Source organism: Corapipo altera, unplaced genomic scaffold (genome assembly GCF_003945725.1).
Source record: "Corapipo altera isolate COAL_440 unplaced genomic scaffold, ASM394572v1 50, whole genome shotgun sequence".
NCBI lineage: Eukaryota > Metazoa > Chordata > Aves > Passeriformes > Pipridae > Corapipo > Corapipo altera.
The window spans coordinates 5,091,618-5,324,652 of NW_020884889.1; the positions used below are offsets into that span (position 1 = coordinate 5,091,618).

Here is a 233,035-nt window from a genome sequence, read left to right on the forward strand (position 1 = left end):
GGCGAGGGGAGGGGGCGGGCGGCAGCGAGGGAGGGAGGAGGGGGCGCTCGGGGCCGCCCCCCGCCGATAAAGTTTGCGGCGTGGCCCCGCGTCCCGGGGGTGGGCGCGGGGGGCCGGGGGCCGCCGTCTCCGCTGCGCCCGCGGTGCCCCCTGCGAGCGGGATGCGCTTCCCTCGGTTGTGGCGTCCCCTCCCCTGCGCCCACCGTGGCGGGGTCGGTCCTGGTTGGGGAGGGGGGTGGGCACGGCGCAGGCGGGCGGCTTCTTCCCCGAGAAGACAAAAACTGTAATAAAATCAGACAGCGGTAACTCCTGTGCGCGGTGCGGTGGTTGTACCTCCTCCTCCTTCCTTGCAAGGGACGGGCGAAAACACAGAGGTTTTGGGATTGAAAACACTTTGTTTGAAAAAAAAAAAAAATGCCGAATAACACCCATCTCTATTACTATTAAAAAAAGATGCTGAATAACTAGTCACACCTATCTCTATTACTATTAAAAAAAGATGCTGAATAACTAGTCACACCATCACTATTACTATTAAAAAAAATGCTGAATAATTAGTCACATCCAGCCCCGTTATTATTAATTCCCATTTTAGTAGCAATGACCCCTTGCACTACTATAAATACTGACCATTATAATGACACTGGTCCTGCCATGACTCTGTTAAGTCCCGCTGGAGTTTGAACAGGCAGAATTTATTTAAGCAGAAACTGCACAAGGAAGGTGTTCTGCTTCTGAGGGGCTTGGCTGCATCTCAGCCACATCACAACCCCTGCGAGCATCCTCCTGCAGGCTACACGTGCCCTTAGATTTTGTTATGGAGAGAAAAAGCTGCAGTTTCTATTCAGGAAGTGTGTGAAAGCTGGGAAAAAGGAAAAAGTGCTGGCTGGACCGAATAGTGGCCAAAAAAACCACCAAGGGGTGCTTTCTCCATATCTCTGCTACGTCTTAGTCCAGTACCAGATCTGGAGAGGAAAGGACAGCTGTGTCAGGGTTTAGGCAATGCCAGCCTGGCAAAGCATCACCAAATCAAAACATAATTCTTTAGGGGCAGAAAGTTGCTGAAAATCATAATATCTGGTGATATATGCACCGCCAAGCTGGAGAGGGACACGGCAGATTTATAATGCAGCAGAGAGAAGCAGCACAGATGTGTTGAGAGCGAGAGATACTAATTGCTTACATATTTAAAACAGCATCTTTAGTCTGAATGGGAGGCACCATTAAGCAAAACAGAGCTATTAACTGGGGCCACTTGGAAAGCTGCCATTTTCCCTTCTGTGCACCAATTCAGAAGTATGTTGCTCAGGGTGCGATATGCTGTCAGTGTTGTGTGATTCCTGCCGAGGTGCCTTGCACTGGGATAAACGTGTCCATATGTACAGGGATGCCTAACCCTAGCATTGTATATGGGAGGGCATACTCAGCAGAAGACTCTTCTCTTTATCTGGATTAAATGGTGGAAGGAGCAAGTTACGGCCGATGTGCTTTCCTGGGGATTCTGAAACTCTTGTAGAAAGAGGAGACAAACAAATCACCATTACATTTATAGGTAAAAAATACAACAGAGGTGAGTCTGGTACAATTATACTGTAGTATATATGGCAAATTTACAGTCCAGTATACAGCTTTCATAATAGAGCGTATTCAGGGCCCTGGGGAGAAAGTGATTTTAGGTGGTGTAAGTAGCCCCATAATTCACCTTCTGCATAAATCTGAGAAAAGCCTCATTTTCCTTCTGTTTTATTTTTGGACTCCTTTTGCCCACCCTACTCTGGAGCTTCATAGCAGTGTGACTGGCCTGAGGATAAGGAAACAGGCTTTGAGGTGACCTTGCTGGTGCAGGGACTGACATCGGGGTTTCCCGAGATGCAGCGGGGCAGAGCACCAGTCCCCTGTGATTCGGGAGCACCACACTGCAGCTGGCTTCCCCTTGTACACATCCTCAAGAATACAGATGGAGATATCTGCTCCTGCATCTTTTTCAGCTCCATCCCAGGTGGTGTTTCAGCGTCTTTTGTCTGATCTTTCTGTTTCAGTTGCCAGTCACAGTGGCGATGTGCAAGAACAGAAATCTCAGTGAAGGCTGAGCAATAAGTGGGGGGATCATTCAGTGTGTGGTGGGAGTTGGTTTGTCTGGACAAGGACTCTCAGTGGCAGGGATATCCTATCTGCTGAGGTGCTGCTTCTGCTAGGGAGTAGCTTGTCGTAAAAGACATGCTGGGATTTGGCTCTGCGCCTGTGTAAGTCAATGGAAATGCTCCTATTAACTGAATTTTTTTAAAAAAATCCTCCTTGCAGGGTGAGCTGGAAGTTAAGCTTGATGCCCTTCACTGGAGAGCTCCACTGCAAGGAGTTCACACAAAGAGCTCTGTGAATCCTCTGCTTAGTGTCATCTGTTGCTTTATTCCCCTGAAAGATGTAGGTCAGAGAGAAAGGTCATTCTTCAGCTGATTGGGCTTCAGACATGGGGCCTGGGACCTCGAAGTGCAGCTCGTTTGGGGTGAGGAGACAGCAAGCTGTATAGAAGATGAGGGAACAGTGCAGCTTGCTGAATTATTTTGTAATCAATTAACGAGGCTGTATAACACCACCGAGTGTGACTCTGCGACAAAAACCTCGAGATCTTGTTGCACTGCTGAGGGCTAAATTTTACACGGTCAGGAGTCTTACTGCAGTGATAAAAAGAAATTAATATAATAACATTGACTATAGGAGAGGACAGTTTACTCTGCATGCAGTCCAAGTCCATCCTTTATAGCATCCTGGCCAGATTTGGGGGAGGAGCAGATAATCCACCCTGATAATGCACCAGTTTCATGCATTGCTCATTATCCTGAAGAACTGCAGACTGCTTTGGAGCAATTGCCATAGTTCCTCAAATGTTAGTCATTCTGCACATTCATTTCACTATGAATCCTCGCATGATTCAGCTTAAACAGGTGCATAAATGTTGCAGGATTGGGTCCGTAAGCATGCACAGCCTCAATTTTATGTCTCATTTTTAAGATGGGTTGCAGGAAGATGAGAGCAAACTGTCACAAATAGACTGTTGTGGTAGAGTAATATTTTCTAAAACAGAATAAAAGCTGATTATATCTTCTAGCTCCTAATAATTTGAGGAAGTAATTCTGTATCCAGAACATTTGCAGTAAATACAATAAGGTGTACTTAAAAAAATAAAATCTATCATATCAGCTAAAGTAACTGCACCAGAACAACATTGTGTTTTCTGCTTTATTGGGAGAAGAGAAAAGAAATGGCATTTTTACATTTTCTTTTGACCTTTGAGAAATATCAGGAATATGTAATAGCCACACTCACCAACAATAGCTCAGAGGATTCAGAGAATAAGAGTTAAACACCTGGGGACATTTACAAACAACTGGCAGAGAGGCGATGAATTTAAGATGTGAGTATGAAAGGCACAGATACACAGAGTGCAAAAATAATACATATTTAAAATGCTTTTAATCTATGAGAGAAGCATCATTGAGCTAGATAGTGAATCCTGAAGAAGCAAAGGAGGGACAGGGAAGATGACCCACGAGGTCTCTGCTACACTATAGCAAATGCTAAGACCTGGTGCAGCCAGAGGTCTCGGGGGAACTTTCTCCATCAAATTCGTAATGCTGTAAAGCACACATAACCTTTATCATATCTGTCAGCCGAAATGAGCAAGGTTTACAGCCCATTTTATGCAGCTGAGCACTGCTGTGATGTGAGGATGGGGCATGGCAAACAGGAGCCTGTGTTAACCAGGGTGGGCGTATTCCATTATTGACAACAAACCTGCTTCCAGGTGCTTTCACCAAAGAAATCCTCAGTCCCTCCCACAAAAGCTGGGTGACTCCAAGGGGCATGAAGTGTCTTTTCCTCCCCAGTAAGTTCACTGGCAGGCAGGAAGGAAGGATGCTGATTCAGTAGGTGTGATGACCTCTATCTTCTCCTGAATGCTCTTGCTGGTCTCCATGCTGAGCAACGGGTTGGAGAGTACCACTCCAGCATCGTTGCTCATGAATGGAGAACATTGGTAACAACTAAGCAGCTTCCATAGCTGTTAGTCTCCTCAGCTGGCTTTATCTGCTCCTGGGTAAATGTTTTCCAACTGGATCCTGAAGTGGCTTGTTCCATTACTGAATAGAATGGAACAGCATTCACTTGGCTCCGGGGGGAGCTCCCAGGCACTAGATAAGTTGTTTGTCCCAGGTAGGGGGATATGAAAAGGTTAGTTTTTTTGTGGAGCAGACAGCACTAAGAAGCAGCCTAAGAAGAGGAATTTAGACCTGTCCTAATGTCAGTGAATTTGAATTTTGTCACATCAGAGGAGTTTGTAACTCTCTGTCATCCATCCCCTGTTGAACTGAGTGAAAAAGTATCCCTGCTCCTTGTTTTCTAGTCTGGAAGGAAAAGCCTTTACTTCCTTGGAGAAAGAGCCAAAACCCTCCTGATTTTCTCTTTTGAGGGATTCTTGCCATTAGAAGGAGGATGCCAGCTCTATCATTTTCTTTGTACCCAGAGTGGTGTAGCAGCAATAAGAAAGCTTTGTTGGTTCACAAGAAAGGAAGAAGAAAATTAAGTGGTATTAATTTCAAGCTCTATTAGGATTTTAGGAAAGTAAAATCAATAGAAAAGGATGGACACAGTAGAGAACGTGACCTTATTTTCCCAGTGTCTGAAGGGGAAGTGCACACAATAGAGAGATAAAAATACTTCTATAAAACCAGACCAGTTTCTTTGATGTTGAAGAAAAGAAGTTAAAATGCTTACGTGAACTTGCATCACTTCACTGGCATTTAGAAGTGTCTTAGAGACAAAACGCACAAAACCAAAAAGAAACTAATCCCAAACCCATCAAAAAATCTCCAAACCCAGCCCCATCCATTAGTCCTTTCTATTTCTTTCTTTCCTGCACTAAATTGTAAAAATGGTGTGATCCATGCAACATTTCATCAAATATGACTCGCCGTTGTCAGAGCAAAATGCCTGATATAAAACAAGAATGATCTTTCTTTTCTTTTTGGTCAGATAAGCTGGTTTGGATTAATAAAAATGCCACACTCACAATGATATCGATAATTTGCATGTGAAAAGCCTTCCACCTGGTAATGAAAACAATTTTTCAGTTTTGCCACCACCAGTCACGAGAGATAAGGTCTGCCATCCTCCCCCTTGCAATTAACCATGCACACAGAAAAAAGGGAAAAGGTAGAAAAAAAGGGAAAAGGTAGAATATGTGTGACAATTGCAAATTGCCTGTTACCTGGACCTGATGCCAAGGTATTGATATTTCCAAATGCAGCTGCACAGCTGGCTCACTCTTACAGCCTGGCTGCGTGTGCCTGCCAAGCCAGGCACCTCCAGGTTGGGAAGACAGAGCTGGAGATGTGTTTGTATTAAATTTGTATACCATATTAATGGCATTTCGTAAAAAATCGCCCTAAACCAAGTTTGCACACCCCCCTTTTTGTGTTTAGCCAGCCACTGGGTGGCAGTGCTGTGTGCACATGTGCATATACACACACATGATGGGGGGGTCCCCTCTTTTTGTGGGGTGTCGTGAACCTGGGTATGTTTTGCTCATTCTTGACACACTGAAGGTCACCGCGTTGCCCAGGGCAGAAGGCAGGGGAAGAAAGGACTGAAAGATGCTTCAACTTGGAAGAGCATGGACTATTGCTGCACTTCCATTGACCTGTGCGAAGCTCCACAGCCAGGAAGATTGAGTGGCCAAGGGTCAATCCCAGGATTGGCATTCCGGGCTGATCCAAGACATCCCAGTCTTGCCTGCAAACCTACACTTGCCTTGTTTGTCTTGCATGGTGACCAGAGGAACAAAGAATTCCTTTGCTGACAGCCCTGAAACAGAATACACAAGACACCTGCCCTGTTCCCTGCCTTTACCCAAACCCCCATGCTTCACCCTTTTCTTCCCACCTTATAGAGGAACAATTAACCCAGAGAGGCCATGCTTTTAGTGACTCAGAAGATGTTCATGTGCTTGATGTGTATGAAGGACACCAATTTCTTACACACAACCAGCAATGGCTTGAATTTAACAGCACATCCCCCCGAGATAATTCCAAACTGATACATAATTCGCACTTATAAGGTAGATTTGAAGTGCCTGATAAACAGATAGAGGGTTCAGATACCAAACTGAGACCTCATCGAGTTTTGAATTTTGCCTTTTATCTCGGTTCAAAGCTGCTAAAACATGACATTTCTTTCAGGTTTGTTTCTGCAGTACCTTCAGCACAGTACTTCTGCATTTCACAGCCCTTGAAGCACAGGTCATATTTGACTCCAGTTTTGACCTGTTGCAGGCTGGCAGGTTTGATTAATTTTGTCCTATACTTGAGAGAAAACCAATTACTCTCCACAGTCATGTTGAGGAGGTGAATCTACCTAGTTTGGATAAACAATCCTACATGTAGGATGAAGGAACAAGCTGTGTATGGGCACTGTAAGGTGTGGGAGGTTTGTTTTTTTTTTTTGCTAGAATAACTTGAGATTTCAGATTTTTTCCCACCTGTGAGAAGTCAGAGTGAAAAAGAGGGCTGAAGATGATAACACAGGAACAGGTAAAGAAGGGGAAATCTTTATAACCATCCTTTGGGCCATCCAAGACAGCACTGCTAGCCACTCAAAAATCTATCACCTTAGTGGTGAGCACACCTGAGAAAACATACAAGAAGGTTCTCTGGCCTTTTCCTGGCCTTCTTATGGTGCTTTGGAAAATTTTGATTGAAATATTTGCAAAATGTGCAGACTACAACAGCAATTAAAACAACCAAAAAAAGAAAAGGAAAAAAATTCACATGCACACATGGTCCTTTGCAAATGAGAACTTTTCTGCAAGGAAAACATGAGATCTAACAATATGTTCCATTTTTCAAAAATGACAAAACCTTGAAGTGTAATATGAAGAATGTGACTTTTTCTTCTCTCCACCTCTCTCTAACAACTAAAAAACTGCTGTGCAAAAGGCCTTTAATGTGAAACCTCATTTCAGCTCTAAAAGGCACTTGATTTCTGTAACTACAGTGACTGTCGTTCTGCCCCCCCATCAATAATAAATGCTTTTTTCTCTTCTTTACTACTAATATTTCTCATCCTTCATGTCCTTTGTGGTGGGCAGAATTGCTGAGGGAATTGCTTTGGCTTCAGAATAAAGGGAATTTTGAAAGGGTAAAGTAGGGCAGAAGGATTTCCCCTGAAGATCTCTAGCCAGAAGCTGCAGGGAGAGCATGGCTCCCAAGTTAAGTCCTCCAGTGGGAGCAAGAACAGAACTTCTTGGCTAGACTTTGCCTTTTGGTGGCCAGCACCAAGGAAAAATCACCTATATTGATCCAAAAAACTCTTAAGGAATTACAGACATCCCAATCACGTTATAAGCAACCAGGACAGGATATTTTCAAGATCATACTCCCCTTCTGGATTCCAAAATTGGATTTTTGAATACCTCACCCTGGCTGTGCAGCACTACATGCTTGAACACCCACCTCTTTGGGAATCTGATTTGTCAGTTCAGCGAGCACGTTCCTTGGGAAGGAAAACTTTAGTGCAGCTTGTGCCTAAATGTGATTTTTGCTCTGATCTGAGATCATTAGTGTCCTCTGTGGTGAAGAATATGAATGATCTGCTGCCAGATCACACCTAGCACAGCAAATACCCACAGAAGGGGAGGCTGCATATAACACTCCTTGAAGGTTTAAGTGCCATGTACAAATGTAGAAGGAGAAAGGAGAGAGAAAAAGAGCCAGTGTGGGGGAGAGAGACCACAGGCATGTAACAGCCCTCCTGACCTAGTGATTTATTTATGGCAGTCCTAGAGGGGAAGAAGCCATGCAAAGATCCTGAGCCTGCGTGCTGCAGTAAGTGGTGTATATAAACTGGCATATATATTTAGCAAGCAAGAGTACAAGGCACAAAATCTACAGAGGATGGGGAAATGCTTCCACTCTCACTCCTTGTGAGGTTATTAAATTATTCGAGTCAAGTAAGGAGAGAGGTTTATTTGGAGGAACAACAAAGATCTCCCTTGCTTTTTTCTAGAAATAAATTACAGGAAGATTCTTGGGTTTGCTTCCTTGAAAGGCAAGGTGTTTCCTCTCCCAGCACATACCTCAACATGCTTCTCTCTTGCTCTGGCCAGCAACTTCAAGGACCTCTGCAGGGAATTTTGGATGCTGATAGCCCTCTCAGTTCAGTGAAAAGGCTCTGGGATGAGATGCCTGAGAGGGGTGTTTCACAGTGAGCTGCTGTCTCCAGGGTAGGTGAATAACAAAAGGACCTTTGCAGGGAACAAGCCTCTAATATAGCACAAAAAAAAGGCAGAATCAGTGTCAGCTGAAACCAGTTGCAAGGTTCATCAGCCTGACAAATACTTGCAATGACAGATGGGAATGTTTACAAAATACAATATCACACGAGGGAACTGCACAAAGATGAACTCTGAACTCACTGAAAGGCCTGATGCTGTGAGGTGCTGTGTCCCTGCAGCCCTGATGAAGAGCCCATCACCGTGGCCACCATAAATAGATGTTGTCAAAGTGGTTCACCTACACTTCAAACTGGAGTAAACCCTGATTCCACCAGGATGTTGCAGTCACCACTGGGACTTGGAGCAGCACAGCAGGGGCTGCACTGTGCATGGGGAGAGCAGGGGGAACACAGGGTATTTGTGTGTTCCCCCTCAGAACTCATCAGAACTTGCACATCACAAAATATTAAGCCCTAAATGAGGACACAGTCTCACTTTGGAGCTCTTGACTCTTGTCTAAATTAGACCTCATTAGAAACAGAATCTTAAACAAAAGCCTGCAGCACACCATTTAGTATCTGAATTTAGTTCCTGCTTCAGCTTTGGGGATTGCAGAACCCTGGTGGTCTGAGCTCCTGGAGATCTGTGGGGACAAAGGGCACCACGTGTCCTAGCTGCCTCTCCAGCTGTGTAAAGCTGAGGGTCTGGTGGCTTGAGGAAGTCTCAGAAGCATCACTGGGCTTATCCTGTGCAGATCCATGAGTTGGACTTCAGTGGGCCTTGTGAGTCCCTTCCAACTCAGCATATTCTATGATTCTATCAGCATTGACTTGACTTGAGGAGCTGGCTTTAATTACTCCAGGAGTGGACTTAATGCTTGGACTTGCATCTCAATCAAACTTGTCTGTCATTCATAGATTCCTAGTAGAAAAAAAAATAATCTCCATTTATATATGGGAATATAACAATCAATCAAGCTTTATAGCTCTGGTTTCCATTCTAGCAGCTTATAACCACATAATAAAAGCACATAATGAAAACATCATAAAAACACACAGTAAAAACACATTCACCATGCAAGTACTGCCATCTTAGCACATCCTGGATGGAAATGCTGGGGAGTTCTTGAGACTTCTGGTATGTACTAGTAAGCTCCATAGCACTACATCGCACTCACCCTTCCCACTTGAGGACTACTCTCTATTTAAATGACAACAGTTATGGAAAATGCATGTAAGTGTTTGGATTCAGCAAATTAAGAATATGAAAGATCTCCAGAAGAGTTTTGCCTTCTTTGCTGTACAGAGTTAGTTAGAAAATTCTCTGAGAAAAGCCCCTTCGGCTGCTTTTGTTGTACTATAGCCCCTTATTGGAAAAGCTGCATGAGACGGGTGTTGCATTAACACTCTTCTTCCCTGTGGTTTAAATTCAAGTTCATCTTCACAGGCAGTCCTCTGCTTGACTTGAAGGATGCAAACAGCTCTCTCTGCCTCCCCGCTCTCGCTTCATTTCCCTGACACTTTTCCATAAATCCTCGCTCTAGCAGAGCATGGATTGCTCGCTGTGGAGGAACCAACAGCCTGAACCTCCAAAAGGGGGATGATTCTGCACCCTGATATTGGTCCATGTGAACTCTGCTTTACACCCAAACTGTTGTGATTCATCTCAGCTGACTCTCACTGCATGGCATTGATGTATCAGTGGCAGGGCAGTAGCACTCTTGGAATTCTTTTCCCACCCCATGTGGCAGTGACTCCTTTATGTAGGGAAAGTTGCTGAGGTCAAAGCCTTGTGTAACTGGCCAGTGAACTTGCCCACTTGTCCCTTCACATATTTTCCAAGTTTCTCAGACAGTTATTTCGGTGTGTGAATAAACCAGAAATTAATCATCCATCCCTTTAGCGACTTTCTCCTTCAATAGTGACAGAATAGTCTGGCCAGAATAGTCTCTCACTTTAATAAGAGCCTCTTGAATTCTTCTCACTTTCAAAGATTTTCATTTGGGTTTGAAGCCATCATTATAGTGACACTGTGGACCTAATGGCTCAGTTACAGGTTGATTTTTGTATTTTTTTTTTAAAGCCACAGATGTACCCCTAACATCTAAGAGGACTAAACCTGCTTATCTTAGAGATTAAAGGCAATATTGTTTCCAATTTTTTCTGGCTGCTTATTTTGTGTCTTTGGGAAGCACTTTGTACTCACATGGCTTTACTTTTTTCCTCCATTACTTTTCTCTCCTTTGTTTGCTTGACACTTTCATGCAGAGAAAGGGGAGAAACATAAACTAGGCAAATGTGATTTGATCACAGAGCTGGTGGGGGGCAGGTACAGGCAATCACACGGCCTTGAACTCCCTTTTGTGTGATCAGGTGGAGTTTGTTTGGAGAGAGTCTCCCGAAATGAAATGATGCAGTGTAAAGGTGCCAGTCCAAAGCCTGTGATCAAGGGATACCTTTGCATGGACTCTGGATCTGGTGGAGTGTGCATATATCCTTCCCTATAATTTGCAGATGTGGAAAAGCTTGGAGGTTGTTTTACCAAAAACTACAGATTGATTCAGCTGCAGAGCAGAAATTCCTGACCCTGGTCCTTCAGCTCCTCTCATGAAATATAAAACCACCATCACAGGCACTTTTTTTCCAAGTTCTCAGCCTCTTCAGAGACACACTAAATTAACCTGAACTCCCTTGGCTTCCCTTAATCTTACAGAAATGCGAGACACAAAGCCACTGCATTACAGATGAAGGCAGCAAAGCTGCCCCCCTTACCCCAGCTCAGAATTTGGTCCCTGGGATTTTCACTGTTCCTTTATCTACTGAAAAGGGATGTTGAAAAGTTTAATTGGCATGTAATGAGATAACTATAACAAGTTAATTAGTTCTCAATTAAATTGCGTTTACCATACGTTCTGAATATGTTGTTAGCAATTAACGACACCTAATGAACTTGCAATAGCGACTGAGTTTACAGTGATAAGGGAAATAATAATAATAATGCTCACACGTGGTTTCATAGAGCATTAGAAGCAACAAATGATTTAATAAGTGTGTGGTTAAATCATCATATCTTGTGCAGCCACTGGAAGGGAAACATCCAGGAAATTTATTCTGGCACATCTAACAGGGTCTGGGAGGAAACAATTGGCTTTTGGGGTAGGTCTTTTCGGGGAAAAGAATTCCCTGAGAGATGTAGGAGAACTGCAGAGGAAAAGGGAAGGCAGAGCTGCAAGATAAGGTCAATGGCTCAGTTTAGACTTTAGAAAGCATGACAATAAGTCCAGGTTGGATGGGGCTTTGAGCAACCTGGTCTAGTGGAAGGTGTCCCTGCCCATGGCAGGGAGCCGGGGATGAGATGATCTTTAAAGTCCTTTCCAACCCAAACCATTCTGTGATTCTGTGATGATTCTATGGCAAGGAAAGATCATAGCAAACAACTGGAATAAGGTGAAAACCCCAGTAGATGAGAGAAAAGGGTTAAATTATTTTCCAAGATCACTTAAGCAGGTGAGTATATGGAGAGCAATTTGTCTCTGTGCTGCCAGTTAACCTCCCCTTAATGCTTTGTGCCATTAGAGTGCCACACTGAACAGGCATTAGAAGGAAAAAACCCTACAAAGTAATTTACATTTTAATGAATTTTTAATTGAACCAAAATCTGTTGTTTCTGTTTAAAGATGCAGTGTTGACTTTGTGGTCTGTGCTGCTGAGAGCCAAGTGGGATCTTAATGTGATAAAAACAATGATAACGCTAAGCTTAATTAGGTTTGAAAGTGTGCCTGGTAAAGTGGCGGGGAATAAAAACGTCACCTTCCCACATGGAAGCCAAGTAGCCAGACTGGGCAGAGCCTGGGCCACTTGGCCATCCTGGTTGCTATGAAGCAAGAACTAGAGCTGCTACTCCTTGCTTGTGCAAAGCTCAACCCATGGCACGAGTGGGTAGAAAGAGAAAAATCTGATTCCAGGATCAACCAAAATAACTTCAGCTCCATCTCCTCCTGCCATTAGATCCAGCTTTAATGACAGTCAGGACCTACTGGAGTTTCCTTAATCACTTTCCCCTTCACAACAGGGTGTATTAAAATGTCAAAGCCTGGGAATTGCACCTTCCATGGCCGGGTCTTGGAGGCATGAGCTGTCATGCCCTTCTGCATCCTGGAGCATGTCTCCAGCAAAATGAACATATCCACCTGTGATGCATTCAGCCTACCTAGAGCTTGGAGACAAGAGAAATCCCTTACAAAGGAATTTCTAACTAGCTGCACTTGGATTTAACCAAAAATACTCCCTAGTATTGAGATGTATACCTTTACTCTCTCTCTGGGGCACCTGTAATCCTGCTCCAGACATTTTAAGCTATTTTGTTGTGGTTTTAATGTCTTGTACAGAGCAATTTGCCAAGTTGACCATGGCACACACATACGTAAGGAGCTCAGCGAAATGGCAGCAAATCAGCTATTTTAACACTAGTTGCACATTCTCTTCTTTCATCCTTCCTCTGGCTGCCTCTGCTCCTGGGAGGATTGCTCTGTTCATAACATGCTCACGGTTTCACATAATAAAACCAAGGTTTAATTACTTATCATTTATTAGGTTATTGTTGATTTGGTTGTAGCATGAGCATAAGCAGAATACACCCCTCACCTCCACAGAGAGCCCAAGCATCTGACACTCTAACGAGCCCAAATAAAATCACAGCAATCGAAAACAAGCCATGGCAGCAGGTTTCAAAACCTGTTAAAATCACTTTGTGAGCTTCGTCTTCAATATCCTGCTGCTACCGACCAGGTCCTGCATTTTGCAGCAATTTGCTCCACTTTTGCTCTGTTATGACACTTTAATTTACACTGCACAGGAGTTCATAGCCTCAGTGCTCAACTTCGACCTTTACATTATATGCCATGTTATTTTTGGCTTTTAAAAGTAGGGGTTTCCTTGGCCAATTTATTTTGTACCTCCTCCCGGGGCCATGGGCAGTAATTTGGTTCCCTGTTAGCATAGGTTGGAAGCATACTCCTTTCTAAAGAGAGCAAGTTTGTCACTAAAAACATCCTTGCATGCATAGTGGGTGCAGAACAGTTAAGACAGAGACCTTCCACTTCATCACATGTCTGCAACTCTCACCTCTACACCAATTTTTCAACTGCTGCTGGTTTTGCTTTCAGAGGCATTAAACTCCAAACTCTCTCTCCCTACTTTGCTGCTATAACTAAGCTGCTTCTCTCTGGAGTTGGATCACCTGAACAGAGAGAGCCACAGCACTCCTCATATTGCCTTGGCTTGAGAAGTTGTTCCTGCCTGCCCTTTCGTGCTTTGGAACAGCAGGAGCTGTCAGTGCAGGCTGCCGTTGCTGGGTGTGATAAGCAGAGTCGTCCAAGAATAGCCCTTGGTCCTGACAGGGCATAATCCCAGAATAGCTGGGATGTTAGGAAGTTACTAGAAGGGGAAAGAAGTCGCTGAGAATTTTGACTTTCAAGCAGGGACAGTGTGACTCCCAAAATCACAGGTATTGAGAAAGGCAATGAACTGAGCACAGGACTCATCAGGCTCTTGCCCTTGCACATCACAGAGGGGATTCACCTGCCTGAGGGAGGTTAACAGGACCTCTCTGGGCAGGTGGGGTGCTGATGAATGTTACCTCCCCAAGAGCAGCCCTGGAAGGGGTGTTTCCAGTGTACTGTGGTCTCTAAACTCCTTTTTCAACTTGGCCACTGAGCATGAGCAGCCCCAGAGCTGGAAGGCTGGGTGCAAATCCAGTTAGCAGGGCTGGGAAGCTCTTGGGGGACAGAGCAAGGGGGAGGAGAGGCCTTTTTACTTGTCTTTCTGCTGAACTTGTGCAGGAGCTTGTCAGTCTCTAGCCCATAGGAGCAAACTATCTTGAAATCCAGGAAACAGCTGCTAAATGACAGAGATGTCTTTGCATTTATATGATGATCATTACTGGAGTGTGTGAACTCAAGCTCCTGCACATAAGCTCTCAGTGTGGGTGGGTGCCACATCACTTTGCTTCTTCCTTCAGAAAGGTCTTTCAACGAATTGTGCCTTTCCTCCCCTTACTTTCTCTTCTCTCTTCTCCTCCCCACTCCCACGCTGTTGCTGTGGGAAGTCAAACATCAAGTCAATTGAACAGTTTTCCATTTTGCCTTGACAGTTGCAGGCACTTGAGGCCACCTGGAGCTCCTGTGGCCCAGGTGATGGACCAGGCCAAGGGACCACTGTCTCCCTCTCAGATGAGCCTCAGTGGTATTCCTGGCAGGTCCTGATGGGTGCCACATCAGAGTTTTTCTGCTTAGAGGTCACCTCCTGGCCAGCTTAGGACATTTCCTTGGAGGGATTTATAACTCTGAGCAGAAGGGCTGTAGCTCTGAACTGAGCTTGATCTGGGTGATACAGAAAACATTCACCTTCCTGCTCTCAGAAATGGGATGATGCTCAGTAAACCACTCAGGATGCCAGACAAAATAAACGGCAAGGGTGAAGCACCATTATTTACTGCTCAGGTCTTTTCTGTCTGGTGGGTGCAGCTGTGCTGGCACCTTCAAGACCAGACCTCATTGCAGAACCAGGGGAGAGGTGTTGGATGTGCCACAGATGAGTTTTTCAGAGCAAGCTCAGGGGTTAGTGCACCCCAAGACATCTCTTCGAGGTGTATCTACTGCTGGCATCTGCCTGCAAACAGGGAGAAGGAGGGATGTGGAGGTGACTGACCGTGCTTTTGCTGACCTTTCAGGAGTGGGCACAGCTGATAGTTCCAGCATAAAGAAAGCTGAATATTCATTCCCAAGCGCTACCAGCCGCTCCCCAAACAGCTATTACAAAGTTGCTTTTGTGATGGGCTGGGAAAAAAAAAATCATCTGGCTAGTTGCCTTCTTGTATATTTAGGTGCCTATGGCCCAGTTCTACTGAAAAGGCTCTTCTGAAGTGAAGCATCTCTTAGAGATCATTTTTTTACTATAGCTCTATGTAAAATCTCTCTGCTTCTCCCCCATATTTGAATCAGATCATTGATCTTACACTGCAGGCTTTGCCTTTCCCTTTTCACCTGCTTCTGCCTCTGTTCCACATAGTCTGGTAATGATTTCGAAATACAAAAGCTCAGTGCCTTCCTCATAATGAATCCACTTCTGTCACAAAGCCTAATTTTGGGTACCTAGATGGAAAATATTGTCAAGATCCCATCTATAAAAATGTCTTTAATTCTGAAAGAAAGATGATTTTGCAGTTCTATTCAGGAAAAAATGAGGACAACAAAGGGAATTTAGTGCAGAAGGGCCTACGGAAGATCTATTCCACATGCTACAGGCCACAAAATACTTTCCATCTTCTTTATCTTACTTAAGGCCTACAGGAAAGAGTAAGTTCACAATGTATTGTGCTGCAGGAGGTCTCCCACCATCTCAAGTCAGCATGTTTGGGAGAGAAAGGGACCTGAAAGATGGGTTTATGTGAATGTTGCTGTGGTGGTTTAAGATGTTGTCTCCTCCTTAGAGAGAAACATGGACCTGGACCTCAGTTGCACCCAACCAGGTTCTGGCATCCTTCTTCAAAGCTGCTGTCACCATGTGTAAGAAACAGACCTGTGTGCAGAAGAGGCTGAGGTGCTGAGCATTGGCAGACAGGCAGCAAAACACTCAAAGGCAGTAATTTCCTAAGCTGTTTTAGCAAGAATTCATCTGGCAATGCTCTGTAACCAGGAGGTCCCAGTAAGTACGTGGCTGTACACCCATTTCCAGCAAGATTTAGGTCAGTTGTGATTTTTGTTCCCCAGCTCTGTAATGGGGATAGGCATAGAAAAGGTGTCTTTCTAAGTGGATTGATATAATTGACTCAAGCAGACATCATAAACTCCTAGGAGACCAGGAGTATGTTCTTCTTTGAGTGCAGATAGTTCCTAGCACAACAGAGCCCTGACTTTGGTTTGGCCTACTGCAAATTAATAAGCGAAGTAAGTTATATAATTGAACAAAACACTTCGCCCAAGAAAGTAGAAATGATTTTTCAATAGCACACTTTCCAGGTATTCAGCAGGCTTTGGCTGCTTTTTGAATAATGAAATACATGAACAAGTGAAATACATATGCTTAAACCACAATCCTAATTGAAATACATTATGGTCAAACAGGGCATGTTCTACACAGGCGGAGATCAGTGTGATAAAACCAGGAACAAGATGGAATAGTGCTTCAGAAGTGTTTAAAAGCTCTTCCCATTCTGCAGGAGTGGCTCACATTTGCAAAACATTTATTCAAAGTCTCAGTTGAAAATAAATCCTTGAATGTAGCTGTGCTACTGAGAGGTTGCAAAGTGGCAGTGGCCTCTTTAATCATTGTCCCATTCAAGCCCTAATCAGGGCAGCATATGCAGGAATGAGTGGTAGGAGCTGAGAATTCACCTCCTCAGCAGGGTGAGGTTGTCTGTGTCTCTTCTTTCTAATTAGAAGCTCTATTCAAATGTTAATCAGCAACACCATGATTAAGGAGGATTAAAGAGAACACTTGGCCATCACTTCACTGATGTGGCTAAAAAGGTTTATTCTTTTCTGTAACAAATAAGAATGTTCTGCTCCAGGTGGAAGTCAGTGTTGTTTGACTCCACTTTAGCATCGAGGATGCCACCCCTCCTTCAGGATGCTGCGGTGATGCAGGGCAGTTGTTTTACTTCCAAGAGCTTCTGCCTTCTGCCAGACATCTGAGCCACCTGCCCTTAGTAAACACTGCTGATCTGCTGAGGAGTGATGAGAGACTCAGCCATCACAGCCAAGAGGAACTTGGGAAGTACTGGAGACAAAGCTGTCCTGAGAGAAGGTCACAGGAACAAGCTCTCTGCTCCCCTGACATTACCTTTGAGCTCTCTCCTCGGTTATTCCAGTGCTTTAATGCCATTTTTATTCCATCTTCTTGCCAATATAGGCTTCTAAATGGTCCTGCTTGGATTTTGCTTTAGAGAAAGGAAGAAAAATCACTGGCAGGGTAAGATGAAATCAAATAAATCTGAGACAAATGAGAGAAGTCAATGAAGGAACAGTCCTATAACTGATGGAAATGGATGTAACCCTGCAACTGGAAGGGAGAAAACCACTGGAGATTATACCAGGATGACTCCAGACCAGACAGAATAAAGACGGACCACAGAACCAATGGGCACTTTTCCATCCAGAATTTTTCTTCTCTCCTTCAGTCAAAGGCAAAAGGCACTACATGATTAGAAATCATGTTCTTCTCCAATGTCCTCTCCCAAGGTGCCTGCATCACATACCATGCCTTGCTCAGGGATACCACGTCATTCCCAGTGCCTTCCCATGCCCCATAATTAGGAGAAACAAAAAGCTCTCTTGTGTTTCTTTTGAGAAATAAGCTCAGCTGGCATAAAATGAAACCATTTGTCTAATGGTCTAATATTTGGAAAAAATCCCTTCAAAGAGACTGTACTGGAACTGGGTAGTCCTCCAAATACATGAAATGATTTAATTAAAGGTGACAATTTAAACAGAAATTTTAGTGGATTGTGACCTCATTGCAAGTCTGTATTTTACCTTTACAAAAAGTTAGCAGCAGGTGAGGCTGCCCTCCCAAATCAAATGTCACAACATAACTGAGATCCCAACATAAAAATATTCCTCTGAACTCTGGGGCCAGGGAGAACTCCCTTCATTTGCATATTAAAAAAAAAAAAGAAAAGAAAAAGAAAAATTCAAAGCAATCAGCTCATTTCTGGTGGAGAATTTGGATGCTGCCTCCTGCATCCATGCATAATCCTCAGCACAGCGTTCATTAAACTGTGATGATTCATAACTGGCTTCTCCAGCTGAGACATATGATGGGTTCAGCCCCAGATTGCCCTCACTATCTGGAGGCATTTAATTCCAGGGGTGACAACACAGAGATTGCTGTGGGTATTTTGAGACTGGCTCTGCTCTGCAAAGTTAAGTGTTGACTTCAGCTGAGTTTCTGGCAATACAAAAGCAGGCACGTAGAAATTCAAGCCTGTACTATATGTTATATGATATATATAGATATATATACACTAGCAAGAAACTACCAGTGTCTTTAATACTTCTTGGTATTGTACAGGAAAGTGGTGGCAATAATAGGCTGTGTGCTTGTAGAGTCCTTCCAGGCTGGATTCATTTTTAAAGTCAGCTAAAGATTAGCACAGAGTCTTCAAGGACTTCTGAAAATTAGGGGTTTTCAAGGCATCCAATTCCCATGTTGAGATGCTGTTTGCAGTCAATATCCAGCCTGAATCTTAAAATATCAGGTGGGCCCTCAGCATATCTTTACACCACACTAATAGATATTCACATCCCGGACACCACCACTAAAAGAGTGACTCCTTGAACTGGAATCCTGTCCTACCTAATGGAGATAGACTGTAATCTTGGGAGGCACATCCATGCCAAAATTGATGTATCCAGCATGGACAACAACAATAGTGGAGGTCTGATGGAATAGACAGTTGTGTAAAGCTATACAAACACACAGTCTACTGACCCATGGCAACACCCACATCCCTCCACTGTCACAGCTCGCTGGTACCTGCACTAGGTAGATTAAGCACAGCCAGATCGACCTGCCCACATGACAGCATAACTACACAGAAAAAACTGGGGAGAACTGGAATTGTAGCAAAGTGTGCCAGAGGGAAGGTGAGTACGAAACAATTATTCACTGTTCTTGCAGCAGAAGAACAAGGGATCATCAAATGAAACTCTGAAATTGCAGTGTCAAGCAAATAAGCATTTTGCACACATAGTTAAACTGGAGTATACTGCCACAGGATTACACTGAGGCCAAAAATATTCACAGACAGGAAAACCTGTCAGGAGTCATTTAAAAGAAAGACTTAAATATTGCCTGAAGAAGTGCATACAGTACTACTGCCTAAAGGTGAAAGGACACAGAGAGATGTTTTCTCTCTTTCTATACAAAAAGCTTCTGCTGCTGATCACTGCCTACAGATGGAAACCAGAGCAAAGCTGATGTTTGGTTTGGATGAATACAGCCATTCTTACCTCCCTATAAAAACAAATTAAAAAGTTCTGTTCATGGACTTGTGCTTTCTGGGGAAGGTCAGGATCTCCAGATATCATTTTGACAAATTTTGGGAACTAATCAGATATGCCTTTGACTGATGCTGGCCAAAGAGCATTTTCTTGGCTGATTACAATTAATCCCAAGAGTCCCTTCATAGCCTCATGGATTACCAGGACTCCTAAAGGTCATCTGCTCCCAGCAGAGCCCTCCCAGCATAGATGAGCCCCATGTTAGCATTGCCTCCCATGTCCTGACGCAGCCAGGGTAGCATTGCTGCTTCTCCTCACACTCATGTCTCTGTTCCTGTCCCTCAGCATGAGCCAGCAGACTGAGAGGAGCCTGTCTCAGCTCCTCAGCTGCCCAGGTCTCTGACATTTTACTGCTGTCACCGTGGCCGTGTCTATGCAGCATAACTCAGTGCTCTGCAGAGCTGTGTCAGCCAGCTCGAGTCAAGCAGCATCTGCACTGTTGGCATCTGAGCCTCACGCACGTGGAGCTCCCTGGCAGTTCACGTCATTATTTCTGCCCATAGGGCTACTTTGGTGCCTCTTGCACCTTTGCACCATGGGGACACACCTTTGCTTACATTTAAGCTCATGGTGATGAGGTCTAACACCCCCTTTTGCTCATCGCTGAGACTGTAAGACTGCAAAGAACAACCATGTTGGGCTGTGCCACCTCTGCACATCTTGCACTCCTTGCCAGCCTCGGGAAGGTGAGGAGCAAGACTGGCAGGATTAACAATGCACCAGAAGTCAGACTTACAGCTTCAGTTGTTGGCACAGCGCCATCAGATCCCAGGATGAAGCTCAGCAGGGCAAGCAGCATGTTCCTCATGGTTTCTGCATGCACAGTCACCTCCTCAGCAGCCTGCAGGAGCCCTACCAGCCTGTCTGGTGCCATGCTGGTCCCAGGTGGTCCAGAGAGCACTGTCTGGCCACATCAGAAGCCCACACTTGGAGACACTTTGTCTGCAGCTCAGGTGAGTCACATCTTGGGGTAGCCTCAGGTCTCTCCTTATGTTCACTGTGGGCAAGGGTGAAATACTCTCACTAATGAGCTGGCTCTTCTTACCTAGACTAAGATCACCTGGTGCCACTTAGCAAGGGACAGCCAGTAGGTACCACTGCACTAGCACTGTTCTGGAGAACTTAGGAAAGGGACTGGGAAAAATTGAATTTCCTATCTCCATATCTTTTACTTAAAACATGGCTTTGCATCCTAGCCCTTCCATATGCCCAAGTGTTGGACACTTTCATCTGGCAATAAAATCCTCTTAAAGCATTCAATTCAAAATAAAAACATCACAAAGTTACAAAACACTGAGGCTTTGATTTGAAATCATTACATTCCCACATGCTTAGTAACATATTCATATTTTTCTTGCTTGCTTCTTTCAGCTAACAGTATCTCCAGAGGAGTTCTTCCAACATCACCTGTTTCTTGGCTTGCAAAGAAATAAAAATCCTGATTGATGATCGCAGGCAGACGTGATGAAAGCATCCCAGCCAGAAGTACAACACTGGTGCCTGAGTAATGGGTTTCCCACACCCACAGGAGGCAGCACGTACCAAGTGATGAGGTTGCTCTTCTAGCAGGCAAAATTCTGCACCAACAGATCTACATGAACAGCCACAAGCTCATGTCATAGGGCCAAAGAAAGCAAATAGATAAACTCAAAATAGCTCACTGTGCTTGTCTTTCCTCCTGTTAACATCCAGGCGTGAGCAGTAGCCTATTGCAGTAGGTCATTTGTTTTAAGATTGTATTGGGCTTGACAGGGAGTCTAGACAGAAGAGTGCTCTGTTAATCTGTCAAATTCCCATTGCTCTTCCGTGTCTTGAGCAAATCTTGGAAGGGCTGGTGCCTTGAAGGCGTAGCTCAGTCCTGCAGGGAGGCTGAAGTAGAGGCTTTGCTACAGAGCAGCCTAGAGGAAAGGTCCTGGCTGACCATGCCAGGATGCCTCTGGAAGCAGGAAAGCAAGGAGCTCATCTTCCTCTGGAGCAGGGCTGAGACCTTTCAGGGTGCCATGACCATGAAAACTTTCTCCAAATCATGAGTTAAAAGACTGGTGAATAAGCTGCTAAGGCCAGTGTGAATGAATAGATAGGTTGCTTTTTAGGGCAGCAAGACTTTGCTTTACATAGAGTCAATAATAAATAATAAAGGATATTTCCATGAAAGACTGGATCCTACCTCAGACAGTTTGAACTCCGGTGGGACCCAAACTGGATCCTTTTGCTGCTTGCAAACATTAACAGTGACTGGAAACAGCTGCATCTTATTCTAGTGCCCTCTGACCTGCTGTAATTCCCACCCCCAGGCTCTTCTTTGCCACCCTCCTGGTGTGCCTTCTTTGGCACACGTAGGTGACCTGTGTCATAAAGTGGCCACCACATGGCTGCTGTCTTGTAACACCATCCATTCCCCTAGTCCCAGACAAGCTCTGACCAGCCAACACAAACCCTTTCAGTGGTCACCAGGGATTCTGGACCCCATTTTGCATGCACTGCTGAGAAGCAGGCAGCCCACCAGGTACAGTGATCCCACTTTAATACCAAGCTCCAAATACTGAATCTGTAATTCTTACAGCAGCAATAATCAGCCACAGAGCCATGGAAAGATGGGCAGGCCAAGTTCATTTTAGATAAGGGAACTGTGAAAAATGACAGCATGACAGACAACTGCACAGGAGAGAACTCTTTACACAGTTTAGGCTCTACTGACAAAGTGCTGCAACTTCCCAGCAAGAGCTGGTTGGTCGGCTCCAGAGCTTCAGCTGCTGGTGTTTCTCAGTTGATACCATCCAGGTGGGATTCTTCAAGGAAAAGGAGACAGGGAGTGGAAGTTATGACAAATGTGGCTGTTTTGGGATAGAGAGCTCTGGAAGTAAGAATGAACATGCCCATAGCACTGTGTAGTCTGGTTAGAGCCTATATTTTGCTTTGTTGGAAGATGCTGAGGTGAGGAACAGGGTGCTCATCTATAAGCACCCATCCTCTGTCTTCCCACCCCATTTCTCCCCACCATGCATACAAATGCACAAAATTGTCAGCAAATTGCTTCTGGGGGACAGTATCAAGTCCGAGCCCCTGGATGTTGCACAGAGCAGGGTGCACCAGCTTTCTCCAGCTGCTGCAACTGAAGGGCAGCCTGCAAAAACTGCTGTGCACTGAGCTGGGCATGATGCTGGGTGAGAAACCCACACCTCTTCCTTGCATGATCCTGGCTTTCCCTAGCCCTGGTCATCCCTTTGCTGTGTGGTATCCAGAGCTGGTGTGTGCTGCTGCATCCCTGAGGGAATAGGAGCAAAAGGGACCGTGGAGGCAGCTCCAGATGAAGATTTTTGGCTGCATCTCTGAACGCTCCTCTGACAATGAAATATTTATGATGACATGTTGCCTAGCAATGACCAGATTGCCCTGAACAGGCAGGAGATAAAATATACTATGGGATGTGGGAAACAAGGAGAGATTGTGAAGGAGGAAAAAAATATTAAAGGAAATCCAACTCCAAAATGGCCACTGATTTTACTTGGGTTAGAATATTTTACTAGTAAGAGATGAAAAACAGGTTTTGTTCAGTAAAGTGTTGGATTGGTCAGACTGATTTCACCAGCTAGGTAGAAGCTTATAGGGATAAAAGCAGGCAGTCAGGAAGCACTTAGCTGTTATGTAGCAAAATGGTTTATTTTTGTCACTGCTTGGCGATGTGTGTCCAGACAGCGCTGTCCTGTGGTGTTTTCTTTCCTCTCCTTGTCAACATGCCAAAGCTAATTAAAGTGAGCTGGGTCTATCTGTGAAGTGGGATTTACTGAAACAAACTAATCAGGAAGGCAAAAATAGCATGTATTTTTGTCATTTGGAGGGAATTGGTTGGCTCAGAAAGAGGATGGATGGGAGAGCTGATAGCTAACGGATGTCGTCTGTTTTGCCATCTGATGCTTCTCATTCATCCTGGTGTATATTCAAAGCACTCTCAGGTTGTTTTCTCATTTTTCACCTCCTACATTTAACCCCATTTCCAACAAACTGGAGAGCCAACAGGTGAGTGAGCCACTGTTTCTGAAAAACAACCACTTAAAAAAAGCTGGCGGTACATTTACTTCTTGATGGATCTCAGTATAACGAGGGGGAAAAAGGGAAAGAGAGAGGTTCTTTTTCTGTGAAAAGAGATCATCTTGCGACTTCATCCGCAGCATTTGTTTGCTGGAGCCTTTGCAGGGGCCAGCTGTTAATAGATGGGCTGCATGAGGCTTCTCATTCAATTTATCACCAGTCTTGTGCAGAATGATTCTGCTGCTTTCACAAGGGCAGTCAATCTAACTATCTCCCATATCTAGAGGAGCCCTGATTATTTTACCATCCATTGCCTGGCAGTCTTTATTCTTCCCATATCCCTGTGGGGAAGGGATGGTTGCTAGCTCCATTTTACAGATTCACAGAGAAGTAGTGCTTAAAGCCAGAAAGGATCTTTGCATCATCCAACCTAACACAGAAAGGGACATTTCATTGCTTACCTCAAGTCTTTGTGACTGACTGATGTCCTCCTTCCTCATAGCATCCCATCCCACCATCAGTCAGCGGAGACTCCCTGCAGAGCTTTTTGCTTTTGGTTAAACCGCCTGGAAAACGCTTTAATCTCGAATTAATGCATATCTATTCGAAAAAGTATAAAATATCATGGGCAAAGATTGACAGTCTCAGGTGGGTGCGTGGCAGTGTGCCAGGGAAAAGTGTGGGTCAAATTACCCTCTCAGCAGGGAGATGTGGTACCCTGGGGAATGGTCTCCAGAGGGGTCAGAGGAGCCAATGTGTGTCTTTCACTGTAACAATCATTCTTGTAAGAAACCACAAACTCCCAGGTCTATAGGAGGGGCTTCCCTGGCCAGACCAGGGGAAGTGCTGTTGATGAGACCAGTATTTTCTCTGCCCAGGTTTCCTCACACTCATGGGCTCTGGTCCCAGCAGGCTCCCTCAAGCATTTTGTCAACAGCTTGCATTGCTGCACCACTCTGGCTTCGTGGAAGCTTTTTTAGCTTTGTCATTTTGACAGGCCAATTCTATTACATTTCTCCTTTGCTGAGTTTGCTAGGCAGAGGTGACACAACATGCTCTAGTCGAGCTCCCAGCACTGTCCCTTCACAAAGCAACACCCAGGCACCTGCCCAGGCTGCAGTAAAGTTTGCCAAACTTGCAGTTTTTCCCCTCAGCTTTTATCCAGAGCAGATGTTTAGCTGGACCATTGTGGATGTTCATTCCACTGCTTGCATGGAGGGAATAAAAAAATCCCTTTCTCCAAGGTGGGCAATCACTGTGGAGCTGTACAAAGGCATTGGGGTGTTTGTGCCATCCTCTTGCAGCAGTTTTGGGGACAAGGTTACCTTGTCCCCTCCCAACTCTCTCTTAGAGTCAGTGTGGGGGAACTAATTGCTGCCACCTTTAATAGATAAACCAAGGGCTGTTTAACCTTTGATGACTGAGTGGATCTGGGAAATAAATTGAACAATCTTAAACACAACAAATTATGTGGTCAAAAAGAAGCAGAATGTGATGGCAGCTGCTAAAATCAAGGGGCAAGAGGCCAGAACGTGACTCTCCTTCCTCCATCCAAATAAAAGGCTGTCCATCAGAACAGGAGTTCAGGGGTGGGGTGATCAGAGGTGACAGGTCTGTGTCAGGAGCCAGGATCATCAATTACCGTTGACGGATGGTCACCGGCAGGATATTCCCCTCAGCACAGGATCAGATAATGCTGAGTCAAACCCGTACCCTTCAAGAGATTTCAAAGGCCCTCACTTCTTGCCCGATGCTATCGCTTTTATTAGCAGCTGGAAGTGTGAGAGGGAGGAAGAACCAGCTCCCCTGGGTTCAGTGGCTGGCTTGGCCAGTGATTTGCTGGATGCCCTTGGAAAAGCCAATTAAGTTTTGTTGCCTCGGATTTCTCAGTTGTACAATCCAGAGCTGTTCTCAAGCATAATTAACTCGTGATCTGACCGTGGTTTTGGGCATGTGGTTTGTAAGAGGAAGGCATGATGTTTAAAAAATCAGAAATTGAAAGTACTAATAGATTTTTAGGGCCTGAAGCAATGACTGTGCTAATTTATTTATACAGCATTTGTTAACCAGACCACAGAACCTCTTCCAGCGGTATCTACACTGAAGGCACGCCTGTGAGTCCTGTCTGTGCTACAGCACACCCTCCAAAGAGCTGCTAACTCCTGACTTAAAGATTTCAAGTGACAGAGACTTCATCATATCTGTAGGTCTGCTGTTGAAAGGCTTATTTACCTGCCCCTCTAAAGCATTGCTAGTCTGAGTATATCCAGGATCAGTTCCCACTGAGATAGGATTAAAGAGCTGTAAATGTGAGCAATTTCTAACCCAAGTGGAAGGCTGCAAACGGTGACTGAGTGAGCTCTTTGCATTCTGGTGGATAAGCTGAATAGATTAGGGCTTAAGCCACTCACAGTAAAGAGGGTTTTCAAGGTCTTAAATCATTCCTGGAACTCTCTCCCATTTTTCCAGCAGCTTTCTTTGAGTTTTAGATGTCCAAACTGAAGAAAGAACCAAACTCATCTCACTGACATTTCATTTAGATGTAACATCTCTGCACTACTTATAATCTCTTCCCTTATTCATTCATGGCTCATATTTTTCCTTTTGGCTGTAGCTTTGTGCTGGGAGCTTGTGTTTGAGTGGTTTTCTAATGTGATGCCTTATTTCTATTCCAACAGTGGTTTTGAACACTCTCAGAATACCTGTTTTACAACCTGAGCAATGTTTAAACATAAAGATAGGAAGAATAACTTGGATATAAGATAACAAGTGCCCAGAAGTCAGTCTGAGTTGGAGAGGTGGAGCCAAATTCACAACTGGAATTGTTCAACCAAGACTTGAAAGGATACCCTGGATGGAGACTGGAATTAACTTTCAAGGTGGAGTTTGCTGCAGGAGGACATCAAACCTGGCATTAAGCTTATGAAATGCACTTTTTTTTCTTTTTCCTTCACTGTGGCTTTGAGCAAGAACCAGCTCGGGGAATTACAGGGGAAATGCTGCAGACATTAATTCTAAATTTTTGTTGCTGAAATGGGAATGTAAAGAGGATCCCTAATCTGAGACAGTAGACCAAAATACAGCCAGGAGCAGAAGAGTTTGGGATACTGATATGTGAGAAAAGATGGACAGTGAGTTTAACTGGTGTGCATATTAGATCTGTTCTTTGCTTGCACCTTATTTAAGTAGAAAGTCTTTTTGAGTTGCTGTGAGACCACAAATGACCTCCTCTACATCTAATTAGGACCCATCTCAAGTGCATGGCTGCAGAGCCACAACATAAGAAATAACCAAAAATCTTCGAGTGACCAAGCTCTAGAAAAAGGTAGAAATAAAATGTGTCCATTAAAAATTATTTAAAACCCCCCTGTTCCTTCAACATGTTAAAGAAGTTATGGCTCTGGATTGTACCCTCTTGGAGGGAAGGAGGAGCTGTGTTTTATGATGAGCTGTTGGAGTTCTCTCTCAGAGGCCACCTGCACCTTCATGTGTTGCTTTTCTTCTGATCAGGTTCACAACTTCTTTCCTTTGTTTCTGTTGCTTTACATCCTCTACCCCACAGCTTGTGAGGAGAAGCCTGAATTAAAACAGCAGTGCCAAGCCCTGGATGGCCCTGGGATATGACACTGATGTAAAGTGCTGATGCTCTCACATTTCTTCTGTTGGTCACAGCCAGCAGCTGGACACCAACCTGGGCAGGAGGCTCCAGGGCTTGGTAATAGAAGCCTTCCTTTGTTGGTCAGTGCTGAGCTGGCACACATCCTGTGCTTCCACCACAGCCCTGCTGAAATCTCACTTCAAACAAATGAATTCCCTGACAAGTATTGCAAATGCTTCTTGCAAAGATAACCCAGCAGTGCCCAAAAGCCTTCACCTTGTCACTGCCAAGGAGAGCTGGAGATTACTCCAGCTGTACATGGATCACTTCCAGAGCAGCTTGCACAGACATAGGATGGTGCAAACCTCCAAGGAGCATCCCTTGGCAAAGTCAGGAGAGGGAATGCAAGAAAGATGTAGGACAGTGGAAGCGCAGACGGAGGAATGGTCTCTGGGAAAAATTTTTGTGGAAAGTGAAAGGTATTGACAGGTAGAAAAAGGAGGTTTCACTAAATAGAATGTAAATGGTAAGAAGCTAAAATACCAGGACTTGCTTTAATAATATACCCCCCTCCTCGCTGAAACCAAAATGAGATATGAGAGATGCTTGCAGGGAAACCTGGAGCTGAAAAATGCTTGCTAACCTGAACTGAACCTAAGGATGGCTAATTCCAATTAATAAATCCAAGTTAAGAACCCCATTTTCTTGCCAAGTATATATATCCTGCTAAGTGGAAGGGACAGTGAAGAAAGATAGTAGGCAGAAAATAAAAAGAGAGCATACACTGCATGTGAGGTGTCAGGATAGACTAGAGGCTATAACAAAGAAATAACAGATTTGAGTGTTCACTTTGAGGGGAATAAAGAGGAAACTGGGGGAAGGGAGAAAAAGAGATGAGAATTGTCCAAATGAAATGATGGCTCAAAATCAGAAACTGTGAAACTATTGGAAAGGGAAACTGAAGGGAACGGGGACAAAATCCTGTTCGACAACAGGGAAAGAAAGAGGGACTGCTGGCAGAGAAGGAACAGGGAATGGTTTGCAAGGGTGAAAGGGAAGTTCCTCTGCAAAATCTTGTACTCGAAAATCCCATAATGCAACGTTTTGACCTCTGGGAAAGTCCTTGAGGAGCTTTATACAGTTTCAGCTGCTGTGTTCAGATAGACAATCATCATCTTCTGGGAGGTTTTGTGTCGCTGTGGTGGACCTGGACAGAGCAGGAGGCAGTGCCATGATTTACTGTGTCATACATTAATAGTATCAAATTATGACTCCGTGGTTATGGGGGTATATGGTAGAATGTGTTTTACTCCTGGCAATAAATGTAATGTTTGCCTTGGGATGTCAATCAATAAACTATCTGCCTTAATTGCTATCGATTTATTCATTCATTATAACAGTGTACAATGAAAACCAACACTCCTGAGTTGTCACAGCCCCTGCAGCAACAGCAGCAAAGCTCTCACAAAATCCATTTTGCACAGCAAAACTCATGATTTCTAATGGGAACAGACCTCTGTGAAACTCGCAGTGACTCCAGCTCTCCACTAGGACACCAAGGGGCTGCCGACCAGTCCATGAGTTCTGATTGTTGAGGACAAGTCCCTTGATGTCCACTTTTACCTGTTCCGTCGTCTGCTGCTGAATGGGAAGAGAAAGCTTCTCTCTCCTTTCCTTCTACCTCAATCCAGTGGCGGAGAACAAACCTTTCCCTAAGTGAAAGTGTAAACGTGGATACCCCATGGGCTTGAGGTGTGTTTGCAACCTGCAGAGATGCTCAGCAGTTTGGTGATTGTCTTTGCTTAGTAATGGTGCCAAAAGCTCCTTAACCTGCCAGGGCAGCATTAAAACCTGCCCTGCACGAAGGGCCACGTGGCAGGGGCAGGGCAGGGGCAGTGCTGAGGGCTCACAGTCCTTCCCAAAGACACCTGGATTCTGCTGTGCCATGTTTACAAGGCAAGCAGGTTTCGTTCTACTTTTGGCTCAGTGGGATGCTGCCAGTTTAACAATTCCTCCTCTCTCTTACCTGGGAGAAGACAAAACACTCCAGTTGAAAGATTAACTCTGTCATGGCCCTGAAGCTGCTCCAAAGGGGCAGAATGGATGCAGTGGTGTGTCCAGACAGGAGAGAACAAGTTTAGGATGGGGCTGAGGGATGGCTGCTCTGCTCATATCTCTTTTTAAGTTAAAAAATGATGACTGAAAATCAGAAACTGTGAAACCAGTGGGAGGGAAAGCTGAAGGGGATGGGGACAAAATCCTGTATGACAACAGTGAAAGAAAGAGGGACTGCTGCCAGAGGGGGGAGGGAGAATGGTTAGCAAGAGTTTTAGTTAAAAGATTAAAGAATCTGTTTATTACTATTCCCATATTTTAAACAATGCTCAAGATACCAGGCAGTCACAGAACTTACAACACGATACAGAAAGAGAAGCCTCTTTTCCTGCCTCGCTGGTACCTCAGTCATGGCTTTGTTCTTTGTTCTGGGGATGCCCTGCTCCTCCTGATGGCTTTCCCAGACAGGAATGTATATGCTGGCAATTAGACTTAGTGCAGGCAATTACACTTCTGGGATTTCTCTCTGGTCTCACCTCATCTGAGCAAGTCAATTAATCTGCCTGCATCTCAGTTTCTCTGCCTGTAAAACAGATAATAATGTGGGCACCACCCAGCATGGCTTAATCGAAGTGCTGGCATCTCCCTGGCTGACAGGGCTGTGGAGGTACGATGGGCTCTTTATCTGAAGCAAAGCAAAATGTTGCTGTCTGACTGGTGGTCATTATACTTGCCAAACCACTATGCCCCTGTGCCCACCCCCAGGATTTGCTGGGTCACCTCCAAGACCCTCCCACCTGCTGTGGCTCTGAGCCATGGGAGACCCTGCTAAAAACAGCAGTCCTGGCACTTCTGCTCCGGATGCTGCAGTTCATCTATTTTTTCTTTCTTTTTTTTTTTTTTTTTAAGTGCTGATTTCACTGACATTTCTTAAAAAAAATGAGGAAAGGAGAGAGAGAGAGAAATCGTTCAATTAGAGATGAAAATAATGGCCCCATTAGGCGGTTGCTGCTGCATCGGGCGGGATGAAGGTGAACTGCAAAAGATCTCATGTTGGGAGTAAGAGTGTGAGGGGTTTCTTTGCAAATAGTGGCCAGTGCGATGTGAGGAGAGCAAGGCTACAAAGGGAAGGAGCCCCAGAGGGATGACAGAGCTTGCCTAGGGTTGTGCACTGTGGGTAGGAACAATGTCCATCCCTCCTGGTAGGACAGATCACCCCAGATCACAAAACCTCTCCATGTCTCCCCACCCACACTCTTATTCCTCACAGCACTACAGAGCATTACTCTGAGCCTCCCTCGCAGCAAAAAGCAACCCAATTAGATCCCAGGATGAAAATTTACCAGTTAAGTAACTTTTCTACAGAGAGAATTGCAGCAGACATGCCATATCTCTTCAGGAGGAGATGTCCATTAATGCTAAATGTGCTGGTGGCTTTGGTAATGGAGACACTGGTCTGTTTGGAGTTGGAGGGACAAAGCTTAATCCAATTTGAGTTATGCTACCAAACAGATAGTGGCTGTTAATTACTTTAGTTGCTAATTCTCTGTATCACAGTATAACCCGTGCTCCAGAAGGGAAAAGTTTTGTATCCCGTTATCATATCCCTTGCATCAACTAATGACTCAAAAAATAAACAACATGTTTAAATTAATAGTAATTTCTACGTGCTTTGCGACAACTCTATTTCCAGCATAGGGTCTTTAAATGTTCTGAATTTTTATGCAGAAAATGTATTGTGTTAAAGCTGGGAAAGCTATTTATTTGGGTATTTTTGGTATACAATGAGTGCTTTTTTGGCACTAGTCCATCTTATGTCCACTTGGATTTTAAGGAGAGACTAAGTGGCTCTGACAGGAGTAGAGGAGGGTGAGCAAATGGAATAAAGTGTAATTGGAGTAGATGAACTTTTCAAGGCTCAAAGAAGACTGTAAGAAGAACCATTCTAGAGTCTGGAGAATCTCCACATTCCCCAATAACAACCTGCTCCAAGAAAAAGCCTGTAGCTCTGCAGCCAGTGATGGGTACACAAGCAAGACACAGGAGCTGGGGCATGTTGGAGCCATTCTCTGGAAAATCCTTTGTGTTCTCAGCAAAATATCTCCTTCCACACAATACATCAGCCATCTTCCCAAGATTTCAAATTTTCATTGGAAAGCTATGGATTTGTCTATGGAAATCAATTTCTTCTCATAATTTGTGGTTTAGGGATGGAAAATGTTGGTTTACTATAAAATAATAAAAAAAGTTTTCCCAGATTCCCACATCTTCTCATTTTTTCATCCCATTCCTGTTAGTCTCATCCATCTTTAAGCACATTGGGAAGGGCTCTTTTGAGTGGGGTTTCGTTTTTTATAATGCAACCCCAAAACAACACTTGGAAACCAGGTGCTGACGTGTCTGAATGGGTGTGCTGAGCCTTCAGAACAATTTTTATGACAGGCAGACAGGTGAAAGGGAGAAATCACAGGAGGATTCAAATGTCTTATAAAATGCAAGAACCAACCTGAGAGCTCACACGGTGCTGGAACAGATGGTTTTCTGAGAGGTAATCTGTTTTCTCAATTTGGTGCTGTGGAAGGCACATAAACATTTCCTAAGGAGAAGATGACTCCTTGTCTTTTGATAAAAGGTACCTGCCCTCTGTGCAAGCACTACCTGAACAAGGACAGAAATAGATAAAATTAATAAAAAAATAATATAAAAAATCATGTTGTGTTTTTCAAGTCTTTGTTGGGAAAAGGATGTAGAGAGGGTGAACATTCCTAATTATTATCTGAGAAGCATTCACAGACAGTAGCTTTGGGGAAGCCTGTGGCAGGTTAAGAGAGCACATCAGCAAGTGCACACAAATGAAAAGGTACCTGCTCAAAGAAAAACAATGCATAAAACATCCTCCTTATGCAAATGTATGATGATGACATTACCAGGCACTGATTAGAAAATAAATCTGATTTGCTTAGGGCCCTTTTTATCAACAGTCCTCTGTTTTTTAAAAGATATCTTGTGGCTGTAACCTTGGTTCCTTCCTCCTTATTTGGCTGTCTGCTGAGGTTTGTTTCAGCACTTTGGAGATTAGCAGAGGAGGGAAGGCTCCAGCTCTCAGGGTGTCCTGCAAGGGATACTCCAGGCATGACTGATGAACAGCTCAGGGTGGTTTTTATGCTTGCCACAGGTGAAATGGCTCTTTATGCATCCTGTAATCTCTGTGTCCTGCTCCTGAGGATGCTCAGCTGCACGTCAATCCCCTTCCAGCCTCCCCCCATACACTAGTCATGCAGCAGAAGGATAAATACTGAAATAATTTACAGAATAGATTGGTTTTAAGTTCTTCTTGCTGTGTTTACAAAGGTTTACAACTTTCCTGTTTTCACTGCAGGGGCAGAGACATCAGGAAATGGCAGGAATGCTCCACCCATATCAGCCGATATGGTCCCAAATACCAAGGTGCAGCATGGTCTCTTTTGATGGTGTTCATTGCTAAGAAGATTTTTCTGATAAACAGTGGCCATTAGCACATTCTGCATGTGCCTTTTCTAAGCCTGTCTCATCTTGGCATGCATGACCTGCAGAGACTGGTTCCTAGCTCTATGAATTGGCAGCGGATCACATTAACAGATGGCCTTGGGTACATGCTTGCCAGGACTCATTATGCACCTCTTTTTTTCTTTTTTTAAGAGCTGTGTGTGGACTCTGTCCAAGTATGTGGCAACATCTTTCACATCTGGGATCATGGCAGTAGCTCCTTCCTTGTAAAACGAAGGTGCGTCTTGTCTGTGATGCACTCCCAAGTCCTCACTCACACTCAGAGGGAGTGAAGCATCTGTCTGGTTGGAGTAAACAGCTGTGCATTCCTTTTGGGTAGCTTGGAGTGGGCTGCTGGCAGCCTACACAAAATGGAGCTACTGGGATCCATCCAGTCCTCAGTACACTCCCAATCTCAGTAGATTTTCCCAGCCAAAGAAAACCTCAAACACTCCCCCAGCCAATATTCCTGGGGCAGCCATAGCACAGTGAAAATGGAGTACAGAGTAAGAATTTTCTGGCAAACAGCAGCAGGTTGCAGAGAATGCCTATAAAAAGGGCAAACAGAGCCTTATCACCTCCTTCCGTGGGGATATTCAAAAGCTGTCTGGACACAATCCTGAGTAACGTGCTTTCAAGGACTCTGCTTGAGCTGGGAGGTTGGACCAAGTGACCTCGAGTTTTCCCTTCCAACCTTATCCATCCTATGAATCTGTGATTTTACTGCTGAGAGCTCATGGATGGGGCTGCCTCCACTGCAGAACTGGACAGAGAACTTCTTAGAGGTGACAGCTAAAGGACACAGGAACCTCCTGATCTAACAGACACTGGTTGTGAGGCTTTTAGCTTAATTTGCATAACTTCAGGTCTGTGTTATTTACCTGATGGAGAAAGACTTGTCCCTTTGTCTTCCTGAAGATCATCACAACTGCTGCCTTCCCTCTGTGTCAACCTCAATTTTTTTTTTCTGGGAGAAATATGTCATGCACTGATCTGTCAGTCATTTCTTCAGGGATATGGAATCTATAAAAAAGAAAAGCCTGGTTTTAAATGACATGTCATACTAAACTGCCTCATTACCTCCAAACTGAGACGAAATGCATTCTCTCTATGTATTATTTTTTCCCCTATTTCCCAGTATTATTCTTCATTCATGGGAATGGCGTTCAGCCTGGAAGATTATAGAGTGGTCATAACCAAAGAAAAGGAGAGAAAGATTTACTCCAATCATGTCAAAGGGACCTCAGTGAATATTAACTGATAAAGCACCCACAGGTCTCAGCACACCCTCACAGCCCGCCTGTGGATTTATCCGGCTTGATAAATGGGAGCAGTTTACAGAGCAGGCAGAAATTGATATGGGAGAGGTTTCTATCTGGAATACTCTGTATAAATTACTGGATGCTTATCTGTGAGTAATTCCCTTGCATATGCTAACTGTCCAGACATTTACAGCCTATGGCAAAGACATTAGATAACCTTCGATTCACAATTGCCGGGGGCAATCTTCAAGCTAAATAAATAGTCCATCTCTTTCAGACTCAAATGATATATCTGTTTGCAAGCACCACAAGTACTGGTCTAGAAATGGATACTTCAGCTATAATTTTTTTTAAGCTGTCCTTCCTTTTTTTTTTTGTGCCTGCAATTTGTGGCTGCACTTTATATAATTCAGCAGCCCACTACTCGTGCCTCATCTGTTTTATCCATCAGGTTTCTTATATCCTCATCTAGGTATCTGTCAGGTAGATGGACATTTAAAGATATGATTTTTTAGCTTACTCTTTCTTGCTATACACAGTCTATTGAAGGCACAACCTACCCCAAGCACATTCCCCCGTTTGCCTCTTTGGCAACTTTGCCCACAGCTTCTTCTTGCTTCAGACCTATGTGCTGAGCTGAAAAGGAATTATTTTTCTACTGAGCTCTGCAGTCTTGAGATCAGAATTCATCTGAGCAAAAAGGGAGGCCAAGATGCAGGCAGGGTGAAAATCAAACAGTCAGTACATAAAGACAAGAGCATTTTCAGCACTCAGACAGGTGAGTGACAAATATCATCCTCTTCTGACATTACTCCCCCACCCCACCTTAATACAGACATTGCATAGTGTTTGTTTGGCATCAGCTGAATTTATAGCTCTATTTTCTAGAAATAAAATCACTATGTCTTCCTGAAAGTCAAAGCAGATTTTTTTTTCCCAAAGGAATTACACTGGCACTCTCAACCCATCTTGCAGCCCAGTGCTAACCAAGCATAAACGAACCAGGAGGAAGTTCATCACACTAAGAGGAAACAGGCTGTTGAAAGGCTCCAGGCAACATACAGCAGCAGATCCAAACCAGATGGGGGGAAGCTGCTACTTCTCCAGCCATCAAGAGCCAAGCCAGGGATGCCCATCCTGTTGTGAACCAGTTCCTGAGCCAGGGAAACTTTCTACCTCTCTGTGAGGGTGAACTGGAGCTGTGATCAGCATGTGGCCAAAAGCCATGGTGTACTAGGAGATGAGTAACACATGGAACTGCTGTCCCTGCCTGGAGAGACACAGCTCTCCATGAAGGACAAGCACAAGGCTCAGGGGGTCCCAGTTGCTGCCTTTGATTTAAATCTTCTGTTACACATCTGTCAAAATGAGCACCTTCAGGCTGGTCTGCAACAAGCTGAATGAGGGGTCTGCACCAGTCTCCTCACCCCAGCCATAAAATAAACCTGAAATTATTAAAACGTGGGCTTAAGACACTCTTCAGCCAACAATATTCTTTCCTCTAACTTTTGCTGCCCAACAAGTTGTGCTGATAAGTGCAGTTTCCCTTGGCTGGCTCTGTTCATTTGCTGGATTTGTATTTCTCAGCTCTGGAAGAGGTGCTGATCCCATGCCTCATTCTTGGCATTGCCAGGGTCCCTGGCAAAAAGCTGTGCACAGATCTCTCCACAGGGGAACAGTTCATTAATCAAGTGCTGACAGACCTCCTCACTGCTTTTTTCCGTATGATGGTCAGACATGTAATTTTTGCTCCTGAGAGATGCTGCCTGCAATCCTGCACAGCACAGCTGCATTGCACAGGCCCCAACGGTGGCAGAGGGTCTTGTGCTCAGCCTGTATCTTTGGGGCAAGGAGCAGTGCTTCCCAAGAGCCCTCCAGGATCTGGTACAGATGCAGAGACAGAGCTTTCCTTTTGACAAGTTTCTTCCACCTTCTGGGTTTAACAGCTAGTGACAGCCCGTCTCTCCTGGTCAGAGCCTCTGTGAATGCTGTAAGCTGTGGCATCATCTCAGGCTTGGCTGCCCTCTCTCTTAAAGCCAAGATTAACCCATCCTTTTTTCTAATTTGCTGTGTGAAAGCAGCACTCAGCAGCTGTTCACAGCTGCAAAGCACAGCTAAGTACCTGGAGCCTATACCCCCAGTGAGGGGTATCCCACCCCAGTGTAGGGGTATCCCAAGGTCTCACATGGAAGCAAAATGACTCTCTCATGCTCAGTGGCCTCCCTGATATTTAGCAAGGGGTTTTTTGGCTGCCACTGCACACTGAGCTAATGATATTGGAGAGCTGTCAGAATTAAATCCAGCTATGCCCAGTCCAAGCTCAGCAAATGCAGAGATGGCTCAGATTGTTTCTCCCCACATTCATTATGGTTGGTTACACTGAAGCTCAGATTTACCTACTCACACAGATTTCCAAAGTCCTTCTGAGGTTCCCCACCATTGGGATGGCATTTGGCTGCCCAGAAGGCCTGAGCTCTTCCCCCTCACTCCAGCTGTGTTGTGAGCAAAGGCACAGCTGGAAGGATGCCTAGTTGGTATGGATATTGGAGCTCAGCTCTCTTTGGGCCTCTTACCCATCAATTCTTGCTCCCAAGAACCTGAAGGCAGATTTTACACCACAATTATTTTTTTCATAAAGAGCTGACATCATTGACTATTAAAGGTCAGTGAAAGGAAGAAATCTCTTTGCATTAGTCTCTTTAGCTGAAATCTGGGAGCTACTGCCTGTCTGCCAGGGTCCAAACTCAGCAGCAAGATAAAACTCCTCTAGATCTGGCCAGAGCAAATAGCATCTCTTGCCACTGCTACATGCCTGTGATTTGTGTCAAATAAACCTCTTGTTACATGCTTGCAACGATTTGCACAAATTCCTTTAGACCCAGGGTCCAACAAATGTTCTGTGCAGAAGGGAAATGGGCTCAAGTTTCTTTCTCTGTCTCAGCAGAAACATGCACGTTTCCATCTCACAGGAGAGAAAATCTAGCTGCTATTTTTGCCTCCTCGTGGCTTGTTGCAACAAAGACTCTCCCTACAACCTTTCCCAGAGGGGAGAAGAGTTGCCTTCAATTCTAAATTTAGCTTTAATGAGTGCAAAATGAATAAGGCAGCAGGGGAACCTAATCTGGTTAGCAGAGCAGCAGCAGAAGCACAAGATGTTTGTGTACAGTGCTGGGTTTTGATTTCCTGTGCTGAATCCACAGGAGCACTGAAAGGACTCGAGGCTCCTGAAACTTCAGTGGTTTTGTGGATAAACAGTTGGGTATGAATTAGGCAGGTAGTCCCTACTGCCAGTGATGAGAGTGGAGCTGAATTTGGCCTTGGGCAAACACACATGCCTGCTGAGTTTGCAGCTTGGATGCTGTTTATGAAGGGAGAAAGAGCACGGGCTGGAGTATATAAATTTCTGTGTAAAATCACCCACTTGCCAGAGCTTGCAGATGTACTTTGCTCCCAACATGCACCCTCTGGTTGTCCCTGCTATCATCCTGCCCTCTGGTCTGGGAGGACCTGTGTCACCTTTTTCCTCCTGTCCTGGAGCACTACAGAGCTCTCTGATCATTCATTAATTTAAAGTAAAATTATTTGCTGCATTTATTCAACTCCAAGATCCCAAAACAACTCTACCAACACACCTCAGTTTTGCTCCATACCTGATTCTCCAAGTCTCTACTGATACCCTTCTGTCCTGACTTGCATTATCCTTATTATCCTTTCCATCCTTCACAGCCCAAAAGGAGAGTGCTGCTGAGCTCAGCTGTGCTGCATGGCAGTACAGATCTGCACAATATCTATTTGGATAGGATGCCCTATCTGACTTCTGCAGCTGGGATTTGGTATTTACATAAAGTCTTTCCTCCAAGGATCCAAACCTTTCAAACCCACATTCCTCGGTCCTCTGCTGGGAAGTAGCTACACAGGCCAAAAAAAAAAAAAAAAAAATTGGCACCATTGTAATCAAAGTAGTTTCACTGCCCAAAAGCACAAAAAAGAACGTGTACACTGAGATAAATTATTCAGATTCCACTGCAGGGCATTTTAAGCCAGAATTAGCACCTGGCACTTGTCAGAAACGGCAGAGGATGGCTCAAGATCTTAAATGATCAAGGCACTTCCTTCAATCTCATGTGAAAGCCGAAACTATCTTCAGAAATCATACATTCTGCTAATCCTGTGCTGATGCCACCACTTTCTACAGAGTCCTGGGGCTTCCTCGGAGGTCTTTGGACCAGAGATACATAAAGGATGAGCAGATTAAATTTCAAAAGCATCTCTGCACCCACAACTTCTAGTGAAGTCATCTGAGGAGGCTGCAATGCTCCAAATCCTTTCCTAATTAGATCAGCAGTCTCATCACCTCCTGAGAGGGCTTGGTATATCCTCTGTCTTTTAAAGGAATTCTGTATCAAAAGCAGAGATCTGACAAATTGGAGCCTCCCTGAATACAGAAAGAAATGTAAAGACAATAAAGATCTTCCCCCCATCCCAATTCTGAGTAATGACGGCTGCAGAAATAACACTTGTTTGTAAATAACCCATGACCCTTTTCATCCAAAGGGAGCTTAGTAGTGAATTAATCAATGTGGTTTTTCAAGACATAGAGGGTATTAATAACACGCTCGGTCAGTTTTCTCACCTGGATTTCAACTTTTTCAAGGCTGTGACCACACATTCCCAGCAGAAGAAATAGATAATGTTATCTTTAATTTTTCACTAATTTATAATGGGCTTATTTTCACAGGGAGAAGCAGACATAATTTATTTTTTATTTTTTATACACACTTCTATTTCATGGGATGAATGCAAACAGTAAGCACCATCCATTATTCAATCAAGCACAGAGGCAGAAAATCAGCTGGGTATGGGCAAACTGCTCATATGAGCACCAGGGTCCATTATGCCCCTCCATAAGATATTTCAGCAGTATATAAATGAATACAAAGGGATGGATTTGTGTTTCAGTGCTCTCACATTGCCTGGTGTCACGTAGATATCACATGTTTATTTATCATTGTTGGGATGAGGGTTCATTTGTATGAGTGGGTGTAAAGATGACGCTGGATCTGTGACTTGTAGCATTTGCGGGCTGAGCTGATATGACAAGAAAACAGTACCTGGGAAAGGAGGAATTGTTATTACTCCCATTTTATGGGTGAAGAGTGAAGGTCTCAGGAAACAAGGCCAAGTGGAAGTGTATAAAGGACTGAGAGGTGAATCCTGGGCTCAAGCCACAAGGTGTGTGTCTTCTCAAGAAGCTCTACACCTCAGAAATTCAGCGAGCAGCTGGGAAACTGCAGCTCTGCCCTCCCCACCTTCAACAAAATGAATGGGATTAGAGATGCTCAGAGATAACAGGTGGCCCAGAGGTCACCAGGGAGCCAAAACCTCACATCTATAAACCCTGTGGGTGAGATCTGTGCAAGCCAAAATGAGCAAACAATGGTGAAGTGTTTGTGAAGATTTATATAAATGATTCTTGAGAGTTTTCCTCAGGGATATTTCTGCCCTTTGCCATGAGTCTTCATATAAATGATATTTTTGTTCACAAGAATAATTGTGCAAAGGGAAATGCTCAGAAATATGCATTTGAGTGAAGTTTCACTACAAAGGGGCTTATACAGCCACACAGAAATCTTTGTGGTGTATAAAAGTTTCAGTCCCTCAGCGACCGAATTGAAGAAATACAATCTAGGCAACACATTTTGCAAACCAGAAAACAGCAACAAAAGGCTGGCAAACAGCCAGATGCCATGGAAATGAACTCAAGGACTGAGATACATCACAGACTGTGTTTGAATAAGGAACATTGTCATAAAAAACAAGCCTGTTCATTCATGAATAATACAGGACCAAGGGACAGGTCTGAATTTGTCATGTAAATTATTTACTGTAACTATGAAATGGGCACCTGTCTGGGCTTGTGGCAGCATTTGAACTACAACCCTTTAAATAAAAAAAAGGAAAAGATAAAGTTGATTAAACTGAAGAGGAACTTCCTTGCTACTGTGGAGTAGCACACTCTGCCCTTATGCACAGATGTGTGACTAGGGATGGGACCTCCACTGGGCTGAGCCCTCCCTGTTATTGAGCTGGAGAGCATCTTCAGGGGGGCTTTTCACTTTGTTCTGCTGGTCAGGCCAGTGATGAGTTTGTCCATGGGCCCAAGTTTGGGTCGAGGCCACCAAAGGGATGCCAAGGTATCCCAGACTCCTGAACCCACCAGCAGGATTGCTAAAGTGCCAGGAGGCAATGGCATGACCCCCCTTCAGAGAGGAGTTTGGGTTTATGCTTAGTGAGATTGTAACAATGCAGAACAGTTATGAGCTCAGGGTAGAGATGTCTTGATTTGCAGAGGCACATCCTACATGGGGTGGAGAGCAGCTCTGCAGGACACATCTGCCAAAGCCAGTCTGACTTCACCCTGATGAGACAGCAGCTCTTATAAACACAGCACCCTCGTGCCCAGCTATAGCAAGTTTTAAAGATCTAATAAAATCTGCAATGGCAGAAGTCTAAAAGATATTTCTAAGGGTTCTGGACTCACCCTTACATGTCTACCCCAGCCTGCTCCCAGCATCTCACCTCAGTCAGCTCCTCCATGGTGATGTGCAGCTCTGTGCAACCTGAGTTAGAAAAGAACAGAGCTGCTCAGGATTTGTAATCTTTTGTTTCTTGGTTTCTTTTTTTTTTTTTTTTTACCTGTTATTCTCTAGAGAACTTCCAAAAAAATCCCAACAGATTAATAATGAACAACAGTTACTTCAGAAAGCCACTCGGCATACTTGTTTAAATAACCTCTCTTACTCCTCAATTGCCTTGTTTTTCTCAGGGTTGTCATAGAGAGGAAGATATTGATGAGTTAGTGGTCTGTGAGGGAGCACAGACGAGAGTGAAGTCATTTACTCTGTTCTCAAAAGCATTTATTTTTGACCTATTTCTCCAGTGTTGTAGTTACAGCATCTCTCTGTTCCTTCATGCCAATTTGGTCATTGGGAAGAGCATCCTGAAGCAGAGGCAGTGCACAGACATGGTTAATGCTGCACTGCTGGGACTAGAGGAGTGTCTGTCATGTTTAATACATCTTGAGAGGGAAGATGCCTTGTAGTGGGAAGTCAATAGGTTGTTTAGTTAATACTGAGCTTCTAGAAGGCAAAACCTCATTTTCACCTCTCTAAAGAAAGGAAAGGTCTTGAGTATCTGTGCATTAGATCTTAAGAATGTCCCATCAAAACACAGGCTGCTGTTAAGGTTGTTACCTTTTAAGAGAAATGTCTTACTGAAATCAGCAATGTCTCTGCTCCTCTCTCATATAAGAAAGGCAATGAATGAAAGCAGGCAGTAGATTCTCAGACAGCTTTCCCCAGAAATAACCCAAAACTTTTCTTCCTGGTGCATTGCAGTCTTGTTTGCACTTAACTAGAAAACTGGAAAAGAAGAGCTAAAAGGTGAATGATGCCAGGCCAGGCTGTCTCTGAGTTTCAACCATCAAAAGGCTTCTTTAGCAGAAGTACCATTATGAAAAGTCCAAGCCAGCACGTCTGATGTGGATCAAGAGTAACCTACAAACTACAGGCCTTCTGGAAGCTACACTTGCTATGAAGGACTTTCCTCTGGGTATTTTTTCCTGCTCTTGCTGAAAAGTACAGTTTTATTTCTAACCCACATAACACACCTGTTCTCCTCAGGTGTGTCTAACAATCCCTCCGTTCATGCTGGAAGGCAGCACTGTCAGTAGAAGAGTTTTGACTGTAGCAGTATATTAACTAAACATCCTAATTAACTGATTCACCCTTTTATTGTCTCACATCTCCACTATTACTGGGCCTGCTGTGCTCTAACAATGCTTTAAAATTCTAACTTGTTTTGTCTCTCCTGGCTTTTAAATACCCTTGCATTCCCATTTGAGGCTTTTAATAGGGATATACATACAAAAACAAATGAACATGCATCTTGAAGACTGCTTCACCCTCTTCTGAACACAGCCCCGAAAAGGTGGCTGCTCTACTTGTTTCTAAAGCTTTACCCCAAGCAATGACCACATACAATAAACAGAGCTACAGTAATACTGGGTAACTAATTCCAGTGATGGCAATAACAGAGCAGGGAAAGGAAGGAGGAGAAAAAGGAATCAGCACAAATAATATTTTCTGAAAGGTGATCCTAAATGTTATTAACCTGATTCTTCTCTGCTATCAAAATTGCACCAAGGGATCTCTGGTTCAATGAGATTCAGATCATGGAAGGTAACAAAATCCTTTCTGTTAACAGGCCCATAAACTAATGGCACTTGAAAAACTTAGCACACCAGGCTTTATGACCCACAGTCAAACAGATTAGAAATAATGGAAGGGCAGAGTCCCCTCAAACCTCATCTTCTCCTCCAAAGAGCATTCCTGTGCTGAGCAAGTTTTGGTTTGCAGCTCAGCACCCTCTTCTGCATCTCCAGAAGGTGGTTCAGCAGCATGTTTACACAATATTGGAAAAAAAAAAAAATCAATCAATCACTTTTTTGTTCAAATGTAATTTCAACAAAGGCTGGGTTATGCTCTGGCTTCATCCAGAAATCTAGATGTTTCTCAAGCTGCTCTGCTTCTTTCCAGAGGCATTTGGAACTTGTGTGGGTGTTAGCACTGGATAAGTGCTGATTTCAGTGGGGAATTAGTACATGTCCTGAATTGAGAAGATATGCTTTGTATACACCCAAGGCTTGCAGGAAAAGGTCTCCAGGATTTCAGGTAAAAGCATTCCTAATTAATCTGAGGGGCAGGGTAGCATTCAGCATCCTCCAAGGGCTGCCACAACATCATCATCATATCAATCATTCATATCATCGGCTCAGCAGTCCCTTTCTTCCTGCATGTGAGGGGAGGGTTGGAGATATAACAAGTTTAATTCCAGAAGCCACCTCTAAGAGAGAAAAGCAGGATGAGGCTCCACTCCATCCAAAGCGTTTCTTAGCCTCCTGGATTTCTGGTTGCTGAATTTTTGTGTTTTTCTGCTGGCAGCAGCCTGAGGACCCCTGTTCACTTTGCACAGGCCATCCTGCAGCCTTCTGGGACACATTCACTCCTCACTGCCTTCCTAAGTCCATCCAAAAATAAGATAAAAGTTTCCATCTCTTCTGCTCTCCCACCTCTCAGAAGAAATTTTCCTAATTTGCTGTATAATGAGACCATTTTTATTCTTTCTGGCTACCTCCTAAAGGTGAAAATAGGACCTCTGCTGAGCATCAGCATCCCAGGCTCAAGGCTTTTAATGAAAACCTCAAATTCCTTTATTTAAGGCCACTGAGGTGACTAATGGACTAAACAGCCTGAGAGATGGAGGAATGGCTCTGCAGAAAAGCACTGTGGCAGCAAGGTCCCTGTGCTGAGCTAATGTTCACGACAGCCAGCCAGCCCCACAGACCTCAGGCAGGGAGCAAACTCCCCTGAGCCGCACTTTGTTCTCCTCAAGCAGCTCTTTCATATCTACAAGGCCAGTAAAACCTCTGTTTCTACAGCTGCATTCTCCTACTGAGAATTCTACGTTCTAAAAAATTCAGGCTAAAGCTACACAGCCTGTGCTCAAAGGCAGTGGGACACGAGCAAGCTCAGCCCCTGAACAATACTCTCAGTCTGAGGGTGAGCCCAGCTCAAGCATCACAATGGCAGCATCTTCCCATCTCCCGCTGGGAGGGCCAGCAAATTTGCAAAAGAACAGACACAAAGCCAATTTTAAAACCAATGTTGGCCTTAAGCTAACAGGAAAAATGCACCATTAGCTTTGACTTCTAAATACATCAGTTATTCTATCAAAGGCTGGATCAATGGAAAAAAGAAACTGAGAGATGGATAAACCTTTACTTGCTTACAAGCAGGATTTATCCTCACATTGTCTGACAAGAACATGGTCTGCTGGGTGACTGTGTGCTCTTGCAACTCCCTGACAGCAGCTGTGTCTGCTCCCATGTCCCAGGTGACCACCAGGCTGGTCATGTACCCAAAGTACTTTTCTGGTGAGGTCTGGATTGGCAAAAGGCATCTGTAAAAAATTCCAGAAGGTTTTTTGTGCACTTGTGTTTCAAAATAGAAGAAAACACTGAATTTCAGAATTTCCACATAAGTATAATGTTAAGCAGAAAATATTGCTTGAAGCAATAGAAACATTTCATTTTCATAAAGGTCCAAATACTCTGACTTATTTTATATGCTGAGAGAATTCAAGCTACGGTTTCCCAAAGAAAACTCAAAGAAAAACCAAAGGAAGTGTTCCAATTCCAACAAGACAGCACAAGTTCATCAGCTGTTGTTTGAATGAAATGCCACTGAAATGGAGATATTCCCACAAAAAGCAGTAATTTGGAGGAAATTATGTTTTTTTAACTCACAGAGAATATACTGACTGGTTGTATTTAGCAGTTTGGTTTTGCACCTTGCTTGCACAGCCCAAAGGCACTCATGTGGAAGGACAATCGTTACCTCAAGAAAGGAGCTGAGACCCACCATGTCATGGAGGAGACACCTGAGGCTCCTCCTTGTGCTGCTGAAGTTTGGCTCACAAAACCAAGGGAGGTCTTGACTTGCAACACCTCCTCCAATCAGGCTAAAAAGATTAGTAATTTTTCCTCCTATCTCTCGTTAATCAGCCTGCATCTGGTCACCTTTAGCGTGGATCACAGGCACTCCTGTTGTCAAAGATGCAGAGCACTTGTCTCAGCTTCAGCTCATGCAGTGTCAGGAACTGGAGGTTCTGCTGCAGCTCATGGAGAACAGCATCACTTGGGAATGTGCCAAGCACTTTCCTTCTGCCCTGTACAGTAGCAGCCTTACACCAGATGCCCATATTTACTGAGCTCCATGTGCATCTCTCCCAGCTACTTGCACGACATAAGGTGTCCTTTGCCATGCAGGACACAGGGAGCCCATTTGGGAGCAGTGAATGGGAGGATGCCTGATGTCATTGCCTGACACTTGCCACGTGAGGCAGGATCCATCCCTACAGAGCTGAGAGATAAGCAGCAGGAGGCACAAATGGAAGAGCTGTGGATCAAGAGGCAGCTGCCTCTTTCAGAACAAACCTTTTCTCCTGTTCAGGAGACCTCCATGGATGTGCAGTGAGAAGAGAGCACAGTTCTGGCTGCTTAGGGTCAGCCTGGACACAAGCTGCAAACAGCCTTCTGCAGGCAGGCAATTCCTGGTCTTGCAAGGCACAAACCCATGCTCCTGCCTGGCACATATTTGTCACAAGAGTGATGGGAAACCAGAAACAAGGGATAAATACCTAACTTTGCCCAGACATGAACAACATTGGATCTATCTCTCTGACTGATTGAGCAAGGCTCTTCAAATAATGTTTGGGGTTCAGAAGTTCACAATTCTAATGGCATATTTCATCCTTCCAGTATTCCTCACTCCTGACCACCAGACTGCTCTTTGCATGGTCCTCACTCCAGTACACACACAACCCAGGGCATGCTCTGGCTGCAAGCAGGTGGAACACCAGAATGCAAAACTAAAACAAGTTCTTCCAAGCCCTAACAACTACTCCATGCCATTCAGTCAGCTCAGGGGCACCCTAAAGACCACCTGAGGCTTCAGAAGCTGAGCAAAACTGGTGCAGAACTAAGACCCTCAGCTAAGCACATTGATAGGAACACCACAACCTCCTCAGCTTGGAGCTCCCCAGACATCATCACCAGTCGCTGCCTTAGACCCAGCTCAGGCTCAGGTTAGCCTTGGGAAGGCTTCCAGCACACATCCTCCCTGCGATGGGCACCATAACATCAAGACTTACCCAAGGTCCTGGAACAGCAAGGAAGAGATGATCAGAGAGGGCTGAAGGAGGCAATAAACTGATGCTGCTGATGTGACCCATCTTTCAGTCCTTTCTAATTAAAGCACAGACACACACAGCCCTGTTGCTAATTAGGGAGGGCTGAGCACTGACACATTAACCTCCCAGTCTCAAAACATTAACTTTACCAGGTGTAATATCTTCTAGGTGACATAAAGGTTAATAATCTGCATCCACAACAGAATTCAGCTCAGTAAATACCCAATTAGCCCAGTTCTGTCAGATGGAGTAGCCAAAATGCAAGGTCTACGGCAGCTGAAGGGAGGTCCTAAAATGCTGGGTGTGATGTGTGCTGATGTGCTCACCCACCGTGGGGGACAGCGGGGACCTGCCTGGAAGGACCAGTGGAGCAAGTAGGAATGATGCCTTTAGAGGGAGCCTGTGCAGGCTCCAACATTAGCAGTAGCTGGGCTGAGGGAAAGCAATAAAGTGAAATAAACAAAAGATTCTTTGCTGTCAACATTTAACAAAACATTTTTCCCCAGCCTTTCTCCCTCACTCATGAACTGTTCTCCAAAGCTTCTGCTGTTAGAAAGTGATTTCAAAGCAACAGTGGTTGGATTCAACTCATTTGAAGTAAAATGTTTGGGGTTTTTTTTTCTGACTTTTAATCTTTGTTTTGCTCTCTGCCTTCCAGAAGAGGGAATTAGAACAGGGAAAGATAAAAAATGGAACAAACAAGGAATAACTGAATATTCAACTCAGTTGGAATGTAATTGCCTTGTTTAGCATCATTTTGTAGAAGCTCAGGAGAAAACTACTCTTTTCATACATCAGATTTAAAACATTTAAAAATAATGGGTTGAAAAAGTGCTTACTTTTATTCTGACCAACGCAGCAGCTAGAGCAAAGGGAAGTGGATATCCTGAATTCTCAGGAATGTGGCCTGATCCTACATCATAGGGCATGTTGATCAAGTCCCTACAGCTGCAGGGGCTCAGGGTGCTTTGCAGGGCTCAGCCACTTCACTGAGCTGTTGCTATTTCAGCTAAAAGCTCATTTTCTTTTTCTCCTCCACAGCTGAACTGACACAAAGAGTGTCAGACACATTCGTCACCACGGAGACATCCAGCATTTTTCCCAACTGCTCAACTCATGTTCCCTCTGAGCTCCTCCTCATTTTACTGACTTCCAGGTGTTTGAGTTCCTCCATTCTGCAACCATCTAGGATGTCCTCGTTCTCCCTTTCCCTTCTCCATTAATTAAACTTCATCTTGTCCTTTCCCAAAAATCTGTCACAACCACTTCTTCAGCAGGACCTCTCCTCTGAAGGCAGCACATGCAGAGGAACATGTTCACCCCCACTGTCATTTCCAGCAAACTTTCAACCTCAACATGCAACCTCCAACCTGAACTTTCTATTGGGTTGGACAGAAAAATCCTGCTTTTACTGAAAAGGAAAACTTTCTGGGACAGTCTGAGCATGAGCCCAGCCAGCCAACCTGGGAGAACCAAAGACATCATCCAGTGAGACAGGAGAAGAATGAAAATAGTGATTTTAATATAATTTACAGCAAACTTACAGTATGTATTTCACATCACATTATTTCTAAACTGCTCATCTGGAAAATATAAGCTGCAAAAATACAGAACACAGTACTCAAAATATATCGAGCATGTGGTTTCTCTTTCTTTCTTTTTTTTTTTCTTTAAATCAATTGTACAGTGAAACATTTCCTTTTCCAAACTAGGTTTTGCTTTGTTTTGGAAGTGCTGCTAAACACCTGCAAAATTACCAGCAGTCAAACCAGCACACTTCAAAGACCTTTTCAGGGACTGCTTTTCCTTGGGCACCCACAGCCTGAGGCAGGGGCAGTGGCACGTGGGCTCATCCAGGTCCCACACAAACTGCTACAGACCATCTGTGGGAGATGTGCTGTGCAGGATGAACCTTCTCCACAATCAACCACCCACAAATGCTGCTCTGCCCAGGTGACTGTAAAGGACAGCAACAGTATGAAGGACAAACATCACGGACTGGCCTGGTACAGAGGTAGGTAGATACTCCTCCAGTGTTGTGGACCCTGCAGAGAGCTCTGCAGGGGAGTTCTGAGCCATAGGTGTGACAAACTGCATGGAGTGGTCTTGTTCTCCAACAAGACAATCAGTGTGGAAGCATCCTCCAAGCACCAATGGAAGATTACAGCCACACACTGGCTGCAAACACTTGTCAGAGGAGTCCTGAGCTTCTGAAGCCCGGAGAAACTCCCACCTCCAACCTAGTTAAGAGATGCATCAGGATTTGGAGGGCACATGGTGGACCCGCCTCACAGAAATGTGTTATTTATTACACCATGGAGAAACAGAAGGATGGAGAAGGGAGTGGGTTAAGGAACAAAGTAAGTTCCCAATATTCTTATTAGCCAAAAACACAAGCCCCTCAATCTCTGCCAGAGACACAGAGGAACCAGCTGGTTTAGAGCAGAACTTCTTTCTCAATCTGCTGTGAATTTTAAGCTGTCAAGTTTGCTCAGCTGTAGCTGCCACTAAGGGATCTCAGGGGTGGAGGTTAACCAGGTTACACAGGCAGGGCATATGCTGCTGGTCAGCCTCTGCAGCAGGAAAACAAAGCAAGGAGAAATCAGCCAAACTGAAACCTTGCTTTCCCTCCACCATGAATGAAGCATGGCCAAGAACTGGCTGGGCAGCAGTTGCTTCTGCTCAAAATCCCTTCACGTCATGAGCTGTTCTTCTGCCTGTTTAAGCTGCCCCCACTCCCTGCCTTCTGGCTGGCTTTCAGATGGTGCTCAGGTCTCATCTATACAGGGCAAAAGGAATTTTAAAACAGTCTTACTGCAAACATTCCCCATCTAATGCCATTTATGCATTGCTAGCTCACACGACTCCAAACATCCCCGTGCCTGGAATGTGATATAAGTACATACAGCAGGGAAAAAAAAACATTTCTGCAGACTGCATTTGACTTGTATCAAAATCCTAACGAACACCACATTTATTGTACTTTATTTACATGGTAGTCACGTATAATATAATACAATACAGCGTTCCATTTGCAGTGGTAGGCACTATGGGTTTTAAAAGGTCACAGCTCTTCCCCTGCTCCATCTCCACCCCTCCTCCCTACAGATGTGGTACCGAAGTGAACTGAGAGCCCCCTGTTGTGCAGTCCCAGCGCTGCTCCAGCTTCCCACTGAACTTGCTCTGAGACAGCTCCTTCCCAAAAGTAGGTGAGGGAAGCTGCTTTCATGTGCTAACATGGAGACTCCCAAACCCTGGTGGTCCCAGACCACCGGCAGCCCTTAGCATCTGTCGGGGGCAGTCATGCTCAACCTCCTCACCATGCTTTGCACCAAGAACATCATGAAGGCAACGTGGGGCTGTAGACAAGTTACAGACCCCTGAGCACAGCGAACAGGCCACCTGCAAACACAGAGCACCGTTTGTTAAGACTTCAGGGAAACGGCTGTGAGTCGTCCAGAGGGATCACCATCCTCCTCTGATCAGGCAGGAAGCATTGTGGGCGAAGAACAGGGGTCATTTCTTCCCTTCAAGTTCACAGTTAAGAGTTGTGAGGCACCAAAAACATAGCACTGAGATGCAGTTTGCACTGAGGGGTAAATGCACTGGTATTTGTGCGACACCGTACTGCAAAAGAAAAGGGGTTTCAAGGGCTGTCCCACCAATGGGTAATTCAGTTGGGAAGAACTAAGATGTTAGGCCATATACAACTCTCTTAATTCCCAAGAGGTTTTTGCTTCCGATCCAAGAGCTGTGCAAACATCACAAATAAAATTTACACCACCTGCTTCACCTCAATACCAATTTGGTTTCATCTGGGTTCATACCCTTCTGGTGTTTGCTCTCAGTAATTACTCAAATGAATGTGTTAAGTGGTAGGAACAGTAGGAAAGGCTGAGAATTTCAAGCATCTGTGAGAGAATATTCCTGGGAAGTGGACTGTGAGTTGGAAGCCAGCACTTTGGCTGTCCTGGAGCTAGTATGTGTCCAGTGGCACCCTGCCCACTGGCACTGAGCAAGGATCCTCCTACTCAACGCCTGATCCCATACTTTTGAACTAAACATTTGTACAGATGAGAAAATTCCTGTATAGGGAACTCAGGGAGCAGAAATATCCCGTGTGATTTCTATGTTCAGCCAGAACAAACCAACATGTATGAATTACAAGAAAGCTTTTCCAACCCCTCCAGACCACAGATGATATGCAAAAATGACCTTGCAAATACACTTGGAAGCATTTTCTTGGTTCTCTCGGCAATTCACAAGAAAGAAATAAAAGGGAAAATTCATTTATGAAGTTGCTATAGATTATTTGCTGAGTTGGAGCTGACAAGTTTCTTATTGCTTTCTGCTATTTGCAGACACCAACTTTGTGTAGAACAAGCCCAGCACTACAAACTGTCAGGGCATGGCTAATCTTTTTCTTCCTAGGGTGGGACACCCTTCTCTGCCACACTTAATCTGAATAAAGTGGGGTAAACATCACAAATTCATTGTACTCCAAAGACCCCATCCCTGGGGTCACTCCATTCATCAAACAAACAGAGACTGAAGAAAGGTTCTGACAAGCAAAACACCATCAACACTACAAACATCCTACGGTCCTACTCATTCAGCCATCTAAACAGATTCCTCTGTCCACGTGGCTTCTCCTGAATTCCCTGTGTCCTTCTGGGACCAAGGGATGCTCATAGACGAGCAGCTGTGACAAGACTAAAGCTGAAAGAAAAGCTGTCCATCTTCATACTCTGCCACAGAAAATACCAGTATTGCTTCTGAGCAGGCAGAGCTTCCTCCTGCTCCACTGGATTCAGGGAACAGACAACGGCCAAAGATTTTAATTGGTATCACTAGTACCTCATGTCAAAGATCTGCTGAAAGGCCATTTTTCAGCAAAGCAATTGTATTAAGACTCAGATTGGCTAGAAATGTCAATGGAATGATAGAAAACACAATTTGCAGCCTAGAAGAAATAGATTTAGTGTATATGAGCAGAATAAACTATAATATTTTGAGCATCTGTAACACTGAGACCTGCTGGCATCCCAGGCAAATGTAAATGCCACTCAGTAACTCTGAATGCCTTGTATTGACTTGGTATTGCTGAGCTGTGGTTTGCCATCAGGGGGAAGGAAGAACTGTGGCTGGAGAAAGGAAGCTGATGGTCAGTTTGGAAGAAATGCCCACAAACCATGGGTCTAGGGGAGGCAGGGCTATCCAGGAGCATAGAAGGGTGGATAATCCCTTCAAGAGACACCAAAGGGCTCAGTTACAATGACTTTTTTTCCTCGGATCAATCTCAACCATCAGATAACCGCAGCTGGGCCTGGCTCATGCCAAAGGCTCCCATCATATGATTGTCCATACTAATAAACTGCTGCCTGTGTTCCCACCAATTGTGTCTTGGCTACCTGTCTCCTAGAATTGCTTCCAACAAAACAGGTGAGTCCCAGAAGCAGTATGGGATGTTGGGAGAGGTGAACTCAGATCTAGGTAAGAAAAGCCAGAACTCCTAATGCAGATGAGAGGTCAGTATTAATGCTTATACACAGGGGTGCTCCACCCTATGCACAGAAAGCCTGTGAGCTTTGCATGTATTAATCAGATCTAGAGAGAGAACAACGACAAAAACTGCTTCTGTCTGCAAACACAGTTCACGTGAAATTAGGGGGACAGATGAGCATGGCTGTGTCTAAAGGCAAAGCAGGAATAAGTCTGGAAACCCTTGTCAATAAAGACACAAAGCTCTTATCATATCAGTCCACTGAAGCATTTGCATGTATGTTTTATACTGACAATTTCCCACTTCACCTGCCAAGAATAAAAACAACATCAAACCAAGAATGTCGAAGTCTTAAGAAAATACCAGGCCCAGCACACTGAGCTGTGACAAACTCACATGGCAGCAACAGCCAAGCCTGGCTCAGGGGCTAAAGCTTCACAGAGCTGGTAGCCTTTAGGTTGTCTTGGGTTGGCTTTGGAGTGAAACTGCTCGTTGTGAGATGGAGTCGCCTTTCTGTGTCCTAGGACCACCTTTACTGAGAAAAAAACGTGTGTCTGTCTGAGACACAAAGGTGAACCTTAAGTACATTGCCTCCAACAACAATGTGATGAACTTAAAACTCTCATGCAGATAGGAGGGACTCCAAATCTCTTTCATTCCCTTAATTTTAATTTTTTTTTTTCCAAGGAAAAAGAAGTCAATGCATCTCAGCCATTTGGAAATACTCCAATCACTTTCCAAATGTCCGCAGACCATCAGTTCAATTCAGAAGCATTTTGAAGTATAGCTAACTCAGCTAATGGAAGCTAATTCCTCTCTGCATCTTTCCCTTCTCACCTTCTGAGCAAGGTGAGACCCAATCAAGATGAACTGTAGCAGCATAGAGGAGTTCAGTGCATCTCACAGGGGTATGGCAGTGGGAGGTCCCTGTTAGCTGAATTCCCAAGGAATGGAAGGTTTGTGATATTCAAGTGATAATTCAAGTGATAATTCAAGTGATGGCCTTCTTGGGCCCAACCTACATCCAAGATGTTCTGGGTAAAGTCAGAAAAAATGGATTATTTCTGTATGTATAAAAAGAAGGTTGTGTAAATGCATCATCTTTTTAACAAGGGTGCAAAGAAACTGATTCTAGTGTCATCTGCACCAATTTTAGACTGGGGTCCCCTTCTGATTCCACTAGGGCTACGCCAAGGTGGGATCTGTGCAAGGGAAAGGAAACCCCAACCTGAAATCATGCAAGGCCATTGGGCAATCCCAGAGAGACTGGGATTCTCAAGTAGTTTATTTTTACAAACATCCCATTCCTTAGCAGACAGCCACACAGGGAACACAGTGCTTGGAAATGTCAAAATAACATTTCTGCTGAGACTGAGGTCTCAACAAACCCCTGAATTTCAATGCCCGTGAATATGGGAAAAAAAATTCCAACATTCCACTCTTACTCCATCCTTGCTCTTACGTTTCCTGCATTGTTAAGGCAGTTGAGGGATGGAAGCAAAGTGCTGACAGGCAAAGGCCCATACTTGCAATTTGGGAAGCAGGAGGATGTGTGATTCTTTTAATTTGTTATTCTATAACAAAAATTGGGTTGCAGGAAAAACTAGCTTGTGGTTTTGAAATCAGAAAAAACCCAAAATGCCTGCTGGGATGGATGAAGGTTTTGGTCTGTGTATTTTCTTAAAACTAAAGCTCTGTTCTTAAATCTATACCAAAACACTGACAGCAAAGCCCTTCGCGATGCAGGCATTGGATACAACCTTGGGGAAAAAAAAGAGTGGGATGAGGAGAAAGCTTTTCAAAAGCTGCATTATCAAAAGAAATAAAATAACAATCACATAGGAATTTCAAGTTACAGCTTAAAAATAATGTAAGTAACCCCATTCAACTGCATCTCCCATATATACTAAGAGAAGAGATCAAATGAAAAAAAAAGAAAACAAAAATAAAAACTAAAACATTCTGTGCCCTGGAATCCTGCTTCTATAACTCCGGTCAAGGGGGACTTTTGACTGCACCAACAAACCACAGCTTGTGAACACTGGGAGTTTGTTTTGCATCATGTCAGCATGCTATTGTCCTTCACCTTGGACTTTCAAAGGGGAAAATAATGAAATTGTGAAAGGGGTTATGGAATTTCAAGCAACCAGGCTTTTAGAAAGGTTCTATTCTGTGACATTTGTGTTTGAGTCTGAATGTGTGTGTATAGTATAAAATTATGAGCTAACATTTGAAAAGATAGCAGTCTAAGTAATAAATCTGCAGAACGAAGAGAACTGTACAGAATGATTTCAAAGGCTTATACTTGACAATTATATATATTCTATGAGACAGTTATGCACCCTGTGCCTTTTGTAAATTCATTGTTTTATGGATGCAGTATCTCTATTTTAGCAGACAGGATACACTAAACCAATCTAATGATCTAAAAAGCATCATTTACCACCCAGCGTAACAATGGCACTGCATAGCTTAATAACCTTTTTTTTCCTTAAACTCCTTCATCAATCAAGTGATTCTTAACATGGCTGAAACCCAAGAATCAAATATCTGCAGTTACAATATTTGTGGAGTATTTGGCACAGTGGAGTTTATTTGATACACCCTTTTTTCCTGCCCTTATTGTTGCTGAACATATAATGCTGTGCATAAATTACAAAGACAAATGTAAAGTCAGTCAAGTGGAAGCAGTTTGATACCCCACACCCATGTTGCAATGCCTAGATAAAAGCAAAGTCTGCTAAAAAGGTGTTGAACATGAGTGGCAAGTCATCAACCGTCTGTAATTGTGCCAGCTCTAGGGTGTCCATTGCCAGCAATGGACAAGGACTTGGGGAAAATCAGCCCCTCCAACAGCTGCATGGAAGTGACATCCAGCATTTGATTCAACATGCCAGGTTTCTAAACATCCTCAAGTTCACAACAGCTTAAAAACTCAAACAAAAAAAGGAGCTTTTTTTTATGATGCTAACCCTTAAAACCCTTCTGACATTTAGTCCATTGGAAATGGGTCTGGTTCCTGGGGGAAGATTCATCAAACATTACCAATTTATATTCCTTCCCAGCAGGAATGTTTTGGAAAACAAAAATATGCATACAAAATAAGCCTGACCCCCACACTTCTTGTAATCAGACGAAAGCTCCCCCATTATTTTTACAGGCTTAGGTAAGACTGCATTGCAAGAACAAAGCCGAATCTGCTCCTGCATGGATGCTTCCTGGGGAGCTGAATGAAAGTTTGAGTTGCTCAATGCTGGCCAGCCTCTGCTCCCATAACCCAGCCTTCCAGAGGAACACTATTTCCACATCTAAGGGCAAAACGTGGCATCCAGGAGGGGAGGCTACTCCATCTTCCTCACATGGCTTCCACTGAAATCAGTGGAACTTCTCAGGTGAAGAATAAAATACCAGTTGTGAGGGTTGAAGGATTAAGGTCAGTATTCCTCTCATCTTGTACACATACACACACACACACACACACTTTAAAGAAAACATCCACCACACAATTTCTAGATTGCAAATTATATATATATATATATCTTTAAAAACCGGAGAGAACATAAACAGCCTCTCCACATATATATGTATTCACTGAGTCACATAGAATATGAAAAAAACTATATTATGTAAATCATCATATTAGCTATAATTTTCCAACTGACAGTTGTTTTTATAGAGACACAGTGCATTCGTTCTCTTTTTTAAAAACATATTATGTGTCTTCATTGGCTTGGTAGCATATTAGAATGAAGGCGTATGGATAAAAAACGCAGAGGATTAAACAAACCCCTTGAGTCACATTACGTTTGGGTGAATTAAACAGGATCCTTCCCCAAACTAGCATAAATAAATCCCCCCTATGGAAAAGTGTCAGCGATTTAAGGGTTAACATAGATCTGAAAATAATTTTAAAAAAACATCTTATTAGAGGACTACACAGATAAGTATTTGGAACTCGTCCCCCTTTAAAAATGACAGCACGTTTGGCAAGTGTGAGCAAATGTCTTGAACTCTACTGGGTTTGAGATCTGAGCGCAGCTATTCACAGACAGCCACAGAGCTGCAATCTGCGAATAAGCCTGGGCTGGAAGGACTTGGATACCCCTGACAGCATTGCTCGCCACCGGGAAGGTTTCCAGCAGCTTTCAAGGTATTTATCGTGGACTCGTGGCTGGTGACAGAGTGTGACTGGTGGAACGACTCCAGCATCGCCCCCTCCTTGCCACTGCAGAGCACAGCAGGTTTGAGCAGCAGCACCCAGACTGGCCAACCCTTCAGCCCATGCTGTGGGTGCTCCACACACCCCCCAGGACCCCGTTTGCAACCGCAAACACCTATTGCCGTTATCACCTCGCTTTCTCTACGCCTCAGGCCCAAGCCTGTCCGTGTGCTGAGCTCTCCAATGAACCTCTGCAGACGCCCTCCTTGGGAGCTTGTACTGTCATCAAGGGGGCTGGTACCCAGCCACAAATGGCTCCCTGCTTTCTCCATCACCCTGCAGGATGTCACAAGTGATCCCATTAGAAGATGCTGTTCTCAAGAATCATGGCTGGGTCTGACTTTGAGGAAAAGACAAAAGTTTCCTGTGTTGCCGTTGTTGTTTTGCAGTTGTGTATCTTCATTCGTGCTCTCTCCTTGTTTTTATTAAAAAGAACCCTTGTATTATTAATATAGTTCACCCCTCCACAGTCACTATAAAACAGACTCCATGTTTTCACACCACTCATGATCTTCAAGGTTATAGATAAATTTTGTCCTATGTGGTTGACTTTGGGGCACCGAGTCCCGCCCCAGATTGTCTAGGGTGAGAGTAGAGGCAAAAAACTCACTAGTGCTGAGACCACCTTCGTGGTTCTTGATGTATCTTTTATAGTTTTTCCTCAAGCACTGCCAGGTGGTTGTGTATAAGATGAATGCAAAAGACTTCAGGGCTATAGCAATACTAACATACAGGTATCTATAGACCACGTTGTCGTACAGGGCGCAGGCTCCTTGCTCGCCGCAGAACGTGCTCCAGAACAGACACGTGGAGTCAATTCCAGCCCCAAAGATCAGTGGAGGTGGGATAAAACCTGTCAAAATAAGAGAGACAAATTATGCTTTTATGATCCTTATGATAGAGAGAGAGGACGTGACTGCAGTGAATGGAAAGAGGGCACTTTATCAAGGTTAATGGTCCCAGCTGCAGCCTGTGATTTTAATTTTTAAAGTTCTAAATCAACCTAAACCAAGTCTGTGGATGAGTTTTAGCTTGGACTCAATGTCTACGGAAGAATTCCTGCTGATATCAACATGCAGCAAGGATTTTACTCAAGTTTAAGTGGCTTTTATTAAGATTCTCGTTTGCCTAATGAGACTGAGGAGGGGTAAATGAAAGAGGAGGAGGACAGCCTTGCAACTATGCTCTCTGTTTAGATACTGGCAATTCCACACTTTAGGGTGTTCACCTGAAGGATGTCACAGCTCTCCAGTTCAGAGCCTGAAATTGGCTGGGACACACAGTTTTGGACCTTTCCCTGACACAGGGAAAGGTTTTCTCTGGGTCTAAGGAAAAGAAACAATGACCTCTGAAAGATGTCAAAGATGTATTCTGCAATGAAGGGAAAATTTCAGAGTGCCATTAAATGAAATATCACAGCAGGATTCTCCCACAGCCACTGCAGCTAACTACCAATGAGTGTTTTTCAATCATAGCTTGCAGCAGAGCTGCAATCTTAAAGAAAAGTAATCACTCCAATCTCATTTAACTAATAAAGTCAATGTTTTTCTTCTCTATTTTTCCCCATCCTACTGGGACACTGTAGCAGCCCCCCCATTTCACATTACCCTGATGGTGATTAGGACATCCACGTTCCAGCTCTGCACTCCCCAGCCAGCACATGTGCACCAGGAGTGCAGCACTCAGAAGAAAATGTGAACGTTCTAACATAATGTAACCATTTCTCTTCCTTCTGCTGTATTTATGGGGGGCGGCTGGAAGCAGATAACCCTTGGGAAAAGACCCTGATTGATAAAGTCGCTGTTGTGGGTAAAGACAGCAAGCAAAGGAGAGCAACGGATCTACTGAAATCCAACAGCAGGTAGGCACAACATAGCCCTGATGGTATCACTTCCTCCGTAGGTGCTGTGATGCCTGAGACTCTATAAATATATATGAAAACAGACACAGGGATTGCAGTTTTTAGACAGGAAAGTGTTTAATCTCGGATCCAGTTTCATCATTAACCTGGATTTCCAGGCTTAAAAAAGATACTTTCCTTCAGCTTGTCATGAGCAAAGTAGTGACATTCATGACGTGTATCCTAAGACTACAAATAAATTGGTTGTCTTCACTGTTCCCTGTGGTAACTAAGATCTCTTTATTTTATTTTGTTGATGACTAGAGCTCTGCAGATTTTGTTTGATCTTCCTTCTATGTTAATAAATGCTGGAATTAAGAAAGGCTATATGGGCTTTTCGCACTCATTTTAACCAGTCATTAATAGCACAAATGTAGTAAATAAAACCAGATGATATGAAAGTAAGACAATCTGTTTGTTAGAAACACTAGTTTCTAAACATCACATCTAAAAACCTGGTTATGTTCTGGAAAAAATGTCAGTGCTAGCTCTCAGTTTGTCATTTCAATGACTGGAAATTCCAGACATTTTAAGTTAAAAGACTCTTATTGTTGAAACCTGTGAACAACCACACACTGAACCTGGATTTTAAATATTCAGCTGGGCTCCTGCCACAGAAAAGCAAGAGGATGTGCTGCTGACTGCAGTCTGTGTGCCTACTGCTGCTGGATGGCATCTCAGGGGGTAACATTCACATGTGGCAGTGAGGAGCCCTGTGCTTTCTGGAACAAGAGAAAACTGGATTGGGATCATAATTTTGAGGTGTGAGTCCCTGCTTGTTAACATGCTGAGAGATGTTGATACAAAGCTTTGGAGATGTACAAGCTGAACTTCAGAGAGAGCTACCATCCCCATCTGCTGGCTTCAGCTGGCTTGCCTGCTTTCCACAATAATTTGGCCTGGAAATTGCTCCTCATAACACTTGAGGAAGGGCCTGTTTTCACTTAACTTCAAAGCTACTCCTCTGTGAATGCAGGCATGGATGTGTATATGGAAAACTTTCATCAACCAGTGAGTGTTTTGGGTTGTTTTTAGCAGAGGAGAGGACAAGACTCCCTGAGACAAGGGAGCTGAGGGGTTGCAACGCAGATTGGAAACTCCTGTGGGGTTTAGTCATGTTAGAAGAAGAAGCAAACAACAACATGGGCTTGTAGGAAAAAATCAAAGGAAGTGCCCTGGAGGCTTGGCTAGGATGCATGGTGAACACCATCCAGAAAGGATGCATCCAGGATCTTACAAGTCTGAAACTCTTTGCCATTCCAGACAATTCCATTCCACACATTTGGCTCCAATGGCATTGCTTTACTCTCTTCTCTGAGAAACTGCAGTAACGCTTTTATATGAAGACACTGTTCTGCTGCCCTCTCACAGCAGAATTCCTATGAAATAAGATAACACATGCAGGAGGATACCAGGAGAATTTAGTCACGTTTCATGTTATTACAGTGAATATTAAAGAGAGTCAATCATGTCTTACCTCTTACTGCAAAGTGTTGCAAAAATTTCATATATATATATACATATATATTTCTTTGTTGAAACTGTAGGGCTGCATAAAAAAGCTGTTTCTGTCTTATTGAAATCTATTAGCTACGATGGCACCTTTGGGTCTCATACCTCCTGTATTTAATACTCTCCTTTGGTTCAAGAAACAGCTATCATCACTGTCTTCTTAAGTCAAAGCTTAAAGGTGAACTGAAAAGCTTTTAAAATAAATCAGTAAAGCTATTCTCAAACCTCGGGTTGTTAAGGGCACAATTTGGATACCCTTGCTCATATTGAAAAGTACCTTTCTCTTCATTTTCTGGGTGTTCTAAGCTACATTGCTGCTGTGCTTCAGGATGTATTGTCTTATTACACAGGAATCTCTTAGTGACAGAGCAACATATAAAGATTTGAGTTTAAATTCTTACTATGGCTTCTTTACTGTTACAAAAAGAAGAAATCTGTTCAACTTAAGCATATATGTCTGAGCCTGGTTTTAGAGGAATTCAAGATGCTGCTATCTCAGGAGGCTTCTCTCTTTCAAAAGGAGCAAAGAAAAGAGAATAATCTCTCCCCTTAAGTACTTTTTCCTTTGGAAACAACAGCCCACAGCCATCCTCCTCCCACACTTGCCTGCTGACTCTCCACATTCAGCCAGTCAGAGCTGAAGACAGGTCAAAACTCACAAGCAGCACCAGCAGCTAAAGAAAATGCTGTGTTTGCAAGGCTTGAACCAGAGTTGACCCAAGTCACCCCAGAAGCTTCCCTTTGAGTTATCTGAGCTCTGGATAAGTTTACTTGATGGAGCTTTTTGTATTACTGCAGCTACTTCACCAAAAACAATGGAAATCTAACTAGCTTTACTGTAAGTTGGTCTGGGAGCACCATTTCCCCTTCAGCTAATGGGGAATAAGGTATTAAAAAAATAAGTAAATAAATGAGGTAATTTATTCAAAGCAATGTATGGTACTGCTGGATTTTCTGTCCTGTACTTCCCAGTGTCTTGCTGTAGCCTCAGTGATGGCACTGGGGGAGTCAGGCAGGGAAGGTGCTGCTAAAAAAAAGTAAATTGCACTCCCACAACATGCAGAAACCCTGGGCATGAGATGGTCCCACACAATGATGGATCAGAGGATTTTGTCCTGAATCACTGAGATTAATAAGCTGAAATAGAAGAGCTTTAAATAGGAGCTGTCTCTTCCAAAGGGGAAAAAAATTCCACCCAGAAACAAACAGCAGGCAAACAACAGCCTGGCGTGTCCCTTTTAATTCATACATGAGAAGCACATACTGGTCCAGAGGAGCAGCCATATGCATTTTAATGGGATATTAACCCACAGGAGGATACAAGGACTCTGTCTCATTTTTCTGTTTTCCTTTCCGAGAGACCTGAAGGAAGGGACAAAACCACCGTGTAACACAGGTCCTGTCGCTCAAAGGAGGGTGAAAATACATATCCCTCTACTTCAGCTATATGCAATACAGCAGTAATTTTGCAAGCTGCTGACACGTTAATAACAGCTATAGAAGAGAAACTGTTTGTGTGGGACCATGGGAGAAACAGTCATTTCTCATGCAACACTGCATTTTCTTCCATTAGTACAATACAAATGGCAGGAAAAGTGCCTTCAGGAGCCTTGATGTGATATCCTTCATGGAGAGGGCTTGGATCCCTGTGTGTCAGACCACACTGATGACAACCACAGTACTACATGGAAAAGAACTCAACTTCTGCATGTTAAAAATAGAGTTTACCATGAGGGACAAAAGGACAGGAGAGAAGGACATCCAATTTTTGTACCTACCCAGCAACCGGAGCAGTAGGAAAAGCACCCCCAGAGCGTAAGATTTGAGTTCAGGGCTCACAGTTCTGCAGGGAGGAAGGAGGGAGAGAGTGAAATCAATTCCTGTTGTTCTGCTTTGATTAACACACCCCCTGGCCATTCTGTGCTGTCAGCCAGGATGCCACCACCACCTTTTCAAAAAGTCATTAATGGGGTTTTTCTTCTGCCTTCGCCTGAACTGCCTACAGCCCCAAAAGTAATTGCCTATGTGATAGGTCCAGGAATTAGCTAAGCCATTAATAACAGCAGCTAATCTTGTCATTGGATGGGGAAAAATGTAATTCCCATCCCATTAAATCATTGTTTACAAGCTCCCCATCATGTTTTCAAGGCTCCAGATGTTCAAAATTGGAGGGAAAGAAAACTTTTGGTTCTGAAACTCCCCAGACTACTGGGAACAAGAGAGGAAAGGGAGCATGACAGACCAAGAGGTTCAGTCAGCCTGTTAATTCAAGTCTTCCAGTGAGGAAATGCTCAGGATTAGTTTTCATAGGTGTGAGTTTAGCATGCAATTTTTTTATACTGGGAAGACAGTGTTTGCAGTGTCTTTTGCTATGAACACAACCCACTATTGTATTAGGGTTATCCTTCGAAGGTGCTTTAAAAAAACATTCACAGCTTTCTAATTCGCTCAGCTCAAGGACGCTACTGGCATCATCCTCTTGGGGTAGGTTCAGCAAAGCCTTTGGAACTTTAGAAGCCATTAATTTGGTCTTGAGCCTTATAACAGCATTTTATTTCCTACTGAATATAAAGGCTGGGAAAGCAGGACAGTGATCCCCATGGGAACAGATTCATCACACAGGGGAACTTCAAAGATTTAAGTTGCTTTTTCCTTTAGCTCCTTACAGAGGTCTGCAGGCACCACTGCTAGTGGCATCCATGGTGGCAGACGTGGTCCTCTATATAAATACACTGTGGGGGCATCAGACAAAACTGATAAAACAATTAGAACCAGCGAGTGTTTTTAAGTTAAGATCACCCTTCTGATCACCTGCCCTCCTTTCATACATTCACAGGCCATGTAACAGCATACCATGACTCCTGCATGAAGCCTGTGACCTCTGGATGAATTTCAGCAGTTTTCAGGCAGGTCCTCAGGCTCTATAGAAAGCCTTTATGCCAGGAAATATCTGACCTTGGAAAAATGTTCCAGTGGTTAATGGCTTGGCTCAAATAGGATGCTACAGTTGGGTGGGAAATGAAGGAAATGGAGTATTAAAAGTTTATTTTATGGAAAAAATAAATTATCGTGTGAAATATTCAGAGTGGGTTTTTAATTGGTGGTGGTGTCCTTCCATCCACTTTTCTGTATTTAATACCAAAGTCAACCCACATACCTTAGAGTAGAGTAAAAGGTGCCACCTGGAGACATCTCCTTTTCTCACTGAACAAATGACTTGCCTAGACAAGACATCCACTTTGTGTACACTGAGTTCATTTTTAAATAACAATCCCTGGACACCAGGGACACACATGTCCATCAAAAGTTCCTTTAGGTGACGCAAGAGGTGCTCTCGTGGCTAAGAGCTCTTCCCTGTACATTTTCGTGATTCTGAGTGAAGTTACTAATCTGGAAGTGTGAATTGTTTATTTCCTACAGCTGTGAACTGAGTATGTTTAACATTCCCTTCGGTTTTCTTATTCCCTTATATTCTTCTTCCCAGCTAGTGCCAGACATCTCATTTGAAGGCAACACTAAGATGTCTCCATGTAGGATCCTAAAGGTGCTGGCAGCTTCCTTGAACAAAGAACTCTTCAAACTTCAAATTACTTTTGCCACAATATTTATCATCAGAAATTTGATTTCCCTTCAGCTACCAGAGATGCAAAGAGAGAAGCGAACTAGTAGGTGGAATATCTCATTTTGTATCCTGCAGGGAGACATGCCCTCACAGAGCTGTTCTGTCCAAAATCCACTCAAGAGTGTGTTTCTAATACAGACCTTATTGATTGAATTTTATTGGAATTTTCCAGGCAGCAAAATGGATCTGCTATTTATGCCCCTGGTTATTATTCTCAGTAAGTGACAGCCTGGACAGCTAAGTAATTCTGGATAAATGTGGGCTTAGATATATATGTATATCATAAGGTGAAGTGTTCCATGTGTCTGGAAATAACACAAGGTCAGTTATTTGAGTAAGCTACTTTTGCCGACCTATTCACACTGGCCTAACTCAAGACATGTCCTTCAGACTTCCAAGTTCTTTGTGTCCTTGGACTTGGTCCAGGGTGAGAGAAGTTAAAACTCTGGACAGGTGGGTATTGACCAAAGCCAGCCTTTGCCACAGCTTTTTACTTTTCCGTGGTTTCTATGGCGTCCAGGCCCTATGGGACCCTCAGCTCTGTGCAGCTCCCAGTGGTTCCCATGGCCTCTCCAGCCCTGCTCCCACCCCCTGAGCAGCCCCTCTGGGATCACTGTGGGAACCCTCCGGGTTCCCCGGCCGTGGTCCTACCTGATAAGGATGATGACTGACGGCGTCTGCGCCATGGCCCCGATCATGCTGCAAACACACATCACGCAGAGGAATGTCAGGAAGGCCTCTTCGCAGCCGGGGCTGGGGCATTTGCCAGGAACCACGGTGGCATTTTCGGCAGGGACCGAGGTGAGGCACGAACAGCCACTGAGGTTCTGCAGAGGAGCACAAGGAGTCAGGAGAAAGGAGAGCTGTGATCCCCACCATTGACCTCTGTAACGAGGGCTTGTCAACAGCAACTCCTAATCCTCTAATGTTCAATTAAGTAACTCCTAAGTGCTTGTTTGGAGGGGGTTTGGAAAGAATTTCAGGAGCGCCAGCTCTGAGGCATGTTACCAGCAAGGGAAAGCTGTCCCTTGGCTTGTTTCTTTTCTTCTGCTCCTTTCAAGTCTCTGCCATAAATGTCACTGCAACAAAATTATTACCAAGTTATACCTCTTTGGAGGGGAATAAAGAAACAATCTGTGTCTCTGCGACAAGGAAGATCCCCCAATTATGGTTCTAATTACTTGCTTATTTACTTCTGTCCTCTTGGCTGTTGCAATTAAACTGAAGTACATTAAAAGCAGGTAAATCTGCAGCCCTGTTCTTGGCTGCAGGTTCGGTGGCTGCTTCCAGCACCCTGAATCCTGGGAAGGAGCCACCCAGGATGGGTCCTGCAGCTCACGGAGGGCTGAACTACCACCACTTGGCACCACAGACACTGCTGGACTTTAAAGCGCTCCAAGGCTAATAAATGACATCTGGTTCAGAGGGATTTGTGCTGAGCTAAGAGCTGAAGTCAAGCAAGATAAACTTTATCAATATGTGATCAGAAGGAGGGTGGAATGACTGCATTTTGCTTTGATCTCTCCGACGAGTGCAGGATGTGAAAAGAAGATTTGTTTGCCAGTCACAGATTTAAGGATTTACTTTTTTTTCCTTACTTTCCAGCTCACCCTCCTGAATTTCTGAGTGGGGGATGGCAGTGCAATTAAGGCGCACAATACCACCAAGAAATCCCTTAACGAATACAGAATGAAACGGTCATAAATGATTCATGGCTTGTCTTCATCAGCCCGCTGGGTTTGCAGGTCACATGCTTGTATGAGGAGTAACACCATAAAATAAAACATACTGAAAACCAGCTAAATCTCCTCCCCTTTCCCTCTACCATGTTTGAGCAGAAATTCCTTTGCTTTTCCGCAAAGGGCGTCCTCTTAGGACCATACAAAAGCACACTTACTGGTTCACTGCCTCCAAAGATAAGGATCAGCAAGGATACTACTCCAACCTTTCTGACACCAATCGCTTTCTTCTGCATAGGAGTCAAATGGTTTTCTTCCAACTAAGTGCATAGAGGGCAAGAGAGACTGCTGTGCAGAACTCCAGGAGAGCTGGAGCAGACATGCAGTGCCTTTGCTGCTCGCAAACAGTAATTAACATAACAAATTATTGTGCTGTGAGTTAGAAGCTGACACCGGAAGGCTTCAGAATGGTGACAATTAGCACCACTGATGTGGTGTTTGCACAGACAACAGGAATTTGTAGATCCTGGCTCTTACTGCAGTGCATTGCTAGCAACCAGCTGGACACAGCCCCGTGGATCAAAACCCATCTAAGTCTAGAAAAGCACCTGCACTGAAAAATCCTTGGACAAAATTCCAATCACAGCAAACATGCAGAACTGGGTGCTTATTTTCCATGGGTTCTTATCAAGGGACAGATGTGCCCCACCTGTTTCTGGCAATGGTGGGGCAGATTCTCCTCCTATTGGTGTGATTTTTTACAAACCACAAGGCAGATCCCCATCTGGATTGCCTGAAAATTTGCCTCTTGATCCACTTTTTCAACAATTTTGCATCAAGGTTCTGGCCCGAAGCAGTGTCAGTAGTTTGAACCAACTACATCTGCTTCCTTAGCACTGCACCTCATTCTTACCTGGGAGATCTTTGATCTTTTATTACTCACACACTATACAACTCGCAGACATCAAACAAGGAAACATCAAAGATGGAGTTATAACTTTGTCCTGTGGAGAGGCAACTTTTTGCTACCTGTGCCAAAATTGCTATAGATTCCCTTGTCTGCAACCCCACTGCATTCAACCACATATTATCACAACCCTCTGCTGCCCAGCAGCTTGCACACCCAGATTTCTGTGTGCGTGTGAGGCTACACAGATGCAGAGTTTACACCTTTAACAGCATGCTGAGTTTGGTGTGATTATCTATGCGAATTACATGTTTTTAATTACTCATTCTTTAAGCCCTGGCTCTGACAGGTACTTCAATGCAAAGCTGTGAGATGCCAGAACAGTAATGCCAGGCTGGAATTAGTGTGTCTCCAACCAAAAGGCTGGGAGAATCAATGGCATCAAACAAGCAAGACACAAGCGTCACTTCCAGGAATGGCTTGAAAGAAACACTCCTGGGGTTGCCAGAGCTCTGCCTATCAGCACCAATATTCCTATGGCTTTTTAGACAGGTGCACCTCTGGAACCAGCTCAGTAAAAGAGAAGAAATGAAAAAGAAAAAACTAACTGAGCTACATATCGCTTTTAGAAATTGTTCACAGAGGAAAAGTGGAGCGAGGCAGTCAGAAACATCCAGTGTAGTAAAGTTAAATAAAGCATTCAGAGAATTTTATGTCCCAGTAAAAAGCAACCCTTGGCTCATCACAAGCATATAACATTCACAAGACCCTCTAGACAGGTCATTACCTGGATTATGGGTTTAAAACTTGGTTTGGCAATTTGGCTTTGCCTCAAGGCCATTGCATGGCCAAACTGGTCCATAATTTTTGATAATGCCCTTTCCAGAGGATGCTATATTGCTTCACTAATTTGTGTTCAAAACGTTACTGCAAAAAACCCCACAAAACAAAGCGATGAAAAGAACTCCAGGATGATGATGAAAAGGCAAAATAAGAAGGAATGAGTAAGAGAGAGGGTGAGGATCAGTGAGTTTTTTGCTGAGAGGTTTTCTCTTGCAGAACATGAGGTCAGGCAGCTGCAAACTGAAGGGACAGAGCTGAATTTTTATTACCATGCTCCTTCCAGAGGAGCCAGAGCTTTGACCTGAACTGCACAGTGAGGAGGTCACTCCCACACTCCAGCCACGGACCACACCAGCTGTATTCTTGCTAAAGGCTTGGTGAGCTGGTGAGACACAATTCTGTGCGCCCGAAACAAGCTGGTGTCTTGTTAAAATCATCCTGCTGCCTCCCCAGGTGTTGACCTGTTGGGAGGAGGAGGATAAAGAGGGCAGGAGGTAACACCTTCACGTGTGTCACACACTCATGGAGACCCTTGTGGGGTTTTGAAAGTAACTTGAAACTGTGGTATTTCAAAGGGATGCCTGTGTCTCTGAGGCTGTAGAGGGAAGGGAGGAGAGAAGAGGTTTAAGCAGGACAAGCTCCCGGGTGATCTGGGCTGTGAGGCTGCACTGCCAGCAGTGAGTGTGCACCTCTGCTCAGTGGCACTGGCATGTGCTTTGTCTCTTTGGGGCAGGAAAGGAGGTCTGATGCCTCCTCAAAAAGCAAGGATGAAGCCATGGAGGGATAATTGCATGTGGTGATCACTAATGTTCCTGCAGCCACAAACACTCCCTGTGACCAGGCTGACCTCCAACAGACTCCACACAGGTAGTGAGGCAGCAATCACCATGCCTGGTACGGCCCCAGGCAGGGAGCAAGGATGTAGGAATCCCACCAGTCCCCACCCCTGGGAGCAGCAGGTACTCATTTTCAGCATAACCCAGAAGACATTAACATTTCAGCAGCAAAAATGAAAAAGCTGGCTTTTAAGATATTGTTAAAAATTCCCCACATCTTCTTTATACAGAGATGGTTTGGTCTTTAAGAGTTTTCTAAGGGAAATAAACTCTTAGATATAGAGAACTGAAAAATGCAGAATGCCTTTGGATGGAGTCTCTGCTCCCCTGACAACTGCTCTTACTGCTGCCTCAGAGCAAAGCAAGGAAACAGAGAGAAGTGAGAGGAAAGAAAGGAAAGCTTAAAAAAGGGTGAATAAAACCAGAATCTGCTTGTAGATGTCTAGGAACCAGATTCAGGGAAAGGGCAAGAGGAAAAAGAATAAAAGGGTTGGGCAGGGCAAACATGGGCAGGTGGAGAAGAGGGGAGATGAGGAGCTGCAGGACAAAAGAGAAGCTGGTCCCACAGCCTGGGCCAGGAAGCTCTCACAGAGGATCTGGGTTCTGCCACTGGACAACTGCGCAGATCTTCATGTTCCTTGCTTCCATGCTGAGGAGAAAAACCAGAGGAGAAGGAGAAGGATGTGGAATCCCATCCTGCTCCATGGGTAACCCTGGTAGACTGCTGCCAGACAGAGTGGGCATTTATGCAAGAGAGTGAAAAACTACAAGGGCTCATGCCCACCTGAGCTGTGAGGTCAGCTTTTGGGGGTGCAACCACTGCTGGCTGTGGGTCAGCTACTCTACCAGATACGCACTAACCTCACTCACTTGAGCTCTCAGAATTGTTCCTACAGGCGAGAGGTCCCGAGGAAAGCCCACTCACCGTGCTGCTGCAGCCAGCAAAGCAGGCAGATAAGTATGTGACCCCGTCTGCCCCACAGACTGGAGTGAAGGAATCAGTTTGGCATTCACAGTTGTTATTGCAGGGGGAATATGGGTCCAGAGATGAGGTTGGAGTTGAGCTGTAAGAGAAACAGAAAGAGAAATTAATGGACAGTGTGATGATATCAGCCAGCTTTTTCAATCGCTGCCTCACAAAGACAGCTCTGAGGGGGGGAGTTAACACATTGCAAAAAAGCAGTGGGCAGGCTAGCTGGGTTCCAGCTTTAAGAAATCCAGGCTACAGCCTCTCCCTGGGGACTGAAATGCCATGGCCACTATCCCTCTGCAACAGGGAATCTAATGCAAGGCTTCAGCTGCCTTGTTACCCCAACGAGAAGCCCCAAGGAAGCCCAAAGAGATGATCTAGAGATTGCTCTGTATTTTTCTATAATACTGTGAGGAACTGAAAGGCTGAAATTTTCATCTTCTAAAGAGTCGCCACTGCATACTGAGGAGCACTCGAAAAGAAAACACAGAGTAACTGTCTCCAAATCCTGTGAGTGCTACAGGGCACCATGGGCCTCATTTCTCACATAAAAATAAACCTAGAGCCACAAACAGTCTCTCTTCACCATATCTGTATTTCCAGGCATCCAAATCCTGATTCTACAAATTCCCCTCAGGCATTTAAATCAATGTACAAAGCAGTGCATGTCCCTCGCTGGCAGTGGAAACCAGAGAGTGCGATGGACTAAGTGCTACACAGGTGGCCAAGGGCACAGAGGCAGGACTGGCGCCTTTTGATTCAGTTTGACCGATTTTAGTAAAATTCTGTTGTCAGCTACAGGTACTCAACTCTCACAGCAATGAGTGGCATGGAAACATCCCTAGGTAAGAGCCCTATATCACACTGCCTTCTGCATGCTTGCTCTGTGGTTGTCTGAAGGCCAGCACTGCCTGTCGAGGACAATAACATGGATTTATGTTGGTAAAGCTCTGTGAGACCTTGAAACTGTCTGGGGACTCACTTGTTTCCATAGGGAACAGTAACCCCTGCCACAGGCCCTGTGTCACATCCCAGGAACAGGAAAGACACGTAGCAAGCTGTGGACACCAGGTTCACCAGCATGGCCATCCTGATGGCTCCCAGAGCAGACAGGCTGAGCTTCTTCACCAAGAGGCCACCCAGGAATATACCCAGACACGCACATGGGATTGCTGTCATCCCTGCAAGAGGAAAAATCAGTTAGCAAGAAGAATGAGTAAAGCTCAGTGAACTACACTATGACAGGGTTTTACTCTCCAGCAGCGAGATCTGTGCATGGGGAAACCTTGCAATGACCAACTGCTGGAGAAGCACCAAGCTGGGCTTGCCCAAAAAAGGAGGAATGGATAAAAATGGGTATGCTGCTTTGAACAGAAGAACCAGGACCTTCTTCCAGTTCTCATCCATATTGGAGGGAAATGCCAAACTTGCTGAGATTGGCCCAACCTAACCTAACCAACAGCATCTCCAATGCTTCCTGCAACAATTGGTAGAAAAATAAAGAATCTTCCAAGCTGTCTAGAAGCTTTGCATGAGCCCTGCTTGGTATAACTCACAGCAGTCTGAATTTCAGAGACTAGGTAAGAGTTGCATTTGAAAATATGAAGTCTCCCTTAAAGAATTTTAAACCGTAAGATGCAAAATCACTGCCAGAAGCGACAGACAGACAGGCATTATCACACTACGTTTATTTGCATTCACTTTTATACCTTTGCTGCCAGTTATACTCTAGATCTCACCTACCCAGACTAAGCTTAGAAGAGCATCCCAATCTTGGCATTTCTGGACTCTCCTAGATGTCACGTGGGAAATGTGGTAATAACTTTTTTTAATTAAGTTGCTGTGAGAAACACAGAAGTATCAAAGTCTCCTTTCCCACTGTCAGGTCAGAAGCATTACATGCTCTGGTTCCTGAGTGATCCCTTCTTTGCTGCCCACCCAGCTGTACTCACATGTTGACTGCCCAGGTAACTCCCACTAAACAGCTTTTTTCCTTCTCCCAGTGGATCAATAGTGAAGTTGCTTTCCTTTGCCAAGCCTTTAATTTTCAGAAAAGATGGAAGACCCTAACATCTTTGAGACCTCTGGCCTTCTGTCAAAGCCTATTAAAATTCACTAGCGAGTTCCGGTGTTGCTGGGGGAGGCAAGGCTGACTGCAGGGGATTGTTTCTTTTGGAAAACCAGGTTGAAACCAGAAGATATTGATGAGTTTAATAGGAAAATAAATAACTGTCAGGAGAGCAGCTTGCAAACTCCTTATTTTGATATTAAGATCCACCCATTTCCTGATGTCCCAGTTTTTGACAGATCACTGCCAGCTGCCCATCTGGCGAGCTGTGGTTGCAGATCATCCAAGATCAACTTGAAGATATCTTAATTGGGTGCTGCTGAGAGAAGGGCTGTCATAAACAAATGGCTGGGCCTACTAAGGAATGAGCAGCAGCAGCAAATAAATGAAGATTCTGCCATCGGTGTCCTGACAGGGAACAAACGAACGCTGAGAAATATATAAATGGGAAACTACAGCAGCATGGAATGGTCAGAGAAAAGGGGCATTTGAAAGACAACCAAGTTTCACTAGCTCAGTGGCATCAGTTTCACTGCTGATGGCAATCCCATCATTTCCAGGCCAAGGGGAAAGGTGTGACTAACAGGAGAAACTGGGCTTCCTAACCCAAATGGAGGTGGGATGGAGAACTCTGGGGTACCTGAACAAGCAGTTCAATGGGCTGCTCAGTCAGAGAGCAACTATAGCCTTGGGCAACCAAATGGCCCAATTCTGCTGCATTCAAGGCTGTCAGAGATTTTCATATCCTGGCTTCCCATACCAGCTCCGACACAATGGGCGTGGCTGCAGGGGAAGCGATGGCAGCAGGATGCAGTGGAGAGCACAGTCGCAAAGGAAGGATGCTGGAGGTCTACTCTGTGCTCTGCAGCCACGGCACAGTTGGATCCCACCCTTCCTGCTCACAGACACATTTCTAGACGTCAGAAAAGTCACTTTTTGGGCAGCCTAACCAGAGAAACTGGGCGCAGTTACCAGCCATGCTGAACACTTTTAAATACCTTTGGATGCTGGAGATTTGGTGGCCCCTGTGGTTACTCACCCAGGAGCTGGTTGGCAGATGAGGTGGTGAGGTTGAACTGCTGCTCCAAGTACTTTCCAAGGAAGGCGGCGAATCCGGCCACCACCGCGATCTCCATGCAGGCTGCCAGGATGATACAGGTGAAGACGGGATTGGAGAGCAAGTGCTTAGTTACTTTGGGGATCACTAGAAGAGAGGAAAAAGGGAGAGATGTGTTTGTGTAGACTTTACTTGAGGTGCTGGAGGTGCCTTTCTGCTCTCCTGAAGGGCAAACTCACTTCAAACCAGGAGGAATTTACTGTCTGAACAGACAAGCTGGTTAAAATGTGGCAACACCAGAACAAAAGGAAACACCCAAACAGTGCCATCTAAAGATTCAGATATCAGAATGGTGAAAAAGGAAGTAACCTGTTGTTATCACAGAATATCCTGAGTTGCAAGGGATCCAAGAGGATCATTGAAGTCCAACTCCTGGCCCTGCACAGGACAGCCCCAAGAAGGACTCCTGAGAGGGAAGAGGACATGCTGAGCTGTTCACTGTGTAGGATGAACACACACGTGGCTTTGGTTTCATGATCCCTTGGCTACCCCCTCCCAAATCATTAGCGTCCAGAGTCCTCTCTCCTCCAAGCCTGTCTCAGATTCTGATAAGCAAACACGAGTTACCTTACAAAGGGAAATCAGGCTAATGAATCAGATTGCACATTTTCTACTTCAGCGAACATTTTAATTATTGTCGAGATAACACAGCTTGAAGAGGAGAGGATCCCAGTACAGAAGAGAGTCTTGCTTTGTCTCCATACCTGATGACTAATTTCTTCCTGAATTAAATGTGAAAATCATTAAGTTTGAAAATTACCTTGCTGAAGTGTAGTGAGGCCTCAACGGACCTCTATTTGCATTTTGAAAATCCATCCCCCACATCCCCTATGGTGTACCAGGGTCTGGTAGATGACATTTCCCTAGTGTTAGCTTCTGTTTTTCCTTAGGGTTTTTTCTGCATTGGCCTCAGCAAGACAATGCACAGCTCACTGTCAAGGCTCTGCTTGGGTGCCCTTGGTTCTTTCTTGGAGAAAGGGGAAAAAAGGGTTATAATTAGGTTAGATCTAATATTTTTTGGAAGGAGCCACTCCACAGTTTCTGGTCTCTTTATATCACAAATGTTTTTCCATGCTGTATAAAATTCTTGCTTCCTGAGGATTTGCTGAACATAATGAAGGTACAAGAGGCATAGTAATTTTTAGTAGAACTGGGGGGTGGGGGGGAGAAAGGAAAAAATACTGTGTGGGAGGAATGGGGATGGGGGAATTCAGACATGGATAAATTTCAGAAGCCACCTGCTGCCTCCTTCAGTTCTTTGGTGGCCACCTACAGAATTTTCCCTTCTTGCCAGGAAAAAGACAGAAAATGTAAAGGTAGACTTGGCAGTGCTGAGCTTGAAAAGCCCTATTTAAGGTATTAATGCCTGTTGTGCCTCTGGAGTTCAGCTTGTTCAAGATTAATGGATTCCTCAAGATGTAGCTTTGTGCCAATTCAACTCCAAAGACACAAAGGTCTACTTCTAACTTTATCCACCAAATAATAGTGATGACAGCCTGCCTTTTGCAGGAGGGAGTTAAAGATCATGCACATTTATTTCTGAAGTTGGCAAGGCTGCTACCCAGCCATCATGCACTACCAAGGTCAAAATCCATCTTTCTGTGCTTGGGGTGGACAGCGAAAATTTTGCAGAGTTATTGCACCGTCTCACACAAGAGAGGAGCCCCTTGTGACTGCCTTGCCTAGCAGTGCTGGGCTAGGAGTCACATCACTTCATCACCTAAAGGGGCTACAAGAGAGCTGGAGAGGGGCTTTTGACAAGGGCATGTAGTGATAGGACAAGGAGTAATGGCTTTAAACTGAAAGAGGGAGAATTTGATTAGGTATAAGGAAGAAATTCTTTACTGTGAGGGTGGTGAGACACTGGAACAGGTTGCCCAGAGATGCTGTGGATCCCTCCGGAAGTGTTCAAAGCCAGGTGGGACAGGGCTTTGAGCAACCTGGTCTAGTGGAAGGTGTTCCTGCCCATGGCAGAGGGGCTGCAACGAGATGACCTTTAAGGTCTCTTCCAACCCAAAACATTCTGTGATTCTATGAGTCCATGATCATTGCATCTCCTCCCTGTGAGTTTTCTGGGACAGAACCTGCCTCCACTGCCTGTTTGATCACTGTCTACTGCAACAGGTCTCTGCACCAGCAGGTAGGTGTAACACAAAACCCGGTGCACAGACAACTCAAACAATGCCTGGCAGCCTCCACCATCTCCTCAGCCAGGGCCAGCTCATTCCCTTTCATCTTCTAAGGGAAATGACAGGAGGTTCCCCATAGAAATGAATATACTTTCATCTTGCTGCTGTCATTTGTTAAGATCAATCATTTGACACCTGCTGCTGCCGCCTTATCTGTCTCAGTTCTTGGGGTGAAATACCTCTGGGAACAAGATTAAAAGTCAGTAGTGAAGTTTAAAAAATCTCTCAATAGACTAGAGAGACACACTTTCAGCTGCCTGGCATATGGTGCTAGGTATAGAGGGGGAATGGAAAATGTCTGATGGGGGACAGTGAAGCCCTGAGGAACACAACAGCTAAGAATGTCACTTCCTCACTGAAGCCAATCCCAGCAGAAGTCATGATAAACATTTGAAGGACATCTTCTGGGATCAGCTCCAGCGAGGAGGAAAGGTCTTTTGGAGCCAAAAGAGTCTCAAAAATCTACTTGGAGAACCCAAAAACTGTGCCGACAAGGTACAGGTAGACTCACCCTCCCACTCTTGGAAGGACCAGCTCATTTAGCATCCTTATCTTAATGCACCTGATACGCTCCAGAAATGACGGCAGAAAAGCAATTCTTACTGGCACGGCAAGATACACTGAAAAGAACGTGACACCTCTTTTTACTGCTGAAGTACTTTAAACCCAACTCTTCAGACCATTCACGTGTGGCATCGGTCATAGGATCATCCACAGATTGGAAGGGACCCAGGCAGACGTCCCAAAGCTCTGCAACACCCCCACCAATCCCACCTTTTAACACTCAACACCCATGCCAAGGCATCAAGCATCCTCCCTGTCTCCCACAGTGGGGCTGCTGTGGGTGACAGGCCATGGGCTTGACAAACACACACACTTATGTGCATCAAGTAGCTCTGATTTGTCACTGCACATCGGGGAGTACCGGGGATAATTGGCAACCTCATTACATGAGGTTTAACTACTCTCCAGAAACGACAAACTATAATCATCACGTTGGTGCTTGAAATGAATTGTTTGGAACATTACAATCACCAAGGCCCCTGTTTCTGGTTGGAGCACCCTACAGAGACGTGTTTTCAATTTGCAGTAAAGATGAGGAACACAGAAAGCAAAGTAATAAATTAGAGAGAGGTTTACAGCCCAGTCCACATAGGACAGTGCAGTGACGGAATGGCAAAATGTAGCATTGAGCCAAAATACAACTTTCTACTACCAATGTCAACAGCAAGCCTCAGGTCTGAATACAAAACAAAAGGCAAAATCTCCATCTGACTTGAGGAAAAGGGATGAAGCAAAATAGCGTAGGCAACAAGACGAAAATACATTCTGGAAAGAGGCAGCTCCTGTAGAAGAGAAGATTGAGTAAGGCAAGAGGTGCTGAAAGTATCTCAGGTCAGTTTGATATGCTGAAGTCCATGTGGCCTAGGTAAAATTGTTATCATGAAGCATATGAAGGAAAAGGATGACACCTATGTCAAAAAGCCTTCCTGACAAGACGCAAGCTTGAAGCAGAAGTTACCCTGGAAAGCAGATCCTTATAGTCCATCAACCTGCCTCCAGCAACCACCTTCGCTCCACTTCAGAGGAAGACATAAACCTGCCTCACCTGAGACACAGAGGTTATGGCAAGGCACAGTATCTTTTCAGAGACATGCTCTGCCTGACTTTGGCTGCTGCTCAGGTTTGGTCCCAAGGCGTGCAGGCTGAAGGCCTTTCTGAATTAATTAAAGGTGCTGAAAACAAGGATGCTGGCTTGGAAACAGCCCAGAAGAACCAGACAAAAATGCCCACACCCTCATGAAAAGCAAGCCAAAGGAAACTCGGAGACTGATGGGACCTGACGTGTTTTATGATCACCCACCACCCTCTCACCTAGGCCTTGGATTTCTCAGCAAGCTTTTTAGATGTTGGTAGAGGGACAAGATCCAAATCCAAGAAGGCATTAAAATCTTGGTACCTGCCTAGATCTGGGCCAAAGACTCATCACTGAAGGAAGGCACAGAGGGAGCCCTTTCCAAAAGGTTGCCACTATCACTCATTAGACACAAGTTTAAACTGCTCCTGTTACCCTTTATCCCACCCAGTCCTATGAACTCTCACAGAGGACTACAGGCTCTCCATGGCCCAGGCCCTCCCTGCACAGCTGGAAGCCTCTGGCCCAGCACCACATGTCTGTTCCCAGAGAGTACTTTTAGGGAGAGAAAACCTGGATTCAGAGCAGCTCCCTCCCTAGGTATTCAGCAGCTTGGTACACAGAGCAGGAAGGAACTGAACAGAAGACAAGACAGCTGTCAGCTGTACATCCCAGCTCTCCTACACTCTTCAAAATGAAGCTGAAGAGAAACCAAAATGTTTCCAAATCTAGGGAATTTACAGTTTTGAAATGCATTTAATTCCACAGTGAGCTTTCTTTTAATTCCTTGTGAATGAGCTTCTCTCTTGAAACCTGAAGTATTCCATATCAATTTCTGTCCTTTTAGGGTTTTAATCTCTCTTGCTAGACAGACAGGGAGAATGTAACAAATTTCTGGTTTAAATAATTGGGGTGTTAAAGATCAAGCCAAGGAAGCATTCTGAAATCAAATGTCATCAGAACTGACCGCTCAATTCAGTAAACATGACATTTCTGTACGAAAAGAAAGGATTTTAACAAAATGTTTCCAAGCACGTTGTAGAGCAGGTGGTGGGTTAGAGGCAGCATGTTAACACTGAGTAAGAGGGCAGATGTTGGACTTACACAAGCAGAGGGCACAGGTGCCCTGACACTGAGCATCGTCTCCGACCCCAAACAGCAGAGAGGTCCCCAAGGCAGACCAGAGGCAGGAAAGCAAAGCTGTGGACCCCAGGAGAGCAAGGACTACCAGAGCCCATGCCTGAAGTGTTTTCACAGACCATACAAGGAGTCCAGGGCTGAAACAACCCTTCCAGGCTGCCAGGCAAGGGTTGTTAGCAACGGCAGCATTTATCCATCCTTTCCCTGCTATCAATCCTTCACTTCCCTGAGCTCCCAAATGGATTTGCTTTGCTTAACTGAAATACTAGTCAGGCAAAGAAGTGCAGCATTCACACACCAATTTAACAACAGGAAGCAGCTCCCAGGACTGTCCCAAAGCTTTCCTGCCCAGGCTGCAGAGCCCCTGTGCAGAGCAGTCAGTGGCAGCCCCCTGCTGCCTCCACTGCCTTTGATTGCCTCTTCACCTCATGTTGTTCAAAGGCACCGCTTTCCTTTCAAGTTTGAAGCTCCTCTTAAGGATGCTACTTTCCCTGGCATGAAAATACCCCATAGGAAGAGATGCCATGGCTTCCCCCAAAGCTGGGCCCTCCCTCCTGCTTAGACTTTGACAGAGATTAAAAGATCGATACTTTAAGAGAGTTCTTTTTATATAAGTCCTGGAGTTTTCTGTGTGCTAAGGCTAGAGAAAGCCAAGGAATCTCAGCCAGCCCTGCATCTCACTGACTTTCAGCAGATCTTGTAGTGTCTCGATCATCCTCCCACATGCCAGCTGTGCCGTGTCGCTGCCTGACAGCCGTGACCCCACTCGGAGCACATCCCCAGCTGACACTGCCCTGTTCCCTCTCCTACCATGTCCTCCCTCTTGTGGCAGTCACTGCAAGGCTTGGAAAAAATATAGAAAAAAGCAATAAAACCCCTTCAATAACCCAAAAGGAGATGCAGCCTCTAAGCCTCTAAGGATGCATTGTTGATACAAGGGGTATTCAAACAATCGGTCCAGAGAAACAACTCTTCCTCCCCACACTTGCCCAAGAGATGGACAATCCACACCTCCATTCAGACACAGACTTACAGCAGGCACAGCCCCACCCAGGACAAGCTGGAGACACAATGCTTGATAGAAATGAAGTCAGTTATGGCCATACTAACCCCAATGAGCATCTCCAAACCCATACACAGGTAAGTCCTCTGCTGTTGCCCAGAGAAGCTCTGGATGTCCCATCCCTGGAAGTGTTCCAGGCCAGGTTGGATGTAGCTCTGAGCAACCCGGCCTAGTGATAGGTGTCCCTGCCCATGGCAGTGGGGTTGGAACTAGATGATCTTTAAGGTCCCTTCCAACTCATGTCATTTTGTGATTCTATGATTCTGTTCAGCATCCCAAATTCATGTAAAACCCAAGGCCCATATTAGGACAGAAGACATGACTATGCATGCACAAACATATTTTTAGCCTCTCTATATAAATAAGAGTCCTTCTTATCCTAGGAAAAAGACTAAACAGTCTAACTTTTCCCAAAGGAAAATACATGCAATTGACAAATAGATTAAGGATATTTGGTCCCGCCACACAGGAATGCATATAGATATTTCAGGTGCTAGCAAAATAATGTATATCCACAGAAAGATTAAACCATCACCTGAAACACCGTTCATCAGGAATGATAAGGTGTGTTTGCCTTCCCTTGTGAACATTTCAAGGCAGGCACTTTAGGAACACGACTCTTGACCACATTCCAACTGTGACAATAGTGGCAAGGGACTTAAAAGGAGGTGTCAGCTACCAACACCGTGTCATCTGTGACGGCCTCAAAGGAATAACTAAAAAGGTCATTCCTTGTCTTATTCGATGTGATATAAATTATATTTCAAAGTCCATCTACAAAGAGACTCCTCCGATACTGACAGATCCAAAATGGAGTTACCTGCAACGAGAGTACTAATGTGGAAGACTGTAGTGCCTCCTGATGTAATCAATACTTGAAGCATATGGATGTGGCAGCTTAATTTCTCTACTTCAATGAGCAACAGATGCTCAATGAACCCCACTATGGCCTCCCTGTGTGCAAGATGCTCAGTACCATCCTCAGGCTGAACTGCTGCCCCTCCATGCAGCAGGGATATGTCATACTTTCCTTCTTGTATATGAAAACCTGCAAAAATTTCCAGTGCCCACTCCAAAAGCTCAGTGGCCAGAAGCAGACACTTTGGTGTATACACAACAAAAGACACAGAATTATCCACATGGACATACCTCAAAAATAGTCCATTGCTCAAAATAGACAAAATCCTTGCAATAAGGATGAAAGGATGAAGAAATTAATTTTACTGACAAAGTTTCAAACAATTTATCCCTTTACCTTTCTTTTGAATTTTCTCAACAAGTCAAAAATTCACATCTTTGACCTTCCATTAATGAACGACTACATCAACTATTCAAGGTATTTTTATGTTTAGAAAATAGTTTTTTTCCCCAAAGTCTCTTCTTCTTTCCCACCTGTACCTCATTCAACTCCCAGTTTATCTAAACGCATCAGGCAGTAATGAAACCCGCTCTGCCACAGCGACAGGGAGTGGGAACCAGCCACCAGTGCTACAGAACCACCCTCTCAGATGAAGGATTTTCTAGTGCAGCCTACCAGAAAGGAGATCTGCCCACACTCTCCCACAAAATGCTGGATCCTCAGCTGACTTTAATTAGAGTCAGCTCCATTTCCATCACTGCAGGACATGATGTGGGATTTTCTCTCTAATTTGCTACAAGTGATGCTCTGCCCTGTCATATTGCTGCTATTCTGGGCTGATATCTCCCTCTTCCCCATTCCAGTTTAAGAGCTGTGGTGATGCTCAGCACTGATTGCTTTGTATCTGGGATTGCACTAATCTGTAGCTCACATCCTGGGAGCTCCCATTTTCTTTTTATTGCCCTTGCTGGCTCTCTCTCCACTTTGGGAGGCAGAGGGGAGCAGGACAGTAGACTGGAGAGAAGATCACAAATTGCTCCGGCAACTGTATTCCCCTTAATTTTTTTATCAACTCCACAGGACTATCGTGCATTTCTGTAGCTTTGCAGTTAAAAATAAAAACCACAAAGCTTTCAAGTGGAACAAGGTCTCTCTTTCAAATAAGGACAATGCCAGAGATAATTACAAGCGAGGGATTGAAATTTCAGGATAGCAAATTTTTTTTGGAATTTCGGAGATAGGGGTAGACAGCCCAAATATGAGAGACCAATTATAAACCCAACCAGCTGTTAACCTGTTGCTGATCCCCACCGAAAACACAACGAGAGCCAGTGCCTCACCTCGCAGCTGCTGGAAGCAGGTCGTGCTGCTCTCCCCATCCAGCGGGTGCCGCAGGACCCCGTTGCTTGGCTTGGGCCTCTCGTATTCCCGCTCGGGAAGCATGGCCTGCTCGCTCTCCCCGGTGTGCTCCGGCCGCGGGGGCAGCGACTGCGGGAACCCGAACATCGGCAGGGACGAGAAGAAGAGTAAGGCACCACACAGCAGGAAGCCTCCCCACCATGCACCGATCCACCGAGGGTCGTCCGGGGTTATGTCCAGCTTACCTGCAAGGGCACACACGGGTCAGTGGCTTGGCCATGGGGAGGGGAAGACAACAGTGTGATGATCCTGTAGGAAGACAGTTGCTGGGGGCTTTGTTGGCTGCTAAGGGATACAAGACACAAGGTGGGGGCCTGCAGTCCACCCCACACCTGTATTGTGTGAGCCACCACTGTGTAATGACCTCCAGGTCGAAGAGATCCTTAGGACAAGCTCCCATCACCTTTTCTATCTGGATGGTACATCCAGCTTCCGCAACACCCTGTAATCAGAGCTTCTCTCCAGTGTCTTGGCTCTGCCAGCTCTAGGAAGATACCACATACACATCAGTGTCCCCTGTGCTGGCACCAAGGTTTTGGACATGCCTGTCCCAGCGTGTCACCTGTGCACACACAGCTGACACACCTACTGATCTGCACAGAGCAGCAGGAGCGCAGACAAGGACGTTGCATCTCCATCCTGGTTTACCCCTTTTTCCCAGGAGGTCAATGCTCTCCCAGCTTTGAATTCACAGCCCTTTTCAGCAAAAGACAGATGGGTACTTAGATGGGCTTTAGGGGCACCTGTGGAGGGTGAAACAATCCTAAATATTGAAAAAGAAACTCACCCGCTGCACCAAATGGGCTAGGGAATGTAGAGAACTAAGCAGAAAATGAAGAAAAGCAAAGTAAAAGGCAAGAGTATCCTGTAGACCATCACTCAGCAGAGATAAGGCAAAAGAGGGGTCTGGAGTCAGTTTAGGGGAACAAAAATAAACAGCAGCACATAAAAAGCTGTGTCCCCAACTCGCTGTGCCTCGCTGCCACAGCCACAAGGGTGCCCAGTGGCTGTGGGCACCCTGACTGTGGTGACTGACTCCTGGGGGAGACCCAGGTCCGCGTGGCTGTAATAACAAGCTCCTCTGTTCATGATGTCTGTCTGGTTACTGCCACTCTGAAAAATCTGTCTCAAGTGAGGCAATCAAGTTGTCTCTCAAGCAGAGATAGAAGGAAACTCTTTTCTCCTAAGGGAAAATAACATGTAGCTCTCAAATACAGATAAAGTTTGAAAAATAGTGTTGTGGAGGGACTGGATTCTTCTATTATTTTCTTCTGCCTGAAGTGCATTTTTTTCACGATCTTGGGAACACAGCACTGCGAAAAGCCAGGTAAATCAAGGTGTTCTTCATATTCCCTTCCTAAAATAGCTCCTGTATGGAGGCCAGTACATCAGCATACCCTGGCATCCCACACCTGCCCAAAACAGGGAGCAGGATGAGGCTCAACTTCGTGCCACCTTGAGCTGCAAAGCAGAGCCAGCTGCAACATGGAAGCTCCCATACAAAACTAGACAGAGGCCATGTGTGTCCCAGCCTTCGCATGACAGCAATGGACCATGGCCAATGCCAGCTGGACCTGCAGCTGGAAAGCACTACAACCACCCTGTAGGTGGCTGAGCCACAGCCCCTCTGTGTTCTCAGTGATAAACACTCCACTCTGTGGCTCCATATTTGTCTGGTGCTTTTTGAGGTGTAAATACAGAGCACTGTCTCGTACTAAAAATGACCAGAAGACATCAAATTAACTTTTTAGCTGGGCCAGCATCTTGCTCTGATGGTAACCAGCTGCAGCTGCCCAGAAAGTCCACAAGAATAAAGTCAGCAATACTCATGCAGAAGGGTCTGGAGGATTCGAAAAAGCATCTGAATAACTGAGGGAAAAGAAAAGCATCAGGTTTGCAGCCAGAGGGCTGAGGGAGCAGTGGAGAACTGCCTGTTATACAGTGCCCTCTCATGGCAAAGAACACATAGTGCAGGTACGACTAAAAGCGGAATTTGCAGATTTTTGTCTAACAAAAAGTCAATTTACAAACAATCTGATTTAACCCAAGTGCAGCCAAGGTGAGCAATAATTAGCACAGGTTTAGGAAGAAGGAATAATACTGTGGGACTGAAGCAGGGTCATTGGCAGAAGGTGCTGGGCATGGGTCTTACTGGTGTACCTCCACCAGAACCTGGATGGTTCCCACAGCTTCTGGGGTGGCAGCTCTCCAGATTTCATCCTGTGCTCTGGACACAGCTCCCCTGGCATGACTATGTGCATGGGTAGCTGTCTGCCCTGCCACAGTGATATTTCAAGGTGTCCTCTAAGAGCTGGGTGAACCTCATCTCACCGTAGAAAAACCAAAGGAAGAGAACAATTTTTAATGACTACAAACCTGTTTATCAGAAAAGAGCTGAAAACTTTTGAACTCCAGTCATAAAACCCCTCTAAAAGTGACACCCATACATGCAGGAGGCACTCAAGATGGAACAACAGGCAGTTTCCTGCTTGTGAGCATCAACATCCTGCTGGCACAACTTTAGTGTATTCGATTTGAAATCAAACCCATTTCTCCTTACTTGTGTCAATGAAGACAGCATCCACATAGATTTTGGTACAGAAGGAGCCCAAGATAAATCCACAGGCTGGTCCAAATACCAGCATCGTAAACAGGATCCCTACAAGGAGAGAGAAAAAAAAAATTAGTACTAGGCACTGGTTATTCATTGCAAGTGGTTCTGCTTGTCTCCTGCAAGATGCAGGATGCCAAATAGATAGGGCTATGTCTCTGTATTGAGTGCTTCAGGCAAAAGAGCACCTTAAATGTCTTCTGCTTTTCCATGTCTCTTCAGGAAAAAGAACAGATGGAGGTGTGATAATGCTTAAGGATTTCTATTGAGCTGAGGAGACAGTGTGGACATAATGTTGTGTTTTGGTCAGCTGGCTACTCTAAAAGGTGTCTGTCTTACCCAAAAGCATGAGATGAAGCAGACCTGCCTTCCATGGGGGAATCTTTGCCTTTGCCGCCTCCAGCTGAACTCCTGGTAGGCAGAAGTTTCAGATTTTAGGGCCAGCAAATCTATGAAATGAGCATTGTCACAGCTGGCTAGATAAAGTCCCTCTACAGAAGTAGGAGCACTTTTCCAAATCCATGAATCCCTTCTCCCCATGATACCCACATGGCCAATATTCCCCAAGGCACGTGGCTCTTCCAGCCTCTTACAACTGCTCACTCTCCCTGCACAACCGGCATGAAATTACCACTGTAATGCCAAAAGAAGAGCTATTATGAGTAAATTAGTTATTTGCTTCAATACAGTATTTAGAAGCATTTATTCTCACTCCCATTTTGGCCTTGAAACAGGAACGTTACAGGCACACTGCCAGCTCTCAATTATCCAGGGCAGAAAGGCAGGGGGACACAAGGATAATCCAGAAACAGAAGCAGCAAAAATAACACAAAACATTTGTAAATTAGACAATAAGAACATATTTGATACCTTTATATTTGAGATAATAACAACATCTAGGAAAAACAACAGAAAGTCCTCAAGGACTCTCGTAAATGGCTTTCTGAAGGAAGCAGGGACAAGGTCTGGCCAACGCAGAGCACAAGCCTGCTTGCTCCCTCTGGGGCAAGATAGTGCTGATGGATCCCTGTGTCTGGCAAGGGGGGCAGCCTGTGCTGGCACCAGTCTTGGTGTCACTGCGCTTCAGAAATGGCCCATGAAGGAGCTTATCTGCATCTGGGTGCTTTTCTCACTCTCCTTCGGGGTACATCCCACATCTCCCTCCAAATCTCTCCGGGGGTGCTGCCTGGCATCTCAGTGCATCCATAATGCACTTCATCTCAGCTATCTCAGCCCTCAGTTTCCTTATCTGGAAACTTTTAATTCCCAAGTTCTCTCTCTGTGGATTTCTCAGGAGCTGGAGAAATTACCAGAACTGCAAAATATTCCCAGGAGACCACCAGCCCTACACAAGGCAAACCACACCTGCTGGTGACGGCTCAGTCAAGCAGAATAAGCTGGTATGGTCAGAAACAACTACACCTTCATTTTTTAAATGCAGGGTGCAAATTAATTCCTCCAGGTTGTTGGCACTGGGACATGGCTGGATTAGTAACTAGATACAAAGCAGCAGTGCCTCCAGCCAGCTGCTCACACAGAAACCCAGCATGTTAATGCCTTCATGGCTCTCATCACCTACAGCAGCAAGAGGGGGAAACAAAGGTGCTGGAAGGAAAAAAAGTGACAGGTTGTATGAGCCACAGTAAGGAGTCACTGTCAGTGCAGCAGCAAGAGCTGCCATCCCCTGCCCTATTTCAGCCAAGCTCAAAGCTGCAGCAATGGTACTGTGTGGCAGCTGTGCTGCCAGCTTAAATTAGTCCCCAGAGTTTCTGCCCATGATGTCCATGTCACTAGTGAACCAGCCATCTGCAGTCACCTTGTCCTGGGGTGTTGAGTTTGTGCCCCGTGATCCAGCAGTAAATTGGGGAATTTGTGCTCCTTGAGCATCAGGGCTGGTTAGGAAGCCTATGCCTTGTTCCCTTGGGTATCTATAAAGCCTTGTGTGGGAGAACCCAGTCCCTGGTTACATGCAGAAGCACTTCGTGGAATGTGAAATAAGGGAAGAGCTGGAGAGAGAATATAAAAAGGGATTTTTTTTTTCCCCAGCACATCCAGCATCATTTCCCTCCTTCCCAGCCCCCAAGGGCAGCCTCACTTGGGGCTACAAGATTTCCAAAGGCATTTTATAAAATATCCAAACCAAAATAACAAACAAAAAAAAATTGTCACCTTTTTTTTGGTCACTAGATGGCATTAGTGTTTGTCATTCAGCCCACAAGTGCCACGTGGAGCAGGCTGGGTGATAGTGCTGCTAACCCCGGTTCCCCCGGTATGATGGTGTTCCTGGGGGTCCCAGAGCCCCTGGGAGCATGGCAATGACAACAGGGCACTGTCATCATCCACGTATTTGCCACATGCACAATCAGGTTGTGCCCTTTCCCTGTCTGCAAGCAGGAAATCACAGGTTTTAGAACTCTTCTAAAACTGTTAAGTTTTTAGTCAAAGAGCTTAAACAGACAGTATCTAGCAGAGATGGCCATGGCTACTACTCTGATGAACAAGCCAGCAATCAAAGAGCAGGTTAATCTTTGATGGCTGAAGATTAGTTATCAATTTCTACATAATTATGGTCAAGTACATAAGGACACATATCAGTTGGGGCAGTGACAAACAGAGCCCATGTTTTGGATGAAGAGCCCTTGGACTTCAGGACTCCCAACATTGCTTTGCTCTTATTTCTCTGCCCTAGAATGTAAAAAGGAAAGGAAAGTTCAGGTACACCTGAGCATCTCCTGTTTCCCAGACCCAGATCCTCAGCCCAGATCCTGGTATCCAGCACCCAGAGCTGTCTGAGGTTCACATCCACAGGGATGGCCCTTCAAAGCACCCTGGGCTGCAACGGGTTCCCCACAGGCACCAAGGAACCAAGGGGGCTGCTGAGCTGCTGTGCCACTTGCCCTGATGGGACCTGTGTGTGAGTAAAAGGACTGTGTGACCATCAGACAGCTGATCTGGGGCACCCACACTCCAGGAGAGGCCAGCTCTGGGCCCCACAGGGCAGGTTTAGGTGAGACCTCACATAACCTACACTCCAGAGGCAGCAGATATTTGTTTCCCTGATTTGTTGTTGTTGTTGTGTTTTGTTTTGTTTTGTTTTTGTTTAGTTTAGTTTAGTTTTAAAAACCTATTATTGGTTGATGACTTTCTGTGTTTAACAGCTCTATAAAACTGGGAACACACCAAAATTGTCTTGTGGCACCAATGTGTCTTGTCATACAGGTACACAGGCAGAAGGACAAGGCCAATTCTAATCCTCTACACATCACTTTTGGATGCCCCAGTGTTGGGTTAAAGAGGGATGGAAGTTTGTCCCGTGATGATCTCCAAACCACAGGCAGGGCTGTCTGACCATATGTACACACAGGCAAAACCACAGAACTGGAGTATGCTCATAGAGCAAGGAGTAAGACAAAGAACATGGAAAAAGATCATCCTTCACCAAACTGTCCCCAGGGAATATTTTCCCCTTTTCCCAAAGCAGAAGAGAGCAGACCTGTGGCTGGTGATGCAGCAGGAGCAGGGAGATGCTTGCAGAGGCAGATAGCTCAAATAAAGTAAATGTGCTTTATTATATAGATAAACCTGCGGCCAGTGCACGTACAGATGACACTGCAGGTGACAGATGAATTCTGCCCCTCCTCACACTGTTGTATCACAACACCACCACATCAGAAACGAGCTGTTACAAGGCTTGAGAAACAAGCTCAGTTATTAAAATACCACATTTCATATCCTGATGGCTGCAAGAAGGTATGATTTGCTCTGCAATGTCCTCACTAGAGGGCAATGTGGGATAGAGGATCCAGCAAAACACCTATCTAAGATCTTTTAAAAGCTATTAAATTATTATTCACCTCTAAGATAGCTTAAAAACCCCTCATGTTAATTGTGTTTTTTTCTTATTCTATAGTTTGTCCTAAAATCAAGAAAGTAACTGTCTCACCCCTTTGTGTTACCTTTTTTTGAGACTCCAACAAAATCCTACTGTTGCAATATTAGTATTTTACGCTTTAATTCACAAATCAAGTAGATTGTGGAAAAACAATGGACAGTCTGTACAGAGCAGGACTATGCTCAAGGATCAACAGAGCATGCTACTGGGCACGAGAATTAGGCTATTAGGCAATTGGGATAGTGCCTGTGGTTGAACACTTATGTGGAATTGAGGACTCGAGGGGAAATTAAGAAAGTTAGAATTAGCTTAAGACATCCTTCCTCTTTCCAGAAATTCTGCACAATGGTTAGTCACTCCCCCTTATTGGGAAAACACTTTCCACATCACCCACCTAGTCAAGCAACCACAAAGCTGCTGCTTAGTAGAGAAAGAGGTCTTGCAAAACCTCTCTTCCCAGTCTTGAGGTTGCTGCTAACGATAAAGATGGGCTACATTTGGGGCCAGCTTTAATACCACTTGCTCGATCTTTTCCCATGTTTCCCTCTAACTTTTTTAGATCAGCCAGATTTGATAGAGCCAAAAGCCAATAATACCAGGAGCAAACAGAACAAAGATCCAATCCCAGCTTCACCAGCCTCTTGGGAAACTCCTACTGATGCCAATAAAACCAGTAATCCGTATAGGTACAACAATTTGGTGGTATTTTTATTTTTAATCTTAGAGTATTTTCTTTAATTCTTAACAAATAATGGTAATTCTTAGAAATACTCTAGAGATGCAAATTAAAAATCAAACTGACTCTGCCTTAGGACAATTGAAACATTTTGTTTCATAACTCACAAATACTTCCTTTCAGTTTGGGTCCTTTAAAAACACAATTACATTTTAATTTCAAAACAACTAATAATTTTCACCCTACTTGCTCTATTCCCTTTGTCAATCTCCCTGCCTCCCAAAAAGGCAGGGAAAAAAAGGCAGCAAGCCAGGCTGGACTGAGAAATCAGAAATATTTTCTTCATCTTTTCAAATAGAACAATTTGCCAAATCCCACTTTGTCTTGTCAACTAACACTTTCCAGGGGCTGAGGAAAGGACTGGGACAAAGGAGAGTATTAGATCTGACATTTTGTGATGAGATTTTATCACTAGCAAGGCCCAAGACTGATAATGCAGTTTTCCATTAGTGCAAAGGGAAGGAGCAGCAGCAGGTACCACATCTGTGGGGAGATGGTGGCACAGAGGTGCTCAGTGAGTCATGCAAAGTGATCAAGAACCAAATTGCAAAGACAGGGGTAAAGGATGTCAGTACTTCAGTAATACAGAGCTGTTCCTCGGTGATCCCAGCTGCTTTCCAGTAGCAACAGGATCCTGAAACATGAGCAAACCTGTGTTGTGTGCAGGGTGAAACAGGTGAAGCATCAACTCAATCCCTGTAATGAATTAACTGGGGACAGTAACTCCCAGGAGAAAACCTCCTGGCTGGAAATAAGTCATTGAGGGAGATGCAGCAAGGCTTGCCAGTCTCACCAAGGTGCAGTGAGGAGGCATCTCAGGTACAGTTCACTGAGGAATAAGAGCAAGTTCAGTGCACAGTCATGGGCTGAGAAAATAAATACATGAGCAGCTAAAGAATACCAAGTCATTTCGCTTCAAATCTCAGCCTCACCAGGGGATGAGGACATGAGGAAAGTTATTTTGGAGAGCTGCCAAGATGTGCCAGGCAAAGGTGAGCTGGGTAGGTGAGACAGGAGGAGGAAAAGCAGCATCTCCCACAGCGGGACTGCACACAGGGCTATCAGAGCAGCAACCATCAGCAGTGAATCACACAGCTTTTCCCAACCATGGACAAATCCCTGGTGTTGCAGAGGATCCTGTTTTATTTAGCTATGGAGATGTCACTGGTATCTCCTGGGTTCTCTCGACCCCGGTTGCTCCTGCCTTGGCATTTGCATGAAATTAAAGAGTGTAGGAGATTATTCACCGTGCTTCTAAGGATCAGCAAATCTTCAGCAAAGCACATGGCCAGAGCAATACCTCTTCCCCCTTCCACCACCCCAAGGGTCAGCTTTGGTGGGCAAAAAAACAACCAGTTTGGAAGATGTGGGAAACTCCAGTGCAAAGGTAGTGTTGTGCTTGCGTCAATTAACTACATCCTCACGGAGGAAGGGGTCTGGGAGGTAAATGTGATCTCTGTCAAGGATGACAGGAACTGGGTGGTTCAGCAGTCATCACCAAACACAGGCACTGGGATATGTGGAGGAGGACAGAGCACACACACATGCTGTCATGGCCCTGGCGGTGCTGCTGCAGACATGGGACAGCATCCTGCTGGGATCATCACCCCCAGCCCCCTGCCTGCTGCAGGAGCAAGCTCTTTCTAAAAGCACAAAGGGAACTGGCTTTGCAAAGCACGAGATAATCTCAAAACCCTGCTTGTCCCACATTTCCTGCTGTGTGGAGGACTGGGCAGGCCAGTGTGAAGGGATTACTGGAATATCGTAATTCATGTGCTCTGTAACCTGCCCTTAAAGAGACACCACCCCAGCATAGCCTGTGGGAACCAAAGGCATGCTGGTACAGACCGGAGATGCTGTATCCTCCTGCCCACCAGGCACTGGCCCTCAAGGGCTTGGGATAAAAGCTTCCACACTCATGCAGTGGTCAAAGCTCATTGTTTCAGTGGGTTTTCTCTGATTTCTACCACTTGATGTAACCTCAAAAATGCATAGTAAGGGTAGATGAAGGCAGTTTCCTAGCCAGATGGTTTCTTCCCACAGCACAACCCTCGAGAGTCCTCCAGCACTGCCCCTCCTCTGTGACAGACAGTGTGCCTACGAGCCCCCCTGTGCCCATATGAATGCAAGGATGCCTGCATTCCCACTCAGCCCCTTGGTCTCTCCTTCCCAGCTTTCCCCATTTACCACAGAAAGACATTTTTTTTCCATTTGACTCCTTGTCTACGCAACCATCCCCACCACCTGCTCCCTTATGTCTCCTGCTCTCTCACACCACTGTGACCGACTGTAGGAAAGGTGAATGGGTGGTGCTGATGTGTGTCCAGTTGTTCTGCTTCCTCAGTGCAACCACTGAAGCGAAGGAAATATTCAGACAACCTGGACAGATGTTTTCAAGTGCCTGCAGTTGTCAATTAATGAGGAGCAACCTTGGGATAATTCACTTTAATGTTTACTCTTTGTTCTGATGGGGATCAAAACAGTTCCAGACCTGTATTGGTATGAAATGGGGTGGGGAGGAGGGAAGAGTTTGGGGGGTTTATCCCCTCTGTACAGAGGCACACATATTATTTATTAGTTTTGCCTTTAGGAGCTCAAACCCAGTAGATCCCTCAGAAATCTCTTTAGGGTTGCTCAAGTGATGCCAAACACAAGGAAGGATGTCCTGGCACTCCCCAGGTAGTGAGAGGCTGAACTGCCTGCTCAGCCATCACCTTCCCATGGACCATTCACTGCATCTCATTACTTTTCCACCTTTTAACAAAAGCTAGTCCCTCCTTGTGAAGTGCTGCGAGATGCACAAATATTATGCACTGCTTGAGCAATCAGGGACACAAAATGCATTAGAACAAACTGAGCTTTGGTTCTGAGCTCTTCTCATTGATTCCACCGTAACAGCTCATCACTTGCATCTGTGTGTGCAGTACAACACCTGGAGAAAGATCTGACAGTGCTGTCCCAAGACATCCTATTTCTCACTGACTGACCTGTGGGTGCTTTTGGCCAGTGGAACAGCTCCAGCAAATAGCAAGCCTACAAAGCAGAAGTCTTGGATTGAATCTGACTTCTCCCATTTCCAAGGGATCACTTGTGATGGGAGAGCCATACAGGGAGATTCACTGTTTGACTGCCCTGCCTTTAGCCAGTGAAAGAAACTATTACTGAGTTTGAAATCAGGTAGCCTTGGACATCTCTTGTCAGCTTCTTCCCCTCTTCTCTGATCAAACCTTTCAGTTGAAATACCAGATCACCTTCTGCACCCCGCAAAATCAGCTCTTGCTTCATTGAAGATTTGTGTTTTTAATGCAAGCTACTCACCACTGTATGGAAATGCTGCAGAAAAACTTATTTACCCCTGTGTTTAGTAAGAATTGACTGTATCTAAAGCTGGTTGGGGGCTTTCATTTACTTATCAAGAGGCAATAAAAAAATGCATGCAGGCTACAGATATAATAAGCTTCTTCTTCCAAGGCTGCAGAGAGAGCCCATAAGAGTGTCCTTCCTCCTGCCTGCTGGGAAAGACTATTTCACTACTTCACAGCACAGTTCTTTGTTCTGGTCTATATTTAGCATTCAGATGTTATTCCCTAAAGAGGTTGCTAGGACTCGAAAGCACCTTACATAGAGATTTCTCCCCAGACTATCAGTGTTCCTTTAAATATTGATTTCCGTCAGAATTCAGGATTTCTCCAAGGAAGTGTCTGCTGACTTTGAGATGAAATCTGATTCCTATAAGCAGGTGTTTTGGCTGGTCAACCACCTAGCATTTTCAATTATTACCAAGCCTTAAGTTTGTTTTGTCAGGAAATCCCTGTCCCCAGCACCATCAAGGCTATATTTGCAAGGATCAATGTTATATCAGCAATTGACAGTCCCAGGGGATCCTGATGCACACACACAGAATGTTTGTGGAGAGGCACAAAAAGGGGACTGGACTTTTGCATTAGGAGCACAAGCTCAGTGTCCAGCCCTGTATTTTCCATAATTACTAGGTACACTTGTGGCTGCCCAAAACCACACCCATTAGCTGGCTTGTGCCCTCATTCTGACGAGAACAGAAATAAAGAACATTCAAGCGAAAAACCAAACCAAACAACCAATCCCAAACCAACCAAAAACCCATCATGGAGCCCTATTTCTATTGGCCTTTAGGTCCCTGCTTTAGTCAGCTGCTGAAATAGGATCACTGAAAAGACGGCACAGAAACAAATCACGCAACATAAAAGCTCCACAATCCTAAAAACTGCATTTGCAAGCACAACAAAAATTAAAGCAACCAATTTGTGAGCTCTGCAAGGTAAACTATGGGGATGTGCTCACAACAGAACTCTTGGGATTACTTTGGTCCCACCAGTTAACACTGGGAGCAAACTGTTCCCCACTCCAGTTTTCCTCCCCAGCATCCCAGCACCCTTCCAGGCAGTGGAGGGACCGCTTGCTGCATTCCTCTCCTTACTGATGGGAAGCTGGAGAAGAAATTTGCTTATGCTAATCAATCCCTGGCACCAGTCACACAAGAGCTAATCCACTGGCAATCTCCATCAGTCTCTGCATATTTAACTAAAGCACTGAACACTCACGGAGGATTATGAACGCAGTGGCATTGTTGTAGCAGTGTTTTCCTACTTAAGCTGCAATCACTCTGATGCCCTGTCTCCTAATATTTACATATACTCTACATACAAACAGCCTGCAGAATCACATGCAAGCATCCTGGTCAGACAAAACCCCCCACTGCCTACAAAACCCCCCACACCATGTGGTAGTTTAATACATCATCCTGCATCCAATGCTGCCTCCATCACCCTCTGCCAAAATATTCATCTTTATGGGGGTTATTTCTACAAAGCAAGCATCCTTGAAGATATACGTATTGCTTAATGCTCACAAAAGATATATCTTTCTCCAAAGGATTTACAGGTAGTTTGGACATGCATTGGAAAAGATTAGAGACTCAGGCTGGGTTAGGAGAACTCTTGAAAAAAAAGCCCTAATAAGTCATTTTTCTGTCACTTTCTGCAAAAAGCAAACAAAGAAAGAAAAACGTGCCCAAACCCATGTCCTGCCTAGTCAGGTGTGTTGCAAAAAGCCGATGCTGAGAGATCTCTTAAATGTAAGGACAAGGCACTTGCTCCACCTACCCTGCTGGCTCACATTCCTGTCCCTGAAATTTGCTTGTTATCACCTCAGAAGAAGCCAACTCAGTTTAAGAAGTGGGTATGAGCACATACCTAACTATAGCGTGCAAATCCAGGGCAGGCTGTGCACACCCTGATGCACGAGCCCACGAGCTGCAGATTCCACACCTTCAACATACGGTGCAAATACAACAGCCGTAGCCGTGGGCTTGAACCAGCAATTTCCACCTTTCAAGCAATTTTTCTCCGTGCTAATTGCCTTGGGAAGCAGCCACCAAAGAGACTTTGGAAGAAAAAAACCCACATGTTCCGATGCCAAGTACAGTTTTTTGAAGGGCTGAAGTCGCATGCCTTTGAGCTGTGCTCATCTCCTCCCAGCTGCTAAACACAAACACCTGTTTCATCAAATCCATGATGCTGCTGTAGCTACACGCAGGCACATTTCCTTGTGTTGTTTCCCAGGAATTGTGCCAACTGTAGGTTTGTATGGAAATGTACTTTCAGGGCACTTTTCCCTCTCTACAGGACTGCAACTCTCCTCTGAGTTTGCTGACTGATGTCCCGTTTAACACTGGGTGGTTTTGATCCTACAGAGGATCAAAAGTATATGGATACATTAAAGATCTGCACAAAATTCTTCCCATCTCTCTCCTCTGCTAGGACAAGCAGTCCACGCCACCTGCGAGCGCAACCTCTGTTTGCCCAAAAGACATGAGTCCCTTCTGAGGTTCTTGCACACTTTAATCTCCATCACTTGAATTCTGTAACAGTCAGCACCTCTCATCCTCCTTATACTCTAAAATACACTAGTCTCATATGACTGAGAGTACAATGAGCTATTCCCACACATGATCCTCAAGAGCCTGTAAAATGCGAATTTTGGCATTTGTCAGTTTGGAGGTTGGTGCAACACCGCCTTCCCTTTTTATTTATTTATTTCTTTAAGCTGTGTACTGAGTTTGGCACAGACGTAACACATTCGTCTGAAGATAAGGCTGCCAGGACTGCCTCCCTCTCTCTTTAACCTCAGTCTTGGGGGTATTCCTTCCCATCCCACATACTTTAAATGAGAACCCAGCAAGTTCCATTTCTAACTGAGGTTTTATGTTATACAGACAGCTTGCTGCTTTTCTAAGTAATGATGAGTCAGGGAGAAAAGTTCAGCTCTGTTCCCTCCCTACCAGACCTCCTACACGCCTGTCTCACTGTTTGAATTTTCCCTGCAAAATTCCCCACTGCTCCTTCCCACATCTCATCTGACAGCAGCAGAGGGCCACTGCTGCATTTCCAGTCCTTTTAATGCCTCTAACAGTGCTTGCTATTTCTTCCTTGTGCTGACAGCATCTAGGATGTCAACACCTTTACTCTCAGCATCATCCAGAGGAGGGATTTTCCAGGGTTAGAATACACAGACTCATTCAGTCTGGTATGGTGCTGGTTACCCCAACAGTCCACAGTTCCCCAAATCTCCCTCTCCTCCCAACTGATCAAGCTATTACACACACATACATGTGTAGTTCTCCAGCCCAAACACAGCACCTGCCATGGAATCTCATTCTGAACAATGGGTGGAAAGTTCATATTCCTGCTGTTCAGGCATTTCTGTGCCAAGGAAAACCTCCCACTGCCCCACAGTCCCAATCACTCCTGCTCCAGTGCTTCCAGCTTAGCCGATGGCTCCCTGGGAACATAAGCAATTCTAATTTCTTTTTCTCCTTTATTTAATGTTTTTTTAAAAAGTCTGGCAAGAAAAACTCAGGACAATTAAAGAGCAATGTAATAAATGGTTTGTTCCTCTGTGAAGGAGACCAGGGAGAGTGTCCAAAAAGCAACAGTACCCCAAGAACTGCCTGGAAACCTCCTGCCCTCCCAAAAGCCACAAGCAAGACTCTCACTTTTAGCAAGAGCAGTTTTCATACATTTTGTGGTGTCTCTTCAGATCTCCCTTTGCTTGGCCGCTGCTCAGGTACAGACCACACTGCACAGTGGAGGATAATTCACAGGCAACTAGCACTGGGTAAGTCCATCCTAAATTTCTGAAGTAAGGAGAGGCCTGGGAATCATCTCATGACATCAGGCAAGATGCTGGGAACCCGGTGCTGATAACATTTATCTGTACCAACAATTTAGAAAAGTGCTGTGCTTTCCTCTGCACAATAGATTTAATCTACTCTGGTAATGGCTGAGCTGTCAGGAAGGAAAGGAAATTAAAAACAAAACTGGTGTTGCTCCACTTCCTTACATTGCAAACACCATCAGAAAAAAGCATTTTCTCTTGACAATAGTCATTCTTTGCCCTGACCCAAATCTCACTGAGGTTTATGGGAATTCTGGCTTTGGGTCAAATCTACCACTTGCTTCTTACAGTGGATGACTAGACATTTAGGGTGCTGCCCTGGGACCTGCCAGACTTTTACTAGTGAGCAACCATGGCTTCACACAGGCATCCTTGCACCTCCTTCCTACTTATCTCCTTCATTCGAGGTCCTTCACTGCAGGGGCTGCTCAGCCCTCAGCTGTGCCCAGCTCACAGCTCCACCTGCTTCTTTTGGACAGTGACAAGAGTATTCTGAGGCGTCCCCAAAGTATCTGCCGGGATCGCTGTGGGAAACGTGGGGTTGTGACTCCAGCTGTGCTTTGCTTCATGGCAATGTTACTTCTTGACAGGCTCTACGCAAACTTATCAGCAAGAGAAATTTGGGAAGTCTTAATACCCACTATTTACCAGAGGGACAGCACTATGCTCCCACAAAACCTTCCAGGGCAGGAAGTGGGGGTGGCCCAGTCTGACAATTACATCCAAATATCCCCCCCCATTCACCCCATGTGGGGAAGTGTGAGGCATGCCAGATGCCAGTCTGTCCTGGGGGATGGGGAGACTGGCTGGATGCAGGATAATCCCCCAATCTAAGATTACTTCCAATATAATTGTTAGCAGTCAGTTGCACTATAAACACAAACCCTGGAGGCTGGATCCAGAGGACCATGTTCCTGAGAGAATGTTATTCAGCATTTAATCCCTAGTGCACATCCTTCCCACCACTTGCCAAAACTACAGGCCACGTGGATGTTTTCCTGTGGTTTCTTTCAAAGTCAGAAGCCGTGGGGAGCTGCCAGCCTCTTCAGTGCTGCTTTCATAAGAATATTTTCCTTTGTGCCAAGGAGGACCCTGTCCCTGAAGAGTCTCTTTCTGCCCAGGGGAGAGAACAGCTGCTGTTATCATTATGGGCTTGTCTCCCTTAATTAAGCATCCACAACCACAGCTGAAAGAGGAAACAAAGCCCTTTTCCAGCCCTCCAGGAGAGGGGTAGGATGGAGGCTCTGAGAGAAGACAGCAATTCTCCCCCGGTAGACCTGGAATTACCTTTTAAGTTGGGAAGTGAATTAAAAGAATCTTAATATCCCATTTAAAATCAATCACATCAGAATGGCCCAGTTAAGGGTGTTTAATAGGAGGTTGCCCTGGCCTTAGGGAAGCAACCCTAATTGGACAAGTGGGATGAACAGAGGAAGGTTCATTATAGCCTCTTGTTACTAAAACAAGTTGTCCAAAATTGTTCCTATTACTTCTCCTTAGTGACCTTTCAGGAGCTAGTGTGGCTCTGCACACTCACTCTCCTGGGGGTAATGGCTTTAATGATAAATACCCCATTTTTTTTCCCACTTTGTTCAGAAATGTCCACCTCTGAATTTGCTACTTTTTGATGGGCTTTATGTTTTCAAGAGGATGGAGGTGCAAGCTTGTTCTGACTTTTTTGTTGGTTGGTTTCATTTTAAAAGAAGTAAATTAAATTTTAATTCTAAAATGAATACAAGTCCCTTAATTCTCAAATCTTTGGCTTCAAGCTGCTTCTCTTTGTAAACATCCCTTCATCCTGGTTAGACAAAAAAGTGGTTGCAACCAACAAAGTAACTGCAAATATCTGAGTCGTATTCCTAAGAGTCACTCTGGTGCTGTCACTCACTGGCTCCTGCCCATCTGCAGTGTGGCTCTATTAATTAATTAATGGAGACTCTCTCATTTCTCTGACTGTTTATTACCCCACTTCCAGCAATCACCTCCTGGAAGACATTAACCCCTTAAGACTGTATAGGCAACTGCTCAGAAAATGAACCCAGCTTCAGACAACCAAGCTATTCTGGCTGGACTTGAGCTGAATTCAGAGGTTTATAGCACCCATATGCTGCAAGTCCTGCCAGCTGAACTGCCAGTGCTGGCATTTCCAAGCCCAATCCTGCAAAGCAGTCCAATTTAAGATACTCATACTTTTAAAATAATCCAGCTGAAAGAACTGCTACAGAGAGGAATCCTACAAAGTATGTGACAGGAGGCTGGAAACAGCAATTTCCAAACCAGCAAATAGAGCTGCCTCTTTTATCATCATTTCACAAGGTTTATCTTTATTGCAAGGTCCTGGTAAGTGGAATTGGTCAGAAAGACTTTGATGGACCAGTGTGCCACTGGAAAAATGCAGCAGATGAAGTCAGGAGGGTTTATGAGACTATGGCTGCTTATCTTTAGTTTAGTTTTTGGGAGGAAGAAAAAAATAAAAAAAGGACAGGATGTTGAAAACTCTCCTCCTCAGAATTTCAAAATGGAACACATTGTTATTTTGGGGGCTGAAAAAACATTGTCACTGTTATGTGATAAACTTTCACGTTGCAGGATATATAGCCGTATACAAAACGAAGAGGCAATAAAAACACTGATCTCTCAGACCCTTCGTTCTGAAAATATTCTGTGTGGAAAATTTCAAAATTTGCCCCGTTTTCTTCCACTCAGAGGAACCAAGACCCATTTCATGAAAAGCCAGGCCCTCTCAGGAAGCAGAGCCGCCGTGTCCCGCCCCACTCTGGCGCTGCCAAGCCCTGCGGGGCCACGCTTGGCTGGCCCCCACAAACTGCCACATGTTTCAGCTGGTGTGGCTTTGGACGATGATCTACTTTCATTATTTTTGGCAGAGTTTGTCGCATTCTTTTGGACAGTAATTACATTTTCCAGGGCAGGCTTTCTGCCAGAGCTCAAAACGATGACCAACAGACCCTTTTTAACCACCTGCTATGACTCCAGCCTTGATTAGTTATTAATGTGCTGTTGAAACCCTTTGCAAGAACCACCCTTTCTGGTTATGCTACCAGGCTGGCTTCAGGGAGAGGGAGGCTTGAAAGGAGAACAGGGCAATACCATAAGCAACAAAGACAGAAATTCGGAAGGTCTGAAACCATGGAGATTTTGTACAATGGTACCTGCTTTTGTGAGCAGGGACCTGCCTTGTCCCCACTGTTCCCACACTGAGCAGCTTTGATATGATATGAGCAACCCGACACTAATGATATCTAAAACCAGAAATAAAACTCCTTGTAAAAATCTGGGGTCTTTTTGACCCAACAAATATCAGGATCCCATTTTCTTCTTGTGCTCTAGCTGGCTCTGGGAAATGAGAGGCTTGAAAGCCTTGGGTTTCTGCAGGTATATGGGTACCTTCTGGCTGCACGGATTCATTTATATCTGACAGAGAGCAGGGGTCTTAAAACACACTAAATTCTTATGACTGGCATGAATACAGGTCATGGTGGTCATGGAGAGCAGCAATAGCTCTGTGCTAGCTCCAAAGTAACAACAGCCTGGCCACAAATGTTGTCAGTATTTAAAGGTATTGCGGATGTTTACTATGTGGTATCACAGAGAGATCTCAAAGCACAGTCAGAAGTTCATCTGGGGGTTCATAGGATGTAGCAAGCTTGCCCTGGCAGGAGAACAGGTCTTTCAGTGCAAAGAAAACCTCTCATTTCCTCCACTCTTTAATTTCTCTCTTCTGATTTTTACCATCTCCTACTTTCCAAAAAAGAAATGATGGTTCAGTGGAAGAGGGAGATCAAGCCTTGCATGAAGGCAACTCACATCCTCTCTTGCTGAAGGCAAGTAAGAGGCTCCTGTCACTGTATATCACAAACTTCAGGTATTTTCTTCATTAAACCACAGATAACAGAGGACTGAGGCACCAAGAGGCTAAGAGATGTGACTAAGGATATTCCCAGGGTTTTAGAGAATGAGGATCCGAATCCTCTATCTCCTTTCTCCAGAACTGCTACCAAAAAATGCCCAGATTCCACATTGGATACTTTATAGTCTACTCTGACTGATCCCTTCTCACAGTTTGTGCAGTCACCCATTTAACTGTATGTCCTTCTCCTTTTAATAACCAAGTCTTAATTTTATCTTCAGTTATCAAGCACAGAAACAAGTCAAGGGCTTGGCACACATCACAGGCACAAAGGACACAGACGCCTGGCACCTTTACAAAGCAGCAGTCCCAAAGAGAGTAATCACAATTACACTCAACAGGAATTTCTATTACCTACAGGTACAAAATTTTAAAGGAAACACGACTGACAACATTGCTGATGTCCTGCATAGAAGCTAAAATCCAGAAAAAAACCTACTTATCCTGATTTGGGGCCACTCGAATGGCAGATTTCTTTGTAGGCTTAGTCATGAGTATATATTGTTCAGGGTTCATCAAGCTTCCTGACAACTATTTCACTCCTTCAAAGCCATCAGGATTTCTCCAGCCAGGTTTTCCATGGCATCCTCCCATCCTCTTAGGCTGCAGCTGCAGGCTGCCAGGGCTGGTTTGCAGCTTCCCTCTGAGCAGACCTCAATAAAACCACCCACAGGATCTTGATAAAAATTAATGTGATACTCTGCCATATGTCACCAAATCTGCATCCTGCAGGGGATACATGAAAATTACAAACTTAGTTCTGTGGTAAAGCATCACCAGTGAAATGGTCATCTCAGGGGAACATTCCACCTTCACTTTCATTCATTCTTTTATCATCTCCTAGAGGTTTTTATTAATAAAACTGGCACTATGCTCATAAGGATCCAGAGTGGATCCTTGAAGGCACTGATTATTAACTGTGATCATTTCTGCTTTGCAAAGCAGGCATATGTCTGCCAGAAAGCTTCGTGCTTTGCCTCTGCCACTGTAACCTGAACTGTGGGGAGGAGGAGGAGTGGACTTGGTTTTTTGCATTATCCTAGTTCTGCTCCTATTCTCAATGAAGCTGCAATTCTAAAAGCATTTCAAGTTAACTCTTCTCATTACTTGTTTTCCTTTACCTGGTCCAATCCATGATTTAATGAGGTTAGCACTCCATGGAGACAAACATCTACACACAGCACGGAGTTTCCTTAGTGGAGTCACCAGGAGAAGGAAAGCACACTACTTGCAGCTTTAGAGGCTTATGTTGCTCTATGGAAAGTCTGGCAAAGCAGCTCAGTAAAAAGAAAAGATTTTTCCATCCCTGTGAAAATACTTCCTTTAGTTGAGACAAATCATCGGCCCCTGTGACTTGTTTTGCCAAAAGAAACATTCCCAAAATGCTTCACTGAAATTATCGAAACATTACGTGTTGATAAAGAAGAAAACCAGCTACCTAGAGTCTGTGTCATCTCATTACTGCATTATATAAAAAAATCTTTTGCCTCCATCCAAATGACATAATGTTGACAGTCTCCTGTTCAATATTTGGATAAATTTGATTCAAAACACCTCAATTTGAACCAATCGACCTCACAGAAAACTGCCACAGTGAGAAGCATCCAGCAGACACAACCCAGCAATCTCCCTGCAAGGTTCATTGTGCAAACCTGATGTATCTTGTTTTCCCAGCAAAAAGGTGCAGGGATCACAAAGGGGGTTTCTGATCCGGAACTGACCTTTATGAACATCCTTAAAAATGCAGGTTGTAGCAGAAAGTTTTAATCATCACATCATTGCATTTTGGCAAGACTATGCACAAGACTGTAGCAGGGCATGTGTATAAAGGAAATTACCTGGGCACTGAAATCATGGAGTGTATTCATCTCCAGTGAACTAATTGAAGCCTTCAGGCAAATTATTACACCTTTCCATTTAGGAAAGAGAAAGGTTTTCCTTGACACTGAATGACCATTAACCCATAATATTAATAGGGATAGTAGCCATTCAGAATGATAATTTCAGTATGTGTCACAAAGGACAATTTGGAAACATGTAATTTCCACAGTCCAAATAGATTAGAGTCCATTCAGTTCATGACTTCAGGAAAGTCAGCAGTATCATGGCAAAGCTGTTGGGTCGCATCTATTTTATCACCCCAGTCAGTGTAGGACTGCTATTCCTGGCATTTGCAAGGGGATAATTTTCAGGTGTTCACATGTACAATTTCACTATGCAGAACTGAACATTCATACTCATTGTTAATACTGAATTAACGAACAAGTGGAGCAAATGAAGATAGGAAAAAAATGTACTCGATGTTGCCCGTGAAAACCACCGTTCCTTTCAATAGCAGGTGCTGTAACACAAAAAAAAGGTGCCAACTGACAGTCTGAAATTCTAAAACCCTTCTGGGGACACGCAGATCTATGATGCTGTTTATAAAGAGCCCTTCATCCATCCTGAAGTGACAACATTACACAGGCACTGCCGCAAACAAATCCTGCCTTTTGACTGCTTGCTAGCACTGATCCTGCTTTCTACACGCTGGGTAAGAAATGTGCTGCAACCTCCCCCCTTAGCCATGGCAGTGAACAGAGCCCTGTCCTCCAAATCATCACTTTGTGCCATTCCTCCTCCAACACAGCTTGCAGAGGAAAGTGCTTGTGGTCCTGTCACACACAGCAAGAAAAGCTAATGTGGAGGAAAACAGGTCACCTCTTGCTACACAGAGCAGACAAGCCGCTCCACAAACCTTTACAGCCCTTTAATACTGGCATTTGAAATAAATCTGAGCTTACACAGAATTGCTGGAGTTAGAGAAAGGTTTTAATGTGTTTGAAAGGGGGAAAAGGAACTTGAAGAGAGCCATGCTGCGCACCACAGACACAATACCTACAGATCTCCTCATCTGTCCCAGAGATGGGCACTGAATGCCCATCCCTTTGTATGCGGAAGTTTTCTTTCCTTTCACTGTTTTCACAGCTTTTGTTACGGGTGATTATGAGATCTGAAAAACTCTTTGGACTGAGCAACTGCACTTCCAAACCTCCTGGGTGCTCCTGACCCAGCACTTTCAGAAAAAATTCCCAGTGATGACTACTTTTTTTATAACCTGCCAAAGGAACAAGAGGCAATATTACCATTACTAGTCCAGGCATTAGAGTATTCATCCCCCACCTGCCTCCAGGAGAGCACATCTAAACTGTAACCCTTGCTGGGGAAGTATGTGAACTGCCCCCTGTCTGATCCCATATTTCATATATGACTATTTCTGAATTGGAACCAAGCCAAGGGTTCCCAAACTTTTCCCCAATTATATGCTGGCCAATGGTCTGAATTTTATGGTTCAGGAAGAAAACTGGGGGGAAAAAAAGCAGCAGAGGCAGTCAGAAAAATCATATTTGTTACTCACTAAAAATCTACCTCTTTCACTAACGAGTGCTTCTCTCTCCACGCAGAGGTTCTCAGACACATCTACATAAGAGGCTTGACTGAGCTTAACTCTCTGGAATATGTGTCACACCAGACCTAAATCATAGCGCTGTGATGTCACGGCCAGCAGCAGCTCAATTCCCAAGACTTGCTTTTTTTTTGTACCAAAATAGCAGTTAAGCCTGAACAGGAAGTTCTGAAATATTCATAACGATGGAATTAGAGGTAACACTTAATCCTCATTACTCACTATTGGTATTTAGGCAGCATACTGTCTGGCTCGTGAATAATCCAGAGGCAGAAGGCAAAAGAAGTTAATGTATGTGAACAGGGCACTGTCATTTCTGAAAAGTGACTCTGCGCTGCCTGTTGGCCCCGTGTAATCTTTGTGGGCAGAGGGAATGCAAATTCCTCTCCCTTTACCTGTCATTCTAAGACAAATTAAAGCTGGCTTGAATAAAGAAAAGAGGAGACAGTTCTATATTCTGCTTCCAGCTACCTGGAGCTGTATTTACACTGTACAAATCACACTGAAACCTCCTTTCCTATTTAGGAGCAGTTTGGTGGGTGGTTCTTCATGCCTACACCACCATGTCTGCCCAACAGCAGGGGCAAATGTTGCTGTAAGACTTGAGCCACAGAGCAATATTCTCTTTCAAGTGCAGCTGTGACCCCTTTTTACTTCTCACTATTCCTTTTGCTAGCAGTCAGGGCAGGCCAGCTGGCTGAGCCATCAGTGTGAAGGCATCCTACCTCATTCCAGTCAAGAGGAACCAGATTAGCAAAGACCTGTTTCTGTGCTCATAGTCACCTGGATCACTTTGGTTTAGGGACGAATCAGAGAAGCAACTCTGCCTGCTGGGATTAAAGGTCAGCATCTCCTAAATACCAGCTAGAGTAATAAACTGCAGTTTACATGGTAGGGGCTAGAAAGGTCACATCTCTGTGGCCTTGATTTACTAACAACATTCATTTCAGGGACTGCACATTCCACAGCACTTGTTCTCGGGTTATTAAAAAAAAAAAAAAGTCAAAATATTGCCTTTTTTCTTCTTGAGGACAGAAAAAACAAAATACTACTTTGCTTCCCACTGCTGGCAAACAGCAGAGATGATACAAGCCAAGCTTTTTGGGGTCTTCCCAGCATTCCATCACCAAACATCTCCCACACCTTGTCTTGGGTACCATTTTACTGTTGGTTTTGGCATGCTAGATCTTTCCTTTACTTCTCCTATAAGGACACAAGAGCAGCAGGCAAGCTGAGGGTTCATCTGCCCCCATCACACAGATTAACTCCAGCCATGCCTTCCTCTCTCTCTCCTGGATGAAAACTCCTGTTTCATCTCACTGCCACGACCAAGGCATCTCACTTCCACTCCACACACTAAAGCCCTTCAAGAACGGAGGCTGCCACATTCTGCTAAAGTCAGCAAACACCAGGGTTTTGAGCAAAAGCTTTGAGCTTCCCATCTAAGGCATCAGCTGGCCAGGCTGGGGCACTCACAGAGGCTCTGAACAAATAAAAAATGGCCTAAAAATGGACTGTCAACTAGTAAAGCTCATCAAAGCATTGCAAGGGAACAACTTTCCTTCTTTTTCCTTCTTATTCCCAGATTCATGTTTCAGTGCTGTCACTGTAAATGAGGACATGTTGGGTACCACCACGTACTTCACAGGTTCTGCAAGTCATCTCAGTGGTGGGGTGACAAGGGCACAAGTTCAGGATATTGCCACCACAGACAGGGCTGTGACAAAGTTCTGACTACAGCACAGTCACTCCAGCTGGCTTCCAGCCTGCCAGCACTTGTATCCCTGCACTTGCAGCCTGCAAAGGGTCAGAGAACTCATCTCCAAAGCAACTTAAGTGATGAAAGTAAAACCTGACTCTCAGCTTGTGAGTCCTGGCATGCATCAGGCAAGTTTAAAGGCAGTTCAGCTCCCTGTCACATTGCAGAGCAGCCTCTGTCCTAAGATGACAGGTGGTGTGGGTCAGTGCTCAGGTATTTCCATCTGGTTGTGAAACGCTCTACAGATGTGGGAGAGCAGGCAACATGACAGCCCTCTGGTTTGTGCAGAGCATGCTGCAAGATAGGAGAGAAAAAGAAAAGGAGGTTCACTCATCAGCACACAGGAGTGTCAAACTGCCAGAGCCTGTCCTTCCCACTACTGGATTCTGCCCTGTGGAGAGGGAAGCACAGAATAAAGCAGGATTTTCACCTCTGACATCAAAAACAAAACAAAAAAAGAGCAAAAATCTGCTGCTTACTCAGAGCTCCTCTGTGCTGCCCCTGTCGTGTGGGCAGCACAAGCTGACTGCAGATTGCTAACAGTAGTGGTCACTGCCATCTTCAAAATTGCCATTTGCAACTGATTAATTAATGCTGCCTGGGTACAGACTGTAATGTTAATTAAGCTAAGGGGGACGTTTTGAAAGCAATACTGACAAGTGCTACATGGCACTAGAAGGGGCTGAATGTGGTTGTCTTTCCCCTCCAGAAACAGGGAAAACAAACAAACAAGTAAAGCACAGACCTGAACAAAACCGGTCCTGGTACATTTTTAAACAGATCGCATTTGGTTAATTTCAAATAAATGCTATGCAATTTAATTTCCAGGGCTAGAAGCAAGAATAATACAGTCCTGCTGTGTTGTCTTCATCTGTCTTCTAATAAACTGATTAGAGCCCAACACGGTAAAGCCCTGTGCACCATTATCTATTATTCAGGTCCCTAAAAGATGTTAATTAACCCGTATGTTCTGAGAAGCTCCATTGTAACACATACAATAGGGAGCCACATGGCACAGTCAAAGCACGTGTTGCTTACTCGTTTTGACTTAATTACATGGGCATGATGCCAAGGTGGTACTGGAAGAAAAAATATAGTATGGCAGAGACAATGTCCAGACGCACACATCAGCTTACAGTTCATTATTTTCTCAGGAAAAAATGAATAAATCCACCTTTATTCATACACAACAAAAAAACCCCAAAACATGTAGCTGAGTCAGAACTAGGTTATGTCAGGCAAATCTGATATTAAACAAGACACGCTTGGGTTCAAAAAGCAGCACTCAAAGGAGTTGATCCTACCATGCAGAAGATCTAAAAAACAAGTGTTTTTTAGGTTGAAATGCAAACTATAAACTAAAGCAATTGTAGGAGGAGATGAATGGGGTTTTGACTTGGCTCCTGCTCCCTCAGCCATTGAGAAATGAGTGGAAACACTAAGAACAAGAACCCTCTGCATCAGCTCCTGCAGCCATGACATGTGTATGCCCATTGCAGATGAAAATTCTGGAGAAGGTGCGTAACCCAGACCTCCACCAAGCATATACAAAATAAAATCTTTCAGAAGTTCAGCACAAAAGAAAGTCTTTCAGATCTCAAAGTTGAGCCCATTTTATGATGAAAAAATGCTCTTCTAAGACAACAAAAATCTCTCTTCCCAAGAGTAGCTTGGGAGTACATGATAACTGTAAGAATTATGTTACTATTTGAATATGATAAAATAACATGTGTTCAACCAAAAACACTGAGCCACAGCTGTTTGCACTGAAAATTACATTTCTTCCTAAAATCTAACCCTGAGGTAGATACTTTGGGGTCAAGTTTTGAAAGCTGACAAAGTTATAAGCACTAAAACCAACACAGTGCAAAGGGATGTGACTGGCTGTAATGCTGCTTGCTCTGTCTCCAACACTGCAGGGCTCAGATTTAACAAGAGATCAAGTAAACCACCCAGCCTCCTGCAAAGCCTGAAGTATTTGAATGGTGTCTTTTAAGCCCAGTCACCAAACACAGAGGTAAAGTCAGTGCAAACTGGGAAGGTTTCTGAATGGCTGGTGACTGAATTCCATGCATGGGGTCTCTGGTTTACGGGGTTGTCAGTTAGAGCTGCACTGGTGAGAAAGCACCGTGCTGAGCACCCATGTACTGCATGGGTTAAAATACCTTACCTGTGAAACTGAGATGATGGACATCAACATAAACTACTGACAGGGGTAAACTGCTGATTTGGGGCCAAGGCAGTTACTACTAGATATGACAAATATCACCCCTACAATAGATCAGAGAGGATGAAAGCCAGCCCTTTGGACATTAAACTGACTCACCTTTCTCTTGCAAACCTCTCCCGTTTTCTTTTTTTTTACAATGCTTTCAAAAAGAAAGCAAAAGGAAAAAAAAACCACAACAAACCCACAGATTTTTTCTATAAGGCGCCAAGGATCATGGGCAGGTGAGGTTGCAAGAGCAGCACTGCAATCCCTGGCAGAAACGGGGCCTCCCTCTGGGATGCACCCGAAGTAACTCCGGTAACTCGACAGGGCTCGGCCAGGAGCACACCAAGCCCGTGTTTGAAGGAGTCACAAGCAGCAGCTGACTCCACATGGGCTCCAGGTGCTCTCTGCAGCCCAGCACCTGGCTCGGGGCTCCCTGATAAGGGCTGGACTTTGCTCAGGGGCAGGAACCAACACTATCCCCCAGGGCTTCCATGTTTTGTTTCCCTGCCATAAATCTAAGCTAGCTCCATAAATCTGCTAACATGAACTGCTGCTGGGAGTTATGCAAACACGACACACACAACGGGAGGCTTGGAGGGAGCCTACCTCTTGTTCATCTCCTAGTGCTGCTGGTATGTTTTTTTAAAGCTGTTTAAGAGCTGCTAGATCTGCCAAGCACTTGTGATGTCAGCCAGCAAAACCAGCAGCCTCTGGGAGCATATTACTTTGTGTGCTATATTTTATGGTCATATGAGACCTTTGTGATGGGGTTTCAGATGTCTCTGATGTTGGGATTTTGCGCTTGAATGCAGGAGGACAATTTGTTCCTCGTTCTCAGTAAGAAGGAACTGGAAGACATGACAAAATTTGTACAAGAATTTAATGTTAAATAAAAAAGCTGAAAAGGTTACTTAACTCAAGATGTTCTTGAGCCCTTGTGTATTCTAGAAAAGCAAGTATCAGGGACAAGTTATCCCATGTGTATTTATCAGAGATCTCACATCTTTCCTCACAGACATAGAAATTTGAAGAGGAAAAGGCATTTTGAGGTTCTCTTTCACTTATCCTGCTGATTCAAAGATTTCTCTTTCCCCATGCAGTTCCTGCTTTCTGTAATACAAATGTCAAGCTCTTCCTGTGCTTCCTCTGAAGCCTCAGCACTGCAGCCTTTAGAGATGGACCACTGGACAGGGCTGATCATGGGTTTGACACCTCCTTTTTTAAAAAAATAAAATGGAAAAAACCAAAACAAACAGAAGAATTTGGTAGTTGCTCAAATAGCTACTCAGCAACACAGAAAGTTCCCATTCAAGGTTTATTCTGCTGGCAGAACTGTGAACATGGAGCAGGTCCCTTGATGGCAAGGGATCACCTCATGCTGAGCACCAGCACCACCAGGATTTTATTCTATCTTATGTTGACCATAAAATAGAATCCACCCACCAATTCCTACTGCTGACAATGGCAGTATTTTTACAGTCACCCAGTATCAATGCAGATGCCATTAATATGTCTGTGTCTATCAGTGTAGGTAATAGTGCAGTGTTAATTGAATGGCTCAGTGTTCATTTCATCACACATTAACGCTGCTAAAAGTTATATAATTCAGTTCCCAGGGAACATTTTACCATATACTATAAACTACCTCAACCAAGAAAAAAAAAGGCAAAGCAAACCAGCAGATCAGAAGGCTGAAAGCTCCTCGTGGTTTCTCCCTTCTTGGAGGGCTGTTATTTAATCAGCTTTTATTTACATTATTTATCATGTGGAAGCAACTGTGCTGTTTCAGTGGCTGTAGCTTAAAATGTAATAAAATATGGTTGTGACACAACAATACCTGGATCCTTCAGCCAAACCTTGCATTTCAGTGTCAGGATGTACAAAATATTAATCATCTGATGCAGCTGCTGCCGCCTTTGTGAGCAGAGCATATATTTCACTGCGCCCTGGCACGTCTCTTCTCCTGAGGGCTTTTATTAAAAAGAGCCTGTGAGTTACTGAACCGTTAAGGTTTCCAAGCCAGAAATTTGACCCAATATCCAGTTTTATAATGCTCTTGGAAAATATTTAAATCAACAAGCAGACCCAGACCCCTAAATCACAGCAAAATAACACCCAACACACCATTATACAACAAATCTTTTTTAAGAAGAGGCGGCTGATAAAGCTTAGCTCCTGGCATCATTATTTGCAATGTTTTATAACCAAGGAGGCTAGGTTCCTACTTATGGTTTAGGTCACGAGACAGAGTCAGAAAACATTTGGGCTGACAAACCCCTTCTTAGGCTTCATCTTTGGGTCACAAGTTTCACAACACTTCAGTTAAGACCATTAACACAATGCAACTGCACAGTAATAACACATGCTTTTCTTGGATGGGAGCACTGAAGGGCAATCTCTGATGATGATAATGACGACTATGAACCTTGGCTGCCAAGACCAGGTCAAGGCTCTGCTCTTGCCTTGGCCTGGCAGAGCAGTAGAAGCCCAACAGAAATGTGGCCCCACCTCCCTGGAGCTCCCCAGCTTTTGGACAAACCTCACCTGTCTGTTCACCACAGACTTTCAGAAAATGGAAGACAGAAACCCAAAGGAGGTTAAGAACATTTATTTCAGTGTCAGTGTCACTCCTGATGAGAACTGGGTCATTTCAGCCATTATATCTAATTACAAAAAGGAATCAGTCTCTAAAAATAAAGCTTCAAGTGGCTGAACTATATTAAAGGCAGATAATTAACAATCAAATAGAAGAGGCCATCTTCCCCAACATGTTGAGTCTGAGTCTCTGATGAGACATGTCACTGAAGTGTAGCACTAAAATGGGAGCTGCACGAAAAGAACAACAGCCACAGCTCCTGAGTGATGATATCAATATACAGGATCCTCATTCTTGGAGCTTTTGAAAACAAAGAACCCCACAGCAGTTTTATAATTACTGCTGTTGAAGGGAACTTGTCTGCTTTAAATTCACAGATATAACTGACCCATGAATTGGCCAAATATGTGGTACCTCTCTCCAGTACCCCTCCTGCTTAGACATGTAAGTGATATATCCATAGCTACTACATCCTCCAAGGACTAAGACACATGCTCATAGGCAAATCAGCCCACCTGAGACACAAACCATCCTCTGCAAATGCCCATTTCTTTCCACAGACAGCCTTCTAGCTCGGAAAAAAAGTGCCAGACATTGAGACTGTCCTTCCACACAAGGATGTCTCAAGGCCACCCTTTATCCCAACTTTAGCAGGGAGTGACAAGTCAAACTTCCTGGGGGGAGTCAGAAGCAAAACACCTTTGGAACAAGAAGGTGGGAAACAGGGTGGGAGATTGCACAGCCAGCAATGGGCAGACCCTCAAAGCTTGTTTGATATATGTAAACATGCCAAAGATCAGACGTATCTTTGAAGCACTTGGAATTGCAAAGCTGGAGTGAAGTCTCACAAAAATAATTTTGTTCATGGTACATCTTGTTCTTCCTATTCCTGAATGTGATGGAAACACTGTGAGAACAGCTTCTGCCATCACAGAGCAGCATATTGTATTCCCGGGCCGCACAGCAACAGAAAAGCAGAATTGAATGGAGCAAAAAAAAGCATAACACTTTGGCACTATCACTCTCAAAAGGACTGTAGGAGGTTTTTTTTAAAAAAAAAAAAAGTTCAAATGGCCTAATAGAGCCATTTGAAAGTTTTTTACACCCATTTTATCCTCAGAGCACATCTCTTGAGGAAAATTCACAGAGAGAACCTAAAAGTAAAATCAAATTTGAGAAATTCATCCACGTTGGGGTGAATACCCCACCTCTCCTCCTCTTCTCCAGAAAACTGTGGATGCAGTTTGTCTGTGCAAATACAAGAGAAAGGGCAGGGAGGACAGGAGGGAGAGATGGAGTCCAGCTAAAGGAGGGGCATCAAACACATGATGAAGAGCAGAACAGCATCCAGACACTGACAGAGCAGTTCTTGCCCACACATGGAGGAGTGCAAAGTTAAAAGCTGTGTCTTCTGCCTTCTTCCCCACTCTTTTCCCCCTAAAGACTTTCCTAGACTATTACCTCTCACTCATTAAAAAAGAGTACAGCTTAAAAAAAGAGTTGATGGCACTTTTGGGGGATTCATGTAAGGTCAAAAGGAATCATTATGGACATACACCAGACAGCCTGTGCAAACACTGAGAACATCATCTGGCAATTTTTGCATTCTCCCAGAGCACCTGCTTGAGCTACAGATGACAACACTTCTTTTAGATGAACAGCTAGGCCTGAACTGAGAGATTTCCTATGACAGAGAATTGGTAATTTTTGGTAAATCAGAATTGGTAAATCAACCTCAGCATTAAAAAAAAAGGCAGCCTGTATTTCCTTTCATGCCAAAAATTTCAGCTTCCTGCCACTGGACCTTGTTTGGCCATCTCCTGCTCAGGCACAACCCCCACTGCTATTGGATGTTTCACAGGATCACACACTGGTTTGGGTTGGAAAAGACCTTAAAGGTCATCTAATTCCAGTCCTGCTGCCATGGGCAGGGACATCTTCCACAAGACCAAGTTGCTCAAAGCCCCAGTTTGTCCTGGTAAAATCACTTTTCGGTTGTATGTGTACCACAGTAGTAGGTGATGTAGAAGATGAGATTAAAAAAGGCAGGAGATGGGACAGCCCAACAAGCTGCCCCAAATGACGATGCTCTGAGGTCAGCATGAACATACTGAAATGCATTCTCAGGAAAGATGGCAAGGATGAATCACAAGACCTAAAGTGAGAAGAATCAGCTGCAGAAAACGTTCAAGCAGAGATACCCAGGCAGATCATGCAATTTGTGACAGCAGCTTTTAAGAAGGTTGTTCAGGTTCTGTTTGAACCACCCTCTCCTTTCCCCTAGACAATCATTGTCTTACACCCTCCTCTCTCGCTTTTGGTCAAACTCCTTTCATTCTTCTCCACCTCCTTGTCACACACAATTGTCACACACACTGTTCACCTGCCTGTATATCACAACCCTCCCTGCTCTGTGATTATCCCCTCTTTTCAGATCCCAACTCTACAAAGGTGCTCAGTATGTCACACCTGCAAAGGACTTTGTCAGCCAGACTTTCAAAAGCTTACAAGTGGGATTAAATAGCATCCAGTAGATAGTTGCAGGGAATCATCAAGTTTTTCATACAGGGCCATTCAGGGTAATTACTAATCACACATTCATTACAGATGCAACCTTTTGTGACCCAATTCTCAACAGGCAACATCTGTCTGCCTGGAAAAATGCGCATCATTGTGCTACAACTCTTACATGTGTAAAAGGGAGTTATTATGTACAAAGCTCCCCTTTCGCTCAGAAATCTTTTCTACAGATTGGATTGGTTTTGCCAGTCTCTGCCTTCCTTCCCTTGCTAACAGCCAAGGAACTTACATCACCTGTCATTGCACCTCTTCATGGCTGTGGGCTGTCCTGTCCCACACTTCCCTGCTTACCAAAAACTTGCTCTTATAGTCTATGGGATGCTTTTTCCTGCTCCTAAAAGGCAGGACTGTCAGGGCTGTTGCTAAGGCTGAAAGCTCTTGAAGGTGCTGAAGAAGCAGGGGAGGGTTGTGTAGTATCTGATCCTTTCTATTACTCTCCAAACATCTTGCAGCTCCAGCCACGCCAGTCTGTGTTTAACTCCCTGCTAATCCAAATTTGCTCACTGCTCATGGCTTAGCTGCCACCTCCAAGAGCAGTACTAAGGGATATTAAAAGAAAGATGAAACTGATGTGTACCCATTTTGTCACTGGTTAACACAGTCCAATTACCACAATGCTCGTGTTCCATAATAGGCAACAAACTCTTAACAAAGCGATGTTGTACAGGAGGCTCCTGCAGATCACAGCTGGGAGCACGGCAGAGAGCTCGGGAGCACTCCTGGTTAAAAATAGGAGAGTACGTGGAAGAGGTAGGATTTGTAACCTCTAAAAATAGCCTTCCCTAAAAGAATGCTTTTTACCTTGCTTACATATCACATGTGCATCAGGCCTCTTGGCCAGTATCAGCTGCCACACCAAGATTTTTGCCTGGTCCTAACTTATTATTTCAGAAACATCTAATCCTAACTCAGAATTTTATTTTTTTTTATTTTTTTTTTTTAGATATTTACCATAATGACTCATTCTGGAACTACATTCACAAACACTCCCTCCCCCCTACCCAGAGACACATTCCAGCACCATGTGAGCAGGAAAACACAGTGGCAGTCTCCAAACAACACGGGCTCTGCTTATTTAACAATTTTGGCAAGCCTCTGTTTCCTGATTCAGTGTTTCAGATTTGCAATAACAGAAGCGAGAGATTACAGAGCAAGTTTGCATGGAAGCTGAGATAAATATAGGTCAACCAAACTGAATTTCCTATGAGGTGTAGGAGAGCAGTGTTGTCACACCATAATGGTCTCCAGCTGTTACGCCACCAAAATACACAGCCAACATTTACAATACATGCATATAGTGCTTAAAAGCATGTACAAAGCTGGCTCATCTGACAGGAGGTCTGCAGGGCAGAGTCACTAACACAGGACTGGGTATTTATAGAAAGCAGAGAGAGCAATCACTTGGTAACACTGTTTACGTGGGGCTGTTCCTGCTGTGTAAGTACCTCGACTAAATCATATGGGATGAGGAGGATTAAATGAAATGATGCTCCAAATTCCTGCCTTCTTCTATTGCTCTGCCAGCTTCCCTGCTAAACTTGATGTTAATGCATAGCAATGAAGTTGTTATTCCATAGGGGCAAGGAAAGCCCAACCTGCACTGCTGGGCAGGGAGAAGGGGAAGGCAGATGTAATCCAGTGGATGCAGCATGGAACTAGCAATGGAGCTACTACTGTTCCCAGCCCTGCCACTGGCCTACAATGCATCCTCGTGCAAGGAAATCTGCCTTTTTGTGCTCTAATTTCCCAATCTCCAAAGTCAGGCTTCTCTGTTAAGATCCTTCAGATCCACACACGTTCAAGAGCTACAGCTGGTTTCTGCTAAAATAAGGGTAGCAAAGCCTCAGGGCCAATAAAGACACAGGGACCACCCAAGCAAAACGCTAAGTTATTGGAATTCCTACCATTTTTCATTTGTCCACAAAAACCAACAAGCCACAACGCTGGCAGGTTGCCACAGGACTCTGATAGCAGCTGGTAAAAATTATTAGTTTGGTTTTTCCCTTGGTTTGGGCATAGTGAAGTAAGAGCACTGAATGCATCAATCTATTTTTAAGCCAATGCAGTAATGAGCAACATGTGACAAAAGTGCTGGGCATCACAGATTTCCAAAAGGAAAAGTTGCCTCAGTTTGGACTGTCCAAAGGATATTTCCTTTCTCTCAGTGGGCTCCACATCTCTGACTAGAAGACTGGTGGGATTCCAGAAAACACAAGGTATAAAGACCAAAGGTATAAAGGCAATCAGAATTAGTGTCTTTCAAAACATAGTTCAAAAGACTCTTTTTATAGGTGCTTTGACTTAGCCTTTGGCAGAATAGGAAGGAAAGAGAAATAGAAGCATTTCTTTCACTCCTACCTCCTGGGCTGGCTGTGCTTATAATGCCACACAAACTGCTGACAGGTTGGTTCAAATGTCATAGTGGCAATACCTGAAAAAGCCTCAGTTTTCTCAACACACTCCTTCAAGCAGCACCGAATGATGAAGTACACACAGTGACACAGTTACTGCATAACCAGGACTTGAGGTCTGCACTCCCAGTAGACAAGAGATTCATTTGCACTATTTGTTCCTCCCACGTGAGCTCTAGGAGGGAGCTCAGGAAAAGTTTACCCACTACAACTTGCCTCAGGGGTTTTCTTTTCAGCTTTAACATTTTACAGGGTGGAATGGCCTGGGAGCAAACTCAGACACAAGTTTGTCTACATGTTAATGACAGAGCACTGAAAGGAAAAGTGTATGAGGAGCAGCTTTCCCGCTATGCAATGTCCTGGCTCCCTGGTGACCAGTCTGGCAGACCAGTTTCTAGCACTTGATGTTACAGCTTTGTCTAAGAGCTGAAAGGTTATTCAGCAACAACAAATGGTGGAGAATCCTGAGGAAACCATCTGCAATTGAGCTTCCTCGTTGCATTATGCTGGAAAAACCCAGAGCTATCAATTTGACACTGCTGTAGGTGGAGAAATTTAGCAATTCTTCTATCCTGTATAATTAACTGAAAGAATCAGAGGGAATTTTTGTTGACCAAAGGAAATAATTGCTTGTTCCTGGCATATGGGTGTAACTGAGGGCTCACGTTTGTATTTTAGGCTGAAAATCAGAGCAGGTGAGCATGTTACACTGTAGCTCTGGGCAGAAACACCTACTGCATCTCATCAGATCCACCACTGAGACAGAAGTGATGATAAGGCATCAATCTCCAGTAGAGTGTAAAAAGCAGCAAAAGATTTCTGTATTTTATTTTCCTTACTTACTACAACAGGCTAGTGTTTAGGCAAGCAGCTCTGATGCTGTGCAAATGGGCTCCCTATATGTCCAAAGGAACAGAAAGAGAAGAATTTACTAAAGGATATGCCTTTGATGCACCCAAAGCTATGCTGTCTGCCTCTTCAAACAACTGAGTCTTAATCACAAAGGAATCTCTTCTGAAGTTTATTTCTCCTCTAATTTGCATCTTGTTTTCTTGCTCCTCTTTTGTAACTTGTGCTTTGAAAGCACATTTCCCTGCCAGCAGCAAAGCAAAGCCGGGAGGTGAGAAAGCTCCCTCCCACCATTGCAAGGATTCCTTGCTTGCTGCCTACATGTCTCCCAAGGCTGGGCTGACCCTGCCCACTTGTGGGAAGGGGAAGCTCCCTCTCAGAGCTCACCCACTACTCACCTTCAAGGGCTCGGGAGGGACCTTCGTTCCCTGTATCGCACCCCGACATGTGAAAATAAACTGTGCTTCGTCGGAAAGAAACAAATACAGAACCTTACTGTGGATTCACACAGAATGTGAATCGCAATGAGTGTGTGCTCCTGTGTTTTTCTTAGCCTGGCTTCCAAGAGTATGGCTGGCCTAAAGCAAACTCTGCAGCTGGTTGGGATTGCAGAGCTTCAACTGCAACTCTGAGCTCAACTGTCTGACCATGACATATTCTTGGGCCACAGTCCCGGCATTCGATTGGAAAAAACAATAAATTTATTAATCCAGACATTTGCTGCATAAGGGCAGCCAGGTACAGGTCTATGATAAAGTGTTCAATTTATCTAACATCCCTTACACAATGTAATGTGCTTCCATTACAATTCCAGCATCTCTCTAAGCCACAATTTGTTTTCACTTTCGCTCTTTCCACAGGACCATGTTGCAGCCTTGAGGACAACAGGATGGTCCCACTCTACACACCCACCCTTGTAGGGTTCTGGTGACTGTGGCCAGCTAGGATGTGGTTCAAAACACAGGTATTGTTTTGTGAAGGGATTTTAAATGCAACATCTATTTCTGCCAAATTCCAGGGAAAAAAAAATGCAATGCACAGGCATCATTTTTCAATATCTCTACTACCGCAGGCCTCTGCTTGAACCGAGAACACGTTTTTAGAGGAAATCTATTAAAACAACCAGAAGACCATGACAAAAAGATACTTCAGTTCTACATTCAGACCACTGTCTGCACAGCCAGTTATGCCCTGCAGGACTTTCTTCTCTGACCTTCACATTTCTCCTCCAAGGGGCAACACATGGGCTGGACAGAGCTATGCCCACCTCTCCGAGTTCAGGGGTGACCTCAGAACTCAGCAAAACTGACAGCTCCAAAATTATGCAAAGTTTTTGCCTGGGGAAGACAGTTTTACTCAGTTCCTCAAATCCCATCAATAGCTCCATGGCTGCAGTTTATATATCTAACTCTAAACGCAGAAAGAAAGAAAAAAAAAAAGATTTCAAGGTCAAAACATTGTGTTTCACTTTTTCATGAATAATGCAACAGCAACAATGTGACATCTTGCCTTTTGCCCCAGTCATGGTTTCTCAGTCATCAGAATTCTAAAGGTGTCTTTCTATCTCTCTCTGACTCTCATAGGTAGATACTTGACAATTCAGTAAACTAAACTGAAATGAAGGCTCAACAGAGCACAAAATTTGAGGCTACTTGCAGCCTTTGAACCAGACCATTATGATATTTTGGGTCAGTGAGTAGGAAAACAAGTTGGGATAGCCAAATGTCAAAGTGTAAAACTGTCAGAAAAAGAAGATGTCAGAAACAATATACTTTCATTCCTCCCTGTAGATGACTGTGCCTGTGATACAATACCAAAATCATTTTACACACCACAGATCCATACAGTCCTGTCAGATGGAATGGCAGCAACTGATACCTCGCTCTGGAGAGAGGACAGTGAGCTTTGTCACTCCTCATCTTGTGTTTCAAGAGTTGACTTTGACCATGAAATTTTATTGGTAGCACAAAAAAATTCTTTAATATAGCTAAACTGATGGTTTTCTAGTGCTGAGAAAAGGAGACACATTTATTTTGATCATTTTATTTCCTCAGAGATAAGACTAAGATTTTAGAAAAATATGCAAACTTCAAATCACAGATCTTCTACATGGGTAGGTTGAAAGTCACGGTATTTTCTTAACTAGGAAACACAGAAGTGCAATTAATTTACTGAGCATTCAAAAAGCCTGACAATCAACCTTGCAACCGTCTATTTTATTTTTTTTAAACAAAATTGTAACCTAGAACCTACAGTGTCATTACTAGAAATATGCTTATGAAGAGGTAGCAAAGATACTTGCTAAATCCTCTTAGGATAAATTGGCACTCACTCATGTATTAAAATCAATGACAAGAGATAGAAACATCTGAAGTGATGCATGAGCACTCGGAAATAACTTGGCTGAAGTTTTTCCAATTAGACAGCATTGGGATTCAACAATTAACTTTAGCCATTCACTGTGTGAAGTATCTAGTGTAACCTCACTGTAAAAGAGCAAATAATTTGTAATTGGAGCAAGAATGTGTCCCTCGACAAACATTTATGAATATATATAATACGAGGGGGAGAAGACAGCTTGAAGGCTCTAAGAGCCTCAGAAAATCACAAAAGATGGAAGGTTTCAGATTTCACCCAAGAACCTGATTATCAGTAACCACAAGGGATCATTATCATCCCATGGCTATTAATGGATTTATGTAAAAATGCATATGAAGGGCTCCAGCCACAGCCTTATGTACCACTCCTACTGTGGCTTAACTGAAGTCTTTGCTGAAAGCTTGGTAAAAACACCTAAAAAAATCTCAAGATATGCAAAGTTTGAGTTTGTTCTGGGATGGCCACTGAAGGACCATGTAGAAGAACATCAGCAGCTGCACGTGGGGGGCTCTTCCCATTACCAGAGGAAGAAAGACGCTCTTCAGGACAGATAATCTGGCATGAGCATTAAACTAATTTGAAATAGTTTAAAATTTAAGCTAGCATCCACTTTCTTCTGTACACTAACCATTGAAATGAGTAACCCCCTTCTTCAGCTCCCAGGAGAAAGCCAGGACCAATACACTTGGTCAATCACAATCTATCATTCTGCAGGCCTGACTTCCCTAGAGGTACCTCAGTCATTAAACCTGGACTGGATGAGCCAGCAGCATATACACGGATGGAAATCATCTTGCATTCAACCCAAACTTTCATTTCTCTAGTCTCACTCGATGTACTTTTCTTAAAAAGATGAAAGGTAAGAGAACAAGCAGAGTTAAAATAGCCACTTGCAGAAAATGCCTAGCTTGATCCATCCAGGTCAAGGATCCTGGAATGTAAATACAATGCAATAGAGGCTACAAAATAATGGACTTGATTGTTTTCGAGTGGGTCTTCTCTCTCTAGGCAAACTGCCTTTACATAAGCCATGGAAATGCAGTGCCCTCAATTAGCAGAAGCAGCCTTTGAGAGAATCTGTTGAATTTAATCTAGGATCTACAAGTCTGTGCTTTTCTCATGCTTATTCCCATTTCAGATAGTTATTCAGAAGGAGAGAACAGAAAGACAATTGTCAAGTGTTTTTATCAACTGAAATGATGCCTTGGAGATAACCTCCACCCCACCTGCAATCACACAGCCTGTCACCCCCTCACCCACACCATTGTGCCAACCAAAGTGATGCCTTCCCAAGAAAAGAAATGCCAGTTATGTATCTGGCAATGTATTATAAGGCACTTAATGAAGAAGAGAAAGACCAAGCATCAAGTAATCAAGCAGGGATGAGTCAGCTTCTGAGTGGACTTAGCTCATGGGGAACAATTTGGGTAATTCTAATATTCTTGTGTTGCTGTATTTCCAAAGAACTTAAACAAATGGAAGAAAATACCTTTTTGCCCCAATTAATTTTGAAGTTGTGGAACTCACTGCCACGGGATGAGAGCCAAAAGTTTAGATGAGTTCAGAAAGCAATTGTACAAAATAAGAAATCTCTCTTACTGCCAAGTAACAAAGTATGTGTGTGCAGACAGGGGAGAGCAGGGTTTCACTTCCCCTGCTACGAGATGGGGCAACAGGCAACATAGCAAGGAGTTAACATCACACCAAGCCACCTGCATTCAAAATCCCAGCCCTGGTCAGCATATGAATTTGAAGAGACAGACACTCAATTTATACGACCACAGTATACTCTTCTGGTTTGTATTTGCTCAGCATTTGTCCCATGAATCTTCCATCATGGAGAAGTTGTTGTACAGACATAGAGACATGACACAAGGCAAAAAGTGTGCTCCCCTCAAGCTTGTATTGATGGCATTGAGTCACAGATTTGCTGATATTTTGTTCTGACTGGCATTAGAGAACCCCAGGAAACCTCCAAACAGCTTTTGGGAATAAAGAAGCATTACTAATTTTGCACAAACATATATAGGGTAAGATACAGAGGTACAAAGATACCAAGCTACACAGGGTCCCAAACTAGGCAGTAGCAAAACAACAACGTGGATCCCAGTCCAAGGGTCCTCAGTCCAGTAATTTAGACATATCAGCATGAAAGCTTAAGTGGACTCTGGATGCAGTCACTGTGCTTAGAAGCATTTTTCTTTGTCATTCCCTTCTAATCAAATGTTTTACTTTGCAGAGACAAATTACATTCCTAGCTTTTATTTACTCAGGAACTGCTGTGCCCAAGCAATCAGCTCCAGCCCTCTTCTGTCAGGTTTAAAATGCTAATGGTCAAATAACACAAAGGTGATTCATCTTTCAAATACATCAAGCTGCTTGCAATTGCCTGACTGCTTTTCACACACCAAGGAATAGCTGCCTTAGGAGTCTGATATTCACAAGAAACAGGATTCCTCCAAGTGACTTTACACTCACAGATGTCCCACACTGCTATATGTAGGTTTTTCTCAATTCTCATTGCACAGGGGCAGCTATGGAAGTCATTCACCAATAGGCAGCACCTCTATAGAACAGTGAACAGGTTCCAGGAATGGTCAGATCCAACCACCTCTCCTGCCAGCACCTGCTCAAGATGGTGGAACAATCTCCCAGCCATGGTCAAACTGAGTCTAACACCACGACTGACAACAGAATGGATTGAAAACACAAAGACCACGAGATGCTCAAAATTTCCTCATATCTTATTTTATGAAGAAGTTTTCTATTAAAAGTAAAAATAAAAATCCTTTTTCTTTTCCCAATAAAAGCTCTTTTAAAAGACAAAAAAATTAATTATCAGAAAATTTGAGAGGAAAAGAGTGACTGTCAGAGTCAAAAACTGCTTAAGTCTCAGAAAGAAAACTCAGTCCATGCCCTTCCTACTGCAACTATAGGAAGACAATGCAAGTCACTGGGAGGCCTCTGTTCCACAGACTGGCTGCTCATAACCACTGCTGAGAACCTCCAAACCCAAAGTCCCTCCTTCTGCCCCAAATTCTCCTTCCACCACAGAAGATGGAGCTGATACACAAAGATATGGACAGATGCCTTTGTTCCAGCTGTTCAATAGACAAAGAAATCAGGGCAGTTAATTAATGCTGGCAGCTGGCACAAATGTAACTTTTCTTTGGAGATATGGACTATCAGCCTAAATCTCCATCTCAAAATCAAACAACTGCAAGGGTTGGGGTATGACCCCAAAGGATGCATGTCAGAGAGGCAGTGGCTCAGCATATCCTCTTAAACTTTTGCAAGTGGAAAAAAAACCAAACCAGAGTCCAGCATTAATTCTTTTCTTTATTAGAAGTCAGTGCAGACCATATGTGCTCCAACTTTCTGGACTCAAGACAGCCACCTGGCACCAAAGCACTGCACTCAATTAGTGTGATGGATTGCTTTCTCCAAGAGGCCAAATTAATGCAAAGCATTAGTGTTATCCAGCTTGTATCAGCATCCCACAGTTCACAGAGCAGGTGACACCAGCCATGAAGATAGAGGGAAAATGTGCATCCCTAATGCTGGCCAGCTGGTCAAGTGCACAGCCAGGATTTGAGGAAACCTCATGTGACTGCCACAGGACCTCTACTTAGGCAGGAAACTTCACTAAGCCCCTCATGTCAGCAACTCTGACTGCAACCTGCCAGGAAGTCTTTTCATTACCCAGTTGCTCTTTGCCCAGCAAACCTTACATCACACTTCAACATCCTGCCAAAAAGGACTTCTTTTCCTTCTCCCATTTATGCACAGACAATACATTTCTCTGCTTCTCATCATCGTTATGGGCAACCTTGGGGTCCCATGTTTTTGTTCACACAAGGAGTGCTTTCTGCAGGCAAGGGAACTGGCTAAATTCATCTGCCAAACCTTCACAACAGCAGGGACATGGATCACACTTAAAGGGTTCCTTGGCAGGTCACAAAGGTCACAAAGTCTTTTCAAACTAGAAGCAGACGAACAGCCCTTCAGGAACTCTCACTATAAGGAAAAATAGCCCTGAAGACCCAATTGCTGTAACAGAATCAACAGTTTCAAAAATTCAGCAGAGTTTCACTTTTCCATACCCAAGAGCAAATTTCTTTTTTCCTTTGTAAACCCAAAAGTGGGAACAAACCACATGAAAAGGAGAGCAAAGAAAGTAAAGTAAGGCTCTCATCCCTGCTCAAGTTTGTAGGCGTTGCCGCAGTATACTTCACTATATGAGAATAATAGACTCTTCTCATGGTATTTTGGCTTCTGCAGGCTCAGCTGGAGTACAAACATGCACTGAAAGCCAAAGAAACAATAAATAATGAAAATAAATTATTAATTTTTTAAAAGCTGGAAAAATCAATTTGAATATGACATACATGTTTATTTTAGTTTTAAACTGTGACAACTGTACCAGCAAACTTATTACAGCCTCTTCACAGACAGACAGGTTCAGGGCAACTCCAAATGCTAAACTATGACCATGAACCTGCAAAACTTCACGTGCTAAGTACAAACTCAGCGAGTCCAGTTCATGTTTAAGAGTAAGGCCCTAGTGACATAACTATAAACAGGGGAAATAACTTAAGATTTCCAAAGAACATCAACAAAAATACATTTACTTTGGGTTTTGATGGGTACACCTTCGGTCAGACCAACTCAGTGTTAGGTAAACTAAGACTGAGTGTTTTACAGTAAATGATGCTGCCAGCTAAGCAGCACAGAGGCATTTTTCTCCCACCTGTGAGCTCCAGGCTCCCCAAGGCAGCTAGTTTGGTGTGATTTTGTAGCTAGCAGAGCATCAGAACAGACAGTGCAGGAACCAGCTTGGTCCTTTGCAGGAAATGACTCAGTGTCTTATTCCAAGAATCAATTCTAGAGAAAGCAAGAAAAGTAACATGGGTATCAAAAGCCCAATTTACTGATAAATGGCTATTTCCTCCATATGTTATTTTTATGGAACAAGAAGAAGGAATGAAAATATGTACAAAATAAAATAAGATCTCAAAATTAGAATAATTTACTCAGGTAAATATCTTCCCAGATACCCCATTAACAGAATGGCTTAGCAAAGTTAGTCAAGCAGTGATCACAAAGTCAAGCAGAACAACTCCTTACTTGCATTGACTTGTCTGAGAAGTTATGACAGGGGAGGGGAATAAGCATCACTTAGAACTGGAAAGGGAAAAAGTATTAACAGTTTCATAAGTCAGAAAAACATGAGGAAGTAAACATCTACAAATTTACATTTGGGTAAAGGTCACCAAGGCTTCTAACTCCCATGTTTCCTCCTTTCTTCTCCTCTCCTCCAAGATCCTTGCTAAAAAGCAATGCATGACCCCCTTGCAGGGCTTTGTTGTAAAGTGGCTTCTCGAGTTTTCTCTTCTTTGTTCATTTTAACAGGTTTGCCCAAGGGCATGCTGTAGCAGCACTTCACAGACAGCTGTTGCTCTGGTTCCCTTCTCAAGATTGCCAAGAGACATCAACTGTATTAGCAAATACAGATGGGAGGGTGCAACCTACAGGTATAACGTCTATGGCATCCCTTTTATAAGTAAAAATAATAAAACAGCCTATGTGCAAACTCCAGTATCTGCCCCTTTATAATAGCATGCTATGGAAACACCTGGCCACTTCTGTTAGTGCTCTGTTCTTTGGAAATTGGAAAACAGCATCACCTGCAGAGACATCTCTCAGTTACCAACCACTCAGCTTTCAGCTTGACATCACCAATATCACATCTCTGGTTTCTGCCAACAAGATGTCTGCATTTCCCAGACAGGGAATTCTTCACAGAAGAGGCAGCTTCCTTCTGTATGTGACTGACAGTCCCAGTTCCACCATCACTGTCCAGTGCAGATGCCACTTTCCAGAAACAGTCTGAGGGCACTGTGCTGACTTCCACTCTCAGATGTAAAGAACAAGCTAAAACTGGATTTTGGAGGCAGCACCTGAGATATGCTCTCAAAGTAGTGGGTGCCTGTCCATTGGATTTGGAATGTGCTGCTCAACAACCAGCACCAGGAGCAGGATGAAGAACAGCAACCATGAGTGCTGACACAAAGACAGACAGACAGAAAGGCTGCAGTCAAGCCTGTGAAGAGCATTAGTGGGGCCTGATAGAGTGGCAGATGGTTACACAGCAAAGTTTTGTCCTCCTCCATGGCTTACAGCACTGCCCTCTGAGCAGCACCACTGTCAGTGCAAAATCTGTTCTCGTTCAGAGTCTCTTTGATTAATATTTGCCCCCTGGTCCTCCAGCACTGGTGCTGTTGATGAAGCACCAGTCCCAGCTGCTGCAGTGGCCATGAGCAACAGAGGGGAGGGGAGGCTCTCAGACCTCGACATATAAAGTGTTTGTCTTGCAGTTTAGATCTAAATCAGCCATTTGGAAACTTGCCCCAGTGATTCTGGTATTCTATAGACTCTGTCAAGTGCCTCAGTGAGAAGCCAGGTGCATGGTTCCTATGGATGGGAAAAGTTTTCCTGCATATGTCTGTGCACACAAGCATGGGATGATCCAGACTGCCTAAAATAACTGCCTTAAGCACTGGTAGTCAGAGGCAGATGTCTCTGATGACCTTGATACTGAATTTTTTGGAGGTCATGGGAAAACCCCTGTTTTAGTCTTTAGTAACTGTGATCCTGAGGAGTAACTGGAGAAATGGTCCACTGTCAGACCAAACTTACACAGCTGTACATACAGTATCACAAAAACAAGTCCCTCCACACTACAGTGTAAGTGAAAAATATCATCACTTTGTCCTGCCCTATCTCACCCCCAAGGCCAGGTTCTCAGCTTCTGGTACTGAGGACAGGTTCTGGAAGGAACAAGGGTTAACCTCTTGGTGCACACAAACTTTGGCTTCCAAGGGAAAATCACAGATCAATCTTCAACAGCCCACAATAACCCACTGCATAACTTGTATATCACTGAAGAATACTACTGATTCAAAAAGCAAGTTTAGTATTTGAAGGGAAATATCTGGAGTGAGACAGTGGGGAATACACCGCTGTTCTTCATGCACATAATAAATGTTATTCCCACCTTGCAATTCTCCAGCACAGGAATTCCCAAAGCTTCATACCCTCTCCCTAGGAAAGGCAGCAAACAGCACATTAAAATGGGCTGCTGCCCACATCCACATTCATTCACTACTGACACCACATCCACGTGGGATCTATAAAATTACAGCTCTAAGATTACAGCACCAGTGATGGTATAAATAGATGGTGATGCACAGATGACGACAAAGGTGAATGGTCAGGGATTTATCGTCCGTCAGGTGCTGCTTTAGCAGGTGATGCCAACAGCAGCAAAGAAGCCATTCTGGACATCCTCCATTCATATCTTGAGCTCCAAGTTCGCTGTAAGAGTTTCCACTTCCTGAGAAGCTTCCCAGAATTGGCACGGTGGTATTTCCAGTCCAAAGTTGAAGCTGCTGCCGCCTGACCTCAGCTACACCAGGGGCAATGTGTCATGGGACCCTGTCACCTCCCGAGCACCAGGGATGTGTCCTGACCCCTGTGCTGCACTTTAAAGTCCAGTGCCATGCAGTGACCTACATCAACCAGCGTGACCACATAGGCAGGCTGCTTAGAGCTAAATGAAAGGCCTAAAAATTTGAAGATTTGGAGGATTACAAAGGAGATGAGGCTGAGTCAGGCCCTAATCCTAAGTATTTGCCTGATTTTGTGTGCTAAAATGAGATCTCTGTGACATTATGTACTGCAAGTTTTCTAGTTTGCATTTGTTCCTAACTTTGTAGTGTTTGCCATCTCAGCCTCTTTCCTCCCCATAAATTTCAGCATTGGAAGATGACACATCACTGGAAGACTAAGCATTATGAGCGTGACACCCTGATTTGGTCCTTTGGATTTAGTGTTATCTTGAGACAGAGAGAGACCTGAACACACAAATCCTCCCTTCCCCCACTGCTCTGACAATAGTGATCCTTAATGCCAAAGCAACAAAAAAACCCAGCTGCTGAGGAAGGCAAAAAAAAAAGAAAAAGTTGCTTTTTTGCTGCATCTTCTCAACTAGGTACATGTAGAAACACCTTAATGAGGAAAACCAGGATCTAGAGCTAGGTGCTAGTAAAATACTCGTTGCTCAAAACGTGTTCGAATTGCATGCAGTTATTGCCCATCAGAGCTGTTCCAGTCATACAATGGGTCTGTAAAGAAGACGTAACAAAAATTACGTCTACCAACACTGGAATCCTCACCAGATTAGGTGAGCACTGTGAGCAGCAAGGCAGTACAGACAGCACAGGTAAGGAGTGGTGGTTGTGTGTCAGCAGGTACTCACTACTGTTCCCCTGTTGTCCCAGCCTGTCCCCAGCCATCCCCAGGGGATGAAGCCCAGTGAAGTGGCTCCAATGGCATTTCACAGCAGCACCATGTGGCATAAACAGTCCTGCCTGACACCAGGAAGTGACCCAAAAGTCTTCAAACTTATTTAAGATATTATTTAAATACCTTAATTAGACACTTTGTCCCTCTGTTTAGTCACAAAAATATAACAGGACAGGCAAATGCAAGTCAGCAGCATGGAAAGAGGAGGAGGAAGAAGATCAAGGGAAGAAGGAAGAGTCCTCTCAGCCATAAGCTGCCCAACTAAGGACAAGAAATTTAGAAGTGTGAATTTCAGTTTAAGCATCCTATTTCCATTATATTTTCATGAGAAAAGAAATATCCATGCTCCAAAGGTTCAATTACTGACAGCATCAACGCGCAAAAAGGACTTAGATTCCCAGAAAAGTCAGGAAACCTTAACTATGGTTTAAAACCTAATCCGCCGCCACCACATTGTTAAGACCCCAATGAAACTTGTACAAGGCTTTAAGGCTTTTAAGGGAAATTTTAGACAGAGCACTAGCATTTCATGGATCAGGCAATCCAATTTAAGGGTCTGCCTGTGCTAGGGAGTTCACTGCTTTCACTTGCCTGCGGTGGTTAAAGTGGCATCATGCTCAGCCAGGCACATGCCTCAATATGGGTGCAGTTGTGCATGTAATAGTAATTGCATTTGTATAGTTTACTCACTTTTGTAAGCAAAATAAAGTAGACCAAACAGGACAGTGCTCCCCTCAGCCCTGCACTGACAAAACAATAGGTACAAAAATAAAATCTCATCTCTCACAATGTGGTTATCAGTCTGTGTTTTCCAGTATAGGTCAATATTTGAATACATACAGAGACATGAGGTGAGCAGAGAACCAGGAGAGAAGATAAAATACCTCACTTTCCAATTTGCATGGATTTACTAGTTCCCTAGGAGTGATATTACTTGGTGTATTTTCCCCCAGGAAAGGAGGAAATGGGCTGACATTCCACTATCTTTTCTGCCCTGTGCTGTATCATGTCTAAATTAGCTCTACATGGAAATAAACTCTCTCCTAAAGCAAATAAAACTTTTCCTCATAGCACAATGAGTTTTCTTCTAACTCAAGACTCTATCATTTTAAACACAAAATTGCTCCCTTTACACTAATTTCTTAACATTAATGGTGTGACACACAGGCACAAAACAGGATTTCTGATAATACCTACTCTTCAGGCAGCTTTGAACCTTGGTCAGGATGTCATATGAGCAGAGTCCCATTCAACTATTTATTTGAACCATTTCCACATCAGAAAACTTGGTCTCTCATGGTGCAAATTGAAAGGGACAGTTTCAAGTCCCTTCTCTTCCAAACACTGTTCGGAAACATTTTTTTAATTGCTACTATTTTCTCTAAGATGCCTTCAAAATGAAAAAAATATAATCTTTTCCAGTCTGCCACAATGTTCTGCTCGGAAATTTCAAATCAAAAATTAAAAAGTAAATAAATATTCAAAAAGACAATCCTTGGTTTAGTAATTTGAACTTGCTTTTTGAACACAACATTAAGATTTAAGGGGTTCATTTTGGTTAAGACAGGGAGGGGAGATGGCACTGCTGCTCCAGTCGAAGCATCCCAGCTGGGGGAGAAGCAAGGCTGGTGGGAATGTCACACACTGGGGCAGAGTGGTGGGATTCATTCCATCTCCCCATCCAGTGACATCTTAATTTTGGAGGAGGAAAGCAAGGCAACCAGAAACACCATCCTGACCCTCTTGCTGAGTCCCTGCTTTATCCATTTGGTTGCAATGTCTTCTCCAGCCTGAGCTTTTGTGGGATTAGTGTATGTGTGTGTATGTGTGCTTGGGCACAATCCTGCCTCCTTCATCTGCACAAGGGTGCCAACAGTCACAGCGCAGACAGAAGTGCTGGGTGGCACTGCTTAACCCTCCCAAAGGCACATCTAAGGAGTGTTTTATTAGCCAACATGGTTTCTGCACTGGAGCTATTTAGCTTGTTAGTCTTTCACTGTCTCTCTCTTTCCAAACAGATCCATGATATTTCTCTGTGTGGCGTGACTTCATGGATCCGTGCAAACAACTCTTGCCCTTCCCCAGAAAAACCAGCCAGCAGGCAACACAACCTCCAGAGCACCATCCTGCTTCACTTTCCTCTTTGTTGTTTATCTGCTCTGTATGTTTCTGGGATCCACAACACCCTCTTTATTAAATAAGGTAATTAGCTGCTTGGATCTGCAGCACTATCATTAGTCTGCAGCTTAACCACATAGATTAGGGAACACGCAGTTTGTAGTCGATGTGGCGTGGGGACTCTGATCACAGCTCAGTGTCAGGGCATGCTCAAGTACTGCAAAAATCATATGAGCTTCCTGAGCACCCAAGTCCTGCTTGTCCCACAGAGCTGGATTCACACACTACTTCACCAGGTACACTTGCTATGTGCACAAAACCAGGCTGGGACAGCCCTGGCCCCCACACCAGACCCTAGAACAGAACAGAGAAAGGGCTAATTCGAAGCTTGTGCAACTAGAGCTTGGTTCAAATTAGTCTGAACTTCCTCTGTGGTTTCTTCTGCCACCCCATCTGCTCTTGGATAAGCACAATTCTTCTTATTTAGATACCCATTTCTGCCTGGGGTTTCATCAGGCCGGTAGATGAGGTTTTCTTATCCTCTGCAACCGGCCAGAGCGAGGAACAGAAGTGGCACATGAATAACGGATGCTCAGGGGAGAAAAAAATCAAAAAACAAAAAATAAGCAAGCCAAGGCTCACTTAGCCTTTTCTTTGGGGGGAGGGGGTATTATTGAAGTAGGTTTTCATTAGCTGATAAACACTCTGACAGTGCAATTACTCCAAAAGAAATCATCGCGCAGAACAAATCAGTACATCCACGAGGCTGTCTCCATTCTCCAGTCTCCAAAGGGACCACTTCCCCATCAATAAATACAGAGGGGAAAGAGATGCTAATTCTTCCTAGTAATAATTTGCCTTTCATCTGAGATTTTCAAAGCACTCAACACTGAGCATTTGTTTTGTTAATGTTTAGAGGACCCAAGAGAGTGGAGGCTTCATCAGAAAACTGATACAAACAAAGCAGCAGCATCCCTGTGCTCAGGACTATGGTCTGACCAGAGTGGACAGATAAGCTGCATGAGAGGAAACCATGGCAAAGGAACCTGTATACAATTACCCACTGAGACAATTAGGAAGCAAATTCTGTTTCCCTGTGCTTCAGCCTTACTCACTGGATCAGACTCAACATCACAGCCAAGTTCCTCTCCACAGAGGCACAACATTCCCAAGAAACAGACAGGAGAGGCCAAAGGAAGTTTGGTTTCCAGGAAGTATGAGAAGTCAAAGAACAGGTACTTACTTCCCTGCCCCCTAAAAAAGGTGCCCAGATATCTCCCTGATAAGCTAAGGCTCAAATACCTGCACAGAGACAGTTCCATCGTAAATGCCAGGAAGGAATGTGTGGAAAAGCGTAAATGTGAATAACAGTCACTTCTCTTTTCAATTTCAGTATTTTCTTCCAAGGGAAAATGTCATGTATATTACTTACATCTATAAATAATTTATGTATCTGAAAGAAAGAAGGCAAGGTCTTACAAATTTAGGTACCATATGCCTTCATACACATATTTATGTATAGAAATATATGCACGCACAACAGTCTGCAATCCCAGCACTCGGATTTCTTCAGACAGCTCATTTCTCTCCCCTCTCCTCTCTTCCTTTGCAGGATCACAGTAATGAAGTTAGGCCTGGCAACATTAGTGAAGCACTTATTTAATCCACCCTTTCAAATTCAACTGATATCTGCCCAGATAATATCAAAAGAGCAGCTGAGGCCCCTTTGTCAGCAGCCTTGAAGGAGTCATAAGCAAGAAGATAATACAAAATCTTATTACCAGCTTGAAGAGAAAGAGAAAGATTTGGAAGAGACGTATAAGCCAAAATTGACCCTAGGCAAGTGCATGTGAATAAGGCTTTCAAATGCAGTACATCAGGAGAGCCCTAAAATAGGTGCAACACACCTAACCAATTAAAAAGGCATTTTATCAAATGTTAGGCAGCTCTGTCTCTGTCAGGACACAGAAGTAAATACTTACCCTTAGCTGAAGAAAATAATTTGCCTTTCTGTTTCAAGTCCAAGATGTGAATTTTCTTCTGTTCTCTCCTCTTCTACAGTATCAATGAACAAAAATGGCATTCCTAGTTTACAGAGAATGCCTTTATATATCTCCTCAGAAACATGGAAACTCTTTGCATATATGTGGAGATGCCACCTAAATCTTGAAATCCAACCCCAAAGTTGGTTTCAGCTACAAGATGCTTTTGAAATAAGCAATCTTGAATAGTAATAGCACTACATGATTGCCTGCAAAGTAACCAAAGTTACTTTATTTCCTGAAATTTCTCAAGGGCCACAGACATAGCATATTTTTATGAATTATTTATCTAGTATTTCTCACAGAATATTGGGGAGGTTTGCGTATTTTGACCAATTTTTATACTTGAAGCTGGATATCACTTCGAAAAATACAAACATTTTGTAGCCCTGCAAAGAAGAGACAATCACATAAAGAAACCACAAACCAGAGTCTGATCACCAAAATGATCCACACAAACCCTTATGGTAACTATTATGTCCAAATTAGTGATTCCTTCACCTCTGTCCTCTTCCCTTAAAATAGGGTTGACACTCAATGATCCACCTCCTGGCTGAGCTCCAGCACACCACTGTTTCACTTGCCCAAGATGGGAGAGGAACCTTGGCTAGCAAAGGTACAGGAACCCATCACCGCCACACCTTCAAAGCCAAGGCTAAGCCATGCTTTGAGGAAAACATTTTCACTGATCTGAGCCTGAAAAGCCAAAGGGAGAAAATGATGGCCTTGTTACTAGCAACAGATGGCTCTCAGAAATGGATCTTCAGGGGAAGTTGTATCATTTCCCAGTTTGGGGGCTCGGAAACCTGAGACACCACGGAGGTGAAGTGCTTTGCCAAGGGGCACTCACAGTGATGCTGCTCCTTCTGATTTATTAATAAACTATATATACATTGACTCAGCTGGAAAATATGATGGCCTCTAAAGCCAGATGATAGCTGGTTTGTGGCCCAGAAAGGTAATACCAGTTGAGAGTATTTCTAAGCATGTTTTTAAATATAAAACCAAAGTTCTATTTAACCGCTCATATGTTATAGCTGATCTCAACCCAGAAGATAAAAGGCTATTGTGCTTTGCAGCCTGTCCCACCAGAGGCAGAAACCGTTATCTATTTGTTTTTTTCAGTTTGGTTTTTAACCTCAAAACCAGAATAAGCAGCATTTTAAGTTGACCTAAATACTTGGCTTCATATGACCTATTTCTGACTATGATGACTGCACACACGTCGTTTACAGGTCACCAAAGTGTGATGTGCAGTGAGGAGAACAGCAGCTGTGCAGCAGCCCAGAAACCAGAGAGAGACATCCTACCCTTGTGCCTGACCACTGAGATTCTGAAACCTCTTCATCACCACAGATTTTGGTGCAGAAGGACCATTTCCAATGCTAACTGCAGATCATAGATACAGTTATGACACAGATCCATCTGACCTGCTGGCAAGCCTGGATCTGACAGTTCTTCATAAGCTTGGGACGTATTCACTTGATGAATCTCAGCCTAGTCCATACCAGTTCTCCTTTTGATTGAATCCAACACCAGTAAAAGAAGAGTAAAGGTAGGCAGTGGCCTCCTCTGCTGCTATGACAAAGACCAACTACAGGCAGTAACTGGCTCGCAATGAGCACAGCTCACCCCTGCACCTTAACCTGCCCATCTAGGGGAAGGAGCGGACTGCTGAAGATGGCGATGGATCTGCTCTGCATCAGATTTAGCATTTAAACAACAAAAGGATCAAGCTTGCAACAGAAGTATGAACTGAGGCTGTAGGTCCATAAGGCAATGCAAATATGGCACATGCTGTTGCAATAGGATCCTTATAGGGACTGCTATGCAACCCCATGCTGTTCCAACTCCTGCACCAGCTCTACCCATGGGGTCACATCTCTTCTGGAACACACTTGGGAGCTGTGCTGACTTAGTTCAGCTCTGTGCCTAATCAAAATTAAAAGCCTCTCAGAAAGATTGCAGTCTGCCAAGACTTCAAAGGAAAGGTTAGTTAAACAGCACGACTACCTGCAGACCCAGAGGAACGAGATTTTCCTTTACTGCCATCCTGAAAGTTCTACAACAGTGTGCTGTGGCAGGAAGCTGTGCAAAGAGCTCCTTTACCTCTCCATTTTTTGCCCATCATTAAAGAGTTATCTCTCCTGGCCAAGCAATTCTCTCCCATAGCTGCTGGGCACAACAAGGCACTTCTCCAGCCATGAGGATCTGCTTCCCCGCTTCAGTCTCTACAGTTCAGAAGCACCAACTTTATTGCTGACAGTTTACAGTAATGGTGGATGTCTCCACATCCATCCATGCCTCACTAGCCCCCGAAAAGTACCTCCAGAGGTGCTTCCTGGGATCAGGAGGTAGGGAACTGCAGAGCTCCGTGTCATTTCTCCAGCAATCACATTCATGTCCTGCAAGTGGATATTTTGGAACAGTATTGAGTAGTTATTGCATTCACTGACACATTTTCCCACTCTTCCATTGACATATAAAGATGTAAACAGATGTAACCTGACTTTCATGGACATCACTCCGTGGGCATCAGATCCCAAAGGGCAGGCAATACTTGAGCACAGTTCAGTGTAAATACCAGATGCCACAAGCCTTTCTTATTCTGCTGCAGGCTTTGTACCTGCCTGACTTTGCATATCCTGTCTTTTTCCACCAAAACTCATCAAGATGCTCACGTGCCCACCCTGACTGGAGCCTCCCTGACCAACCCTGAATTAAATCTAATCACCAGCTCATTGCCTAAATGTGATTAGTGTCTGTGAGTAGCAGGAAACAGGGAACATTCTATAAAATTGAGATCAGTGCCAGGCTTGATAAAACTTGATAAAAACTCTCTCTGGAAATAAATGTACTGATGGTGTCTGAAAACAGAGGCTCTATAACAGGGTAAAATAGCTTGCCCAGAGCTCTAAGCCTCTGTCCTGCACCTTGTCTAGCTGGTATAAGCTCTCTATATGACCCTAAGATGACAGGTAGTACTTTTTATCCAAAAATCTTCAGATAAAGCCAATCCAGGAGATAAAGACAGGAAGAAAAGACAATGCATAGGGAAAAGTAACAGAGCAGCCACCGCATCAAAGGAGCAGCCCAGTCACATTTTCGAGACAAAAGATCCTCCCTGTCATGCACAGTTTTTCCAAAGGTATGGACTGCAAAACCCATGCCAATGCCACTGCAGCATCCAAGGAAGCCCAGTGAGTATATGATACCAAAGAAGACCCTGAGCAGCTGCATACTCTGTCCTTATCAATGGGAACAACATCTGGGAATTACTGTCACGGAATGGAAAGTCATTACACCTTCATCTACACAGAAGGCACCCAGACTTTCATGTGCTACTCTCATGGCCTCCAGAGCTGTGCAGAGGTGTCCAGATGAGAATTCAGTTGGAAAAAGGAAAATAAACATCAGCTTTTCTGTTCTGGAATGTGGTTGTTTGGATAGCTAAAATATTTTTGGCAATATATACAAAATCCAATTTAGATGTTCCTCAAGTTCAGTTCTGGTATTTAGAGAACTTACTTTTATATCCTGACTGACACTGCATTTTCAGGGAGGGTTGCGTTAGTTTTGGGAATAAAATACTGATTATCAGCTGCTTCTTTCACAAGTATGGATAATTATCCTGCCTCTCCAGTCTAATTTATGACTAGATTCCTGGGAAAAGCAAGCTTACTTCTACAGCAGGAAACGAGACACACAGTAGTGCTGAAGTCTTGTCATGACACCAAGTAAAACTGCTGCCAGAGTTAAACCAGCAGTCTCTCCAAAGGCTTGAGCAGAGGAGGGTTGCCTGGAAATGAAGCAAGGAGGGGCTGGTTTTTTCTGTGCAACAGCTGGGAAAAATGCTACAAGCTCCTTTTCAAGGCCAGCCCTCATTTAACTGAAAAGATTAGAACAAAATCAAACAGTAAGCCACTCTCAAACTGACAGCAGGAGGACAACACAAGCAAGCAAGCAGCCTGCATGCAAAAACAAGATAGCTGAAGAAGCAATGGCTTTATTCTCCTCCTAGAAAGCAGACTGAGGAGTTAGACATAGCTTGGCTGTGCAAAACTTTGGAGAATTATAATCTCCCACTTGATCAGCATCCTTTCCCACACCTTTCCACAGCAGACTTAAAGAGCAGCTTTCAGAGGATCACTGTAACTCTACAGAGAGGCAGCACAACAGAAAGGCTCCAGCCTGGATGGAAGAATCCCCCCTGAATCCCACCCCACAGCCCAGCCAACCTTCCTACGTGTGAAACCAAACTGGCTGTCAGCTCTGTGTAGAGTTGTAGGAAGCCAAGGAGAGAAAAACCCCCACATTTATAAAACATACTGTTTAGGGAGAACTACAGCAACTTACAGTGACACAGATTTACAGAGAAACTGATTGAGCCCAGGCAGGATGCAGGAATTCTGCTCCCATCTCGTTCTCTGTGCCAGTGCTATAAAGACAGAATTAAAAGCAATGAGTATGACTGATTTGTCTCTTTGGCATGACAGATGCCCACTGCAGTTGGTGGGTTGTGCCACTAACTCATTTGGCACTAGGAAATCTGACTCTTGGGTAGATGACAACAGGAAAGGCACTGACTGCTTCCTTCTCCTCAGGGCTACAGCTGTAGGACCTTACAGCCCAGTGGAAAGCTGAGCATTGTCTGGTTTCTGTACGAAATGAGCAAAAGGATCAGGTATAAAAACATGCAGCTCAACTTCTTGGACTGCCTCCAATTTCTACAACTCTTCCAAATCACATCAAGCAGCACATCTCAGCACTTCAGTATTTTTTTGCCTTGACTGCAAGTAGAAAACAAATGGATAAACTAAATACCAGTCATTGCCATGACCATTAAAGCATTTGACAGTATCCTAAATGAGAGCATTTCACCACCACAAATAAAACCTTCACTAAACACAGGAAATGTCCAGCCACAGTCCATGATGAACAATTAGTAGCTACACTTCAACAGACATTTCCATCCTAGTAGCAACTATTGCTTTTACCTCTTTGAAATTATTACTCAAAGCCCACAACACCCTGTAAAGTTTTATAAACAGGGAAAGCATAATTGAAATAATTCAACCAGGGCCTTAGAGGAGGTGTGTCTCAAATGAGCTACAATCCAAGCAATTCTTCTCCAACCCTCCTCCCCAAACATGAGCTCATACTCAGTTGCTGAGGATTCAGTAAATTAATTTTTGCACCATAAAAACCTAGCTGTCTTTGCTGACAGAGCTCCCATTCTGCAAACTATATTATTGTTGTAGGAACACAAAGGAAAATATCCAGTAAAAAATTAAACAGATTCCACCAAGTGCCTCAGCTCCGTACAAAGAGCAGATGTTAAAACCTTCAAGTGGTGTCAAAATATCTCTCTCAAAAGTGGCAGGTTTTGAATGGTTTGGTAATTAAAAACTCTGAAGATTGTTGGCTTTAGTTCAGCACGCTTCGCATTCACAGAAAGCCTTATTTCTTCCCTCTGCAGTGCCAGATATTGATGCATGACTGAGATATTTAAAAAGCCAGTCAGCCACCAACTTCAGGAGAAAAAGGCAAAAGCCATCAATGCTAAAATCCCAACATCTGCAGAGTCTGTTCACATAGCATCAGTCTGCCTGGGTGATAAACAGGTAAAAACTTGCAAAAACACGTAAATCCACAAGCAGTGTTCACACCTTGCACGTGGGAGAAGGGTTTCTTCCCACAGGCAGCAAACAAATAGCAGAGGAACCCCAAGCAGGACATGGAAACAACCAAACCCCAATCACCTTAAGAGCCAGGTATTACTCAGAGGGAGCTCTGTTTTGAACATACTGAATAGGAGGCTCCAAAGCTGTCATACTTTGGCCAAACTCCATTGCTATTTTAAGAGGAGATCTGTGGATATTCCTTCCAGGATATACAGAGCATTCTGAAACACGCAAACTCCCCCATAAATATGGTATAGATCAAGGAGAAAACCTAGTCCTCTCTTTACACCAAAAATGTTTTCCACACAAAAGCCATGTTAGTAATTACATTCTTTTCCTAAAGTGGCTCACACCAAGGGTTAGTCATATACCTCCCATTGACTCTAATGAGAGCCTTATGGTTAGAACAGCAAACAGCTTTTTCCAGAACATGGTGGGTGGAAGCAAATTCTATTTTAATGGGCCAAGAGTAGCGAGAAAGACAGAAAACCAGAAAAAATGTAATCTCCTTGCATGCTGGAAGTGGAAGAGATATGGCATATGTGTTCTCTGCCTCATTTCAGGGACCCGAAATGCATCTTCAAATTAGTTCTTAAAACTTTGCAACAAGACAATAAACTAATTTTCAGAAGAGATGTTATTTGATTGACTTGCTCCTTCCTATAGGCTGAACAACTTCCACAGGGAAAGGACAACACCAAGATACAGGCACGAAATCTGAAAACACATCTTGGGTTTGTGAAAATGATATACATTGTCAGTGGTTCAAGGCTGGCATATCTAGATTACCAGAGCTAGGGAGAAAAAAGAAAAAGGGTTCTCCAAAAAGCCACCACATTTCAAGCAAACTTGAATTCTGAAATGGAAACTCACCCCCTCGAACCTATACTTAGAAAGAAAATCCCTAAAATGTACAGTCTGAGATTTCATTTGGGAAAACTGAAAACAATCTTGTAACTGAGGATTTTCAAAACATTTCTGAAGCTCCTTAAAATGCCTAAAGCTCAGCTGTTTGCAAGCTGACAAGCTGGGCAGCAGACATGAGAACTAGGTTGTAAAGTGTATTTTAAAGCAGAGGAGCCTTGCATGGTGCACACCTTTGAACAGGGACATGGGGAGCCCTACAAATCCCACCTCCAGAGCTGCACACATGGTGCAGATGTAAAACATAAAGGTAGTTCAACTTCAAGCCTCTTTTATTTGACAGTTCTGTTATTCCACAGGGCCTATTAACAATAACCTTAATATTTGCATAAGGTTTCAAAACTCTGTCCAAACATCAGTTAATCCTCTCAACAAATTTGTGAGGTAAGCAAACGAGTATTATCTTTTCCATTTCATGGATGACAAAGCTAAAATACATAGAAGAAGTTAAAGCTAGTACTTCCAAACAAGCAGGTGAGCAGAATGAACCTGCATTTCTGCATGAGTGAAATGCCAGGTTGGAGACATTCAGACACACAAATATGCTTTTGAGCAGATACAACTCCAGTCACACTGGAGACACAGCTCACGGGTGCTCACCAGGCTCAGCTACTTTGCTCAAAGACACATGGCAAGAGAGATGCAAAGGCAGAGGAATTTCATCTCAAATTCAGTCCAGTGTTCAAACTCACACTGATTTCAACTGAGATTTTTAACCAAATATACAGAGGTGGAAGTTTCAATACAAGTGAGTTCCTACAGTTTTCACAGAATAGGCAAAAGGCTCAACTTCTCTCTTCAAACGAGAAAAATTGCAATGGGAAACCATATTTTACACAAGAGAAATTCATCTCAACAGAAGAGGGTTCAACTGGATGTATTAACTGTAGAGAAAATCAATGAATCCCAAATCCACGGGCTTTATTAGTTTCAGTGTTCACAGAAATTCTTAAAGGATTTTTAAAGCTTAATCAGTGACTAACTAGGGAAAGCAGCATCAGGTTAAGGAGAGCATCCCAAAAGTAAAATGACGTATCTTCCTCCAAACTATCACATTACTTGCAAGTGTGGTTATATATTCAGGTTTCTGCAGGAGCAAGGGATGCCCACCTTAATGCAGAGGGTGATACCTGATACTTACTTTCCTGTGAGAGGTAAATTCTGCTCGGATTTGATGGCAATAGGCAAGAAGCTGCTCGGTGAATACAGCAAGAGATGGGTCCCAGGATCTGAAAATTATTCCAAGCACCACTCCAAATCTCCCTGGAAATTGTTCAGCCCTTAAATCCCAAAGCTCCTATCTGTTGATACACCAGTTACAGCTGGGATAAGAGGTTTGATTCTCACCTAGCAGTGCTCTTTGGGACAGATTCCAGTGGTTCCTTCTTCTCCAGTGCCAGCTGGAGTTCACCTATTGCTGTAGACAGCAGAGGCGGTTACCAGTTTTGTTTTTGTATCTGGTTTGTTTTGAATCCATTTGTGAGGGCACTTAACCATTTGGGCTGGGCATTTTACCACCTTGCTCTTATAAATCTAAATAAGCATCACATCTGCTAGAAAAATGGATTAGTTATTAAAAAGCACAAACATAAGCAAACAAGAATTATTTTTTAAGCCCTCAAAAAAAAAAGGAACATGTCCAAAAGTCCTTAATACTTGGAAGAATAAAACCCCAACATGAACGGTGCATCAGGAGCAGCACAGGCTAATTTATGTGAGCCAAAAATCTTTTGTACAGAGTACACAGAACTGTGAAACAAGTTTGATCAGGGGCCAAGCTGTGTTTCCTGGGCTGATGTGTGATTATCCAGCATGACTTTGCATTATAGCACAAGGGCACTGGTGTGATTGACAGTAGAGAGCTGCAGAGAATCACAGGTGAAGAGCCAAAGGCTGAGCATTTTCAACACAGAAAAAATAAATGTATTTCAAGTACAAGAAGCTTTGAGTTAGGCCAGAGTTTTAAATTTTGGTGTCAGGGAGGAAAAGAGTAAATTAATTGTCATTGATTTCTACTAAGCAAGAACCCAGTCCCTTATATGATTTTATTGCTGAAATACAAACAGAGTAGATATATTAAATTGATGACAATGACACTTCTATTGAGAGTCAAGATGCAAAGTAACAAACACAGATTTGCTGTCAGAAGCACATGGAGCAAGACCTAGATTTTCATAAATCTCCCCTGTTGCTCAGGCAACAGCCACTCTTAAACAGCTACCATGCAGAGAGCATTTCCACAAACCCAGCCTGCAGCTTTGACTCAGTTTACTTGCTGCAAGAAGGGATGACAACTTCAACGTTAGAGAAAGCAGCATGTCCTCCATGGTCCCTGCATGACAAAACCCTCCCTGGGACAACCATAAAAGCTTATGCATCCCAGGGAGAAAGCTTTGCTGTTCACTGTGTAAGAAAGGCTTGGATCTGGACTGTTCCCCTCCCTGGGGAGAGGCACAATATGGCAGACCTGCCCTGTGGCTGTACAGTGTTCTTATAGAGTTGTAAAAGCCCCAGCCTTGCCAACTACAAGAATTGACACACCTGAAGCAAAGTTCCTCTTGATTCCCATGGCAGGAGAGCCTGCAATCCCAATTCCCTGCCTCCCCCTCTACTGGAGTGCAGCATTTCTATGCTCAAAATGCATTAGCTTGGCTATTTAATTTTCCTCCCTCCATTTCTCACTGCCCAGGGAGAAGCAGCTCCTTCCCTGCCAGCCTGTTCCCACTCACCTGATCCTTTTGTTTCAGCTCATGACTGACTGCGTGGGAAGGAGAGCTCAGTAAATGAGCACAAAGTGTGTTATTCTCAGATTTTTCTTTACGTTTTCTAGTAAGGTGGCACACACATATCAGCATGTTTCTACTTCTCTTGCTGAGCAGTTTGGATAGAGCCTTGGAGTTGTTTGGGATGGAAACCTGGTAACAAAGCTCTGTTTCAGTTTGTTCTGCTGTCAGAACACAAAGCTGAATTTTTTCACATTTAAGTATCGTACCCAAAAAAAGATACTTCTTGAAATAACCCTTAATGTTCAGTGTATATGTTCAGCAGCCTGCTTTTCTCTGTATACAACAAAACCCTCTCATCTTTATTTCTCTCCTCTGATCAAAAAACACTGGGCATTTTCAGACTTGGACACCATTAAAATCTGTATTTTTCAGTAGTCAGTAAAAGGTGCATGAACAACTGAATGGGGCAATAGGCATAACTAATTTTTAGGTGGTAAGTCCCACCAGTCTGTACCAAACACAGACAAGTCTGGAAACTGAGCTTATGCAAGGGCTGTAATTTCAAAAATTGGAACAAGATCTCTAAGTAACATTGTGGCCAGATTATCATAGAAATGCAGGGTATTTTATCAGGTTTAAAAAAGCACGAGACAGTGCATGACAGTAGAGCAGCAGCCTCTCTGCTGACCCCACAGAGGTAAAAAGGCAGAAAGGCAGGAGGGTTTAGCTGAAATTAAATAGACAGTGGATTAGCATGGGATTTTTATCCTTGACCTGGCTTTCTCTTGCAGACAGCTCACAATCAAACACATTTGCAAAAGAAAAACCCGCAGACAAGTGATACAGTTTTGCTTTGGCACAATCAGAGGAAGGAAGGAAGTTATCTATGCTTTTCTGTATACAAGGTAAAATTACTTTCCTGCAGTCACAGGAAAGCTTCTACTTCCTCCTTTCTCAGAAAGACCTAGCAGTACTCAGCAAAGCAAGACTGAGTCCTGTACAAGTTTGCTTCCACTCCTTTAAAATAAAGAAGAAACTAAACAATTTTTTTTTTTTTAATTCATGTCCTCCACACATCCAAGATTTACATTTGAAAACAAAGAGCTGCAGACAGTGCTATGAAGAAGGATTCTCCTCTTCTCAGCCAGTTCAGAAACATAAATCAGAAATGAGCCCTAGGAAGTTTGCTGCCATCCTTTCATTCACAGCAGGAGGATTTCCAGTCTTTTCCACTTTCCAGAGACAGAAGCTGCATCAATAATCACTTCATCCCACACTCCAGGATGAGACACTGTAGGCAGGAGTTGGCTTTCAGGAAGAGCACCGTCCGAAGCGCTGTCTGCATTTAGCCTCACAAGAGAGCCCACAGCCCACCCTGTGCTGGCAGGCTGTGCGAGGAATGCTTGCCTAAAATAGTTGTGTGTCTTATTAACTACAAGCCAGTTCTGCTTCAATTTCCTTCAGAGACAGCAGCTACTTCAAAACTTCTTCAGAGTAGGTTAAAATTGCAAGGTCAGGTGAAAAGTTCTTTTCTGCTGTGGCATACAAGAGAGCCCCTGGCACCACTCCTTTTTATTCCCCCATCCCAATCCCATGGCTCTGCATCTCAGCAGGATAAGATTGGAGCAGCCCCAATGCTGCAGCCACAGCAGACCCATGCAATCAGAGTAAGAGGTGGCACTAGGGAAACTCTGGGAGGTAAAGCTCTCCAGCCCCAGCCACCAGCTCTGCCCCGGTGCTGTGGGACTGTGAGACAGTGACATTTCTGCCACTGTGAAGGCTGATGCAGGTGTGAGGAATGGCAGCAGCAAGGCAGCTCCTCCATACCCTTGACTAAAGATACACTATCATTAATTGCTGTGCAATGAACTGAGATTGTCCCTTTTCTTACTGTATTTAATTCTGAAACATACCCCAGAAAAACCCTTTGCTGCTACCCTGGAACATTCCAAGCAACCAAAACTTTGACATACTTTCTTATGAAGCTTTTTTTTAACCCTTGAAATATTGACTTTCTACTAAGTAAGAGCACTCAATCTTGCACACATCCACAGCCACAATCTCTCCTTATCCTGATCTACTGTGCTCCCAATAAGTTTGAAACTCCACCAGTGTTTCTAGGATGTTCACAAGGAACAGCATCAAACCAAAGTGTGACCTGATTCTCAGGACAGTATGTTCTCTGAGCAAGCTACACCTGCCTTTCCTGAGAACTTGAAAATAAGGATGACTTTGCTACTGTGTCACAAATCCCTAGGCAGTATTTCATTTTAGTGGACTTAAATTACTCTGGCATACAACGCAGCTGAAGGAAAAATGCTCCCCTGAGCAGCTGCAGTTGCTTGTTTTAAAGTAGAATAATCCTGTGTAGCTCCTCAGGATGGATCACTGGAAACGCTGCAATTGTGTGATGTTAACAACCCATCCCAAGATGACACATGTAATCCTTTGGCTTTAAAACAAAAGCAAACTGAAGCACATAGGGGATGTTCTCCTTCAGGTTCCCTCGTCCTCTGCAAACACAGTCCAGGAAATGTTTTACCGACTTCTGCATTGCAAACACCTCTACTATGAAGTGAAGCAGCAGATTAACATCCCATAGAAGCATCTTAGTGTGACTTTGAGGACAAAATGTGGCTGTAACATTTTTGACAGGGTGGGCAGGAGAGAAGAACTGCACAAGTGCTCACTACTAGGGCTACCCCTGAAGCCATGGCTCAAACATTAGCTCACACGAACTGCTGGAGCAGCTAGCTGAGCTTTCTGGGGTCAGAGAAGGAAATTTCAGTCCTTAAGCAGTTTTGCTTATGTGAGTCAGATGCTCTTGAAGCAATCCATGTACACATGTGCATTTTTACATGCTTCTCCTCAGCCATATATTGACTACCAGCAGCACACTCTGTCCTTTCTCCAGTTCTTTAATACCAACACTGTGACTGCAATTCAGCCCTGCAGAAAGGAGGAAGCTCTAACAAAGCAGGGGGGAATCGATACGTGACAACTGTAATTCTCTGCTCAATAATTACACAGAATTTACACTGCTGAGCAGGCTCCCTTCATTGATTTTTAAAAAATAGTTACTTCAGCAGGAACACAGGTGTAAAGCTAAGTTTTGAGGCTCTGCCTTTTCAGTGCATTGATTTCAAAATAATAACCATTTTAATACTGTACAATGCTTTAATACCTTCATTCAGACACACCTCCACTCAGATCAGCACCTCTGCCTACAGGGTTCTTCTCCCCTCTCTATTTCTCTTCTCTTTATTCAAAAAACCCAGTTTAGCAACTCTTAAGTATTTATCTTAATCTCAGAAATGAGTCGTGTTATAGAAGGTCTTGACTCCCGTAAGAAAGGAGAACACCCCTGGAATCGAGTCAACCAGCTCCACCCCATGACACAGCTGTGGCACTGTGAAGATCATCAGACAAGCAAAATGCTTTCATATCAGAACAAGATGAGACAAGGAAATTAGAAATATGGAATGAAAATATGAAAGGATACAGCTGCTGGATTGGGGACTTAATATGAAGACAAGAGATGACTGAATTGTATGGAAGAGGTGAACAAAAAACAACTACTTTCTCTGGGCCTGTGGGTACCCAGGCAAAAGATGTATAAGCAACCTAAAAAGAAAAATTTAATTTGTGGCACTTGCTGCTGCAAGATGTTGCAAGACCTAAAATACAAATCAGCCTAAAGTCAGGTTAGAGAAATTTGGAAAGTATAGGCTCACCAAATTCATCAATAGTGCAGATGGAGCCTCCAAACCAAACACTGAACAACCAGAGCTGGTTGAAAATACCCAGGAGAGGATCATCCTGCCTCATGTTGGTTCTTCCACACTTGAGCATTTGTTACTATATGAGACAGGGCATAGGCCAGGGGAGACTCTGTGGCCACAGCTATCTCTGAGTTTAATGTGGTACAGAAATGCCTGAACTATTGCCAGTACCAATGTATGTATGTGTGAAAGGAAGGGCCATTCAGAAGCACCCAAGAAAGATGGACACGAACGCCCCTCAATGCAAAGGAGTAAAATCACCATCTAATGACTTGCCTGCTGTTGATGCTATCCAGAGGGAAAAAACCAAGATGGACCATGAATCTTTGACTGCTTTTCTACAAAACACCAGCGTGCAGCAGCTTCTGTGGACTCAACAAAAAATACTGACCTTTCTCTTTAAAATGAGAAAGGAAAGTGTAAGCCTTCAACCCAAAAGCAGAGGTCTGGACTCAGAGTAGTAAACAACACTGGTACATAGAGATGAAGGGTAGCTATATGGCACTCTGTGTTTTCCTCTTCATCACAATCTCTTGAATTTCATTTTCTAATTTTCCATATGATGTAAAGAAACTGTGCTTTAATTCCATGAAAAAAACAATGACAGAAGGTCAATACTGCATGAGAAGCCTGACTTCTCTTGGTCTTCCCTCCTGAGAAATGCTGATGCTGATAATGCACCATGACTTTCATAGGAATGACTCATTATCTAAGCAATAAAACATAAAGTTTTTCTCCACTCTCCTTAAACTTCTCCAAGGGAGGGGTTTTAAGGAGCGTGATCAGGGTGACTCATCGCGGAGGGCGCAGGGGCCACAGATGGACGTGGAGTGCTGGGTGCAGCATTCCCATCTTGGAAAACCCTTCCAGGTGCTTTGCAGAGCCATGCAATGATAAATGGCAGATTAGCATCTGACGTGCTGGAGGAGAGCTTGTAATTACCAGCAAAGTGGAAAGGCAGAGGCAAATAGTGTTCCAGGAGACAAACATTATAAAGGTTTATTGAACAATGTTTCTTGGGGTGGCAGCGGGCCCCTTCAAAACCTCTTGCAAGCCCTTCTTCAATTTCCCCTGTGCTGGGGCCACTCCAAAGCCACAAGATAAACTGTCACAGGAACAGTGGAAGAATAGCAAGAGGAATAAAACCTGCATCCAGGCTACAGAGCAATAAATATTTATTGCCTTTCCTTTCTGCACATTGTGGAAACAGATGCAAAATGAAGTTCAGTGACTTGTGGGAATCGAGCCAAAACCAGCTTTGCTGCTACTGCTGCAAACAAGCAGAGTCACAGGAACAGCTCTTATTTACCTTCTTAATGTTGCAAAATTCTAGGATTTTCCAAAATCCATCTAGGATCTCCTAATCTCTGACATCCCTGTTCCACTCTAGGTGCATCATAGTGGGACCCAGTCCCACATGGTTGGGAACAGCAGATCCCTCTGTGCCAGGTAAGACAGCACACTGACAAGTGGCTCTCTGAAACACTGGGATGTATGCTGCTCGATAGTCAAGTATTGCAAGACAGAGTAGCTGCTGCTACTTTGTCAGGAAGCCAAAATTTTAATAGCTTCTTTTGTCCAAGGCCCAAACATCAGCTTCTCTTCTCATGTGCTGAGAACCTCTTTTTGTACCTTCACTCAACTCTTTTCAAGGAAGCCTATTACATTCTCTCAGACCTCTTTCAACACAACTGTGCACTAAGGAAACTGTTTGTTCTGTTGTTGTGCTGCCAGAAGCATGAGAATACTACAAAAAGCCACACAGAAAAAAACCCACAACTGCATTTTGTTTGTTGGCTTTTGTATTTTTTCCCAGATTAAAGGCAAGTCCCACCATCCAACATACAGCCAAAAAGGGAAGAGGCTTAGGACCAAATGGTGTCACAAAGTTTGAATCCAATAATCAATCCCCAAATCAAACTTGTCTCATATTCAGTAACCTGGCTTCAAAAGGATGGGTGAGAGTTTTAATTTCCATCCTTTCTCAGTGGATTTTGGTTCCTCTGCATAGTCACTTCAAAATTACCAGTTCCATCTAATATCTCGAGTGACAGGTTCCTACTGGCTCATACCTCATGGGGTGACACAGAGGCACAAATGGATCTTTCTAATTATTTACCTGATGATGCAGCAAGCAGGGAATGAATCTGGCAAACTCTTCCCAAGCAGCTCAGGCTTTGAGCACCCCGTTCATCAAAAGGGTGACAAAGCTCAGGCCAACCCCCCCAAAACAAACAGGGTAAGGAAGAAGGATCCTTCTCATAGACAGCCACTTTGAACAGCCTCACTGGGAGACTACAAGACTTTTGCTCCCAGGGCATGATGTTTCCTCAAAGCAATAACAGGTGGGGAGACAAAACAGACTATATATAAATTGTTCAAGATGCATTTCTTCCCTTAAATAGACGGCTGAAGCACATCACAGGTTACCAGAGGCCATCAGAGAAGTCTATAATATGAAGCAGTTCAGGGAAAGAGAGAGAAAAACCTGGGGCAGGGGCTGGCTGTGCAGAAACCATGTGGGTCTCTGGGCTGGAGAGGAGGAAAGGCTGAACACACTGGGAAGGGATCACACTGACTTGCAAAGATCTCCAGGTACCACAGGAGCAGCAGGTTCAGATGGGTCAGTGCAGTCTCACATGCTCATGAGAGGCCTCTGCAAACAGCAGCACCTGCCAGGCAGCAGGAGCTGCTGTTCTGTTCTCATGCACACTCAGCCCACTGATTTCTAATGCACTTTGGATTTTTTTTCCCCTCCTCCACATCTGTAACATCTCCAGTTGACTTAAAAAGCCACTTTCTTTTTGTGGAAATATGAAAGCTCTCCATTATTCAGCACTTATTCCACATGGATGAAGGTCGTCGGCCTCCTTAAAGAGCTTTCCCGCAGTGTGTAACATTAATAGCTGCACCAAGATGAAATTAATTTCATTTTCTGAGATCTTACGTTTGACACTGAACAAAGTGCGTGGGATGGGAAGGAACAGCAGTAACAATTCCTTGCATGACTGAAGGGGAATTACACCTCAGGCACCAGGACCAAACCCCACAGACCATTTCTGCCCTCTCCTCCAGGGCATGCAAAGGGCCCTGGGGTGACCTGGTCCATAGTTGTCAGCACCAAATCCCAAATTCCTGAATACTTACAAATCACAGGTAGGAGCCTTCCATGAGTGACATTCACAACATGTGAGCATGTTGACAGAAGACTTCCAGGAAGTCTTAAAAACCCTTATGAGCTTAATGAGATTAATTACTAGGTAAAAAGGTACTTTAGTCATTAGAAATAAAACACCAGATCTAAACCATGCCCTCAAAAGAGGGGAAAATGGAAATAAATTGCAGTGAACGGTGTCAGCTCCCTCTGCTCTCACTGGGAGCAGTCATCATTTCCATCATATTCCCAGTGTCAAGGGCTGGCTCCCAACAGCTGCATCTCTGCAGGGGAAAAAACGGGCTGACCACTCCTACCCCCATACAGTTCTCATTGCAATGGTTTCAGCACTCAGAGCCTGTGTGAGCCCTTAAGCAGAAAGTCTAACAAACCTCTGAAGATACCACTGATGTTCATCATGACAGATCCAGGCCACAGAGCTGGTCCTAGGATCAGCTCCACCAGAGCAGCAGCCAAAGTTAGAACCTGGGCTGAGATTGTACTTCTATTTTACCAGAAGCTTGGCCCTAACGGGAGAAGAGCTCAGAGGTCAGGGGCTCAAATTCCCCCATGGAGAGCCCTGACTAAAGGGTGCAGCACAGCAGATGTGTTGGTGCTGTGGTGACAGACATTTTGGCAGATCCCATGGTTAATGGGCACTGTTCTCATGGAACCTGAGCACCATGAAGGGGTTCTTGCTCCCTGTTGCTCCTCACCTCTCCCTGCCAGAGGGCACCTAGCAAAACCACCTGGTACAATCACCCCCAACCCAGTTCTGCCACAACAATCCGTACCAGCTTTAATCTTCTGAATCTGGATCTTTCTGACTTACTAAGACATTGTGACACAACCAGGTCTCCTGCAGTCCTGGTGGGATGGGACATCCCCCATTAGTCATCCACAGCCAGAAAAAAAACAAAGCCAGACCATTAGGTAGGAGCACCTGTCCAGCAAGGCAGCAAAAAAGCCAGCAAGGGATACAAGGCTGAATGCAAAATCCACTCAGGATGGAAAGGAGAAGGTTTGGCAGCAGGGAGTTGCAAAGGAAAGAAGACTGAGCCAAAGAAGTGTAAAAATTAAGAGGAATAAAGCACTGTTGTGACCTGCCTTTTTACTACAGGTAAAGAAAAGGTAGCAAGGAAATGTAACACCAGTACTTTGCTTTCTGCCCTGCTGACCTAGCCCTGTTTAGGTCACCAGCATCAGATGGTATAAACAGCCCAAAGGAGATTTGCCATCATCATGTAGAAATCATACAACACACATCATCATGTAGAAATCATATAACCCTAACCCATTTAGAAGCCCTGGCATTAAATTGTCTTTGCAATTCAACAACAAACACAGAAGGAAAATAAATAAAAAGCCAGTGGGTTAAAAGTCAGGATCTCCCTCAGTGCTGGAAACACAGCTTGATTTTAGCTGTGCTGCACATCTCAAAGACTAAAGCTTAAGCCATGATATCAATGTTCATATGGCTGAGAAGATATTGGCATTTGGGCAGACGTCAGCAACACTTTCAAGCAAGTCACAGATACCAAGGGCTGGGAAGTCAGAAAAGCACTTCTGCTGTGTAAAATGTGACATTCCAAGCTATTTATTCTGTTGCAAATGATGCTCCACATGAACCTTAAAAATATTTGGCTTCTTGCAGCTGGACAATGGATATCCCATCCTACACACGCATAGAGATTTTGGTCCAGGTATACTGATGCTCCTGTCTGCTTCTGCTCACACATTCTGTGCTCCCTCACAGGGCATTTGGGACTTGCACAGCACCTTAAAGTCCTTACACCAAGTGGCTCCAGGGGGAAAAATGACAGGAAAATGCCTCTACATTAGTTATAATAAGGCTTGTGAGCACAGACTGGGTGATGAGTGCATCTTACTAGCACTGAATACAAATCAGAGGCAACATACAACCACATATTGCCTGTTAAATGATCAGCTCGTGTTTACAGCAAGTCTTTTCACCCCGTGAACCCCCTGGAAACGGCTCCTTGCTTCTGGAAGGGCACGTGGAGGAAGTGGGACAAGAGAAGGGCAGCCCAGGACACTGCAGAGCTCCCAGCAGGAATGCTGCCAGTTCCCACGGCCCGCGAGACCACTGCCCACAGCAGCTCTGCTTTAAAGACCTGGGCACGCTGTGACCCTGCGGGCCAGAGCTGCCCAAATGAGGTTCCTTTTAACCTCACTGAAAATAACAGGCTTTTCAGCTCGTGGCCAAATATTAAATGTCACTTTCATGCTAATTTTCGAGCTTGGACACAAGCATTTGTTTTTTACAGAATGCTTCAGAAAGCCTCTGCCTTCTGCACAGATGGGTACAGCCAAGATCTGGAAAACAATCCACCAGAACTGATGAAACTTGATTTTCCTCTTTATGAAATTATTATATCCATGATTTTACTGAATATAAAAGGTTACATGGGGAAAATTAAAGCAGAATTTGGCTTTCATAAAAAATAAATATTGTCACTTCTTCTGCTACACCAAAAGCCTACTAAAGGCATTCCTCTATTCAAAAATTAATATTCAAGTAAGGTATTTGACTTGGTACATTCAGTTTTTGCAAGACTTGTTTTATTGTTTTTTTTCTTTCTTAAATAAACTCTTTCCAATTTGCTGATAGAAAACTCTGAAACAGTGGAAATAAAAGGGAGCCAGCATATCCTGTCGAGGTTTAGATCATGTCCAGCTGCATAAGAAGTGCAGAAAAACAGAGGGAGGAACTCAGCCAACAGAATTTTGGGCCCATGGGATGTCTGCGAAACACTTTTTGCCTCCTTGCCACGATTCCAGATGCCACAAACTGCAGAAGATAAACCACAGCTCCTTCCCCATGTGCCTAGGCTGGGTGTGCAAGGGCACAATCACTCATATCTCCACTGCACATTAAGATCTGAGTCACCCTTGAAATTGGTCAGGACCATAAGGCATTGATGAACCTTCAGTTTATTAATAACTTTTTTTGCTCCCTAGAGAAATGACATTAAAAATAACAGTAAAAAGGAACACTTTAATTTCCCTTTAAGTAACTTGGGAAATGATCACTTTGATTTAATCTTGGCATTCTGAATTTTTTTAATTTTTTTTTTTTAATAGTCTACAACTTCCCCTGAAGGGAGCAGTAAACTTGTCTGAAAATGGAGATTTAGTTGGTCACCAAGTGGGATTAGACCTCCATCACCATCTTTAGAGCATCCTGGGTATATGCACAGCACTGCACAAATGAAGAACTGCACCAGACAAATAACAGGTCGCCCATCCAAAAGGGCTTACATTAATTATGTTAATCCAGTAGAGACAGAGGAGTGTGATTAAACAGTCTCTACTGCCTGGGATTTGGCTGTTATCCAGCGGTAATCCTGAACAATCTGTGTTTGAAGTCAGTGTGTAAGGAGGATACTCTAGCCACCTATATTAAAAATCAAAGCCAGAGACTTGGGTAGATGACAGCATCCTTTGATGGAGGAGCAGTTCCTGGAGAGCAGCATCTCCAGAGATGAGCCCCAAGTCTCTCAGCTCGGCTCCAGAGCAGCCAGTCTCTCCCTCAACTACTGTGAACCCAAGGACACCAGGGACTTGAAGTTAGGTAGTAACTGTAATTAAATCCCAAAAGCCTCATTAAGGAAGAGCAGAAGTAGACACCAGAAACACAAACTCGGTGCTAAACCGTAACATTCACCTGTTTCCTACACAGCTGATAGGGCAGGAAGATTCAGCCACACCGACCCTCCGTGCAGTCACTTGAGGTTAGATTGGAACCCCCTCTCCCAGAGAGGGGAAACTCTGTAGAGGAGGTGGTTCCTCCTCCTGCTGCACAGAAGAGCCTGTTAAATAACAGCAATTTAAGTATCACCACCGAATCTCCCCTTTCTTCAGCCATAACACAACAGTTATGAACACAACTGGTTGAAAAAGGGATACTGATTCCCATGCAGCAAGATAGCTTGGGACATCAACAGAGCCACAACAAGTTTGTGACCAGCAGAAAAGGAGAGGTCCCTTCAGGCAACTGAAGCCACTTTGTGCTACACAGACAGGTTGTGACTAAGGAGCCCCTAACCTGGGTTGGAGGCACTAAGTCTCAATGGTCAATACTGGATCTTCTGTTCCCCTTCCAGTACCTTCCCTCAGAAGGCTGTAGATTACACAAAGCAGAAGGTCCAGGTCCTGCAAAACTGCTTTGTTCCAGTTCTTCACCTGCAGCAGTTTGCCAGCCTCACCCCAGCAAACATCCAAGCACATTCACTGTCCCCAGAGGCACAGATGGTGGCATGTGGTGTGACACAGCCCCGACTCTGCTCCTGAAGCCTCAGCACAGCCAAAGGTTATCTCAGCTTCTGTCCCAGCTGGCAGCAGACCCTTGGCTGCAAGGACCCTGCTGATATATTATCCACCTGCTGTAACCAGAGCAGAGCTTATTTCCTTGTTCTGCCTCTGGCGGGCTGTCTCCCATCCACAGGCACCTTCAGGGAAAGGGAACAACTGCCCCAAGTCACTGCTGGTGGGCACAGGGGGCTCTGCCTACCCACTGAGGAACTTTTCCCAGCCCATTCTGTCCTAAATATCACCTTTGGCAAACAGACAGCGGTTCTGTGCTACCTTGCACAGCTTCAGAGAGAAGCTGGCATGACGAATAATGAATCATCTGCTGAACTTCAACAAGTGACAGTGCTAGCGTGGATTCCACTGTCTTGGATCCAGCTCTGAAGACTGTGAAAAGCAGATGTGAAATGGGAAAGGTCCACTCCTAAACGTCAAAACTCATTTCTACACTTACAACTGACAGGGAAGCAAGCCCTTAAATCTAAAGGGATTCATTTAAACAAATTCCATTTCTCTGTCTTGCATCCCCCTGAGACACAGAAAGTCTCCAGGATATTGTGGAAGAACCAAGACACCCTAATAACAAAGACTGCGGTTCCAACTCTCCTTTTCACTGCTTTGCACAACAGAAGATAACAAGTCAAAAGGCAGGTCTGAGAAATGCATTTTCCCAAGTCTCCTGGACAGAGAACTCAGGTTGTAACTTCAACATATACACACACAGAAGACAATATGAACACGTCTAAGTGCTATTTCTTAATTCTCAGTCTCGTCTCCAACTGAGACACTACACATGGCAAGTCATTTGTCTTAGCAAGGGAGATGGGACAAAAATCCATAGACAATGTGAAGAAATGCTCCTTGGGCAGAAATGAAGAGTCAATCCTTGGGAAGTGCCTGAATAACGCACAGTGCAGATCACTGCTAGAGAAGTCTGGTTTGCAGTGTGTTCTTTCACACTGTGGTAGAAAAGCCCACTCGCACAAGCAGGGAATAATGTGAAAATATAGCCATTCTACTACTTTGTGGTGGATAAACCCACTGCAATTGTAAAAACCCCAAACTTGTGGGTTTGCTGTACCTGTCACTCCCAGAAGCTCAATTCAAACAGAGGTGCTCTTTGATGACCTGCTGACAACTCATTTGTTCAAGGTTTGCATTTTGTTTGAAAACATCTCCAGCTTGAAAAGCAACAATGTTTTCCTTGGATCAGCAAAACAGGGCAAAGGCAGCTTTTTATTTCCCCCCCTAACCCTAGCTGGGGGAGGCACAGCTCAGGTTAGAGGCACAACTATTCTCTGTCAAATGGCTGGGATTGAGTTTTTCTCTGTAGCTGTGTAACATCATCCAATTCACAGTTGGAGGTTTTCCAGTTAATAAAACAGCCATATGGGGCATTAAAAAACAAAACCAAAAAACCAAAAGCATTTCCTTCCTTTGCCACCTTCAGTCTCAAAAATCCCTCCAAAAAAATGCCAGCCAAAGAATAAACCAGCAGCCAGTGGTATGCCTGAAATTCAAGAGCCTCTTTTTTTTTTTTTCTTATAAGTTTTTACTCAACAAAAGTGTTATCAGCATCTTTATCAGCATGCTATGGGCAGAAGAAAAATAATGATGGGTTGGACGCAGCAATTAGCATGTTCAGTAAACACTGGATCTCTTTTTGGGAACAAGACTCCTGGCACACTCGCTTCCACTCCTGACACCACCCACATTCACCATGAAAACACACTGTTTATTCACAAAACAAGCTTGCTTTGCAAGGAAATGGAGACCCATGTGTGTCCCGTGGTCTAGGAGAAGGCACACAGCAATGCCATTGGGAATTGTGCAACAACTGTGATTCAGAAAGGCAACACTTAGCCAAGACTCAATTTAGACACCTGATACCCATGGGTATTGATTAAAATAAAGAGCCTGAATTTTAATAAAAATAGAGTCTTTTGATGTGAGGATTCAGGCTTCTGTAGACTTCATGGAGATGGCCCATACCATGTTTCTCCTCTATTGGCTGAGCTCTTCTCTTAACTCTGGTTTCTTCAATATCTGCCCACCCAGCCTTAATATGCTGCTGCTCACGTCTACGCTCCACCTCCCTTTCACCAACATCCTTATTCTTGCCTCTGCTGAATGCAGCCTTCACTAAAGTAGATTTCCCAAATCCTTACCCCATCCTAAGCCACCTCCAACAGCTCCCTGGTGCACTGTAGATTCAATTTCAAATTGCCTTCCTGGGCTGCAGTAAGCAGCAAGGACTTTCTCGAGCATATCTTTGCCTAGTGCTACACCTCCTTACTCGCCTCCTTCCCCCATCTGCTCCTCTGGCTCAGCTCTAGAATTTACTGCCCCTCCAGGGCTAATAAAACCCAAACTTGCTGATTTTAAGGCATAGAATAAGTCTCATCTGTTTACTTAGACTTGGAAAACCACAGGACAGCAAGACTAATTTATTCAGAAAGCTTCGCTCGAGCTGCTCTAGTCTCCACATTACCATGGTTTTGGGGAGTGCAGAATGTGAGATGAACTCAAGGAGCTACACATGGGAGCATTTTACACAGCAATGGTGGAGAGCAGCACAGTTGCATTTTCACTTCTCTTGTATATCTGAAATTTTCATTTCAACAGGTCCTTGACACACTGGCAAAACCCATTTGAGACTGTATTTTTCATCTAATGGGATGGCTTGTCCTAATTTTTGCCAGCTGTGCCAACCTATGCTTTATCTCCCCATCCCAGTACGTACATTTTCTCAACAGTCCAAGGAATTCCAGAGCACTCCTATCTGTGGTGGAATAAGGCAAGGCCAGGGTGATGACATGACTGCCACCTCTGACAGCAGCAAGATTTTTGACAGGCAGATTCCACTTCTAAGATATCTGCACTCCAGAAATTTTGTGCCCACTTCACCACTTTCACAGCCTTAAAGACAAAATTCTAGACATCCAATCAATAAAGCAACAAACATGGGAAAAAACTGCACAGCCTAACTAGGAGATGAGAAAAGCCATTGGGAACTGTGGAATTTGATCCTATTTCTATTGTGCAGGCCATAAGCATAAGAGAGCTTTCAAAAGAGACTGGACAAATCCAGGATGCACATCTCTGTGCTGGTGGCTCCTGAAAATGAGTTATGGAAGAGTGTAGAGTCTGTCCTCAAAACGCTTCTTGCATTTCACTGACCACTATCATAGCATGATTTGTGTTGGAAGGGACCTTAAAGATCATCTAGTTCCAACCTCTCCCCACCACATGGGTAGCGGGACATATTTCACCAGACCAAGTTGCTCAGAGTTCCATCCGACCTGGCCTTGAATACTTCCAGGCATGGGGCATCCACAGTTGCTCTGGGCAACCTGTTCCTGCACCTCACCACCCTCACTGTAAAGAATGTCATCCTAATATCTAATCTAAACTTACTGTCTCTCTGTTTGAAGACATTCCCCCTTGTCCTGTCGCTACATGCCCTTGTAAATAGTCTCTCTCCACTGTGCAAAGACAGTTTTGGTCTCAGTTTAATCATCCAGCTCTTGGAGACAAATTAAACATAGTTTGCAGAGGTGGAGCAAGCTAATGGTAGCAGACAAAAAGCCAGAACCAGTAATCCCTCTGACACAGAAAAGGAAGGAATGTTTGCAGCCACTGAAGATACATTGCTTTGCAGGAATGCAGTGAAATGCTTTAGTTCTCAGACCAATTGCAGGGCACTAGTCAGAATTCCTGGGAAAAATTCTCATCCTCCTGCCAACTTGTTTTATAACCCTGGAGCAGGAGTATTTGCTTAACCCATGCTTAACTTGAGTTTTGCTACTACTTATAAATCAAGTACCTTCAGGGCACTAAACTCCAGCAGAGGTGTGGTGTACAATTACAGAAGAGACTGTTTCCTTTTGATACAGAATTCTCACCAGCACAGGAAGCAAAGCAAGGTTTGGACGGACAAGAAGTATATTTTACCAGATCAGATGACAACTGGGAAACAAAATGTAAATATTCTTGAATATGAGCAGTCACACTGGTCAGAACAAGGTCCACCAAGCATGAACATGTCTGTTTTCTAGCTGCCTCAGCTGATCAAATAGGTGTTCTCTCTCCCTATGAACCTCTTACCCTCTGGCACCTAAGGGAAACTCTCCACAGCTTACACAGAACTACTGGAAATAATTTGGTTTCCTGCAATGCTGCTTCCTGCACAATCTACAACACAGCATGCTTGTCTCCCCCCAGTACCAGAACAGCACATTTACAGAGGACATGCGTGAAGATATGCAATGAGACAAAACAGAAGTGCAGTAAAACATCTGTTCACTTGCATTGCAGGAATGTGAGTTTTTATGTAAAATGAGGAGGGGGAGTATTGAACACACATACACTCCCCTCTATGCCACAAAAACAACATGTGCCCAAAATTAACAGAAATAAGAGGGAACTGATTGCTGAGGCCAGTAAAGCATTAATCAGACCTCAAGACATCTTGACAGCACAGTCAGGGGACTTTATAGTTCACTTCTTGTATGCCACCACCCCTTCAGTCTATAACCCCAGCACATAGTTTATAACTGTCTGCTGAGAAAAAGCTTTCTCTAACAAGTGTTATTCTTGTGATGATCCGTCTGATTGAATTAGGACATCCATATGTTGCAGCTGATGGCTAACAAGATACAGGTGGTCTTTCATCACACGGGTAATTGGTCTCTGCAGCAATGACTAATACAGCAAAGTTGTCCCAGTTGTCTTTTTTTACCCACTAATATTATTTCTTTCAAACTCTAATAAGCACTATCTCTATCTTGTACAAACAGCTACATTGGGAATGGTTTGTCTAACAACGAAGACAAGAATGTACAGAAAACCGCAGGGAAACAGTGAGGTAAGCAGAGAGACACAGAGAGGAAAGCACAGAGCATCTTGCTCTTCTACCTGTTTGAACTGAATTTAAGCTATTGCTTTGATCTGCTCCCTTTAGCCACATCCTGCACCTTGTCACAGAGACAGTCTTGTCCTGGCTGCACTCAAGTGCTCTGAGGTATTAAGTCAAAGAGCAACGTAACGTTGTTAACTTCTATCCAAGAAACTATTTAAATCCTCACATTTTAATTGGTAAATAAAGGGCCAAATTTGGATAGTCTCCTTCAGACAAAATCCCTATTACTGAAATCAAAAGGGGGTTTTGTGAGAGCAGGTCTCCCTCTTAGGAAAAGCCAAATACCTCATTAGCAGCACAGTTAATGACCTGGCTGTACCTTGGCAAAAAGAAATCTGAAGGAAGACTGAGTCCTTCCAAAAGAGCAAAGTTCAAAGGAACAATTTTGGGACCAGATACCAACTTTGAACCAAACAACTAAACTTTGAGAAAGCAAAGCCAGAAGCATTTGTCCAAAGCCAAAGTTCCTATCTGAAATACCCTAGATTTATATATTTATGCAAATAAATTCATAAAATTTCAAAATTCACCACACCAGGGGAGGACTCCCAGTCCACTTGCTCTTCTCATGGCTTATAAGTTGACCACAAAGCATGTCAAGGAATTTTATCTTTGTTTCACAAGGTACCCATTACTTGTGGCCACACTTTTTCCTCCAGGCTGGTCCATCAGATGTAATCAGATACTTGCAGTTAGTGAGAGTGCATCAATGTCTCCCCACAGCAGCTTTGCCCCAAGCCTCACACTGCAGGGCCATCTCACACCCTTGCAGGGCCTGTTGAGATAGGACAAAGGATAATGGTTTAAAACTAACAGAGGGTTGATTCAGATTGGATATATGGAAGAAATGTTTTATGAAGAGGGTCATGAAACACTGGCACAGGTTGCCCAGACAGGTCGTAGCTGCCCCATCCCTGGAAATATTCAAGACAAGGCTGGATAGGGCTCTCAGCAACCTGGTCTACTTGAAGATGTTCTTGCTTATGGCAGGGGGTTGGACTAGATGACCTCTAAAGGTCCCTTCCAACCCAAACTATTCCATGATTCTTCGACTTGCATCACAGCTGTTCCTCTGGTGTTAACACCGATAATTTTCAATTACTCAGGTTCATACAATGAGCTGGTCACACTGGCAGACACCTGTTGGACACATCATGCCAGTTACACATGTAGCCTTGAGGAAGTCTCACCCAGAGCCTGATTTGCTATGTCCCTCGCAGCCTCTGGACAGAGCTCTCCCTGTGCTGTTCCCCACAATCCTAAGGGATGGATCTCTGCTCTTTGGCTGCTACACTGGGGAGTGACCTGCATGGAGTCACCAGTGCACAGCAAAGTAGGCAGGATAAAAACCCACATTGACAGCTTTGGCAGCTGAGCACTGCCAGGCCCTGTGTGTCAACAGACCCACACGTTTGTGCCATGGCACTGCTTGGGACTTCGCAAAAACAAACACTTTTAGGAGGTTACTCAAATAGCACTTATTTGCCACCCAAAGGGTGTAAGCGTCAGCTTGCCCAGCACCAGCTCAGACCTGCAGTGATATCTTCAAAGGGCAAAAAAACTTGATCCAGCACCTCACCCAGCAACAGGAGAGGCAGTTTTGAAAGAGGGAAAGCAGGAGTTTGTGTGACAGAGTTTTTGCATTCTCCTATATGCTCATACAAGCACCTTGTCCTGCAGATAACCAAGTAACACCTGGCCAGTGCCCTGAATCCTGCTGGCAAGGTACAGGTCCTGTACCTTGTCTCAGCGTGGGAAGGCATACGCTAAACACAGCCCCAAGTGTCCCCAGTGCCAGCCTGCAAACTGGGATCAAAATATCTAGAGGCTCCTTATCTGCAATGAGTTGAGGAGCCTCAGTCAAGTTCCCAGGAGAAGTGCCAAGACTGGCACACACCAGCTCTCTACTGCTTGCGCCATCAAGAAGGTACAATAGAGCCTTCAGCTCTTGACATAAGCAACTCAGCACCTTCCAATCTATTTAATTAATTTTATGAACCTTAGGACTGTCCTCTGCATATCTGCCATTTAAATGACAAGGGCACTGCACTAAAGAGGCTGCCCCAGGAATGATGGACCTCACTAGGCTCTCCCAGCTGATGGCTATTTTAAGTACCCTACAGAAAGAAACCAACATGCTCTGCAAATAGAGTGATTTTTACAGACATCAGAGTCAGCAAATCCCAATAAAGCCAAAAATCAGCTGCAGAGTACACAGAGAGCACAGAGTAACATGAAAATAGCTCCTACCTTCAGTATGCTTTCACACAAAGTCATTTGTGTTGGACCCAAGCTTTATTTACTCAGCTCATAACAAAAAAAAGCTATTAGCAGAAGGTTAAGATAACTGGAGCAATTGTTGTAAAATAATGGAGCCCACAGCAGTTATGACTTCGTGCATATATCTATTTAATTGAATAAATATATCCATTCAGCTACTGCCTTTCACAATAGCCTTCCTGCCTGCAGTGGGAAAGGTTATTCCCATTAATTGATTATTGCTACTGCTCTAAGACACCCTACACACTTGTTTGTGTTTCCATTTAATTTTCCAGGATATTACCACTAGTGCTGTAAAAGGGGACATGTGTAACTGAGCCAGCCCTGCTGACACACAGCAAATGATCTCTTCCCAAAGGGGCATAATTATAAAAGGCTGCAGGTTATCAATGGATCAGTGGGTTAATACCAGTATATCCGCATGAAGCCATGTAATTTAATCTGATCACAGTCAGTCCACGGGGAAGACAACCCAGTGAATCTGATGCAAAGACACCTTTCAGTAATGAACAGGCATCACAGCACTCACACTGGCAGCAGCACTCCTTGGAGCTCAGCGCTAATACCGTGTCTTTGTCAACCCCTGGGAGACTGTGACAGAAAGGAAAGGCTCTCCAAATCACCCGTAGGAGGATGCATTTACCGAACAAAACCATTACAGAATTCCGTCAAGTCTTCAGGCTAAAAATATTACATACCTATAAAACTGCCTATACCAGCAAGGAGAAAAGCAATTCCCTGGAAGGAGCACTCATCCCTCACAAGGCGTGTGCCCACATGGGGGTGGACAAACTCACCGGGTAGCTTGTGGGTATTGAGTGGGCACACAGAGGAACTACAACAGACAGGAGTCACCTACGATCCACTACAAAAGACTTTGTAGCAGCAGGCTTTAAACAGAAAAGGGGTAAGGAATGCACAAGGCTGGCAGAGCCTTAAGTGGGTGGGCTCAGAGAAGCATGTTCCAGCAAGAAGGGCTAATGTGAATAAAGTACTCATGCTGTTTGCAGACCACAAATGAGCATACAAGGAAGGAGTACAGCCATGTGGGAAACACTGTGAGGAGGGAAAGGATAAGCAGCCAGGATGGGCAGAGCTGTACAGACCTCTCAAGTAGGTTCTAAAGACCTTCCAATCAATACATATCAAAGGAGGACCCCAAGAAGCTGGTGATATGACCTGTATGCTATAAACACAATTATTCCACTTGCTAGGGTTTAGAAGCAGGTTCAAACATACATGTCAAGAAATTTGAGATATTTGGAAAGGGTAAGAGTGAGCAAAATACATCTGTCCTCTATGTAAGAGACTTTTCAGCAGTTAACAGACAAAACTGGCAACCCCTGAACACATTTTTGCTTATATTTATAAAATCAGAAATCCCATTTCCTTTTTGATTTTTTTTTTTAGTATTCATTACATGTATTAGAGTGCATCAATACCAGATATATAGTAAATGAATGGTTTCAAAATTCACAGCAACTGCTTAGCTTATCAACATGAGCTTCCCCCTGAGAAATCCAAGCACTATTTCTCTGTTACCACATAAAAAACGTTGACTCAAACTCTGATGAATTCAGAATCTTATGCTGATAACTTGCTATTATCTCACCACCATAGATACTAACTCTCAGGTTTAATTTTTGTCAGTCAAGAAAATGTTTCTGCTTCTCCAAAACACAATGGCTGCTGTCATTTTGACTGACATAAGCTACCACAAGTGATTTTTCAAATGGACAAATTTATCCCTGGAGACAGCAAGATTCCAACTAGGGCATGTTTGTCTTTCTCTGCAGCAAATCTTGAGTTGGTGCTTAGAGCAAGCAAGAAAGCATCAGAAGTGAGAGTCTCTCTGTCATCACAAAACAAGAAGCGCTTCTACAGATTTGATGCCAAGTAACCCCATGCTGCTACAAAGGTCAAAGCCAGTGGCTCCAATGCAGGGTCCTATCCCCTTTACAGGGTTAGTCTCATCTGGGCAGATGTGGAAAGGACACACCATCCTGTTGAGTTGTCCTCTTACACCAAGGGTAACAGCTGGAACAACCATTTGACAAACGAAAATACACAAGGAAAAGGCCAGACAGAAGCCTGGGAGATAATATAGAAGAAAGCAGCTAAACAGGCACATTCAGCAGAGCTGAGCTACCCATTTTTCCATTCCTCCACCCTGCCATGAAACAGGCCAAGGACAGCTCTCTGCTCCTGAGCACACTGCACTCAGGCACACCCTTGCACAGCAATAACTCAGGAGCATTCATCACTCCTCATCATTTACTCCTTGACTCAAGACTTGCCCCTTCTGGGATTTCCTTTAAGTCATTCTTCACGTGACAGCAGTTTCTGCAAGTCCATGAGGAGTCCCAAGTGGTGGGTCCTTGTGAAGTATTTGTCCACAATGTTAACACTGAGTTTCAACAAACTTTAAGAGAATCTCTGATGCATTAAAGATCAACACAGCATTCTGCTGAATGAGTCCCACAGTCTGGCAGTGCTCCTTCCAACACCAGTATCAATTTCCTCCATCAACAGGAGGCAGAATAATAGCAACTTCCTCTGTACAATACAGCCCTTAATTGTCCCAGATCAAATACTGGCTCCCAGAGGCTATTCATGTTGCTCTACAGGTAACTGTGTCCTAGACAAGATGCAACAACTTTTATCAGCAAATGTTAAATGCAGCAGGAAGGCCAGAAGGCCTGTATCAGGACTGCTAGGAACCTTATTAGCATCACTGCTCTGGCTCAAATGAAACACCCAAAGCACTGCCGAGAACAGCACAGGTACTCCAGTGACCAGAAAACATTTGCAAGGTCTTGCTCATTTGAGAGGCAGCAAATCCACAGAACCACTGTCAGATCAGGTTTTTTTCCCCTTTGTATCAGCTCCACTATGCCTCTGATTCCCCTCTTAATGACAAACTCTTCATTGATTTCAGCAAAACTCAGCAAGACTGAGCAGAAAATGAACTAAAGAGGGAAATGTCAAGTGAGTCATTAGTGGGTAGAGAAAAGAAGGGTGTAGTAAGTAGTCTTCAACATACTTCTCCTCCTTTAAAATAAACAATGCCACAAATTTCGTTGACATTTGTTAAGATGGAGCAGTAACAATCCCTGCACAGTCTGCAGGAGTGATGAATTCCTCCCCTAAAAGGGGTTACTTATGCCAAATGCCAATAAATACACAGATAAAATTAATCTGCTCGTTTGGAAACCTCTAGATGGGAGTTCAGATCTCAAATGCAAAATCAGACTGGGAGAGACACAATCAAACCAGCACCAAACGAGAACATTTTTCCCAACTTCCAACAGCAACCTGGTCTAGTGAAAGGTGTCCCTACCGAAGGCAGGGAGGGTTGGAGCTAGAGGATCTTTGAGGTCCCTTCCAACCCAAACTGTTCTATGATTCTATGATTAGCCAGAGCAAGCACAGTCCCACAATCTTTCTAACTCTGTTACAGCACAAATGCGTTCTCTTTAGAACATCCTTTGGTGAGTATTTTCATGTACTCATCTCTGATTCAATTTGCCTGGGTTACCACCACGCAGCCCTTTTTCCTAGGTCTGGTTACTAGAGCAACAGATTATGTTTTGGATTTGGAAGCAACATTTTGCAGGCACCAAAAAAAATCTGCTATTAGATCAAGAAACATGAAACTACAAGTCAGCAGCCCATGCCACAGAGGAATCCTCCTGTAATATCTCACTCATCTCTCTAATTATGAAACTTTATGAATCCCCACCTCCTTGGCAGAACACAAGTCTAAGCAGCCTCTGACTCAAAGGATGCACAAGAGAGGTGCACTGCCCACAACCTCCTGTGTGCTTGTCACTGCAGAGAAACCACATGACAGATTTAATGGACTTCATAGCCAGAAAAATATTATATTCCACAGATGCTACTACTTGCATTAACCATTAAAGTCAAAGCATAAATTTAAATTCCATATGGTGTCACATCTGCATTAGTCTGCACACACATTAATACAAAAAGAAGGTGGTTTTGGGGGCAGTGTTCTTGGGGTTTGGATTTTTTTTAATAACCAGGAGCCTTCCTGTATTGTCATTTCACTGCAAGGTGACTGTATTAGATATTGTTACTCCACTTAACTCTTGTACAAATCAGAAGGAGGAAAAAAAGCCCTCTCATTGCACAGAGTTATTTCTAATCCACTGCCTTGGGACACAAGGGTTTTTGTTGTCGAGGTGAACAATGACAAGTCCTTAGCTGTCAGGTTTCTTCCTCCCAGCCACAATACAGCCCAGTGCAGCACGTAGGTACTTGATATAAGCAATGAAATAAAGACAGCGCGAACTGGTCAATCCAATCATTTCTCAGCCACAACCAGCCATTACAGAAAGTGCAGTCAGACTGTTATCACTCCTATTAATAAGTTTTTATCCTGAGAGAACAATCTATGCCAGATTTGCTCCTAATTTCAACTGCGGGAACTTACTCAAAAACATTTTATCTGGTCACACACAGTGTAGCCCCCACTGAGTGGGTGTGCTATTATGAGAAAGCAAACTGATATAAATATAGCACAGTGACAGTATCCACTCTGCAGTTACTTCCTCTGCGAAACAGAGCAGAATGAAGTGGGTAAGATGCTCAGCCAGCTTTCTGCTAAGGCCACTGAAAACTGCATTGATGACACCAACAAAAATAATCAGTTAAAGACAAATCTGATCAAATAATTCTCAAACAACACTTAAACTGAGGAATTTGACCTCCTCTCAAGTATCCACAAACGTAAGATGACATTTCCATTACTTTCTTCTCCATTTATATTCATTTGTGGAATAGATTTTTTCCTGTTAGCTTTTATTTTCACTAGCCAAATTGACTGCGGGTTGATGTAAGAATTAATCATCCAATATCTGAAACTCTACTTGTGACAGATAGGTTAGGACAGGGCAGATATTAAACCTCATTGCTGGTTGAGTGTGCACACACATCCACTCTTATGCAATCCATAATTCATATGTAGAAATTCAGATTATGATTTTGATAGCTAAAGCCAGAAAGCAAACAACCCAAAAATGCTTGTTTTCTTTTTTTTTTTTTTTTAACTCTACCTGTAGAAAGGAACATGATCAGAAACATATCTCTGCAGGAAAAATAATAAAGCAGCATATAGTAAGCAGAAATCATTTTCTGGCAGTATTTTCCCAGCTACAGTTGAACTGCCAGCTTTAAAGATGTTATTTTAGCATACAAGATGAATGTATCTCAGGAACAAAAAGAATCACTCTTCCTAATCCTCCTCCCATGCACCCTCCTGCAGCCTGTTCTCAGACATGAAGTATTGCTTAAAAATGCCCATGGAACAGACTGAAAGAAGTTGCTGCTTCTCTATATAGTTATTTATAATAGATAATCTTTAGATAGATAATCTTAGAATCACTCTTAATTCCAGCTCATCATTTATGATGTTGGCATAGTTGCTCCAGTGAATTTAGTCTCATTATTCACCTTTGGGTTCTTGTATTTTATATATCACCCTTTTTTATCCAGTGGATCCCTCACGAGCACTTACAGAACCAAGTGAAGGTGAATAATGATCCAAGGACAAGGCTCAGTGATGAAATACTATGATTTTATGGCCAGTTACAGAAAAACATGGACACACTTTGAATAGGGAGATGAACCTCTTGAGGTAAAGTAGCAGTACATCCAGGAATACCATAGCAATAGGCTTTCCAATAGGCTTCTGCCCCATCCCAAGACACTGAACTTCACCCAAAGTCAACAGTTCAGTTTTGCTGTCGATGGCCACTCCCAGCTGCATTCAGTTATGCTTGGGAACTTGCTACAAATGTCTTTGGAAAAAACCCCAAAGAGTAATGGGATCATCCATTAAGTCAAAAGTCACGTCAAGACAGTGATGATGGGACAAGTGCACAGTTTTGGTTACTAGAAACTATGTTAACAAGTGCAGAAGGGTCTCATTAATGGCAGGACACACTTCATGGATTTGTTGCATTGGAGCAATTTATCTACTGACAAGTCCTTCAGAAAGAAGAATGAGCCAAGCTGGCAGGTTTTTTTAAAGAACAACTTCACCCACAGCATCCTCTTTAAACCTGCTGGGAGGGGGAACAACTGCTGAAACCCACAAGCACTTTACCCCAATAACAGAGATATTTCATTGGGCAACCAAAGCCAAATTTCATAGCTTAACCATCTGAAAGAATTTTGCAACGTGATCACCAGAAACTTGAGTTCTACTTCAGGCTCATTGTATCTCAAAATAGACCTCACAAACTTCTGCATCCCATTCCATTACAGGGATCACATTATCAGGGGTCCCGCCACAGCATCCTGGGTCACAGTACTTGATCCTTAACAGGCACTTCCTTGCTAAAATGTGACAGTGGGAGTGACAAGACATGCGTGTTCTCTCAGTCTCCTTATATTGCAGTGATCACTCAGACATATGCTTTGAAACAGGAACAGAACCAGGGTATCTTGGGGGGGAAGGGGAGGAGTAACCCACCTCAATCATCATCACACATACCACTTGAAAATTTTTCAGCCAAAATTCAACAGTTAAGTCACCAATATCTGAATTTAAAGCAATCCGGGCAATCACAACAGCAGGAGTAAGCATCTTCCTAACCATCCAGTAATAATCACCATGACCATCAACCTTTACCATTGCTACAAAATGAGCAAACACCAGTATATTTCCCTGCTGCTTAATATAGGGCCCTAGGCCAAGTTGCCTTCACAAGCACAGCAGCACATGGAGAAGAGACCTTGAGTCATCCCTTCCACTGGCATCAAACAGCAACAAGAGCAAGATGCCAGTGCACAGGGAAAGCCTTCAGTGAGAAGCTCAGAGAGCCTTACCTATGTACAGGGAGGAATCTTTCCGCCTCACGTGGTCGTCGATGTAGGAAACTCCCAGGGGCTGGACAGGGGTAGCACCAATGCCCAGGAGGACCTGTGCTCCAATGAGCAGCAAGTACATCATGTTGGTAGCAGTTCTATTCCTGCAGATAAGGTCCGGGTCTGGTCCCTCATCGCTGGAGGACCCGTTGACAGCACACACATCCCTCCCTTCAGCCCCCCAGCGTATTTCTCCTGACTCATATTCGTACTGGTGGGTCAGAAATTCAGGCAACGCGGAAAGGAGGGCACCCAAGGCCATGACTATCCCTCCACATCCTATTAAGCGTGGCCGGTGTCCTCGGGCTCCGAAGTAGCTCACAAAGAGGATGAGGGCCAGGTTGCCAATCTCGAAGCTGCTGGCAATGACGCCCACGTCAGCACTCTGAAGGTTGAATCGCCGCTCCAAGGTGGTTAAAACACTCACCTACAACAGAGAAATCCAGAGAAAATTACTGAAAGGGAATATGACCTGCCTTCTGCCCTCCCCATATGTACTGCTAAGTGTAAATTTCCTTGACTCTTCCTTGGAGCTGAAAACATACACATCAAGGGCATCCAAATCACAGTATAGTAGCTGACCTCCAAGCATGACCTGACTATTCAAATACAGCCACATCAGAAGGTCCTAATACCAAGTGACATTTCCCAGCCTACCACCTGTCTGAGCACGTGTCCATTTCCAAATTCCTGCATCCATCAATGTATATTTTGAATGCCTGCAGACACCCCCGACTCCGTGATTGGTTAGTCTTTCTTTGGGCTCGCTTTCTATTTGAAGGCACAACCTTCACAGTGCACTGGCCCACAGAATCAAGGCACAAACCACACCATGCCTCACATCATGCCGGGCACTCAACCTTCCCTTTGGATAGAATTGCAGTTAGGGAGCAACAGACAACCCTGTGGATACTTTGTTTGCACACCAGCACAAGTCAGCTGGAGACAGTGACGTACAAATAGGCAGTTTGGCTGGCACAGAAAGTTGCTACTAAAGTATATAAATAAAATACTGATCAAAGGGTTTAAACTGTTTGTGGATTAGTTAATGACTGGAATCGTCACAGAGTATTTTTGAGAAGACAGGCCAATTAAGGTTTACATAGAAGATTTAAATCCACCATGAAGAAGAGATGATTTAACAAATACGGGTTATTTAACATTAAGAAGAGAGAACCACATGAATAGTCTTCAAATATTTAACATTACTGCAAAAAGGAATGACCTGTTCTTTGAATTCAAATGGACAGGACAAGAAGTGACAAGTTTAAACTGCAGTAGAGATGATTCCAGTTAAATACAAGGTGGGGAGGTTTTTACTGGTAAGGATTCTGAGGCACTGAAACATGCTGCCTGGAGAAGCTGCAGAGGCCTTTAAAAGAACACAGACCAGCATCTGTCAGGAAAGACACAGATATGACTGATCTTGCCATAGGACAGGAAAATGAACCAGATCATCTCTTGAGAGTTCTTCCAATCTTGATTACATGGTGCAATGAAACACAATGTGGATTTTCTGCAACAGTCATAGCACTGATCAGAGCATGAAGGATGAACCATTAGGTACCTCACTTGCCATCAGGCCTGCTCAAGGGAAAATACAGGGCATTCTCATGTCTATGGCAGTGTGCCTCTTATACAGTAAAAAAAAAAAAAAAAAAAGAAATCTTGAACATCACAGAAATGCCAAAAACTTTTACCTTGACTAAAAAACTATCTAGTTTTTCAGACTGGAAAAGATGAAGATATTTAAGGTTGTCCTAAAAGAGGCAGGTTTCTCTATTCCAAAAAAAATGTGAAAAAGACCTCAGAGCAGAAGGTAGCCCCTGGATAGAATAAAAATAGCCTCCCACTGGAGGCACTGAAAATCTTTGCTGATAAACCTCACGAAGCAGGAGCCAGTCTGACCGACTTTAAAGTATTCTGACAGCAGCTCTTCTCCGGGGGCAGTTAGCCTCTGCTAGGGTACACCAGGGCACAGTTGGACAAAGACAGCCCTGTCGGCAACAAAATGGGAAATGGAAACAACCCACTTCTGCTGCTTTGCATAATCAAGAACTCCCAAATCTGACCCTGGTAAGTGTCCAAGTCAGATCTCCAAAACTGGACTGTTGTAATGTTTTCTGAAAATTCAGCCTTCTTCTCATACAGGCTGTTATTTTATGCTACTACTGTAATCCTCCCCCACTGCAGAGCCAAGAACTAAGGAAGGAAAGGAGGAAAAAACTAAAAATTGAACCCTCTGACTGAAGGCAGTGCAAGAGCAATAATTCTTCCCACGCCAAAGCCAAGTGAGCATGTGCGTGTCAAAGGCAGAAGGGATCATCACTTCACCTGCAACACCAGGTGCAGGTCCCTGTTGGGATGAAACAGCTCTGTGATTCATGGGGGAAAACGATATTCTCTGCACAAGGGCACAGCACAGCCTGTCCCTGCTCCAGCCACCTCAGCTGTGCTCGAGCTCACACCTATAACAGGGACATTGCTGCTCCCACAACTCCATGGGAGCTGTGGCAGAGCAGAGCAGGTGGGGATGGACACTGCTAGAAAACACTGGGTTGGTATTTTCAAAGCAAGGCACACCAAGGAGGAGGGATACACACAACATCCTACTGCCTCAGGCAGTCCCACCAGGCCCACAGAATGATCTGGTTTGAAAGGGACCTTAAAGATCATCCAGTTCCAGACCCTTTGCTGTGGGTAAGGATTTATCACCCAAAACACAGGACTGCTTTTACTGCAAGGTATGATCTAATGGTGGTGCAGTCAGACTGGTGGGACTTCTGGCCTGAACAGCACACAGCAAACACCAAACTTTAAGCAATGCAAAGCCCTGCCAAGAGGAACCCTCCTTTATGCTACTGCCTCCAGTACATCCCTAGAGGAACTCAGCTATAGCTAGGGTCCCATGAACACCAATTTTGGCAGAATGGGGAATCTCTCCAAGATGAATATGTAACTCTGACCATGCAAAATCATGTCTGTGGTGCTCATTTCTGAGCTGTACCTAGATAGGAAACTCATGAGTACTCATTACAGCTGTGTAAACTGAGGTAGAGAGCCAACTATTAATGAGACAAGTACAGTAAACAAAATTAATTTCTGATGGAATAATTTAGGCTGGAAGACTGAAAGCCAACAGAAGTGATTTCCCAAGGCCAACTGGTATTAACTAGCTTTGGATGTCTCCCACATTTCGACCTGGCTGCCAAATTTTAGGCTTTTACCATACATATATATAAGCGGCCAGAAAGTGGGATAGTGTTTAGAAACACGTAGGTGCCAGGCCTCAGAAGGGTCAGATTCTGGACAGCTGGATTCCAGATAAAAATACTGCACCATTTTTAAGGGCAATTCACAGTGACAGAGACAGTAAATTGGTGACAAACCTGGGAACTAAAACCAGAGTCCCAATTCTCATTCTGTTGTTATTTCAGTGGGACATCAGTAGTTCTTTCCTTTTTACAAAACCTAAACCACTCAAAATAGGGGAAAAGAGTCTCACCATCCCCTAGCACTTTCTTGCTTTACTTTGGTGAAGAGCCTGAAATAAAAGGAGGAGGCGGAGGATGACAACACAAAGCAAACTCCAACCCTCCTGATAAAAGCTGGGAGTTGTCCTTAATCTTTTGGCCAGACCACACTGCATTTCCCAGTTTGCTCCTTCTGACTGCAGCACTTCTACCCAGTGGTACCAGCTCTTCCTTTACCAAGTGGGTTATGAGGAGCAGGAGGGTATGGTGAAAGAACAAATCCATCATACCATCCTTGAGTATCCAGAGAGAAAGAGCATCTAAGTACAAAGTGCTGAGACCAGCATCAGGAGAGTAGCCTCAAAACACTGACGAGTCACAGTGGGGGAAAAAAAAACCAACACCTAAATCCCAAAATAAAAATAGGGCTGGGAAATAATAAACTGTCAACATGCAGATTTTTATCCAGAGAACAACAGGAACACAACCGCATTACATTCAGGGTGGCTGCAGCCCAGGGAGCACAGCCCAAATTTCTACTATGACATTGGCTCTGACCTTACAAAGACCAACTACAAAATCAGCATTAGCACAGCAGAGATGTTACCTGCATTTATTCAAAATGAGCACTTGCCCATGGCTAGCATCATTCTCTCACCCTCTATGCCCCATCCTGATAGGACTTCCTGCATATGAGGTAGAACCTGACTAAATACCTTCAGTTTCCATGTGGGATGCTCCTGGTGCCCTTGTAACCGTGAAATAAAAGAGCACTGTACTGCCCATATTTCCTTTCATGAGCCTGCTCCCCAGCAGATCAGCCATCACTGCTCCCAAACACCAACTCTGTTTATCGAGAGTTACATAAAATGTTGCAAAAGACACAGGTCCCTGTAACATACTGACGTCATGTGAAAAGGCTGTAAGGATTATATAGAGTCCCTGGGTGCTGAGACCAGGTTGATCATTCAAGAGCACAGCCCTTGTGGATGCTGATTTAATAGCAGGGATGCAGGGAATGGAGTGGTGTGGCAGCACAGCGGCTTCAGATGGACAACCTCCTGCTACAACGCAGTGGGAAACACCGGGAGCACATGTTATTAGCTGTGAAGCTGCTGTTTCCCAGCTCCTGTCAACCTACACAGCTGTTTTGCCACAGATGGAAAGAATTGATTGAGAGGATATTTAGTTTAAAAAAGCTTCTAACCTAAGATCAAAACGGTACCAGGAAGCCAGTACAACATCCAGCAGAACTCATGCAGACAAGATACGGCAGAGACATGTGGTCTGAGCCCAAGAAGTCAGCGGTGTGAAACCACCCATGGGACCAGACAAGTCCACAGCAGGCACAAGGACAGAGGCAGGGCCAGCCTTGGAATCATGCCAAATGCCAGAACCCACGATAATGGGGCCAGCACTGAAGCTACGGCTTCCTATGGGAATGCACCTGTGCTAAAGACAGCTGTACCCTGATACCTTTAGGTCCTTATGTCTGTCCTGCAGGTTCGTGGGGCTCTGACCAGCAAGTACTTCACCTGCAGCACTGTACACCCCTCAGTCCTGCCAGCCTCGCTGCCTTTTTCCATGATTCCCATTTCACCCACTCCAGACATCTCCCACCCAATTTTTAAGAGCAGCTCCACTAGATTTAGCTATGGCATCAGAGACATCAGCAGGACTGTGAAGCTGTTGTTACTGCATGAGTTCATGCTCCTCCCTCCAGGTTAGTTCTACACCAGAGCAGTCAACTGGACCACCACAAACTAAACTGGTTTGGGTACCTGCACACCTTTTTCATGCAGAAAGCAGGCTGGGGATCTAGAAAGATCATGTAAGTCAGCCTTCTGCCTTTATGTGAACACACTGTAACATACAATAACAAGAGGTAATTAAAACTTATACCATGATTGCACTGTCTCCTCTTCTTACCAAGCCACAGCAGGCTGCACACATGCATTTGTATCAGATGACTTCAGAGACTAACTTCAAAAAGGTCTGGGCTAAAGGGGGCTCCTATCACCACCCTAAAACACTCTTCAATGATTGAGAAAGGAAAATATCTCACATAACACACACAGTGATAAATGACCCACATCAAAATGGAAAAAAAAAAGAAATCAATCACCACCTTAAAATTTTCCAGCCAAAGCAACTTATATTGTACATCCTGTAACTAAATCTACAGAAGCTTATACCATGCCATTCTGGACTTATTTCAATAATACATGCTCACATTCATCATTCCTGTCTGTCCCAAATCTACAGATCTTGGCATTTCTGAACCAAGGTAAATTTGTTTTCTCTATAGGCTGTTTATTTTATATTAATGCTCAGCAAAAATACAATCCACAGACCTGTTTCACACTATTGCTCCACTTTATCACTAAAAAAAGGAACTGAAGGCCGGGAGCACCATTATGGAGACAGAGACACAATGCATTGAAAATGAATATCATATTGTTCGTATCTCCAATGATCAAGTCATATTCACCCACAGAGTCTACAGATAAGTTCATTGTATTAATAATACAGGGTTATATATAGAAAACACATTGACTTTATGCCTGAAGGGCTATTTTAAAAGGCTTCTTTTTAATGTAAAATACATTTTCTCAGTTATGTGGTAATAGACTGGACTTGAAGAGACATGTCTGTACTGCTACAGGGTGTAAAATAATTGCCTGGCAACTATGTTCCCAAAGGAAAACAAACGCAAACCATCTCCCACTGCCTCCATTACGGAGCCAGGAAACACAAGATTCCTTGAAGAGCCAAAGTGACCATGCCAGAAACAACACCACTGCTTCCACACATCTCCACCCACTTCTTCAGATGTCACCTCCTCCTCTCTTCCAGCAGCCACGTGGGACAGAGCAAATGGCATCTTGTAGCTGGAGGCAAACTCTCCTCCCCATAGAGCTGGTACCCATGGGCTCCGTTCTCCTTCCCACCCACCCTCTCAGCTGACAGCACAGCCACCAGGCTCTGGTTTCAAGCCCAAGGGAACGATGCTGATCCTCTGCTCTGATGTTTTTCTGCTCCGCAATTCCAGCATTGAGATGATCACTTTTTTAAAATGCAGACAGTTTCCTTGGCATTTTGCCCACTCCTGCCCCATCAGATGGTGGGGAGCAGGGAAATAAGCTTAATGTCCTTTGCCCAGCCCCAGGGACCTCTTGTCTCAGGCTGCTGATTGTTTCTTTGAACAACATTCCTGGTCCAGTAAAGTCAGTGGAAACTTAAAATTTGCTCTCACCGCAGGTGCCAACACCCGTGCTGGCTTTGGGGACACGAATAAGGGAAAGCAAAAAGCAAAAAAAAGGGTGGTGATACGAACACACCCAAGCTGGCTCTGCTCAAGGTCTGGAAATCATCTCTGCATAGAAATTTGCATTCACATGACAGGGATAATAGATGCTGCAGCTGAACCACTACTGAAAGTAGGGTGTTATTAACTTGGCTGTTGCTGCATGTGCCTGTGCTGTTTCTAGGCCAGCACTCAAAAATCTGCAAGTTACTGTACTGCTGCCACGAGGAGTTTGCAGCTCGCATCTCTGCCTCACTGGTGTGAAAAATTAATTTTATATTCTAGTGACCAGCTCTGAGGTTACTGACACAGTCCAAATTAAGCACACATTCAAAGTTAGGATTTTCAGAGGCCTGAGAAGAAAGAGTTTTGCACCATGCAGCAAGAGAAACAGCACATCACATTCCCAGTTGAGGCAAAACATACACTTCTGGCAACCTCTTCTCTCCAGCATTGCACAGAAAACTTTTCTGCCACCTCTTGCAAACCACTGTGCATCTCCTCCCCACATTTTGGGAGCCACAGCATCCTGTGCCACTGGCCCTCAGCCAACGCAGGGCACAAATCAAGTGCACTTAGGCAACCCTTTGCAGGATTTCACAGCTATGCCACAAACACAGCAATGCCACATGCTGCTGCACGTTGCAAACAAAGCAAAGAGTACTCAACACCCATAGAAGATATCCTGTTCGGTCAGGAGCTGATACATCAATGCAAAGCCACAGTTTGCTTCAAAATAGCTTAAAACAGAAAAATGTCACATGCCTCTGAAAGTTAAATGTGTTTTTTCCACTACTCTAGTGAAACTGGGATCCATACTGACCAACTATGCTACATAAAAACCTAACCTCTCATCCAGGCACTCATTGCAGCAAACAGCAGTGGGACTATCAATACCTTCCTCATTTGCTTCCTAAGGATCATGCACGGGACACAGTGGACTGACCCCCTTTCCCAGTGGACTGACCCCCTTTCCCGGCTGCTCTGAGGAAGAGAATGAGCACTGCCCCATTTAGAGGGGTGTGAACAAAAAGATCACTGGGGTGTCATTTGCAGCTACCCCCTCACATTCATCACAGAAAGTCAGCGTGAGTCACCAACAGCTCAAAGCAGATCCAAGTACAGAGCACCAGGCCACACTGAACTGCCTAGAACAACCTGAAAGGCTTTTTCTGTTGCTTTGAAAGATACACACCATGGCCAAAATCTACATTTTTTTTAACCTTTTGAAGTCCCAACCTACAGCGATATAATCACATCTGCAGACTTGGTGTCCACGCAAGCTTTCTGCCTCCGAGTCTCCTGTTCAACATCTACCTCACTGTGTGAAGGCAGGTGACATTTTAGTCTCTGACAAGGTATCTACATAAAAACACCCAGTGCCAGAATCCATTTCTAGCCTACACTTTTCTTGAGTAGCACACAAACAATGAAGCCAGTGGATGTTTGAATCCTTACTTATTTTTAAATGTTATGTCATTTTCACTGGCAGCCAAGTAACGCATAAGCATGCAAAGAAGTACAACCCTCAACCCTGTTAGCTGAGTGTTTGTGTGCTTTGAAAACCATAGCACAGAACGGTGCTGCCGGCACATTTCAAACCTGGAGGATGAAGAATTCCATGTGGAATAAGTGCTCAGCAGCCGGGGTTGGTGAGCAGGGGCAGCCACTCAGCTCTGTCAAAGTAAACAGCCCAGGGAAAGCTGCTGGAGCATCGCTGACATGTTCAGAGATGGATCTCGTTTTTTTCCCGTGGCCAGCAAGTAGCTGTACAAAGCCAGATGAAGAGGAATTTAAACTGTGTGTAATTCAAACATAGGCTCCTGCAGTACTCTTGGCCATATACAAAACTGGCAGCAAAATTCACACACGGGTCCAGTACTCTGCAAACTGGGCACCATCACACTGGATTCCAGTGAAGTGGAGGAAATGAAACTCATGTCTCTGGAAGACACTTAACAGGAAAAATACTATCATATGGATATATATACTATCATATGGACTAAGTACTACCACTGGAGAGGCGGGATCCCAAGCTGTCACATTGCAACACCCTCACTTCTCCACCTCCACAACTGAATGCAAGTTTGCTTGTTTATCTAATAAAACACTTCCTAACTCAACACTTCCATGCCTGCAGAGAAGGCTTTCTACTATAAACAGAGTGACTTACCACAGAAGAAACCATAATACAAGCCTGATGAGAAAACATGAAGCCCTTTGCATGACAGGTTGTCTTAATTTACAATCAAGATCTGAACTCGGGGCTAAGGTTTGCATCCAAATTATGCCAGAATGCAGATGAAGAAGCAAGGCCTGTGGAGCTGGTTGCAGAAGCATTCCCAGCTGCCAGGCATGAACCAGGGCAGAAGTGACAAAGGCAGGACACTCTGAGGCAGCATTAATAAATGCTTTGAAGGAAGCTGAATTCAGTTTTCACGGTTGGAGGACAAGGGTGATTATATAAAGGCTATATACTGAGAGAGGAGGTTTTCTGACAAGTCCTACTACTTTTCTCTTCATCTGCTCTGGCTCTGCTGATATCTCTCCTACTCCACTCCCTACCCAACAGCAAGGATGCCTGGCTAAAGCAAATGGAAACTCGGCTTAGGGAAGAGTTTGAGGCTTTTCTCCTCAACTACTATATGAAATGCTTTAATTTAGTAAACCTTGGGAGGAAGGAAGCCATTTAAAAGGGAACCAACAAAATGGCCACACTGTACTGGCAGTCCACAGCACTTTGTAACAACTCATAAAAGAAATACCAAATTACTGTAAACCTCTACAGGTGGAATTGGGGTCTCTAGCACCTAACTAGCAACACCCCAAGCTTATCCCAAAGCCACACGTGCTGCTTTGCTTAGTCCCACCTCACACTCTGCAGCCCACACAAGAGCTGTCCGTGTCATCCTGCTTATTTGCTAAGTAACACCCTCCTACAAAGCTGTTCACAAACAACTCATTTCTCCTTTCACATCATCTCTGTGCAAAGCCAAGGGTACGAACAGGAGCCGCGTGCTGGCTGCTGCCAAACATCCCACTAAGGAACGGGGCAGGCTGGGAGGTGAGCACGGGGTGGGGGGGGCCATGGTGCAAACAAACAAGTCAGGGCTTGAAGGTGATCTTAAATCTATTCACTGCAGAATCACCAGACCCTGCAAAACTTCAATAAGCACATGCAAGGAAAACAGAAGTCCCCACCTCTTCCGCTTACCTACCAGAGTCTGACGTGAGCAAAAGCACAACAGGAGAGGGGTTCCCATACGGGTTCCACTGCTCCTATAGCAGGGGCACATCAAATTCTGGGAGGAATCCAGCATTCAGGCATTGCAGAATGGGAATGGTTTTGCAGTCAATGTTCAACACAAAGTCAGAGGCATTTGCCAATCAATGGTTACTGCAACCAACATGAGCACTCTCTCTTCTCTCCTTGTACTTTTCCCAATCTGGTTTCTCTCAACCTCCGCAGCCATTTAAAATTCCGTTTTTTCATCTCCTTCCAGTTCTTCACTCATCCTTTGCAGACAGCTTCTACATGAAGTTAATTCTCTTTATACTTGGTTTTTCCCTAGTTCCTGCCTCCCCAAGGTACTAATTACAATACAGTTTATTAGCCAGGCACACAACATTTAAGACTCTGATTTTGCCCTGCTTTAAAGGAAGCTAGACACCACTAAAGCAGTCCACTGCAGTCAGTAATAGGGAAGGAGATTTTTCAAAAGCACTTTAGTGGCTTTGGAACAAGACTGCCATTTACAAAGAGACACTTAAAATAAGTCACTTCTGTCAATGAGAGTATTGCTCAGAAAGCATCTTTAAAAATAACACCCTTAGGCTCTTTTAAAATCCATCACTACCAAAGAGCAGGTGAAGCAATCCCAAGGAGTCTTTTCCAGTGAAGCCTCAAACAGCAAAGGGCTAAATTTTTCAACCCTGAGGTTTGAGGCAGATGTGAAGGAAGAAGGGATACCATTCAGCTGTCAATGAGGCTGCATCATAGGAAGCATAATCACAGCTAGGATAACACAAAATTACCATCCCATTAATTAATTTAGCTCAGCTTATTATGATAACTGATAGAGATCTGGTTCAGGGTCCAAGCCTAGGTATCTCTTTCATTCCAGTTACCATCACTGGAGCAGCTCAGTGCTCATAATCCTAGACCACAGGATGCCATGGAACCAGACAATACCACAGCTAGCACTTTGCTGATAGGGAGAAAAAGCCCAAAGAAGGCCTGGAGATGTCCACAACAAAGCCAGGAAATGAACCTGATCTGCATCTTCACCAGAAAATACAAATAGTAGTTGTTCCTCAACCAGCAAGCATTACCCCATGGGCTAAACCATCCTCTCCCAAATCTGCCACTTGTCGCTGTGTCCAAATGCAAATAAAACTAGATTTCTCTGGGCACAAATATTAGTCTTGACTGATAAAGGGAGCCAGTTTGGACATGACAGGTCTGGACAGCCAACTGCAAAGTAAGAGCTTGGCTTAGAAACATTACCCACATGTGGCAGGAAAGTTCCTCTGTTCCTGCCAAGATGCCACCATCAACAGAACCTGCCTCGTCAGTGTTGGCTCAGAGGAATCAAATTGCTCTTCCCCCAGCATTTCATCTCTCACTTGCTTGAGCAGCAGGGGCAAGGGAGAGGTCAGGGAAATACACAGTGACACAGACTCCTGGAAACACTCCATGAACTTAATATTTTGTGACGCTGTCTGGATACCAAGAGTTCTGAGCACAATCAGGATGCTGAGAATCAAATTGGAAGTGTCTGAATCTATACACTGTGCACCATAGGGGGCAAATAAAGGAGAAAGCAAAGGTCTTTTTAGCTTCAATTGCACTTCCAGTGTAGCAAATATCTGTGTATCTCTCAAGGATTCCATACCTTAAAGCCTCAGTGTGATGCCTAACACAATTCCATAAAGATTTGATCAAGTTCGACAGTAACATCAGTACTTAAGTACAAGTACTGGAGTAACCAGACACACTCCATTCATGTCAAAAGGCCTGGTGAGTTAAACCAGAAGATCACACTTTGCCACAAGCCATTTGCAGAACGTTTTTGTTCATTTTGGCCAACTACTCCCCCAAAATGTAATGCCTTCTCAAAGCAAGTAATTTTGAAGACGGGGACACAGAAGTATTGAGCTGGAACATTACAGGAGAGTCGGGGAAGAATCTTCCAGACATGAGACCATACGACCTTACACCGAATCCCAGAGAGAACTTTGCATCCAGATTACCCTGCTAATCCATTGCTCACTGGATACCTGCCCACAAAATACAAAAGATGCAGTCTATTAACAAGAGACCTTGAGCACTGTTCAGAGATATACTTCAAAAGTTTGCAATTTGAAAACACACAGAACTCATTCTAGAGGCTGCATCCAGTATTTCCCATGAGTCATTATATACAAGTACAGTAATTCATTAGGGATCTATTTAAATAAGAAAAAAAAAAATCTGGCAAAAAGCTTGTCCAGCATTGAATTAAGCTGAATGATTCAAATCAATAAATGCCATCTCAGCTACAAGAGGCTACACCATAAGCCTCAAATGCTTCCACAAGAAAGAGCAATAAGTTTGGAACTTTTGTCTTCTTGGTAAGAAAGAGTGAGAACTGAGATTAAGTGCACACATCAACCTTGATGCATCATAATCCATGGAAAACACTGAACTTCTGTACAGGGCCAGCACCTGAGAAAGCTGGTGTAGTTGTGCCAAATGACACAGCAAAATCACAAAGCTGTGCCTCTAGCACATGGTTTGCTAGTGTGGCTTAACTTCAATAGCCATCAAATAACTCCCAAGCTGATTTTGGAATCCATTCATTCAGAGTGATTTGTCAATGCAGAAGTGGCCTCCGTTGAGCAAATTAACTCATGGAAGTGAACAGATATCTAGCTCCATGGAATACTTGAATACTTTCAGCCTTTGCTCTTGAGTTCTCTGAAGTTGGCAGGTTTCAATCCCAAAGACTATGAGAAAGCTTTCCAGTAACCCAAAGCAGCTCCCCTGATTTACAATTTTTAATAGTATTAAATATCCCAGATTGCAGACAGAGAACAGAAAACAAAACCCAACTCAGACTACCATCATAGCACTGTGACCTAAGGGCTCAAGCAGCCACATGGTTTTGGCATCATCTTGTGATAACAAAAATACAAACTTAAAGCCAAAGAACCGCTCTTTGGATCAAAGCTGGAGAACATAAGACACAGCAGATTCCTGCAGGAACACAACTGAGCTCAGTGGGAATTCACTGCACTGAGAACCTTGGATGAGACCATCTACAGGAACATCCAAACTGTCATCACCACCCTTCGCAAACAAGCACCCCTAGACAAGGCATCCCTTCAGCTGAAGCTCCTGTTCCTCAGCCAGCAGCTGCACTGACTTCAGACATAAGGACCTGCATTATAACTAGACATAGGCAGCAGGAAACAAAGTGTGCATCTCATGCAGAGCCTGAAAGGCCCATTGTAATTAAGAGCTCTCAGCTCTGTACGTTGGACAAGACAAACACAAAAAACACAGTTTTCTTTTGCTGGTAAGCCCTAAAAATGCTGCCCACTATTTCCCATAAAGGGCACATACGTCCAACGCTTTCTCTGTCCATCACAAGCCACAGCACTTGGCACAGGCTATGGGGGAGGTTAATTACCACAAAAATCAAATTTTAAAGACAATGCATGCGGGACAGAAAATACCACCATGTTTGAGTCACACAGACACATGTTTCTCCTTGGGCTGAACCTTGCTGTGCAATGGGACACCACAAAAACCAGTGACTGATCATGAAGTGCAGACAGGACCCAAGCACAGGGAAAACTATTTAACCAATGCCAGCTGACGTTTCTGCAAAGAGCATGTCAGTGCTCCATGATTAATGATTTACTTTAGGTCATGGTGAGGGTGGATGCTCTCCCAGCAGAGCACAGTGAGGATCCAATAGAGACATACTCTCAGGGAGCCTAAGAAAAAGGGGTGGGATGTGGAGAAGGTGGTGTTTTAATTTTTGGCTTTGTTTTAAACATCCAAATCTATTCTAACTGGCAATAAAAATTCATTTTCCTCGGTCAAGTCTGTTTTACCCCTGACAGTAATCGCTAGTCTTTATCTCAACCCACAAGCTTTTTCACCTCATTTTCTGCACCCACCCTGTTGAGGAGGGAGTGAGAAAGCAGCTGGGTGGGCATCTGGATGCAGACCTAGGTTAACCCACCACACCTCCCCAAGCAAGGTGGATAGTCTTTAGAAGAAGAGTTAAAGCTTGAAGAATAACTTGGAGAATATAGGTATACTAAACGATGACAATTACAGCTCTTCCTGCAGCTCAGAGAGACAAGGAGAAGCAAGCTGTAGGACTGAAAAACTTAAAGTCTAATCACAAGTTATTCCTCTTTAAAAATCAAAACCTAGTTACATACTGGTATTTTCTGTTGTTTCCCAATTCCAGGGAAAAAAAACGATCAACCCCTAATTTGGCATCTCAATACATCATGCAACACTCAGATCATGTCAGGAAGAGAAGCATGTTTCCAGCAGATGAAAGTCATGAGCACGGCACAACAAGCAGCAGGACACCACTGGGGACATTTCTCCTTCATGTTTTTCAAAATCATTTTCTTTCAGTCAGTATTTTAGCTTCTCTTTGAGAAAGCTCCAAATGCTTCCCCTCTTCTCGCTTGACATTTCTCAGTGTAGGCACGCACATATGTACACACAGGCCTGGTATTTTTCAGAGGTGCAGGGGACTTGCCCAGCTACTGTCCCAAGAAAGGCACATGCCAGTCCTCCTGCAGCCTCCCAGAGATTCCCTCCAAGCCAAAGTGTGAGGTTTGTCCACACTCCAGCAACATAATACTCCCAAGCAACTCTCTGCTCTATGTTCACATGAAGCTGAGAAGTGGAAAGAGGTAGCAATTATTTCACATCCTCCTTTTCAGAAATAAAAACAAGAACTCCAAACAACCTTCTCTGCAGCTTTTCCTGTTGAAGTTCTACCAGAGAAAACAAATACCATTCATTGTTTAACACAACAGGTTGCAAACCTATGAAGTTACGGTGGTTTCTCACTCCCTGTTATTCCTTTGGAGAATTAAAGCGATGAAATAAATCTGAAACTACAGAAAATTCAGAACTCTGTCCTGCTGTGGCAAACACATCCATCACTGCTATCCTCTGGCCATCCTGTTTTGAAGGTACATGCTCCCTGCCAGCTAAGAGCATGCAGAGCTCCATCTAAAACAGGTTCTAAGAAGACTCCAGGAAAAGTACTTATTTTTCCTCTTACATAAATTCATAGAATAATTCCTCTGTTTTAGGAATGCAGGGAACACCACTACTTGTCACCTCAACTGTAAAGCAATTCCATGTTGTTTCATGCAATTCTTCAGGTATTAAAATGTTACATATCACCCTAAAATACTCATATACAACATACACTTCAAGGCTGTTTCTTCTACATTGACCCAAACCCAATGCTGATTTCAATTCAGCCAAAAACCTTTAAGTGAGGGACAAAAAAATAAATAAATACCACAAATATACCACTACACATCTTTAAAAGTGACAAGTGAAACATTTCTGAAAGGTTTATGTATTCTTCCACACCCACACCTCTTCTCAACAGCCAAGCTTCCTTTCAGTTTCTTTATGCCAGAGTTTGTAGTTGCCTTTTTATAAAAACAACTAAAGAAAATGTTGGATTCAGATGCAAACATCAAAGCACCAAAAAACACTTGAAAGCAAATCTGCCATAATTGCTTCAGAAACTGGGTGAGTCATGAAGACCTCAATACAACTGAATTATCCAGGTTCTGACAAAAACTTCACTGTCATATTGCAAAACTTCACCATAAAACTGAATTTTAAGTCTTTCCACTTTCAGTAAACTAAGGCATTATGAACTACAGGTAAACAGCATGGCAAGTGTTTTAAAAGGACACTTCAATATTAAAATTAAGACAATTCCAGCAATCCTTGCACAGGAAACAGATGTAGCATGGAATAACAACTTCTTTGCTTCCACATTGGCCCTCACAACCACTTATCTAAAAGTCACTGGGCTTGCAAACATGCAAAAATCATCCTGCAGACACCAAAAAGACATTAAAAAAATACAGGGAAATGAGCTGGCTGCTTGGTGAGGAGAAAGGCTACTATGAAGCAAGAGGCAACAGAGAGGAAACACAAAAACCAAAGCAAATTGCTTTTCTTATTTAAAATAACAATGACAATAAATATTCAAGCAAACCTGAAATAAATATTTTGCTTTTATGCTGCAAACAGTCATCTAAAATTACTGACTGTGTCCGGGCACTGCTGCAATACAAGTTCAGTAAAAGATCTTTAATACAACGGGCACTCTGCAACAGCAGGAGGGAGCTGCCTGCCTCACTTCAGCAAGGAATATTCATGTAGCAAAATGCAGAAGCTCATCACATCCGGAATATAGCTGGGGGAAGAAAAGAAAGTGCTAACTGGAGAGCTTAGAAAATCTGGGTTTAGTTCCGATGTGTTTCCTAGATTTGCTAAGTGAGGAGGGGCAGACCCAGACCTGTGCTGTAGATCTTCACCTCTATATAATTAGAACTGCATCCCCACTTAAAATCTGGGAAAAAGGAACGGTTCCTTTGATCCATCCACTCAAACTGAAGCATCTTGATGCAGGGACCATCCCTGTAAGGACTAAACACTGCTTCCCATAACAGGGCAGAGCCCTCTCAGCACTGATGGGAAGAAGTGCCAGACACCCCAGGAACTCCCTGAACAGCCTGTGATCGCTATTGGTCATATTGATGGTGTATGGAACGTGGCAGTGTGAAATCTCTTCTCAGTGGAGCAGGCAATGCTACTTGGTTTGCAGTGCGTATCTACAAAGAGACAGAGAGTCTAGTGGTTGTTCCAAGGTGACCTGGAGAAGGGACTCTTGGGGTTCTAGTCCTGGTTTTTTGCTGCAGAGCTATAACGAAACCTTGTAAATCAAAATCAGTGGCCCACTTTTCTATGCATTAGGAAAAATTAAGTCTTCCAAACTTCACTGCAGCACTTAAACGAGTTACGACACAACGTACTATCACGTTTATTTAAACTTCCTTGGATGATGCTTAAAATATATCACTTGTAGCTTCATCTGGTGTTGATCAAAAGACAAAGCTATACTAATTGAGCCAAGCTGCAACCTCACCGACTAAATAGTATGCCATTGTTTGATCTTAATACTGTGAAGGAATAGCTGGAGACCAAGGAGTCTACAAGTAGGGATTATTATACACAGAGGACAAATTCATTTTGATGAATTGCAGAATAACTCTTTTGAAGCAATAAATTTACACTGCTGTAGCAGGACAGAAGCTGGCTTTTGGTCCTTTGCAATATCCTGAAAGGAAGGGAAAAGAAAGTCTGTGAAACCTGAGAGACATCCCTTTCTGGGAAACAGGGAATATCTGCTCTCCCTTGCAGAGAAGGGGAGGGATCACAGGTCCACTAAGCCCTCTGTGGGACAGGGGCTACATGACCACTTAAAGAGTCACACTGCATGAAGCTCCTAAGCAAGAACAAGACAGCCCTTCAGTCCAATGTGTTCTCTGCTCTAATTCAAGATCCCTTTAAACCTCAGCTGCAGGAATACTGCAGGCCATTAAAACCCAGAGAGCTGGCTTTCTCAGAGGCACCCTGCAAGTGCTAAAGGGATTTTGGAAGTGAAGGCTGGCCAAAAGAAATGAGACATTGGTTTTACGACAGATCATAACATTTCTAACAGGCCGCTCTTTCTTTCAAGGCTTACAAATATCACTTGGCCCTTACAGAAAAGGAAGAACTGCCAAACGTTCTGCTAAAAATAATAAAAAATTCAAACACTAAAATCAGTGAGTCCACGCTTAGACATCAAGTGCATTTTGCCCTTAAATGCCTTTAACCAAAAAGACATCAGATTGTAAGCTGCAAATTGCACACAGTATATAGCATAAGAGATAAACATGTTATCTCTACACCATTTCATCTATTAGTAGTAGATAAAAAAAACCCTTTAAACCAAAGTATAAATAAATTCCAGTTACTCACAAGTTTTCTTGACACTCAGAGATACAACCTATACCTGGACTGGAATTTGTTTCTACTAACTTATAAAAAAGTTTTTATGTTAATATGTCCATGCCACACTCCCAACCCAGGCCCCACAGGAGTCTGAAGGCATCAGAACCCAGAGCTGGCTCGAGTTCCTTCTCCACCCTGCAGTCAGAGACCGAAAAAACATCAGAAGGCTTCCTAGAAAAGAAATATGAATGTAGTCAAAAGAGCAAGTTTAGAATAACTTTCTGTGCAACTCAGCTGCAGAATAGACAATATTCTCTAATGGGAAAGGCATACTAGAAACAACTTTCCAGAAATAACATTGCCAGTATAGATATATTAAGGGAAAATGAACGATAAGCAATAACCAGCCAATGCTTGGCAATCTTCATCCACACTAAAACATTTATTTTCACTCCATGGGGTTTTTTTGCCCCATAAATACCTCAGTGACAAATAAATTATGAACATTACAGCTAATTTATTACTCAGCACTGCTGAGAATGGTGAGAAGAAAAAAGACAGCAGTATTTTAAAGCTGATTCTTATTTTAGGAAAACAAACACTTTATTAAAAACAATAATAAATTAAATGGAAAAAACTGCTCTTGCAGTTAAGTCTGCCCATGCCTAAGCCATTCAGGCTCTGCTGCTGTCAACCAAGCAAAAGCTTTATCATTAGCTTCAGCAACAGAATCAAGCTCTTAATCTCTGCCTCAGTTTCCCCACCTATGACACTTCTCTCACCCACTCAACTCAGACTGTGAAAACTCAGGGGAAAATTCTATTTTGCAGCACCAAGCACAACAGAAAGCTCTGAAGCACTGCAGTATTTCCAAAAACTGTCTTTAAGGACATCCTCCACACAGACCTCACCACTGACTTCAAAGAGTGTTTGACCAGGTCTATACAACAGGAACACAGTATTTGCATTTGTCAAATTTAACATAGGAAGGGAAGGGCTTGAGCACCAATACAACTTAAAAAATCCAAGAGCCAAATTCTGCTCTTAACCCCTCAGTTCCCTGGTGTTCATCACACAGGACCCCTATTTCTGTTTGTTCCACCAGGAACCCTTTGATGATCAACTTCTGTATTTATCTTTCATACTTTTTTTTTCCTTGAAGATGGAATGTCAAGATTTTCATTAATATCCCAAACCCCAGTGGCAATAAAATTGCACAGAAGGAGCTTGTCTCTCATACACACTCTCACCTGGACTCACACAGCACTATTTTACTGCAGACATGTTAAGAGGGCTTTTGCAGGCTGCAGTGAAACACTGCTGCACAGGCAAACCTCTCCCTGGGAAGTTAAGTGTGGCTCAAAAGTTTTCATTCAGCAAAACAAGAAACAATTTGGCATTCATTCCCACGCAAACACCAATGCACCCTCCTTGGGACGGACCAATTATTTTCCTTTCCATCCCATGCTCAGGCCAGTCATCCTCTATCACTTGATAAAACACATGAATAGCTGCATTCAAAGCTGCAGCAAACAGAGACAGCTCAGTAAAGCTCTGTAAAAACAGCTCCGCAGAGCACACCACAGAACTGGTTCTCAACACACTTCCCATATGCATGCCCTTTATCTAAAGGAGCCCATGACTTTGGCAGATGTTGGATGCTTGCAAGTAGGTCAGTTTGAACCGGAGCGAGTCAAGGCTAAAGGCTAGGGAGGGAAATTAAACTGTGCTCCTGCTCCACAAACTGTGGCTGTCAAACGAGAGCTCTTCGCCTTCTGCTCAAGCAATGATTTCACCACTGGCCAGGCAAAAGATTTGACTGGCAGGGTGATGAAATGCCTCAGTGATAAACCGTCAGGAGCACTTGGAACGTTATTACCAGTGAAAATATTCCAAAATATAGTGCACATAGGAATTCATGCCGGGGGGGGAAGGACAGGGAGGGAGTGTTGCCAAGGTATGTGAATCAGCCTTATCAAAATCCTCATCGCCGCACGGCCAGCATGACTGATCACACTGCTGCATTCACCCGAAAGGCACAAGGCTCCGGCTGGAGAGCGGAGGTTCCAGCCTTTCCCTCCTGGTGCCATCTGCACCAACAACACTCAGATCTTTAATCCACTGCCCAGCGCTGCGGGAGAGCAACCACGGGGGGAAATCAGCTGGGCTTTAAAAAGTTGCTGCCAAAACCCTGAGTAACTTCTGCAGCAGGAATGCCTGCAGACTACAAGCAGCAGTTTCCCCACTGCCACTGCAGTTGCTGGGAAATTCAAGTTTCCAAAAGCGCGCAGAAGTAATTAGATGAAGCCAAATAAATGCATACACAAAACCTTACAAGAATATGCAAATAATAGGGTGTATTCAGCAGCCCCAGAAATTAAGGTGGCAGCAGCACAGGCTTGTATTTGCATAAACTATGCAGGATATGACACCAAGTAATTTTGGAACATGTGCATTTTGCAAACAGCAAGAATAATAATAGACAAATATTTTGGAACGTGACATTGATCAAATACTCCCTAAAACTTCACATGAAGAACCTCAGAGACACTGTACCACTTCACCACAGACATCCACTGTTGGCGTCCTGGGGTATTTTCACTGCTGAGTTCTGTGGGAAAAGAATTGGACTTTATATAGATTTTTATCAGCATTTATTATTTATAAAGCCCTGTTGGCAAGCACAATGTTTTATGAACGAATAAAAGTGAATGATCTTTGCTTCAAAACCACATAATGAATGAATGTATACTTTGTACATACATTCAAGTGGGCGCTGCGGGTTTATTGTACAGTGAACACAGAAAAAGGAAGGTTTTTTACGTCTCTAAAAAGAAATAGCAACATCCACTTCTAAATGTACTGACATGAAAGCCAAGCCCAATCCAAACTGAGCTCTTCAATCACTCCTGAGAAGCCAAGCCTCTGCCTTGTTTTCTTAACAAGCTGAGTTTTTGCCCTCATGGTCTCCCTGTGCAGAACAAAGCAGACAATAACTGAGGAAACCAACTTGTCGCCGTATAAGGCAAAAAAAGGTTTCTCTTCCTGAGTTACAAATAACTAGGGAAAGTCACAACTGTGGCCAAGGAAAGCAGAAGTATGAATACAGTACTCCCTCACTGCCGACAGGCTAAAATTAGTAGTTTATTCAATTGCCGAGAACTACACACTGTGCCTGTCCTACACAGCATCTCCCTATTTGTCTGTCTGTCTGTTTGCTCTCCGCTTTGTCTCGCCCGCTAATTTGTCCCTTGGAGAGCAGCCTGGCAGACCACAGCCAATCCCCACTCATCCCAGGAGCCTGAGTAAATGAATATTCACCTGCAGTTACACCTGAACAACTCTGCAGTGCCTCCACTGATTTCACCCCATGACAGCACCTGAGAACAGCACTTGGCCTCATGGGACACTCCATCTGCAAAAACGATTATGTCCTCCACACCTTCCACCGAGCATCTTTCCTGCTCCTGCTCTCACTCCCCTGCAGCACCTGTAAGCACAGCATTGGCCAGGCTCGCTTAAAGCACACATGTACCCTCCAAAGATAATTCCACATTTACATCTGTTCATTGTATGAAGAGCTGCACGATATTTGCAATGATGGCAGATAAATTATACAGAGAACAGAGGAACACTTGCCCAGTGCAGCTGGGCCACTGCTTATGCATGCTGGGGATTGTTTTTAATTTGTTTTTCTTCTTCCCTCCCCTCCACTGACCAGTTGTCTGTTACTGCCTGTGGATCTGGCTGGCCATGGGGCATTGCTGTCATGCCACTCAGGATACAGACATGGAGAAGGGCTGAGAGTAGAGACAGCAGCACCTCAGTTGAGTTTCATCCCTCGGAGGAGGGAGGGTACAGGAATCGTGATGGCAGTGGTCATTTCCAGCCTGTGGGGCTGGGGTGTGTGAAACACTCCAAAGGAGTGAGAGGGAGCGAGTGCTCTACTCTGGTACAAAGCACGCACCAAGAGTTGGGGAAAACAGGAAAAGAAGTGCTAAACCGGTGAGAAGAGAGCAATGCAAAGGAGTTTGAGGAAAATGCCACACTAGGGACTATTGCTGCTGATCAGACACTGTAGTGAAGTGTGCCAACATACAGTCCTCTAGCAGATCCATACATTTCCAGCACACTGGTGCCCACTGGGTGACATCACCCGTGGGCTCTTCCCTGGCTATTACTTTCAGGAAGGATTACCCCACACTCATTCACACTGACAGCTCATTTTGCAAGCAGCTCATTAGAAACAATGTATTTACTTACTAAGGTATTACTCACATAAAAGAGGCATGTTCCTGTCAGGCTCCTACAAATTAAGTTATACCCACCTATACTCATGTAGGGTATAGAACTGCTAAATTTATCTCATCAGATTTGATGTAGTTTCCTTTGGAATTACTAATATGTTCCAAACTAAACTTATGTTTTATTACATGGAGATGAATTCTAATTTCCATTTCATATTAATGGGGAATATTAACCATGGTTAGTTTAGTCACATACCTTGAAAAATTATAGATCACGTTCAGTACAAATTTGCATAAGTAGTTTGAGCATGTGAGAGGAGCAATGCTAAATACTGAATGCAAGTACCGAATGCAGAGATGTTACACTTACTGTAGAATATATTATGTGTATGGCCTCAAAAAGCCTCAGAGATTATGCATATATTTCTTTTCCATGGAAACTATAATTCTCAAATCCAGCAATCTATTTTGAGAAATTTAAATCAACTATACACTTACATCTGCTGGAAGCAGAACATTTCCACAGGCTGTATGCTCCAAGGCACAAGCACAGCCGTATGGACATCTTCCCAACTCTTCTACTATACTTCTGTCTCTGACACCACATCTCACTATGCAGATTTAGCACTGAAGTCTTATTTTGGCTGTTCTGTACCCAACACCGGGACTGGCGGGGCTGCTGCGCTCAGCACCGCTGCATCACTTGAGAGGATGAGCAAAACCCGCTAAGGCGGGAGGCATGAAGTAAATGCCCCGCTAGAATTTCTTGGTATTTATTCCCTGTGAAGCAGGAAGGCTGGCACCGGACCGGCCGGCCGGGGAGCCCGCAGCGGTGCCAGCCCGCCCGCCGCGCTCCGGGCGCTCGGGAGTCCCGGGGACCGGCCGCAGAAGTTGGGAGGCAGCGGGTGGGTGACCCCTGGGCACTGCTGAGTCATTTCAGCAGCCAAACGCCGAGCTGCCGTGACCCCTCCGGGCTGGGGGGCTGCCCCGCCGAGCCGCCCCGGCCAAACTTCCCCCGCGCTCCGCCGCGCACCCCCGCCCGCGGCTCAGCCCCGCCGGGGCGGGGGGCTGCGGGCCGGCCGCACTCACCAGGTAGGCTCCCACCGTGCCCTGGGCCAGCATCAGGGCGCACTCGGACACGAGGAAGAGCTGGATGCTGGAGAAGCAGGAGACCTTCCTCCGCCGCCTGCGCTGCCGCGGCGCGCCGGCCCCCGGGAGCTCGGTGCCGCCGCCGCCCGCCGAGCCCCGCTTCCCCGGCATCCTCCCGGGCGCCGCCGCTCCGCCGCCGCGGGATGGCGGGCCCCGCGGCTGCTCCGCGCCTTCCTCCTCTTCCTCCTCCTCCTCGGGGTGCCAATCACAGCGGCAGCCCGCGGCGGCTGCCTCTCCGCCCGCGGGCTGCTGCTGCCATGGCCAGCTCGCCGCCGCCTCCGCCGCCGCCTCCTCCTCGCTTCTCTCCTCCCCTCGCCCGGCCGCGCTCCCTCTCTCCGCCGGCCCCGCGCAGGCCGGATCCGCGCCCCCGCCGGCGAGGGGCGGGGAACGCGCGGGGATGGGGATGTGGATGTGGATCGGGCTGGCGGAGGCTCCGCGACGGCGGGCGGGGCGGCTCCGTCCCGGGATCCGCTGGTTCTTGTCACCGCGGGGGAAGCGGCCGCAGCGATCTCCCCCCCGGCCCCGAGTGCCCTCCGGACCCGCAGCCGCGAGCGGAGGGAGCGGGGATGCTCCCGCGCGGCGATGGGAACGGAGGTTCTTCACGCAGGTTGAGCCCCCGCGTTGGTCTCTCCGGCACCTCCTTCCAGGTGTCACCCACCCCCCTGCCCCAGGCGCCCTAATTTCATACAGTTGTAGGTGTCCTTTTGCAAAGGGGAAGGGAGGCCCTGCAAAAATTAAGTGGTCATTTAAAAGGACCGGCAGAAGGTGTCGTGCGTCGCGTTGCCGCTGCCACGTGGGCCACCCTGCCTGTCCTTCGTGTCCCAGCCCTTCCAGTGGTGCCCTTTGTGGTCACCCCTACCTCGAGTTCTAATTTCAAGAGATATCTTCTGTTAAAAACCACTAATCTTCGCTTCTACTATTACAGATCGCATTCCTTGCTGGCACAATAGCAAAACCTGATCTATTTCACTCCTTGAGTGCACTTTTCCAGTTTGTTTCTGGATCCACACTGGAGGCTGCCACCTGACTTCCTTATGTTATTAACCTTCCAGTTTTATGTAAGTTTAAATCCATAATGATCCATTTAGTACTAAGATGCTCAAGGCCTTTGAGAGGAACAGTTTTCTGTGGAAATGCAGGTTACATTTCTCAGAAATAAGTCATGATTTGGATCCTAAATTTCTTTTCAAACATGGCTGAGGCAGTGGTTGTTTGAAACTCCTAAACACCTCAGAAGATACCTGTGAAAATGGAACTTAAGAACATTCTAATTTTTCAAGGCATAAACCAGTCATCACCAGGAAGTCAAGAGAACTGATATTTCAAATGAGCCCTTTTTTTTTCCTTCCTACACTCTTCTTGAGGTTTCTCCTCCCAAAATACTCTCATCGCTTGGGGGCTTTTTATTTTGGCCTAGTTTTATGGGAGTAACTTTAGTAAACACAATGCTGAAAATTACTCTTGAGCAGAGTCTCCACCCAGGTTGATGAATCTTTACCCAGATCAGCTGGTGCACATTGCCCCACAGAACTGCAAACCATTTATAGAAAGAAAAGGGAAAGGCCTGGCACGGTCAGTTGCTGCCCTTTGCTCCTCAGCTGCCAACACCTTTCTCCCATGCTGAACTTTGGCTTGCCACAGCTTTTCCAGATGGTCTGGGCCACATCAACAGGTGTCAATAGTCCCATCTACCCCAGGGACACAGTCTCTAACACTGATGGCCTGAGGCATCGTTATCAAACAATTACTGGGGAGAACAGTCTGGTGCTTCTAGCTGAGTGGTCTTCATTTTAATGAGATACAGATCAGTCCTTTAGACATTGCAAGCTTCACAAGATGCACGTTAGAAGCTACCTGAGGCCTCAAATGCCAAGGTTTTTGCATGAGGCCGTGAAAAACTGGCTCTTCCATCCATATTGGTTTCTGCTAGTTCATAGGGTGTTTGTTTTCCATCCAGGGAAAACTGGTTCTTCCACCAAAGAAACACAAAAAAGGCTCATTTTTTGGAAATCTTTTTAGACATTAGAACTGCTCATCTCCTTCCTAAAATGTTTATTTAGGGACTTCTGCTATAAAAGTCCTGAAGTTAGGAAGGTAGCAAGGTCTCTAGATGGGTAGATTTGCAGATTAATTCAATTAACATGGCTAGACAGATGCTTTGCTCCAGGTGGATGCTGTAGCGTGTTATAAACTGGATGGACAAGCTCACAGACTTTTAAGTAGGTGAAAATAGAGTGGTGTCTCTTAAATACTTCAGCATACAGAGTTATAGTAGGGGAAGTCTTAAAATTCCCTAAAAAAGATAACAGCCTACATTTTTGGGGCATGCTGGTCTTTCCAGTCAACTTTTACCTGCTCTAGGTTAGATGCTAGAGGCAGCAAAGCTGTGAAAACTCATGTAACTCATCAAGTGTATCTCTGGAGGCAGAAGGAAACCTCTGCACATGCTACTGCAGTTACCAATATTCAAGTCTATGCCTTAAAGCTTTGAATATATATATATATATATATATATATATATACATATAATATATGCAAATAGCATTTTTTGTCTTGATCATGTCTTAGACATCCTGTTGGAAGAGTTTGTCCAGGCTGATAAACTGCTTGTCTTTCACAAGGAAAACAGCTGCTAGAAAAATTTGACTCTAATACTAATTATCTGAAACATCTGGTTGCTTAGTTTATTGCAGCAGAATACAATTATCAGTTCAATTTCTGTCCAGAAGAGACAGAATGCCTGAATTTTTTGCTCTTCTTTATGTTGTATACTCAATTCCTTTAGAAAAATTCCTCCTGGATTGCTCTGCTGCAAGAAAGAGTGAGGGTCTTGCATCTCCACTCAAGTCCACTGGTAGCCCTGAGTTTGCTTTTTAACATACCACATTCCTGAGAGATCTCGGTAGAGTGCTTCAGGGATGGACAAGTGACCTTTTTGGATTTAATAGTTAATTATTGCTATACCCAAACAGCTTTTCTGGTCTAAATTGACGCAGCTTTAACTACTAATGTGTGCAATACTAACGTCCTTGGATTATCATTAGCCTAGAATGAAAAACGACTTTATAGCTAGAATAGTCCCTTTTCCTCAGGGCTCAGTAGTTTTGCCAGCGCAATTCTCAGCTATTTCCTCGACCAACGCAAGCATTAACAACTTTGCCCCCCACAGTATTTTGCATTAAATATCTTGCAGATACCTTGTCAGGTTTTCATAAACACTCGAACATTCATAGCTGGGAGGCAGCAGTGCTGCCCTAGATAAGGTTGGACACAACAATCTGAAATGAGTCGGCTCCCCTGAGACCACCTCATTACATCTTGTCTCTGGCCATCTCCTTGCTGAGTACCTGTGGGCTTGTGTCAACATTCACCTCTGGGTAACCTTAGCAGCTGGAGTTGTCTTGATCTGTCACTACGCAATTTCTACGTTAGTTCCCTTCTTTCCTCCTGTTTATGGTTACTATTACTGAAAATTAGCTGTGTAATCATGTGTTTTGATACTGGACAGGCATAAATTTTTAGATGCATGTCTAGAATCGGTGCCTGTGGTATACAGGGCTTATGACACAGAAGAACTGAGGGAGAACTGTGAAGGGTGAGGACCTTAGTGAAGTACTTGACTGGTATCTTATACCTCAAGGGGCAAAAGTGCAAGCTGAAAATCTAAGCTTAACCATCAGCAGTGTTGGTAACAGGAGGAGGAATAGGAGAGGATGATTTTCCTTCAGCAGAGCTGGTGGAAACCACTTCTGTGAAATGTGCCAAAGCAAGCAGCTGAGCTGTATCATTAGGCATCTCTACAATTGCCATTGGAATCATATTCCCAAACCTTCCAGACATGTTTTACAGTCCAGAGAGCCAATGTGTGCCTCACCCAGTACAGCCTCACTGGAGCAGTGGTGGGCACCTAGTGTACCTATTCCTGCTGAGGATGCAGCAGAGAAAACCAGGGACAGTTGCTAAGAGATGATGATGGTCTCACAGGAGACATATCAGTCCTGTGGTGTTAAACAAACAAACAAACAAACAAACAACAAAAGCAGTGCTGCAACCATTACTCAACTTCTGTCACCAAAACTGATCTGTGTATTTTCTACAGGGCAACTGTACTTCATCCCTCTCCTTTACACTGCTGTAGGTCAGGAGCAGCTATTACAGTCTGATACTCACCCAAGTGTCTGCATCCTCGTCCTTCCCCATGGCTATGGTTTTATGGCAGGTGTTTGTGCAGTGCAGCTTTGGGGTTGCCCTCCTGCTCTGTGGCTCTGGGTGCCAGCCTAGCTGTAAATCACTGTTAATCTGACATAATTGCAACAGTGACTGAGGAACATCATTGCGAGAGCTGCCTTCGGGGCATCCTTGCCTCAGTTTGCTGGGTTGACACTTGTTCTGCCCCTTGATCTGGCAGAGGAGATGCTTTCACCTGGCTGTGAGGATGTCAGAGCACTGCATTAGGTACTGGAAAATAGTGTTCCTGAGAGGTTTACATTCTGCTCCATTCAAAACCCTGCCAGTGAAACTACAAATGAGGCACAGCTGTCTCAGATACCACTCTCAGACTACACCCATTTGGGTTTCTTTCCAGGGCAGTATATCCATGCTGAGGCCAGTTTTCATTTGCTTTAAGCCATTTGGATGAAAGGAAAGCTCATGTGCTGCCAAAGTAGATTTGCATGTAACGTAAATCATGTCTCCTTGGCACCAGATCTGCACCCCTGACTGGTTCTACTTGGTGCATTTGTCTCAGGGAAGGCTTACACATTAAGAAAATAAGGAGTAACTTCAGATATGTTCAAAGTACAAGGAAGAAAATGTAAATAAATAAGAAATCCCAGGACTTTAGCCAAGAGGCTTTTCCTTGGGATGGCTTTGAAATTCTGTTTTCTGATTCTCTGGTGCAAAACCCTGCAGATGGGCTGGTACAGGAGGGAGGTGACAGGAAAGGATTTTCATCATCTACTGGTGTAGAATGGGGGTATAAGTGTGCCCATCAGCCAAGGGTGTACAGCAGTAAGGAGAGCTGAGACTGGGACAGCTTGTGGATGTATCAGCAGCTGTCATTTCCAAGATACCACAACGCTAACAGTTTTAAAGCAGTTTCTTTCTATAAACACTACTGACTTTACTGCCTTTCTATTTTGAGTCCTGCTGGAGACTTGGTCTCATTAAAAAGGCATTTCCTTCAGACAAGCTGATTAGATAGTTGTTCCTTCCCCCAGATGATGAAAGGATGGAGAACACCTCACTGAAGCTAAAAACTGCAGAAAATTAAGACATTAGCTTAACAAGAGGTGAAAGTTCATATACAAATCTCCATCTATGAAAACAGTTAAAAAGAGAGGAGATCCTTCAAGAATTGGGTGTCTTTTCTGCAATCCACATTGCATAAACCTGGCTCCTAACCTCCAATTATGGTTTTCCCAAATAAATGAGATTCAGATCTGAAGGCAACCGAGTAATCTCTAGTGCCATTGACTCCATGAGACCTGAGGGCATGCGGCACTTTTGCAGCAGAACTAAGCACCCAGCAGGATCATGCTCTAAATGGAAATCAGAATGAGTTTTGAATTAAAGCAATGTGATTTAGCAAACATAGTATAACTGTGGAGTACCTGCAAATATTGACATCAGCCTAACGCCTCATTTAGTAGGAAAGTTAATTTGCAGAATCAGAAAATGAAAAGTAAATTACTGGACAATAGACTGCTGCTTTCCTCACTGTTAATCAGCATCTCATAAAGCAGTGATTGTCCAAACTGTAAGTCAATATGCAATAAAAATATTTAATCTCTTTATTGTAAGGATGAGCCCTTGAAGCTCTAATTCTAGAAGATAATTTTATTTAGTCAGTCAAAAAAGGGAATGTCATCTGTTTGTATTTTACAAATTGATGTGCATTTATGAAACAGCTAAGATACTTACTCATGGTAGTAACACCTTATTACAAATGTTCTGCTTTCCTGTCTCTGTCACACTCTGAAAAATATTCTTGGCCAGACCCATCCATGGCTGGTGATGCAGCAGAAGGCAATGTTCCCTGGAGTCAGTAAGAATTTGTCTTCCAGGTGGTGGGGTAGCACAAGGAGTGATGGTGACATCTTTTGTGTAGGAGGTCACACCAAGCTCTCACACAGTCGCAGTTGCTGACGACATGTGGACACTTCTGCCCAACTCTGAGCACTGATCTTAGTTGGGTCAGCCCAAAATTCAGTGCTTGGATTAAATTTCAATCCCTTACTTTGTTTTTTTTTTTTTGTGATAGCTGGACACAATTTGGTTCCTTCCATGTGCTTCCACTTTGTAAGTAACTTCCTTTAATAGCAAAATGCAGCAGAACTTTTATATGAAAGTTTGTGAAGTGCTTTGGACCAAGGGAGCTATAAGTACTTTGTAAGCAAGTGAAGTTCCAGACAGGCACTGAACAGTTGTGCCCTGATGCTTCTTTCTGGATAATAACCTGATGGACCCAATACTTGTAAATCAAACTGTCTCCTTAATAAAGAAGTTGTTTACAGAGATGCTTAATGGCATCTTGAAAGCCAGCCGTGGGTGCACTGGCTGACTTCCCCTGGAGCCTTTTATTTACTGTCCATGACTACATTCTCTGCGGACCTTGCAGTTTGGCATGAATGCCTTTGATGTAACATTCATGCTTGCTTTATTCAAAGCAGTCATATTTTTTCTGTAGACATTATGTGCAGCATGTATCTGTCTCATGGTACTAATTCCTGAGTTTATTGAAATTGCTGTTATATCTCTTTGCAGGATAGATTTTATTGATGTCTCTGAGTGGTTAAAACCTGGCTTAGGGCTTTGCTGGATTAGCTGGTTCTTCCCAATGCAAGAGACTTTCTGGTGTGATTTTGTGGTGAATTTGTAGTACTAGGGTCTCTCCAAGGCACATTGTAGTCACAGTTGAAAGGCCTGCCATGTCCCATTGTGGAGGGTGTTAATGTCTGTCAGGCTAAAGTAAAGGTGTTCATGGGACAATTAGAAGCTGAATACTGGTCAGATGACAATTAAAATAGTGGCCTATGCTGTCCATGAAAGAATCAAGACAATTAGCAAACACAAAGTAGGACAATACAGACAAAAAAGAGAGGAACTGCACTGACAGCACAGCTTTGCAAAACAAACCCAGCTGCCCTAAATCAGCCTTTTTTGTTGCCTCTTTTTTTGGCCAGAACTGAATTCTCTAACCCCTTCAACTGATGCATGACCCCAGTTCAGTTTAATAGGTTCATCTTAGGAGCAGCTGACAGAATTGTTGGGTGTTACCTTATATACTTATGTAATTTCAGTTGAGCGAGCTTGATGTAAAAGAACACCCTTTTGTCACCTTAGCTATACCAATGTCTTTGGGTACTATAAGGTCAGTCACAATCTTTTTGACTGGACACGTATCCCTGAGTTGAGTAGTAATCTTTTGGGTTCATATTAATAAGTAACAATGTGCCTTTCAAAACTGGCAGCAATATGAGTACATAGTGAGCATTTTTGCCAAAATTAAATGTTTTTCTTCTGTCTTGTACTCTACTGGAAGACCCTGCAGTAGTTGAGTTTCAACCTTCTTAACAGCATTTGGTCCTCAAAGGTTTGCACACAGACTAATGGAAACAAGTAGAAACTTAAGAACGGAGCTGATTTTTTTTAAAAACTTATTTCACTGGTATTTTAGTGGTTTATTGTGTGTTATTGGTTTAAGCTTTTAGAATTAACAGAATCCCTGAATTACTGCATGTTTATGAAAGCATGTGAAACTGAAATGTATATAACAGCCTCTTGTAATAAGTAATGTCTGAGTACACGAACTCATATTTAACGCAATGGTCATCTGGTATAAAGATTTAAGTGTGAGAGGAACCTTTACTGAAGGCACTGCAGTAGACTGGCTGAAGGTCTTGCTGAGGATTCCTGTGAGTCTGCAGGCAAACTTTATCCAAAGAACACCAGAGTCTTACTGCATCTTTTTCATCCTTAAGGTCATAGAGGCCAAACTTTGCCTTAGGAAGGATCTTTACAGTGTTTGTTGGTATGAAGGAGTCTAATATCTCTGAAGTAATGATAAAAATGCAGGACAGAGGAATGCAGGGGATAGAGGAGCTGTTGACCTCACTGGAACTTAGCAAAGTCAGTGAAAGATAAAGGGAATTCACTTGTTCTTGGACTGACCTCCAATATGAAAACAGGGCAATGCAAAGGAAGGTCAAAGAATAAAACCAAGTCTTTTGATAGCGCCTCAGTAAGGCAGCAAAAAGTTGCTCTAATTGACATTGAAATAAGCAAGACCATCATGGAAAAAATATGCAATTCATTTACTTACTGTGAAGCAAACAGAGCCCATATTTTGGTTGACAGTAACAGAACAACTCTCCTGTAAAAAAAGTCAGGGTGTGAGAGAGGAAGGTGTCATTAAAGCAGATTTGTGAGCTTGTTATCTTGATGCTTCTCAAACACAGCCTCGCCTGACGCTAATTCTAGAGCGTTCAATAAGCACGGAGAAAATGGAACAACAAGGAGAGTAAAAGCCTGACAGGTTCTTAACAAAGTTACATTCCTGCTCCACTTTTCATTGCTATTTTAAAAAGAAAATAATTGGGTTACAGGAAATATCCTGAAAGCTCTCAGATGAATGTTTGCTGTTTGGGTAGAGTGACCTGCAGGTGAGCCCTCAGCATTTATTTTTCATTAAGGAAGAGCCACAATTTCTGTTTTTTATCTCAGTGGGATCTGGTGCCATAAATGCACCGAAACTAATATTGACACCACAAGGATGGGAACTACGTCTCGTTGCCAAATAAAAAACACTTGAAACTATCATCCAGTATCAACCTTTGCACCTTTACCTTAGCTCACTTTCTGACTTTCAAAGTCTCTTTTCTGAGAACATCCTAACTATCAATTACTAAGGATATGTTTGGCTGCATAATTAGGATGAAGGACAGTTGTTCAGAAGGCGACTATTATTTTTATATATCTACAGTAATATAAAAATTTCCTGTAAATCAATCATAAATGTCTCCTCAGTGATTTATGAGCAGTATGTGAAAGCTGAGAGATGACTTGAATGCAAATTTTGTAATGAATTATTTCCTTGAATTTTTGTCCCAAATGCAATCATTTACTGTTATTAATAGTCTGCGCACATCACATTGAAGCAAAATGGAGCACAACACCTTAAGACAACCAACGTACTTAACAAAACTTCCTTGCATAACTTCCTCCACATGGGCATATATCATTAATCTTTTGACAAGGAGAAGGATCTTGACTCTTTCCTCTGTTCACGCCAAAGAAAAAATGCCATTCTGGAACAGAGCACTGAAGTGGTACATCTGCTAAGGAACTGAGAATTAAGGTTTTCACAAAAGAATTTAGCTTTAATAATATTCAATTTTTTGACTTACATAAATTGCAACAGTGCCAAACTTATCTGTTGTGGACTGGAGTTCTGGAGGTGCCACTCTCCCAAGAACAAAGTCTCAGTCTCTGCTCCCCTCTACATGGAAATTGATTTACTACCTGGACAACACAAATGATCATTCAAGAGAGTGATTGTCACCACAGTCATTCCATTATATCAACATGCCTTTTCTCCATCAAGCTGAATAACCCATCCATGAACTAATGCTCTTGTTTGCTTGAGAATAGCTCATTACCAGAGCTGATCAAGAGAGATGCTTCACCCATAATAAATACACATATTTCTGTGAAACTCAGCTTTTTACATAATTTTTTACTAAAAGCAATATGTTTTACTTACTTGATTTTCTATCAGAATTCTCCTTTCAATAAGTAAAAACTATGATGATGACTTTAATACCTTTTATCTATAAATTTATCTGTGTTTATCTGGGAAGTTCAATAAAAGTGTAAAAATATGTCCATTTTAAGTTTCAAAATGAAAACTGAGACATCTACTTTTTTTCAAATTGCTTTCTCTGTCTTGACTAATTAGCCAGCTGTAGGGGCAGAATGTATCTTACAGCTCCTTGTGTGTTATGAATTAGTCTGATACTGCTGACATTACCACAGTTTTCATGTCCTACTGAGCTTTTTGTGGTTTTAGGTTTCCTAGTAGAAGCATTAGAGGGATGCATTTACATGCTTGCTCTGATTTATGAGTAGATTTTATTTGTGGGGAAATTAAATTGTGGTGGGTTGGATCTGTTTGGGTTTCCTCGATAGCCTCTGATTAGTTTTAATACAGGTAGCCCTCACAGTAAATCAAGTGTCTCAGCTGATCTACACGAACTGAAGCTGTGACTCATTACCTGGTAGATGAGGAAAGAGCCTTTCCTTGCACTGTAACTCATTAAACTGAGGGAATTATTTACGATGTTTGCAGTCGCTCCAGCTGATGGTGTCATTTAGGAGACTCAGGTGCTCCGTATGGAATGTGAAATATGTGATAGTTCGTAGATAACTCATTAAGGTCTGAACAAATTCAAAATATGCTTTTCTGAGGAAAGCTCATCTGGGTGATGAATGTGACCATCACTGGGCTCCAGGGGTCACCTGGAAGCAGACAGAATGTCCCCTGCTTTTGCCCAAGGTTGATGTACATAGGATTTTCTTGGAAACTTGGTATCCCCACAGTTCTGTAACCTGCAGAGTATAGTGAAGGAAGGATTTTTTTCTAAGTCAGGCATGTGAGTCTTGCAGAAGCAGCACAAGAACAGACTTCAAGCTGGAATTGTCATGAGCTCTGCTGAAATAAAGAAGTTCTTGAGCTTGGAAGCATGACTAATGCAAGCCTGAGGGCATGCAAGACTTAGATACTGTCCAGTGGTTGCAGAGCATGTGAACCCAGTCTGAAAGATGGGATTTAAAGCAGCAGTTTGGTCAGTTTATCATCTCTCTGTTATTCAGTGTCTGCAATATATTTCATTATACTTCTTTCTTCCTAGCACGTTTTGGTGTCTGTATTAATGAAGTATCCATACTCACATACACTCCTTGAATTCATTCACCATCATGCCATTCCAAAAAACTCATGGCTGTACCATCATATTTACACTCCAGCAGCAAAACCAACCCCCACACCCTTGTGTGTCCACCAGTGAGCTGCACTGCCTCTCCTGATAACCCGTGCAGTCATGCCAGGAGGATCCTGGCCATTCTCTTTGCAATATGTGTTTTATTGTCCCTTGGCCATCAGTCTGTCACTCGGATGACAGGCAATCTAAGACAAGGTCTGTACTCCTGTTTTCTGTTAAGTGGCTAATGCACAGGGGAGGCAGAGGGGGATATTAAATAATAATGACAATAATACTACATCTGATAGAGTTCGGTTCCACTTTAGCACTAAATGGAAAGCTGAAAGCCTCCCTATGGATCTTTTCCATCTCGAGCACCAACGATTGTAACAGATGCATCAGTTTAAATTTATGACTTGCATGACAAATAAGACCGATACATGTGTTTAGAAAAATCTGTGCCCAATTGGCATGTTTTGATTAGCTGCAAATGACGGCACTGCCATGTTTGTAATATAACTTATAAAATGCATAGATATGATCCACTTTGTTAGCTGGAGCAAGACAACATAGATCCTACTGTGTCCTTTACTTCCAAATTTATAAGAACCTTATGAAATAAAAATAAAGCAATGAACAAAAGGACTTTCTTCTATGATTTTAAAAACAGCCACAAACAACAAAGAATTAGTAAAACCCAAAAGAGGAATGAGGAAGCACTGAAGATGAAAATCACTGATCCATTTAAACACAGATGAAACGATCTGACAATGTACTGGAAAGGAATATTAAACAGATACAAGCTATTAATTTTCACTGAGGGTCAAACTGGGAGCTTGAGTAGCATGTAAGGTTCAGGTTAACCCTTCACAGTGGGGAGAATCTCATCATCAATCACAGCTTTTTACTCTTCTGGGGGGTGTTGATACAGCTCATGTAATTACTGGAAAATGTTTTGGACAGGTGATAATGTTTATAGAAAGGAAGGACAGTTTGGAAGGTGGAAAGAGTTCGAAGATTACTAGGAAAGCTAGCAAATGGCAAAATTAGAACGGAAAAATATTGATCCGTATAATTTATTTCTTGCAGGGGATGGGAAGAACATTGAGGGGTGAGACCGGCCTCAATGAAAAATAGTTTATGCTATTAGGGCCTCTCATGGGAGCAGAGACCTTCCAGCTCGTAGGTCAGCTGCTTATATTGCAAACTCCCTGTGGGCTGGGCTCTCCTGGTCATTTTTAATGTGCTGACAGAGTATTTGAGCATCTTCCATCTTGAGCATAACAAACATGAAGCTTTTCCAGGACTTTAGGATGTCACTGGCTCATCCCTCATTTGGAGATACAAACTCTCTGATCAGTGCTTTTGGAGAGGAATGAGGATGCTGGGAAAAGCTGTGCAAGCAGTTAATGTGAGGAATTTCAGCCTTGATGCCTCTATTCTGAGCACTCCTGCACCTAAAACAGAGCATTTACCTCCTTTCAGCTGCCTATCCAGCCAACTTTTTGTCCTTGTCTTTAAAAAAAAACATTAAACTGTACAACAAATCACTACACTCATCCAACAGGGAACAGTAAATGCCACTCTACTCATGCCTTACTACTCCTTCAATGATCCTATTGCCTAGTGCTAGAAATAATGATGTGAATATCTCTATATCAGCATTTTCTGTCACGATTAAGACTATACCAGTCATAAAGGTCACCATATGATAGACTACAGACCCCAAGTCCCTGCAAGCCAGTGTGACTAACACATTAAATATTGGATTGCAGCTTGGTCAAGTGACTAGTGTAGTGTGAGAAATGAAATCGATACTCACCCTGGTGAGAAATGATAGAAAGGGGCATTCACTGTTGGCCACGTTCAGATGGCTGCGAGGCTGGAGTGCCAAATTTTCATGTTCATAACCTACACGTTGGCTTAAAAATCACCCTGAAACTCTGTAACAGTGGCAACACTGAGTACTTACTCCTTCAAGTCTTTCTTCAATTTTATCAATGTCCTCAATTTACGTAGCAGCAGTCTCCTCTCTGGAGGTCTTGAGCCATCCTGCCCCAGCCATGAGAGACCCTTTCTGCCAGGCACCAGTTCCAGAAGAAACAGCTGTACTGGGGAAGATTCCTGTTGCTCTGCCTGGGGAAAAAAATACCCCCAACAAAACTGTTGTACCTGTTTCAAAGGTATTGTATTTCTATCCCTCACGAGAGAAACATTCCAGGTATAGCTAGATGCATTTTAATGACTTGCACATCATGTGGAACAAAAGCTCACTCTCCCCAACCTTCCTCCCTTCCCAATCTTTCCCATTTTTAACATGTACTCAGTACCAAAAAAGACAAATCCATCACTGGCAATGTCCTGGTTTCAGCTGTAATTCTGTTAATTTTCTCCTTAATAACTGTATGATTTAGTATGAGAATAATGTTGCTTGATAACACACTGATATTTTAATTTTTGCTCAGTAGTGCTTCCTCTTAATCAAGAACTTTTCCATTTCCCAAACTCTGACAGTGAGTAGGTGCACAAGAAGCTGAGAGGGAGCATATCCAGGAGAGCTGACCTGAACTGGCCAAAGGGATATTCCATACCACAGAATATCATGCTCAGTATATAAACTGGGGGGAGGTGACTGGGAGACATCAGTTGCTGCCTGGGGACAGGCTGGGCATAAGTCAGTGGGTGGTGAGCAGCTGTATTGTGCATCACTTGTTTCTCTTGGCTTTTATTCCTCTCTCTCTCAATTTCATCAAAAGTTTAATTATTATTCTTCTTATTATAATTAGTACTATTAGTATGTTTTACTTTATTTCAGTTATTAAACTGTTCTTATCTCAACCCACGAGTTTTACCTTTTTCCAGTTTTCCTCCCCATTCTGACTTGGTGGGATGGAGGATGAGTGATACTTAATTGCCAGTTGGTGTAAAACCATCAATTTCAATAATCTCTGTCGCTGTGATACTGTGTTCCATCTTGCTGAAGTGGAATTAAACAGAGATGTTTCTAGAGGGGCACGTTGATGTCTCAGCATCTGTGTTTTACAGTTGTATCCTTCTCTATTCAGCTTTCAAAGTCAGTTCAATTTTTTTTCTTCTACATTTTATTTTCGTTTGAAAGGTGCCACAGTTGAGCAAACAAATAGGACCTCAGATTGATCTTATTATCTGTTTACAACAGGTTGGTCTTGAGTTCAGAAGCATCACTGTCTAAAAAAGCACTGAAGTTGTAGTCATGAGTACTGGAGTGTATTTTATGTACAAACTTCTGGTCTTGAAAGCAAAGAGAAGTGCTCTTGTAGCATGTGTTTTCCAGGTCAGTCTTAAGCACAGCCTGTTCCTTACAAGAGCAACTCCAGTATTGAAGCTGTTAAGTCATAGAATCAACTGGGTTGGAAAAGACCTCCGAGATCATCAAGTCCAACCCTTGATCCAACCCCACTGTGGTTCCCAGACCATGGCACTGATGCCGCATCCAATCTCATCTTAAAAACCTCCAGGGCCGGTGAATCCACCACCTCCCTGGGTAGCTCATTCCAGTGTCTGATTATCCTCTCTGTAAAAAATTTCCAACCTAATATCCAACCTAAACCTCCCCTGGTAGAGCTTAAGACCATCCAGACATGCTCTTAAAACTTGGCCCTGTCTGAAAAATAATTAATAATAAGAAATAAAATTGTTTTTGTGTAACCTTTCTGTAGTAGAAGCTGCTAATTGGTACAGATGTCAGTGCAAAGAAGCACTCGGAAGAAGCATTGATTACAATTCCCGCTGGGATATTGCTCACTAAAGGGCAACCACTCCTTTTATTAATTGCTTTAAAAATAAGATCTGGAGAAAGCTGCGTATGAAATAACTATGGGGTTCTGGCAATTCCTGTTGTAATCTATTGCAGTATTTCCACTGACTTCAGGAGGAGAAAGTTGTGCCACAGCTTCGATGGGCCTTTTTTATTCTGTCTGGGTTTGGTTGTAAAGAAATTGGCTGCTGAGAAGGAGAGTGTGGTAAAGAAGTGCTGAAACCACAGATCTTACTGAGTGCAGTACTGAAAACACATTCATGGCAAACACCTCAAAAAGCGCAGGAGAGAAAATTAAGTCTGGGTATGTTTCATTTCTCCAGGCAATTTTTCTTCCTGGGTTACAAGAATCTATTCTTTTTGGTTGTTTAATAAAAAAAGTCACAGAGTGTAATTGTTAAAATGAGCGGTGGGAAATGCAACAGCCTGACAAGAAATTACATGTCTTATTTATCTCCACTGAAGTTGCTCCTCCAGGAGCTGTGCACTGGTGGAATGTATTGCAGTGCTGGGCAGAGGTACTTCCCCCACCTCTGCAGCAGTTTCCTCCCCACTGTAAGTCCTAAAGGTAAATGCAAACCCAGGTCTGAACTAACCTATAAATCTTGAGAGAGACTTATGCCCCTCTGTGCCCTTGCTAGTAATGCTGAGGCAGAAATGAAGCAGGTCAGGCAGAACTGGAGCTCTGTGGGTGGCCTCCTGACTGTAGGAGAAATTAAATCAAAGCTCAAGGAATAGTTATCCCTGGGGAAGAGGGTTGGTGCTTGCAAGCTTTCCCTCTGTAGATGCTTGAAAAACTGCCCAAGCATGATGCATATTTACACAGCCATAGAATAACAAGCTTTGGCTGAAATAGAGATGAAAATAGATAAGAAAAAAATAATGTTTTGAGTACATTTATTTCATGGAAGTGACAGTATAAAATCAGATCCTGAATAACCAGATTGGAATTCTTCTGTGCAATGATTTAACAGCATGCTGATGTGGTGATAGCATTTGCCGTCAGCTTAGTTAAATGCTGGTACACGGTGCTCCAGTCCTACAAAAATTCACTTGTTTTCACAGATAGCAATCCAAAGGCATCAAGGCTCTTCTGGGATGGATAGCTTCTTCTTTTGAAGACCCTAGTTACTATTTTGGTCAGTACAGCGTAAAAAACACGAAGGGAATTTAAATTAGATTTAAATTATTTCTTCATTTTGCTGTCATTATGTATATTGGGAGGAAAGACAATGAGCAAATAATGAACAATATTGCAATTATACCTTCAGAGGGTTTGGCTTATGTAGGGCAACTGGGCCAACAGATGGTGAAAGCAATTTGATGTACAAAAGTATGAAATAACTGATCTGGACAGAAGGATTAAAGTGGGGTGTGTAAATTGAACATGGATCATGAAAAGTACATTGGACTATTATGGGAAGCTGGAGCACAGATGCTGCAAAAGAGCAAATCAAACTGCACTGGCACAGCAGTAGAAACAAAGACAAAAGGTGAGATTTTTATTGTTTTAGCCCTTTGTCAGTGGAAGGAAAAAGCTGCCTTGGGGGAGAGGCACTAAAGGAGCTGTTTGGGAGCAGAAGGTTCACAGGGGCTGGGCTAATTTGCACGGCAAACTACAGGGTAATGTGCTGATTTTAGAGAAACACCTTGAAGGAAAGGCTCCATCAGGGCTTTGCATTGCTAAACCAGCACTGAACAAGACAGAGCATCTTATTAGTGTTGGCAAAAGGGCCTGGATGAAGCAAAAAGGCCAGGCTGCCTCTTCCAAAGCATAATGCAAGCACTGAATAAGTAAAATGAGGACACGCATTTGAGAGTACTTAATGGGAAGCACCAAGTTTTTAGTTGATAATAGCCACTTAATCAAACAGCCTTATATAAAGTCCTTCTAATCCTAGCTCATCAGCAGAAGCTATGCATCACTGGGGTATTCCCAGGACAGAAGTACAGTTTTGCTGACAAAGAAGACTAAAAGATAGCAGGAAATTCAGGCAGTGCTTGTAGCTGTGCTGCTCACTCTCTAAGGGAATGTGTGCACCAGACAGGGGTGCATTGGTGGGAGTCCCCAAGGAATTGCTGTCCATGCTGGTTCCCAAGGTGGGCTGGAGCATGGCAGCATCGATGTGGCTGCATTGCTTTGGGAGTCACCCCTCTGCATCCCTGCTCTGCTCCACAGTGCCCTGTGTTCCGTGCAGCAGGACAGCCCACTCTGGATGTGCCTCTGAGATGTCCACCCTAACCCATCTATATTAAAAAAACGTATTAACTTGCTTCAGATGGGTATTGTGAGGAAACTATCTGGGATAGCAATACTATCCATTCCCAGTTTTAGGAAAGAATTCCTCATGAAATTCCTCTTACCTGTGCATGGGACAGCAGAGCTGACAAGAGAATACAGGCTCTGGGGATCTTTTGCTGTGATCCAGAAAGAGATATTGGGGGCCTACCACAGGACAGGTCCTGTATGGAAGGAACACTGACGGATTCCCTGGAATCCCTGGATATTTGAGTTGCTGAAGTAGATCACTGCAGCTCTGTGTGTGTTCAACAAATGATAAATTGAATATGCTGCACCAGAAAGCCATGACCAACCCATCTGTCTAAACCCAGAGACACTTTTGTGTTCACTGTAAAGCTCTTCTAACACAACTGTGGTGCCACAGAATCCCTGCTGATCTGAACTTTCATGGCATTGCCTTCCTATCTGGGGAGGATAACAGCATATGGCTGCCCTGGACCAGCAGGACATCATGGTTTTCCTTCTTTCCTAGCTGGCTAAATTACTTTTGGCTGGACATTTGGTGGGTAGAGAATTGCTTCAGTTCATTTTCCACCCATAACCGAGCAAATCTACTCATTTACTCTTACAGTTCTGATTAGCAGAACTGATGGAGAGGCATGAGAAAGTTTGTTTGCTTTTTCATCCACTCACAGAGTCCAAAATCAAATTAAACCTTCACCCTAGAAATGTGTCCTTTTGTGAGATGCACTTAATTCCTGCAAGGCCCTTGGAGTGCTGAGGAGTCAGAACAGCACGGCCTGAAGGGCTGAAGCACAGTAAAACCCTGACTTTGGGATTTAGTGGCAGAAATAGAAAATAAGAGTGCTGGAGAAAAAACAGTTTAGGGGAAGTAAAAATGGATATTTCAAAAAAATATTTTTTTTCAGCTTTGGATTATTTACCATTATAAACTTTTCTCTGTTGTAAAAAATCAGTTCTAGGTCAATTTTTCAGTAAAAATTCCTGTCTCAGCATGAAGAGTCAAATCTTTGCAGCTTGAAAACATACCCCTGCAACTGGCAGGCCTGCACTGAAATATGTTGTTTTGAAAATGTGAACATGAATGTTAGGATATAAAAACTGCTCCACTCACTTTCTCTAGCCTTTTTTGTTAGCTCAAGTCAGCCCACATGCATTGTCTCACTCCATCTGAATTGCTATTTTTTACGGAAATTTTCTAGTGGAAAATAAGTCAGCTGGATCCTTCCCCGGTCCCCCAAAATCCTGAGGTTCTAATTCTGCTTTGTCTTCTTCTTTATTCCCTTCTTTCAGAAATTTAAGGCTGATAGACCGGGGAAATTTTCTAACTTGTTTGACCATTTCTTGCTCTTTCTCCTCTCCCCCTCTCTCACAGATGACCTCCACTCCCCCAGATCCCAGAATCTGCCCCATCTGGAAAGAAGGCCTCAAGTTAGAAGACAGGCCAGTAATATATAAGCCAAGAACAGGAGTAAGATTATAGTAATTAAAGTGTAGTCCTGTAGGGATAGGTTACTGTTAGTTAGCTTTAAAAGAAATTGCAAGAGTGTGCTCAGACCTTATTAGTAGATACTCCCTGGGTAGAGAATATGTAAGATACTTTAAGAGTTAAGCTGAAGAAGAAAAGCTTCAGAAAGGGCTACTTAGCTCTTAGGAAAGACCAAAAAGGATTTAATTTAGATTTTATCCAGTGAGAATTTTCTGGTGAAGAGATTCTACTTGCTCACGTTGCTCTTAGAGCAGGATTCACCAGCATGCCAACTCCCTGCCCCTGTCTGTAGGTGGTACATATTGATCATGACAAGTACAAGCTAGGCAATGATGTGCAGGACAGAAATCCCTCTGCTGTCCCTGGCCTGAAGCTGAGATGCCTACACCAACAGAGAAAACCTGTTGCACGAGTGCCAAAGCAGGTACTGGAAGGAATTTGAATGGTATCTGAAATGAAGCAGCAGGGAAAGGCTAGTGGCCCAATGTCCACCAGACCAGGACCTGTAGCAGAGAAAAAGTACTGACAGTTGTTATACTGGACGTGCAGTATCTTCTGGTTCTCACTCAATTTCTGTCCCTTCATCCTGAATTTGGAAGACAAAATTCAGTGTAGCCCAGCAACTGTGAGAAGCTCTTGATCCCACATTTCCATCCCCTTATGGAGGTGCTGAGGTGGGCCCAGTGGCAGCCAAGCTGTGTTGATGTGCTGAGCAAACAGCCTGTCCCTCCCCAAGCTGTCACAGTGCAGGTTTACTGTTTCCTGAGCTGGCCTTGCTGCCTGGGCACAGCTTAAGCCTCTCAACATGCACAGTGTGGATGCTTTAGCTATCTTTTTCTGCTGGAATTGGCAGTGTCCTTCTCCCCAGTTTAAGTCCCACTCTGTTACAGCAATGCCATGTATCCCAGCTCTGGAGTTGAGGCTGGAAGTGTGCTGAGAGCTGTAGGGGTAAGTAACAATGTGTGTTCATCCCTGAAACGTGGAGGCTGGGGGAGCAGAGGAGAAGAAGGAGAAGATGTGACCTCAGCAGATGCTCAAGAACGAGAGGGGGAGGATGTGCACTGCAATGAACCAAAGTTAGCACAAAAGAGGGAGCGTTAGCCTCGTCACTGTAACAAATGCATTCAAATCTGGAGTGGGGGCTGACAGCAGCTCTGCTCTCTGAAATGTCTCACCACGTTGCCCGTGAGCTCTTCACTTCAATTCTTTGTACCTCAGCACTGCTTGCTGCCTCCTGTGTAACCCAAACAGACCCTTCCTCCTCCCTGAGCAGTACAGGCAAGCTGTGTGTGCATCCCCCACCTGTTCTGGTCCTTGTTCAGAACAAGCAGCATTACTGAGGTATTCTACATCTCCACAGCATTTCACAAACAGCAATGTACATCAGCTCTCCAGCCACTCAATGCTCTTTGACAGAAATTTGTTTCTTGCAATTTTAGTGGAAAAGATTGAAAGGAGAAGGTGTTGGCACAGTGCTCTTGCTGGCAGAAAGCCAAATCAAGTGTGGAAAATCCAAAAGGGGTATAATGAGAGGGGAAGATTCTGTGCTTGTACTGTTGGTGCAAGAATTCTGGTTAATTGTTAGAGTTCCTTATGCAATGTTTCTTATTCTCCATAGATTGTGTCTTGCAAAATGTGACCGTTAAAAAAATGTAATAAAAAAGAAGTCATCTTTTTGCCTGTATCATTAAAATAGTCTACACAATCTCACATGACTATACTCCCTGATGTCAACTCAGATGAAGGATCTCTGTCTTCCAGAAGAAACAAAATGTTGTCAGATCTGTCACCTTTAGCAAACAGAGCAGCCTTTTTTCTTTCCGCTGGCTCATCTCTGAAGCACCTCTCGCCTGAATGACTCCAGTTTTGATGATTAACCAGCCCATTTTCAAACACCTAAAAAATGCCTTTTCCAAACAGGGAAGGATCTGGATATTAACTCCAGATTGTTGTGCTTGAATACAGACCCATTACTGCTGTTTGTTAATTATCTAGGGACACAGCGTCTGCAAACAACTGTGCAGGGACTCTCCTTAGAGTTTATAAAAGTGTTTATAGCTTCAGTTGTACCTGCAGTGAAAGGCAAAATCCGTGTTCATTGATACATGAAGTCTTCAGGCTTCATTTTGGAGTTTTTCTGCTGCAGCATAACAAGATGTACTGAAAGTGCTGTTGTGTGCTCTGCTGTAGCTCCTCAAATTCATCTTCACTGGCAGATCAGATGGATGGGGGGATGCAACCATTTGCATTTTTAAATAAAGTCAAAAACTGTAAACTGGAACTTTGCTTTCTACAACAGTGTGCTGAGCACTTGGATTTGGTAGCATTTTGAGAGGTTTGAACTCTGCTCCAATCTATTGGTGTCTCTTTTCCGAGCACACTTTCTAGTGCTCTAATAAATATGAAAATCATGGTTGTGCCTTTTCTTCAGCTGAAATTTGGATTTAGATGCCATCTGGCAGAATTTGACCCAAATGTTTGACAGGAACATAGAATAGTTTGGGTTTGAAGGATCGTTAAAGACCGTCTTCTTCCAACCCCCCTGCCATGGGCAGGGACACTTTCCACTAGACCAGGTTTCTCAGAGCTGCATCAAGCCTGGAGATAGTTTGGGGTCAGGTTAGGGGCAGACATGTAGATATAAGGATATACAGACAGAATGATCTCAGGAACCTTCAGAAACTCAACAAGAAGCAAACAGAAAATAATAACGATAATAAAAAAGCCAGCAAACAAATGCTAAATTCAGAGAAATCAGAATAAATGTATTCACAGGGGTCAGCTCAGGGGAAACATACATAACTGGAGGGATGTTCCTGCCCTTCTCCTTTTGCCCCTTATTGTTTTGCAGCCACAACCAGAAACAATCCTCCCCCTTCTCCAGGCTGAATTCAACCTCCCACCATGTCAGCAGTTGGCACCTCCTCAGCACTCACAGAGACATTTTGGGCACTGCCAAGACTATTCACATTGCCAGAGAAAGGATTATTATCCTCTTAATCGATGAAACCTGTGTCAAACTCAGCTGTCCTTCCAATACTCTGAGCACTTTATCGCTGCATGTGTCTGAGGAAATGGGAACTATTTGGAAATAATATGGCACAATCTTTACAATGTTGCTGCAGGTGTTGTATGCTCTAGGTTGGAGTCACCTACACGGGAACCTGCAATAGATACCACTCTGTACTCACTGATGCATAAGTTTTGAGTTAGTAAAGTACAGAAAAACACCCTGCCTTTCTGGAAATGAAGGAACAGTCACAAAGGTTAAAAATTCAATAGCGGCGTCATTTGGGCTTGAGTTATAAAACAACTACAGCGTTAGAGCTGTGTGTGGAAATTTTCAGGTGACCTCAGCAAAGGGAAGTTTGCACGAGTTCCCTTTCCAGTAACGCTTTACCCAAACACATACTCACACATGCTACACAAATCCTGGCAGTTGGCCTCTTGAGCGGAGAGGGCTGAACACATGGCAGGCACCATGTGTGTGAAGTGTACTTTGCCTCAAGCTGCTTGAAATCCCAAAGATTTCCAGAGAATTGCAAACGTTATACTGTTGGTTGGCCATTTCCACCCCACACAGTAATCTGAGTTCTCCCTCTAACTTCTGCCAGTATTTTTAAACAGGGCTGGAGCAGCCCTTATCTATAAATACTCCCCTTCTACACCAATATTTGAGATGCCAGATGATCAAATTCTGTCTGTTATGGCACTGTTTTATTTATTATGTTAAATGCTTTTCGGCACTCATTTTATTTCTTTCCCCTCTTGTCTTTGCTAGGTGACTCTTGCTAGGACACACTCAGACTATGGAGATTTCAGAAGAAACCTGTATTTTTCCCAGACTAGGAGTCCTGTAGCTCACAGCCCGCAGTGTTTCCAGGATGTGAAATAACACAGTCAGCAGGACAACATGTCAGTCACCAGCACAAGCCAAAAATAGCACGTGTAAGGCCAAACTCAAAGGGCTAAAATGGTGCTCTTAGAGCAGATGTTTAAAAGCTTTTGCACAAGTTGTAGGCCTGTTAGCCAGCGTGGACCAACTGCAAAAGGCCTTTAGGAAGTATTAAAACTCCTGGCTAGGACACTCACTTCTCTGTTGGAGGCACTGGAGATTAGTTTTACTTAATAATAAAAATAGAAGCAGCAACATGGGCTGAAGTCTTGCTTAGAGATCTCCTGGATCTGGCATCATTCCTGGTTTGGGCCAAGTGCTCTGTAAGTGCAATAGGAGTTTGTTCTCAGAAAGGGCTAAACAGGGATATTTATGGCTCAAGAGAGTGTTATCTTAAGGAAGATGGGGTAGAAGCAACTGCTTGAGAAATGGAGAAATTCAGTAAGTAAGGAAGGATAACAGATGGAGGTTTTACAAGTGTAAAAGACAATGTTTTAAAAAAAAAATTTGAAAAAAGAAGACCTCAAGGTTCCTGGTTGAGACAACTGCAATGGTAGCACTCAGCACACAGCAATCCCAGCCTCACTTTGCATCTAGTCCAACACCTATGGAAGCACCAGATCCTAACACATTCTCTGCAGTGAACAGGTAATATTGATGACTTTGTCTTTTTTCCCTCTCCCCCTACCAGGTATCTCAATAACATTCCCTGATGAGCAAACCCTTTCCCATCCACCTTTACTGATTCTGCTGTAGCTTTACTGCTGTACATTCTCTAGCTATAACATCGTGGTTTTGGCTTGTTACCATGGCAAGAAGGTGCCCTTATGTGTCATTCGCAGTGAGAAACCAGAAGCCCTAATAGTCCACATAACAATTTTATAGCCTAATGTGTGAAAGCATTAGCTCATCGGGAAGGAGAACGCCAGCTTTCACCCTGAGCTACAGATGGTTGGAGCCAATTTCCTCCACCACAAAACTTTTGGCCAAGCAGCACCACTTTTTTTTTTATTTTTTATTTTTCCCTTTTTTTTTCTTCCTTTTTTTTTTTCTTTTTTCCTCATCACAAGGAAAAAAAAACCGATTCAAGTTTTTCCCAAGTGCCAGATTCCACAAGTAACAGGCTAGGAGTAATTACTTCATTGGTCTCCATTCCCTCCTTCCCACACCTATGAAGACCAGTTCATTATAAAAAGGGTTAGTTTGACTCAACAATGAATGAACAATTTAGCTGGGTAAAGAACAGAGAAGAAATAGTTTGGGGTATTATGGTGGAGGAAAGCAAAATAATGCTTTCTTTAATTTCTCTATTTCTTTTAACAGAAATAAGTCATATTTATAATTTTCCCTGGCCTTAGCTGAATCTAGGTGAATGACTGGATGCCTGCTGAGGGAAACCCCATAGTGGTGGTGTTTGCTCTTGGTCCCATGAAGAACAAAGATTTTTTTTTTCCTGATAAAAATCCAGTGTATTATTACAAATTCCACTCAAACTGATATAATTATTTTTTGATCTGTCTGGCATGGCTATGTAAGAGCTCTACCAAGGGTAGATCAGAGAAGGCAGGGTATTTTGGAACTATTTTCTTGCAAAATAGGGCAGGAACTGAGAAATGATCACTGCTGTCCCTGAAAAGATCAGATTAAGTGCTGTAACTGAAGTCCACTGAGGAATTAATTTGTAGACCTTGCAGAGAGTAAGGAAATTAATTCTAGCTAAATGAGTTATTCATATTTTTTCCCTTAACAGTAGTAAGCATTAAATCCTGAATTGTAATACAGTGATAAACACCATCAGTCTATTAACTGGGTCATACTGAAGCAAGGCTGTGAGTAACAAGGAGCTTTTATTAACAGCTGATCTCAAAAGGAAGTGGGTTTAATAAGCATTTACCTTTTCCTGGGAAGATGTGTAGCTGGGAGGGGTGTCCTTGGAAACTGAGTGGCACAGACAGGCCAGGAGGTTTGTCTCCTGGTGGTGGAGATTATAGGAACGCTGTCTGTGCATTTTGCTCCTCCCAGCACATTGGGTCTGGGTCCCTGCCATCACCTGAGCTACCTACATTGTCCTGATTGGTTTGGCAACTGGAAAAGATTTCTTTCAGGAGCAAGGAACCAGCAGAACAGTGTGGTGCAGCTGGTGTCATCCTAGGAGTGAGAAAGGAGGCTGGCAGAAAACAAAATTGTGACCTATATAGAGCGATCCATCTGTCCAGGGAAATATTTCTATACTTCCTAGAATCAGCATCTTCATCTGCTTTACCTATTGGTGTTCTGACAGAAATTTTCAGCATTTTTACCAAAAGGATATTTTTTTCCCCTGGTGGAACTCTTTTTCCCAAGATTGTTGCCCAAAGCATGGTGCTAGGGAAGGCTCAGCCGTCCAGACTTACCATTCTTATGTGGTTTCCAGCAGCATCCCAGGAGCTCCCTTAAGGCTGTTCTGCTCAGTCATTGCATTGCCCTCCTGGCTGGGTTTTTACTTTTTTTTTTTTTTCTTTCAGCTGCTTGCAATTCACATGAACTACTGTATTAATAAATGGACCTTTCCCTTCACCAATCAGACAAACATATGGGATATGGAGCAATAAATGACAAAGCAGCCCCACATCTTTCATACCGTCATTGGCCTTCATGTCCTGCAGGAGAGGAATTTCCTTCAGCTGGTTCCATCATGGCTGAATGATCTCCAGTATTAGATGCAGGGCACAAGTTAAAGGTCATGGCACCAGAGTCCTTTGTACATAAAGTTACAAATTACTTGCCTGCAAATGAAACGAAATGTCAGGAGATGATATCAAATAAATGGAGATATCACCACAACTACTCATGTGGAGCATAATGTCCCAGACCTTCTCTCTATTATTTCAAAAGCACTCACATTTCAAAAGAGTGGGGATTTCTTTTCTCCTCCTCGTAGGGAAAACTGATGCTGTAGAATTGAAAACACGATTGTGGTGCATGCTGTGTGAGAAGCAGCCACTTGCTGCCTTGGAAACCTTGAAAAGACCGTGTCTCTAATTCCAGTTTCTCTTTCTCTCACCCTCTAATTATGTAAGCCCCACTCATTTAGGTTTGGACTAAGCCTGCTTTTCTTCCTGGTATCCATTACACCATTAGGCTGTTGCAATGATGGAGTGACCTGGTGGGAGGGTAAAAATACCTTCTGAGTTAATAGAGGAAGCAGGATGTTTTCCCTGGATGAGTGTTACTATAAGTGGGATACAATGGAAGACATTCTCCCTGTCAATGGTGGTGCCACTGTTATAGCAACAGCCTCCCCTTCCCTTCCACCATCGGGGGGCTGAACTGGTAATTTAGATGTAATTGGGCACCTCTGATTCCATTTAATGGGACTCCTGATAAATGGCTCTCCTGCTTAATTGCTACAGTTACCACAGGAGGGCCTGGCCCAAAGTGTGAAGCAATGCAGGCCCCGAACTCCCACTGAAATCAATTACACTGAAATCAATGAGAGTTAAACAGCTGAATAGCTTTTAAAATCTGGCCCTCAGTGCACCCCAGAGCTATAATTTATCAAAACACCAAATAAATGGCATGCCTGGTTGATTTCAATGGGTGTGATTGGTTTATGGGAGTTATTCCTGGAAAAACCCCAGCTTTTAATACATGTCCCCTGTTATTTTCTCAGAATCCGAGTTCGTTGATGCACAAGTGCAAAGCAAATGTGCTTGAGTTCCACTCTGTTCCAGGAAGGCTATCAGGCTATTATTAGGTGGTGTCCATATCTTTTGATTTTGGCCATGATGAAGGGGATACAGGATTAGAAAGACCTCTGCTCTCATCCCATGCAGTCATTTGTGCAAGTTCTTATCAGGGCGGTTGATTTAAGGAAAAAATTCTGTGGTCCTTGTCCCATCAAAACTCTCCTGAACATTGCTGGGCACAAAATCAGCAGTGACCTTGAGGATGGAGCCTTTTTCTGTATACTGTGAATTCAGTGTATACTTTTCTGTATACTGTATTCAGTGCTGTGAAAACTCTCTGCACACAAAACCAGGAGATGAGCACGAGTGCTTCACTCTTTAAAAGAAAAAGATAATTCAATTAGGGTGTACTGGTGCTTGCTGGCGTGACCTTATTGCTCAGTTACAGCTGCTAAGCAGGGTACCTTATCTTTTCATAAGTGTTGTAAAATGCCTCACTGCTTTGCAGGCTGCTGTATTTCTCCATTGCACCAGATACTAAACTATGTCTCAGTCCCTACATCCATGAGAAACTGAGAGTCACACCGGGACTGCTATTGAAAGGACATTTGCTTCTAGAAGGGCCAGGATTTAGGGGTGTCCTGCAGTGAGTGCTATACTAATTAATGTCTGATTTATGTGCCAATGTAGTAACACACCACTGTTGTGTTTGGTAGGTTAATCACAGTACATTTCAGTCAATTTTCTATCTACTCTTGTATTTCTTCATGCCCATTGATCCTTTGGCTTCAGGGTCTTCTCAGCAGTGTGAGTTGAGAAGAAATTAGAAATTCTGTTTCCTGATGTGGGGGTTGGGGTGTAGTATACTGGGTGGTCTTGGAGGACTGGTCAAACTCACCTTTGCTGCAGTGACAGAGCCCTCAGTTTTTCCTGAGAATCCCAGCACCTCTGGGATGACAGAAGGGTCATTTATAGGGTCTGATGGATGAACTGAATTTCTTCATTTATGAGGCTGCTTTCGTGATGCCTCATAACCTGTCAAACCAGATGTCAAGTGTCAGTCTTTCAGAGCGTGACAAATAATTTCTATTCTGAGATGGCTTCGTGTTGCTGATTAGGCTGTTGATGGGCCATCAAAGACATCAGATTCTGGCATCCATTCTTGATGACAATATGTAAACTCTTTAGTGATCTACATATTGGCTCAGTGACTGACTTTGTTCTTTCCTGCTCAGAATAGCAGTATTTCCTCACCCCTCCAGAGAATGACATGTTTCTCACATATTTTTGTGGTGCAGCTTGGTCAAAAGGCTTGAAGGTGTGAAAGAAAAGTAGCAACAGAAAGTTCCATCACTCATTCCCAACATAACTCGTGTTGGCACTGTTTGTATTGTCCTTGTTAAACTTGCCAGCACACACTTGAGTTTTTTGATGCCGTGTGGCACAATCTGCTCACAGCTGTCCTGCCAAGTCTTTTGTTCCTCTCATGATACCCAAGTGTCTTCACGCAGCCAGCCAGGTAATTTGGTCCAGCCTTGAGCAAGGCACTAAGGAGACAGTGTGGTTAATACTGAGGACCTGCCCAAATGTGAGCTGAAGCCCCATCTGCAAGGGAGGAGTCGTACAGTCCCTGAAAGACTTGCTGAATGGAAGGCAGCTAAAGATGCAAGTAGTCTTTAGTTGTATTTTTTGAGAAATCAGAACACTTCATGACACATGAGGAGACATATGAGTCCTCAGAAAAGAGAGAGAGTCTGGTCTCTTTGGAAATTGCACCTTGAGTTCCTGTTTAAAACCTCCTGCTGAAATGCTCAGTTTTGTGCAACTGATACACAGCTGCTGCCAAGAGCTGAGATCATGGTTCAGGTGGGTTTCTCAGAGGTGCCTGGAAGTGGCACATTTTAAACAATAGCTGCATATGTTTGGATTCACATGCTTTTCTTTCCTTCTCCACCTTAAATTTCTTTATACTTCCTTGAGGCAGAAGGCATGCTCTTCAATATAATCTGCTGTTCCACAAGCTAATCTAGGTCACACTGTTCCAGTGACAGCAACTGAGAGATATCCATCAATATCTTGCCTATTAATGATATTACACATCCATGAAGTTTTTTCAGCTCCTCCCCACCTGTACTCACAACAGACTCTAAGCCTTCTCTCTTGTTTTTTCCTTTGCTCCTAAACTGATGAATTTCTGACATTGGGAAATGTCTTGGTGAATTTCTGTATTTCCTAGAATGACCTTGCTGGCATTTCAACCACAGCATGTGAAAGACCTGAAAAGCCTGCAACCTCATAAAAATGAATTTAATAAATATGTAAATAAATCTATGTTTATTTATAGCCTGGCAGAACTCAAAGACTCAGATTCCAGCCAAAAACTCAGTGTTATCTATCATTCCAAGTGGCTTAACACTTCAGAATTTCAAACACCAGGAGGAGACAAACATGTTCAAGAAGGATCTTTTTTTATTTTTGTAAAAACAACTATATTACCCATAATTTCCTTTCTTTGTTTTTACTTACATATTTACAAGGCATTAAGCAACACACTCTTGATTACACAGAGGTCACTCAGTATAAGGAGGTGTATCTCCATTCTCCTCCATGGCAGTTGACAGAAGCTCTACTCAGGTGGGCACAGGGACTGACACAGAACCCTTTTTAATGGTGCTGCCATAGATAAGGGTCACTATGTATGTTTATATTTATTTACTTATTATAAAGGATGCCTGGATCAAAGGATTGCACCAAGGAGTGAAATCAAATCAGCTTAAAAAAAAGGAAAAATAAGAAGTCTCAAAATGAATGCAACGTGGAGCTTTCAAATTGTGTTTATTTACTTTCTGTTTGTGGGTGGCATTTCCTTCATTCCCTATCAATCATGCCAGCTATTGATATTTTTTCTGTCAGACACTAACAGTATCAGACTGACTGACATTATCTGTCTATTGACTTCCTCTGTTTTCAACCTTTTTGGATTTGCAGCCCCCCTGAGCATTTTCCAACTAAGGAATTTAAGCCAGCTGACTCTTCATGGACCTCTGAGAAGTAAACTAGAAACCTCAGACGCCTTGGATAACCCTAATTTTATAGGATATATATTTACATAACACCATTGATGTCTCAGGTGTCGTCAGTCTCTAGCTGGATGCCATAATCGATAAGAAACTTGGCAGAAAACGCAGAATGAGATTATTCTGAGCATTAGAAAGCCAGACCCATAGCTGGATCCATTTTCTGTCACTCTGGGCTGATAAAGAGTTTCTGAAGGGGGCATTCACTCATTCATGAGGACAGGTGTGATCCAAGCATCTTTTAAGCCCTGTGTGGGTGGATAAGGAGTTAGGACAACCCCTACAACCCCTCACAGTCATGGGAGACAACATAGGATATTAGCTTAGTTGGATCCTGTCTCCATAGTGAGTATTAACTCTTGTGCTCTATTACACTTTATTTTGCACCTAAAATAATGTTGGAGACATATTCTCTGGGGTTCCTCACTGGAAACTAATTGTACACTCCTAATCATGCTAATTTAGTGTGTGTTTCCAGCCCCTCTGCATAGGCACCACCTAACGTGCAAGCTATGACTTCTATAACACTTAAGGACTTGATTTTCAGAGGTACCTTTGCCCCATGGGAATCAGCAGGAACATCGCATACCGCTCAGTTTTCCCATCATTCCTCAAATAAATATAAGAAAACTATGTAGTCATGGGCAGACACTCAGCATTTCTGCAACATTCAAATGTCAGTCGGATTGGTTACCTCTGCTAGAGTGAAGAGCTTTTTCCCAGTCAAAACCTAAAAGCTGAAGCTTCAAGGGAGATCACTTCTAACAGTTTGGTACAGGTTCTTCACAGTCAAGAAGTTCAAGGGCAGATGGATGTATAAAGTTCTGCTAGTTTAATTTATAGTTTAACCTAGTTTTATCAAACTAATTATGGTTTCTGTGATGGTTTACTTTTTCTGTATTTCATTTAAGATTAAATCACTAAGCAACTGATTTAGGCTGGAATATGATAAAACAATTTCAAAGTAGGAAAAATATCTTGATATGGTAGGAAAGAACACTGAATTTATATCTGTCTTGGTTACATTGCAGTAATTTGTGTGTAGAGTAATCCTGGGAAGTTTAAGAGCCATTCCTTTGTGGGTATCATATACCAGTTATGAAGGAGGAAAGTTGTCCTCCACTGGTGTTCTGAATGTTCTTATGAGATGTTAATGAAGCATTTCATCCTTTAATGGGACCACTGGGATTGCAGTTGTCTACATTTTATTTTAAGTGTTGTTCATTTTCCAGGGATCAATACCTACTTCCTAGAAAAGATACAAAAAATTCCGGTAATGTAAGTCAGAGTATTACTGTGTACCTTGAGGGCTGATATGTAGGTAATGAAATCTCCTCTGCAGTGTGAGCCAATTTAAAATTCTCCCCAACACTGAGCTTCCTTTTCAAGATGCAGAATAGAAAGAAAAATCATGTCACATAACATAAACTATCAAGACAGAAGAACGGCCCAGTATCACATGTGTGTGTGGGACTCAATTTAACAACACATCTTCAGTGGTGCTCTGGCAACTGAGATAAAAAATCCAGAGCACAAGGCAACAGAGAGGCCACCAATATCTCAGAAGGTGATGCCAGGATTTGTTTCCACCAACTCTACTTGACCTTCTCCAGAAGATACAAGTCATAAGTGTACCAGAAAAATGTTTTTTTGGTAAGATTTTAGTTTGGTCAGTTCATGACCCAGTTTCCATTACTTGAGAGCTTGGCATGAACAAAAGCTGCAGGATTCAAACACTTTACAGTGCACTTGTTGCATTTTTAAAAAATGCTTATATGTTTCCTGTGCTGGGTTAGTCTGGTTTTAATTGCCTGGATATCTTCTAGTACAAGAGGCTCCCATGGGAAATTTTCACTCAATAGAACAGAAACCAGAAATGCTGTGCAAAAACCATGTTTTCCATGTGTCATTGCTGAGTCCTGTCCCCAAACCAAGTTCATCCCTATAATCTAGCTCTGTGAACTTTCCAGTGTCATATGGCAAATGTGCTTTTCTTTTCCTACCTCAAACCATCTGGAAAAGCTGTTCCCAGCTGCTATGTAAAACAGGGCAGGCTGGGAATTTTCAGACAGATTTTTTTCCCTGTGCTGCTTCGGGTTGGAGTAGAGATAGTTTTCTTCACAGTGGCCAGTATGGGGCTGTGTTTTGGGTTTGTGCTGAAAACACTGTTGATAACTCAGGGATGTTTTTGTTCTTGCTGAGCAGAGCCTACACAGAGTCAAGGCCTTTTCTGCTTCTCACCCACCCCACCAGTGAAGAGGATGGGGGACACAAGGAGTTGGGAGGGGACACAGCCAGGATAGCTGATCCCAGCTGATTCAAGGAATATTCCAGACCATATGGAGCCATGGTCAGCATATAGAGCAGGGAGAAGAAGAAGGAAGAGGGAACATGCATAGTGATTGTGTTTGTCTTCCCAAGTCATCACGGCATGTGATGACTGAGGGTGGCTGAACACCTGCCTGCCCATGGGAAGTGGGGAATGAATTCCTAGTTTTGCTTTGCTTGCACAGATTTTGCTTTACCTATTTACCTGCCTTTATCTCAACCCACAAGTTTTCTCACTTTTCCTCTTTTGATTCCCTCTCTCATCCCACTGGGTGGAAGCAAGAGGCTATGTGGGGCTTAGCTGCCAGTTGGAGTTAAACCAGAGCACTCCCCATCAGAAATTTGCTAATTCAGAAAAAGAAGCACCCCAGTTTGTGGAATTCCTGTGCAAATCCACCAGCTATCCAAAGAAACTTTCCTTACCAGCCATGTCTAAACCCTGCCTGGTTTTGTGCAGGGCTGGCACCTCAGAAGGCCTTTTGGCAGCCCTGGTAATGCTTTCCTTGGCAGCAGCTGTATTTTAGAAGTGTTTTTATTAAAAAATTATGGCACATACCCCAGAATGGGATTTTCAGCTTCTAAATTATGGTACTGCACTGATGTGGTGGCTGTGTTTCCCAAACTCCCATAACGTGATCCTTGTACACATGGTTGGTAAAATTTTTTGTAAAGATTTTCCCCAATCACTTGGAGATTTCAGGATTTTCCTGCACTGGTTTTTTTTGTAATACTAATTGCTTGATTGCAGCTCCTCTATGTTGGAACTAGAAATAACATGGGTATAATAACCTGAAAGGAATCCTGTCCCCCATATTCCTCGTTCATAAATGAAATAATGGTGTTCTCTATAGTATTCTAAAAGACTCAAAGCTTTCCTCTTGCCAAACTGAATTCATGGTGACAACCTGTCACTCAGGAGAGAGGTCAGAAAGAGCCTCAAACCTTCACTTTGACCAAAGTAGGTTTTGAACAGAGGTGGGATCTGTGAATTGTGATCATGAAGGCACATGGATTTTCATGGAGTCCAGGGTATAAAATCCAGAAGGGAGAAGATCTGAGTCAGGTTCATTAAGATCCCATCCCAGCCTTCTCCACAAAAGGCTGAGTACCACTGCAGGTCAACGCTCTGCATAATTTTTCCCCTCCATTGCCTCTGACCAGGTAAGATCTGCTCCTTCTTGTCAGGGGTATATGCAATACAGCATCTCTTGCGGGCCCAGAGATGGTTTCTCATTGTTGTCTGTAAAAATCGGATGATTTGTGCCCCATTGTAATGGAAATAGCAAAGCCTCTGCAGTGCTCCAGCAGCCATCCAAGCCCAAGAGGAGAGCTGGCAACTTCCCCCTGACATTTCCAAAGCAACTCGCTGTATTTTCACTGCTAAATGATGCTACAGACAGAAGCCCTGAGACCATTCTTGCTGTCAGTTCCAGGGATGGGCAATTAATCACTAGTGATTACTGTTTTTTCCTAGCTAATAACTGCAAGGCAATTAAGTTTGGGGAAGGCAGAGCAGGATGGCAGCATGGATGGCTGTGTGGAAGGGGAGTGTCAGCCCCCATGCCTGGCAATGTTAAACTGTCGCTACATCACCTGTGAGTTTCAGTTACCGAAGTGCTATATTTTGATACACAGTAATTATGCTCCCACCTCAGTTTTTGTCCCTTTCATTTGTCGCTGCCATTGAATTTCAGGCATTATGTGTCACGGTTGAGAAAGACTTGAGAAATCCATTAAAAGCTTTCACAAAGAGAGCAATTTTTCAGACAAACGTGCAATGAAGAAACTGGTCCCCTCCAATGATTAATACCAGTAACTATTCATCAAGTCAGGTGCCAGACTTTGCAGCAGGGTAGAAGCATTAAGAGCTGTGATGAGTAAGGTCTTCTAGCCCTGAACCTGGGAACTAAATACCTCAGCAAATGCACAGGCAGCAGCTAGCAGAAATACAACATTAGTTTTAGTCACTGTTCTGTTAAAACATGTATTTCCCCTGGCAGGCTGGAATTGCCAACCCTTCATAAATCTTTCCACAGAGCCAGTGCCATAAGCACCACTGGTTTAGCTCTAATCCTTTGTGGTGTTGTAATCTTTCACCCTCGGGGGGATTCCTATGACCCCACACCCAGACTGTGCCTGGCTGATGTCAGTGGGAGTTTTGGACAAAAATACGGGAGATTAAGTCAACCAGATGTGCACCCAAGCTGCGATAACTTCTAGCGATAGATAGGTACTGGTGGTGAATATTTAATCTACTGGTTGAGATACAGTACAGAGATCAGAAGTTTATTATGGTCTCTCTTGAGCAGGGCTGGTTCAGCAGCTCTGGCTGTGCTTTGCACTGGAGAGCAGAACTGGTTCAATGCTTTGTGTGTCACCAGGCAGCATGGTGACTCCCTAGTATTCAAATAAAAATCCCCCTCCTTAAATGTCACTTTTTGTCTCTGTCTGCTGGGCTTTATTTTGTGCCACATAAAGTGACGCCCCAGATTTCCAACACAGAACATCCGTTCGGTCAGACCTCTGGGTATTTATCTTAGGAGCTGGAGAACAGACCTTTTGACTGTTGCTTGGATGAGTGATCTATTTGATGAAATGTTCTGAGTACATATGCTATGGGGTTTTCTCCCTTTCAGTCTCCTTCCCAGAAAAAGAAGCCACAGGGATTGGAACACCTCTGGCATCCTGCCAGCCTCCACTCCCAAGCCTCCTGCCCTGATCCCACATAAGCCAAATTCTCCTTGAAGTTACACTTCGGTAATTCCATTGAAATGAATAAGATTTTTACAGAGTGATCCAGAAGAAAACTTGTAATACAAGTTGGTTGTTTTTTTTTTTAAGATATACTTACTTAATTCTCTTTTTTTTACTGGCAAAAGTTTTATTTGGAACATTCTCCTTCCTTCTTGCTCTCTTGTGGGTGTACCTCTTGTGAAACTTTCCATTGTTGGAAGTGTCTGTAAAAAAAAAAAAGACAAAAAGAGACAAGCTGAATGACATTTTTACTTTTTTTTTCTTAAAAGCTTTGCTTTGCAGAAGAGCTTGCAAGAATTGGAGAGAAAATAGGAGAATTTAATGCTGCCTTTAGATACATGTAATTCTAAAGTTAAGGTATGGTGCCTTTAGGGTGTCAGCCTAAAAACGAGCAGCATTTCTCTCAGAGTACCCAAGGAAATGTTCACTGTTCCCTAGGCATGGAGACCTAAAATACAGAGAAATTAACTGATGTGCTCCTAGTTTCCCAGACGTGCACACACACACATGATCATGGAGAACTTTGGTCACCAAGTAATAGATTAGAACATGGGTCCACTGGCAAGTCCTTATTTGTGGTTACTTGGCTGCTAGGAGTAAGACAAACCCCTGATTTCCATCCAGCACTCTGTAGGAAGCCCATGTTAATCAGCTAAACTGTTGTATTTGATCTTTAATTGCAAATAAAGGTTTTGACATCTTGTTGATCCAAACCATCTCACCAGCAGAAGGCACCTGGCACAGAGACTGTCCACACTACAGCCCAGCAGAGCCAACAGCCCCCACTAGCTGCTGTTCAGCTGATTGCAATGACAGCAACAGGAAATCCAGCTAACCATCCTCATCTGAATTCTTACATGGGACCCTCCATGGGTTTGCTGAAGGTTGTAATGTGGCAATCACACTGTTATCACAGCCTGGGACAGCTAAGTGTGGTAGAAGGAAGAAGAAAGCAACCACTGATGAAACAAACCAGCAAGGATAGGGAAGTTGCACACCTCTGTCACATTCCCATATTCATTAGACAACTTCTCTTTTTTACTGTTAATTTTATTTCAGAGTTTTACAGCTCTCTAAGTGCACAATATTGAACATGTAATGGTTCATTTAATTTAGAATAAAGTCTATAATTCACTGACATGCAACTGAGTCTCGGAACAATCATTGTGCAGCAAAGTCAATCTTTCCTTGCTGTCTGCTGTTTGAGAGCTAGAAACCACATATAATCACCAGCTTTCTCTTGATGTTTATTCTTAATGCAAAAAGGAAGGACTTGGGAAGATGCTGATTTTGGGAAAAGCAAACTCTATCTCCTTCCTTAAAATGTTATGCCAGTGTCTTACTTTTATTTCTCAAAATTAATCTGTCTCTAAAAAGCAAGATTATTAATTTTTAAGGATCTAAGGGTATTTCTTCATAGTCTGACCTGAACTTGGAACTGTGTTTAACAGATTAAGCTCAATACAGAGTAGAAACAGCTCATTTTTTATAGAAGTTTATCCTCTCTTCCCAGATAAAAGTACAGTGGAGCATATCCTGTGCAGCTGAGCCACATCAGGCTTTAGCCTGAGACCTCTCACTGAGAAAGTTTGCCTCTGGCTGTCTCATTCACTACCTGGTGCTGACTTGGTCGTTGTTCTTCTGTGAACAGAACTGTTCATACTCCTCATTCCTCATCAGTGAAATTGTCTTTAAAAAACAGCATTCAGAGGACATTAAGATTGTACAGTCAAGTAAGTGTTCCATTTGTAAGAGATTCCCTGAGTTCAGCTTGCCTAACCAATCTTAATTCAGCCCCCTTTACATCTATGTTCCTTCTTCTGTCATTTGTAACCTTCTGTTCAATATTTCAGTGGATCTCCAGGGAGGGCCCCATTTCAGGTCAAGACAGAGACTCCAGGCCAGCAAAGCAGTGCTAATTGGGAGATGACAAATGTTTGCTGATGGACCTCTGATGATGGTTGTGATCCTGGATCCCTGCTGTCTTCTAGGATGACCAATTTATTTTGGCTGACTCAGATAATTAAACGCATGAGTAAATATCTCCTCACTCAGTCTCTATTCTTTCCCCATGTAACTGCAGATACCTGAATTTTCCTTGCATTGAGTTGTTCAAGGACTATCTGTTTTCTTCATTTAGGAAGCATGAGGTTAAGTCAACTGAATCTTTGGTCTCTTTGAAAGATCACCGAGAGGATCTATCCTTCAAAATACCAGATATTGCCTGACAATGAGACACTGCATAAGCAGATCAAAAGGTCAAAGTGTTTGATCTGAAGAGAATAGCCAGTAAGTCCACGCCAGATGCTTTTGGCAGATTAGCTCCTGCTTCGAGGAACACAGCCTAAAAACCTTCCTGTAACATCAGGGAAAAAGTCCCGTGGCCCTAAAACATAACTTTGACGCTTCTCTGTTTAGCAGCCCTTTTTCAACCCTAGGAAATCACCCTAGGAAATCAACTGAAGCCATTTCCCTATTGATCCATCATCTTTAAAATGAAGGAAGCATTTAAAGATGATGAATCAACAGGGAAACAGCTTCAGTTTGAGCAAGTGGCTGTGAACATTACTGGGATGGCATCCTCAGCACTGTGTCCAGCCTATGCAGGGTCCCAAACCACAGCTGGAAGTATTTCCTGAGGGAAGAGGAGAAATATTCCACCCTCAACCTCTCTCCAGAGCACTTGTGAGCATCATATAATTTTTGCCCATTGATTTGCAGCCAAGTCTGAAGAGAGGAGAGAAGCTCCCCATATCTGCCAACCCACCAGCAGCCACTTGCTCTGCTCCCCACCAGCAGTGTACACACCACGGGTATTCCTCAGACAATACTGGGTGAATCAGATAATGAAGATGCTTGAGAAGACCCTGTAAACAGTCTACAGGAATGAAAGAAGGGAACTCAGCTCTTCAGATAAAATAGCCACCTAAGAGAATAAAACTGTTCATTAATTTATTTCAGGTGGAACATCTATACACGTTTATGCACTTATTTTGCCTCACAGAATCATTTCAAGCATCGTCAGTTCTCAACTAACAGGAGGCACATTTCTACCAGTGCTGGAAAGTTCCTCCCAGCTGCACCACAGGGTTCACAAACTATCACTGATCTTACACTGCACTCTCCACTCACATCCAATACTTCTGGTACTCATCAGCTCCTGAACCTTTTCCTTTTCTGCTGCTGTAGTGCTCCTATTTCTTCTCCAGAGCATCCACGAGCAGCAGGTCTGAGCTGAAGTGCTCTGGAGAGACCAGGCTCGGTCCCTGCTGATGCCATGAGTGATTGGTAGCAGGGAGGGATTGAGCTTCCCAGCCCAGAGGAGGCTCATCTCAAAGTCCCCCGTGTCCACTCACCGTGAGCATCCTGCAGATTCACTTGCTTCTTGGTGACAAGCAAAAACTGATGAGAACAGCACTCAGGTCCTCTGAGCCACAACCTTCCTTCTCCCTGTGAAAGTCACTGCCTAGTTCTTACAATCAGATGGACTTCAACGCCCTGACACATCCCTTCCAGCAAAGAAAAATGCTTAATATACAAAACCCCTGCACCAGCATTCTTGAGAACATTTTTCCAATAAAATAAATCTAATAAAAATAGAGGGAAATTTCCAACTGATAAAATTGGTCCAGCCTGTCAGTGCTGCTGCCCTAAAACAATCAGTCATACCTGGGAGCTAAGCTCCCATGAAAGGCAATTGCATCTTCGTGTTCGTAATGCTTTTTGTCACTGCAGTATGTCTTTGAGGTACCTCCGGCCCCAGTATGACTGGTTTAACATAATCTCTTCTGATAGCAAATAGGAATTTTAGCTGTAGTCAAAAAGGCTTGATAGTGTTGCTTTCATCTTTGTACCATCTATGCTAAGGATATAAGCAGAAAAATATCACTAACAATACATCAGCTGGGCTTATGTTGTCACAAAAAATTCAAAAAAGATACTGCCACTTTCTGATGACACCATCATTAAATCCAGCTACCCTGGAGCGGACAACACTGAGAACAGCAAAATGAACTTGCAATATCTACTCTTTGAGTAATTCTGAGTCATCACTGATTATCTGGTGCACGGTCAAGGAAGGAAACATTGTTGATTTATGTTCCAGATGCAACATACTCTGCCAGGCTTGGGCTAGTGTGACTACGTTGGCCCCAGAACCCACTTTGATAACTCTACATCAAGCAAGAATTTGAATTAGTATGTGTTGAGAAATTAGTGCTTGCCAAAAGGAAATGATAAAAACTGGGAAAGGCACTATTTTGATCCATTTTGTGATGTGACGTTTTATAAGTTCCCTTGGAAACAGTTTGGTGTTTGACATCTGAGGCTTTCTAAATATGTCACCGTGTTTGTCGCGTGTTCAGAGAAAACCTGTAATCATCACAACCTCTTTAATGCACCACAATGGGATGTGACTGTAGCAATAAATCATAACTCATCCTATTCTATTCTCATTGATTTTGGTGGAATAAGTGTTTTGCCCAAAGGAATAAAACCACATGAACAGTTTGTTAGCTTCCCATCACCTCTTTCTCAATTCATTACCACTTTGCTTTCTCCTTTGATGCCTGGTCATGGAAAGTAATTCAGTAAATAATTCTGGTGAAGGATTCATGTTGTTATTGTATGTGAGAAAACTATTTGTGTTACATCTGCAAGGAGATTAGCAAGGGTTTAAATCTCACCAGATATGTAGACTTTATCTCCCAATTAGCTGAGAAAAATGTATATTTTTTTACTCTCAGGTACAAACGTTTCCATCTGTGCCAAAATTTACTTGCTGGGAGGCTCTATGAGCACACAGTGCTCCGGGGACATGGACCATGAAATGGCATAGCTTCTCATATTAGCTTTTTCTGGGCATCTTTAGCTTGACCCTGCCATCCATGTCACAGTTCTATTCACATATATTTCGGGGAACTGTCAGGGAAATATCAGAGTGCAATAACAGAATTTTGTTTCCAAAATCAATTTCACAGCAGCAAGGAGTGATGCAGCTGGCTGAGCTAGAAGTGATGGCTGCCACAATGAACCAACTTTAATTTCCTACACAATTTCTTTTTTCAGTTTGCTGGACCTAATACTCTGGCACAGAAAGAGGGATTATTGGAAAATAGGCTCAGGTAACCAATGAGAATGTTCAGTGTGTTTGATTAGGTTTCTATTTAAGGAGGGATATTATTTGGGAAATTGAGTCTTGCTCCAAGTTAGAGACTTATCAGCTGAGGAGAGGTTTAGGTAACATTTCAACTAAACAGCTGGAAGAGGTACAATGACCCTTGATTTTAAAGGAATAATTGTTACATCCAGCTTAGACTTAAAAATGGAGAAAAACAGACTTACAGGGCATGGCAAAGGAAATCTCACTTTGGTTTTAATTTAAAAGCAGCAAGAAGAAAGCATGTTGTCCTATAGCTGTCAGTGGGATCTCAACAGCTGCATCAGAAAGACTTCAGACACTGGCATGAAGCAGCAGCACCAGTTCTGTGCAGATCTGTGCCTTCTGGATGGGGAAGGCGAGAAGAGGTACCCCCTACTTCCCTCTCCCCAGTTCCCAAAGCCTGCCACAAACCCTCTTCCCTGATGGTCAAGATAAAAGGCACTCAGTTCAAATGAAAATAAAGCTTTAAGAAGGGAGTGTTACATCTTTGCTTATCAGTTGTCATCCCAAATCTGGACCATGGGAAAGTTTCCATCTGGGTGAAATCTGTCTCACAGAGCCTGTTATGCACCAGGGAATACACTGACATGAAGAGTATCCTAGAAGTATCCTGTTTAGCTCAGGTGTTAAGAAGCAGGTGAGAGGTTAAGAGGAACATTTTCAAAGCAGAGCAGAAGGTTTAATGATAGAACTTCTGTTGACATTAAAATCTCAGACATCACTTTGAAAATTTACCATGTAAGTGCTACCTTAAATCTGTAATGCAGTAATGGTATTAAACAAGGCAGAGACATTAAAGCACTGGCTTAAATCTTGGATTTCCATAATGCTATTAAATGGGACGATAACAAATCTAGTGCTTGGTCTTGATTAATTATGTGTGAGGGATATGCTGGACTGACAGCACTGTCATAGGCAAATTGCTTATTAAAAAGGTTATGCTCTTTTCTTTTGCTTCCTAAATACCTCTTAAATGCTCCATCAGCTCCATCTGAATAGGAAGAGGGTACATCATGGAGGTTACTTGCAGGTGAGTGTTCCTAGGAAAAGCAGGACCAATCTTCCCTATACCCACGGGAATCAGATGCTGTTTTCCTAAAGTAGAGCACAGCTGCTAAATTTTCTCAACTCTTTAGAAAAAAAGTTGGATTCTTTTTCCCTGAGAAATGCAGTTAAGATTGGTTTGAAGCTTTTGAGAAGCTTAATGAACCATGGCTCTGCCTGTAGCTTTTTCACATTTGAAAACTTTTGTTGCTAATTAACTTCATTAATAGTACTTAGAGGCACAGTGGCCAATATTTACCGAGCGCTGGCATTACTGCAAAGAGCCAATGGAATCAGTGGCTCAGCAAATAGATTCCCTGCAGAAAACTCTATGGAGTTGAACTCATCGTGGTCAGATTGTTTCTCTTTGCAAAAAAATGAGAGCCTTGTTGATGCTGTTGTTTAAAAAGCCACAATGACGTTAAATGAATAGAAGGAACTTCCTAATCCTGCTGTGGCTGTTATTGATAGTTGCATCCCCACAATGAATTCACAGCGTGCACAGAGAGCTCGCTGCAGGATCACAGCCCCGAGCTGAGCACGGCTGCACAGAGCAGTCCTGCCTCCACAGAGATGCCTCAGTGCTCCAAGGAAAATGCTGCACAAACATCTGTTTCCACGGACTGAGATGGACCTGGTGGCACTGAGGGACACGGCTGGGGAGGCTGGTGTGGCTCTCAATGCCTGGCCTGCTTTGCTCTGCCTGGATGACTCCAGCATCCATCCAGTAAAATTGTTGACATCTTGGCATCCACTGGGTAGTCACTGAGTGCATCCCCTGTGCACAGGGGGATGGTGGTTTTCAATGAGATCACCCTACCCAAAAATAGTGCTTCCCTGCTCAGCTAAAGAGGGAGGTGCACCAGACTCACCTTGCAGAAGTGCCTTCTGGAAAGGCAGAGAGGTTTCTTGGGCATAACTAGCTGAAGCCCAGTACAAAGTACAGCTAATTGGACATCACTGCAGCAACTAACTGATCTCCTAGTAAACTCCAGAACTGTGTAATTGTTAGAAGAAAAATACCTAGAATTATTTATCCCAAGGATTTTCACAAGTTTCGCCCTATTCTTCTTTCTTTCTTTTACCTCTTTTATTTACAGTGCATCCTTCAGGGGACACTGTTGAGCTATCCACTATAAATCTAAAATATATACATCTAGGTTGGTATATATATATATGGAAATAGATTAGTCTCTTGACTTATATTTCTAGTCAGTCTGTCCATATTACTCTGCTCTACAAAGGGAAATCTACTGAGCAGAAAAATGTTTAAACTATGTTTGCTTTTTAAAGTCACAAGAGCATTTCTATTGGTATGATGGTTCAGAGATGCTTCTCTCCAGTCCTTTTGGCATTTACTCTAGTGACAGGATTTCAATATGTTTCGGAAGCTGCTGGGAAAAAAATTTGCTGAAGCCCCCTGGGAGCAGAATCCTCTCCTTCTGATTTTGCTACAGCTCTTCTTTTTTTTGACATGAGAGTCCAAATCACAAGAGATTGCTGAAATGGTGAGGGCATCTAGAGAAGGAGGAACAACTAGGCAGGAAATGGCTGCAGAAGAAGGAAGTTTGTTAAAACTTTATCTCCGTGCTGTTATCTACAACACAAGATCCTCTTACTAAAAAGGATATCTCAGGAATTCATCCCCTGGTGTATTTTATTGTGGATGACTGAATTTCCCTTAAGAATTATGCTTTTCCCTCTTTTATTTCCCATGAGGATGGGACATGGGAGAAAGCTAGAAAGAGAGTGAAAAACATCTTCTTGGATTCCATGGGTTTAGAGCATTGCCACAGGTCTGCATACTGGTACTTTCTCAGACAAAAAGGGAAAGACTAGTGTTAAATATGGTTTGAAATAATGTGAGAGGTATGAAGGAAATGAAGAAGAGATGAGTTGCTGCAATCACAGGGGCTTGAAGAGATGCATGATGTAAACATCAGCAAGACATCTGGTGCACTCCTATGGCTTTTCCTTCACTGACCAACCTCTGTGGTCTGTGAATGGGTCTAAGGCTTTGGAATGGTTTAGCCATCTCTAAAGGGCTGTAGGGGTTTTATCCTCTTGAGCTTTCTAAGCCTTTAGTGCCAAATCCTGGTCCCTTGTAAGTCTCCAACAAAATCTCCAGTGGTTCCAATGGGTGCAGGATCAGGTCCCTGCAGCACTTTAAGTAATTTAAACCACCCTAAATCCTCGAAGCAGCTTAAGTGATAAGCTACTTGTTCCAGAGTTTGTGCTCCCAGATCCAGCCTGTAAAATACTCCAGGCAGCTCATCGTGTACTTGACTGTGAGCACACACAGAGGCATCTGCTTTGGAACAGAGATAATGTGGTGAGCCTCTGTTATCAAACTGTGCTTTACTTCTGGAGGAAGTGGGACTTTGTTATTTTTTTAAATGTAATAAATAACTTTCCAGTAGCTCAGATGAGATGCTGTTCGCTGAGCTCAGGCAGGAGAGATGGTGCCAAGGGCCTTGGATTCAAACCCTGCTGGTGATGGCACTTGCTGCTACATTCCCAACCAGCCTTTATGCCACCAGGAGCACCAGAGGCTCTTTAATGTGCCCTGCTTTTAAATGACAGTTGAAAAATCAGATACCTGGGCAACACTTCACAAACACCCTTCGGTAAAAAAGTCCCTTTGTACCATTGAGCCTGTAAGGGAACCTGTGTCCCTCAAACCAAGTGCCCTGGAAGTTTTTAAGTGAAAAACACCCTGCAAAGCTCACTTTGCTAACAGCACTGGTGTAGCAGATGAGGGAGGGAGATTTTCCCCTCCCTTCCTCCCTCCCAGTGCAGGTACTTCTGTGTTGGGGTGAGGCATCGCCACAGGAGGGAGGTTGAATGATGAAGCTGCTATTATCCACAACCAAGGGCCCCTACTTTCTACAGGAATGGTTGTACTTGCAATACCACCATCTCATGGGTTAGGAAGGAAAATCAGGACCCTCCAGGGAGTCCTCATAGTGTGTGGGCAGTTATCAGGCCTGGTTATTAATGTTTGTCTGACTGAATGTCTTCACTTAAGTTTGACATCAAATATATGGCACAAGAACTGAATGCTTTTGTGGCCAGTGGGAGACAAGCACCTGTCAGTCCATGGGCAGCAGTGACATTTGTGGGTCAACAAATGGTTTTCACCTCATGGTTAGCTTCCAAAAATATAAAATGAACCTCATGGAGAAAAGTACTTCTTTTCCCGAACTCTAATTCTACATGACAGGACACCCCCATCTCTTTGTATCAGAGGTTTAAAGGGAGCTGCAGGTCTTCCTGAAACTTGCAGAGAAGGAGGGAGAGAGCAACAGATACTCACCAACAACAGTCAGAGACAAATCCACAAACCTTTTTGCAAGCTGATGAGAAACTTCAATGCCTGAAGGTTAGAGAAAGGTGTGAATTGGAAGCATTGCCCTTTTCTCCAAGCCCTGGGCAAGAAAGGGTCAAGCAGTGCAGGGGCAAAAGTATATTTCATCTACAACAGTTACAGCTCCTTTGGAAGCCCTAGGAGATGACCAAGTGGGTTTTGGACAAGACTGCTGCAAATAGATAAGTGTCTTTAAGGAGAAAGGGAGAGAGAAGAGACAAAAAAACTTCACTGCATTCCCATCCTTTCATGTGCATGACAGCACCTGTTTGACACTTGTCTTTTCATCTATTTTTTGCATATCTGCAAATCAAGGCAATTGTGGCCAGGCCTAGTCAAGGGGCTATTTTAAGGAACTTATTAAGCCTTGCTGAAATCACAGCAGTTTGCTACTTAGAGCATAATGGCAGAGACTGAGATGCTGTCTGAGACTTTAGCCAAGCTGTCTCCCTGGAGATGGATGTTTCTGTTCCCCGCAGGAGATGCAGAATTCCTGCAGTAATGTGGGAGGCTTAATGGTGCCCAGCTCACATTTTAAAGAGCTCCAAGAGTAGATACAAGGACTGTGGCTCTTCACTGGCTACCACAGTATGAAATCTTTTCTAGGTCTGCCGTACAGCACCATCTCTACACACTATCTCAATATTTCTTCTCTCTTCTAGCCTACCTCTCTTCCACTGTTGATCCAATCTCCTTTCTTCCTGACTCCTGATAACTTGAAGACACTGGAAATTTAGCTTCCGATCTTGCATATTCCTCTACTGCCTCTTCCTTTTCCACTTTCTCTTTCATTCCCACCATACTCATCACCTTCTGCCTTCCTGCTCTGCTGTCTTCATCAGCCTCTCCAGTTCAAACTCTCTTGGATGTCTAGATAAATATCATATACTGAATTACAGCTGCAGACCAGAGCCCAAGACACCTGGGTCTGATTTCTGCCAGTGTTCATGAGCTTTTGTGATTCAGTCTCTTCCTGACACTCCTTCCCCATCTGAGCTAAAGCTGGAAAACATAAAGAGGGGCCATGTGTTTCTTTGATTCAGGGCACCATATAAATCCAGGGTATGATTGCTGTTAACATCTGTGAGAAGTTGGACTGGCCAAATTTTCTGGTGAGGGCCATTGGCTGCCCTTCTTGGTTGTAACATGTGCCATTTTTACTGAATTTATTTCCCCTTTTCCCTCCCAGGCTGTGGTGTGCTTGGCAGAGGAGCTGCAACCCATGCAGTATTAATATTAGGCAATAAACAGTGTCAGTGAATGATTAAAACCCAAGCAGAGCTGCCGATATTGATTTTTTTTTAAAGTTCTGTAAAGAATTGCAAGGAGTTTTTAAATGGGCATTATTAGGTCATCCGTGGGGAATCTTCAAAGTACCACTCTGCAACAAGGCAAATAGTAAACCTTTTGTTTTGAAGATGCTCATGTGGGGCTCCATGCCCTGGGCTGCCACTGCCAGAAGCACTGGTAGGGACAAGGTACCGGCTCTGGGGGTATAATTTCTGTAATTTCCATCCTATAATGAGAACAAAGCTGCCACCATGCTGGGAAGAGCAGAGAGTGAAGCCTGCAGAGGGCATGCAGGAACAGACTGTGTAGACACTGATAGATGTTGTAATATTGCCTGTTGTCCCTGGAGTTTCATGTGCTGAACAGCTTCTGGCAGAGTCCTTCCTCTTCTCTCACCTGCTTTCCAGTCCAAGTGATCCCTCTCCTTTTCTGCTTTCTCACTTTCTTCCTGTTTTCTTAAACCATCCCTGCTGGCCTGATGTTTCCAGCCATCCACTTTGATTCTCACATCCTTTCTCTATATCTCATTAGTCCTTCAGGAAACAGAACATCCACTTTACATTCTTTAACAAGCAAACCTACACTGGTGGACTCTGCTCTGGAACAGATGAGGAACACTCACAACTCATGCATTACACCAGGTGGCCTTTCACGTGATAACCTCCCCCAGAACACTGATAACAAGCAGGCTGGTTGAGAGTGGGCTCTTTAACCACCACTGTTATCTCCATAGCAGTTCTCTAAGTGGGGAGCCTCTTATCCTCTGACTCTTGTCCCTAAAACATAATAAAATAACAAGAAATCAATTTTAGCATTCAGATGTTATCTGTTCAGATTAATTTACAGGTATTTTTTCCTGTGCAGAGAGATAAAGAAACATTGCTAAGAATGCCCAAGGTATATATGGGAATTGAAGCCCCAGCCCTTATTAAAAGTCAGAAAAATTGGTGCCTAAGCATGGTTCATGTCTTTGAAACTCTTTCCTTTTGACTTCAGGAGAAGGACATTCAGAGATTCAGGAGAAAGTCTCCTCCTGCACTGAAATGTCTCGGTGAAGACAGAAGACATCCAGCTTTCAACACACCTTTGTGACTTCGGAACATTTGACTTAGAGACTTAGAAGCCAAACCCAATTTTAACAGCCATCTACACACCTCCAGGTTCGGCTTGGGAAAGTGCTCCAAAGGTGCCTCTTCTCATGCAAACCTCTCATCCCACATGGCTTTTGGAATTGAAAATTTAATGCACTGGGAAGCAGTGATCCTCTGGGTGTCGGATATAATCTCCTGGATCCTGTCCTTTGCTCCGATAAATGGTAAAAAATAAAAATAAGCTCCTTTGCAGAGCAAGATATCTGAAAAGCAGGCCTAAAACCCAGATCGTGAGCAAAGCTGGTGAGAATCTGAGTTATGCACGTGTGGAGAAAGGAGCAGGAACACAGGAGCAGGGAACAGGAACAGCAGAAGCCCCTGACACCACACAATAAAGGCGAGACCTGAGTGACACATCTGCAGACAGGAGTCACTCAAAGAAAAGGCTTTTGTAATGTGGAGTTAATTTAATTAACCTTGAAACAATCAGAAGAAAAATCACTGCTAGTTATGTTGCTTTTAAATAAGGATTTCAATGGGCCAAGATTTAGCATCCTTTATAAACCCATCTGCCTAAAGGCCTGTATCTTATCTGATCATTTCCATGGCAACGGCTCTGGGATTAGAAAAGGATGAATGTTTAGGAATAGTTGCTGGAATTTCATGGAAGATGA

The 233,035-nt window shown here is 43.7% G+C and overlaps 1 protein-coding gene across 1 annotated transcript; it reads right to left on the minus strand.

The window, feature by feature from the left end:
• Positions 1–49,260: 49,260 nt before the first annotated feature.
• SLCO3A1 (solute carrier organic anion transporter family member 3A1) lies at positions 49,261–186,371 on the minus strand. Its single transcript, XM_027644494.1, has 10 exons — positions 186,100–186,371; positions 162,892–163,357; positions 81,651–81,749; positions 79,012–79,275; positions 70,707–70,871; positions 68,582–68,780; positions 67,555–67,693; positions 63,016–63,191; positions 60,521–60,585; positions 49,261–56,183 (listed from the first exon to the last, which is right to left on the minus strand). Exons 1-10 carry the CDS (start codon positions 186,268–186,270, stop codon positions 55,804–55,806), a joined length of 2,124 nt encoding a protein of 707 aa, XP_027500295.1. The 5' UTR covers positions 186,271–186,371; the 3' UTR covers positions 49,261–55,803.
• Positions 186,372–233,035: the final 46,664 nt, after the last annotated feature.

Excerpts from the sequence above, each read along its gene's own strand:
- SLCO3A1 (XM_027644494.1), bottom strand. The coding sequence starts at position 186,270 with ATGCCGGGGAAGCGGGGCTCGGCGGGCGGCGGCGGCACCGAGCTCCCG. Across the intron at positions 79,276-81,650 it reads TGCTGTCTTCATTGACACAA|GTAAGCTGGACATAACCCCG; the intron begins GTAAGGAGAAAT and ends GTGCCCTTGCAG. Across the intron at positions 56,184-60,520 it reads CCTACTGCTCCGGTTGCTGG|GTTTTATCCCACCTCCACTG; the intron begins GTAGGTACAAAA and ends TTATTTTGACAG.